Here is a 288,358-nt window from a genome sequence, read left to right on the forward strand (position 1 = left end):
CCAGGACCCAGAATCGGCATTCCACGGCACGAACCTGGCCCAACGCCACCATGATGTCCCAATCGCCACATACCATGCTTCTAGGAACGCCTGTGTCCATGTCCTCATCAGTATCGTAATCGCACTGTTGTCGCTTCCTCGCCCAGTTTTGCAGGTACTGCACGTACTGCTGGATAATGCGCGAGGTATTTACAATGGTCAAAACTGCAGCGGAGATCTGAGCGGGCTCCATGCTTGCTGCACTATGGCGCCTGCAAGGGTAATCCTGGAAAAAGGGTGCGAAACATAGGAGAGCAGAGTGGCAGCGGAAGTGGTGCTGTTCGGTTCATGATAGCCGAAAAAAGGCAGGAAACGGTTGTCTTCTGTAGCTTTCAAGGAGGCAGGAGCCCAGGGCAGACAACATGGAGAGGCTCAGTAGCGCAGCAAGAGCGGGAGAGCAGAGCTCGGTTCACGATGGCTGAGCAGAGTTGGCAGTGGAAGCAGTCGACGAGGAAGAGAAAGAGTAGATATTATAGAGATTACATAGGAAGACGAGAGGAAATGCGAGGTCGATTCATAGTAGCAAGAGAGAGCACGGTGCACCATACTGTACCGTCTGCTGAAAGCAGTATGGTGTCTGCACGCCAAGAAGGTGCAAAACGATTGTCTGCTGTAGCTTTCATGGAGGGAGGAGCGACTGACGACACACACCCAGAAACACCCCAAGAATGTTTTTGCCCCATCATGCACTGGGAGCTTATCCCAGAATTCCAATGGGCAGTGGGGACTGTGGGAACTGTGGGATAGCTACCCACAATGCACCGCTCCGACATTCGATGCTAGCCTCGGTACTGTGGACGCACTCTGTCGAATTCATGCGCTTAGTGGGGACGCACAAGACCGAATGTATAAAATCGCTTCCGAAAATTTGAATAGAATAATTTCAAAATAATTTCTTACTGTAGACATACCCTGAATGTATACACCAGGAGAAAGAAAGGAGGGGGAGGATGGAGTGAAACTAGAAAGAGAAACAATTCAGATATACAAGTATGTGGCATAAACAAAATTAGCCATGTTACAAATGTCTGCCAATGAAATGGCCAAATTAAATAAGAGACAATTCATACTAGCTTAACCACCCTTCTAAGGGGATACAAAACAACAGATGGGAGCTATGAAATGTAAAGAAGGGATCAAGCTCGCTCTAACTGGGTCTTGTTTGAGCTGACCATTTGAAAAACCCTTGCCATCATATCTGTTTTCACTGATATCACATCTTTATTTGGCTGAACTGTTCTTTGCCTAAGCTTACATATGTGATGGCTTTGATCTGATCTCTGTTTTATTTTATTCTTTGCCTCAGGTTAATGAATCTTTAATCACATTGATGGGGAAAAGTTAATAGAAAAATTAATGAAAACACAACATCAGTGTCTGCAATGTGTAATGAATAACAATAAGGAGAACAACAGATGCAGCCTGTTTGATGGACCGAGTTACAGTTCATCATGCCTGATTACAGACATGCTCATTTTCTATAACAGCCAGCATTGCACATTAAATAGATCAGCTACTGGTATATCTGTACTATGCTGAAAACCTAATTAAATAATAATAAAGAGGGCTGGACCAATGAACAGTCCTGTTCTTTGGTTAAAAGGCAGCCCTAGAGCCAGCACAATTGGACTCTAATTCTTGATTGGGACCCCTCAGTGTTACCCTGATACATCTAATAATAATAGCTAAAGGGATAACTATAAGCTCTTTTGAAGAAAAATTCCGAATTGCTTGGGACAAAGAGAAGCAGAGTGAATTGTGATAACAGCAAAAATGCCCCCCCTTCTCCAGCCAGCTGAAAGGGAGGACTCCATTAGGGTTAACTACATTTTATTGACCTATTAATACTGTTGTATAAAGGAAAACTGTACAAGAGACCAACCTCATGAGGCAATCTCCTGTCTTAAGGGATTGTCTTAAAGGTGCATCAAGCATACTGATTAAAATTCTGCTCCGCTTTCAGGAGGCAATTTCTGATAAGTAACAAGACTTGCGTCAGATCTTTGAGAGGTCACATCAATCTAGACCATGTGACGCTATTAACCATCCATATAGCTATTGTATCTAAGCAATATATATATTCTGCTGTGTTGAAGTAATCTTGTAAAAGGTTTTTCTCAGATTCATATACTGGTTCTTATAAGGTCATTCATAAGTGCAAGTGTCCATCTATTTTGACCAGGTACTGCTAAAGTATGAAATACCTACAACAAGTCATTCACCAGTTCTGAAATCTATAAAGAGCTATTATAGTATGATAATATTCTATAGTCAACCAAAGTTTTTAAATCCAACACCAACATAGAGGATACAATGGCATATCAACTGCAGCGACCCATCCTTCTAGACCAAAGAAAGGGTGCAAAATGAAATATATGCTCCAAAAAATTAATCCAAAACAGGGTTTTAACTAAAACAATGCAAGTTTGTGCATAGACAAGTCCCCCTAGACTCTCTGCTAATACTGACTTCTTCAAACCCTAGAACTCACCAACTTACCTGTTCTTAGAGCAGAGGGGGGTGAGTAAACACGAAAGAGCAAACTACACACTATCATCATCCTATTGGCTCTATGCAAATTTTCAGTGTGTGCAGCAACCAACAGCTGTGCTTTCAGAAAAAGGAAGATGTTATATCAAAGAAAAGGCAACATTTACTTCAGTGTTGCACCTTCTTATATATGGCTCTTGGTAACCCAAGATACAGAAGGTTGCCTGTAACCAAAGCAATGGAGTCAGATGTGGGAGATCTCTGTTATGCATAACTCAGCGATGGTGGCAGCAGATGGTATCAGCAAAAGCAAGCAGACAGTACAAGTATGAAAGTTGAGTAACTAATGGGTTTGCAGTCTTGAATCCCAGTAGAAATATTAATCTCCAACCAGCAACGGAAAGCAGACGTGCATAAGAAGTGCTCAGTTGACTCAGACAGTATTATTTCTACTGTATCTGTGCAGGCCTGTCAACTTGGGAACAAGCTTATTTTCCCCACTGATGCACATGTAGTTGAAAGTGCATTGCGTACAACAACACAATAAAATGAAGAGGGAATACAACCATACCATATATCCCTCTGACCCATTCAGAGACACATATTTGTAATGTTCCCCACAACTAACAGCATGTGTCTCAATGCACACAGGCTCTGCTGCATATATAGTGTTCATTTGAGATCAGTCTGATCTCCATAAGGCTGATGAGTTTCATATTGTATTGTATTGATATTATACTGTAGATACACTGGAGTTCCTCGAGGACCAAGAACCCATTACTGACAATATATTTTGAAGTCCCATGTGTGGAGTGACAAAGGTACAAAGCAACAGCTATCTAAAATAACTAAAAGAAAAGGAGTACTAGTGGCACCTTAGAGACTAACCAATTTATTTCAGCATAAGCTTTCGTGAGCTACAGCTCACTTCATCGGATGCATACTGTGCATCCAATGAAGTGAGCTGTAGCTCACGAAAGCTTATGCTCAAATAAATTGGTTAGTCTCTAAGGTGCCACAAGAACTCCTTTTCTTTTTGCGAATACAGACTAACACGGCTGCTACTCTGAAACCTAAAACAGCTAGTTCATGCTGCTATTGGGAGGTTTCTTGCTGACTGAAGGATTTGGCCACAGCTCTGAGAGTCCACACCCACTTGGCCTATGGTACTTCTGAAAACTGCACATGCCATGATCACATTATCCTTGATCTAGGATTATCAGGTAGCATCTTTATCTGTTGTCAATTACATCTAATCATCTTTAAAAAAATGGAACTTGTCTCTTGACAGGTGGGATAATTGGATCCCTGATGATGCATGTATGGTATGGGAACAGGCTAATGCATCCCATTAATTATCCATAAAAAGATTTGAGCCAGGGTAACACAGCCACAATCATTTTATACAGTGGGTAGCTATGCTGAAAGAAAACGGAGTTTTTCAAGCAGGCCTTGTCTTTAGGATGCTCTGATTTTACTCATCATGAGGATATTTCATGCTGTTAAGGCAGACTATAGTGGTACATATTATTATGATTTCAAGACTTTGAAATAGTTTTGATACCCTTAGCTAATCTTTCCTGATAACAGCAGGGGGAGTTTAATAGGAGGTATTAAAATTATATGTCTAAAAATAAGGGAAATCTGATCTAATGCTAGCTTGCCTCTTCCGTATAACAGAGTTTACAATATCCACAATTGAAAACAGAATTTTTAGTCTCCTTGGGTATCAATATCCTGGAAGGAGCCCCAGGGTCCTGCTAATAAACAACGTACATTATTTATAAAGGAGAGAGGGATTTTGTTTTGCATACACAATAGGATGCAGATTCTGTGACACATATATTCCAGCTCAGCCTTACTTCTTTCCTTTCCCAAAGAAAGCCTCAGGGTCATAATTTTGTGTATGTGTGTGTGTGGGAAGGGGGGATTATGCGGGGGTGGGGTGGGGGGGAAAGGAGGGTGCTAACACCATTTCCTGTGAAGTCCCCAACTGCATATACAGTACATTATATGGCACTCAATCTTGAAAGCACTGCATGTATAATAACTAATTTTTTTTTCAGAATACCTCTGTGTAGGACAAAAATAAAAGTTATCCCCATTCTGTAGTTATGGAAACTGAGGCAAAATGGTCACAACTCAGCCAAGGCCAGTGAGTGAGACAGTAGCAACTGGGATTAGAACTCACAAGTTTCTTGGCTCTCAGACCTATGCTCAGGCCACATCTCTTCCCCTACCAGGGAGGGGAACACATACACTATATTAGGGAGATCAGTCCTACAGCTGCCACATTATCAACTCCTACAGAAATCAGTAATCCACCGTAGCTCCATAATCAAGGCCAAGGTCTAATAAATAGGACCAAATTCTGGTCCTAATGAAGTAATGGCAAAACTTACCGTAACCTCAATGGATCCAGGATTTGACCCCTGGTTGCTAGTTTTGTTCCAGTGGAAGTTCTGAATTAAAGTCTCATTTTTGGTAGAAGAAAGTTCCCCTTGTCTCACTATTATATCAGGGGGCTTTTTGTCCATCTGTAGTTTCTCCATGAGACTGATGCAAAAGTGTGCAGGGGCTGTATCTAGTCCCCTATACACAAGCGATTAATTCCAGTTTCCTTTTTATCATCCCAGTGCACAGCATTTGGAAAAGAGACAGCAAAGAGTGCATACAAAACAGCAGGGTTGCCCCCCTAAGGCTCTGAGAGCTGGGTTGGTGCTCAGGCTGGGAACGATTTTGCATGCATCTGCTTTTGGCTTATGTTAGTCTTGTTTTGATTTGTGTTTATAAAGACACTTTGCTGCTGAACAGACCTTCCTGTCTGGTACAGTGCTTCCTTTTTGCTCAGTTATCCTCCTGCTTACATTCAGTTTGCATACAGTGAGTGTGATTGCTCGCTAATAGTTAGGGGGTTGCACTGGAGGTTTAGGTCATTGACCTAGTGGTTCTTCAGATGAGGGGCTACTATGCTCTTGTGTATCGCTCAAACACACAGGCCATTATTTCTTCGTTGCAAGAACTTTCCAAGGAAATTTTGTATTTAATTATCGTCTTCTTTTTATTTTTTAAATCACCTCAGGTGTTCTTGCTTGTGATACATGGAATTACCTCATAAAGAACACAGGGACAGAAACAAATATTCTTATGAAACAAGTATACCCTGTGGCGTGTAAATCTACTGATCAAATTCTGAGGCTGCACTGGCATGAACCGAGAGCCCCACTTGGATCACCGCAGTTACACGCTATTTTTAGCATGCAAGCTGGATCTGTGTGATTATGTCTCCTCCAGCTGAGAACCACACCCTCAGCTGGAAAAATAGTTATGTTTTCCCACAAACAAAGACCCAGACATACATTTTTCTGCCTGTGATTCATTTCGAATTAAACAGAACAACATAGTTACAAAGAACAATTATGAAGTCTCCATGAGAGAAAGAAAGAAAACACTCTGTAGCATTCTGTATAGGAACTGGAACACAAAACAGCTGCCTCACAACTGACACTGCAGGGGACTGGCAGAGTCCTTTACACTTAAAGGTATAGTACACAGAAAAACAGAATGAAAGTGTCTCCATTCCGTTGCATGGCTATGTACACCACAAAATTATTTCAGAACCTGGCACGGTCCAATGGACTGGGCATTAGGAGAGCTGAGTTCTATTCCTGACTCTGCCAATGATCTGCAGTAAGACCTTGGGCAAGTCACTTCTCCATGTGTCTGTCTCCTCTCCCACACACGTCGTCTGTTTAGATTGTAAGCTCTTCCCTGCCTCTTTCCCACACTTTGGGCTTGTCTACACAGGGGTTTTAAACTGGATCCAATCAAGTTAATCCAGTTTGAGAACGCTTGCGCACACATGACCCAACCCATCGCTGCGCACTATCTCTGGAGTCCTCTTGCAATGTGGAGTAGGTTTGCTTCAAATGTAATTAGTTTGATCTTTTATTTGTGGGCATGCAATTACTGAGAACCATCTTTTGCATGCTTCCAACAGCTACCCCCAGCCACCTTGGTTGCAGGTCAACCATTGCTGACCTATCTGTTTGCTTGGATGCCCTCCCTGTTCTGGTGTCAAGTTGCCAGGATGATCCTGGCCCTCTTTGAAAGGTGGCACATGATCAGATTTTGCCCCTTTGCTGCAGTGTATTATTATTATAGCCATACAAGCGCAAAACCACTTCGGAAGCCCCACAACATGCCTCATGGAGCTGCCTGGAGCTGTGCTGAGGTCCTGGATCTCATCACCACCTGGGGAGAAGCAGTGGTTCGGAAAGCTCTTATGGCCAGAAACAAGGAACTTTTCGGGGTCATTGCAAAGCACGTGTCCACTAGTGGTCACAACTGGGATGCCAACCAGTGACGGGAGAAGAGCAAGTAGCTCAGGAAACAGTACATTCACATGAGGGATACAAGGAGACAGTCCAGCAGAGGACATCTCACCCATCCATTTTTTTGATTAACTGGACAGGATTCTACACAATTCTAGCACAACCCATCCCAGGCACCAATTGTTGCCTGCTGCCTGCAGCCACCCCCCCCCCCCCCCGCCCAACCCACTACCGCAACGGATGACCAGCGAGACCCATTGGAGGATGAGCAGGAGGAAGCCACAGAGGAGCTCTCCCCTGAGAGCCAGGATCTTTGTGACTCAGACCTTGACCATGTCCTGCCCTGCCACAATGGATCCCTTCCCTGCATCAGCTGAGACCAAGTCCCAGCGAGAAATCAAGGCTGGAATGGAAGAGTCAGATCCCCTTGAGGGAACTTCAGCATGTAAGGACCTCTCTTCACAATGTATGTGGCTGTGAGCTAGAAGCCTGACCTCCCCCCACCTCTCCTTGTGCCGCTTCAGAATGGCTTCTGCTAGCAAGGCACAATGGCAGTATGTACCCTGCCTCCTCCCCTCCCGAGGCAGATTAGAATACAGAAAGCATTCCTTTGTGCAGAATTCAATGGTTTATTGAGACTATGCTTACAGGAAAAGAAATGTGGTTAGTTTTTGTAGGGTGCATGAGGTATAAGTGTACGTTGCCCGCCTGGTCAAGGCACAAACAATACTGTTCCCCGCTGAGGTGTAAATGCCCTGGAACACACATTGTAGCTGACAATCATGGATCCTATCTATTTTTCTCTGCAAGTTCTCCATGTCTGCGGGGGAGATATAGCAGAACTTAAGACTGAGAAATAGTTCAATTTTGTTTTACACTTTATAGGGAATGCCCATGGGTATATCTTGCAAGCTCCTTCTACTCCTGCAGCGCTTCTGGGGGACTATACTGGTGAATAACTTCACAACATATCTCACTGGTCTGCCTTTTGCCTTTTTAAATAAAGCCATTCCCTGCCTCCTAGTCACCAGTCTTGGTGTAACATCATTGAGAGTCAGGATAGCCTAAAGGGGGTGTAGAGGGGATTAGTATCCAGCTTGCCTCCCATACCCCCATAACTCCCCTTTTACCTCTCTGACACTTCCAGCACACAAACAAAACTGCAAAAAACAAACCTGAAACATATCTCCAGCCACCCCTTTCCAGCCCACCCAAGCTGCATAAAAGCGCATACCGTAGACTGAAATCCAAATGCTCCCAGCACCTTCCGTACATACAGACCACTTACCATCTCTGAGCTTCCCATAAGAATGGGAAGAATCTCAGGGAGGTAACGTCACATAGACATACTAAAAATCTATCATAACTTGTCTGTGATATGAACAATAAGCGACTGTCCCCCCCCCCCCCAATCATCCACAGCACCTGAAATAGCAAGACCATCAAGGACAGGGCCTCGATGTACTGCTGACAGGCTAGCCAACCTGAGGGGGAGAAAAAGGAAGGCTTGGGATGAGATGTGTGCAGAACTCATGGCTGTCACAGAGGAAAATTAGGCTGGCTGAGAGGCCGAGATTGTACACGTGGACCCAGAGGGAGAAAACTATGCAGCTCTCCCAGGAGATCATGGCAGTGGCCCAGGAGAGCATTGCCATGGTGAAGGAGAGCATGGGAAAAGACAGAGAGGCAGAGGCTACTCATGGAGGTTATCCTGAGCCAGAATGCCCTGCTGCAAAACATGCTCCTGCTAGCCAAAGAGGCCCTGCAGTTTGGGACACAACCATGTGGTTCAGCCCCTGGACAATGCTGGCTCCTGGGACCAGCAGCAACTGCTAACCTCCACATCCCCATGGCAGTGCTCCCAGCGGCTCTCATTCAGGTCTCAGATCCAAACTCTACGCACCAAGAAACCTGCACCTGGGAGGTCAGCTCTTCTGAGCCCTGCAATGCCCTGAACATTTTGAGCCTTGGCACTCAACCCCAGAACCCCATGTGGACAAGAAGAACCAGCAGCAAGGTGTATACTTGCACGTATCTTTATGCACCCTCACTCCCCAACTTGTTCCACTGGGAATGTTCTTACTGTTGTGCTTTGAGTTTTGTTTGCACTGGTGCAGTAATTAAAGGTGTGTGTATAGCTGGTTAGTTAAGAAGATTGGGGAGTTAAGTGTATTTCCAAATACAAAGATGTTATATTTCCATTGATTTCATTACATTTTTTGATTGTGGTTTCATAACAATACTGTTTACAATACATCCATTATGAGTCATAGAGTTTAAGGCCAAAAAGGACCTCCTGTAGATCACAGCACCCACGCACTAAACCCATTTAACACAGAACATCCTTAAAGGAAAGTTGAAATAATTCCTAGGGTTTTGACGAAAGCACATAGGGAACATTACATTGCAGCCACCAACGCGCAATACCCTATTGCTAGCAAGCTCTGCATCCCAACAAACACCCTGGGCTGACATTTTCAGGCATAAAGAAAAGGAGTACTTGTGGCACCTTAGAGACTAACAAATTTATTTGAGCATGATTCAAAATAGGAACAGTAGGCATCCCTGACAGCATTCCCATGGGTATTTGTGTTCTCTTGGGGACATTTTGCTGGCTGCTTGCACCTTCAAGCAAGTCTTCACACCCCAGACTTTCACCCATTGGTAGAACACACATGCAGTTATAATGGCAGGAACTTTTTTATTTGGCTGCTTCCAACCTATTCATAAATAGTGTCTTCAGCCTTTCAAATGTCCAACTGCAGAACTGATTACCATTTGGCAGCTACTCAGGCGATAGTTAAAATGTTCCTGAATGGCTTTATTAGCCAGGGCATCACAGGATAAACTGGTCTCCCTGAAATACCAGATCAATCTCCACCCCATTAATGTCCACAGTGCTCCAGGACCAAACAGACCTTTCTCCATTCTTTAAAATTGTACTGAGTTACGAAACATCATAGCATCCTACCTTCCCAGACTATCCTCATTTATTCTGTAAATCTGCCATGGTTGTCCAGCAGACCTGGGAGAACCATGGAGAAATAACCCTTCCTGTTTATAAATTCTGCACCCTGGCAGGGCAGAGGGTGCAAATGACAGACACATGGGTTCCATCAGCTTCCCCAATACAGTTTGGGAACCCCATGTGTGCAAAGCCATTAATAATGTCTAGAGTATTCCCAGCTTCATGCCCAGGTTAGATGGCACCTTATGACCTGCATGAGAATGGCCCCAGCAGTTGATCTTCCCACGCTGAATTGCTTGGCTACAGACCAGTAACATTCTGGGGTGGCCAGCTCCCACATGGCCATGGCGACCCATTTCTCCACAGGTACGAGGCACCACACATTGGTAGCCTGCTGGAGAAGCTCTGGTGCCGGTTCTGCACAGATCTCAAAAAAGGTAGCCCCTCCCCATCTTGAAGTTCTCCCAACTGCTGGTCGTCCCAGTCTGAAGAATGATCCTCTCCCCCAACCCAGGCTGGTTTCCTGGTCCCAGAAATGGCACTGAATGCTAGGTAGGTGATCCAGGAACTGGTTCTTTTGTTCCAACAGCTCAGCATCCTCCTGTTCTTCTGCCTTGTCCTGCTGCCACTGTGGCAGAGTATCCTCCTGCTGCTGTTGCCATGGTATATTCTCCTATTCATCTGCTCAGCCGTGTGACCAGTGGTGCAGTCCTGATTTTTTTATGTGCAGGGCCCAACATGTACCATGCATGTGAAGTCACATTGTGCTGGAGATGCCATTTTGTTCTCAAAATGGCATCTTCCACGTGGCAAAAGTACCCGTATGCTCTTCCAGCACAAGCCGGCCCCACTACAGGACTGGATGCGATGGGCAAAGTCCAATGTCAAATTTGTATGGCTCTGATACTGCAATACTTCCCAAGCAGCCTGTGCACATACACGCTTGTCACCATAGTGGCGTGGAGCATTGTTGGGTCCATGCTGGCTGACAGCAATTCTAAAATAGCGTGAGGGAAGTATGGGGGGCGAGGGGTAAAGGAAGCATGGGGTGGAGACAGCAGAAACATGGGATTTTTTTTTTTTTAAATATTGAACCCGCCTGGCTTCCCACAATTCACTGTGAAAACAATCCCAGAATGTATGCTACTCAGCAGCAAAACAAAGGACACTATAAGAGACCCTCAGAGAATGCTAAGCCTTCAATTAGCAGCAAAGAGACACACCCTAAATCTGTTAAGATTGTAAACTCTTCAGGGCTCTGCTTCTTACTTTATATTTGTACAGTGCCTAACTCAATGGGCCTGATCTCAGTCGTGCCTCTGTGTACTACCCTAATTACCACAAATCAGAAGAGTTAAAATATTTGTTATTGTTTTCTGAGAGCCTGGTTACTACAGTATTTAAGGTACTTGGATTTTGCACCCAATTGCATTCTCCAGGTGGTGCTGTTTTTAATTTCCTTTTTATAGTTACTTAAAAATAAATAAATTTAAAAAGCTAAGATGACCTATCCTGCAATGGATTTCTCCTGTTGTCAGAGTTTCAACACCACTGTCTTGTGCTGTTAGCCATCGCTTAGGAGACAAATAATGTGTTACAATTTTCATTGCTGTGTGGCTGGAGTTGGACAAAACAGAGAAAACTGCCATTCCTGCCCCAAAGATCAAACAAACAATATATTTCAGGTGATGGCCTAATCTCAAAGCAATGCAGTTTTATTATTTAATAACTTCCTTTTGCTGTGGACTGAATGAAAAATGGCCCCTGAAGAATCTTATTTTTTCGTATCAGCTGTAATGAAGTTGGTTTCACAGGAGCCCTCTCCCAGTTGTAATGAGCTGCCTGTCTCCTGCTACGAGAACCCAGTTACAGAAATGAGACCAGCTAAGAAATACTTTACACCTTGATCTGTCTTGACAAATCAGTTCAAGATTTCTAAAACAGAAACCGAGGGTGGGGGAGGGAGAAAATTCACGCAGGGAAGTTTTAAAGCGACATTTGATTTGTCTCACCAAGGCTATAGTCAGAAAAACAAAACAAAACAAACCAGCTGTCCATCTTTTTCAAGATCTCTAAAGGCGCCTAGGTTTTGTCTATGGACAATTTAATTCAATAGTAACCAGACACAAGTATATTTAGAAAAAAGTGATATCTTGAAGAGTCCATTTTTTATAAAATGCTGAGATGGATTTCTCCTGTCACTAGAATTTCAGCAGCACTGTCTAGGGCAGTTAGCTGACTCTTAAGAGAAAATCAATTGAGCAAGACGACAGAGTAATAGTAGACCTGGGTGTAAACCACACAAATTTTGCTCCTGGCTTTTGAAGTTAAGCAGTTCATATGCACAAAACAGGCAAGCATGAGTCCTACATCTGGAATTCAGACTATACCTGCACCTGCAAAATGGGAGAAAGGGAATTCATTCCACATTTCTTTACTTGACAATGCTGGTGTCTACAAGTTTTACCTATCTTTCAGGAAGGAGTTAGTCGCTCTCTCTTTTTTGGGCCCTGGTCTGGGATTCAGGAGATCTGGGTTCTATTTCCAGTTCTGCCACTGAATTTCTGTCTGATCTTGGGTCAAGTCACTTCACTTTAGTGTGCCTCGCGTTTCCCTATCTGTGAGATGGGGATTACACTTACTCTTTGTAAAGTGTTCTGAGATTTACAGGTGGAAAGTACCATGTAACACCTGGGTATTATTATTACTGAGAGGACTCAGTGTTATTGAATGGAATACCCTCAGAAGGCCAGAAAATCCCCTGTATGATGGGTAGAATTTTAAAGCTCCCAGGGCCAAATTTGAAGGGTATTTAAATGCCTACCAATGCAGTTAGGCACCTGGTGGGGTTTGCAAAAGGGCTTAAGTGCCAAACTCCCATTGAAACCAAGGGGAGTTAGATGCCCATGTGTTTTAGAAAATCCCACTGGGTTGTTAATTGTATCTTTAGGTGCCTAAATCCCTTTTAAAAATCTTGCCTCAAGTCTATATGGTTATTACACAACATAGCAGAAAGTAGATTTTCAGTCACCAGCTTCTACTTGTGCACCCCCAAATATGTCTCTCCCCCCTCACAGGTGCAAATGCTAATACAAGGGGATGATGAAGTTAGCCCCTGCAGAAGGTGCATATATGCATGAACAGCCCTTTTCATGTAAACATGTAGAGGCCAGAAGCTCCATGTTAAAAAGCGTGTCCTTTGAAGCTCATAACTGTCTTAAGCTCACGTGTAGGAGGAGTCTATCACCACATCACATACAAGGAAGAAGAAATACTGAACGTGCCAGGCCCCACGAGCACCCAGCCACTCGGATGGCACTACTCATCCTTTCCAGCCCAATAACTCAGTGACTGCAGGGGGGTTTTATACTGTGGGTTGGTACATTCATTTAAAGGGACCCTGCCAAACGAAAATCACGTCTTACTTTTTTGTACCTATGTCACCAATACCACTTAAAATAACCGGTTAGAGGAAAAAATACTTTTCAGTTTGTTTAATGGTCTTGTGCACTTGACAGCACTGTGTATTGTCAGTTTTCCCTGTCTGTGTGGGTCTTTCCCACAGCAAGACAGAAGAGAGAAACATTTAAAAAAAAAAAAAAGGAAATGGTGATTGTAGAAACCACCAGATTTGGCAGGGATGGTCTGGGGCATGCGTAACTTGAAACTTCTCTTCTTTTGTTTTAAGTAACTAGATGACAAATAGACAATGCTTGTTTAAGCATGTACATAGCTTATGAAGCTGTTCTGTAGAGGTTTTGTAGAGTACATTTTTAAATAAAAAGCATTCTTGTTGACATTTAAAATAGTTAACTATTTAAATGTGTCAACCTTTGTTTACTGCCACCATTTATACGTATTGATACAAACCTGGGACCATTAAAAACCTTTAGTTAGCACCTGAAATGTAAATGACAATTGCGAGTCAAGAAAACCAAGTATTGGGTTCTTCATAGCAGTCAGCATTGGCCTAATTCTGCTCCTACGTGTTCTCAGAGTTGCTATAATTCAGAATTAGGATTGGGCCTATAAAGAGGCTCAGATGAGAATGGTCTAGGACCACCATTACCTTTTATATCAGACTTTTTCATTCATGCTCACTTTTTCTTGCCAAGAGAATAAATACAATTACTCTTTAGACCCATTCTCACCTCACCCTCTTTCCGATATAACATTTGTCCCTTTTCATGTCTGAGATGAGCTATCCCAGTTGCCTTATTTCTGAGATGATCCAAAGTCACCTCAGTCTGAATGGAGGAATAGGGCTTATATTTTAAATAAAAAGAGACAAGTTAATAGCTCATTACACTTACATTAAAATCTCTTTAGGGACTGATCCTACACTCCTTGCACACTGAAAATTCCTATTGGGTTGAACCCATTATATATGTAATATTAACCAATGCCTTTTCTCTATTAAGGTCATAAATTTGGTTTCTATGATGCCTTAATACATAGATTTTAAGGGACAATATTTGTATTAGTGTAACATAGAGGAAATAATACCTTAAAAGAAAAGTTTCCTCATACATTTTCAGAGGGGGCTTGGGCCTTCTTAGAACTGAGTATGAATGATATTTACACTAATCATATAAGATTACTTAAGCACTGAATCTTGCCAAGTAATTATCATCACCCTTCTAGGATGACATACTGCCATTGCACAGGATTCCATCATTACAAGAATGAGCCTCTATAATGTGATATTAGATTGATGTAGGTAAGCAAGAAACAAATGCAGGATTAAGTATCACAGCACATTACTGAACTAGATGCTTGTTTTATCGTGGTTGTATGCTTGACAGATGCTAGAATGACTAGATCTGCGCAAGTGACCAGAAGGTCACATAGCTGCATGTCTAGGACCATGCACACAAGACACTATTTGCCAACTAAGTGTGGAAGTAAACCAAAACTGACTGACAGGAATGAGCAACTGCTGAGGCAGTCAGTGTCTGCAAATGGCATTCTCTGCTATCTGATAACCACTGATAACATGGATGAATGCTGTCAGGGTTTTTAACTAACAGGTATTCTCTCAGGGGTCTTAACTAACAGAATTCTCCAATTCGCTCATTAACTATTGTCCACCATTTTACTACGAAATGGACCAAACAAGAGGCTACCCTTAAAAGTCTCACTACAGTTGCTGTCAGAAAGAAATATTGTGGATCAGTGGGGCAAAGACGCAACACAAACACTATATTCAGTGTTGTAGTCGCTCTTATTTGGGGATTTGCAGAGGTATGATATTTAATTAAAGATTCCTGGGCTATGCTGGGCCAATAAGAAAGAACACGTGATGAGTGTTTCCCCTGGCTTCACTCAAATGTAGGTACAGTCCTACTTCAGAAGAAATACATTATTCTAAATAGAGACATTATAGAATTACAGACATTCTCTCCGGTAACTATCCACATGGATCCACTACAATACAGTTGACCTGGTAAATCATAATGGTAAATGAAAAAAAAAAGTTTAAAAGTTGAGCTCTGCTTTAATGTCACCAATAGGTCATCATAATGGAGCATGCATGCATGCATGCATGCAGCTAAGGTAGTCAGGGAGGGGTTCAGGCAATTCAGTAGCTGATGATCATCCCTGTGGAAGAGTATTATACTAACACCTTAACCAGGCAAGAACTGTGGAGCTGGAAGTTCTCCCCTGAGGGGTGAGATAAAAAAAACAGAGCCTTTATCAGTTATGGTCATTGCAGATCCTTGAGCAGCTTTCATAAGAGTAGGACTTTCAGCCTCAACCCTTTGGCCAAATTCTAATTTGAGTGATTACCTTCCTCCTGGAGTTGCAGCTGGCATTCTTCGCTGCCTGAGAAAGGCAAGGCAGGACCCGGGGGAGATGGCTACATTAAACGGCATGAGCACCTGGTCAAGTTGCATGTGTTTCTTTTTTTAGCTTTCAGAAATGCACTGAAGCAACCTAAAGAGCTTGGGTCTAGCACAACTCTTCCAGCTGGTACAGGTTCACAAGTACAAAGTGCCCTTGTACCACAGTGAAATAAGATGGTGAAAAAGAGTAATGATTTTACTCTTCACGAGTCTGTTGAAAATATTCATCGTCAGTGGGGATGAGTGCTTTGGTTTGTTTATGCATGGCCTTGCTCCAGCCTGGGGTTTTCTGGCTGTGGTTCTCTGTGGTCTCAATCTAGCAGTATTTTGCTACAGATCTCTACATATTACATGGTTAGAGTTGTCTATCTCATTTCACTTTGAGATCCCAATGGTACCAAAATACACCTTTATCCAACAGTATCAATATTATTCATTTTCAAAAGATCTTGACTGGCACCTTGAGGATGGACTCACGAGGCCTTTTCATGCCTATACTATAAACAGAGTAGCATAGCACTGTCTAATTGCCAGGGCATAGTGAGTAGGGATATCTTTGTGTTATCTGATTTACCAGCTAAGCTGATATTGAGTCACATGCATTCTCCCAACCTGAGAGTGGTTTTATTTTTGGATAAGGGCTGGGCACTTGTTCTCTTGACTTCAGAGAGAGGCTGCAGTTGGCTTTGCTACCATAATCTCTCTCTGGACTCAACAATCATGCCTACAGTACATAGCATCACATTATCTGTTCTGTCTCACCGCGGATCTCATTTCACTCTTTCAAAAGCAAGCTACCAACACAGCTTTATCGCTGAAGTTTGAAACGGTCGCACTTTTCTATGTGCTAAATTTCTGAGCGCTTTTCACTCCAGCGCCCTGCAATAGTAGCTTACTTGTGTGGAACAAAGCTGTTCGGAATGATGAAGGTAAAAGGAAAACAGAAAGTAAAGATTATTCTGTAGACACTCCTGTTCATGTCACAGCATCTGAAGATCCTGTAACATCAATGGTGAGCAAAAGGGGCATGCCATTAAGGCATATGTTAAGATATTGCCTCTGCTGCTTCTGTTAGTAGAGGAGCGGTTATCCCCGATTATACATATTAAAGGTGTGTTTCTTTGCCAGAAACAGTACCAGTGGCTCCCACCATTATCTTAGTGGGTAATTGTGGCTCTCTTTTTTTTTAAAGCACACTTTTTAGCGATGAGAAAACAGCCATTGCTTACAGTCACAGCAGAAGGATCCCACAGTGAGTGAACAATTTGAAGGGGCTACAGTTTTACATCATACACACTTGTGGTGAGGATAATACCTGAGCCTTTCACTAACCTAGTCCTTTTGCTAATTGGATACTGTGACAGGGTTGGGCCAGATGGCTACAGGAGAGTAATAGAAGGAAGATATTAGCCCCAGGTTAAGTAGGTCCCTTTTCCCTGGGTAATGTAACAGGGAAGGTTCCAGAACAATCAGGAACCTTCTGGAGACAATTAAGACAGACAGGCTGATTAGAACACGTGCAGCCAATCAAGAAGCTGCTAGAATCAATTAAGGAAGGCTAATCAGGGCACCTGGGTTTAAAAAGGAGCTCACTTCAGTTTGTGGTGTGCATGTGAGGAGCTGGGAGCAAGAGGTGCTAGGAGCTGAGAGTGAGAACGCGGACTGTTGGAGGACTGAGGAGTACAAGCATTATCAGACACCAGGAGGAAGGTCCTATGGTGAGGATAAAGAAGGTGTTGGGAGGAGGTTATGGGGAAGTAGCCCAGGGAGTTGTAGCTGTCGCACAGCTGTTCCAGGAGGCACTCTAGACAGCTGCATTCCACAGGGCCCTGGGCTGGAACCTGGAGTAGAGGGCGGGTCTGGGTTCCCCCCAAACCTCCCAACTCCTGGTCAGAAACAGGAGGAGTTAACCTGGACTGTGGGTTCACGAAAACAGCCAAACTGAGGGCTGCCATGAAGCTCCAAGGTGAGCAAATCCGCCACTAAGCACAAAACCCACCAAGGTAGAGGAGGAACTTTGTCACAATACATATATCCTCTCAGTCAATTAACCTTTCAACTTCAAAAAGCTTGATCAAAAGCTAAATTATGAGGAAGCCTTCAGAAGCAATCCCTACACTTATGCAACACAGTCCATGTGTTTCAGGGCTAGAGGAGTTTCTGAGAACTACAGCCCCAATCCAGTAAAGCATATGAGTCCATGAGTAACTACGTATTTGAAGGAGATTACTCTCATGCTTAAAGTTATGATCATGCTTAAGTACTTTGCTGGATCTGTGCCTTATGTCCATAGTTCATTCCAGTATTAGATGTGAGTTCTTACCTTTATTTGGGGAGGAAGTTCTCTCCATAGCATGTCACATGCCCTTAGTCTGTGTGTTCCAGAACATTGGTTCATGACTTGGTTCATGTAACAATTATGACTTACCTTTAATTTTTTCCTCTCAGGATATCCTGATATGCACAAAGAGATTCCAAGCATGGTGACCAGATTTCCTTAACATCTTTCATTTTATTCTTAAACATATGTTTATTTCACCATTTCTGAAAAAAATGCCCTACTTATTTTAGGCATATAGGAAAGGATTGGATCTCCAAAAAACATATACACTTCATACCAACAAAAGAGGTGCCAACCTGTGAACCAACTTATAGTCAATGATATATGTTGCCTAATAGGCAGACTTGCAGGAAGGTGTTTGTCCTACATCCAAGATGAAGCAGGACTACAGATGCGTGAAGCAATCTCCAGAAGTGCCCTACACTGTACTTCTTACTGTTTCATATCTTCAGAAATGATACAAAATGAAACAGTGGCCTTCAAGACATGTGGGAGCTTCCTTTAGTTATCAGATACAATAGTATCACAAATGCCTTCCACTTGTTTTGTATTAGAGATAGGCCTGGGCTCCCACCAGCTTTGGGGTGGTTCAGATCAAGATAAGGACCTCCCTAAATTTTGGGGGGTGTTTGGATACTGGGTTTTGGTTTGGACTCATCTCTGCCTGTGATCGGTGTAGTTAACTTCCAGAAACTGTGCATCAGAGTTGCACTGGGAATGGCTACTTTTAGAAGGCTTTCAAAAAAATGATTGAACATTTTTCAAGGTACGACCTATAAGACCCTTACAGTGCATGAATCATGCCCTAAAAACATGGTATTTGAAGAATTAGGGGATTAGAAAAACCTGTTTTGTTTGGGGGTTTGGTTTTTTTTGGTGGAAATCCTCTCTAAAGCATGTGAGACTTTCATGTAAACCAAAAGACAGAATTCTCCTACAATATTTAAATTCAAACTTTTGTCCCAAAGTCCATTTTTTCCCTTCCTGCATGGCATTATTCCAGATAAAACAATTAAATGCCCAAATATATTTTCATGTAGGGATTTATTATCAATCACCTGACCAGGACAGTGATAGTGATTGTGAAATGCTCAGGGAGATTAGAGAGGCTACCAAAATAAAGAACTCAATAATAGTGTGGGATTTCAATTATCCCCATATTGACTGGGTACAAATCACCTCAGGATGAAATGCAGAGACAAAATTTCTCGATACTTTAAATGACTGCTTCTTGGAGCAGCTGGTACAGGAACCCACAAGGGGAGAGGCAATTCTCGATCTAGTCCTGAGTGGAGCGCAGGATCTGGTCCAAGAGGTAACTATAACAGGACCACTTGGAAATAGTGACCATAATATAACAACATTTAACATTCCTGTGGTGGGAAGAACACCTCAGCAGCCCAACACTCGGGCATTTAATTTCAGAAAGGGGAACTATTCAAAAATGAGGAGGTTAGTTAAACAGAAATTAAAAGGTACAGTGACTAGAGTGAAATCCCTGCAAGCTGCATGGACACTTTTCAAAGACACCATAATAGAGGCTCAACTTAAATGTACACCCCAAATTAAAAAACACAGTAAAAGAACTAAAAAAGAGCCACCGTGGCTTAACAACCATGTAAAAGAAGCAGTGAGAGATAAACAGGCATCTTTTAAAAAGTGGAAGTCAAATCCTAGTGAGGTAAATAGAAAGAAGCATAAACACTGCCAAATTAAGTGTAAAAATGTAATAAGAAAAGCCAAAAAGGAGTTTGAAGAACAGCTAGCCAAAAACTCAAAAGGTAATAACAAAATGTTTTTTAAGTACATCAGAAGCAGGAAGCCTGCTAAACAACCAGTGGGGTCCCTGGACGATCGAGCTACAAAAGGAGCACTTAAAGACGATAAAGTCATTGCGGAGAAACTGAATAAATTCTTTGCTTCAGTCTCCATGGCTGAAGATGTTAGGGAGATTCCCAAACCTGAGCCATCCTTTGTAGGTGACAAATCTGAGCAATTGTCACAGGTTGAAGTGTTGTTAGAGGAGGTTTTGGAATTAATTGAGAAACTTAACAGTAACAAGTCACCAGGACCAGATGACATTCACCCAAGAGTTCTGAAAGAACTCAAAATTGAAATTGCAGAACTATTAACTATGGTTTGTAACCTGTCCTTTAAATCAGCTTCTGTACCCAGTGACTGGAAGATAGCTAATGTAATGCCAATATTTAAGAAGGGCTCTAGAGGTGATCCCGGCAATTACAGACGGGTAAGTCTAATGTCAGTACCGGGCAAAATAGTTGAAACAATAGTAAAGAATAAAATTGTCAGACATATAGAAGAACATAAATTGCTGGGCAAAAGTCAGCATGGTTTCTGTAGAGGGAAATCATGTCTTACTAATCTATTAGAGTTCTTTGAAGGGGTCAACAAACATGTGGACAAGGGGGACCCAGTGGACATAGTGTATTCAGATTTCCAGAAAGCCATTGACAAGGTCCCTCACCAAAGGCTCTTACGTAAATTAAGTTGTCATGGGATAGGAGGGAAGATCCTTTCATGGATTGAGAACTGGTTAAAAGACAGGGAACAAAGGGCAGGAATAAATGGTAAATTTTCAGAATGGAGATGGTAACTAGTGGTGCTTCCCAAGAGTCAGTCCTAGGACCAATCCTATTCAATTTATTCATAAATGATCTGGAGAAAGGGAAAAACAGTGAGGTGGCAAAGTTTGCAGATGATACTAAACTGCTCAAGATAGTTAAGACCAAAGCAGTCTGTGAAGAACTTCAGAAAGATCTCACAAAACTAAGTGATTGGGCAACAAAATGGCAAATGAAATTTAATGTGAATAAACGTAAAGTAATGCACATTGGAAAAAATAACCCCAACTATACATACAATATGATGGGGGCTAATTTAGCTACAACTAATCAGGAAAGAGATTTTGGAGTCATCGTGGATAGTTCTCTGAAGATGTCCATGCAGTGCGCAGTGGCAGTCAAAAAAGCGAACAGGATGTTAGGAATCATTAAAAAAGGGATAGGGAATAAGACAGGGAATATCTTATTGCCCTTGTATATATCCATGGTACGCCCACATCTTGAATACTGCGTACAGATGTGGTCTCCTCATCTCAAAAAGATATACTAGCATTAGAAAATGTTCAGAGAAGGGCAACTAAAATGATTAGGGGTTTGGAACATGGTCCCATATGAGGAGAGATTAAAGAGGCTAGGACTTTTCAGCTTGGAAAAAAGGAGACTAAGGGGGAATATGATAGAGGTATATAAAATCATGAGTGGTGTGGAGAAAGTGAACAGGGAAAAGTTATTTACTTGTTCCCACCAAATGAAATTAATGGGCAGCAGGTTTAAAACAAATAAAAGGAAGTTCTTCTTCACACAGCGCACAGTGAGCCTGTGGAACTCCTTGCCTGAGGAGGTTGTGAAGGCTAGGACTATAACAGGGTTTAAAAGAGAACTAGATAAATTTATGGAGGTTATGTCCATTAATGGCTATTAGTGAGGATGGGTAAGGAATGGTGTCCCTAACCTCTGTTTGTCAGAGGGTGGAGATGGATGGCAGAACCTGCTGGTTCACCCACCATCATTCCCAATGGACATGACCTCCTTTGTAGAATGCTTTGAGATCTATAGATTAAAAGTGCTATAGGAGACCTATGTATTAATTAATTATTATTATTATTATTACCCAGAAAATAAACATCCCAAAATTGTATAAACTTGCCATTTCTGCTTGGAGGGACACCCTGGAATGAACCAGCAGGAGTGCTGTGCATCACGGTGGAGATGCTCTGACAGAATTGTGTATGAATGCTATTCCTGCCTCCAGCAAGGGCTATCAGATCCTCAGTTTCACAAACATTAGAATTTACCCCACAGTTTTAAAAATACTATAACTTTGGTAGCTGTAAACCTTGCTTTTTATCTCCAGGTACACAGCACTGTTTGAGAGGCTATTTTAAAAGTTTGCCTCAAGACATTTGATTAGTTCAACTCTGATTTATATATTGTGGAGCAGTGTTCTTGGTTATATCACTGCCCTCTGCCCATATTGCCATTTTCCTGCTGTCGCTGTGGGTTTTATGCGGTGTGTGCAGTTCTACCAGAGTCCTTTCTCTCTCTTTCTGAACAATTTTTTCCTAACAAGCGCAAACAATTACTCCCTACATAGGTAAGAGTCATTTGAAACACAGTGTGTCATTAGGCTTATCTTGTAAATTTGTAGCTGAGGGCTTTAAATGAAAACCAGGAAAAAAAAATCAATACTGCTTTTCTACAAACCATCCCCCAGTTTACCCAGAAGCACCTATTACTCTTTCAGCTTTCATGCTAATCTCTGTAGGTTCCTCTGTAGCCTATATGTGAAACTCCTACATCATTTAAATCAATTGCAAACCCCGGTAATACTGCTATAAGTGGTCAGGAAAGTCAATCAATATTTTTAACATGTATTTTTACTGCATCTAATGAAAAATACCCACCTGAAAAAAATCCATTTATTATCAACTAAAAAAATTCCCTCAACTCCCAATTCTTACTGGATAAATACCATAATTAACCTTTAAAATACTAATGAACAATTACCCACTACAAGGAAGAGATGGAAGGAAAAGGGAAACCCGTGTTTCCCACTGGAAGGATTACTAAATCATTACAGTAGTTGTTCAAAACTAGTTTAGAACTACTAAAAGCTACTTTTGACCACTTGGCCTATTACTGAGACAATAAGGGCTATGCAACATTTATAAAGTGGCGGAACTAATCCAAGATTAGGATTGCCCCCGCTGTATGATCCATTGGCTCTGGAATAGGAAAAATAAAACAGCCTGTATCTTTTGCTTAACCCTTTGACTGCCATGGACTTTATGCAAGGTGGTCTCAGTAGGATCCTTGCTAATCAAGAAGTTATTAATTACCTGATAATGTGCCTTTCAGAACAGCTAGGAAATGGTGACAGGTCACAACCCATATGGCTCTTCTTACACTGTTTTTCTGGGCAAGCGATATGTCCGGCAAGGTACTATAGCAGTCAAAACCCTTAATAAAACTTCTGGCAAAGATTTTAAAAAATAGGGGCTCAAACTTAGGCTCCCAAATTCACGTCGGTGCCTGCAGAAGTGGCTCCATTTTCAAAATCACTGAGCTCCCAGTAGTACCCATGGAAATCAGTTCACTGAAATAAATGGAATTTGTTGAGTCCCCAGCACTTTTGAAAACCAGGTTGCTTTTGTAGTTGCCTAAAATGGACTATAGAGGCCTTGTTTTTGAAAATCTTGGTGTTAGTGTTTCAGAACAAATGTTTCTGTTGTTCTTAGTGTTACATTACTGTTGCACACAGGAGGGCTTTGATTTATGGCCCTCTGTGAATGGGATCCAAGAGTGTTGTACAAATCTTTAACTTCAGAGAAGGATTAAACAGGCAGGATGTGGGACTTAAGCGTTAATGGATGGTGGAAAAGGGTTCATTCCCTTTGCTGATGTATTTCCCTCGCTGCTAAAATGGTTGCAGCCATTACCTTCAATGCTAGCACACACCTCTTCCCCACACTTCTAAGGCAGCATTTCCTAGACCAGCATTTGAGTGTTGGGAAAAGCAGTTGGTTGCCGTTTCGGTGTCATTTCCAGAAGGACCTTTGTCTGTTCCTGAGGGTGACAAAACACAGCAGCACTGGTACCTCAGCATAACTGACTGGTGTACATAAAGTCCTTAGAGATTCAACAGGGCCTAACTAAAGCTAGGCACTTCTGTTCTGGACCATCTCTAACACACACCTTGGGGAGTGTCATAAATATAAAGGGAAGGGTAAAAACCTTTAAATCCCTCCTGGCCAGAGGAAAAACCCTTTCACCTGTAAAGGGTTAAGAAGTGAAGATAACCTCACTGGCACCTGACCAAAATGACCAATGAGGAGACAAGATTCTTTCAAAACTGGAGGGGGGGAAAACAAAGGGTCCTCTCTGTCTGTGTGATGTTTTTGCCAGGACCAGAGCAGGAATGCAGGTCAGAACTCCTGTAAAGAGTTAGTAAGCAATCTACTTAGATATGCGTTAGATTCTGCTTTGTTTATCGGTGCATCCGATGAAATGAGCTGTAGCTCACGAAAGCTTATTCTCAAATAAATTGGTTAGTCTCTAAGGTGCCACTAGTACTCCTTTTCTTTTTGTTTTGTTTAAGTGGCTGATAAAATAAGTTTTGCTGAATGGAATGTATAGTCCTGTGTATTCCTGTCTTTTTGTAACTTAAGGTTTTGCCTAGAGGGATTCTCTATGTTTTGAATCTGACTACCCTGTAAGGTATTTACCATCCTGATTTTACAGAGGTTTTTCTTTACTTTTTCTTTAATTAAAATTCTCTTTTAAGAACTTGATTGCTTTTTCATTGTTCTTAAGATCCAAGGGTTTGGGTCTGTGTTCACCTATGCAAATTGGTGAGGATTTTTAACAAGCTTTTCCCAGGAAAGGGGGTGTAGGGTTTGGGGGGATATTTTGGAGTGGGGGAGATGTTTCCAAGTGAGCACTTCCCCTGTTATTTTTCTTAGACACTTTGGTGGTGGCAGCATAAAGGTTCAAGGACATAAGGTAAAACAGTTTGTACCTTGGGGAAGTTTTAATCTAAGCTGGTAAAAATAAGCTTAGGGGGTCTTTCATGCAGGTCCCCACATCTGTACCATAGAGTTCAGAGTGGGGAAGGAACCTTGACAGGGAGAATGATCAATACATTTTTATTTCTCTATTTATCAAAATGTGCTATGTCCTGGAGGGCTTGCCTCCATTCTACAACCCTTCACACATCAGATATTCCCAATGACTAATATACAGCTGCTAATATATCACAACTGACTCTTAAGTCTTTGGATTCAGGTAGACAATGTGAAACCAGAGAAGGAAGTGTTACACTGTGGACTATCGGGTAGTATATTTTGCTATTAATAGTGTATCATGGGAACTACCAGGTGCATACTTTGGCCAAATTACACTTTCAGATAATATTGATAAAATTCAAACCACCTCCTGGATGTAGTACTTATGATCTTCAAAGTTCTGTACTGTATTAATTATTTAACATTCACCCAGCCCCTACATGGCGGGATAAGCTTTATCACCCACTTTTTAAAAAAGGGTAGGACAGAAAAAGGATAAGTGATGTGTTGAAGGCCATATCGTAAATTACTGGCAGAGCAGGGATTAGAAATTAGGAATTCCTAGCCCTCAGTCCCATGCTTATTCATTCTATAGCTCTCAAATTCAATTCCTCCACAGGAGTGTTCATTGCAGGTATAGTCTGTGCTGGTGGGGGCCTCTACCCCTGCAGAGAGGATTTGCATTGAAAATGCAAGGGGAAACAATTCTGAAAGACAATCATTAACTTTCCAGGCAACAGGGAAGGCAGAGAGAGAGAGAGAGAGAGAGCAAACAGTTTCTTGTGTCTGTCACTATGTACAAATTTTTAGCTGCATTGAAAATTATAGCCCCAATGTGTTCAGCCTACCCAAACAGGCTAATCAGAATCATTTGGTGTAATCATTTTCATTAGGAATAAACATATTCAGTCATTGATGAAATATAACTAAGCACCAGGCAGATAAAAAAAGTTCTATCTTGAACACATACTGGACCTTGTGAAAATGTGCCATTGGCTTTGGAATAGGAAAAATAAAACAAAAGGAAAAACATAACATGCATAGAGAGTACTTACCAGATGCAACAAATAGCAGAACAGATGCAAAATGGCCACTTTAGGGCTGCTGCTGCCTGGCTCTGCCAAATTTAGAGGACCAGGCTTCAGAAAAGCATTCTGGGAAAAGAATTCCTACATGGGAGAAAGCTGCGTGGGTGTTAGGCAACAGGAGAATAGCTTCTGGGTTGCCCTTTCCTTGTACCAGTGCTATATCTCAAGCCTGATTCTGAGCATACTTTTGTTATACTCATACCCCTGCTTACTCCAGTGGAGTTACTCCTGATTAATAGTAAGCTCAGAATCAGGCCTAGTGGATATTCTGATTAAGGTTTACCATTAACCAGACCAGCTTTACTGCACCTTCTAAATAAGTATATAATTATTACAGTAAGTGGCACCTGAACTTAGGCACTGGCCCTCTCGATGAGCCAAACAGCCATATTACTATGGAGAGGGCAGTCATGTCCTACTCCACTAAACATTTGAAAGGATAGTTTGGAACCCCAATATTGACCTACTCAACTTGGTTAAATTTGTTAGCAGGTACCTTTCCCCTCTCTCTCACCTTCTGGCAATAATTTAAGACCTGATTTTTTCTACTTACACTTCTCAGGGTGACTGTGCAATCTTAGGGTATGTCTACACTACGAAATTAGGTCGAATTTATAGAAGTCGGTTTTGTAGAAAGTGTTTTCATACAGTTGATTGTGTGTGTCCCCACACAAATGCTCTAAGTGCATGTAGTCGGCGGAGTGTGTCCACAGTACCGAGACAACCGTCGACTTCCGGAGCATTGCACTGTGGGTAGCTATCCCACAGTTCCCGCAGTCTCCGCCGCCCATTTGAATTCTGGGTAGAAATCCCAGTGCCTGATGGGGCTAAAACATTGTCGCGGGTGGTTCTGGGTACATATCGTCAGGCCCCCGTTCCCTCCCTCCCTCCATGAAAGCAGGGGCAGACAATCATTTTGCACCTTTTTTCTTGAGTTACCTGTGCAGACGCCATACCATGGCAAGCATGGAGCCCGCTCAGCTAACCATCACCGTATGTCTCCTGGGTGCTCGCAGACATGGTACTGCATTGCTACACAGCAACAGTTTATTGCCTTTTGGCAGCAGACAGTGCAGTATGACTGGTAGCCGTTGTTAACGTAGTCCTGGGTGCTCTTTTAACGGGGTGCCTGGGCAAACATGGGAGTGACTCAGCCAGGTCATTTCCCTTGTTTCGTTTCATGGTGATTCAGTCCTACCGGCAGCGTACTGTCTTTTAATCTGCAGCCAGCAGAAGACGATGGCCAGTAGTCATACTGCACCGCCTTCTACCGAGCACTCAGGAGATGATGATGGCTAGTGGTCATACTACACAGTCTGTGCCAGCAAGATGTATAAAGATAGATGAAGTGGCTCAAAACAAGAAATAGACCAGATTTGTTTTGTATTCATTTTCTCCTCCCTCCCTCCCTCTGTGAAATCAATGACCTGCTAAACCCAGTTTTGAGTTCTATCCTTGAGGGGGCCATTCTGTTTCTCGCAAAGCCACCCCCTTTGTTGATTTTAATTCCCTGTAAGCCATGTCGTCAATCGCCCTTCCCTCCGTCAGGGCAACGGCAGACTATCATTCCGCGCCTTTTTTCTGTGCAGACGCCATACCACAGCAAGCATGAAGCCCGCTCAGATCACTTTGGCAATTAGGAGCACATTAAACACCACGCGCATTATCCAGCAGTATATGCAGCACCAGAACCTGGCAAAGCGATACCGGGTGAGTAGGTGACGTCAGCGCAGTCACGTGAGTGATCAGGACATGGACACAGATTTCTCTGAAAGCATGGGCCCTGCCAATGCATGTATCATGGTGCTAATGGGGCAGGTTCATGCTGTGGAACGCCAATTCTGGGCTCGGGAAACAAGCACAGACTGGTGGGACCGCATAGTGTTGCAGGTCTGGGATGCTTCCCAGTGGCTGCGAAACTTTCGCATGTGTAAGGGCACTTTCATGGAACTTTGTGACTTGCTTTCCCCTGCCCTGAGGTATAAGAATACCAAGATGAGAGCAGCCCTCACAGTTGAGAAGCGAGTGGCAATAGCTCTGTGGAAGCTTGCAATGCCAGACAGCTACCGGTCAGTCGGGAATCAATTTGGAGTGGGCAAATCTACTGTGGGGGTTGCTGTGATGCAAGTAGCCAACGCAATCAAAGATCTGCTGATATCAAGGGTAGTGACCCTGGGAAATGTGCAGGTCATAGTGGATGGCTTTGCTGCAATGGGATTCCCTAACTGTGGTGGGACCATAGAAGGAACCCATATCCCTATCTTGGCACCGGAGCACCAAGCCGGTGAGTACATAAACCTCAAGGGGTACTTTTCAACAGTGCTGCAAGCACTGGTGGATCACAAGGGACGTTTCACCAACATCAAAGTGGGATGGCCGGGAAAGGTACATGATGCTCGCATCTTCAGGAACTCTGGTCTGTTTCAAAAGCTGCAGGAAGGGACTTTATTCCCAGACCAGAAAATAACCGTTGGGGATGTTGAAATGCTTATAGTTATCCTTGGGGACCCAGCCTACCCCTTAATGCCATGGCTCATGAAGCCATACACTGGCAGCCTGGACAGTAGTCAGGAGCTGTTCAACTACAGGCTGAGCAAGAGAGAATGGTGGTAGAATGTGCATTTGGACGTTTAAAAGCACGCTGGTGCAGTTTACTGACTTGGTTAGATCTCAGCGAAACCAATATTCCCACTGTTATTACTGCTTGCTGTGCGTTCCACAATATCTGTGAGAGTAAGGGGGAGACATTTATGGCGGGGTAGGCGGTTGAGGCAAATCGCCTGGCTGCTGGTTATGCACAGCCGGACACCAGGGCGGTTAGAAGAGCACAGGAGGGCGTGGTGCGCATCAGAGAAGCTTTGAAAACTAGTTTCATGACTGGCCAGGCTACGGTGTGAAAGTTCTGTTTGTTTCTCCTTGATGAAACCACCCACCCCTTGGTTCACTGTACTTCCCTGTAAGCTAACCACCCTCCCCTCCTCCCTTCGAACACCGCTTGCAGAGGCAATAAAGTCATTGTTGCTTCACATTCATGCATTCTTTATTCATTCATCACACAAATAGGGGGATAACTACCAAGGTAGCCCAGGCGGGGAGGGGGAGGAGAGAAGCACCAGGAGCGGTGGTGGAGGAGGGAAGGACAAGGCCACACAGCACTTCAAAAGTTTAAAACTTTAAAACTTATTGAATGCCAGCCTTCTGTTGCTTGGGCAATCCTCTGGGTGGAGTGGCTGGGTGGCCGGAGGTCCCCCACTGTGTTCTTGGGCATTTGGGTGAGGAGGCTATGAAACTTGGGGAGGAGGGCGGTTGGTTACACAGAGGCTGTAGCGGCGGTCTGTGCTCCTGCTGCCTTTCCTGCAGCTCAACCATACGCTGGAGCATATTGGTTTGATCCTCCAGCAGCCTCAGCATTGAATCCTGCCTCCTCTCATCACACTGCCGCCACCTTTCAGCTTCAGCCCTCTCTTCAGCCCGCCACTTACTCTCTTCAGCCCGCCACCTCTCCTCCCAGTCATTTTGTGCTTTCCTGCACTCTGACATTGTCTGCCTCCACGCATTCGTCTGTGCGCTGTCAGTGTGGGAGGACAGCATGAGCTCAGAGAACATTTCATCACGAGTGCGTTTTTTTCGCCTTCTAATCTTTGCTAGCCTCTAGGAAGGAGAAGATCCTGTGATCCTTGAAACACATGAAGCTGGTGAAGAAAAAAAAAGGGACAGTGGTATTTAAAAAGACACATTTTATAGAATAATGGTTACACTCTTTCACGGTAAACCTTGCTGTTAACACTACATACATAGCACATGTGCTTTCATTAAAAGGTCGCATTTTGCCTCCCCCCAGCATGTGGCTAGTCCCTCACCCCCCCGGCTAACAGCAGGGAACATTTCTGTTCAGCCATAGGCAAACAGCCCAGCAGGAACAGGCACCTCTGAATGTCCCCTTAAGAAAAGCACCCTGTTTCAACCAGGTGACCATGAATGATATCACTCTCCTGAGGATAACAAAGAGAGATAAAGAATGGATGTTTGAATGCCAGCAAACATACACTCAATGCTTTGTTCTACAATGATTCCTGAGTACGTGCTACTGGCCTGGAGTGGTAAAGTGTCCTACCATGGTGGATGGAATAAGGCTGTCCTCCCCAGAAACCTTTTGCAAAGGCTTTGGGAGTATATCTAGGAGAGCCATGAATGCCAGGACAAATTAATCATTAAACATGCTTGCTTTTAAACAATGTATAGTATTTTAAAAGGTACATTCACCAGAGGTCCCTTCTCCGCTTGGCGGGTCTGGGAGGCAGCCTTGGGTGGGTTTGGGGGGTACTGGCTCCAGGTCCAGGGTGAGAAACAGTTCCTGGCTGTCGGGAAAACCAGTTTCTCTGCTTGCTTGCTGTGAGCTATCTACAACCTCATCATCATCTTCCTCGTCCCCAAAACCTGCTTCCGTGTTGCCTCCATCTCCATTGAAGGAGTCAAACAACACGGCTGGGGTAGTGGTGACTGAACCCCCTAAAATGGCATGCAGCTCATCATAGAAGCGGCATGTTTGGGGCTCGGACCCGGTGCGGCTGTTCACCTCTCTGGTTTTCTGGTAGGCTTGCCTCAGCTCCTTAAGTTTCACCTGGCACTGCTTCGGGTCCCTGTTATGGCCTCTGTCCTTCTTGCCCTGGGAGATTTTGACAAAGGTTTTGGCATTTCGAAAACTGGAACGAAGTTCTGATCGAACGGATTCCTCTCCCCATACAGCAATCAGATCCCGTACCTCCTGTTCGGTCCATGCTGGAGCTCTTTTGCGATTCTGGGACTCCATCATGGTCACCTCTGCTGATGAGCTCTGCATGGTCACCTGCAGCTTGCCACACTGGCCAAACAGGAAATTGAAATTCAAAAGTTTGCGCGCCTTTTCCTATCTACCTGGCCAGTGCATCAGAGTTGAGAGTGCTGTCCAGAGCGGTCACAATGGAGCACTCTGGGATAGCTCCCGGAGGCCAATACCACCTAATTGCGTCCACAGTATCCCAAATTCAACCCAGCAAGGCTGATTTCAGCACTAATCCCCTTGTTGGGGGTGGAGTAAGGAAATCGATTTTAAGAGCCCTTTAAGTCGAAAAAAAGGGCTTCGTCGTGTGGACGGGTACAGGGTTAAATCGATTTAATGCTGCTAAATTTGACCTCAGCTCCTAGTGTAGACCAGGGCTTACTTATAACATTCCTATTAGTGGAGGGGGAAATAATTTAGAAAAGCTTTGTTTTATTTTTACAACAGATTAGTATAGAATATAAATAATTTTTTTGGGGGTGGTGGTGAGGAGCAAAACATTAGGTCAAATTCTACTCTTAGTTACAGGGGTGTAAATCCAGGGTTACTATCTAAGGTCTTAAACTATCTAAGGTACTTCGATGGTCGCCATTACTACCATGTCCGAGCGCATCACAATACTCTGTGATGTAGGAAATAATGATCATCATCATTTTACAGACAGGGATCTGGGCACAGAGGCCTGGATCCACAAAGGGATTTAGACGACCTTGATAATCACTGGAATCCACAAAGACTGGGTTAGGTGCCTAAAATCCATATATAATGCATGGAGAGAGAGAGAGAGAGAGAGAGAGAGAGAGGTGCTTAAGAATGGGATCCAGCAAAAGCCTGCAAGCTGAGCAGGGAGCTGCCTAAGATAACTAATTGGAGATGCTAACACAAGGGGTAGGTCCCAAATCCCAGCTCTCACAGAATTAGGGAGCCTAAATCTGAGCTGCAGGAAGCTGCCCATCTTTGCCTGTGAGCCACACCTAGGAACCCCTCTCCTGGAGTCATGGCTTAGGTACCTAAGCTATTCGTGTAAGAAAGGATGCAGGTGAAGTAATCATTCTTGTAACTTTTAGCCCAGTGGTTAGGGCACTCACCTAGGTTCAATTCCCTCCTCTGCCTGACAGAGAGAAATGATTTGAACAAGGGTCTCCCACTTCTCAGGAAAGTGCCCTGGGCTATGGAATATTTTGATGTGGGCCTTCATCAATCTCTCCTGTTGAAGTTGTTCCACTTTGGATAGATACTTAGTCCTGGGCAGAGTGAGAATGACTAACGCCTGGTGGTTAGGGTACTCACTTGGGAGGGGTGGATGGTCCAGGGTCCAGTCCCCCTGCTCTAGTGACTCTTAATTATTTGCAGTGCCTAAATCTGGGACTTAAAAACTGAAACCCCTTTGGGGATCTGGGCCAGAGATACTAGGGCATAGATTCTCAAAGGTATTTAGGCACTTAACTCTCATTGATTTCAATGTCAGTTGCCTAGATATCTTTGAGGATCTGGACCTAAGTGAAGGGCCCAAGGCCACACAGAACAACTATGACAGAGCAAGGAACTAAAACCAGGTCCCCGGAGTCCCAAGGTAGTGGTCTAATAACTCAACTATCCTTCCTCTCTTAGTAGTTGGATCACTCCAGAATGACATTTGAAAGTTGTAAGACATGGTCCAATTGACTTTAGCTCAAAACCCAATGTAAATATTATTTTAGAGATGGCTGGACAAATCAACTTTTCCCCTATAGAAAATGTTTGATATTTTGATGAAAAACTGAAACCCAAAATGTTTTAGCCAGAATCCAAATTATTTTGATTCAGAAATGCTGCTGAGGTGCCTCATGATCTCCTTTTTACACTGCGCTTCCTGCTTAGACAACATCTTTTACAATGCATCATGGTCTACCCTTAAGGTGAAGAGAGGAAGTTTCATCATGAGAGCCCCTGATCATGATGCATCATGGGAGATTAAGTCTGACAGGGGAGCATGGCCTATGAGATGGGAATGGGAACATGAGGAAACTGAATTACAACTCTCGTGAAGCACCAAGTCAGGATATCCAAGTCTGAAATATTTTGGGTATTTGTTTAAATATGCATGTAGTTGAATAGTGGTTTTATTGACAACAAAATTGAAATTTATGACAGAAAGCAAATACTTTTTACAAAAAACTTTGTTTTGTTGAAAACCAATTTTCCATCAACATGCAGTTTGTCAACAAGCTGTATTATTTCTAATTCTGAGGTGGGAAGGAAAGTTAAGTGAATAACCGTAGTGTCCTTAATGGAAGAGAAGAGATAGGACTTAGATGTAGTGAATACAAAGGGGATTACTTATTCAATGTCCTGAATGCACACACATGCACACACAGAGACAGGACTCCTGTACTGCTCTCTTGCTCCCAGGCTAACTAAATATAGCCTCCCAAAGGCCTGGCCTGGACTCTCTGGTCTTGGAATGGATGGCTGATTACACTATAGTCATGCCAGCGAGCTTTTCATTGAATTCATAGTGGTTTGTGTCACTCAGTTATATCTAATTACAGGAGTGATGAGAAGAAACATAGATATTCCATAAAATAATATAAAGAAAATGAAACCCAAACACCTGCGAGTGAAACCATGATTTCAGGATCACAGCCAAAATCCAAATGCTGCAGCTTGACTAAAATAATAATAAAATATCAGTCAGTAATTGAGTAATTGAGGACTGAATTCTGTTTACGTTACCTGCCCATGACTTGACTATTTCTCAGCAAACCAACTGTGATTAATTTGTACAAAGTTCAATGTTTGTCTTACCTATGATCCTGTACAATTCCACATTTTAGAAACTTAAGTTACACAAGAAGAATGATCCATGAAAAGGCTATTTGTCATACGGTAGCGAAGACTATTAGATTTAAATATGGACTGTAGCCCTTTCCTGGTTCCTACCCTTATGGCAGGTAGATGTATAGAAGCTGCAGCCCTAGAATTAAAGGGAAGAGACACTAACCACATACTTTTATATGTCTAAATTAGTGGACATCATAATTTGTTTCATTCTGGGGTTAGAAATGCTCTTGAACATAGATAAAATCTTACTTCTACAAATGTACATTTGTAGTAGGGTTTATCTAAATAAGAAAGGTCTCACACAAAGTGCTTTTTACAATCAGTTTATGCACAATTCTGGGGTCTAGAAATTGCAGAAGTTCCAAGTTGATCAGTGGACTTCACCCGAGAGCCCAAGTGCAGGCTGCAGGACTGTTCAGGGATCATTCACCCACCACTGAGTGCAGCCATCACTGGAGTGGAATACAGCTGTCTTCATCAATGACGCTAAGTAACACTTTTCAGAATCAGTGTGAAGAACAACTTTCCAAATGAAACTGAAGTGGGTGTTTTAGTGAACCACAACGTAATCATGAGAAACAGTGTAAGAATTCCATAAACCTTTTAACCGTTATCCCAGCCAATTCCATTTGTCTACAGGATGAATGTGTTTTAAGGTTCAAGGTGACAAATGCAGAAGCCACCTCTGCTGCTTGGCCATAATGGATCAGACCCTGGGCTACAGTCAGGACAGCCCTTGGTGCAAAGTGGCACTCAAGCTAGTCGCAGCAGAGTCTCTGCAGTGTAGCGTGATCCTGGGGTGTTGTGGTGCGACCACAGCAGCTCTTAAAGCAGCCTCATTCCTTCTGCCAGGGGTGGTGGTGTGGCTGGGAATTCCTATGCTATTCTCAGCTGTAGTAATGGCCTCTACGGCCACTAAAAGAACTTGTGGCACGTTACAGACTAACACATTTGCGGATACAGACTAACACGGCTGCTACTCTGAAACCTGTCTACGGCCACTCTCAGTCAGCACAAGTTGGAGCAAGCTTCAGGCTGCTCTAACTTGTATCTGGGAAGAGGCTCAGTGGAGGAATGGCCCCAGGATTGGGGGAGCATAAAGGTACTAGAATTGGAAAAGTTGCAGAGAAGGGCAACAAAAACGATTAGGGGTACAGAACAGCTGTCATATGAGGAGAGATTAAAAAGACTGGGACTGTTCAGTGTAGGGATGAACTAGGGGAGGATACAATAGTGGTCTATACAATCATGACTGGTGTGGAGAAAGTGAATAAGAAAGTATTATTTACCCCTTCACAAAACACAAAAAGCAGGGGTCACCCGATGAAAGAAATAGGCAGCAGGTTTCAAACAAAAAAAACTAGGTACTTTGCACAATGCAGTCAGCCTTGCGAGGGGATGTTGTGAGGGCCAAAAGTATAACTGGGTTCAGGAAAGAATTAGATAAGTTCATGGAGGATCGGTCCATCAATGGCTATTAGCCAAGATGGTCACGGATGCAACCCCATGCTCTGAGTGTCCCTAAAACTCCAACAGCCAGATGCTAGAATGGGCAACCGAGGATGGATCTCACAAAATTGCCCTGTTCTCTTCATTCCCTCTGAAGCATCTGGCACTGGCCACTGCCAGAGGCAGGATATTGGGCTAGATGGACCACTGGTCTGGTCCAGTGTGGCCATTCGTATGTAGCTTAAGATCATCTTTGGATCCTCTTTGCAGCTGCACTGAGCACTTCCTGGGGGCAGTGGAGCATCTGTCCCAATATTTTACACCTTTCCAAGCTGACCCTGAACCTGCATGTTGAGACCCAGCTTAACGCCTCCTTCAGCAAATTGCAGCACGCCCATCATTAAACAGCTTTCCCATTAATTAGACCAGAAATCAGGCAACACAAAAAACAAAGGAGAATGACATTCAAAAAGAGAGAGGAGAACAAACAGGTGGTAGAAACATGACCTTTCTCCATGAGGTCAAATAGCTTTATTGTGATTAAACACTACAATACAGTATATGTCCATAAAAAAACCTCTATAATGTATATAAATTATTCCTTCCATTCAGCAATTCTTTTTTTGTTTTTTTAAATTTCCATTACAGCTTTGGTACAATGTGATTTTATTATATATTTTTTTAAATACTTTTAGCTTCACAAACTCAACACAAAGTACAAAACTAATCCGAATCAGGGATATTACAATCTACACAGTGGTGTTCAGTGGTAGGAAAAAATCTTACCTCAGTGAATTCATGTCACTAGCTAAGCTATAAAGGCATACCTAGCAGACATGACAAAATATGCACCATTAACCAGCAAACATCTTTTTAATTTAATTTTTTTTTTTTTTTTTACAGAATTCCAGCAGCAATCGCTTGAGCACTGTCAGTACGTATGTCCCCAACTGATTATCCTGTTGTGCTCCTCTTCACTTGAAGGCCATGAGTTATTTGTCAAATAATGCACCGCTATCCTTGTATATCCACACTAAGCCGCAGTATCAGTACTTGACCTGCCACCCTGTACTGTTAATACTTGCACAGTTTGTCCTGCAGCTGGCAGTGATAACTGGAACGTTACTGGAGGGGCAGTGTGGGGCAATCAACCTTAAGTTGTTCTGTGGGGTGGGAGGTATGACATTACAGTAAACAGGCATTCCAGTGGCTGTAATTGTTCCTTGACCTGATTGATTCGGTAGCATGATTGGTTGTTGATATGATTGTTGTGGCAGTCCTTGAGAACCCTGCGTCATTGGCACCTAGAAGACAGTATATGAAAAACAAATTGGCAAATTAGATCCAAATGAATTAAAATATCCCCAGTGTATTCCGAATTGCCCGTTCCCTTTTATTTTGATTTGCATATCCAATGTGTTTTACAGGGCATATCATAGCCATGGGTTGAGGAAGCAGCACTGGTCCACCAAGTTCATTTTGTACTGCTTATGCAGTATAAAATGAATGTAAAGCAGCTGGAAAATCTCTGCTGATGTAAAACTGGTGGTCCCCAGGAGTTTTACATCAGTGATGCAAGTTTGTTGCTTTAACTTATGCCAGGGCTGGCCAGCTGCAAATCACTTCTTCTTCTCCTCTGTTCCTGAGCAGAGCAGGAGAGTAGTGGAGAATCAAGCCCACAAATCATTTTGTTTCTGTTGAGCCAAAATCTCATCTGTTGGGTTTTGTGTTTGCAAAACCAGGTGTGATTCTAAATGAACTTCTGTTCTCTTTGCACATGGACAAAAGGTTTTGGTGACATGTCTCATCCTTATATTGGGAAAAACAGGGGTATTATGAATCCTCTTTCTATTTTATCTAAGTTCAGGTGGGAGGCTAAAAGGAGGAAGGTTTTGTTCAATGAGGTTTTCACCCCTCACTTGCCCTGAATGGGTTAATGTAGACTAAGAAAGGGGCCAGTTAACCAGACAGGCCATAACTGAAGGGGATCAAGTGACTTAAGTCATCCCCTGACTGAATAATGAGGGCACCCAGCTGAGGAGGAATAAGCTGGACTGGGCTTATAAAAGCAGGAAATTGGCTACAGAGTAGTCTGCAGTCACTTTCTGGGTGAAGTGTTTGGGGGCTACAGGTAGCCTGCAGTTACTCCCTGGGAAGAGGGGGTTTGAGGGCTGGTAAACCCGGAGAAGTAGGGAAGCCAGAAGGTAAGGAAAGGCTCTGGGGAAAGGTAATAAGGACCAGAAATGAACAGACCTTGGCTGCTAATTAAAGGATCCCTGACCTGAAACCTGGAGTAGAGAGTGGGCCTGGGCTCCCCTACCAGCCACTGAAGAAGTGAATGGGAAGACTGCCTGAGCCCCTTTGTAGAGATGAGACTTTGATGCCCCAGAATGGGAGGATATATGTGACCTAAGTTCCCTCTAAGCTGCGTGGCACAGATGCTCAGGGCTGCAGTGGGGAAGAGATGCCTCTCCCCAGACCTGGACCTGCCATGGTGCCCCTCCCCTGGCCACGACCCAACCCAGCCCTGCCGCGGCCAGGGGACAGGCACCCATCCCCCAACCTAGCCTGGCCTGAACCTGCTGCGGCTGGGGGATGGGCATCCCTCCCCTGGCCCCTTCCTTGCCACGGCCGGGGGAAAGGCACCTGGGCCTGACCCAGCCTGGCCCTGCCATGGCTGGCGGACAGGGGCCCCTCCCCTAGCCCCAACCCAGCCCGGCCCTGCCGTGGCCAGGGAAGAGGCTCCTCTCCCCCCCAGCCCAGGGGCTGCTACGGGGAGAGAGAGTTGGGGGGGTCCTCTCTTCCCATTGTAGCCCCGGGGAGCCCCACTGTACCCCAAACCCCTCATTCCCAGCTGGAGCCCTCAGCCCCCCGCACCTCAGCCCTCTGCCCCAGCCCTGAGCCCCCTCCCACACTCCACATCTCGGCCACACATGGGCGGGAAAAATTAGAGGGAACACTGCATGCGACTCGGGCAGAGGGCTAAGCCATGAACACAGATCATCTTGCCTCGCTGTGAGCCAGGAAGAGAAGTCAGGGCGTGCGGTGAGAGGCAGAAAGGAGGTGTTGGACCGGGAATCACGAGGAGGAAGCGTACTAACTGTGAGCAGACCCCACGACAGGTTGATAAAAGGTTCCTATGTTAGCCCATTTCTATCACCACTGTATTGTGTAACTGTAATTTGAATGGGTTAAAGATACTGGCTGAAATTTTCAAAGCTGCTACACTATAACACTGAGGTTGATCAACCTACTAATATGCAGCATTGTCAGATCCTAGCTGGACCAAAATTTTTCAGGATCACTGCGTGCAAAGGATCCACATAGGCTACACTTATATTATCTCACACTTCTGTCTTTAACGCAAGCAAGGGGTCATTTACCCACAAACCTGGGGCTAAAGGACAGAAAAACAATTTCTACCAAACACTCATTCCCCCCCCATCTCCTCCTCTCACCCGCATTTCCAGCAGACTTATCTTTACACTTTAGGCAATAGGAACAGACTATGGAAAAGACGAGAGGCCTCGCAACCACCATATGTTTTAAAAGGAATTAATCTTCCTTTGGTTTTCTAGGAACTAGTGGAAAATAGAAGCATAGGCCCTCTCGTCACCACACAGGCTCTCGTGGTACTTCAATCAATCTAGCTGAAGCTGGGAGTCAAGAAATCTGTTTAAAATCAAGTTACCGCCTTTCTTCTCAAAGTCTAACAATCATAATTCCGTATGGCTGTTCTGTCTACCAGTACACATAGCGTAAAGTCTGTTTGATTCTGGGACAGTGTCCCCTTATGGTATGGCAGGAGCCTCCACAGACATAGGTGCTGGAATGAGGGGTGCTGCCGCAATCCCTGGCTTGAGGTGGATTCCATTATATACAGGGTTTACAGTTTGGTTCAGTGGTTCTCAGCACCCCTCCTATACAAAATGTTCCAGCATCCCTCTCTACAGAGGAGTAATTTAAAACTGGATTAGACAAAGGACTCATATGCATGGTAGGGAACAATCTTGCATTGGCCTAGGGACGAACAAAACAATTTCTCTCATATTCTCTCTCTCACTTTCTAATTCCAGCTCCTCAGGGAAGGAACCAAGTCTTCCTTTATATCCAATGCAGTGCTGATCAGTTCGACCATAATTAACATAATGATCACATCAACGTAGTCTAATGTAGAATGAAAATGGAAGTACAAGGGAGGTTAAAGACAGCATGTAGAGTGCACTAGATTTGAGCCAGACAAGTGCATAACGAGGCCTGAAGCCAGATAGAGGCAAAGAAATATTTTAAAAGACTAAATAAAGACAGCTCACCTCCATGACATGACACTATCATTTACTGTAAGTATATATTTTCAAAGAGAGAAATTCAGTATAGCTTGTAAGTACCTGATAAGACGACATGGCTGGATACTGAACCATCATGCCTTGCACCTGATTTCCCTGCTGATTATTCATCAGGTTCTGACTTTGGGGAGGTTGCTGCATTCCCATGAGTCCTTGGAACCCTTGTTGCTGATTAGTCAAGACAGGCTGATAACCTGGAAAAAACAATCATTTTCACTTGGCTATGAATCATTGTTCACGGAAGCAAAACTAAAGCCCTGTTTAAAAAAAAACAGGTTATCCCATCACGTCCTGTGCAATCTCATCCCCTTGGAGAGAACCACTGCCAGACATAAAAATCTAAGTGAATATAACACTCAGGAACAGATGCAAATTGACAGTTCTGGAAGGTAAAGTACTGTATTTAGACATAGAACAGGGGCATCATGAGCAATGACAGTGTGAGTTTCCCTACACTGTCCAGCTAATGTTCTTCAATCCTGAGCCAGAGACATCCGTGAGGGACAGTTAGCTGAAACCACAGCATTTGACATAAGACCCTGAACAGACATAAGTTTTTAATGACTTTTGGCTACTTAGAGTTAAATCCTAGACCCACTGAATTCAATGGCAAAAATCCTATCGACTTAAAGGGAGTCAGGATTTCATCTTTAGTATCTAATCTCAAAGTCCTCGCTCAGGCAACATTTCCATTGAAGTTAATGGAAGTTTTTGCCTAAATAAGGACAGAGGTTTGTGCTCTTGTGCTGGCTCCTAAACAATGACTTACGGGTGAAAAGAAAAGGAGGATTTGTGGCACCTTAGAGACTAACAAATTTATCTGAGCATAAGCTTTCGTGAAGTGAGCTGTAGCTCACGAAAGCTTATGCTCAAATAAATTTGTTAGTCTCTACGGTGCCACAAGTACTCCTTTTCTTTTGCAGAGACAGACTAACATGGCTGCTACTCTCAAACCTGTCATTAAAGGTGAAAGGCTCCTTGTAGTGTTATCTATTCCGTGAGCCATCAAATCTCTAACAAAGTGTGAAGATACTAGCGGAAGTGAGAATGGGAAAACAATTTTTATCACTACACACACGCACCTCTGCTTCCTTATGAGGTTTGTCATTATAAGGTTGCCTCTAATTTATGGCTAGTGCATGTTGATGCTCATATTTTGCCCTAGTGACTTATTCAGTGCCTAGGAAAGAGAATTTGCTAATAATTTCAAGCCAGGCACTATCTGGGGTTCTTCACTTTGCTCCAGTGCAAATAAAGCCAAGGTACAACTGACCAAGAACGGCAACATAGAGAGAGAGGAAAAATGACTTCTGCTTTCAGTTACTATCAGCTTTGTATGCAAAGCTACCACAATGTGATAGGTTTGAAAATTTCGAATGGGGACTGCTCCTTTTGTAATGTGCTGTCCCTTTACGATTAAGAGCGTGGGGCTGAGGGCACTGTAGTGAGCAGCAGCTTACAGACCAGTTTGGCATGGGAAGGAGAGAAGGAAGAGAACCAGCTGTGACCAGTGGCGGTCTTAGGAGATAGCATGTGCCACTGTCAGTGGTTTCACCGGTACCATTTAAATAAAGGGACTGGGGAGTTTTATTGAGGACAGGGGGCCTGCCTGCAGAAATTGGAGGTGGGTGGACATGTTGCACAGAAACCAGGTGTGAAGAACATAGAAGGATTCCAGCCCTACAATATATCTCCAGCAAAGGTAAGTTGTAAATCTGAGCTTATTTTTCCTTAGCAATACTTCTTCCTCTCTAGTTTTGTTGTTTAACATTCAGTTATGCATAGCACAGCACTCTCTACTTTGTGGTGGTCGTCTCTGAATAAGCATACTTCAGGCAAATAAGAGTTATTTCCATGTGACAATATAAGTGTCACATCTGCTCAATTTATATTCATGAATACAATGCATTTTTCATTATACTCCACAAATTGGAAATCATCATCTGGGCATTTCTTGATTATATAAAGAAATATAAAGTAACCAACAGCACTGTATATGCCACATCATTGTATGCTGATAGCTTTCCTCTGAAGGTTTTTATACAGGAGAAACGTATGGCACCTCTGACCAGAATTTTTGGCTTGCTGCCCAGGGAAAATGTTTTCCCAATAGATATGAGATCACCATTTCCAGTAAATCTAACTTGATGAAAAAGAATTAATTCCCTGGGTGACAAATTAATTTGGCTGGAATATAGCATCATATCTCTCTCAAATGCACTAGGATTATTAGACTCTAATTTGCTGCTTTTCCACACAAACCTGATGTCAGCATATTGCCCAGTCCTGTAAATTATCAACATCATAAATGTGAAACACTGAAACTGAGTTTGCACAAGACATATGTGTGTGTGTTTCACATCCTCTTCTGCCCCTGCATATCCCTTATTTGGGGTGATGTCATCCATTAAAAAGCCTAGCATTACACATCTGGGATTTGAAGGACGGAGCTAAAACATGTGGAATCACTTAAATGTGGGAGCAGAATTAATTCATTTTAATTCACCTGTTTTCCCCAAAGTACCATCATAATTCAAGTCTACTCTGCAGAGGCAGTCAACTGTGGATCATGATGACAGCCTATAGTAGGAGTAGGAAAGAGATTGCAGGAAGAGGACATCAGGTAGCAATATGACACACCTATACAGTAAGGCAACTGGTGCCTTAGATAACTGGGGTCAAACAAAGGAAAACCTTCTGTTATCCCTCAAAAATACTATGGATTACCACAGCTATATACAGCTGTAGTTACTCATGAACTATTAGTATGTGTTTTTACTTCTAGTTGTACAACTGATTTGGTCTATTTCCACTGACTGAAAGAACTCAGTGGTACGTAAGGACACTTGTTAAATCTTGACTTCAACTTACTGTGATGTGGAACCACTGTGAATCTATTCTTATGCAGAATATACGGGAATCATCCCACCGGAATTCTGTACCTCATAACCTCTGCCCTAGCAAAATCCATACATAAAATTCACCACTACATCAGTAGTAAAGTACACTTAGTGATAATCATGGATTACCACTGCTTATGATAGGTAAGGGAATGCACAGAGGATGGTGATGGGGGGGAGAGGGGGGAGGAAGATGACGGACAGGGCAGAGATGAGATCCCCTGGATAGCACAGCTGATTCCTATTCTATACTCTGTAATTTTTACCATTATACCTACTCAATATTTAGATTAAGCAATTTCTCCTATTTAAGGGCACTTTTACATCTTCCAGCTGCCACTCTGAGTTGGGGGGCAGAGCTAAGTCATACTGCTTCACTGAGACACACAGTGGACCTGATTCTCATTTACACTAAGGTCTCTTTACACTGCTCTCATAGTGCAAAGGAGCTTCAAAGTGAGGAGGAATGACAACTTTTTGGCCCCTTCTCATTGTTAGAATGGAGTACAGAGGACTTAATGTAAATGAGAATCAGGAGCAGTGTCTCCTGGAGCTTGGAGTGTGTGTACCGCTTCCTAGAATCCTTACAGAAGAACAGCGCTGTCTAGCCTGCAGGCTCCTGTAGGTTATATGTAGGGGGGATGAGTCCTTCAGGATGGCTATTGCTCTCTCTTGTGGACATGCAGAGAGGCTGGCCACAATCTAACTCAAATTAATACTGAGCTTATTGGTTGTTTTTTTTAAACAGTTCATATCCTCTTGGCTATAACAATATTATGGATGGTTTCAGAGTAGCAGCCGTGTTAGTCTGTATCTGCAAAAGAAAAGGAGGACTTGTGGCACCTTAGAGACTAACAAATTTATTTGAGCATAAGCTTTCGTGAGCTACAGCTCACTTCATTGAATGCATCCGATGAAGTGAGCTGTGGCTCACGAAAGCTTATGCTCAAATAAATGTGTTAGTCTCTAAGGTGCAACAAGTCCTCCTTTTCTTTTTGCGAATATTATAGATGTCACACAACACACCATAATGCAGCACCCCAGTAGCTGGCGCCATTCTTTACCAAAATCAAACTCCTTATTTAGGACTCCAACTCAAAGGCATGCAATGTAACTCAATGGAAGCCGCTTGCTTTTGTCCAAGGGCAGAATTTGGCCTTTTCACATGTTAGATACATGCACAAACACAGGGAGCCCATACCTACTCAGATGTAACAAGCACAATGAAACTAGCAAAGTGAATAGTGATTGACAACTGCACATATGGATAAGGGACGTTAAACAAAGTAAGTTCCTTAATTCATAGCAAGATTCATGAGCAAGATGCAAACATTGTAGAAAATTAGATTTACCAGGCTAGATGGTTTGCTGCTTCAGCAAAAGAACTGGGGTTGGGGGGAGAATTTTCACACCCTTTGGCTATATATATTTTTCTACAGTAACACGTATTCAAATGACTTTTGTTTGAATGCTAGGATTTCACTGCATTATTGAATGTTTGACTAGGTACACAGAAGATGTGGCATTTTAATGGGTCTTATTCCCAGAGGAGACAACAACTAGAAGTCCAAAAATACTGCAGTTTTGGGGTAGTGCTGGTGATGAGAGGCAGTGGAAAAAAGATGCTTGCTTCACCAAGACTTATTTTGTTGCTCCTGGGATATTCTACATGGGCTTGATTTAAATCTCATTGACTTCCTTGGGAGTTGGATCAGATCCTATACCCTGCTCCCAGAATAAATGTGTATGACTGTGATCTAGCCCATTAAAAAATTTATTTGAAAAGGTTAAAGTGTGCTCTTGATATGCATGTACAACTTCCATTGATTCCAGCTGGAGCTGTTTGCATGGATTAAGGGAACAATATGGCATTTATGTGTTTTTCCTTTTGAAAACACATCTATTTTTCACTCTCTCTTGGCAGACCTTTTGTGTGTCAAGACATCAGGAACTGCTACACAGCACGAAACAAATGCAATACACTGCCATGGCAATTAGATACTCAGCTATGGATTTCAAATTTGGCAGAGATACTATTTTTTATTACCATGAAAAAGACAATACACAAAGTCTTCATCTTAACTGAAGATGCTCAACCACAGAGATGCTTCTTCAGTATTTATACAAGCCTGGCATCAGGAAATGATTATTTTTATACTATGGGGTGAAGACTTTGGACTGGGACTCAGAAGATCTGGGTTCTGGTCTCAGCCCTGTCAAAGATATCCTGTGTGACCTTGGGTAAATCATTTAATCTCACAGTGCTACAGTGCCTCATCTGTAAAATGGGAATTAAACTCTTCCCTAAATCCTAGGGGCACTGTGAAGATCCATTTACTAATGTATCTGTAGCACTCAGATACAGCATTGTGGTTATGAGCCTCACAGAAAAACCAACATATTGCAGGACAAACAATTTAATGTGGGAATCCTTAGCATCACACTCTCTCAAAATTATGGTGTTCGTGATTCTGAAATATTGGTCCCTTATCGTCTTTTTTCTGTTTCCACTTCACACTCTCAGGCAAGGTGTCAGGGTGGGAATGCTGGCCACCACATCACAAAGAGAATCTGCATCAAGCTTGAAAGCAACACTGCTGCTATGAAAAACCATTAAAATCTACCACTACTTCTGTGGCCTTGCGGCCTTAAAGGGCATTACACTGTACGTTGTTTTTTGTAAGTGTGGAATATGATCTTGCATTACAAGCACCAAAGAGAAAACACGGAGGATTCAAACTTAAATTGAGAATCAGATTTTCATTCTAATGGCAATAAAAATATATTTGTTCCAGGAAAACAAGATAGAAATAAAATACCTGAATTCATATGCTGACAGACAGCTAGTCTCTGTCTGACACATACAAGACATTCAGAAGTTCTGTGGAAGAGCCTAAGGGTATATATTAGTGTAACTTTGGGTCCATCAGCATGTACGTTACTCCAATTTGAGCCCCCTTCTACGCATTTACTTACATGTAAATGATACCCCCTTGCACATCACCTATGAATCTTTCCCATGTTCATCTTCAAGGAAACCATGTCCTTTGCAAAACTGACTAGGTAAGTTTCAGCTTGAATTCCCCCTCATGGATGTGTAAATGACAGAAAAGTTTTGCATTTGTGGATTGGCACAACTTGCACAGCTGGGATGGTTCCCTCTCTTGTTCAGTGTTCACTGCTGTGGGTTGGTGTCTGCATCCCCTTACTGCACACTGGCCAGGTGGGCTATGGCATGAGGAAAGGGTGAAAATGGGATATTTCAGACTCTCTATAACAGAGCTTTATTTTATCACCTTCTCAGTGAGATCATGCAACTACATTATCCTAGCAAATCTTTTCTTTGGGGTGGGGGTGGGGGAACAGGGGGATGGAATATCAGAGATTACTATCCTACAGTACTATTTATTTTTGCATACAGCAGCAGTTTCAATCCTGCATTCCCTGTGGCCATGCTTTGGCGTGCGATTTATTTTTAGATGAAAATGAAAAAGACCACAGTGTTGTGAAAATGGGACCAGAAATTGACTGTACTGCCCGAAAAGTATCACATTACAGGGTAGAAGAGAGCGTATTCAAACTGGATGGGTTCCAGGAGATCAGTAAAGGACAAGAAGTGGAACCATGCCTTTTGCAGCAGTAGTTTTTCTTCAGACTTGCTCTTTTGCTCATTAGCTTTCATACTACATAAAGTGTAATCCTTAAAAGCCTCTTTGCTGTCCCCTGAGAACATACATACGTGGGTTATTTTCTAATGGCAATACACATCAGATGAACCATCCCATTACAGCAAGCTCCAGGGCCTCTTTACTCCAATTATATCATCCTGCTCCATGTTATCTCTGCTACAAAGGAGGATTTTTAAAATCAGGGCAAACATGAGAGACATTGTTAAACAACCAGAGGAATGAACCGTGCATGGAATTTCAATGAATGCCTCAGAGGGAAAAGGAGCCTTGGTTTCCAGCCTAAATGGAAGAGGCTGTCATACTGTTGAGGTAATTCTCTGAACCTTTATGGCCCATATCACCATGCTGACAGTCAGATAACGTAAACATCCCAGAGGGAGACAGACTACATGAATGTTTTAATTTCTTAATGAGGCTACAGAGCTTAAAAGATAAAATGCAGTGGTCTCACGCCTCTGCCAGCAACGTAAGCAAGTTTGGTGCTCAACTGGTCTTCGTGGACATCCTTTATGAGTAGCATGACCCTGTTTGGAAGGACTCTTTCCTTATTCCTAGATTCAGAATTCAGACAAAGGTCAGCAGGGTAGTTTTATAAGTATATCAACACACTGCTTAGGCCATGTCTACACTGCCACTTATGTGGGCAAAACATATGTCACTCAGGGGTGTGAAACCGCCCCGAGCGACATAAGTTTCACCAGCAAAAGTGGTAGTGTGGACAGCGCTATGTCGGTGGGACAGATTCTTCCGCTGACATAGCTACTGCCGCTCACCAGGGATGGTTTAATTATGTTGATGGCAGAGCTTTCTCTCGTTAGCACATGGGGATCTTCATCCTAGTGGAGTTTTTGTTTTATTTTTCCTACTGAGTTCGAGAAGGGATCTGTTCATGGCCGAATGCTATTCAATATCTTTATCAATGATCTAGAAGAAAATATAAAATCATTGCTGGTAAAATTTGCAGATGATACCAAAATTGTGGAGTAGTAAATAATGACAGGTCAGTAATCCAGGCCAAGCTGGATCACTTGGGCTTGTCTGAACAACACGTATTTTAATACGACTAAATGCAAGGTCGTACATCTAGGAACAAAGAATGTAAAGGTCACACTTACAAAAGACAGAGGACTGTATCCTGGAATACAAGGACACTGAAAAGGACGTAGGGGTCATGATAGATAACAGACAGAACATGAGCTGTCAGTGCAATGCTGTAGCTAAGAGAGCAAATGTAACCCTCAGGTGCATAAGCAGGAAAATATCAAGCTGGAGGTGGCATTACCTCTGTATATGGAATTAATAAGACCATTACTGGATTACTACGTCCAGTTCTGGTGCCCACACTTCAAAAAGGTTGTTGAAAAGCTGGAAAGGGAAAGAGCAACAAAAATGGTTTGAGGTCTGAAAAACGTGCCTTATACAGAGACAGACTGAAGGAGCACAAGCTACTTAGTTTATCCAAGAGAAGACTCAGATGTAGCTTGTATTAAAATGCATGTTGTTCAAATGAGCCTATTTTACCAAACATTCCAGCTCGGTCCGTATCACTCGCCTTTCTTTATCATTATGCAACTTGATTAAAGTCCATAGGTACCTACATGGGGAAGAGATTTCTGATAGTAGACAGCTCTTTAGTTTAGCAGACAAAGGTAAAACGAGATCATCAGACTAGATGATCAGTCTCTTCAGGCCGTAAAATCTATGAAAATTGGAGTTGGCCATTTAGCACTTATTACATCCCTAAACTTCCGATAACAAGGATCATTGAGATGTGTGACAGAGATTTCAGTGATAATAAACAACAATGCATCTACTTCCTAAATTGTCCTTCACTGGACACAGACGAGAGGGGGAGCCACCAGGGACATTGTTGCAGCTCCCTGATCCCACACCGCCTAGCCCCACTGTAAAATGGAGCTTCTGAGGAGCACCCGATGGTGCTACAATCTTTCTTCCCTTGCTCCCTCCCTTCACCCCCTGTCATCATCACCTTGAAAATTCCCAGGTTTTGTTAGGCTGTTTTAAAAATTAAATAAAAAACAAACAACACAAAAGCTGACATGGGTAGTATCTAAGGGTAAGTGCGGCTGCAAATCTGCCCCCTAACAATGGAACCTTATAATTCTTGTACTGAGTTTGTAGTTACAGAAGGCCAAGGCCATGGCAGCACTATGACTCAATACTGCAGTCACCAACTTGAATAGAAATACAGTGTAAAGACCATCATGACACAAAACACATGACAAGACACAACAATGACTAATATACTTGTTACTATCTATCTACAGTAAACAGTTATCCCTGCGACAGGACGAAAATGCGCAAACGCATACAGAAGGGTTTGTATCCCTAAGAACTCTTCAATGCCACCTGGCAAAGGGGTCACTGTTCTGTAACGGTAGCCCTCTTACCGGCCTGACATTACACTCCACACACTGATGTCATAATACTGATCTATAAAGAATGCCATGGGAGATCTTAAATGAAAGCCAAGATCATGCTGGTCATTATTATCTCTGTGGAATGTATGTACAGATGATATTTAAAATGTTATGTCTATATACTGATAATATGTCCTTATAGTTTGTATCAAGGTGTTACCATGCAGCAGAGGTGAAAAACTAGTTTTGCCAGACAAGGGGATGTATATTCATCACCTATCTGCAGATTCAGTATTGTAAGCCAAAACAATGGAAGCCCTATTTACATACAAGTCAGCAGGGCGGATGGGAAGTCAAAAAGAAGGGAAGAACAGCAGGGGGAAAAGAGCTTTACCTAGAAGAGTTCTTCAAAGGTTTATTGGACTATAACTGGAGGATAGGGACAGCACCTTTTACCTTTCGCTGAGGGAGCAAAAAGACGGTGCTTTTTGCAGCCATAAATGGTGGATCCCAGCCACGTGGGTTGATGATACTAGGAGATTGCTTTAGGTGAGAAACTATCTTAGACAAGGATTTTAGCTGTTAAAGTTAAGTTTAGACTCTGAGATGCACATTCTACTTTTTGTTTTATCTGTAATCATTTCTGTTTCCACTTATTAACCTTACTCACTATCGCTTAAATCTTAATCTTTGATGATCAATTTAGGATTGTTTCACTATAAATATATCACAATGCTGTGATGTTATAAAGGAGCTGATCCTGAGTTGCAGCAATCAAGCTGTGTGTATTCTCTTCCCTTGGTAATTTCTGTGAGTGTCCAGTGAGGGGGCTGGACACGCTACAAGGGGGCACTTTCAGAGGGGCTCATGGATAGGGGATATGCCTATTATTAACCTGCAAAGGAAAGTGAGAGCTGGCAGAGGCCTGAGGAGCTTGGTTGGTTGGCTAACAAGCTGGTGATGTTAGGGAGCTGACAACCAATTAAGAACAAGCAAGTCTCTCTCTTGTTGAGGCAAGTGGTAACAGGTAATTGACAGTTCTGGGCACCCCAAGATGGCATCCCAAAGGGTAAATAAATCAGTGCACAGAAAATTCCTATTCATACTGTGTCTTCTAAGGAGATAACAGGTAGGAGAGTAAGACAGGAAGCCCTTTTCCTTCCCAGTTCTGGAGCATGGCAATTGTCAGCCTATAAAAGAGATTTCCTTGATTCAGAGCTGTATTGCGTAGAGACCTGAAGAAAGAGGCAAGGTATCTAGTCCACACACAGTTCTAAAAAAGACTGATACACATGCAATTCTTACAAAGAAAAGCAATTTTCTTGTACACTGCTCCCACATATTATGTTCAGAGTGGTTTCACTCTTTCCAGAATTATGTAATAGACTTTGATGGCTTTTTGGAAACCTTTTTTCCCTTATGTAGTTGGTAATGAGCTTGGCAAGTTTCATCAAAATCTGACCGTAAAATTAAGCTAATTCTGATTTTAGACTCCCTCCAGAATGACTGTAGTTTGGAATGCTCCTACAGAAGCTGTACTAATTAATGTCTCCATGCTGATGTGGCATTTCCAGTATGTGTCTGAAGCCTTAAACTACATCTTGTAGATTTGAACAGGAATTCAATAGGTCTTGTGAAAAATTTTGTAGTTTAATCTTAGATCTAAAATCCAGGGATGCCTTTCGGATTTGCTGAAAACCAGACCTGCTGCAGATGTTCAATCTTCTCCAAATGTATCTGCCTTCTCTGCCGTGTTAGACTGAATATTTGTATCCAACTGCACGGTGTCTCAGACAGTTTGTGGGTGTAAATTTTGACACTTCGTGAACTGGAAGGATAATTGTGTAGTGGTTTACTACCTTCTAAATATATTGGCATGTTGATATATATTTATTTATTTGGATTTCATATACACAATAAAAAAAGCCCATACTTGAGCCTGAGGTGTCTTGACAACAATTTTACAGATAATCCATGTAAAGATTCCACCCATCAGCATAACACACACAAAAATTAGCATATCAGTCAGCATATACAGCAGCAAAATAGATACCCAACTACTCCATCCTAAGACCCAGGCCCTCAGCCTTACCCAGAAGCCCTATCAAATAGATAGCTTACATAGTTATATTTTTTCACCAAAAGGTACCTTTTATCTTCAAAGGTGCTGCATCCCTGCAGTGAGGTTTGCAGGAGTCTGTGTGGGAATTCTGATAATTTTCTCTAACTCTGGACACTAATCATACCAGTAGTTTCAAATTGTGCAGGATCAAAACACTTTTTTAATTGATGGCCTTCTAGTTATTTTTACCAAATATACAAAATGTTGCAAATATTCCTCAAATGATCACAACAGCGGAGATTTTAACACTCCTCTGCATAGCTGGAGCTGCACAACTGCAGCTCTTTAAACTAGGACTCTCTGAAGATTATTATCAGTAGCATATTAGGATTCTGGTTCTTTTTAACTCCACTAAACATACCCAAGTTTCCTGAGCATGGTGTTATCCAATCAGCAACACATTTGTTAACAGACTCACAGAAAAAGGTCAGCACTCAGTTGTATTTAAGGAGCCTAGCATGTGATTGTGTGTATGCGAGTAAGAAATGTGGAAAGTAACATTTCGCATCACATGTGAAATTCATACCTTCCTTTCCACTTCCTGTGCAACCACAAAAAGAAAGACTCACTTGATTTTGTCTTTGATAAATAATCCTTTTGTCCATTCTAAATTCCAGCTGCAACAGACAAGGACTAGAAATAATTTAGGAGTTTCAAAAATGGTCACTCTCTCAGGGGAGAAAGATGTACTCTCGCTTCTTGAAGTGGTAACACATTGTACCTTTAATAATGTACCAATCTTAAGATATTTCTCTTCACAAAGGGCACTAAACCAGTATTTAAACCCTTCTATCTCATCTGTATGGCAAACATGCAACATCCTGGGTACTAAGGAAAAGCTCTATGATTCACTGAAAGCTGCAAACAGACACATGGATTTGTCTACACCTTTGCAGAGTTGCTTTAAAACTCAGTGTCACCACTTCTAAATTACAAAAGCCAGGACAAAGCAGAGACATGATTAAGTGCTTTCATTATTTACTTAATAAAAACACATATAGTAATATCTTTGAGACCAAGGTTTTAATTAAGGTAGGTTGGTATTTCAGCTTTCCCCCCCCAAGGAAACAGCAGATAAGGTCAAACAAAAAAGCATATGCGATGAAATTGCATGAAATATAGCTCTTAGGAGACCTGGCATTATTAACAAGAACACGAAGAAGGGCACAGTTGAGCAGTTTAAAGATAAATGACTGCACTCAGTTACCTTTTGCCATCAGACTGGAGAACCTCACTGAGCTGTTATTTGAAAGAATGTAAATGAATAGGCATTTAAAGGGGCTTGAATGGATGCAAATGTAAGGATTCAAGGCTGGGGAAGCATTTTTCTTCAGTTTAAAAAACGCAAGCCTATTCTTTTATTTCTATACAGAAAGGATTTTCAAATTACAGGAACAGCTTTAAGAATGACTTGCTATTAGAAAGTGGCTTGCTGCTGAAAAAATAACCTTGTTCCTCCTGCTGTGTAGTACTCTAATCGTAACTTTATCCTCCTTCAGAAAGTCTTTTATTTCATGTTTCAGGACACTTTTTGTTTTTGAGGGTTTTTTAAAAATTATTTATTATTTTCTCTGAAATTAAATTCTTGCTTCTAGAGAAGCACCTTTAATGGATAGAACATGTAACTCAAAGCTTCTGCATGATTCAGAAAAGAAACTTTCATTTTTAAGAACAAAACCCTTTCATCTCACTTCAGTAAAAATATATAGAGAACAGCCAGCTGCAAGCAAAAATAATTGCAACACAATAATGCAGGGTTTCATTACAGCAGTACCATTCCGGTAGAACAGCTGATCTAGGATCTTGGCACTTACCCAGAGCCCTGAGCCTGACATAAATGCATTAACCGAGATGAAGCATGTGCAGCTGTTTTCAGTAATCTGAAGCCCTTGAATTTTATTGGAGACAGACAGACACACACACACGAGTCCCCAAGCCAGTGAGTGACACAGGTGATACACAGAGGGAAGAAAAGTATTTTATGCTGTTTAGCTAACTTACTCCACTGAGTCATATGGACAAGCCATGGCTTTAAGGAGTTGGACATTGGAAGAGTATGTCTTGGCTGGTGTAATGAGGTACAGGGTAAAAATTGCAAAAGATTTTTGTTTATATCAGAGTGAGGACCCTGATCCTGCAGGATATCCAGCCATGTGGCTCCCTACAGTCAAATGAACTCCACGTAGGCACAAGAGTCTGCCTGTAGGGGAAGGCCCCATCTTGTAAGGTGCTGAGCACTCTGGTCCCAGTAAAACTAATCCGTTAAACATGTGCTTAACTGTAATCATGTGCGGAGTCCTACTCGCATCAATGAGGGGCTGAAAATGTTCCAGAAAAGCAAAGTATGATCATTCTGCTCTTCATGTCCACAGGTCACTCACGGTGACAGTAATGAGAACAGTGCAGAGTCATGGAGAGCACAACACGTCCCTCTCAATTAAATTTAAAAAAAAAGAAAAGGAGGACTTGTGGCACCTTAGAGACTAACCAATTTATTTGAGCATGAGCTTTCGTGAGCTACAGCTCACTTCATCAGATGCATACCGTGGAAACTGCAGCAGACTGCAGACAAAGCTGTAGCTCACGAAAGCTCATGCTCAAATAAATTGGTTAGTCTCTAAGGTGCCACAAGTACTCCTTTTCTTTTTGCGAATACAGACTAACACGGCTGTTACTCTGAAACCTGTAATTAAATTTTAGTTTGCCATGGGAGAACTTTAAGCAGGGAAGCTCTGGCACACTGGAAGCAAAGCCTGGCAGCAGCCTCTCCTATTGCCCATAAGTTAAAACAGTGGCTGCAGCTTGCTGCTCTCCCTCTGGGCGGGGTCTTGATCAAGTGGATCTTCGTAATATAGCAGAAGCGCATCACAGATGATGGCCCTGATGATCCAATGCCCATTGAAGTCAACGGGAAGATTCCCACCTGCTTCATTAGGCTTTGGCTCACGCCCCAAATTAAATGACATTGAAAGGTATGTATATTAGCAAGATGTTACACCTGATCTTTTGCAGTGTCCTGTTTGGAAGGGCTACAGAAAAGTAACACAAAGTGATGGAGGGTTCAGGGAAGATTTCGGATTTACAAAAAAGCAAAATATTTTTTGCAAAACCTAAGAGCTACAGTAATTGTTAAGAAACGTTACTGTGGAAAACAAATTTCACTGCTGTCATTTCATTTGTTGTCTCTCTCTCTCTCGAAAAAATCAAACAAACCCACTTCAGTTGGCGATAAATTCATAATTTTTAATAGGAGGGCTAAAAGAGAAGGAGAATTTCTCTCTCTCCCCCCCCGCCTTTGGAAAACTGTTATTCACTATTGAAAACGGTGAATTTTCACCAATCACTGTGTTTGCAACTTTATCCCCTTTTACCATGTGAATACTTTTCTAGTGAAAAGGGTTTGCTGCCCTCAGCCCTGATCATCTTCAGCACTAGCACCACATAACAATATAGCGACAATTAAAAAAACCTCTTACCATAAATGGCACGTACCTGTGAAACTCTCGTGAACCATTAGTGTGTGTATATATAGATATATTCAATACAAGCATGTATTAAAACTGCCTGATGCTGTGGCTCAGGGGATAGTTTCTCTGATATCCACGTGACAGAACTTGATTCCATGGATCAGTGTTCGGCGGTCAATGGGATACCAAAGGGAATTTTACACAGGTAGAGAAAGTAGAATTGTGACCTTAGTGACTACACAGGATAGATAACGTAATGATAGGCTTGTTGCTTTGCCCTTCTAAGTCGCACGTTTCACTTTCATACGCAAAGGTTTTACACCCCAAGGGGGTGGGGTGGGGGGATATTTTTCTCTCTCTCCACACTATGTATAGGTCCTATATCCTGTTTTTTTCCAACCACAATTCTGCACCCACAATTATTTGTTCACACAATTAACATCACTTAGATGCCTAATCACCTGATAACTGTGTGCAATGGGCCAGTCGGACACCTAGTGACATTAATTGTGCCACAAAATAATTGCAGCTGCAAAGCCTACAATACATACTGTATGTGCAAACAAGATGTCAATGCATTGTTTTTATTGTTACTTACTATTTCCATTACAGTAGGCAACTTCCCTCCCCTCCCCCGTCCCCAAGAAAGAGCAGGAAAGGTCAACAGACAATCCATCATTTATTACATTATTTAATATTAGTATTATGATAGCATCTAGAAGCACCAAATGAGAATGGCGGCCCCACTGGGTTAGACATGGTACAAATACACAGTAAGAGACAGTGCTTACCCAAAAGACCTTAGAGTCTGAATGGACAAGACAGCCAGAGGCTGCAAGGGGGAACAGAGACTCACGAGGTGAAGTAACTTGGACAAGGTCAGACAGCAAGTCAGTGACAGAGCTGGGGATAGAATACAGATCCCTTGGATACTGGTTCAGTACTCTAGCCACTAGACCAGAGAGCAATTTTGCCTAATATAGTCTTGCTTTAAAAAACAATTATGTAGGCAGACTATCTCCTGTGGGGAGAATCACTTCAAGGCTGACAGGGGGCATCAACTCAATATGTTGCTTCCATTCTAAAAGCTATTCTGTTTCCAGAGTCCTTACTGAGCTCTCTGGACGAAGTTTTCAGCATGTTGGTAGAGTACCAGTCAGGGCAGAACTGTGTAAATCACTGCTAAGCAGTGTAAAATCTCTCCAAGGATACACACTTATAGGTTGAGCTTTGTTTCGCAGCCCAACTCTGTGGAGTTCCAAGAGACGGTTTTGTAAATAGGACACCAACTGTGCAGTAAATACCATTTGCTGCGAAGACCGTTGCTTCATGAAATTCTTTCTCCCCTGTGCTTCTGAATATATAAGTGTGCAGGTTAAAATCCAGAGCAACAGAATAAAAAAGTGCTTTTTGAAGAAAAAGTAAGTGCATGGCAAATTATAGGCCAGATCCTTCAACTGGAGCCACACAGACACAGGGATCACATTAAAGTCAACAGGGCTCCAAATGAGCACAGGGGTCTCCCAGTGTGGATCTAACTGCAGAGTCTGGCCATTTATGTGTGTCTACACACACCCACACAAGATCTGACCCAAAGGATATTGAAGTCAGTGGGAGCCGTCCTATTCACCTGCATGGGCTTTGGATCACTCTCGGAGGGCTCAAACCTGTAACATCATGATTACTCTGGCCCTGATCCAGCAAAGCACTTAAGCACATGCTTAATCCTAAGTATATGAGTAGTTTCCTTGACTACAGTATCCTTAATGCTCTGCATGCTTTACTGGATCTGGGCCATAATACTCAAGACTTCACTGGGTGAAGCTCTTCTAGTGCAAGATTCTGTTACTCTTAGGCATGCTAAGTAGTATCTTAGTCCATTAACCATCCCCAAGAAATCAACTGGACAACTTGCAGAGGAAGGCACTACTCAACAGAAATAAAGGTGGCCCATATCAAATAGAATTATGTTCTATGAAATGTATTAATACAAATAATCTCAAGGCTTGTCTCTCACAAGTATGTTAAGCCACCTCTCATTCTCCCTTATGGAAAGCGGGTTGTGGGTGAGACAAAAAAAGGTGTCAGCCTATCACACTGAACTGTTAAAAACGTGAAATCTTCAAGACTTAGCATAAATCATTCATGAGAGGACTGTACAACTAATAAAACAATGTCCACCACAGTAGAGTCTAATCCAGGGGTGGTCAACCTGAGCCTGAGAAGGAGCCAGAATTTATCAATGTACAAGGCCAAAGAGTCACAGTAATATGTCAACAGCCCCCCATCTGCTCCCCGCTCCTAGCACCTCACGCCCACTGGCAGCCCCGCTGATCAGCGCCTCACCCTCCCTCCCCGCACCTCCTGATCAGCTGTTTCGTGGCATGCAGAAGGCTCTAGGGGGGAGGGGGAGGAGAGAGGGCATGGCAGGCTCAGGGGAGGGGGCGGGAAGGGGTGGAGTGGGGGCAGGGCCTGTGGCAGAGCCAGGGGTTGAGTAGTCAGCACCCCCTGGCTCACTGGAAAGTTGGCACCTGTAGCTCCAGCCCCAGAGTCGGTGCCTATACAGGAGCCGCATATTAACTTCTGAAGAGCCGCATGTGGCTCCAGAGCTACAGGTTGGCCACTCCTGGTCTAATCTTTTGGTCTTGGGTGGGGTGGGGGGAGGGGACAGAGGCTACACATGCTGCAAAGGAGCCATATGCTCATCCCTGGAGGCAAAGCTTCAATCCTCTTCCTTACTCAGCTCAGAACAGCTGATGGGGCTGCCAAAGGAACCATATTTATTTTTCACCTACAAAACCAATTGTCAGGACAGGACCCTTACCACCATATGTCCTTCAATCACGGGACAAAAGGCCTTGCAGATTTTTTTTTTCTGAAGCACAGAAAGTATATTCTGTACATGAAGTCAGCTTGATATCATTGTGTGTCTACAAACATATGGCCTGATGAGATTCTGCTATATTTATATTGAGTAGTATATTAAGAACATAATGGGTCACACCAATGGTTCATCTAGTCCAATATCCTGTCTTCTGACAGTGGCCAGTGCCAGGTACCCCAGAGGGAATGAACAGAACAGGTAATCATCAAGTGATCTGTTCCATGTTGCTCATTCCCAGCTTCTGGCATTCTCAGCCTCTAGTACACACATATTCCCATTAACTTCAATGGGAGCTGCAGATATTTAGCACCTTTGAAAAACCACGGATCTAAATAAAAATGGCCTAAATAGGGATTCAGGTGCTTAACTTTAGGCATACAAATTTGAGTATTTTGCCCATAGGACACGTTCCAACACCATATCGAAAACAGAACATTCTCATCTATACTTTGGCCAGACAGAATAACCATCAACACAATAAAACACACGAAGGGAAAGCACAGCAATGTTCCCATTTAGTCTTATTTCTTCTTCCATTTTAAAATGAGTCTAGTGATGTTGGAAAAGTGATAGGATTAAGACCTGGAAACTGAAGCCCCTGTGTAGTCATAGAACAAAAGAACAAATAAAGCAGTGTCAGCAGCATGCTGCAAGCTTTCCTCCAGAGCCACACTGATATGCTTGAGTCCTAAGCTAGAGAGAGACAGCCTTTAGAAGAGTGAGGATTCGGCAATCTCCATATCTGCTTATTGCTGAACCTCTCCACTGAGATTTTCAGTGGGACTGACAATGAGGACATGGGCACCTGCTGTCTCGGGAACTGGTCAGAGATCATCAACTCTCTTCATACAGGGCCTGGTCCAAACCCCAATGTAAGTCTTTTCACTGACTTCAAAAGACTTTGACTCAGGCCCATAGTCAGCAGATGTAAACATTTTCAGCCACTAACCTGGGCTAGATTTGAACTAGTCATCTCCATGTGAAAAGCTCCCTTCTTCCAGTACCAATCCCCAAGTTTCCACTGCATAATATATTAGCCATTTTGAAACTTGGTATAACAGGATCAGTCTTATGTTGCCAAAAGTAATCCTATACACTTGTCTTGGTGATTGTCCTATGTACTACCATGATATGGGCAAACTGTCAAATAAACTTCCTCAGACAAGCTCATGTGGTGCCCTCTGTTGAACCTATGCAATCCCATTAAAGTCAATGGGAAATGCACAAGTGTAAATGAAGGCAGAAGTCATCCATATATGCAGAAACTAACATAAAAATAGCATTTTAAATTGTACATACATCTTCAGAATGCTTGTGAATTTCAGTATTTGTTAAGGATTCGCTTTTCTATTGTATACCTACTGTGCATGACTGAAATCACTGGGTCTAAGTTAAAAGAAAAGGAGTACTTGTGGCACCTTAGAGACTAACCAATTTATTTGCACATGAGCTTTCGTGAGCTACAGCTCACTTCATCGGATGCCACTCTTGACCATTGGTTGCTACATACAATGTTTTGTAAAATCAGCTACATTAGCAAACAAGTAGTGGATTTTACAAGCCATGTGGCAGTTGGTATTTGCAGTATCCGGGAGCAGGATCAATGTCTGTAGCTATGAGAAATAGACAATAAGGACTAGGGCTGTATGAAATGTTCAACTCAAACAGCATAATACTCAAAATCAGTCCAGGCTTGCATTTACACTACATTTCTAAACCAGCAGTGAATTTTTTTTCCTTCTGTCCAACAAAAACTTTGGGTGAGTTTTTTCTCTGTCTGGGTATCTGCTTCTCACTAGGGAATTTAGGCCTTGTCTACACCTGCAATGGAGGTGTGTTGGGTATGTATAGCTACACACTGCAGTGCAAGGCGGACTGCATACAAATTCTGGTGTGTAGCTACACGTGGCAGTGAAAGACACTGGCAGGGGAAGGCAATGGGGAAAGGCTCCAGCAGTGGGCAGGAAGCAGGACACTACTCTGCTAAAAATAGCAATGTAGATGTGGAAGGCACCGCTTGGGTGTACAGATAGCCTTGTGGGGTATACACCCTATGGTTCTTTACCCTACTCTAAGCAGTGCCTAACCATCTACATGGCTATTTATACCCACGCTAGCTGGGCATGCAGCAGCTGTACTCTACACACCCTAAGTGTAGACCTACCCTCAGAGTCTAATGTCTGGAGGATAGAGTGTTGGACTGGGACTCAGGATACATGGGTTGAATTCCCAGCTCTACTCCTGACCTGCTGTGTCACCTTGGGCATGTCACTTTAACCTCTCTGTGCCTCAGTTTCCACATTTGTAAAAGAGAGGTGATGATACTGTGCATCTTTGTACAGCACATTGAGATTGACACATGAAAAGCACTATATGGGCCTGATCCACAGTCCTGTGAAGTCAATGAAAAAACTACCACTGACTTCAGTGGGCACTGGATCAGGAACTATAAGAGTTAGGCATTGACATACACTTACTGGGTAAAGAAATATGCAGCAAGTCACATGGAATCCCCCAAGAGCGGTACAAATCCCCCTCTGGTTCTAGCAATACAGTGGATCCTATAAGAATAGGCACAGCTTGAACCTTGCCTTGCCTATGGGTGCAAAATGAGATCCAATCATAGGACTATGGTTCTTTTGAACCCAATCTTTGCACATTTCACAGCTTTCTAACAGTATATGAATCCATTTTGAAATGAACTTGGAAGCCTTTGTACAGGGTTAATAATGGTTATTGATTGCTTAAGATGTTTTCAATTAGAGATGGGCAAAATATTCACACCAACACCCAAGCTACTGCCAGATCTTGGAGGAAGGAATATCAAGGAAACGGCAAAGTATAAATCCTAGTGTTTTTTTTCTAGCAATGCCACCAGAATGAATGATTACCAAAGTCACTTCTCTTCACTGACTTGGGCTCCAATCCTGCTAAAAGATCTACATGTGATGCAGGCAGTCCCTTGCATCTGTGTGAAACCTCTCTACTCAAACTAAAACTGCCAAACATACCTACCCAAGTGCCTCCATGTGAAATTTGCAACACACATTTCAAGAGCAAAACTGGATTTTCCTAGCCAACCTACTCAAAATGTTTATGCGTTCAAAATTTGTGAAAAGAGAAATATAAAAACAAATATGTGGGAAAATATTAGCATAATATTTTTCAACAACTCATGCCCACCCCTAGTTTAAACATTAAAAATAAAACAATCATACAGAACAATTGTAATGCATACCTGTAAATTACTTCTAATGGCAAGGGACTCAATCTCAGATGTAAATTCCTCTTGCAGTACAGCTATTATACAATGGTGACAATTAGTGTAACTTTTTAAAATTAAGGACAGAGCAATGTGATCCACACATCTTGAAAAATATATCTGCAGCAAATAAATTATTTTCTAATTACAAAAGCTGACATTTTTATAGGCCTTGTTTTCACATTCTGGAATGAGCTATTGTGTCAATTAAAAAGAAAAGGACTTTTTTCATCATAGGAGAAGGGATGGCAAATTAAGTCACTGATATGTTAGGCAAGGCCATAAAATGGAGTCAATTTATTGGCTGCCCCATGCAGACCATATTTAGTGTTTGAACTTTCCAGAGCAAGGAGAACCCTACTTTGGGGTCCTAAATGGCCTGAGTAGAAGAATTAACATATAATGTAAATTTGCTTCTATCCTCAGCTTAGAATGACAGGACCTGCTACTTTCCTCCATCTTCTCCCCTGCTGAGAGCTTAACTCTGGTCCACGCATTCCTCTGCTGTGCAAATGTGCTCAGAGGGACACTAATGAAAGCACAGACTGTGGCAGCTCTGTAGCCAAGGAATTCAGTCACATCCATGGTCCACAGAACAGGGAGGGATGCAGAGTGGGCAAAGAGCAGGTTCAGAAGAATACTTGCTCCCCAACCTGTAGCGTGTGTCCACCTACACAGAGGGACACATCTCAATGGCTCTCCTCTCCCCACCTCTCTGCACCCTCACAGCAGGACCATTCTGCTACCGGCTCACTGCCCCAGCCTTGCATAGCAATTCTGTGGAGAAGAGTCACAACATACACAGTCCGTTACAATTCACTCCTTGCAGCTTCCCCTGTAGATTGTGCTGAAGTTTTGAGTGGGGGAGCACTTCACTTAGTACAGCTGCTCCCCAGCACCTGCTCCTATTTCATTTTGTCCATGCCATCAATCAGGCTGTACGTCTATTTTTGCAAAATGGACAAATTAGCTATGTGGAGTAGGGTGCATCCTGCATTATCCCTTTGTTCTACCCTTGCACCTTTGCTCTTCTCCTGACTGCACAGCAAAGGCCAAAAGGAAATGCACACACACCTCAGACTCTAAAGGAAAGTATTCCCAGCTGCATAAACTATTTAAGAGAATGAAAATGAACAAATTAAACCACATTGCATGTATTTTCATAGCCAAATAATAATTAAAAAAAAATTAATTACTGCTATAAAGCAACCACCATAAAAGCACCTTCTTTTCAGGACAAGGCAAAAGTTTCCACCTTAAAATTAAAATAAAAATATTATGGGCTGCCTAATTTCATTTGATAAACTAGGTTATGATGCATTACAGTTTACACAAATAAAAGTCCAGAAGAACATCAAGAATATGAAAAATGAAGATAATATATTGTTCTGGCAAATGATAAAAATGCTCACAGTGACAACTGTGATTTATTGAAGCAATTCAAATACACTTTGAAAGTATATTAGCTTCACCTCTGCCCACAAAGGGCGCATTTTAGCAGGGTAGGCCACTCCAATGATAAATTACATACCAAAACCAAGGGAAGGCAATTGGCACATCAGATATCCAAAGGCTCCAAATTACCGCAATAATGTGGTATTCATGATAATACCTCACATGCAATGGCATCCACAGCATGCAGACAAACATCAGTACCGTATTTTTGTTACTTTTTGGAAGATAATATTGTGATAGCAAGAGTGGCTGAGTCTCTGTACTTAAATTTGAAACTTACAAGGGTTTACAAATTGGCTGCGGAATGAAACTTGGCACAGAAAGTCACAGCCTAGAAGCTACATTTTTAAACCAAAGTGGGAAAAACAAGCCTGCTTGGTTTTAGATAATAAGAAGAGTAATACAGGCTATCAACTCTAGGCCAGCAGGCTTGAGTTCTCAGTTACTGTAACCGCTCATCTCCACATAAAAGTTTCAGTACTTTAACAATACGGGTATAGTAATACTGTTATAGCCCTCCCTAGTGTGGATGCTGTCATATCGGCATAAAGGTATTTATATGCTATAGCTTATTTCTTTATGTGAAGGGGAATAAGATATGCCAGTAGAACAACATCCACACAAGGGGCTGTACCAGTGTAACTACATCAGTAAAAAAAAAAAAACCACACCCCTAACCAAAATACTTATACAAAATCTGAGTGTACACTTCTTTACACAGCTCTGGGAATAGAAAGTGGCCTTAAAATGGCCTTAGGGCTGATTTTACACTGCCAGAGCAGCAGAAGAGGGGCTTTGTGTAACTGAGAATCTGGCTCACAGTTATACTGAGATTATACATAGGTACAAATATAAACATTCACTTGGCCAAATTCTACTCCCTATTTCACTGGTATAAATCTAGAGTAATTCCACTGACTTCAGCAAAGTTAAACAGGATTTACACAGGCATAACTAAGGCCTGGTCTACACCTGGTCTAGAGGTGTGTTTTTTTACTGAAATAATTATACAGGTAAACGTCCTAGTGTGAATGCAGTTATACTAGCATAAAGGTGATTTATATTGACATATTTCAGAGTAACAGCCGTGTTAGTCTGTATTCGCAAAAAGAAAAGGAGGACTTGTGGCACCTTAGAGACTAACCAATTTATTTGAGCATGAGCTTTCGTGAGCTACAGCTCACGAAAGCTCATGCTCAAATAAATTGGTTAGTCTCTAAGGTGCCACAAGTACTCCTTTTATATTGACATAATTATTCTTCTTCTCATATGGAAATATCAGCTTGGTATAAAATACCTTTATACTGAAATCGATGCATCTACACTTGTGGGGGCGGGGGGGTTTGCACTGCTTTAACTATATTGTCAAAGCAGTGCAACATTCTAGTGCTGGAACAGAATGTGTCTCTCCATCCTTAGGCCCTGATCCTACAACTGACAGCACATGGGTACAGTGCCTGTGGGGAGCCCACATTGGCTTCACCACCTGCGTGCAGCAGCCAGCCTGTGTGCTAAATATTGCCAGATTGGATCTTTACCTTCCCATATCCATCTCTAGCTATTAGAGAGCCCTCCTTTCAGTGCCTTAGGAAACAGATCTGTGTTGTTAGGATACTGAAATTAAACACAGGTGGAAGAATCAATGACTCAGTCAAAGTAGTTATCTCTAGTTACAGACTGAGAGAAGTTTAGTACCCAGCACGCTGTAACCTTGTCCTCACCAAAAGATAAATCACATTTAGCAAGGAGTTCCAATATGGCAGGAATTCTCGGGCATTTGATTATTTGTGATTTTTAATTATCGCCTTACTGCAAATAGTATACTGGGAAATAGCAACTGATATCTGTCAACTTGGTTTTTACCTGATGTTCATAGAATATCTGAGGCCCTCATACCTGTGAAGAGATTTATTGAATTTGGTATTACAACTTCTAAATAAAAGGATACTCTGTGAAAACTGGTAGATTCTAGACTGCATACCAGAGGAGGACCTGTACAGTATATACAGCCTCCTGAGGGTCCAAGTGAAAATAAACTGATAACTGGACTACTGAATTTGGGTAAAAAATCCATCAATATAAGAAATATTTAAAGTGAAACAGGGTGAAATACTTTCCCTAAAGGTGGCTGCTTAGAAAAGCTGGAAAAGTAGCAACACCTTGAACTGAAGATATGTTGAACTGAAACTCCCAGGGACAGATTCTCAGCTGGCAATAAATGGGCACAGAAAACAATCAGATCTTCTCAGCTGGTTGTTCTCTCAATGGGATGGGAGTTGCCAGTGGGTGTAGAATTGGGATAGTCATCATCCCCTGCAGCCCTGATGTAGGGAACAGGGACAACAGGGTGTCATTGCCAACTGGTGTAGAAATAGCCCTAGCATCAGTGATTTGCAACTGACTATCATCTGGCGGCTAGGCACAGCTGACAATCTAGCCCTTTATTTCTGGTGGTATATTTTCTGATTCATGTACCTGCATTTAGTACCAGATAGCACCTTTAGTCCACATGCAAAACTCCTACTGGTGTCAATGACAGTCTTGCATCTGAGTTGCAGGCAATATGAGTCTGACTCGGCAATCCTAAAACTGAGAAGGTGGGGGAGGTAATATCTTTTATTGGACCAACTTCTGCTGGTGAGAGAGATGAGCTTTCGAGCTTACACAAAGTTCTGAAACATGAACTATTTCAGAGCTTTAATCTAGCAATTAGGGAAAAATACACCTTGCTTGAATAAAAATTCATACTTATACAGGTATTACAGCACAGTGCTAACTATCAATTGCATTTCTTTCCTGTGCCAAAGCACCATTTAGTTTTCAAAAGCACTTGCAGGAATTTAATTGATTATATGTTAAGTGTCATTCATAATAGTTTTTTCATGGCTAGCTAATGAAAATTATACAGATTCAACATTATTTTAAGCCCAATGTAGTGTAAAAGAATTAGTTTAACATACTGTAATTATGATTTTTACAACATTTTACAGAACAGAGATACAAGAGTACAATATATGAATGAAATTCTTCCAGCCAGAGAGAAGGGACCATTTGGGGTCCCTAAATGAAGGAAAATGCAGATGCACTCCTGGAGTCCAGCTGCTTGTTCTTTTCAGCCTTAGTATATGGTTTACACTGGTTTAGGATTACAAGGTCACCGTTGAGAGGAAAAGTAGTAAGAGTGTGTGACAGATATGGCAAGATCCTTGAAAGACCTTATGGTATTCAGTTTACTGTGGTATTATTGTGGTCTGGGATTGTATGTAACTTCTTTATGGGGAAGATGTGGCAAATATTGCAACCCGATGCAGTATTTTTGGGGTCCATTATTTTAAATGAATGGTTTATGTCTAACTGTGTTCTACTCCAGCAGGGAGGGTTACCACAGCTTCTTCAGGAACTAAAGACAGTGGGTAGTGATTAAGGCAAATCAACCAGGTTGTAAACTCCCCCCGGAGATACAAATCCAGGTATACAAATTCAAACTAGATTCTCCACAGACCAACACACAAAGAAAGACTTTTGGATAAATAGCCTGAGTTTAATCTGACTCAGGGCCTTCATTCGGATCCAGCAAACGCAGGGGACCTTCTGTCCAAGGTGGGGGCCCCAATCCTTGAGGAAGGGTTGCAAGGACCCCCTAAAACTGATGGCTGGGTTAGCACCCATATAGGAACTTTTATGATTTTAATATGTTTTCTCTGTAATACTTTCACCTTAAGCATGTGCATGCTTGGTTAGAAAGAGCTCTATGGTAGCTTATAATGGTGAGTCACGACACTGTTCACAGCCTTTCAAGAGAAAGCAAAGTGCAAACACGGGCCTGTTCACGTGGTTTGGCTTGCTGGGAACATCACAGTTTAGGCAGGGGGCTGTGCTGCCTGGAGAAACCCTAGTCAGGAGGGAGAGCGAGCTGGATCTCCACCCAAGATAGGTGATGGCTGAAGAGTCGGGAGCTGACAACGGGTGCCCTCGAAGACAACTGAGGGGGAACACAGGTGTAGTTACCTTGAACTATGACAGCATGCTCTAGAGGATAGGACACTGGAGCAGAAGCCAGGAGAATCATAGAATATCAGGGTTGGCAGGGACCTCAGGAGGTCATCTAGTCCAACCCCCTGCTCAAAGCAGGACCAATCCCCAACTAAATCCTGAGTTCTATTCATATCTGTGCAAAGGCCACCTGCTGTGTGATTTAAGCACCGTGAGAAGAAGTGACTTGCCCACTGTTTCCCCTCCCACTCTGACTTTTGTGTAATCTCCTCCAGGCAGAGATTGTTTTTTGCCACGCATTTGCACAGTGCTTAACACAGTGATTCCCTAATCTTGGTTGAGGCCTGTAGGCACCATGCAATACAGATAATAAATAAAACAATAAAAAATGGACAGGTACATTAAAAAAAAAAAAAGAAAGCCTAAGTTCTTCTTTACAGATTCAGTTCCCAAGGCCCAAAGCTACAGGCTTCCCGGAGCCTGAAGAGCAACTCTGGAAATAAAATGGACTCTCAAATTCCTGGACTGTTACACCACTTCTCCATAGTACACAATAATACCTCTTGCTTTCATATCTGTGATGTTCCTTAAATGAAAGCAAAATTCTTCCCATATTACATTATACTGACATGGCAAAAATTGAAAATGTAACGACTGTTTACAACTAGGAGACAAAAGCCTTTCCACAATCTCAGGATCAATCTCTGCACAAAGAAGGGTAATTTTGTTATCTGTTTTTTTAAAAGATTTTATAGTCCCATGTACTGACAAAAGCAAACTATCTGGGCAGGCATAACAGGGTGCAATTTTCCTCAGCTGTGCACTTTGTGAAAAATCTCAGCCAAAGTGTGCTGTGCATGCAAATCCAAATAAGTTTTCACTGGTGCACTCAACAGGCTACTCCTCAGGGAAGGACTATATCCTTATCACAGATTCTGCCTTCTACCTCCAGCTGTCTCGGCACTAAAGCTGTACTTCAACAGGTTGCAAGAATTATTTAATACATTTGGAACTGTATCCCCCTCCCCTTCTCCTTGTACTTGAAAATGGTTTATTTGTTTTCAGTCATATATTCATCTTTGGGAAGAGACAGCTCGATCCAAAGCCCATTGAAAAAAAATCAATGGAAGCATACCCATTAGCTCTGGATCAGGTCCAAAGTACTCATGAAAAATTTCTATCTAGAAGGTGAAAAAAGGGATAAGCAACTTTCAGAAAAGGGATAAGCAACTGATGAAATGGGACTAGAATGGAAATGTCCTGCCACTTTACCTGCAGTAATGCTTAATGCTGCTCCTGTTACCCTGTCATCCCTGTTCAGGAAAGCATTCAGACCTGGATACAAATCCTACTGAAGATGGGCTCAATCACATACAATAATTCACATGCTTTCCTAAATAGGAATTTGCTTAAGCATGTGCTTATGTGCTTTTCTGGACCAGGGGCATAATGTACAAGACAGATGGACAGAAACTTTTTCCTGCCAAATGAAAGCACCTGAATTGAAATAATTATTTCAACAGCACTTGCCTATTTATTATCTCAGAGACTCTCTCATTGACTACCTTCCCTCCCATTCACAATCATACATCCTCCCCATGGCAATTGCAACAATTGTTTCCATGGAAAAGACAAATTAGGGATGCCTGTAATGTGACTTCAACCCTGGAACTAAGGCGTTTTTAAAAGGGCACGATTCAGTGGCCTATCACAGTTTTGTTCCGCTTTATCCATAGACAACGTGTTAAGTAACGTTAACACAATCCATTCTATGTAGCAAATTTGAAGGTGAGGCTGACACTCTTTCCTTAACTTATGCTTTTGTGCCTAGACAGTGCAGTACATACAGTACAGTTATCTTCTGAAGCAATTCATGTGCACCCTGATAGTGAATGTGAAATTATCCACAATTCCAGAACCACAGTCAGATCAAAGCAAATCATCTGAACGTAGGGAATCAAATCATTATTCAGAATTTTATGGCTTGATTTACATCACAACCCAAATGTTAAATGTTGAATTCTCCCCTCCTGTGTGGCTCGGTGAATTTGGGAATCAAAACCTGCAGGCTGGTTCCTGGGGTTGGAAGTACAGCAACTCCTACAAATTAACATGGATCTTCACATTTAAAGGAGCTGAACATGGGTGCCACCCTGTATAAGTCAGAGCCTTTCTTATCTCTCCCAAATCTCTCTCAATCCTCAAAGCAGTCCTTTTCAACCCCAGCAAGTCCTGCAATCTCCTCCCATTCTCCCCCTTCAAGAAATCCAAGGTAAGAAAGTAGGATCCTAACACTTATTCTTTTCACAGCCCAATCACACCCAGGACTACCAAACATTCATGAGACTGGGACAAAATTCCTGAGCAGTTCAAACCCAAGGCTAAAGCCCAATGTGGCAGGATGGCTTGAACAGTGGGCTGGAGAGCCTGGGATAAGTCAACCTGATTACAGAATGGAGAGCCAGCTGAGGGGACTCAGGCGAATTCCCCATAAAGAGCAGAAGATGGCTACAGTAATGGGAATGAGAGTCAGGCTTAAGAGGTGACAAAGCCCAGCTGGAGAAAGGGCTGGGTGAGACCCTGATGAAAGCAGGGAAAGCTCAGAGTAAGGAAAGCACTCCAGGCAGGGAGGACTGGGAGAGACCCTGATTAAGCAGGGAAGAGGCAAAGAGACCCCGAGGAGAACTTAAAAGGCTGTGTAGGACATGGCCAAGGTAAAGGAGCAGAACTAGCTGCTCAGTACAGAGCCCGGAGCCAGAATCCAGAGTAAAAGTTGGAACTGGGTTCCCCTACCAGCCCCAAGGAAGGGGGAATATGAGCTCATGAAAAGGGTTATTGAGCCCAACCAGGGATTTAAAGGCTGAGCCAAAGACAGCTTGAAGAACCACCCCAGAGAGGGGGAAAGACGTTTGTTTGTGTTAAACACATTTTGGGGACTTTCAGATTGGACAATTGTGAACCAGGAAGGGGTGGAGGGCTGAGTCACACTGGAAGAGGAACCACTGCAACACACTAGCCCAACGAGAGAGCTGCTACACCGTGCCTAGAGATGAATGATTCAGTTACACCAAGCTACACACCACAAATAAACAGTGTGTATAGTGGAAAGGCAAGCTCTCATTGCTGCGAACCTGTCACTGCTATAATAAAGAGCAAGGTCAAGTTAAAGAAAGGTCTCTTTATTTTCATTGAAAATGAAGTTGCACAAATTGCAAATACGCAAAGGTTTTGAGTTACTATGTTATATGCTATAAAACAACTGAATTATCCCTTGCTTTACCTTAGCACCTAATGATATAATTTTGGGAACAGTGTAATAGACAAGTTAATGCTGCTGTAAAGTGGATATCTGATAGAAGTTTTTATGACATCCACATGAATGCCAAGAGAGTTCAATGCTATTAGTGTTATTACAATGAATACCAAAGCACTCAGATACCACGATGAACCTGAATAGATGAGAGTTAGAATATAATGAGTAAGACCATTATTTTAAAGCATTAGCAGAGATTTGTTTTGCTCTGCCAGCCCCTTTCTGTGCCATTATCTGTCTCTCTCTTTAAACACGCCCAGTAGCTGCTCCCAAACTATCAAGATTTTAAAATCCTATGGGAAACACAAAAAGCAGAGCTTCTGCTAGATTCAGTACCACAGCAACTCAGTGCAGCCTGCTGGAAATGCTACAGAGAAATGCAACCAGTTTGCACACTTGAGACTAAGTGCTTGTACTGCAATTTACTTAGTCTCCATCAAATGGATGGTGAGTTTGTTCCTGAACATGTACAGAGTTCTGGCTGATTAACTGCAACCTGTCTGGAAACAGCAGCATATGCCACTTGGTTAGTTAATTACAAGCAACTGTCTGAGGCAAACCATTAAACACACACACACACACACACGCGTACACGTTTCCCCAATAAATCATCCTAGTCTATATTTACACAGTGGTCCATACTAAGGCATAAGTGAACTGCCTGCTGCATTTTAAACACCAAAGCACCCTTGCATTATGTATTAATCAGGACTGAGTAGAAGGAGCAGGCATGGATGATCGGACTAATTTTGCTTTCCTCGAGAGTTTAGACTGGTCAGACAACGTGAGGAATAGAAAGGCTCAATCCCAGTATAGACTACTAACCTGAGTGCAAATCTGAACAAGGAATGAATGGATGAACAGAGAAGCTCTTGAGAGTCGTTTGATAAGTAAATATATTAAGTTCTATAAATAACTGAGTGCTTCTCTTTTGACTGTATTTTCTTTTTTAAAAGCAGTTGTTAGAAACATCAAGACTAAAAGAAAAAACCAGCATGCACACGTTGTGCTTCCTTTATTTACTACTGTAAAGCAACTTGAATCACCTTTTGTAGCCATCTATTCCTGCAGTGGCTATTTCTAAATTACCGAAGACGACTTTGTGTGAGTGAGAGACATTTATATTGCATGGGGACATTTCTACGAATTTAGTCCGTGACCCTGCAATCAGATCCACTATAGTAGATCACTGCACTCATACAGACCCCCATAGAAGTCAATGGAGGCTACAGCGCTATTTGTATTTTACAGTGCTTCATGAAGAAATTGAGTTCATAGTGTATTAAGGCTATATTTCTATACGGTACAGTGAGTGGTTCAAACAAAAACAAAACAACATTTATTGTATTTTACTGAAGAACTTACTACTTAACGTGACCTTGACATGGAACACTCCATGAATAGTCAGCTGTGCAGTTTATTGCACTTTACTGATATTCTTACTCAATAAATTTTTCCTAGAGACCGGCAGGCAGAGACACACATATCATACTTCTATTAAAGAAGCATGATGTTGTGGTTAATGTATAGGACTGGGACTGAGAAAGTCTGGATTCTTCTCCTGACTCTGACAGAGACTATCTTTGTGATCGTGGGCAACTCACTTAATTTCTCCGTGCCTCAGTTTCCCCCATCTGTGAACGAGGGATGATAATAGGTATCCTATATTACCTCTAATGGTTTCAGAACTTTAGATGGAAAGTGCTACAGAAATGCAAAATACTATTTGTTGTTAAATCAGTGAAGATGATAGTTATTTCCATACAGAACATGTTTTATCTAAGAGGCAGTTCATAACGTCAATTCAGAAATCATATTCGGTACCCAGAAGTGAGGCTCACAGAGCAGCAATGTAATGGATGCAATATAAGCCACTCCCAACAGCGTTCTCAACTGTTGCTCCACTGGTGTCTTACTGTCTGTTAGTTCAGAGTTCCTGGGAGCGTGTCAGTAGGAATGAATTTACTGAGTTTACTGAGAATTACAATACTTACCTTTGTATCTCCAAATTCCTCTACAATTACTACCTAATTCAACACAAATTAATATAAGAATGAATGCTAAAGGGGTTATATTTCTTTTCATTAAGGACAAACACAGCAGTCCCTACTCAGGCAAAACTCTCTGCAATAAGAGTATTTTCCTCAGTAAGGATTGAAGCTAGGTTGTGCATGGTCAAGAGTTGCATGGTTCAGGACTAGAGATGATAAACTTTTTGTAAGGGCGTCTTATGCATCAATGATGAAGGGCAGACACTGATAGGAGGTGGCTTGCCCCTCCGCTATTCAGGGCTCCAATGAGCCACTGCAGTGACGCAAAATGATGGGATATAAGAACTCCTAACTCTCGCCTCCTCGGTCATCTCATGTGCACTTTCACCCCACTTGTCTACCCCTACCTTGGAACTTCCCATACCCTAGAACATCCCGTATACAAGGGGTTCCTGCACAGGTGACACATAGGCCCTCTATGCTGGGAGTGTTTTTGGGAGATAATGAAATTACCTGCCTGTTTTAGCCAGTTAGGTTAAATTAGGCTGTGGTGCAAAAGGGTCACAGGGCAACTGTGAATCTGCATCTTACTAGGTAGCTCCCTCACCTGAGGACCACATGGACATGCCCACAGATGACACAGCAGTGAGGCACTAGGAGAGAGGCACTGTGCTGATGGCGGTGGGGCGCCTCTGGATGAGGGGGGGCACGATCTGAAAGGAGTGGGAGATAGCTCAAGTGTCCTGGCCAGCATTTCCTCTATCAATAAAACAGGTTTCTTTCCTCAGAGGCTGTACATGAGTTATAGCTGAGGAAGCACAACGGCATATGCCTATGCAGTCATTGCAGTACAAGAGCAGAGCTCATTATTTTGTGATATACGACAGGCACCTTCTAAAACCCACTCCCACTCTTCACACACAACTCATATCCAAGTTCATACTTTTCCGGAACAAAGTACATCAGGCCAACTTCATTCGGCTTTCCAGTTCCCATATTACATCCTATGATTCAGCAGCACCAAATCACTCTAGTGTGCAAGGTAGCAGCGTTCATAATTATTTATGGCCCACAAAAGGTTAAGTGAGGGAATAGTGTCACTGACATACTGTTAGACCCACATTTTTCACACTGCCTTGCTGATGAGGCTAAAGATTCAGGGTGTTTGGCTTGGTTTGGTTTGGTTTGGTTTTTTAAACGAGGGATGGCACTGTACTTGATCCCTCATGGAACTATTAAAGCAGCAGCCTTTTTGGAGAGGCACATGGATTCTCACAATGTTTAACATCTCTCCCCGCTTCTGCTCATGTTATGAGATGGCACCTGGCAACTTTTTCCAATTTGTTTTTATGCAGGTTCTTGTACAGGAAATTCAACAAACGTTTCCAACCTCCCAAATGCCTACAGTCCTAGTACCTGACAAAAGATAGCATTTAACGGCAAGGAAACCAAAGGTTCAACACTATTCAATGGATGCAGTTCTATTTTATCAGTGTGCCATTAACAAGCGCCCAGGGGACAGCGACGAACCGTATAATCAATGGCTTTCGTAACACAGGCTGACAAAAAGAACCAAGATATATACTAAGCCTAAATATTAGCTTGTTCAGGATTGTTGGCTTTCTTTAAGTGAGGCCTCAGGCTCAGATATTTCCGAGAAACACTTTATTTTTAGGCAATTTGAGTCATTTAAAACTGGACTGGACACAGCACATATGAATGGAATATTCCTACACTGGAAGCACAAGGTGGATTTGTTTATCTAATAGGTCCTTTTTGTTACAGATCTACATGACTCAACTTTTAAAAAGGATTGTCCATATATGTGTACTGGTTGGGCTCAACCTCCTCAGCACTTTGTACGACTGAGGCTTTAGTTCACACTAAAAATTGCAACAAAATTCCAGCAATCACTCGTCCATTACCCCAATTAAAGTACATTCTTCATTATGGCTGTGGCTCACATTTGTGGTTGTAATAAAAAACAAATCTACAAATGCCAAGCAGCATGCGGTTCAAGCTATCACAAACACAGTAACCTTTCCAAAGGGGATTTTTAGGAGGGCCTGCATTGTAAGACCACAGACATGAATAATTCTGCAGGGCTCTAAGCATCCTCAACTCCCACTGAAGCCAATGGGAGATGAGGGTGCCCATTATCTTGCAGGAGGGGGCTCTAAATGGCCAAATGCAGAGATGGGAAAAGGGCAGCATCGACATTAAATGCAGATAAACCTAAGGGAAGATGAAGGATGGACTGAGGGAAATAATATCCATGGAGGAAAAACACTCTCCTTCTAACTTAAATAACTGAATATTTCATAGTATGTTTATTCACATAAGCCATAAATAACTAAGTAACACTTTTATGGGCTTCATTATTTTCTCCAATAACTTTAAAAAGTGAGGGTTACCAGATTTAAAGGGCTCCATGCCAGCTACAGTATTTATGCTATGAAATGTTAAATTTGGAAATGGTCTACTAATCCTTTGATTTTAATTACCTTGGTATTACCTAGATACCGGTAACAAATAAAAGCAGCTGGGAGTTGGTTTCCCCTAGGCCATCCTCCTCTCCTCCAGATTAAAAGCAGCAAACCAAATTGAAGTCTCCAGAAATAGACCTTGATGTTACAACTTGTTCCACATGGACAGACCTCTCTGCCTGTATGGAAGCCCACTAAACTCACTCAGTGAAGTTGTACAGGGGTGCAGGTTTCCAGCCCTGCAGGATGAGGAACAAGCTGCAGGATGAGGAACTTGCTCCCCAAGCTTAGCAGACAGGGCTCTAAGACTTTCCCTGAGAAGTTATATTTAGCCCAAGAAGTTGTTCAGGCTCAGTCTGCCTCGCATTATGGGCGAGAGCCTCACTCCCATTCTTTTATGTGGGTAAAAGGGTCAGGTTGGTGTAAAGGGTCTCTAGAAGCCCCAGTTCTAGCTGGGGGAGAACTCTCCGGTGTAGGCATTGTGGAAGACAATTGCAGGTCTCTTTCAGAGGAGCCCATCGCGAGCCCTGGAGAAAGGAGTGTGTAGTGAATGGGGCTTAAGGCTAGGGATTGGAGGGACATGTTGGGAGTGGGATGGCCGCACTGTGACCTACTGCAACCCCAGAGGGCTGAGGTAACTCAGACCACGCCCCAAAGAGTTGTCTAAGTTGATACAGGGGCCTCTCCAGCCCCCAGAGCAGCCAAAATTTGGGCATAAAGGGGCCTTAAAAGCAACCTTAGCCCCTTCTCCTACAGAGTTACAAATTCTGTGCTGTGTCTTTTAAAGGTGCATTACAAAATCTCACCCTATATATACTTACCAAGCCTAGCACAATAGGGACTTGATCTTGGTTGGGGCTTCTAGTCCTACAGTAATACAAATTAATAAATAATTGACTGACTTCTTCTTTCCCTTGTTGTTATTACTAAATGTTTATGTTCTGGTAGCACCCAAAGGCCCCAGTCAGAATTAGGACCCCATTGTGCTGGGCACTGCACAAAAATAGAAATGAGACATAGAAAAGAAAACCTCTGCCCTGAAAGGTTTCCGCTCTAAATCTACTCCCATATAGATCAGTTTGGGGCAGGTCATTTGGTTAGTGCAGTACCATACTAAAGATCCATTAGCCTTGGTTAGTGCAGGGCAGTGGTTCTGAACCTATTTACCATTGTGGACCACATCTGCAGCTCTCTGTGTGTTATGTGGGCCACATCCACTATATATACACATACATGTATTTTATATATACACACACACACACATATATATATACACACACACACACATATATATATACACACACACACACACACACACACACTCACTACCTGTGTCATAAATATAAAGGGAAGGGTAAACCCCTTTAAAATCCCTCCTGGCCAGAGGAAAAATCCTCTCACCTGTAAAGAGTTAAGAAGCTAAAGGTAACCTTGCTGGCACCTGACCAAAATGACCAATGAGGAGACAAGATACTTTCAAACGCTGGGAGGAGGGAGAGAAACAAAGGGTCTGTGTCTGTCGGTATGCTGCTTTTGCCGGGGATAGACCAAGAATGGAGTCTTAGAACTTTAGTAAGTAATCTAGTTAGGTATGTGTTAGATTATGACTTCTTTAAATGGCTGAGAAAAGAATTGTGCTGAATAGAATAACTATTTCTGTCTGTGTGTCCTTTTTGTAATTTAAGGTTTTGCCTAGAGGGATTCTCCATGTTTTGAATCTAATTACCCTGTAAGGTATCTACCATCCTGATTTTACAGAAGTGATTCCTTTACCTCTATTTACTTCTATTTCTATTAAAAGTCTTCTTGTAAGAAAACTGAATGCTTTTTCATTGTTCTCAGATCCAAGGGTTTGGGTCTGTGTTCACCTATGCAAATTGGTGAGAATTTTTACCAAACCTTTCCCAGGAAGTGGGGTGCAAGGGTTGGGAGGATTTTGGGGGGAAAGACGTGTCCAAACTACGTTTCCCAGTAAACCCAGTTAGAGTTTGGTGGTGGCAGTGGATATTCCAAGGACAAAGGATAAAATTAATTTGTACCATGGGGAAGTTTTAACCTAAGCTGGTAAAAGTAAGCTTAGGAGGTTTTCATGCAGGTCCCCACATCTGTACCCTAGAGTTCAGAGTGGGGGAGGAACCTTGACAACCAGTATGGCCCCGAGGGTGCCACATGGGCCACAGCTGTATGCTAACTGGGCCACAAGTGGCCCACAGGCTGAGAACCACTGGTTTAGGGGATCTTCACCAGAGTCCACAGCCTGAAAATCCATTTTCCATAATTATAAATGCCACTGAAAATCCACCTGGGCTCCTACTAAATTCATACATCAGGACAATACTTGTACAGGAAAAAAGGCCACTTACATTCTTTCTTACAATCAGACAGTACTTATTCTAAACCATAAATATGAATTCACAGGTTTCAGAGTAACAGCCGTGTTAGTCTGTATTCGCAAAAAGAAAAGGAGGACTTGTGGCACCTTAGAGACTAACCAATTTATTTGAGGATAAGCTTTCACAGGAACTCTGTAGAAATAACAGAAACAATCAAGCCATTGTTAAAGATGGGCACTCAGACAGAAAATTCAACATTTACTTCTGTGGCCAATAACAGTTGTTGCTACTAACCACTGTGAATTTCATCTAGCTCTTTCTCCAGGAATGGTATCTGCTTTAGCAAATGATGAGCAAACTGCAGAATGGAACAGGCCCTGAAGAAGAGGTGAGGAACTATTTGGAGAGGTTTTCCTTCTGTTGCTAGGGAAACCATCTCCTTTGTTTGGGAATAATCAGAAAAGCTGCTTCATTCAGATACACGTTCTCAGAATGCGTTATGTCATTTGAAACAAAGGGAAATTAAGACAATACTAAACAATATAACAGCATAATTCTAAGAAATGGCAGGTTAGCACTATGAAGATTCCCATCTCTCTCTTTTTTAGAGGAAGGCATAGTAAAAATGAAAAGATTGTTATTAGGAAATATTTCAATTGGATTTGGGATATGAAACATAGAATTCAAATTCATTTTTTAATCATTGTTACTGACAGATGGCAAACCAAAATGAAAATATCCTGGAATTTGTACAAGCAAGCACTGTTATTCTTGCATTCTGTGTAGGCAAAACTCCCACTGACTTCACTTGACTTTAGCAAAGCTTTTAACACTGTCTCCCACAGTATTCTTGTCAGCAAGTTAAGGAAGTATGGGCTGGATGAATGCACTATAAGGTGGGTAGAAAATTGGCTAGATTGTCGGCCTCAACAGGTAGTGATCAATGGATCCATGTCTAGTTGGCAGCCAGTATCAAGTGGAGTGCCCCAAGGGTCGGTCCTGGGGCGGGTTTTGTTCAATAGCTTCATTAATGATCTGGAGGATGGTGTGGATTGCACCCTCAGCAAGTTTGCAGACGACACTAAACTGGGAGGAGTGGTAGATACGCTGGAGGGTAGGGATAGGATACAGAGGACCCTAGACAAATTGGAGGATTGGGCCAAAAGAAATCTGATGAGGTTCAACAAGGACAAGGGCAGAGTCCTGCACTTAGGGCGGAAGAATCCAATGCACCTCTACAGACTAGGGACTGAACGGCTAGGCAGCAGTTCTGCAGAAAAGGACCTAGGGGTTACAGTGAACGAGAAGCTGGATATGAGTCAACAGTGTGCCCTTGTAGCCAAGAAGGCCAATGGCATTTTGGGATGTATACATAGGGGCATTGCCAGCAGATCGAGGGACGTGATCGTTCCCCTCTATTCGACATTGGTGAGATCTGATCTGGAGTACTGTGTCCAGTTTTGGGCCCCACACTACAAGAAGGATGTGGAAAAATTGGAGAGTCCAGCGGAGGGAAACAAAAATGATTAGGGGACTGGAACACATGACTTATGAGGAGAAGCTGAGGGAACTGGGATTGTTTAGTCTACAGAAGAGAAGAGTGAGGGGAGATTTGATAGCTGCTTTCAACTACCTGAAAGGTGGTTCCAAAGAGGATGGATCTAGACTATTCTCAGTGGTAGCGGATGACAGGACAAGGAGAAATGGTCTCAAGTTGCAGTGGGGGAGGTTTAGGTTAGATATTAGGAAAAACTTTTTCACTAGGAGGGTGGTGAAACACTGGAATGTGTTACCTAGGGAGGTGGTGGAATCTCCTTCCTTAGAAGTTTTTAAGGTCAGGTTTGACAAAGCCCTGTCTGCGATGATTTAATTGGGGATTGGTCCTGCTTTGAGCAGGGGGTTGGACTAGATGACCTCCTGAGGTCCCTTCCAACCCTGATATTCTATGGTTCTATGATTCACTTGAACACCATTTTCTTCTGTTGAAGTCAATGGGAGTTTTGCTTGCATCAGGATTGTGGGATTGGCCCCGGAGATATTGGCTCAATTACATAGGAGATCTCTCTTATGTGTCTGTGCTAAAATACTGAATACACGGAGGACCCTTTGGTCCAGTCACCGAGGACCCTTTGGTGCAGTCACCAGTGCACCTTCTTCTACTCAGTACCCAAATCAAAACAATTCTTCTATTTTACAATTTGTATTGATCAACATTTTAGGAGTTTAAGCAAATATCGCACATGTGAGGCAAATGCATTGCTATATGCCTCTCCTATCTGCATTGCTGATCTCTATTGTACACTTAAACAAACACAAACTTGTTAAATGTGAACAATGTGTTTAGTACTGTACCAGACACAAAAACCCTAACTAAACTGGCTGTTCCACCCTCCCCCTTAAAATTTCCCACCACTGGGAGTGCTAATGGAGGCAAGGCACCAGTTGTTGGCATTTCAACAAAAGCACTGTCTAGACCTGCTGTGAGCAGGATTAGAGGATGTGGTGACTGAGATGCCAACAGCCACTCTGTACTGGCACTCCCACCATTGGAGTTACACTGGTGATAGCAATGGTGGGAAGTTTTAGGGGGAAAGGCTAGTGTAGAAATAAATATGCTAACAGTCCTTGCCTCAAAGAGCTTCATAATATAAACCTTTCAATTGCTCAGTGCTTAAAAATTCCATTGGCAGCAATGGGAGCATTGTGCACTGAGTGAGTTATGAATTTGCAGTAGGGATTATGTAGTGTCCCTCATGGCAGAGAGGAGACAGGATTCAAATGCAATGAATACAAACAAGACTCTTTATGCCAGCTGTTGAATGCCATCAGGTGTCTCTCCAGATCCAGCACTCATGGAGTGGACAACACTAAAGAGCCTATCTACACTGCATGTTGTTCTTAGCTGGCTGTTCCTCCCTAGATTTGTTCATGCACAGTAACTGATACGGGATTAACACATGCATATTGATTAGAGAATCAATATATTACTGTGAAATTCCTGACATTTCATCAGAAACTTTCAGAATGACTGCCATTTTAACTACTGCTGGTAGGACTTGAAAACCCCACACAAACTGCACTTGACCTGCCTATGGCTCTTTCAGCATTCAGAGTGTAGGTGTATTCTTCCCTCGTTCCTAGCTTCCTCTTTGTGTAGAAAATGAATAATTAAGCTAGTCTGTTCAATGAGAAGCAATCATCTTTCAATAAAAATGTGGCTCTTACCCCTGAATTTTCCAAGTGAAATGTGCAGCAGCGAGTTTAGCAGCAGGACTACCTTTGATCTTAACCAAAATCACATGATTAAATCTCCGTATTATTTAACATTGAATGTGCTGAGTGCTTGTGTGGTATGACTGAGTTCTTAAACTTAGAAGGATGACGTGATTTCATGAGGGATACTGGAAGCTAAGAACATCTAAATTCTAGTCCTAGCTTTCCCATTGACTTGATAAGAGGTCTTGAGAGTTCATTATTGTACTCTCTCCATCAGAGTCTCCACCTGTAAACAGGAATAACACTTACCTACTGTTCCTCACCAGAGCATTGTGAGCATTAGTCAGTAAATATTTATAAAGTGCTCTGAAGTGGTAGAGTGCTATGCCAGTGCAAGTGTAATACAGTCTTACGGCACCATATTTTAGTGTCATATAACGATGCAATTCTGATGTCCATCTTCCTTTTTTCAAGCCTTCATGAAAATAAGAAATATACCTCACAAGGCTCTCTGAGGGCTAAATTTATCAAACCCTGTTTCCCACTGACTGTTTTGATTATCAAACATAAATGGACACCAGAAGTACAATTCTGTTTCATTAGTGCAGTGAATAATTACCAGTAAGGAATTACTTTTTCTTTGGATGAGCTATTTAAAAATAAATAAAAGTTGTTTACTGCTTGTATAAGTACAAAGAACGTCCTGTAAAATACAGATGGAATAACAAACAAATCTGTCATGGACCATGAAATCTTGCTCATCAGGCTGCTAATGAAGGTAGAAAGCTGCAATCCTTCTTTGGAAGGTTCTGTAATGACCCTGATGGCAAACCAAACCATTTTATTTTTTAAGCCTGACACTTTACAAAAAAGAAAAAGAAAAGTTTATAGTGGAAGATGCTTTAAGTAGACAATAAGGAGTAAAGGAAATCTGAAGATAAAAACCCTTCAATTATGTTGACACCTGACTGAATTTTAGCTTAGATTAAGCATTATTTCATTGACATTTTGACTCAATTATTCTGTTTAAACACATTTATAGCTCCATTAAGGTACATCTTGTCTTGCTTAAAACCAGCTTCAGAGAAACATTAAAGAGGCAAAACCCTTTTTTTCTTACTGGAGACTGTAAATGCTAACAGAAATATTACCTCTCCTTTGAGACAAACATTTGCTGTTGACAGAATATCCATGCATACCTATCATAAAAGGAACCACTGCATCCATGTCGTTTTCAAATATACATCTGCTTCCCATAATTACATTCTTTTGACAGAGCTATTGTATTCAGTCAATTGTTCTGCTTTTCAGGAAAAAGCAGTGATGATTAAAAAAAAAGAAAGATAACATGTTGGAGCAATGCAGGGAGATTTGAATAGGCGACTTTATGCAAATTGAAAGGAGTTATAATGGCAATGTTTACTGGGTCTCAAATGCCTATGAAATCCTAAAATCTGTACATTCAAACAGAATTACAGAACAAAAATCCAATTACATCCAACCCCATGTTAATTAATCTCTGTGGGCTTGCTGCATTTCTGAAAAGTTTTGGAAGCAAGGTATTCCAACCAAACACAATAGTGCTTAGGCTTTGATTTGCTCAATAGATAGTCTTCATTACTGAGCTCAAGAAGGTACTGTAGGATTTAGTTACTGTCAGTGCTTAATTTGTAATGAAAGAGGTACTGGGGATCAAGCAATTAGGTGTCAGGGCTCAAGCAAGTTTTTTACATTCATAACTGATGCAGCAAGCCTAGAAGTGCTGGGGCTATGAACTGCCAAGCAAAGAGGTGCTGGGGCTCAGCCCTGGCAAGTCCTGGGGCAAATTAAGCCCTGGTTGCTGTTTATATCAGAACTTGCCAGTGAGGAGGGCACATGATCAGTCAGACTAACTGCCATGGTTAAACTATAGCCCAGACAAAGTGATGTATATAAAGTGATCCGGCAAAGCTCCATCACACATTGCTAATGTCTAGAGCAGGTCTGATATATTACACGTATAGTGTACAGTGACGCAGAGAAAGTAAATGGTTTGTCCACCTCAGATTCTTCTTCATCTGTGAATGGGCATAATAATACTTACCTACCTCGAAGTGGTGTTTCTGAGGCTTCATCAGCTCATATTTGTGAAGCACTTTAAAAACGAAATATACTCTCTGTGCTAAGCATTATTATTTTGAAAATAAATACACCAACACACTGATATAAATCATTCCATTGCTGATTTCATCAACTGTGGTAAAAAACAAATGTTCATCACTGAATACATTTCCATTTTATCATTCAAGGACAAGAACGAGGCTTAAAAGCTTTCAAACTACTACTACCGAGATACCGATGTCAACGAATACAACTCTTGCTGATAATGGCTGAGATACAACACTATAATACTGCTATATGAGAATAGAGAAATATCATTTCACTCAGTCAAGAAACCAGGTGTTCCATGGTACAAAAAGAGAGATATCTATTTGCTTGAAATGGCCAGTATTTTTTAATATTGAAATATTAGCGAGATGAGACAAAATCAAAGAGTGGTAAATGTCCATTGACCAGAGAGAAACTAAACTCCACAGTTTAAGGAATACAGCAATATATTTGGGAAGGTCTACAAATTACAGGAATTCCTTGTCACAACACAGACCCTTACAATGTTCACTTGAGCCCAGACCTGTACAGATTTTATATCTTGATTTTCAAAGAAAAGGAAGGCAATGTTCTTTACTGTAAAGCTCAAAGATGAACATATCAAGAGAGTACTCCTACATATAATTATTATTTGTTGAGTAAAGTCATTTGAAAATATTCTAATGATCCATTTAAAAATGTACCGTGCATGTACTGTGTACTAGCCAATGGCTTGACCCTGCTCTCATTAAATTAATGGCAACACTTCCATTGACTTCTAGGATCTTTGCATTTTGCAGGACTGGGCCCAAGAGCTGGTGCGGCGGGAATGCAATGAAGAAGAAGAACAAATTATTAATTTACATGAAGCAAAATTAAGCATTTCAAAGGCTACACCACTGCTCTGTAGTAAGCAACACTGTTAAGGCTGTGTCTTTGTAGTTTCATTCTGAATTTAAATTAATATACTGTAAACGACAAAAGGTTTCTTTGGAAAACCCTCTGTGAAGCTGCCTTTTGCAAGAAATGAGTCACTTATCTTCTCATACTAGGCAGCACTCTAAAATCTATCTATCTATCCATCCATCAAGAGTTCTCACCCCTCTCACCAAATGATTTACTGCTGTTAGATCCTAATCTAATTTCAGGTGAGCTCATCTTTTTTTCTGCCCTGGAGCATTTTAACTTCATATTGCTCTCTTTTCACACAACCATCAGTGAATACAGAGTCCCTTAACCATTAAGGATGCTGTACTGACATTTTACTTTAGCCATTTGCTGTAAAAAAGTCATTATTATTGCTCCACTCATAAAGAGACCTTTTCTAAGAAAAACAAAAACAAATTGCTGGAATTAGATCAAACCTTACCCTCTGCAGCCCAAAGTGGGAAAACGACAGACCTCAACACCTTGCCGGAGCTATGAAAGCTTCCAAAACCCTCCTGGGCAGGCAAACTTTCTTATTTTAATAAACATTCTTTGAGCTTGAGGCTCCCAACATATCCCTGGTCACATTCGTTATTCTACTGGTAGGCACACAACTCGGACTCCCATATGCCTCTCTTTATTGCAGCAGTTTTCTCTCACCAGCAGCCAATAGAGCTAAATCTTCAGGGAAGATGTTTCAGGAGTAATCTTTTCATCTGCCTCATTCATGTCTGCCTCCTTTGTTCACCCTTATCACACAGTCTTCTTCTGCACTCTCTGCAGCCATCATTACTATCTGTAGGTCTCTTTTAAAATTTCCATACTGAGCCATGGCTGCCTCACATTCTGCTCAAATGCTAACCTCAATCTTGGTCCTTAATTCTATATTTGAAGGTAATTTCCTGCAACACTGCATAAAGCTTGAAATATTTGCCTTTTGATTGGAACACGTACTTAGCCAACCCAAAGTAGCATAGCTCAGAAGGGTACTCGGTGTTAAGTGGTCATGTGTATGTTCCCGCAGTAGCTGAATGGACATCCAAAGGAGTTTTTTCCCCTGAGAGTTTGAATGTTTAGTGAATAGCCTGCAGTAAATTTGTAACATAAGCACTGTGCTTTATTATATTTCATGAAATATAATTTATATCCATCAATCAAACTCTGGAAGATTAGTGACTTTCCAAATGCTATGTGAAGTGAAAGAACATGAAAAAATAGAATAATCAATCCTTACCCATTTATTCACTGGCTGCAAGTATAAAGAAAATATAATCTAAATATATAGTTAATGCCCAAGAAAAGTTTCTGTCTCTCCATACTTACTTTCTCAGAGGCATTTTCAGACATTTCAAAGCATAAGTCGATAGCAAGATGGATATCCATATTGCTTCAGGTAATGGAAGAAAATGCATCACTGCAGATAATTAGATTTACCTTTATAAATACGAGTGAAAATTTGAGGGCATGAGTCAGTTCAGTTACAAAAATCAAGGAAAAAAATGATAGGACCCAAGTGTCCTCCCTGCTTCTTCAAGCAGAGAGGAAGCAGGTAAGATGGATCACCCTGGAGTTCTGGAAGGTGGGGGTAAGAGAGCACTGACTTCACAGCATCCTCCTCTCTACCTCACCCCACTGAAGTCCCTCTGTGAGCTCAGTCTCTTTAGGTTCTGGCTGCATAAGGGGCTGTAGGAGGCGCTCTCTGTGGAACTCTCTCTTACAAAGGCAGAGGAAAACCTTTTGGGTATCTGTCCTTCAGTAAATTCTTCTTCACATAGCAGTTGTTGTCATGGCCCAGGATTCATTCCCAATAGAGCACAACTCCAACAGGAGTGATGGTGTCTCAGCAGCAGCCTGTAGGGGCTGACCCTGTGCATGGGACTTTGGGTTCCCCTCCCTGTGAATCTGAAGGGTCAGCAAGACTGGGAGGTTGCCACCCATGCCTTGTTCCCTAATCACTCTCACTTAAAGAGAAGGTCTGTAGGAAACTGCAAGATTTTCTTTGTGGAGTTTCCTGGCACCCCTATTCCCCTCATGCAAATATCTCTATGAGAGGGTTCAATCTGGCCCATAGTTAGGACCCATTCAAAAGAGTTGATTATGAAGCAAGTCTTAGGACCTGGGCAATTGGTAAAAATTTAAAACAATCATTAAAGAAATACTAAGCTCTCATCACAGAATGTGGACATGATGTAATAATTATTTTTCCAATGAAGCTGTCAATAATTGAAAGGAGGAATTTTAAAGATATTGACAATTTTTCCAACTCAAGAGATCTTTCTTGTAATAACCAAATTCCTTGGCAGACACATAGGTGAAAAACGATATGAAAAACACATGAGCAAAAATACAACTGATTTCCCTATGAAGTCTGTACCCAAACACAATGGTTACTACACTATGGTATATAATTAAACCTGTTATTCAGATAGTCTCTCTGAAGATCAGATAGTTGACTTTTCTGTGAAAAATTTGCTGAAGCATTTCAGAATGTGTCCCATGTGTACTTTAATTACCATAATTTTCACATTACTGATCTACCATTTAACTGATAGAGTAAATATGGTTTTATAACAACACAGTCAACCAAAATAGTATCATACAATTCAATCTGCATTTAGGTTAAAAAATCTACTGTATATGGATAATAAATATGGTACCATACTGTAAGATAAGATATATTAGAAGAGATAGATGGCCTTTATGGAATATTACATCTCTCTGAGAATTGTAGTCTCCCAAAGCTATGAAATCTGAAAGTAAGCACCCCACCAGTCATAATGACCAAAACCAGCACCTGTTTTATTAGAACACAGGACAGCTTTAAAAGAAGAACCATTGATCATTCAAATCAATCATAACTGTGTATTGCTATGGCTTTTTTTCTCTGAAGCCTAATAAAGTGTGAGAAACCTGTCAGCGGTCACCTTAAAGAGACTGGGAGTGGGCTGGATGACCCCATAGATCTTTCCCATCTCTCATCTCTATGCTATTGACTTTTATCTTAAATGACCTGTGGATCAAAGCCTTGGCAGAGAAGCTGATTTTCCATTAAAAAAAAAAACAACAAACAAACAAACAAACAAACAAACAAAAAACCACCACAAAATTCACAGGAATTTCTATCAAACCATTTGCATTTCTGGAGCTAGAGAGTAATAGACAGACAGCAAGCTTTATCCTACATGACACAATTATGATTGTGTACCCTGTGGTGAAACAATCCCTCCGACCAAAGTTAATACTTGTCTGAGACACAGTATGGGGGAGGTTTGCACTGCAAAAACAGACAATCAATGATTTTTACAGAAGCTTTGTTTATTCATTAGGAACACAAAGAACCTTGCACCAGCACAAATAAAATCAAACAACATCAGTCTCGCTCTGTCTCCCCCCATCCTTAATATGGTTTAATTAGGAGTGGCATGACACAGTAGGAAAAGAGACCGGTTCACTGTGAGACCTGCTACTCACTCTCTTACAGTGTAACGGCCCCCCTTCCAACTGCCCATCGCTGCAGGTAGCTAACATCCAAGTGGGTGCCACACAGACTGTAGATACATTGTCTGCTGTTTTCATGAACACTAACCTCGAAAGGAGGAAAATAGTGGACTATTACCAAGCTAAAGACTGCCTTTTATCTGGCTCGCTCCATATCACAGATACAGTTTCAGCTTTGCAGAGCAGAATGCCCCCTAAATGTTTCCATTACTGGTTTCTTGTTTTAAAAACGTTTAGGGGCCACATATGATTAAGGAATTAAAATGTCACTCTTGGCTTTCCAATGAAGTATGAATGATCACAGTAATTTGCTACTTGTCTTACTTCTTATCCAAAATGTAATATATTAATGCAGTAAGAACCACGCTGTGTGACGCATGCTAGATGACAGCACTGAAGTGTGCTTTCCTTTCTTGTATGGTACGGCTGTCCAAGCAAAATTGTTTTTTGACTGTTTCAACTTACTGAAATGGCCAATTTTCAATGCTAGCTTTTCAAGCCCAAAATTAAAGTATGATCAATAGGTTCATCAGTAAATGCAACACGAACTGCTGAAGAAATGAGTAACAGATGCAAATACCTGCTTGCTGTGCAGTCTGGGGTATTTGTTGACTCCGCTGTGCATTGTACTGAACTGAGGCAATGGGTCTATACTGCTGAGTTGCTGAGGTAGGGTATTGACCAGATGGGTAGTAATACACTGGCATCTGTGGAAAGCAAGAACAGACTAAGTACTTATGACAGAAACTGAAGACATACAGAAAAAAGTCACGTGAAGTAGTTTAGTTTTACAATCATCAAAAGAAAAGATTTGCATAGTACATTTTCAAGCACTGTCACTTAGTTCTAATTTTCTCTTGCAATGTGATTATCAATGTCTTAAGGACTAAACAACGTTACTGTGTAAGTTGAGAAACCCTAAATGAAGCAGGAACATGAATAAAAATGTTTTTCAAATAATGAATTACTTTGTTCTCAACTAATTTAATGTCGCAGAGAGAAGCAGAGAGAAATAGCAGCTATTTTTTAAAATTGTGTAAGCAATGTTACATATAAACAAGAGACCCCCCCCCAAATCACAGAAGTACCATATTGCACAAAATTATAATGCTAATATATGGAAAACAATTAAATAAACTTTGGGGAAAAGATTAAATGGACAATTGAGAGCAGAAGTGGCCTGGAGTCAAAATGTGCATGTTGTATAAAGGTGAGATATTTGTATGTATGAAAGAGAATCTCCATTGTTAGCTTATCCCTCTTTAATGGATAAATGCTTACCTGCATGAATCTCTCCCTTTAAAGCTTCTAGCACATTTGGCAGGAATATATTACGGATTAAAAATTATTAGCATCCCTCCTCTTGCAAAAGCTTTTAGTAGGTATTGAGTTAGCTAGTGTTGCTTGCTATTTTATGTTACAGAACAGAGTATACTAAACTGCCTCACCACACATTTGAAAATGCAAGTTGAGTCAACTGAACACAGTGACTTTTCTTGCACACTCTTCATCATCATTGCAGAGACATCTGAACTAAACAGTTTTGCGCTGGCCCTTAGTGAGTTCAATAGCACTCCATATTTCTCATTTTCATTTGGAACAATTCTATGATAAATAAAATAAAATATAAAGTATACAGAGGCACCCCTACAGGATCTTCATGAGAACTTTTGTTGTTCTTAGACTATTTGAAATGTATGTCTGTGCTTCTTTATAAACCAATGGAATTATATTTGTTTCCACATACAGTATTTGGCTTCTTTCAAAAAAGAGACACAAAATACTTTTTATTTTTAATACAACAGGGAATTAGTAAATGTGGGTCAGATTCTGCCACCTTTATTCATGCTGAGCAGTACCTTAGCTCAGGAGTAGTTCCACTGGAGATAACTGGACTACTCATGGAGTAAGTACTGCTCAGTGAGAGTAATGGTAAACAGAATAAGGCCATATATGACAGGTATTTAAAGAGTCAACAGAATCCCTTTAAAAATAGGCTAAAAATCTCAGAGATACAAGGCTCTTTATCACCAGAGAAAAGCTACCAAGTGCAACAGAACAAAGTTACAGAAATATACAGTGCCATGGTGGCACATGGAAGTGTACTTGAAAGGGGACTAATTAAGTTTTTTACCCACTACATAATCACCTCAAGATGTGCCATTTTGGCTACTGTTTCTATAGCTCTGTACGAAAACTCTCACAGAAGTTTCCCAGTGGACACTATTTTACAAAATGGTGATAACTACAGGAAAAAAGAGAACAGGAAGAACTACAAGGAGGAAAGTGAGGGGAGGACACAGTTTATGAGGGTGAACCACAGACGGGAAGTGGGGAGAGGACACAAGGAATTATAAGCAGAAGGGAGACTGAGAATCAGGGAACCTGGATTTGGGGAGGTGGCTGAAGGGAAGAGAACTCCAGGCAAATTGGCAGACTTTAGAGGACAAGATATCAAATCTTTGCCCATGTTTTTTTCTTTTGAACCCACGTAAATACTGTTGCTTTGTTTTGTGAGGTACAACCAGCCAGAATGAAACCATGAATGCTTTAATTTGAACACATTTAATTTGAACACTATTCAAGCTCTGAATAACATGGAGTAATGCTGAATTGTAGCCTGCCTTTGAACTGTGCTTTATCTTTGAATACTGCAAAACAAGCGATGGGCATAGTGTAGGAACATTTGTCCCCAGATCTAATGAAAGCTCTCTAACTGTCTGGTGTGGAAAAATCCCAGTTTTAAATGAATGATCGAATTTTACCCCAGCAGGACAAGGTTAGTAAGGCAAACTCACCACGGGTAAAAGTGGCTACACTCTTAAAACTTTTAAAAATAAATGGCCATCTGAGAACAATATGAGTTACCTCTTGCCATTAATCATTGCATGGAAAGTTCATAGGTATTAAATTAAAAATGTAGCCCAAACAATTTAGGTTGGGAACCTGCTTAGCCCATTCTAATAACTGCAATAACACTCAGTAGCACTTAACATTTTTAAAAGTACTGTACAGCCATGAACTAACTCATCTCTGTAGCTACAAGGATTTTTTTTTTAATTCACTGGAACTGAATGCATTTGTTATATACTCCATTTAGTAGCTTATCAGTACAACAATCTATCACTTTGAAAAATGTTGTTAGTGGCATGGAGCATTAGATGGAAAATCATTTAATTTGGGGTGACTAATAGTTGAATTTGATAGTAATCATGCATGGATGACTTGCTAAGAATAGATGATTTTGTTAAAAGACTAGACATGAAAAAAAAGGCTTGACACAGAATATAGACATAGGTTAAAGTGGATTTTAGGCTGACTATCAGTGATTTATTGATCTTGTTGGATATACTTTAATTTGTCTTCTGTACAGCTCTCCTTCAGCTTACAGACACAGTTTCCCCCCAAAAGTAATCCAAGACTGATATTTGCCCACCGTGGTATTACTTTAACGAACAGTAGAGTTCATAGAATCATAGAACCCAAGGAGACCACTTAGATCATCTAGCCTGAACCTCCTGCACTTTGCAGAATTATTTGCTACCTCAATCCCACAAACATCTTCTTTTACTTGTGCTTGACTACAAATCATTACCGTCTCCCGGCTAGTCTACTGAAATGCCCAGCTTTACTTGATGTTAACAGCTTTTCCCCTAATCTAAGGCTAGGTTTCCATTATCAACTTTTGCTGGCACAGTTTATTTCAGTCAGAGAACTGGTATAAATTATATTGGCCAAAGCTTTGCCTAAACTAGGAGGGTGTGCCAGTGTAGCTATAGCTCTATAGATTTATAGCTATACAGATATAACTATAGCATCAAACCCTTTTTCTAGTGTACACTGGACCTAAATGTTTCCTTCTTCAGCTTCAACTCATTGCCTCCTAACATTGTGAAAAATCCCCTTTCTTCATTTATGTTGTTATTCTGAAGCCATGTATAGGCTACCATTTCCTTCTTGAGTTTACTTACTGAATTATTTAATAATAAATAATTATTTATAAACTACAGTATTTAAGCTTAACTCAGTCTCTCTGCGTGTTTTGTCCTCGAAGTAGGGTGACCAGATGTCCTGATTTTATAGGGACAGTCCGGCTATTTGGGGCTTTTTTAATATGGGCTCCTATTACCTCCCACCCATCCCCATTTTTCATACTTGCTACCTGGTCATCTTACCTCCAACCCTTATGTAATTTTTGTTCTCCAACATATTTTCTTCCTATCTATCCTAAACTGTGCCAGACTGTGCTTAATATTCCAAGGACACTCACACCAGTGCTATGTAGAATGGCATTATCACTTTGACATATTTCATGTGATCCCCTGTATAACGTACAGAGTTCTGTGAAGAGCAATGGCTTTTTTTTGTTTTGTTCCTATTTAAATTGCTATCTATCATCACCCTCGGGTCCCTCTAAGACGGCTTTCCAGATAGGTTTTCTCTAGTTTGTTGGTGTGCTGTTTACTTTCTCACTCTAGGGGCAGGACTTTACATTTATTTGAAAATCATTTTGTTCAGCATACTGCACTCTCTTAACCTCTCCTGGTCAATTTACAGTTTGAGTCTGTCTGCATGTATGTTTTCTATTCTAAAGGTGATCAACAAATTTGGTTAGAGTTGAATTTACACCTTCCTCAAGAGATTATTAATGAAACCAGTTGTAATGCTGTTATCATATTTAATAGTTCTGCTGGGGGGGGTGGAAAATATAAATTCTCTCAATTTTCTCTCAATAGGCATGTGTAACTCGCAACTGCACTTACATAAGAGAATTTACAGGGTCTACATTGACCTGTGGAGATTTTGGATACATAAATGCCTCCCAGTCACCTGGCTGGCTTGCCTTTGTCTTAATTTAGGGATTTATTGTCCTCTTCGCTGGCTACTCCCACGCTGAGGGCAGGAAAATAGATTTAATGATCTGTGAGTTGTTCTCTCAGGGGGACAGAGTCCCTTGTGTGGCATAATAAGGGGGTATGTCCACCAGAACTAGTAAACATTCCCAAGCATGAGTCAAGGACCACGTGCATGGAGGCTTTTTGCCTCTTTCTGAGTAAATTTCTTGACTGCTAGTCCCACGCCCTTTGATAAGCTTCCACAACACAGGCGAAGAACCAAGTGAAGTTAACACAGACTGACCACCATCAGAGAACCATGGGTGTACGGTGTCTGAAGCATTACTATCCTCCAAGCCCTTTGTCCTTCTCATCTGTGATCCCATTCTCCGAAGGGTGGTTTGTTCCTGTGAGGGATGCTGCTTCTGTTACTATCTCTCTGCTCAGCGCAATTTTTTTATCCCCTCAAGCATGCAGGCAGAAGAGACAATTTGCCCTTTGGTCAGTGCTGGTGATGTTTTCACGGAGCATGGTGATCTGGTCCTTTATTGGAGTGCTTGGGCCATGAGCATGTCAGAATGGCTGTCAGCATCAGAGGAAAACAGCCAGGATGAACGAGGTGTATTATTGTGACAGGGCTGTAACCAGGGCGGGCGAGCGGGGCAGCTGCGCAGGATGCAAAGCCGGAGGGGCGGGGTGGGGTGGGAGGGGGCGAAAAATGGGGAGGAAAAATGACGAAAAAACAGTATGGGACGCAAATATGCTTGCTTGTCCCAGGCCCAGAAATGCCTAGTTATGGTTATGGAAAGCAAAATAAAGTAGGAATTTGCCAGTGAAATGGAGAAAAGCAAAGCCAGATCAGATCACTGTTCTTAGTTTCCACTAGTGAACTTGTTTCTCACAGGATGATGCCAAAGCCCACACAGGAGAGGCTAGACAACAACAGATCATTATGTTTATGCTACTGAATATTGAATCTGTTAACCAGATTTAGAATATGCAGTGGGGGAGGAGGAAGCAGAAGATGACAAAGGGCTTCCCCCCCCCTTAGATGTATGACTTTAATATCTGTCGGTTCCTCTTTTGATGAAGAATGGGAAAGGGAGCATTGGAACTAGTAATAGAGCCAGCATTAATTAAACTTTAATATATTAATGTAAGATCTCTTTAGGCTTGCAGGCTTGGACAATTTTCTTTCTTCTTCTTTCTAGCTGGACCTGCTCCCAAATTTTCAATACCCTGCTGTATTCAAGTGGCATGATACCAGAGGCAAACTACTAGAAACCTCACTGCCACTATATTTACAGGAACTAATTAGCCATTTAGACTGAAGCCTCTGCTGTATTGGTATAAATTCGACAGCAACTTCTATGACTCAGAAGTGCTTTTACATTGATTGTATTACATTGATTATTGCATTATAACATTTTTTGCATGCATAAGCATCTTAACTGGTTTATTTAGTCTCTCTGCTTCTCCTCCCACAGAGAGCCACAAAAGCTTTCACCCTGGATCAGTTATTCAGATTTCAAGGTCTACTGTAAGAAACAGCTACACAGCAATGACAATAGTAGCTAGGAAGATGCTGATTTTATAGGGTAGGTCTTTGTGACACAGAGCGTATGGGTCACAGTTTGTCCCATTTTGCTTCCCTACTCTATCAAAGCAACATCTTCCTAGCCATTATTGCCACTGCTATATAGCTATGTTTCGGAACAATCCACTACATCTGCAGCCTACGGACTACTCAGTCCATTCCGCATCTCCAGTTTGTTACTCATCCTGGGATGCATAAATAGGGGAATCTTGAGTGGGAGTTGAGTGGGTTATTTTACCTCTGTATTTGACACTGCCAGAATACTATGTCCAGTGCTGGTGCCCACAATCCAAGGAGGAGGTTGATAAATTGGAGAAGGTTCAGAGAAGAGCCATAAGAATGATTAAAGAATTAGAAAACATGCCTCATTGTGATGAGCTAAACAGATGGAGCTCTTTGAGTCTAATGGAGAGAAGCTTAAGGGGTAACTTGATCACAGTCTGTAAGTACCTTCATGGCTAACAAATATTTAACAACAGGCTCTTCAATCTAGCAGAGAGAGATATGATACAATCCAGTGGCTAGAAGTTGAAGCTAGATAAATTCACACGGGTAATAAGGTGTACATTTTTAATGGTAAGAGTAATTAATCATTGGAACAATTTACCAAGGGTTATTGTGAATTCTCCATCACTGGCAATTTTAAAATCAAGATTGGATGTTTTCCTAAAAGGTCTGTTCTAGGAATTGTTTTGAGGAAATTCTGTGGCCTGGGTTATACGGGGGGAGGGTGTAGGGGGGAAGCGGGGGTCTGCCTAGATGATCACAGTGGTCCCTTCTGGCCTTGGAATCTATGAATCCAGGGGAATCCCATCCCCGCACTCTAATACAACTATCTCCATGTATATTAAAGTTTAATTACAGTAGAAGAGGGCCTTTCCATAAGAGCTCCACTCCCCACCAGCAGCTCTGTGGGTTCCAGCTCTATGTCCCTATCCTTGAAGCTCTACCCATCCTCCGAATCAGTTGGACCAATACAAAGCTTTCATACATAATGCTTAGATACCAAAGTGACAAGTGATTAAAAATGCCATGGATACAACAGTGGATCAGAGCTGCGAAGTGCACTGAAAACAAGGACAAGTTTGAAGTTCATGCAGAGGAAAGGTAAGTCAGTAGAAGGATTCAAAAGGGCATGACATGATCAGAACAGGTGAGAAACATACATCCATTCATTGGTTAACTTTTGGTTCATACTTCGAAAGTTATCTTCAAAACGACCGCTTAGCTACACGAACACAATTAAGCAGCAACTTCAGAGCAGATGATTGAGTGGCTGCATAATATGAGAGGCCTCACATGGATATTTATATAAATTAATTGTGACACTATTTAAAATGCATTTTATGGTACATATATTTTAAATTAAAACATGGTCAGTTAGGTGTAAAGATATATATGGATGACCATGTACACACCATACTGTATAACAGATGGTATGAAACATGCAATGCAATTGATATATGGAATATGTTTTCCATCTGGGTACACAGAACACTTTTTTGTTTTATTCTAATCACTAATTATAGTGTATAATAATACAGAAGAACTGTACTTCTTTACGGCTACCTTGGACCCAGATCCTATCCAACCAAGGGCCCCCACCCCGCAAAATTACCGTTACCTACAATATCCTTTCAAAAGACAAACATGTTCAGTCTGATAATGAACATCTACTTTTGATTTGAGAATTTCCCTTACAATGAAGAAATCATGAAAAAGGACAGTACAGAAACATATGGAGTTACATTGTCCTTTGTTCCTGCAGTTCAGTGCTACTGAAACCTCATTTTTGAGAACACTTTTTCAAAAAGTCTTTAAATATTAGAGCTGAGCAAAACTGGCGTAATCTGTTTTTGTAAAAATGAACACCAAATTTGTCATTTATTATTTTCTCCACAAAATTAATTTTTTTGCATATCAGACAAATGAAAAGTCTTCACAATTAACCATGTGCAGACGCTAAAAGCCACTGTCCCACAAAAATTCACAGTTGTGAATTTTTAAGTAGTTGCTGCTGGTGGCTGGTATCTGTCCTCTCTCCTACCCAAATCCCATGGATTAGAGAAATTAACATAGTCCCCCCCCCGCTTTTAGTTCCCATCTTCACCACTTAACAATTGTTTGAAAATATGAATTAAAGGAGGATCCATAGTTCTGGGCCCCAGGCTGGGAGGGGGCTCACAGACCCACAATATTTGGATCCAAATGTCCAATGTCTAAAGTTCACCACGGTGACTGGAGAGCCAGATGTGACAGGCAGGAAAGCCACAGTTGAATAGGTAATTTTGCAGCAGGGTCCCTTGGTTGGATTGGATCCAGGTCCAAGGTAGTCTTAATCCATTATTGATGCTTTGCACCAATATAACATTTTACTAACATTATTTAATTGTCTCACAATGCCCCTCTGAAATAAGCATCAGTACCCCCTGCTTATAGACCTGGAAACTAAGGCTCAGAAGTTAAGTGATATGTACAACATCACATAGTAAGCCAGTGTCAGAAGCACAATTAGAACTCCGGTTTCTTGACACAAAATCCTATGGCTAATCTATTAGAACACAGTGCCTCCAACCTCACTTCCCTACCAGCCCTAGAAATGTTGGTAATGTACATGAAATCCATACATGAAATCCAAAAATATACAGGATTATAATATCCTTGCCACAGGTCGGCAGGTACCTGTAGGTAAGTATTATTATCCCCATTTTACAGATTTGGAAATTTAAGATCAGAAAGGTTAAGTGACTTGACAAGACACAGTCAGTGGTACAGCAGCATCAACATGGCCCATTGAGACAGAAGACCTTTGTTCTAATCCTGATTCTAATACTGACTCACTGTAATAGCCATGAAACATATCTCTTAGCTTCTCTAAACCTCAGTCTGTAAAACAGAGCTGGCTCATATTTATCTAGTTCACTAGGAGAAGTGTTCTGAAGTTTGATTAAATAATATTTGAAAATGTTATAGAACACACAGTATTAAGAAAAGCTAGTGACAGATGTGGGAACAGAACCCAGAGCAGCTTGTAAGATTTTAGCTTTCTGCTTATCATGTAAATGTAATGTAGTTTGGGTGGGGGAAAAGGGGATATTACAACTTCTTCTGTCCCCCGCTTCCCCAAACTCACACATGTAAATTTTGGACATTTGGCAAATCGCTACACAGTGAAAAATATTTCTTGTAATATTTTATATAATAAAATGAATTCATAACACTGCCCTTTTGTGGAATTTTTGCAATTTGAAAAATAGGCAAATTCCACGTGTAAAGACCAAGCTTTGCTGCTAAATATTTTAGCTCTATTAAATATTTTGCAAGCTCTTTACTCAGGAAATTACATATATGGGGCAAATAGCTGCACCATATTTAGACTTAGAAATATCATGTGCCACTGTATCTTCTGTGGCATGAACAGCCCTTACTCTTCTAATTTTCTGTACTAATAATTAGTAAAATAAGGAGACAGTAACTCCCAAGTCTGTTAAAAGTAGCTTAGTAATCCACATTCTTTGTTATTACAACAGTGCAGAGACATACCAACAACTGCAGTTGTATCATCAATAAGGAATAACTAACAGAAACAACACCATAGATTAAAATCATTTTACGCTAGAGTGTTTGGTGGGATTTTTTTTAAACAAATATTTTTCTAGAGGATAAAACAACTTCCCCACCTCCCCCCACCCCGACTAATGACATTTTAGCATTTTAAGCTGCACGTTAAATGCAGTTTTCTATAATTAAGTTGGAAATTTGACTTTTTAAAATGTATACCTTGAAAATGGGCCAGAAAATCATCCGTGCATTTTACTTCTTGACAGTAATCACTTTCTGTGTTCTGCAAGGATACCCAGGAGACATCCATGGATGTTTGGTGGCGAACAGTAAAACATAATCAGTCTTCAGGAAGACAGTAAAAATTACTGATCTGTGGTGTCTTACATGTTCAAGTCAATTAAATATGATGAATGGCTACCTCTGCTAGCATGCATGTGGCTCACAGGAGAAAAGGCACTCTGAATGTTTGTTCACCCTCCTCCTTCATATTCATGTACAGATACAGCCTGGAACACAGATGAATGCTCAGAAAATGATGGTGGGGGAGGGAGGAGTTGTTGGAATCAATGAAACAACAGAAATGATGGAAACTTCCCACTGCCAAAAAGAATCTGCTCCACAGTAGCTGTGAATTCCTTGAAAAGATATTCTCCAGTTACCCCCTCCCCCCCAGCCTATGCTGTATGTTCCATTTATGATGCTATACAGAAGTCCCAGAGTTTGGAGCTATGTGCTAAACTCACAATAAAGAGGTAAAAATTCTACTTACCTGAGCAGGTGGTGGTTGCTGTACGTAGCCCTGGGGTGGTGGGGGAGGCTGCAGTACTTGTTGCGATACGGGTGGACCTGAACCTGTAAAACTTCCTGGGGGAAGCTGCTGACTTGGGGATGCCATGACATAACCAGTCTGCTGGCCAGATGGCTGTATAATAGGTGATGGGTAGACAGGACCAGAAGGCGACTCGGGGTTCTCTCCTGATGACTGACGACTTAAGCTCATCTGGCCAAATTGTGTTGTCATGTCATCTCGCTGTGGGGCAAAAGTCAGTTGAAAATGATCAACATGATTTTTGCAGTAGACATTTGAAAAACAAAGAGCCAGGTTCTAAGAACAGCATGAGAAGCAGGTGAAAATAAATTCACGCACCACCAAACAACTCAGAGTAACCAACAAAAATAAACAGAAAATAAAAATAAAACACTGAAAACTGCTTGAAAAATGCTTCCAGACTGTAAGGTAAATTACACCACATGGAGAAACAGCACCTCCTCATGGGTTGGAATTCTTTGATCCTACCCATATTCTAAAGACTAGTGAACTCTAATGCTTTCAAAGGGACACATTTTGAACGGAAAGGACATAAGCACTACTTTGTAATTATGGGTTCCCCTCACAAACACAGTATTCCTTAACCAAGGATACTCTAATAACTAGAGTTGGGATTTTGTAAGTATCCCAAGGGAAATTCAATGTGATTGAGGCACCCTTGATTCCTTTGAATATCCCAATCCATACAGGATAATAGAATATTAGGCAAAAATATGTAATCTGGAGACTGAGCAGTTTGCAGCTCTCAACTGCTAGTTAAAGACTTTTTATGCAGTTGGTTTTAATAAACATGTAATATAGTAGTCTTAGGACCACCATCTAGCTAGGGCAGGGACCAAGATACCAAGCAAGCATAGAAGGTGAAATCCAGGCCCCTAATTAAGTCAATGGCAATGCTTCCCTTGTGTTCAGTGGAGCCAGATTATACCCTTAATGTGTATAGTGGTGTAAAAACAGCATCAGGCCCTGACCTTATAAAATGATCCATGTGAGTGGAGCGCTGTGCCTGAGCAGACTCCTATTGCCTTCAATAGGACTCTGTGAGGGTTCAGAGCGAATTTCTAAACGGGTATTTAAATGCCTAAGCCCCAGTGAAATCAATGGGAATTTGGAGCCTAAATACCTTTAAAAATCTGGCCCTAAGGGCTTTGCCTACATAGGTCCATTTGTCTTAACATTTGCCTGCATTCTGGAGGTAAACAGCCTGAAGAAAGCTTCGTTCCATTGAGAAATAAGAAAATATTATTATTGCATTGTGCATAAACATGCAGGCTGTGTTCCCCAACTGCTTGCTCAGACCCCGTTACTGAAGAGGGCAAACACCACAAAGAATTTTTTCCCCTCAAATAGTCCTATGAATTTTTAAATGAATTTGCTTGGATTGTGTTCATACCCTTACTATGTTCACTCTCCAAAAATATTCTAGCATAATGCATTCACTGGCAGAGCTTTTGAAAAGGATGTGTGAATTTTTAAATAAATACACCAGAATATTTGCTGTAAGCCATTTTTCAAATTCACAGTCACAGGAAATGTCATTTTTTAAGGTTTACACTAATTCCATCTGGGAACACGTATCATGGGCCATCATTCTCAAAACTGTAGGCCAGGATCTGGTCCTGTGTGCTTAAATCCAGGCTCCTGCATCCATTCTTAGGTACCTGAATTAGTTGCCTGAATATCAGAAACATGGCGCACCCACAGCTTCCACTGCTTTGATGGCAAATAGTTTTAAACAAGTGAATTTGGAAAAACAATTATGACAACTCACAAAGAGAAAAATGAGGAATTCAGCTAATAAATTAACAATTATTAATCTACCTCTACCCATTTCTATGAATGAGACACTATGAAACAGATGGTCACATACTTGTCATGGGAGCTAGCTGGGACACACATCTACTATGCATGACAACAATTTTTCCACAGGGTTTCCAGTGTGTGTGAATGGGTAGAATAAGCCACTACTGAGCCTTTAAACATAGCGCTTTTCTCCTATGTGTTAGTAGTACTATTTGGTCCCAAAGGCATTATTCCATTTTGTTTCTACCTTTTCACATGACCAGGTGACATCAGCCACAAATAAAAATGAGAGAGAAAGACAGGACAAAAGAATCCTGTACCACGTACTAAAATGTCAGTTTCATTCTACAATAGTATAATTTTCACCTTGTAAGCATCAGGCCAGATTCAGACTCCAGAGGTACACTATTTTTATTCTCCATGTCCGTTAGTGCTTTGTCAAGATGCACGGTACATCACATGCCTTTAGAGCTGCAGCTCTTTCACAAATATTCTGTTATCTAAGTGCTCCAATATGATCATGGAATAAGTTCAGCCAGTGGATTTAGAGTACAATGGTTTCTACAGATTCTGAAGCATGTCACACAAGTCTTTCACCACATCCATAAGAGGTTTTCCTCCAAACTTTGTCGACATAAAATGCTAAAGTATTCCAGAAGTGTTGGATAAAAGAGAGATTTACAAAGACCTTAACACAAGTTGCCCTGCATTCCTACACATTGCTGTCAAACACACACATGTTCACCTCAGCCACCCCACATCAACTATCACCACAAAAATAAATTAAAAAATCTGTAGTACCACAGGAAACTGCTGTGTTGGAGAGACTGGCAGGAGATGCTGGGGTGGATAAGAAACAGCTGGATATTGGACTGTCTGGGAAGATGGCTGCAAAGCCTGAACAGGCTACAAAATAAAATGAGACAATAAATACAACACTCCAAGACTTAGATAATAGCAAAACACGGTTATTTGGAACTAAAGCTCTGGTAATGCAGGTGACCTATCTTCAGGTAAAGACAATAGATCAGTGACTGTGACTTTAAGCTTGCATTTTGGTCCCTCAATCCTGTGATTCTTTGTTATTGTTTTCTGCTGACTAACAGACTTTCAAGTTCATGAGATACACAAATAAAACCGTGGTTATTTTCTTATTATTAGTGTGCTGCCATGCTAAAGCAAGATGCTATAACTCACAGAGATCACAGGGGAAAAAGCACAGCATATGCATAGATATGAATTTTTCTGTTAATGGCTGATTTAAACTCAGAGTGTTTCATAGGTAGAAAACTAATGATTATAAAGCTGAAAAGTAACAACAAAATTGAGATTATCAAGTTACCTAGAGGAGATGTTTAGATAAATGAAAGAAAGTGTTTATACAGAACCATACGGAGGGTGTTTTACCTAGGAATAGCTTTAGCATTCCTCTCATTTTAGTCTCTCATTTACATGAATCCTACACAAGCTTGGTACTATTCTGCCTTTTCGGTTATAAATTATTGGGAAGAGCTGAATCTTTAAATTGAGGTTATATATATTAGGCCGCATTCTGTACTCAGTAAAACCAGATTAACTAAACTGGCTTCAGTAGCGTTTCTCTGGATTTACACCTGGGTGATCTGGGACCAGAATGAGTCTCCTTAGATCTACATATGGAGGAATTCTCCATGTGCAAATCCGGACTGCTCTCTGTTCATAAATAGGGCACTGCAGTACTGTCTATCTATCCCCTACCCTTGCTCCCCATGTAGTTCTGGGTTCATGCTAATGGAGTAGGTTGATATTCAGCTGGACCAGCCAGGGCCCCCTCTCTGGTCTGATGTATATATAATGATAAGTTCATAGAACCTTAGGCTGCATTTACTGTTTTATGGATTCAACCTCTCACCTCTGTAAAAGCTGAGCCCTGAAAGTTCTCTGGCAACATGACTCCATTCACACACTACTGTGACAAATCTGGGAGACATCCAGAGGCTAGAGCCATTGGACTCTAGATAATGTTTGTGGATGGCTTTTCTTGAGAGATTTGGGGGTAAAAATCTCTCAGACCCATTAAGTGATGTGTGGGAATCTCCATGAAGAAACACTCAGTTTCTCTCATAAAAAGTCCCCTTTTATTCTGAGAGGGACTGATTTGGGACCTAGAGCTCAATATATTGGCTAGATGCCAGTATATTGTTTACACTGACCACGCTGATTAAGGCTTCCAGCACTATTATTATTAGGTTCCAATATTTCCCTCAGTGAGACAGAAGTTATACCAAACTGACTGGGTCCATTATTGAGCCTTCAGAGCTTTGCTTTTGTCCCACATGCGGACCTCAACAGATTGAGAAGTAGAGAATAAAAATGTGACAACTAAACACTCAGCCGTACTATCTGCTTGTACGTATGTTCATGAACCTCCTATTAAAGTCAACGGGACATATCCATACACTATACGGGGAAAGGTGCTCAGGTGCTACATCAAAGAAGGTCATATAATATTTTAGACAATTAGAAGAATAGGGCCCCTAATGCTAAATTAGCTTTAAGGGACCAAATTTACCAATAGTATTATTATTACATCATTATAATTGAGAACATATAATGATCTCAAAGAAAACTTGAAGAGAAACTAACAATCTGAAATTAGAAACAGTTAACAATACAACTGATTTCAGAAGCTGTGAGTATTACCAGGTGTTCAGCAAAAGATCAACAGAGCTATGTACAAGTATCCCAGCCCTTTACAAAATTACATATTGCACCTCTCTATGAAAGAATAATTAGGGCTTTTAGTCACATTTCAATTTTTTCAAATGGAATCTAGAGACTTTCCGCATGTACACCACCTGATTTAATAATCATTTTCAGGATGAAAATCTTTCTACCTGTTCCATCCACCCAGAAAATATTGGATAGCTTTTCTTTTGAGATTTATTTCAAAAGAAAACCACCCTGACATTTTGTCTAGTTGCTTTTTTGAGATTATAGTGCTGCTCTGTGGGGAAGGTAAACACACCCAATCATCCCAGCCTTGATGAAAGCTTGGTCTCCCCTTTCAACAGTTGCCATACCTGTGTGACAAGGTGACTTGCCATTTGTTGCTGTGGTTGTTGCACTTGCTGCTGCTGTTGGGACGAAGGCTGCTGCTGAGACTGTCCCACAAGCTGGCTCCTAATTGGCTGCTGGCCGCTGGGAGGGTTGTATATTGCAGGTGTACCATCAGGATTTACAAACGGTTGGCCTGAAACAAAATACACTTAATTTGCTGAATACTTTTAAGAACATAACATCCACTAAAAGAAACTAGACAGGCACATATTTAGGAGGCAGCTCTCTCTTTGTACTAATTGATCTTCAACAGTAAAGTGCTCATGGCTCACAATGCTTCCAGTTAAGGCGGCAGCTATTTATATTTGCTGCTGAGCCTGGTAGCATCTGTTAGTTAATGGCACTTTAAGATGTAACTGATCATTTTTCTTCCACCAGAGAGATGTACATCGGATCCCTGAGTGGTACTTCTGACTACATGTTTGTGCCTCAGTCAATACCCAAAGCCTTTTGCATGCAGCAAGAGAATGACAACCCCCAGTGGAAAGATTACGGAGGGCTCCTACTGATCTGATAACAAACACATATCCGGTTTGTTCTCTCTAACTTCTCAGGCCACGACTGAAGATCCTTAAATGCAGGGGCATAGAGAGGCATTAACGGTGAGATCAGAAACATTCCATCATCAGTTTACACCAGAGTAAAGCACAAAATGGGACTAGGCTGATAAATTATAGAGCTGCCATGCCACACGCAATTACATGAGTGACTGAAAGCAGAGGTGTGCACGCACTCTGCTGTACAGCTGTGCATGACATAAATGAAACTTAAATTCGTAACTCCTTCACGTATGCCAGAACGCGCTTTTGTTACAGCACCCTGTTTTGTCCAGTGCATAAACGAGTGGAAGATTACAAGGACTGTGCCAAAGATGTCCAGATGCTATGGTTAGAAGCTGAAGGAATGAACTTCAAGGATGTACTTTAACGGCTTCATTGCTGAATTAACTTAATGCTGAAATTGCATCCTGGAACAAATATTGGAGATAGAAGATATTCATGCCCATTTCATCCCTATGTAAATGGAATGCAAACCATAAGACTATGCTTAATGCATTGTAGTTCTAATAGGGGGGAAAAAACCCTGCTAATTGAATGTAGTTTCACATCTCAGAAACAAGGCTCTAAACTTTTGAGGACAATGTCCTAAGAGACTAGAAGAGACCATTCTGGAAATTCACACGCAGAAGCCCTAGAAGTGTCTTTGAATGTATGGGGCAAATTCTTCCCTCCATCATACTGAAGGTAGAACTTCATCCACAGTATTCATTTTGTTTCCATTTCAGATGGAGAGGGAAATGCAGGGGAACTCGATGGCTTAGAAAGCTGATCGTGAAATAAAGAGTTTCTCACCTCAACATCACACGACTGCCACAATTCCTGACTGAAGCAAGGCTGTCTTGCATTAGGTACGTTTCTCTCACTGCCCAGCCAGTCTCTCCTAATCACCCACCAGCTCCCAGTTCCTCCCACCGCCTGCTCAAGCTGTTCAATACCCATCTGTTTTTCTCACTTCTGACACACAGGATCAGATTTAGAAGTTAACCACCTTTCTGAGGAGCGTACCCTGATCTACTTAAAATGTGAATGCTCCAGGCTGCATGCTCACCATGTGTTTCACTCAGAATGAAGAGGGATACTGACTAAACTGCCTGAAAGAGAAGAGGGGCTCAGCTCTATGGAGGACAACTATGGCATGGAGAGCAGCAACTCAGCCCCAACCGTGCAGTCTGATCCCCACAAAAGAACTTCAGCAGGGTCTGTGGAAGGCAGAGATGATGCTACAGAGGGCACTTCATGCCTCCTCACCGCAAGTTTGGGTCCACCTCATGGAATTGGAGGGCATGCTCTGATTCAAAGTGCTTAAAAGGAGATGGGAGACTGGGGGAGGTTGGTTAAGGATCTTCTTTTGAAACAAAAGGGCAACAGCTATGAGAATGCCAGGAACTGATGAGGCAGACAATAAAGCAACCACTGGAACAGTGAAGGAGGTAAATTGAATTAGTATCTGCACAGAAGGGACTTGTCAAGTTAAATTCAGAGATGGCCACCAGGGATAGATAGAGAAGTTCACTAAGGGTAACACCATAGTGGAGAAGTCTAGAGGGAAAGGGGTTCCAAAAAGGAACAACTGGACAACTAGGAGTGAAACTATGCGACCAAGATGATAGACTCCAGAAGGCAATGCTAGGTTCTCAAGAACAATATCAAAGAAGACTGTTTCAAATACAACACTTCATTCAAGAAAGATGACTGGACAGGAAGAAGTAAACTTAAAGATGAGATTGGAGCATTAGCTAATGGAGTGCAAAATTTTGAAACAGGAAATGAAAAGGAGGGTCTAGTGTTTGACAGTTGCAAACACTGAGGAATTAATTATTTCTCGGACGTAGGGAGCAAGGGATGATGGAGAAGCCAAAGTGATAAGGAATAAGAATGAAACACAAAATGTTTTTAATTGTTGAAGGGATGATGTCAAAGAGTGTGTCAGGAGAGATCAGAAGGAAGATGAAAATGGACTGATGGAATGGGTGGATTGAAGAGTAGGGAAAGCAGAGATATTGCTGCACATGAAAACCTTTCACAAAAATAAATAAATAAATAAATAAATCAGCAAACTTCTTGCAGGTGGAGTGAAGAAGAAAGAGCTGGAGGAAAGAGGGAATACTTAAAAGAGAGAATGAGGATTGCCAACATCAGAGAGGGTGTTGAGAGGTATCTGGTAAGATTTACAGATCTCATGGAGAATCATCAGACTAGAGACACCATGGTGTCTCTCTGATTATTGTGTCTCTGGATGCTATAAGAGGATCATGTAGTCAGAGTGACTATGCAGTGTGAAAGGAAGGACAAATCTTTAAAGGCCAAGCAGTGAGAATAAAAAAAGAGGATAGAACTGGAGGTAACCAAACTAATAGAAGAAGACGACGACGACGACAGAGCTAAAAAGCGATGTTGCACTGTGAAAGAAAAATCTACTCATTATGAGAAACAAAGCTTCTTTTTCATTTATCTTTTATCTGTTCATAATATTTGATAATCTCTTGTAGTATCAGTGCCTCCTTCTCATGGAAACTCTTTTCTATTTTATTTTAAGAAGATGTAGAGATTTAGGTTCAAGTTATAACGAAGAATTTATAGCATGTATTTTTAAAAAAATTATCAGGCATCGCAGCAGGGTTTATTTTCAACACAAGTGACAATGTGATGTATGCTATAAATCTGAGACTAGGACCTGATTGTTTAAATTGAATTGCTTCTTCTACTTTTTAAAAATTATATTGAAATTAAAAATCAGCTACAGCAACAAACAGAGCAGTCTGTCTAGTGTTAAAGAAGCACAGATATGTGCTAATAAACAAATATAAAATCACATAAATACTATTTGAACAATGTTTTTACAGATACAGACTATCCATCCCCTCATCCCCCACTGCCCACACACACAGTATGTCTGCATGGCAGCTGGGAGCATGCTTCCCAGCATAAGTAGACAGACACACACTAGCTCAAGCGAGCTAGCATGCTAAAAACAGCAGGGTAGCACAGGCAGCAGCTAGGGTGTGTCACCCACGTATGTGCCCAGGAGGTCTGGGTGTGTTTGTACTCAGGTGGCTAGCCAAGCTGCTGCTCGTGCTACCACTGGCTACACTGCTGTTTTTAGTGTGCTAGCTCGAGCAGAGATCACACGTGTCTGTCTACTCATGCTGGGCAGCATGCTCCCAACTGCAGTGTGGACATATCCACAGAGGGCTCAGTCATGCCTCTGAAGAGGATGAGGCATGCTAAGGAGGGAGGAGCAGACACTCTATTTATATGGTGTTACTGGGAGGTACTAGGCCTGTGAGTGACATAATGCTCCCTGGAGGCTGGGGGGCATATGCTAGGCAGTGAGACTTGCTACCTCTGTACAGCAAGCGTAAAGAGCGCTCTCCCAGAAGAACTCTACCGGCATGCAAGTGTGGTGCAGCTATGGCCCCATCCTTGCCATGCCCAGAAACATGCACACACCCTCTCAGCCGTTACTGTTCCTAGAAGCAGCAGTGGCTGCTCTCACTTGCTCTCCCCAGTCCAGGCGTGCTGAGGTATGTACGAAAGGGCTTCTTGAAAGTGGCCTGCAGAGTACATACAAATGGCTTCTTTCTTATTGCTCAAGAGATTCCAGCACAGTGGATGGAACTGTTAACTAGAAAAGTGTGAGTGAATGACTGGTTTGTTTCCTTTTTTCCTCCATTTATTGCAAGGAACACTTATTTAAAATCCTCCGACTCCCGTCTCCAATACCAGGCTCTCAAATCAAGACTGTAACAGCTTAGCTTGAAAAAAAACAAACATATGCATGTTCAATAATAAGTTGTTAAATTAATCCTACTATATAAATATAAACTTAAAATATTTTTCTGCCTTTACAAATGCTGAAGTATCTTGAAGAGCCTCAAAATGCGATTATCTTGTACAGTGATTACGGGAAGCTTGGTTTAATATGGTTTTTCAAGCCGATGTTTTTATTCAACTCATCTCTCAGTTTTTTGTCATTATATTGATTATAAAGGTATTTCCAATGCTGATAAAAGGTTTGTGTCTTGGCACTGAACTATTTTTATTTAACATAAAGAGACAGATAACAAACATAAAATGGTGGCCCTCACTACAAATAACATTCCTGAATTAACCATGCCAAGACCTTTGAAAACAGGCTTCAGCTCCCAGCTCTGGGTATAGTGGGAAATAGTTATGCACGGCTTGGTTTTTATTACCTCCTCAAACCAACATAACTCCACTAAAGAACACAGAATGTATGCAGACCCAGAGCCAGATAATATTTCAATCATTATCACTGATATGGACCCATATCACCAAAGCGACCCTACAGTCCCCATCTCCCAAGCCTTCTTTATAATGTCTGCAAAATACTGTGGGGGAATGAAAGCAAGAAGTTGCTTAGACTTCATCTGAACTAAGGACAAGTTCAACAACTCAAATCTGAACTCAAATGTTTTTGAGGTTAACAAATGTTTAGATGAACTTTTATGCCTATTACTTCATATTTCCTTGTGTGCCTCTGTACTGCACAGTTCCAGTTAGAAGGAGAAGTGGAGATGCCACGATATGGAAGTGCCTGTTTGCACACAACTTCCAGTTTAATTATACAGACCCAAGCTGACCAAATAGCTTAGGTAAGAATACAAACTCCTGATCCTGGGAGATGCTGAGCGCTCTCCATTGCAGCCCCAGTGGGATGCCAATGGGAACTGACAGCGTTCAGCACCCTGCAAGATTGGGGCCTTATTTTATAGCGGAATCCTATGCAATAACATTAAAATGGTTTCTTATTGTCTCCTATCAGCTATGCTGCAGCGTCTTTGCAAAGCCATCACATATTTTCTCACCACTGTAAAAACACGCAAACAAATCTGATTTCCAAACCAAAGTAGATATTTCCCCACTAATAAATCACGGCTAGCAGCTGCTGCGTTTCCAGGTACTGGTAACATTCTATTTTTAAAAAGAAAAGGAGTACTTGTAGCACCTTAGCTCATGCTCAAATAAACTGGTTAGTCTCTAAGGTGCCACAAGTACTCCTTTTCTTTCTGCGAATACAGACTAACACGGCTGTTACTCTGAAACCTGTCATTCTATTTTTAACACGTGATGCTGTTGGCAGTGTTCCCTAAAAAGCAGTGCAAGATGGAAGAATATCAGACTGACCTGTGTGTGGATTGAGGAGGATACTGCCAGGTGGTATCCCTGCAGCTTCAAGTGGAAGTATGATATAGCTGGTGTTGCTTGGTGCTACCTGGCCATTCATCCCATTCTCTGTATAGGAAACATTGCCTGAAGGGCTGGCTGTCACTCCAGGGACAATGGATGCACTTTGGAGAGGCTGATGTGTTCGTGACAGTGATCCTGAGGAGCCAGCGCTGCTGGAAGACTCTGAACCTGAAAGAGATACAGAATCTCAGTTATGAAGGAAGTTCAGACCCTCCATTCAAGCTGTTACTTACACTGAATGAAACTTTTTAAAGATGTAAAGCATTTAGTACATAATCAGCCCTCTAACCCCTCAGACCATGATGGTTCCTTATGATAATACACTCTCCAGCAAGCTCAGTTTTAAGCAGGACTATTGTGATTCAGCCCAACCTGAAAAGTCTACCCCTCCATAAAAAATATAATGAACCAGTAATAGAATACATGCTATTCGATTTTCTTTACAGTCATGTTTAATCATTCATAAAAGACACGCACACTCTGCCCAAAAGGACAAAGTTTACAATTCCATACGCAAAACCACAAGACACCACCAATTGAATACACAGCTTACTAACTAGTTAGGTGTACCAGTCTTCCATATTCACTGCTAGATACAGTTATAATTTTAGCAACTTATTTGCTTTTTCAGTACCTAGCCTATTAAAAAGCTTCAAGCCAATACAAATATGGTAAAACACAGCCCAGTGAAGCTCAGATGGCTAGAGTGCAGGTGGTTTAAAAATTTACAATGTTCTGAATACAACTGTCCAATCTTTTATGATTTTACTTAGACAATTTTCCAACATTTTGATACCACAAACATACACAACCTCCTTCACAAACAAATTTGGATCTGCAATTTCAACTCTACAAAGGGAACGAAGAAAAGAACTCAGGATTATGTTCCATCAGCATTTTCCTCCTATATAGCTTTTACATTTGGGATCAATCATGTGGGCTTAGTACTAGGTTCCATAGCTTCCCTGAATCATTTTTCAGTGTTGTTCTTGCCTGGATCCATTTCTTTGTTGGTAATTAGACCAGGCCAGTTTTTCACTGAAACTGCAGCAGAGGTAGTAACAGCATGTAATCGGTCAAATCTCCCTGCAGTAGCTTTTGTAAATATAGGGCATCTCTGTGGAGTCCCTGTTGTGTAAAATCTGAGTTACGTTTTCATCAAGGTCATCTTCATGCTCACAGCAAGTTTCAACATGCATAACTGAACGCAAAGAAAGAAACAATCTTTCTGAAGATTCCAGTGACTTTCATTGGACTGCAGGAGCACAAAACCCCCTCTTTTCAAATCAGTAGATCAATCAAATCAACCAACTAACCAAGAGGCTAATGGAGGTTGTAGAAGAATTTCCACTATGTATTCTGAGACTGTGCCAGCTATTCCTTTCCCAACAAAGGTTTATACAGTTTGTTGAGAAACTATACATCAGAAATTTAGGATGTTTACTCCTGAGAAGTTCTTTCATTTTATCATTTTGCTTGTACAAATGGCAGATATCTCCTTGGATGGGAGAATTCTTGGATGGCACATTCAGCAGCTTGAAGACAATATTCTGCTCATTTAGGTTTTTTCAGATGTAGCTTCAATAGAATTAAGCAGGAATGTATTTTTCTTTGAATAGAATATGTAGAAATTATCAGAGCTTTTCCCATATATAGCCACCTTGCATTCATTTCAGTGTTGATTCTTTCTTCTAGTTCTTGCTTTACGTTTTTCTTCTCTCCCCCCTCCCCTTTTAGTATCTCATAATGGATCTGTAATGTGAAAACTATTGGGAGGCCTCTATCAAAGAAAGTGAATCAAGAGATTTCTTTATTATTACTAACAAACATTTAAGTGATGCCCACAGGCCCCAATCAGGATTCTTTAAATTGCTTGTTTTGTGCTACATTGAAGGCAATATGGTTCACGTAAAAGAAGACAAACTTTTTTTATGAAGTTCAGGTCTGTGTCTTTCAGAAGTTTTTATGACATAATCACAGATTGAGCTTTACCATTTTGGGAGTGTAGAAGAATAGAGAGTTCTCCTGTATTAAGTTGATATTGAAGAACTCCTGGAACAGGCTTGGAACAAGCACTTAAGATATTGTGACTGGTACATTTCAATTAAGATGATGGTATTTAAATTGGCTCACTTGCAGGATCATCAGTGATCTGCTCTTCTACCTCAATAGTTTCATTCAGCGGCACAACCAATCTTGAACAAACAAACAAAATTTCTGAACCTTTGGAAAAGAGCATTAATCCATTCCAATATTTTTACTTACCAACTCTTGAGCATATTTACATAACACTCTCTAAGCCTTATCTATTTTCATTATTTCTTCATTACAGTGAATTATTTCCTTTCATTTCATTCAACGCTAGCCATCCTGGGTCAGTTAAATTCAAACACTGATGTTTGGTAATAAATAAAAATTATTTCCCTTTTGCTGTATTGGTCAATAGCTTTCACATTTACTACAGTTAGAATGAAAAACAACCATCTAATAATTTGAACATTCTGAAGACTGGAAAAATAATACTAACTCGTCAACCTTAGATGGAATCATGTTATCAGATGACCTGACCACCATCCAGAAGTTTTGAGATTCTAGCAAACCAGACCTTACTGATCCACAAGTTCACCCCTCTCTTCAGTAACTAATGGCTGTTGATTCTACCCATTAGCCATGTACCTCTTGCCAATCATCAATGAATTCACCTTTATACAATTCCCTTTTATACTTTTTGATAGTTCTATAAACATTTTTAAGATTTCATAATGGGCATAAAGAGAAGCTTCCTTATTCCAATCACTTCCTTATTAACATATATTTGGATGAATTATGTTCTTAAACGTAGCTCATAATGATATTGAAATTCAAAAAGTAATGGCAATGGGGAAGAAACAGGAAAAAAATCTAGTAGTTTCTGTTTTGGGGGGTGGGGAGGGGGGAGTCTGAAGAGAAAACCTGGCAGCTTTCTCCATACACCTGGTTTTAAATGACCCACACAACGAGGCTCCCCTCCAGTTTCCCTGAGTGACTATTTCACAGTCCATTTGATCTTACCATTTGAACTCCTCCCCCCCGCCAATGTTCAACTTAAATTTTCCTTTGCTTGGTTTCATCTCTGTGTTCTTAATTTCACCTCTTGGACAAGCCTAATTAATTCTTCTACCTCCTTGTTTACATCCTTCAAACATATCTCTATAAACAGTGAAAAATACTCCCTTCCTTACCAGCTGGCCCATATAATTATCCACTCATAACTTGACTTAAGGGGCCAATTTCTCAGCAGGGACACATTGTTCATCATTTTTGTAAGTACCATCCTCTTAGATGCATTTTCACAGTACCAGAAAAATTGATTTGCTAGTTTTAAAAATTTGTTCCACCTAATCATCATTCGTTTTTATATCACTTTTATCACTTTGGTATTTAAGTGCTGCTTGCTGTAAAAGCGATACCTGTCTGCAGCTTGCATTTCTGGAAAGAGGAATGATGCTTCAGCATGGTAGGCTTGCAGGTGCCCACACATCTTCACTCCCGAGTTTATTAGGGGAAACATTTACCACATTACCTTGACTCGAGCAAATCATAAAGAAGCAGAAATCTGGTTCCAAAACCAGGCTGCTAAATCATAACATACAGGATTCTTTATCAAAATGGTTAATGTTTTTAAATGCCTGCAGCATAGATTGTATTTGCCCTGCAGGACCTATAAAGAGCACTCAACAACCTGGATTCGATTTTTGATCCCACTTATAATAGTAGAAGTCTGGAGTAGCTCCAATGAAGTTAATTGGCACTACAAATTTACTCAAATGTGACTGTGATTGGAATACAGCCAACTGTTTGTAAATGGAGGAGGGGAAGAAACAGGTTTCAACCAGTGTTTATCCTGTACTAGTGTAAAATGGAAACTTTGCACCATAAAGAAGGAAGCTAAAGATAGATTTGGTTTATGTCTTCCTATTAATAGCCAATTCTTACTTAATTAATATGCTACATATATATAGATATAGATAGAATGCATGCTTGGTTTTCTTTTATTATGACTTAAATAAAAATGATTGTAAACAGTAAAGGAAAAGGTTGTCATCATACTAAGAGTCACATTTTGCCATCACAAGTATGGATGGGAGCTGAATTTCTAGGATAGACACATCCACATGCAAGGACATCCATTTCACCACAAATATGCATGCTTAGACAATCCTGAAAAGAAGTAATTTATAGTATGGAAGTCTAAACCAACTGAAGATTTGGATGATATCATAAATTGCAGGAATGCGGCATGAGTAATTTGTTGAATTACTAACTCCTCCTCCCTACCCCCACAGTATCGATGAATAGCTCGAATAATTTATCTCTCAATATACATTATGCTTCATAATATATAAGCAACAGGTAACATGGTATTTGCAACATACAAACTGTGCTTTTAAATTAAAATGGATTTTTTTTAGCAAGTGTCACAAGCACAGCATGCAATGAACAGTAAAAAGGGAAGTCAGCCATGTCATGGATTTAGAGCAGCTCATTTCGTTCTGAGAGTACAGCACCATCATTTCTCTGCTGATTTTTTTTTTTTTTTTGCGCAATGGAGCACAGAGAAGGGCATGTTCTATGTCCTATGTAAGGTGGGACCAGATGTCTGAAGCGATACAGAAAAGAGAGTAAAAGGAAGGCCAGAAGGGACCATCAGATCTTCTAGCTTGACCCCCCTGTATATTACTAAACGCCATTCAGCCAACCCCACACCAAGCCAATAACCAGAAATTAGACCAATCAGGACACTAAACTATTGTTGGCTGCTATTGTACTATTGCATATTTTCTCCAATTATCTCTGAGCACACACTAGATTTAATTAAAATCTTGATATTTTTCCAGTTGAAGTTATTTGGTTGATAACACTGTTATGGCATCAGGATGACTGTCATGCAGTCTTGCTTAATGCTCACCAGTCCTTTGACCTTTTATCTTCTTTTAGTTGATGATGAACTGTGTGACCTATCATTGAATGCAAGCTGGCTTCTTGTATATTGTATATAAATGAAAATGTGCTACCTGCATCGATAGAAACACAGAATAAAGCCTTAAATGTTTGCTGAACAACAGCATTTAGCGATTATTCCTGGGGGAATTCTGCGCCACTCCGCAATGCAGAATTTCATAGAATTTCCTGTTTCCCCTGCAGAATTTCTGATCACCACTAGGGGCTTCTGGACTCTGCAGCGCCCATTCTCCCGGGGACCAGTGAGGGCCTGGGAGACCCAGCTCTGACAAAGTGGGAGGAAGGGCAGGGACGCACCACACCATGTCCCCTGACTGGACAGTAAAGAAGTTGGGGGGAGTAAAGGCTCTGGGGGTGCTGGTGTCTGGGTTGGGGGCTGTCCTATGGCTGGGCTCTGTGGGAAGGGGGGGCTGTTGTCTGGGGGCACCCATCCAGCCCCCTATAGCACCCTGCAACTGGAACTGGATTGTTGTAGGGGTTTCTTTAATGCTCTACTCCTGGAGGAATCTTTTTTGCTGCTGTCTGTATTGTTGACATACTTGTTGACAGGTATTATGAAATAAATTACCAACATTGAAACTGGAGTGATTACATTATGTTATTTTGACAAATAAAGTATGCAGAATTTTAAAATATTGTGAGCAGAATTTTTAAATTTTTTTGGCACAGAATTCCCCCCAGGAATAAGCTGTACAGCAATATTAGTAGTACTCCCAAAGATTAGATTACAGAATACTGAAAATGCCATGGCGAATATCACTACATCAAGTGGTAAAAATAAAGTTTTAATCAGCTAGTCAATAGGCCAATAGTGTATGCAGGCTCTGACAGTTGCATGAATCCACATAGTGTTGTTTGGGGGTGAGACAGCAATATACTAAGGTGAACTTTTCCATTTTTTGGAATGGTCATTCTCAGCTGCCATATTGCCATAAAATAACACTTCAACGATAACATCTGAATCTTTTTTCCCTGTAGCCTTATTTCCCCTGACTTTCCCAGGGTGACTGACAGCTTCACTTTATATCGTGGTTTTGAAAGTGAGAGTTTGTTTTGACATCCAATATTGCTCTTTCCCCCCACTTTTTTATGTCGTTTCTTTTTCCTTTCCTGTGGCTTGACAAGCTTTCAAATTGAAACACTTAGAATTTTTTTTTTAAAAACCTAAAACCTCCAAAGCACTTACAATACCTAATCACTCTGCAAAGAACATGGTATTTTAATACTACTGACGTGTTTTAAATGTGTTATAAGAGCTGTCATTTGAAAGTGGGGATTTAGTGAATATATGGTGCAGATATATTTAAAATTATTAGAGCTCCTCTGGGATTTTGTTTTTGTAAGTGCATCATTTGATAGGAATGATTTCACCACTAAAGGCTATTTAAACTATTAAATCTTTTGCAGTTAGCATGGGTCCAAATCCACCAAACTGGATTTCCCTGACTCTGTTCAAGTGCTGTGTGTCTCTGCAGCATACTGCTGCAGAGAAATGCAGTCAACACAGAACTGTACTACAGATTACACTGAGCAACATTAATTTATGCAGATTGGGCTCGATTCTAAAAAAGATGCAAAAATCTACTGAAGTCCTTGGATCTATCTGAGGATCAGGCTCACAATATAGTGTGTGCAGCACTGTACAATGCATTTATCATTCACACAGGCTGAGAATGTGGCAAGTATTTTCAAAGTCATTAAAGCACGACTGAAGCAATGGAGCTCCCACAGATACTAACTACATATGCATGACTATACAGGGCCAGATACTATCTAGATATGTATGACTATATTGGGCCAGATTCTGAGGTCTTTATACAGGTTATATTCAATTCATAATTCAGAGGAATTTTACCTAGAGATAAGAACAGAGAAAAACTGAACAAGAATCTCAGGATCTGGCCCATAAAAAGCACAACCTTCACCTGCCACAGGTTTTAAAAGCCACCTGAAACCAGGGGCTTATAAAAATGTATCTCAGGTTCCCAGCCAGCTTTGTGACCAGCAAGTTTTAAAGGGACTGCATTCAAACTAGTGTTGCTCCTTTAAAACTGGTAGATAGGTAGACATGGCCAAAACTCTTCACTGCACTTTAGACCATGGAGATGCTAAAATGCAGACTCCTTCCACCAGTCAGATGGGCTTTCTGACAGATCTCCACTGTGCTCCTGGACATGGCACCCGAAGTGCAGAAAAGAATATAGTACAACCTCAGGGGAGATAAGTGATGTTTGGCTAACCGAGGTCTGATGAATTGGGGTTAATTAACTAAAGGTCTGTAAAGCACTTTGAAGCTGAAAAGCACTAAGTGCTACGTATTGATTGCTATTGGGGTTGTACTGTGTTTATCACATGACCCAAACTGAGGAAGGAATCTGATGGGCTGATTATTTATATTACACATTTATACATAAATATAAAACATATAAAAGAGCTAAATGGCATGGTTTGGCGTTATGTGGACCAATGCACCATGACTCACTTTTAAGTTATATAACTGTGAAAGGTAAACACAAAAGCAGGAGAACATGTTTCTCAAATTGTCATTTCATTTAATTGGAGCTACAATATAAAATGAAAACATTTCAAAATCCAAAATTTGCATTAGCTTCCATTATACTATGTGATTCAACATGAATGAGGCAGACTGGCAGCAGACTATCTGCAGAGGCTCCAGTCTGAGAAGCAGATGGCCACTTCAGAGGTCTGCGTTTCAGAAAAAGGGCTTTGGATTTTTGAGTGGGGCCAAGTTTTACAACATTCAATTCTCTGTGCAATACCCAAAAAAAAGGGGGTTTTCTTTGCCAGAAAGGACTATCATCTTCTAATCCACAGCAATGGCATACAGCATGCAAAAAGAATAAACACAAGTATTGTGCCATGAAGAACAATGAATACACAAATCCACTTTGCATAGGCTTCTCACCCCAAGCTATCAGGATTTGTGATTCATATTTAAAAATTAAACACTCGAGACCCACCTACAATATACAAACATGCACACATATGCAGTACTTGCAGTAAGTACATACTCCACTTGTAATTCTTAATACAGAACGGCTGCAGAAAAACACAATCATACTTATTTCTCATGGCAGACACACAAACAGTATGAACCCAATACAATAGTAGCTACCTGTTTTACACAGTTTGCCGGTACTCCTGTTACTTGATGAGCTATCTCCTCTTGTCAGAACAGTTATTCCACCAAAACTTGCTGTCTTTGTTATGGCTGGCTTTAAATTGCGATTGGAGCTGTCGGAATCTGTGCTGCTCCATGGCCTCTGGTGGTCTGTCCATTTCATTTCGTTCTCTGTACTGCTTTGCCGGCTGCCAGATGCCTTCCCTGTGCTATCTCTGTTACCCCTAGAGCACCATCAGAAAAACAAAGATGCATAAAAATGACAAACGTATTGGCCAAATTCTGCTTTTGGTCACAATGGTGTAACACTGGAGTAAATCCACTGAAGTAAATGGGGTGATTCTGGATTTATGAGTCTAACGGAAAATGGAACCTGGCTCGACATATAAACACTGCCATACCTTTCTTTGTATATAACACTTATCACTTTGTATGTGTGTGTGTATATCACTTCATTAGAAACGTAGACATCAGAAGAATTACACATGCATCTGACAAATGTTTTACATAAAAAGTGCTAGCCTTCTTCATTGACTCTGAATTACAGGGAAAAAATGGAGATAATATCATATCATATTTAGAGATTCAGCAGTTGAATAAAACAATAATCTTCCCCTTACATCACCACATCGTGAACACACAACAACAAAAAAATATAATGTAAATGAAAAACTGAAAAGCAAAATTACAAAAGCTGCAGTAGAATCATTTAAACAATACAATCTTTTGGATTCAAATTCTGGGCAAAACTATCTTTTCAGTTCTGCAATATTCTGCTAACTCTACATGTATAGAATTCCCATTGACAGCAACAGGATTTCCATACTCCTGTATGGACTTTAGGAATCCATCATGCAGGTCAGAGAGAATATTGCTCTGTAGCACCTGTAGGGAAAAAAATTGCAAACTGTAAACCCATTTTAAAAAACCCTGCCTGATGCTGTAAGATGCTGAATATCCTCAGCTCACAATTTCATTGGAACCAAGGGCATTTGTCATGTTGCAGGTAATACTTGGCATCTTACAGGATTGGGACTTTATTGTCTGAAAAATGACAGTTCTCAAGCTAACCTGTCCTTAAAAACAAAACAACCTGTGAGAGAAAACACACATCTGTCCAAAATTGAGACAACTATATTGGATCATCACTACTCCAAGTGATTCTGTGAAAGTGGTGACAATACCTCTATTTTCCCTGTCACTCACACAAGACTGGACATAAGCATGATGATGTGCTGTTTTCTCAGAGCCAAGGCATAAGATGTGACCTTAAGACTGGAAAGGCTTCTAAAGTCAGCGGGCAAGGACCAATGGTAATGGGGCACATATCAGCAATAACCACACTGCTTTACGGGATACCTCACAGATTATAGGTGACTTCGGGGATGATAACGGAGAAGAACGTTCAAGTGATCTTCCTGGAGATTCTTTGCATCCCACAAAGGAAAGAAGGCAAAAGTTCCTGTAACTGAACTCCTGGTTAGGTAAATGGTGTAAAGCAGAAAGTTTTGGTTTTGTGTAACATTGGTCCACCTTCTATGTGGAGAGAGGGCAGTACAGGATGGCCTCCACCTCAGCAGAAGACAACTTTTATATGCATAAATTCAACTCAGATTGTATTACTGAAATCTGCTGGGAAGACTTGCATGATTGGCTATTTAAGAAGGATCATGTGGGCAAAAAGGGTGTGAGAATGGCACTATGTCAAAATGGCATTATTTATTTCCAAGTTACTGACAACTCAGAAACAAATATTCTTGTATACTTATAGATCTGCATTCTAACAGATAAAGACCACTAGCTGGTGTCTGTTACACACCATCAAATCACAGTAGAGAATAGGACAACTGTCTCCTTATGCACCTATCTATAATGTGTACAAAAAAAAAAAGCTGCGTGATCATGGGGAACTTCAATTTGAGTGATATATGCTGGAGGTCTTAGGCTGCCAGCACTAAAATATCCTTGGAATTTCTAAATTGTATAAATAACAATTTCCTAACTTAGAAAGTATTGCATTCAAAATGGGGGCATTCTATATCAAGACATCATCTTGACAGATAAAGAGGAACTGATCACAAAACTTAAAATTAGTGGTAGTTTAGGTACAAGTGATCATGACTTAATCACATTTATAATGTGCAAATATAGAATATCATCCAAACCCATAACATATTACACTTGGTGCTTTAAAAGAGTTAATTTCATAAACCTGAAAACAATTATGAACCGATCAGTTGGGAGACAGAATTTAAACAGAAATATCTGACTGATAATTGGGAACTGTTCAGAAACGTTTTACTAGATGCACAAAAAGCCATATATTGAGAAAGAAGGCTTCACTGGTTAAAAACCAACCTGCCATAGAGGGAGAGTGAAAGCAGCTATAACATATATAACATATAGAATACAGGGAAGTTGATAGCAATGAATATAAATCAAAAGCTAGGAATTGTAGAAAACTGACAAGGGAAGCAAAAGGACATAAATAGAAACGGATGGCCAGCAGAGTTAAGGACACTAAGAAGTAGTTTTTAAAAGTATATTAGAAATAAAAGGAATCCCAACAATGATATTTGTCCATTACTAGATGCAATGGTAGAAGTGTTAATAATATTGCAGAAAAGGTAGATGTGCTCAATAAATATTCATGTTCTGTATCTGAGAAAAAGCAAGATGTGGTCTGATTCATGTTCTGTATTTGGGAAAAAGCAAGATGACGATGCAGTACTTTCCATTCAAACAGTAAATAAGGAAGATGCTACAGCAGCTACTAATGCTAGAAATTTTAAACTTGCATCTGGATAACTTGCATCCAAGAGTTTTGAAAGACCCGGCTCAAGTGTTCTCTGGACCATTAATGTTGATTTTCAATAAGTTTTGATTCTTTATTAATCATGTCCCATATCAGCTGGAACATTGTATAAGCTTCCAAAGACTAGAAAAAAGCTAATGTTGTGCCAATATTTAAAAAGAGCAAATGGGATGACCTAGTTTATTATAGGCCTGTCAGCCTGACACTGATCCCTGGAAAAATAATGGAACAGCTGATATGGGACATGATTAATAAAGAATCAAAGGAGGGTCATATAATTAATGCTATCAACGTGTGTTTTGGAAAAAAAAATCTTATCAGACTAACTATGTCTTTTTGGATGAGAATACAAGTTTGGTTAATAAAGGTCATAGTGTTGATTTCATATATTTAGATGTCTGAAAGGAATTTGACTTGGCATCACATGACACCGATTAAGAAATTAGAAAGATACAAAATTATCATGGCACATTAATTAACAGATTAATAATTGGCTAACTGAAAGGTAAACTGGGAATCATCATCCGGTGTCTCTACTGGTGTCCTGCAGTGATTGGTTCTTAGCCCTACACTATTTAACATTTTTATCAATTATCTGGAAGAAGACAAAATTATTACTGACAAAATTACTGCAGATGACAGCAGATTGGCGGGTGGCGGGCAGGGTCGTAAACAATGAAAGGGACAGGGTCACTGATACAGTGATCTGGATTGCTTGGTAAACTGGGAACAAGCAAATAATATGCTTTTTAATATGGCCAATGTAAATTCATACATCTAGGAACAAATAATGTAGGCATTATTTACAGGATGGGAGACTCTATCCTGAGAAGTAGTGACTCTGGAAAGGGTTTGGATGTCATAATTAGGGCCCTACCAAATTCACGGTCCACTTTGGTCAATTTCACAGTCATAGGATTTTAAAAATAGTAAATTTCATTATTTCAGCTATTTAAATCTGAAATTCCACAGTGTTGTAATTGGAGGGGTCCTGACCAAAAAGACGTTTTGTGGGCGTGGGTGTTGCAAGGTTATTGGGGGTGGGGAGATTGCAGTACTGCTACCCTTACTTCTGCGCTACTGCTGGCAGCGGTGCTGCCTTCAGAGCTGGGCAGCTGGAGAGTGGCAGCTGCTGGCCGGGATCCCAGCTCTGAAGGCAGAGCCGCCGCCAGCAGCAGCACAGAAATAAGAATGGCAGGGTGTGATATTGCCTCCCTTACTTCTGTACTGGGCCTTCAGTCAGCAGCTGCCACTCTCTGAAGGCAGCACAGAAGTAAGGGTGGCAATACCACAACCCCCCTAAAATAACCTTTTGACCCCCCCCACACAACCCCCCGCAACTCCCTTTTGGGCAGGATCCCCAATTTGAGAAACGCTGGTCTCCCCCATTAAATCTGTATAGTATAGGGTAAAAGCACACAAAAGACCAGATTTCATGGTCCATGATGCATTTTTCATGGTCATGAATTTGGTAGGGCCTTATTCATAATGGATAATCAACTGTATATGATCTCTCAGTGCGACTCTGTGGTCAAAAAAGCCAATGCCATTCTTGCATGTATAGACCAGGGCAATATTGAGCAAAAACAGGGAAGTTATATTACCTCTGGTATGCATTGGTGCAAGTGCTACTGGAATACTCTGTCCAGTTTTGGTATCCACAAGTCAAGAAGGATGTTGATAAACTGAAGAGTTCAAAGAAGAGCCACAAGAATAATTAAAGGATTGAAAAACATGCTAGCCAGAGACTCAAGGAGCTGAGTCTGTTTAGCTTAACAAAGAGAAGATTAAGGAGTGACTTAATCACTTTCTATAAATACCTACATGAGGAGAAGTTTGATAATAGAGGGCTCTTAATTTATCAGAGAAATGTATAACAAGATCCAGTTGCTGGATGTTGAAGCTTGACGTATTTAGACTGGAAATAAGGCATACATTTTTAACAGTGAGGGTAATTAATCATGGCAATGATTTACCAAGGGCTGTGATGGGTTCTCTATCACAGGAACATTTTAAATCAAGACCGGATGTCTTTCTAAAAGACATGCTGTAGCTCAAATAGGAATTAATTCAGGGAAGTTCTGCAGCCTGTGTTATCCAGGAAGTCTGACCAAATGATCTCACTGTTCCCTTCTTGCTTTATAATCTACAGCCTGTGAATCAAAGGATTAATTTTGACTTCTTCCTTTCCCTTACCTCACATATCCAGGCCATACCCAAATACCACCCGTTTCCTCCTCAATATCTCCAGGATCTGTCCTTCCCCCATCATCCTCCCAACCCACATCCCCATAATTAATTTCCTTATTGAGGCGTTTGTCACATCCTTCCTCTTTCAGGCCACCCAAACAAACACATTGCCTCTCTTCAGCCCATATTACACCTGTTAGCTTCCTACTTACGCACTGATTTGAACATGTCACTTCCCTCTGCAAACCCCTCCATCAGCTTCCCCTCTATTTAATCAAATTTAAACTTCCTGTCACTAACTTCAAAGGCATATATAAACTCTACCCTTCCCTATTTATCCTCCCTTGTTATTAGTGTGCACCCTGTTCCCACTCCACTGACATTCCCACTCTTGTTTCCCCAATTGTCAGCTTCTCTCACAATCACAAACAGGCCTTCCCTCCCTGAGGCCCACTATGCATGATACAACACCCAAGCATGGCTGCCACCCAAACCACATTTAAATGCCTCTTAAAGACCAACTTCTGCCATGCTGCTTACAGTGATTCACTCTAGGTTTCCTTCCCCTGTCCATCTGCCTCTCCAATCTTTGACTGTGAACATCTTGGAGGTAAGGACTGCTCATTTCTGAATGGCTGCAAAGCATCCTGCACATGGTGGTTGGAACCATAAACAAAAATAATAATTCCAAGTACACTATGAGCAGGAGCAGAAGGCTAAGAGCAGAATTTGACTTATTATGAATAGTTTACAAACTGCCTCCAAATGAAAACCAAAATGCCTTTCACAGCTGCGTAAAAACTCAAACCAGAACTGCTCACATTTGCATTTTTATGAGTTTCTGACTAGATATTTTTAAAATGTAGTACTTTGCCATTTCACAACATTTTCCATACGTGAAAAGCAAAGGGTGCTTGCCTTGGTTGTTGTTGTTGTTTGAGTATTGGGGTGGTATTTTTTGCTTCCAGCAAAAACAGCTTCTGTTTTTCATTTAGAGAACCTGAGAGTTGTGTCACTGTGGAGGTGAAGGAACTGAAAGATCCAGACAAGTTTAGCATATCGCTCGGCCTCGATCGGAGTCTTACAAGATGCGATCAGCAGCGTTTACTGTCAATTTTTGGGAGACCAAACAACGGGAGAGCACAGCGGAAAGACCACAGATGCAATAAAAGTTAAAAAGAAAAAAGGAAAAGATTTCGAAAGAAAAAATAGTTTTTAAAAAGACTATGTGGGCAAGTATTACTTGATGATTCTGTTACATTCTTCTGCTTTAAAAAACAATGGCCCTCTTGTATTTATGTTTTCGTAGAAGAGAGAGAAATGAAGTACAGCTGTATCCTGATGACCTGAAATCTCATTATCTGCAATGCTGGGTTATCCAAAATTCCTTCCTATCCCGCAATTCCAGAATTGATTTAGAAACTGACATCAATTACTATGAACCTCACTCTATCTGAAGATTGGATGCTCCCCATCCCAAGATACTCAGACAAGAAAGGTTGGCCTGCACTATGGGAAAAAGATAATTTATTTATTGCCTGAGGCAACAGACTGTGGATCTGTCTGTGATGGATCCACTGGCCACACCATCTTCCCTTCATTGGCCCAACCTTATTCTACCTTCCAGCCCCGCTGTTTAGGGAGTCCCCAAAGACCTGCATGGGCTTTTCAAATCCTGCACCAGAAACAGTAGGAGTATACATTCACACACAGAGAGAGAGAGAGAGAGAAAAGAAATAAGTCTTCTATTTTCCAAAATCTTTACTATTTTTGCATACTCAGTTTGAGACACCTACTAATAGAGGCCTGATTTTCAGAGTTGTTCAGCACATGCATTCCAAATTATTTAAACTGGAGCTGTGAGTGGTCACCACTCGTAAATATCAGTCCCTTACTAGATGTCTCAACTTGAATACTTAAGCAAGGTGGTAGGGGCTTCTATTGACCCACCATGCTGGAAGGTGTGGAAACTCTCTATGAAAATGTGAGCTGACTGCTGTTGATTCACTGTGGCATGTGAAGCCTGTTAACTCCACTATAGATATTAAAAAGAGTGGCTCTCTGGGAAAAGGGAACTAGCATCCAGAACTGAAAGAACATAAAAGAAAATCCTAAACAAAGTACAGCTTGGGGGAAAAAGCCTCACCCAAGCTTTATTAAGTGCTACTTATCTTTCAACTGGCAATAAAATAAATTACAAGAAATAGGGTGAGTTTGGGTGCCAATCCAACAGAGTGAGTGTATACGTACACTACAGTAGACTACACAGGCACCCCAAAATTGCTGCTCCCTAAATTCATGGACAATTTTGGAAATCTAGGTCTAAGGTCCTGATCCAAGTCCCACTCAAATCACTGGAAAGACTCCTATTGTATTCGGACTTTTGAAGCAAGACTTTCCCAAAGGCACATAGGTGGTATGGATAAAATCAGGATTAGAACTCAGTTGTCCTGACTACCAGTCTTGTGTCCATAATTCCTCTCCATACATACACCTGTACACCCACGCCTATTAAGATACTGGTTTTCCATCTATGAGGACATGGATAAACTCAGAAGTGAAAATTAAAGTTAGTTGGAAACAAATCTTTAATAATACAAACCTAAATAGCTGTCTTTTCTTATGGGTGTCACTGCATATACCGTTGTCTTCCAAGAGCCTACTGAAAATGAAAAGAAAAGAAGATTATGGTAATAGACCTGGGAGTTTTAATGATATATTCAACTTCATGTCTTTAGTGTTAAATCCCATTTTGCTCTTTAGCAACAACTTCTAGTTTTCCATACCCATACTTAAAGAAATGGAGCTAAAGTCACTCCTATTTTGACCTCATTGGAGTTACTCCCAGGATGATTTTTTCCCAGGACGGTCTATTAGTGATGCCTAATTGTTCCATAAAACACCTGCCACCAAGAGGCTGGAAATCTTTTACCACTTCCTGATGATAAACAAATTGCAACTCTCAGAAGCCAAAGAAAAACACGTTTTTTTAATTTCTTGAAGAAAATAAACACAGCTATACCGAATAAGACCTTAAAACCCCTACCCTCCTCACCCCAATAATACCCAATTCTCGTACTTGAGATCTGTACAGAACAATCTTTGGCCAGCACTTCTCAAAAACATTCACAATGCATTTCCTAGCATCGAGGATCAGATTCTCCCCTGGAACAAATGGGAGCAGTTTCACTGATTTAAGCAGAGCTGTGCACATTTATGGCAGCTAAGAATCTAGCCCTTCACCTTTGTTATACACAGACGGCTTTTTTGTTTGTTTTTTCTTTTAGTGTCAATAGATGTGTCATCGCAAGATTGTCCACTGGAGGCCATGATAGAGTAACGTAGAATAAGAGTGGTCTCAAATAATAATAGCAACAATTATTATTTCATTATTATTACTATGTAATAATAAGGGTCCTGGTTTTCAGACGTGCAGAGGACCTACAAGTATGAGTGAAGGATATGAAGATGTTTGATACCTCTGAAAATCAGATCCAATAGCAACAACAGAAACATTCCACATTTCTATAAAACTCTACATCCAATAACTTCAACGCCTTTCACAAAGATTAACTAATTAGTTAAATGCTCTCAGCACTCCAGAGAAGTGGGTCATTGATAATCGATCATTACATTGGTATTTTGCTGTTTTAACAATCACTTGTTTAACCTTAAATTCAAAAGCTTTGGAAAACAGCAAGTTAACATCTGATATGCTCTTATATCACCATATACCTGAAGACAATCTAAGTGTAAATCCCACTAAAGAGGGAAAGCCCTCAAATAAGTTGGGTCACAAATGAATTCGACAATGAGTCTGAGACTAAGAGCTACAATTTTTTTTTTTTTAAAAGCAATTTTTTTACCTGTTTTCCACAAAAAGGTTTTCCTGGGAGCAAACTGACTGAAAAATAAAAAAAAAAAAGATTGAACCAGACGTTCTAGATATGCTGTATTGTCCAATTTTTGCTTGATTTTAGAATTATCTTCCCCATTCAGGCTCAAGGGGATTTTAAGTCATGCATCATTTGCATTTGTAGAAGACAAGAGAAGGAAAAAAGTCAAGAATAAGGTCACACCAGTAAAATAATTCCCATGCATTACAATGTGTTACTTGCAATTCATCTCAGTTTTGAAACAAACTCAGACTTCTCAGTCTTGGGATCAGAAGAGGCTAGATGTATACAAAGTACTGACGTTTTGGAGGGAAACAGAAGCAGAAGGTTCCACTAGTCTGCCTACTAGCTAGCAATAAAGTGACACCAGAACACACAGCTGCAGGGAAGGAGGACAAATGGGAGAAAAGCATGCAAAATTAGTACAGTTCTGCAAGGGAGTGGAGATGCTGTAGTACATAATTTAATTTCACAAACAGGGAGGAAACAAATGCACCTGGTACTAAGAAAAAAATAAACACATTTTAAAAAGTCCTCTCTAGGAGGATTTAGATTTTGGCCAAGGTGAGAGAGTAGGAAGAAATAAATCCTACTGGCAAGTATGCAGTTCTATTAACATTCCTTAATTTTTCATGTTGAGAAATGAAGCTGTGCTCAATTTCCCATGAATAATTCTCTCTCCCTTTGATTTTTTTCATTTCCTTCCTATTTCATGTTCATTACACCAAGTGCACAGTTGTTGTCATTGGATTATATCTCCATGAGGTACTGAAGAAAAAGACAGATAGTACTTCCACTGAGTTTAAACAAAAGGAAAGAGTGGAAAAAAGGGGAGATCAGGTCCATTACTTTAATAATAATGGGACTCGGTTCATGGAATAATAGCATGCCATCGTCAGGCATGTCAAATTCTAATGCCATAGGAGGTGCATTTATTTAGTATGTTCCTATTTTCAACACGATTGATTCATGACTTGCTGGCTAAAAGCTGAACAGATTTGTGTCGATTCCTGGACTTCATCAAATATACAAAGCCAAATTCTCTGCTGGTGTAAACTGAGCTTAGCTCTATTGAAGTATTGTGCCAATTTGCATGAGCAGAGAGTTTGGCCCACAATTTAAAATAATGCAGTTATTGTAATCCTTCCATTTAGCATTGTTGTCAGAGTATATTGGGTGAGCATAGTTTGGTAGAAAATGTGTCCGATAGTTCTTATTAATTGTATAGGGTGAGTGGCATGGGCTTCCCAAGCAGGATCCCATATAGGATCCTAACTAAATGAGCAGGACTAGTGGGGTGGATTGGTGGCGAGTTCTTTTCTCTGTAAGGCAAACCCTCAGGATATCAAGGGTAAAATCCTGGCCCCACTAAAGTCAATGACAAAACTCTCATTGACTTTAAACAGGGCCAGGTTTTCGCCCCAGGCTGAGGCGCCTAAGTGGAGTCGCATGCCTTTTCACTATGGAGCACTGTGTTCCTTTGTACAATTGCTCCACTCCCTCTTCCCCCATTCTTAAGAGGCCCCTTCCCTAATATTAATAAACCTGTCAAACATGTTGCCCAAAGAGTACATTTTCTTCTCTTTCTAATGAAGATGAAAAGCAAAAGGCCTCTTATTCCAACTCTTAACACAATGGTTTTCCTGTCTGCATAGACAGGATGGACCAAATTTTCAAAGAGGCCTCACTATCCTCCAACTGCACACACACGAGTTTTGTGCACTATGAGTTTTTGCATTGTCAGTCTGCTAATGTGTGTATGAAGATGACTACCCAAGCAAAGCTATACATGCCCACGGAGGCCATATTTTGAAAAATTTCCTCAGGAGCATTGCTGCTGTTCATGTCAGGCATAAGGATAAATAAGCACCAAGAATTTACATTTTATTAAAAACTTGAGAGATGTCTGTTACCTCTTCAGTATCTTGAAGGGTATCAGTGTAATCTGCATTACAGCCTTATGGACAGATTCAAGGAAAACTCCATTCGTCTTCCATGCTGCAGAAGCCGGCACAAGGCCATACAATTCCTGGAATATCCATTTTTCAAGGCTGATGTGGGGCTCCATGGCACAGAAGACAGACATATTTTTATTATATTATCCTTATTATTCAAAACAAGAGGGCTTAAAAGCTTTGGATAGCAATTTAGCTACTAGGAGGTCAAGATTCACTTTCCTTTTCTGCAGAATCAATAACTCTCAATTTAAAGTCCCAGGGAAAGCTTAAATAACCAAAGCACAGCTTTTAAATCACCTTGCTGCCAGCTACAGACCTAAGGGAAGTCAAAACAAATCTAGAATGGGAAAAATGTTACACAAGATTATTTCGTCACTTCCTAAGGACCCTTGCAGTTCCTACACGCTCAAAACTTCCATTCAGGTTCTGTGTGTACTTGATTGTCCTTCCTTCTGGAACCAATATTTTATCCGTTCATTTGCAACCCCATTTTTAGCAGTCACACAACAGTTTTTCTGCAGTGGGACATATACATCACCTCGAACAGCCTACTCTTCGGTGTTGTCTTCACTAGGAAGAGAGTGAAGTTTTTCACCATGTGTTAAAACCGGGTAACTAGCAGATAGTAATATCTCAGCATGGACAAGGCAGTTTGCAGTTTTCACACGTTAAACTGTAGGCTCCCTACTATTGTTTACCTGAACCTGTTAATACCTGTGTAAACTACAGCCCCATTGTTTTCACTAGAATTGCAGGATGTGCTATGTGGTAAAACACACTTATTTTCCTAGTATGAGATACACCTTTAGTGATGAACCTCAAAAGCTTGTCTCTTTCACCAAGAGAATTGGTCCAATGAGATATTATCTCACCCATCCTTAATATCTTGGCCAATTATTTTTTTCAAAATGCTAACAGCAATTAAAACGTAATTTGGATGAAGAGACACTCATATTCAGAGCCCCATGTATTCTGCAATTCTGCTGCAGTGCAATTTGCTGTAGACCCCACCCATTGTTGCAGAACTGAAGTTAAGCTTTCATGAAAAATAAGTTTCTAGTCCTCATGGTCTAAAAAAATAGCCTTGAAAATGTGAACCTAACATAACCAAGGCAATGTTTTATTGCTGGCAGCCTGAAAGGATTTGAGAAGGTGGGAAGCTCCCCATCTCTCCCAGGGTGTGGTTGATCCTGAGAACTAATAATGGCAATTCAAGTGGCCACATTTAACAATTTTTTTTACCACACATTTTAGCAGAAACATCAAATGAATGTGCTTCTCCTACAACCGCAAACTGCTTAGTGTGCTTCCCCAAATGCCAAAAGCTCCAATTGTCTGCTACCCCGTTGCCAAAACCTCCAGCTCCCCGTAAACACCTGATGATGCAGTTATGCATCATCCGTACAAAAATATGCAGCATACTGAAAATGTGGGGAAAAGCATTAATTAAAGTGACATTAATATTGAAATAATGTCATACGGAATATTGTACAGATGGCATTACATGGTCATATTTAAAACAGTAAAACTTCCAATTTAAATTTAAAATGAAGCTGTGCATGATTTCTAGTATGATGCACGGGAGTGTTGCAGAATGAAGAGAATTTGACACAGGTTTTATGTCCAGCCTGCTGCAGAGTAAGCAGGAGCATATTCATTTATTATTTTGGAGTCTGAAAAGCAGATATAACATCTGCAACGTTTCTAGAGCTTGAAATTCATTTTTTTCCTTTTCAATTTTGTTCAACAAAGTTTTCCCTTGGACTGAAATCTCACCCAAATGGTTTCAATCTGAAACAAATATTTACAATTTGGTGTTATAGCAATCATCTTAGGACACCATCAGCCGTCTGATCTCTGAGCTGCCTTTGGGACACCTCTTCAGACGTACTGTAATTAGAAGTGATGCATTTTAATACATTTTCTAAGGTTCACAATTAGGGTACTAACACAAATTTAACTACAGTGGTGTGAATAGCGAAAAGTAATAAAACTGTACATCAGGCATGTCACTTCTGCACCTCACTTTGTCCATCTACAATTTGGGAGACAATAATGCTTAGGTACCTACCTCACAGATGTGTTGTGAAAACTGATTAGTTAATGATTGTAGAGGGCTTTAAAAAAATAAAGTGCTATATGTAAGTGGCTATATATGGCAGGCAGTCAATTGTGGTCATTCCTAAAATTGAAAATAAAGAATATGCTACAATGCCTACCACCACATATAAATATTTTTACCATGCCAGAGAGGATCTCATCTGTGAAACATGCTCCACTCTGCAGCACAGCTAAGGAATACTTAGTTATTTGCATCATTAGTGTAGCCTGCTGAAATACAGTAATATGATATATTGAGGGCTCACTAATACCTGCAATTAGTAGAGAGAGAACGCAAATGAGTGTATATATGAGAGAGAGAGAGAGAGGGAGGGAGAGATATCTGCATTGCTAACCTTTAAAAAAAAGGCGCAGTCCTAATCCATTGATATAGCTCCTGCCACAAGCCATGCTTTTACTCATGATAAAACCCCTTCTTGGCTAACCTGACAGATCACATCAACCTTCTACTTATGGCCGTTAAAATTCTCACCACTTGTATTTGTCTTTCAAACTGAAGGTAAAAGTATCGAAATATACAACAAACACAGCAGCGCATTTTGGGATGAATGCTTAATAACTCAATCTCACCACCTCTTTGACGAACACGTAGGGCCACATTCTCTGCTTCTAGCTGCCTTTATGATGTACTATCTAAGTCACTCTGGCAACACCTTTCCCTACCCCATAACTTGTTGCCATGTTCCAAATCTATCTCCTCTCTATCCCCTGCAGTTATCCGTTTTTAAGATATGCTCCTTTGTATAAAGTTAAAAACAGTAATTCACTTATAGCGGACAAACAAGAGCACAGCCAGTTCTACAATTTATATTGCAGCTGTAATGACATTAGGCTGCCATACTGAAGTGAAAATAAAAACAAAGAGCCAGCTAATACCGGGATTTTCTCAGTCACACGACCAGAGAATACTATGCTGAATATGAGTGCATAATTTTCCCCCCCAAATTGCATTTTATAATCAGTGGACTACTTGCTAAGTAGCGACATTACTTATCGTAAGTGAAGTCGCAAGTGAGACAATACACACTCACATATTTACAGTATAGTCTGCTTAAAACAAAGACAATCAGAAGAACTCGCAAGCATCAAGCTTAAAAAAGGTCATCTAAAAGCAACATGATTCCTTCTGTGGCATGTGAACAGCTCTAATTTAAAAGGACACCGTCAAATACAATTTTGCATTGTTTGTTTGTTTTGCCAGTATGATTTATATGGGGTTTTTTTATTCAGGGCTCTTCCCATATTCCTTGAACTGGTGAAACCTCCATTGAGATGTGACATGAAACAGGGAAAGAAGCAGACATGTTCTCTTGGAAGACACTATCCTCAGAGCACCCTGTCTGAGCAGATCCATACATCCAACTGGGAAATTATGGGGTAATATAGTGAACCCAGAAAGTAGGGCAACTGGCTGCAGACAGGACCCAATCAATGTACCGTATTTAAGGAGAATGGGGATGAAGCCATAGAAGTTTAATATTTGCGTGTCTTTATCTAGTAATTTTACTCAATTTTATTTGGTAAACTTTGATTTCTCCCCCCCAGTAAAGCTGGGATTATTTTGCCTCTTTTTGTTTTACTCCCTTTATTGTCTTCCAACATCATTGTTTTTGACAGAAGAAATAGAGTTTCTTCATTAACCTACATTCCCTTTACTACTTAGTTGGTCAGTTCAGTTAAATATTGAAAGGTCATGCATAACCAGTGGCTTTTGATTGTTTTTAATGTCTTGCTTCCAGAGTTGTTGAACTGACAAAAACCAAAACCAAATAGATTGATAGATCTGAGCAAGTTTAAGTGATGCCAAATAGGAGGCTTAAATAAGTTGAGAGTGTCCATTTAAATCACTGCTCTTCTGCTTGCAAGCATTATAATACTGAACAGAATGAACCCTACACTGTGCACACACAAACATTTCCAGAAACAGGAAAAGGCCATTTAGACCAACATGCCTGCCCTGTTTTAGCTGATCTTCCTTCTACCTTCCTCCTTTTTCACTAGAGCTCTCAGTCACCTCCTGCTCCAGAAACCAATTTTACACTCTGGTTTAATCACCTCCTGCTCCAGAAACCAATCTAGGTATCTCTCAAACTCATTTTACACTCTGGTTTAATCACCTTTCGCTACCAGCTCCAGCTACACAGTGCAGTCTGGCTGCAGTATCAAAGTCAGAGGGGGAGGATACTGTCTGACTACCGATAAAAATATGGCACCAAAGAGGCAATTAAAACAACTACTCACATCTTGTGCAAATATTCTCTCCCTCACTCTCTGATACTCCTCTTCTCTCTCTTCAATTGATTTACTTCGTCTGTCATCTCTAAATGGATGAATTCTGTTTTGCTGAGCAGAAAAAAAATCAGGATGGTTATATAAGTTGAGCTGTTAAAAACTGCAGTTTAGAAACTGTCAGCGAAGAATAATAAATGTTCCCATAAAAAAAAAAAGTATGAAATGGATAGCTTTCAATTCTGAGGGGGAGTGTGAACCACCGTGTTATGCTGGGTACCTTTGGCTTTCAAGCTAGACGCGGCTTGAGAGTGTTCCTAGATCAAGTGACTGAAATAAGGGTTTGTGCATGACCTTTGTGAGCCTGCAGTCCTGAATCAAGGCCTCCTCATCCGATGCCTTTTGCTTCTGACTGATCAGGAAAAGGCAGGGTTTTTTTTTTTTTATTTTCCCTATTGGCTGTGGGGAAGGAAGTGCTACAGAATACCTAACCATCCATGAAGCCAAGCAAGAGCATAGGAAAACTAAATGGTAGGAACTGATGATAAAATACTAAGAACCCTAAAAGATTACATCTACCACGATGATGATAAATTATATTTTCCAGAATATTTTGCACAAGAGTTTTAACCCTTTCAGTACCAAGCCTAGCCCTTAATTCAACTTAGTGGGGAAAGAGAGCCATTTAATCCTTTTAATGATCAACATTTTAGACAGCAGTACATGAACACAATGGACGGGAAGACACCCTTCATGAAACACCTTGCTTGCAATTAGATTTTAATTGCAGTGCTGCTCCTTCTCCCACACTGTGTTTTGTGTATATGATCACGCTGCTTGCCTTTGGTCCGCTCCCACATCCATTACTCACTAAACCTTTCTTTCAAAGCCAACTGAGATGCAGTGTAGCTGGGAAAGCTACTACACACAGCTGAAGGTGAAAGGAAAAAGAAAAATAGTCTCTAATTAGAAGCAGGAGGCAGAAGCACTCAATGGCTTTGAGTGATTCACTGGAATCTACCACAATAATGATAACCTGGGTGACAAAAGCATACTCTGTCTTACCTTTAGGAATTTTCTTAGAAAAGCAATGCCAGTGTTACAACCCCTTTTGATATTTTGTTTTGTCACGTGTACATTTTGCACTGGATTTAAATGATTTTATGAACACAATGCTTACTTTTAGCAGGGTATTTTTTTTAAATGCTGAATTTCAGTGGTGTGCAAACACACAGCTCCCTCACACTCTTCTACACGTAATGTGTCAGACATGTCTAAGATAACAGTGCTGGGTCGCAAGCAACACACGGAAGGGAGAAGTTCTGCCACAATACATGCAAAACAAGCAAATAAGTTACATAGACAATAAAATGTGGTTTGGACCAGGGAGTGACAGGAACTAAAAGATTAAACTACTTTTTGAGGGGCAGGGAGGGTCAAAACTTATTCTAGGGTGGTTTCAAAAAATCAACCCGGCCTCACTATAACATGTTTGAAGAATTTTTCCTCCTTTATGGCTATATCCGTTATCTTTGGTTCGTACGGATATCCAGATCTGTGTGTACGTAGACATGTGTGTGCGTGTATAACTGAAGGATAAAGCTGTAGGGAGTCGAACAACCGCTAGTCACACAGGCATTTGGAAATGCGACTGACAAAGCCTTCCAACAGCTTGGAACCTTTGACATTCCAACCCCCTTTTAACATGCAGCAAGTCCTGTGCCAAGCAAACCACCCATGCAAACCCACACACTGCCACTGCTAAAGCAGCCACATGAGGGCTTGATGCTCTCCACTGTATGCCAAAGAGGAGGAGTGGGGTGGGGTGAGGGATAGGAAAAGGAAAGCGGAAGGGGGGAGCAACAACAAAAGAACAACAATAACATCAGTCAGCCCACCTTCGAAACAACAAATTTCAGCAACTCTCGAACCGAGAACCAACCTGATTGTCTTCTTTATCAATACTAGAGTTATCTCGCTTCAAGATAAATCGCTTCTGGGATTCTTCACCTTTTTCATCTTTTAAATGTTCAGAAAACCTTTGCTCTGGTCTGCCAGCAAAGTAAAACATATCAATAAAAAAAATCTGCTTCGTTGGGGTTTTTCTTGTTTGTTTTTTTTTAATTCTCGGCGCTCTTTGTTTTTCACAGAGCCACTTAGTGCAAAATTAGTTTATATTTGCTGTGGTTGGGAGATACTGACTACAGCTGTCTGATGAGGTTCTAATGCAGCTAACTGTTATTGCTATAAATATCTTTTGTTGTTGTTATGTAGGAAGGAAATGTGAATGCAAAGTCTCAGTCATTAAGTCACTCCCTCTCATCAACCCCTGTGACTGAAGGACAAGAAATCAAGTTAACATACAATATGTCACTTTGTTCCTTCAGTTGTCCTGACCTCCAGCTAAGCTGCAGCTGAGTATGGCTTACCCACATTTATAAACAAGGAAAAACTGATAGAAATATTTGTACAGAACTTCTCACTCCTAATAAATCAAACTGGTAATTGGGGAGGACCTAGTGGTATTTTGTTAAAACAAATTATTATCTAGTGGCTCATAAACAGGGGGGGAAATATTTCAGAACAATCGCATAGTATTGATTAACCAATTGATTTTAAACTCATCCAGGCTTTTTTTCTTTTTCTTTTATTTTTTTTTTAAATGGGCAAATAGTGCTGGCTAAGAGCTTCACATTTCTAGGTTCAGTAGCTGGGGAAAACTGCTCTGTATTCTTCTCCACCCTGTATAAAAAGGAAAAGCTAAGAAGTGTCTCATGTCCTGGAGCTAACAGTTATCAGAATTTGTTTCTTTTAGTGACATTTCATTCTTCCTGATATACTTCATCTTGTGTCTGTTCTTAGTGTCCTGCTTTTGAGTTGTCTGCCAAGGCTTCATTATGCCATAAATTGGTTAACAAAACAGGAATACATTTTGTGATGTGATGACAGACTGCTAATTCAATAGCATCACAATTTTGGGAATACAAAACGTATCTAAAGAAAGGGGCTCATCTGCGTGTGTTAATTCTGATAGTGTTAACAGGAAATTTGTGTTTGTCACTGAAGAACAGAGTGCCTAGGGATCATACACCGTACAATAATGCATCCAAACTGTGTTCAACAGTCCCATTGACATTAATGGATGTACCCTGAGAAAACTGGAGACAGAATTTATCTTATCTTGTCTTTTCAAAAATAAGTACTGTAAAATAATGCCAAAAAATCCTCACAATCTTTTTTAATCCAGATATACAAAACCACCACCATTTTACTGACACACTGTTCAAACTAAAAAAATGAGGAGTACTTGTGGCACCTTAAAGACTAACAAATTTATTTGGGCATAAGCTTTTGTGGGCTAAAACTCGCCAATGAAGTGGGTTTTAGCCCACAAAAGCTTATGCCCAAATAAATTTGTTAGTCTCTAAGGTGCCACAAGTACTCCTCATTTTTTTTTTTGCTGATACAGACTAACATGGCTACCATTCTGAAGAACTTTTCAAACTAACACTCCATTGATTATAACGCACAGTGTTGGAGTTATACTAGAGTGAAACATAACACATATTTGTGCCACATTACAATTAATTACCAGATGTATAGGAAAAGCTTGTAATGAACTATGATAAATGCAAAACTCACAAGGTGGTAACTTTCCTGACATCCTTTTATTCATGAATTTATGTGAATTTTGGAGGGCTCCGATAACTTCTGTTCACAGCCTTCATTTTGTGCAAAGACTACAATTTGGTTCAGAAACCAATGACCCGATTTCCAGAGATACTGAGCATCCAATAATTCCACATACCTCAACAGGAGATGTGGCTAATCAGCACCACTGGAAATTGGGTCCATAATATAGAAAGTTTCAGATTCTCCTGGTGTCCCACTTTGTTCTTTTCTGAGGATTTCTGGAAAGCGCAAAGGTGTGTGCTCACTTGTACAGTTTTCTAATGTAATCAATAGTACAATGCAGTGATACTGCTTGTAAAGAGAAAGCCTGCCAATGTAAACAGGATATTCCATGGTATATTCTGCCTTCATTCACATTAATCGGTATTATACTTAAATTGTCAGGGGAAGAAGAGACCCTCAAAAATTCTGCTTTAAAATGAGCAAGTGAAAAAGTTCAAAGGTTAAAAATGTATCTTCCATAAGTGACAGCACAATTAAAGGACAAACAGATAAAACTATTACATTAGGACTAGAGGGAGGGTCAGTGTGGAGCTTATAGTTGTAAATCTACATTTTGAGTGTTTCAGTTTGTCTGTGGTTTACTTAACAAAAGAAAGAGGGAAAAAACAAATGATCTAATTGTATCAAAGTCAAGAAAATCGACTTTTAAAATCCATTTGGTAAATTTCCTCTGTAATTACTGCTTTATACAAATGTCTTATCCATGTAGATTCATACTTAAACATCTTTTAATTCTGTATTTTTAAATAAAATACCAAAAATGAAGAGACCACCATTACGATGAATTAATCCCTTGCTAATTCCACCTCTCCACAGGTCATTTTGGGAAGCAGGAGTACAAAATATGATCCCAAACCAGTAAATTTCATTTATTTACATATTCATTCATTCATTCTTAAAACCACAAAGAAAATTCAAACAGATTATTTCCTAAATTAAACAAAAATACAAGGCTGACCTATTGGGCCTGGATCTTGAAAGGGGAACCGTATGGGCAGATCCCTGTGCACATGTGGCACCTGGCTGACTTCAATGGAACTTCATGCCCTGCTGCAGGATCTGCCCGTATGGTTCTCCTTGCAACATCGGTTCCTTAAATACCAGGTTTCAGCCTAGAATGAAAATGCAGAGGTAAGTTAGAAAATAAAGACCAGAACAAGAATTTCCATTAGAAATGCTGAGGGACAACCTTCATCTCCCAACGGAAACATAGCAACATGAAAAACCCTGCAAGATGATTTAAAAATGCTTCTACCAATAAAATGATATGTGTTTTGTTGATTGTGTAGATAATGGGGCCAAAAGACCCTAACCTAAACCAATCTACATGTCTCAGTCTTCAATGAAAATGAACTCTTAAATAAACACTTGAGTTCAGAAAAGAACATTCACAAAAAAGGAAGTCCCTGCCCCAAAGGGCTTGCACACTAAGTGGACAATATATAGACCAAAGGCCAGCCCTGTAAGATATGGAATATGGGAATTCTAATGAAAACCAATGAGAGTCCTAAGCAATAGCTTGCAGGATAAGGCTGCCAATGATCACGCTATGATTATTTCATTTAATTTTATCTACTCAATGGAATCTGGCACATTACTTTAAGAAGTTTTGAGTCAATTCATTGCTCATGGAAGGGAGGGACAGATAACATCATTCTGAATCTGAATGTGGGTAGCCATAGCATTAGTACATTCTGCCAATGCATCTAATTTGGGACCTGAATTGTAACAAACACCTTCCCTTCTCTTTTATGCTCTTTTACACCTGAGTCATTCTGAAGCACACCCTTTAAAATGTACCAAATGGTGGGGTGGTTGTGGACACATGGGAATGAATTTTCAGTTGTGGTATAAGCCAACTGTGTTCAAAGAATGGCCTCAACTTTTGAATTCACAATTTTGCACACTCAGTTGCCTGCACTTGTTCATTACTGCTTGTGAATATTTGGTGTTTTACATAGCCCCAGCATCTGGAATCAAGTGATAATGTAAGAACCTTAACTTCCATTTAAACAAAAAAAGGAAGGGTGAAACACTGACACTATTTAAATCAATGGGAGTTTTGCAGTTTGGGGCTTCAGTGGGATCAAGATTTCACCCTAAGTTTCTAGCCCTAATAGCTGCAGAGAAAAGCTTGAAAACATGACCCAAAATACACCTTAAAGGCTTAGAAATCTGCAGACAAATAAAAAAAATCAAAATGTATTATTTAAAATAAATATATATATAATTATTTTAACCCAATCACATTTGTTTTGGGGTCTGACTCATTGCTTGGGGTTTGCAATACTGTAAAGTTGAAGAAAATAAGGAAGTGCACCTATACCTTGAACTACTCCTTGAGGAAATTTGAAAGGTTATTTCTTTTTCTGTCATTATTCTCTTCTACTGTAAGACCAAATCAGGACAAGCTGAATCTGATGTACAAACAACATACATACCATACTGACTAAAATTCTCTAACAATAATTATTTATCTGTTTCATAGGAGACATTGCTTATTTTTAGCTCCTTGACCTTCAAATCCACCTATAGTTCACTATGCAAACAAAGTAATCATTTCCATTCTAAAGGATAGGAAAGTCTAACCACATGAAGGAAAAGACCAAAAAGAAAAATATCTTGATAATTTTTTTTTCATGGAAGGTATGGCAGAAAGGGATAATATGTGTACATTATCTTTTGTTGTAGGTCTATTATCTATTATGAATTCAGCATATATCAATGAATTTATATAAATATACAGATATACATATACACTGCGATTTTAGTGTTTAAAGATTGACAACAGTGGAAACCGAAGTCCCGTTTACTCACTTTATAAATAGAGCAGGGACAGTGGAAGCACTAATTTACCGAAACTACTCTGTTAATGTGGCCTGTGCCTTAAAAGACCTATCTCACATTGTCAAAGGATAATTCTGGTTCCATAACCATTTTCTTTTTGGCATCTACCAAAGATATCAGTGCCAACAAGGTTGTTAATTAATGCCAGGTGCAACACTGTGCAGTCCTGTCTTTCCTATTGCTCCACAGCCTAAAGGTCCTGATCATCCCCACTGTTACAGGATATCTTGTATTATTGCTTGGCTTTTCCCCCTCTCTAAGCTACAAGTTAAAAACAAAACATACCTGAGCAACAGACCTACTCTTAGAACTTGAAATCAAAATCCAGTGGGTCATCAAAAACCCTCTTGACTAATCAACCATTTGTTTGATTTTTTTCAGTGACTCATTTACACCTTCAATAAATGAGGGTAGTATATTAGCTATATTTCCAATGTATAACAGTTAAAAGTAAATTCTTACAAGAGATGCAGACAAATACATGTAGATTTTGAGAGTATGAAAATGCTAACCATTTAAGCCTTTGCACATTTTTCTAACTATCTGCATGGTTCTGCTATTTTCTCTTCAACACCTATGCCTGGAATTAATGCTGTGAAGTGCAGAATGTGAAATATTGCTAGATATGTATTATTGCTTGGCAGACACCTATATGCACTTGTAAGAATTATAAAGCACACAAACTTCCAAATTGTTTTCATTATGCTTACATGTTATTTATCCCAGTTGGAACTGGAAAAGGTTCAGAAAAGGGCAACAAAAATTATAAGGGGCATGGAGCGTCTGCTATATGAGGAGAGATTAACAAGACTGGAACTTTTCAGCTTGGAAATGAGACGACTAATGGTGATATGATAGAGGTCTGTAAAAATCATGACTGGTTTGGAGAAAGTAAATAAGGAAGTGTTATTTACTCCTTCTCCTAACACAAGAACTAGGGGCAACCAAATGAAATTAATAGGCAGCAGGTTTAAACAAACAAACAAACAAAAGGAAGTATTTTTTCACATAACGTACAGTCATCCTGTGGAACTCCTTGCCAGAGGATGTTGTGTAGGCCAAGACTATAACAGCATTCAAAAAAGAACTAGATAAATTCATGGCAGATAGGTCCATCAATGGTTATTAGCCAGGATGGGCAGGGATGGTGTCCCTAGCCTCTGTTTGCCAGAAGTTGGGAAAGGGTGACAGAGGATGGATCACTTGATGATTACTTGTTCTCTTCATTCCCTGGGGCACCTGGCATTGGCCACTGTCAGAAGACAGGATACTGGGCTAGATGAACCATTGGTCTGACCCAGTATGGCTGTTCTTATGTCCTTATCTAATTTTAGTTCTATTCTAGTTTTAAACTTTCTGTAAGGCCATTGTGAAAAATCAAATACAGCAATGAAATTATGCATTAAAAAATTAAAAAGACTGAAATGTACTAAGCAAATGCCAATTTAAAAGGTCAAAGATACAGTATAATTTGTCTGAACTTGTCAAATTCTACACAGGCTTGCACATGTATGTACAGGGTATCCAGGAAACACATGTGGTTACATTCTTGTGTTAACATGCATATAAGGAAATCTAAAGGCTTGGTTAGGAGATAGAATGTGACAACTATGTTTTTCATCAATATGACCCAGCACAGGAGATAGTGCATCTAATTTAGCAGCTACAGGATCAGTCTATATGGGTTTACTGCCTTGTCATCTTCCTGCACATTAATTCATTTGATGTTTCCTACAAATTGTCAGGTAGATCATTAGAGGTGTATCTTTCCATACAACCTTGTACACAATCCAAGAAGTTTAGGTCTGGGCAATTATTGCAACAGTATATTAAACCTAAGCGTTTTCATTAGCCAATGGAACCTTTGATCAGGATGCTACAAATCTACTCAGAAGTGTTCATGTATGATGTGGTTTCAGTTGTTTAATGATGGAACCTTATATAAGTTATTTTTGCAGTAGACCTTCTTCCTTTAGGACCTCGGAACATGAATGCACTGTTTGTAAAGATAAATTTACTGGACTGGTTTCTCTGCTGGTGGAAATCATCAAAATCAATTTCTACCAGAAGAGGATCCGGCCCAATGCCTGTACTGTGTTTCCCTGACAGTCGCTACTCTTGAAGAGCCAGACTGCCCTCTCCTGTGGCAAATCTTTAGGGAAGGGACCAAGGGGCTGGCTGCACTAACACTTTATCATCACTGTGAGGTTCCCCTCACAGAAGTCCTCTAAAAGTTTCTGCCAGTGCAGCAAACCTTCCTTCTAGCAGAACGCCTCCAATCTTCACTGGCACATTTGCCCTCCCACAGCTCCCTGTCAGCACAGCTCCACGGCACTCCCGTAGCTATTGCTGCCACCAGGACACACTAACGCAAAAGGGGCCCCATGGAAAGTGTAATACAGCTTATTTTGGTACTCCAGGGCACAGCAGAACAGCATAGCATTGGGGTTACTCAACTCCCAGTTTACCACTGGAGTGGACAGAGACAGCTACATAGTGGAAGTAGAAGTCAGATGCTTCTTTCCTGAAGATGAAAGTGGATACTGGAGAAGTGAGTAGGAATTTGTCATACCTTCCTCAGACAACATGCGACATGGCAGGAAAGAAGGGAAGGAGATAATAGGGAAGAGTAAGGTCCATGTGAGTTACTCTCCATCTCCCTTTCTGCAGATGGTCTCAGCTATAACTTTCCCAAACTTTTTTGAAGTTAATAAATTCATAGATTCTAAGATCAGAAGGGACCCTTGTGATCATCTTGGATTACACAGACCATAGAACCTCATTATAACTTCTGGCTGAGCAAGAGCACATGTTTGAGAAAGATATCTTGCCTTAATGTAAAGATTTCAAGTGATGGAGATCCACCTAATCTCTAGAGGTAAGTTCCAATGGTTTATTACCCTCACCGTTAAAAATATGCGTCTTATTTCTAGTCTGAATTTGTCCATCTTAAACTTGAACCATTGGATCTTATTATGCCTTTTTCAGTTGCATTAAAGAGACATCTATTCTCAGAAATCTCTTCCCCATGTAGGTACTTTTAAAACAATTGATCAAGTTCTCTCTTAACCATCTCTTGGTTAAACTAAAGAGAATCAGCTTTTTAAGTCTCAAGTGTGTTATCCAGACCTCCAGTTACTCTTGTAGGTTTTTTCTGAACCCTTTCCAATTTTTTAAAACATACTGTTTGAAGATACAGTATTCCAGTAATGGTCTCACTAAGGCTGTGTCTACACTATAGAAACTATACCAGCACAGGTATGTTTGCATAGCTATCCCAGCAGAACCCAATGGTGTATGCAGCCCACCCTGACAGAAGCATCACCTTTCCAAAGGATGGTATCTAGGTCGACAGAAGCTTTCTTCTATTGATATAGCTGTACCTACACTGGGGTTAGGTCAGCACAGCTATGCTGATCAGCGGTGTGATTTTTTCATGCCTCTGACAAATGTAGCTCTGTTGATCTAACTTTTAATTAGACCAAGCCTAATTCTGTATACAGAGGTAGCACCAACTCCATATACCTACTTGATGCTTTCTTTCTTATACATCCAATGATCAACTGGCAAAGCAGACAAACATTTTGGAATTCTAAAGCTTGGCTTACATTGATACAGTACATACATGTTTATTACAAGGCATAGGTTTCCAATAGTAATAGGGCACACAGCTTGTCACAAGTTGCTTTCAAGAGAGGCAACAAACCCATCTCGTGCATAAGAGTAGGCCAGAGTGCCTAACATATCACAGAAAATGCTGAAATAAGGATATGGTCAGAGAATTCATCCACAAAGATCTCTGTCATTTTTACAAGAGTTTCACACGGTGCAATCAGTTTTACATTTGAAATGAGAGGTTAAAATAAATGTATTGGATGGGCTACAACATGTTAATCCTCCTAAAGTGAATAAATCACGGAATGCCAGGCAGCTAGAGCAAGAGTGGCAGGAAATGGCACAAGGATACATCAGAGTGGATGCAGGATCAACAGTCTGCAAGCAAATGGAGCAACTGGCAACATGGTGTTACCCAAATATACCAATAGACGGGTAATAATATAAGGAGATGGGATAAGTGCTGATGCAGAGAAGAGTCAAAGGAGTTGTGTAGATTTAGGGCATTGCTATTCGGGTGTTCAAGTGGTTTTACTGCATTTTTCCATTATTTGTATTTGTCTTTAATTAAACCAACTGCTCAGTCCAACATCACACTGGCCTCTATTTTGAGGCACAGTAGTTCTCCTTACTTGCACTGTGAATATCTACTGTATCTGCCAATGCTGCTTTATATTTATGCTGGAGGACACCATAAGGCTCTATAGAACAGGAGTATTAAACTCATGAAAGTTTTAGTGTCTCTGCTTTCGCCTTTGAATCAAAACTCTCTAGTATATATAGTGCAGAAACCATTTTTGCCTCCAGATCAAGATTTTGAAATATGAAGGCATGTAAATATTTTGTGAATTTCAGCATTTTGAGATGGTGGAATATTTATCAATTAAACAGGTCACAGCTGATTGATACAAGGCTAATTTCCAGTCTTAACTATAATGTAGCATCTATTGTAATGGAAGCATGCTGCTATCTAAAGGTCACAATCCTCAAAACATAGCAGCCTAAAATCAGGACCTGAAATCCATATTTAGGCACCTGGGAGCTGCAGTTAAACTGATCTTGAAAAATCAGACAGGTACCTAACTATGGAGTTAAACCTGTTTTTGAAAATCTTGGCCTTAATGTCATATGGTGACCAATGGGGGATTTCTGTCCTCCTATAATGTAATTCATTTTATTACGACTTAGAGCATTATGCAGTTATACCACCACAACTTAACATATCACAAAGCCCCTTTAAAAGGTTTTTAAAGTATCTGAAGGTCAATGTCACATTATTAGACTATTTTACAGTACAAGTCACCACATTTCTGGAATGGTGACACTTCAACAGCAAAAGTTATTAAAAAGCCTTCTTTTGCCAGACATTACCACATGGTTTCTGCTGATAGCTTCTGCTCTCTAGTAAAGGGAAAGCCAATCCCAATGCCAACTTGTTAATGGTAAGGACTGTAATTTTTTTTACTTAGCATCCAACCAGAACTCCTTTCTCTTTATACATTCTTTATTTACCATAAAAGTAATTAAGATTTTAAAGCTAAAAATGTATTTCTGTATTTGGTGTTATCCCATGATCGTTTACAAGGTGAACAATGCCATCATTATTACAAATAAACATGAGTGAATTCTAATAGATGGTGTTGATTTAGCCCACACAAAAGCTAAACCTCTTCAAGGTCCTTCTTATGGAGATTTATCCACAATAGCTTCACCTGGAGGGTGGGCTATGCCCTCTCTGCACCCCAACCAGCCTGCAGAGCTGGCCCTGGACTGCTGGTATTCAGGAATTAGCAAATAGCCAGGGCCCATTCATGCAGAGGCCTTGTCCTGCCAAAGTTTTCACCCCTTCCCCCTGGCAGCATTGTTCCAGTGGATATGGTTTCATTGAGGGCAGCTGCCCCAGGGATCCTTATAAAGGTAGAGTTCCCACCATGAAAATGGCAGAAGGCCTGATTTCCACAGGGCTGATGGGGAGACAATGTGTGCTCCACCCCATCCACCAACTCTTTTTCCCATCCCCATGCGCTGATCCCCTAGATCCATGACTCTGGACTCCAGGAGGGAAGGGGGATGCTGCATAGGAGGGGTATTATTTGGATCAGGGGATAAAATCAGGACATCGATTAATTAGTGTTCACTACCTGCAACTGGCACTGATCTCACTCCCTCTTTCAAAAACAATGGCAAAACTCCTCCCGGATTCAAATGGAATCAGGATGGAGCCCATAATCCTTTCCTCAACAATGAATTTCTCGCTAATATGAAGCATGGCAGACAGTCCTGTATATTTCATAGGTTTCTTTTTTTTTCTTTTTTTTTTTTTTAAAGAAAAATTAATATACCAAATTCTTTGAGTTTAAGACCACAGGAGACCATTAGTTCATCTAGTCTGATCTCCTGTATGTCACAGGCCATTACAGTTCCCCTCGTATTGAGCCCAATAACTTTTGTTTGGCTAAAGTATAATTTGTATTTGGCTAAATCATATCTCCCAGAAAGGCCTCCTCCAAATCTCAAAGACATCAAAAGATGGAGAATCCATCATTTCCCCCTGGTGAAGGGAAGTTACTCATTGAGCGTTTTTCCTGAGTAAAGACTTCAAGATTTGGCCCAGTACAGTTAGGGCAAAGCATCGACCTCTGGATTCAGTCTACCTGGGCCTCAGATACAGTGGAGCTTGTGCAGCTCTGCAAAAGGACTGCTAGATGAAATGCAGGAGATTCAGAGATTATGAGGCCAGAAGGGACCAGTACGATCATCCAGTCTGACATACTGCACAACAAAGGCCATAGAACATCATGAATTAATTTCCGTTTGAACTACAGCATAAATTTGAGAAAACATCCTATCCTGATTTAACAATTGCTCGCAATGAGGAATCCACCACAAACCTTGATAAGTTGTTCCAATGGGTAATTACTCTCACAGTTGAAAATGTGCACCTTATTTCCAGTCCAAAATTTGTCTAGCTTCAACTTTCAGCCACTGGATCTTGTTATATCTTTCTGCGCTGGACTGAAGAGTCCATTATTTGCTCCCCCAGGTAGGTGCTTACAGACTGTGATCAAGTCACCCCTGAACCTTCTCTTTGTCACGCGACCCAGATTGACCTTCTTGCGTCTGTCACTATAAGACATGTTTTCTAATCTTCTACTCATTCTCATGGCTCTTGTCTGAGCTCTCACCAAATTTATCAATGACCTTCTTAAATTGTGGGCACCAGAACTGGACACAGTATTCCATCAGCAGTCACACCAGTGGCAATATGTCTTCCATTTTCCTATTCAGTAGTGCCCTGTTTATATATTCAAGGATTGCATTCGTTCTTTTGGCCATAGTGTCACACTGGAAACTCATGTTCCACCGATTATCCACCTTGACTCTCAAAGTCTAGTTCGGAGGAGTCTAGACTCGCTATATGCCATAGAACTTAGTTCTGTGCCCCTGGCAGCACACAGCAGGGAGTGGGGTTCGGGCAGGACAGGCTGAAGAGGAGCAGCAACCGTAGATCTGCTGCTCCATGGAGCCACCTGCCATTGGCCTGTGAATAACAAGGTTTCAGTATAAATAGCTAGAAAGCAATTCTGCTGCCAGTCTGACCAGGCACTGGGGAAGGCAGGTAATGATTCTGCACCTGTAGAACACACCTTGCCCTCCCACCCCTCTGGATTGGATTTAGCCCTTAATATTTACAATTTCTGCCTAGGTTGAACATTTTGTGCAGCTTCAATTTAGTTCCAGCTGATGGAGGCTCACCATGTGGTAGCACAGCTTATTACAAAATACATTCATATTCAATGGTAGGTATGTATCGTACCCTATAACTGAACATTAGGATGTTGCAGAACCACAAATATATACTTCAAATGACATTCCTTATCTAACTAATGAATTCAAGAATTAAACAGGAGAGAAAAAAAAAATCAATCAAAGTTCTGAAAACCACCAATAATGACAGCATACTTCCCAAAAGCTGGCTGGCTAATGTGGGGACTATTAGTTCTCTAGAAATGACCTGTACCTGAAGATAAAAACAGTGTTACATAATAAATTCATGTGCTTAGTTCCACTTCAGGCCATGAATAATTTCTCCATCATTAGACAGGCATCAGAAGCCACTTCCCAAATACCCGTTGGCTTGGATAGTGGAGCTACCTGTTAGTAATCTAGCAACTTCCCTGTGACAAACCTCCAAGTCTGCCACGTGAATACAGGAGCACCGTTCCCCTTTGCCTATCATGCAGAAGTAAGGATTGCTCAAATGAAGCATTTTTCTCATTACTGGTGTATCACATCATAGAGATGCACCACTCATTCAGACTTCATAACTCTAGCACCAAAATAGAATGGAGGGGGATCCACCCACTGATTGAGGTACCCACTTTTGAAAATGGACTCCTGCATTGAAGGAAATTACTCCACCCATTACAGAATCAGAGCCACCTCTAAGTGGGAAATGCAGAGGCCAATTTTGACCTCCAGTTCTACAGCACAATGACATGACAGTGCAGTGGGATTTAAACTTGAAAAATGTCATTACCTGAGCTCGAATTTAGCTAACCACTACTTTTCCAGACACAGCTAAAAATTCTACCATTACCAAGAATGCCACGATCTCTTTAATAACCACAAATACTAATCATGGCAAGTCTGAGGAGTTTGACTCATCCAAAAGACACCACTTCACAAGAAGAGCACCCCTTAACACTACACTAAGGCAGTGGTTAATTACTGATTCAAAGAAGAGAGTGTCCCTTATCTTAGTCACCAACTCCACTTTCCACAGCACTGAGTTTTCCTTGGTAGTTTCCCATCTTCCAAGTCTGATCACATATCTACGTAATTCTGAGTTTATGACAAGATTAAGCGGTGTGACTGCAAGGATTAACAACAGACTAACACTGTAGGTGTCCTTTCATTAATGTTTAACTTATACTTCATTACAATACAAAACAGCTATAAAATACATGTCCACCTCAATTACAAACAAATTAGTTTAGATAAATTATATTAGACTGAAAATTGTTAATGGGACCATTAGAAATGGTTCATTAACCCTAATGTCTCATTTACAGGAAAAGTCTGTCCTTGGATGTATGCACATAGCTCGCACTGACTGAAATAAAAATTCTACATCCTAGGGCCAAATTTAGCTCAACACACAGTTGACAAACACTTTTTCTTTCCATGCATCTGAAGAAGTGGGGTTTTTACCCGCGAAAGCTTTTGCTCCAACAAATCCGTTCGTCTTTAAGGTGCCACCGGACTCCTTGTTGTTTTTGTGGATACAGACTAACATGGCTACCCCCGATACCTTTTCTTTGTTCATCTTCCTTGCAAGAATGAGTGAAAGACTGAAATAAGAGATAGAGTCTGTTGTGTAAAGCAATTCCAGTTCAAATTCATTAAGTTTAAAAAAAAAAGTCAACAGTTTCAAGAAAAATGACATAGGTAGTTTCTTCTCCTAAATTGTATTATATGAAGGATTTACATTACAGTGCGCAATAGTATTCAGTCAAAAACAAGTAATGTAATAACTAAAACTAATGCCTACACTATAATACATAATGTAGTGCTGAAATCCATGACACATTTATTAGCTTAATCTGTGCATTTTTTAAGGAACTGGGCATTAGGAGTTATTTGCCTCAGTTTTCCCATCTGTTAAATAAGGATAAGAATACTGCTCCTCCTCTGTAAAGTGCTTCAGGCTTTTTGGATAAAGAGCACTAAATATTTTTATTATTGCTCAGGAGTCCTCTACTGAGACAAATTAGACTTCCAAGTCACTAATCATCGTACTTTTCAGCAAGTCCCTGATGACTGTATGGAAAATGTCTACGAAATAAAATCCATTTATTGCTTCAAAGCGACAGCATGAAGAAGACTCAGTGTTGTAAACATTATATCTGTTGTCTTTATTGTTTTATTGATTTTTATCCTATTATTGTTAGGACCATAAGATGAGTTCTTTGTGTATTAATAAATATTAAAATAAAACAGTACTGTCTCAGCCAATGAGATAACAAGGATGCTATTATTTCTCAGATATGCAATTCCCTTGTACTCTAGTTGTGGATGTCTGACAGGCATAATCACTGCATACATATTTCTCAATACCAGTGTAGTTTGTGAATCCCTGAGTCCTAATTGTGCAACAATGACTGTTAGTCAGAATGCAGGGATTTGCTTTATCACAGTATAATTGTATCTCAGTAATAAAATAGCAGTCAAAATATAGCCAACACTGGAATGAGAAATTCTTGCAATGGGAGACTTTTGTATGAACTAAAATAAATTGGTTCATAGTTCCTTGAAGCTACAAATTTTGGCCTACAGAACCTCACACACCACACAAAATAAAAGAGAGAGAGATGTTTGTATGTATATTCTCCTAGATCATGAGTCATACTACAATGAGTCTGACTTCATGAGATCACTGCCTTCCTTGATCGTGTTCTACTTACAATAGAGACAATATGATTTTTTTTTAAAGAAAACGTGCAACAAAAAAGAGTTTGCAGAGTTAACTGTGCTGTGTTCCAACAAAACAATGTCCGCACCTTGTCACTGAGGTTCACTCATAACTAACAAGACATGAGCATTCGCTTACACAAATATAAGACTACAGAATATATACCTGGCTGAAAAAGAGCGGCAAACATTTTTGTTTGTGTCAACTTACTTATAACCGCCTGCCTCCCCCTTCTCCCCGGCAAATGCAATCTTAAAGAAACAAAAATCAGTCAAGGGGAAAAAAGCACATTTTGATGTGTACCCTGGAAGTCATAACTTGTGGCTACTGAGCCTATAATGTAACCAATCCCACTATTTCGGTACAAAACCAGTATCTTTTAAATCCCAATATGCTTGGCATGCCTGGATTGGGGGTGGGGGGGGAGATCTCCATTAAGAGCTAACCCCTGTTGTTGAAATTGCCTTTTTCACTGAGTGCCATTGTATAAGGATGTCTTAAAGAGTCTATACTATTCGCAAGAGCCATACCAAAAAAAAAAAAAAAAAAAAAAAGCTCCATGTACCTATATAGGTATAATGCTTTAGGCACTACCTACACAAAGAATGCTTTTAAATGCAAAGCATACATAAAAAAAACCTACTGTGGGCTTTTCTATTTTTTGCGGGTGGGTTAGGAATGGGCAATGTCATGACTGTATTTGTGACTCAAGCCACTCAGACACAGAGAAAATAGATGGATAGAATATCCTACAATACTTTTTTTAGTTATGACATGGATAGTACGTATTGTACAGTATGTATAATTTTGCTGACACAGTTCTTAAAAAGAAACTCATGAAATACATACAGTAGCTGTCAATACTACTCCAAGTTTTGGATGTATCCTGAAGACACAAAAAACCTTCCAATAGGGCTACTATGACATAGCATTTCTATAGCAGCAGAGTAAAATAATGTAGAGTAGAACAAAATATCAATAGGCTGTTTTACTACAAAGGTTAGAAGGTATATAACACTGAAAAAGGTTATAAAAAATAATCCTTTCAGCTATGACTTTGTAAAGTCTTAAGGTTCACAACATATGTGCCCTTTGGTAAGCTCTCCAAATTCAGAAGACACTTACTAAACACAATTGCTGTATTTCATTCACACCGTACGTCCTGAATGCTGAGTAACTCTGCTGTATGTCTGAGCAGGTATATATGCAGCTGTGTGTGTGCATCTGTAAAAACATATTTTGCACACACCACATGTGAGGATATCCATGTGGCAAGCTGCAAAGCCAAATTAAAATCTGTATTTATCAAGCACTTTAAACACATCGCCTGCATTCTCCCCACTTATCTATCTCCACTGAGATAATCAGTCTGAATATACAGACAGAGATATGTAAAATTACTGACAACAGCTGCAAGGCTCTCTTATCTATTTCTATTTTTTTTTAAATATGGCATGTACAGAATAAAGAGGTGGCACATAAAGTTTTTGTTGGCACTCATTTGGAATGTCCTGCATAATACATTGCCTCCGTCTCAAATTTATGCTTTTATCATACTGCATTGTCATGTGTTCACATCACATTTTGGTATAGCTTTAGAGAGATGATAGACAGACACAGATGACAGACAAATATACATACAATGGAGTCACTATAGTGATATTACAGATAAGAGAGTAAGATACTTTCCATACTAAGCAGCATTGTGACCATCTCCATTGAACGTTTGCAAAAACTTCTGTTCTGCATAATATTTCTCACATGTACTCCTTGTCCAGAAGGTAGTTTTTTGGAAAGTTTTTAGATTTTAATTGGACAGGCCATTTTTAGCTTTTTTTAAATCCAGTCATAATTCAAAGCATTAATATAGAGTATTAAAAGGTTTTAACCCACTACTCCTTTATATCTGAACTAGTGCACAGGACTATTTTTATCATCGAGTTTGGATGAAGAACATTTAGTTATAAGAGATGATCTCTCTATGCACATTAAAATTTCCACGAGAAATCTGGCAAATCGCCGCTTTTCTTTTTTCTTGTAGTAAGTAAATTTATGTCCTTTTGATTTACAAAGACAGCCTTCAAAATGTCAGAGGATAACTAGGGTCCAAACCTCCATTAGGGTCCACTAGCTTGGACTTCAGTGGAATGCTGCTGATGCTCAGGAATACAGAGCAGACAATTCAAATCCCAAAAGAGAATAGGATGCTAGGAATATCTATTTGCCACTATTAATTAAAAAAAAAAAAAAAGCAGCGCACAGGTTGCGCAGGCAGCAGCAGAATATTCACACAAAAATTACGTTTTCTCCTGATCTCACGCTATTGCAGCTGCTTTCCTCCTCCCCCGCCCCAATAAAACTACCAGCCTCCACAGCTCCTCAAATTCTTGCCCGAGGCAGGTACGTTCACACACTCACACTCACCTTACAGTGGTCCAGGTGATAACAGAAATTTATGCTTCAGAGGAAGGTAGAAAACTCCAGAGTGTACGAGTATGGAACAACCTGCCCACAGTTTCTTCTTAACCCCAAATAATTGGTGGATGGTTTATGCCCTTAAGCACAAGGGTTTCTATCCCACTAAATCTCAACTGGTGCACAAAGAGGCAGCAGAGAGAGGATGCTATCATATCACGCTATCCGAATCTTCACCCCACTGGTACATGCTGGTAGAATCCTCATTCCCCTCTTGTGGGGGCCAACCAGCCGCAGAATATTCACACAAACCCTCATTCAGCAAGATGAGTAAGCAGTAGCACCTTCGCCCACAGCAATGACTTGGCATCAAACCCAACCACCCACACTCACAAACACATGTTAGGGGGCTCAAGCAAAAGATTTTTTTTAAAAAGGTAGTAGAATCTGTGAATTCTGGAAGTACTTATGACAAGCTTTCTTCCCTGTTCATTGTGCCAGGCTGTGGTGCTTTGGGATTCAGAATGTGCTACCAAATGAACATCTGAAAAGAGGAAGAGGAAGCAGCATATTACTCTAGAGCTCCAGCTTCCTTTGGAGTGCATTGCTTCTGGACTTTCTGGCCTTCAGGTCAGGCCTTCTCTATTGTATATGAACTTACATATGTAATGTGGTCAATATTTATCTAGGTTTAAACTACAACTAACATAAACCACACTAAGCAATTTCTCCATCACTTTCAGAAATGCTTCTGTTCTGGATGCTTTACACTGGCTAGTTAATAGAGTGAGAAGGTTCCAAGAATTGAGTTCTGGTTCTGAGCTACGTAAAACTGTTCTCTCGGAGAACACTAGAGTCTAACATATATAATATTGGAACTTTTAAAAGTCCTGGACTCTGCAGAATTATTACTATTGTGACCATTGTGGGTAATGCCAATGGAGCTTATGACTTTACTGAAACCTGGAATATGGAGTTTATGGCAACTACAAACTCTGAAGGTAATACTGGCGAAGCTTATATTTAGGGTCAATGGAAATGCTCGTGGGTTGAATGTCCAGGCATTCAGTGGGTATTACCAGCTGTAAATTCCTTCTCCTCTGTGCTGACTCTGGCCACTAAAAAGGGGGGGGACAATAAAGGCTCTATCCAGTCCTTACCATCTTCCCACCCATTTATTCTGGGAATAAGTGTAAGTGAACAGGTAGCCCAGCTTATCCCTGTAGTCAGACCTAAGGTCTAGGTAGCCATATGGAAGGATTCAAGGGCTGTTCTCACTCTCTTGCTTGTTGACTGTGTAGCCCATGTCACAGTATAACCCAAAGGGTTTGATCCTGCTCCCATGAAAATCCTATGAGAAACTTCCAGTTGATAATGGCTACATAGATGGCCAATAGGGATTTCCAATATCTATTTTATTAATTTATATTGTATACCTTATTAAAAGAACATTTAACTGATTCAAAACTATCTACCTGTTCACACAGCTAATCTGCGTAGCTCCTTGTTTGCTATCACTGTTAGTTTGTTTTAATGTCATTCTAACTTTGCAGTTTTTCTATTTAAAATACTTGTGGGAATACTATTCCTCTAAAATAACAAAAGTGATTTCAGTTTATATAAAGGTCCGCCACTTTTTCATTATTTTTTTAAATCAGACATAGTGTAATTCCTTCCTTCCTACACCACACAAACTAATAATCATGCATCCTATTTCTCCTGATAATAAAATCCCAGACTCTGTCAGAAAAAAGAAATTTTAGAGGTCTCCTGCATCTGGGAAATTAAAAAAAAAAAGACATTTACAAAGCCTCATTTTAGAACTGTATCTTAAAATATTATCAATAATATACTACATGCTGCATGGTAGAAGAATGTGTCTTTAGGGTTAGGCAATCCCTCCTTAAATAAACTTTAAAAGAACAAAAAACAAACAAAAAAAAACCATTCAGTTTTACTTAGTGCTAATGAAAGAAACCAGACTGTGACAATGAGGAAGGCTGGAAATTTCTGTTTCTCTGTGGAACAAGTACACTATGGACAGTGCCAGGACAAATTTTCCCACATGGTTCTATCCATGTGCCTTAACTATGACCCGCAGAGAGCACCTCCAGAGTAAAAAGCGTACTTCAGTCTGCAAGACCATTCAGTTTTTGGCCTCTCTGTTGAGCCTGCCAGCAAAGGTGCCAATTAGTGCCAGTTTCGACGCTGGCTTTGTAAACAATTTAAATGATTCTCCTTGCCACTCATACCAGCCCATGAGCCACAATATCCAATGTGAAATCACTCAGACTTTTCACCTAAGCTGTCGCATAAATTTTAGACCACTGTTTGGAATTTAATTCCTTTTGAGAGTAGGTTCTGCAACACAATGGAAAGTAGTTCTAGTGCCGCTTGTCTGCAAGGTGCACGTCAAGGCAACCAACTGAGCCCAAAGCACAAAAATCACTGTCAGCGCTAGCCAGAAAGAGAACTGAGCTGTGTGCAAAATTCTACTGCTCTTGTTGCACTGCGGAGATGATGCATATGTGAGAAGAAAAGGACATATATATATAGGAATGAATAAAACCAATGAAAATGTAAGGTTTTTTAGGGGCTGCTCCAAATTTTTCTTAATTGAATGACAGTAGTGGTATGCTAGATCTCTCTCTCCTCTGACTCCCTTACACACACACACACACACACACACACACATATGCCCCCCCAACACACACACACACACACACACACACACACACACACGTGTGCACACACACAAATGCAGGTAAGCTGGAAAGGGAGATCTGATATGAGAGTGAGGGCGCTAAAATCAGGCCCTGAGAAGCCTGTAGTACTTGAATAGTGCTATGAAAAAAAGTGATTATGATGAACTGCTGTCTAGCAAAGATCTTCATAAATTGTAATTTTGTTATTTCTCATTCTCTGCAGCTAAATCTGTGTAAGTTTCCGCGTAGGAGCCAGAAGCAGGACATACGGCTGCTTCCATGAGCTGCTTGAGCCACCCCTCCAGCGCCCCAACCCCCTGCCCCAGCCCTGATCCCCTTCCCACCCTCCGAACCCCTCGGTCCCAGTCCAGAGCACCCTGCACCCCAAACCCCTCATCCCCAGCCCCACCCTAGAGCCTACACCTCCAGTGAAAGCCCTCAACACCCCCCGCCCCAACCCCTGCCCCAGCCCTGATCCCCCTCCCACCCTCCGAACCTCTCAGTCCCAGCCCAGAGCCCCCTCCTGCACCGCAATCTCCTCATCCCCAGCCCCACTCCAGAGCCCCCACCCCCAGTCAGAGCCCTCACCCCCTGCCACACACCAGCCTGGAGCCCTCTCCCGCACCCTGAACTCCTAATTTCTGGCCCCACCTGGAGCCCACACCCCCAGCCAGAGCCCTCACTCCCTCCTGTACCCCAACCCCAATTTTGTGAGCATTCATGGCCCGCCATACAATTTCCATACCCAGATGTGGCCCTCAGGCCAAAAAGTTTGCCAACCCCACTTTACCCACTGACTATTGGATATTTTTAATTTCATATGTATATGATGCAGGGACCAAACAGTTTTCACACCCCCATTACAGATTTATAATCCAGAGTGAATGAAGATAAAAAAAAAGTTGAAAGTTAGAAGAAGGGGGAAAACTATAATCTGTGAAAAAAATAAAAGGTGGCACAGGGGAAAAATATCTGTTGCAAAACAAACAACTCAATAGGCAGGAGTGGAAACTGCAAAAAAGAAGAAATGGAAAGAGGGAACAGGATATCTTCCCAGCATCTTTGTGTTATTTAAAAGTACCTGTACTTCATAACCTGCCCAGCTCCAGGCAACATGTTAAGCAATAAATTGCTTTCTATAGCTATGGGGTGGTGTTAGAGGGTCAGCAAAACATTCCACTCCAGAGGCACTATATAAATTTCTTGACTCTAAACAACCGGATTGACTCTTTTCTACATATTTCAAATCCTCATACAATCTTCCAAGGAGAAGAAGACATAACGACACTCTACACTAGAATGAGTGATAAATAATGCTCAGCGTTACAAAAATGGAATTTTAAAATGCCATGTAGCCAGGATGCAAACTGACCCTTATGAAAGGGAAATAGGAAAAGCACAAGGCTAGTACTTACATTCTAGTATTGCTGGTCTTGTTGATAATTACAGATTTTCCAGTTTGATCTACATTGTGATCCATTCCAAAATAAGCTGCCACTCTGTGCACTAACATCCTCTGATAGGACGACATCTGAGGGAACTTTTTATAATGATTACTGAAAGAAAATATCACACTGATCAGTTACGTGATCCTCTCTAAAATATAAAATACATTTTAAAACTTGATTAACTGTTTTTTCCTCTGTTCAATTATACAGTATACATCTATGCTGCAGGTAAGCAGTCAGTCAACTACAATGGCTGGTTTTTAAAAAGTGCTGGATATATTTATGGGCAATAATAAAACTGGTACTTTTACATGCTAAATTAAGATAATCAAATCTCATATTTTACAGCATCAGCTGACTGCTGCAGGGGTCAGGAAGGACTCACTTGCCATACACACTTTCGCCCTATGTAAATGTTGCATAAATGGCTAAGGATATCATGAAAGTTTTATGCCTTCCTCCAAAGCAGCAGATACTGGGTAATGTTTGAGACACCAAGGGGCTATTCTAGTACAACAAATCTTCTTTCTTCTCTCTATTTTAAAATGTCTATTTTTCCCCCTCAAAAGTCAGGGGACTTTTTCAATCGGTTTGTTTTTAACCAAGTTAAAATCTATAATTTTATTATAAATTGTAGAATATGTGAGAGCAGAACAGGGTTTTGTCTCCCTTCAAACAAAAGCTTAACTTCATTTTTCACCACATTAAAAATACCTTAGTGAACAGAGCAAATTGCATGACATAATATTTGATTATATATCCCCCTCTAGAGATGCATGCTTTATGTCCTATGCAATGAAAGCTTTACAATTATTTTTGAGCATAAGTGACTGGAACCAGCTGGAAGTCATTAGAGAAATATAATAAAAATGAAAAGCCTTGCTTTTTGTTACACCTACTGCAGTGGCTCCTACTGACAGTTATTAGAGAGGAATCTAGGGGCCTGATTTTGCAAGGTACTAAACTCCAGCACAGTGTAGGATAGGCCTCTAAGTGAGCACACATCTCATAAAAATATAGCATTTACATATGCTTTATGCAAAAGATACATGTGGCATGCAAATATGATAAACTAACCAAATACTGAAATTAACTTACTTGTTGTCACTAATAAAATCTATAATTTCCTGTTCCATTTTTAAGAGTATCATTCTGTCCCTGTAAAAATAAACAGCAATTTGAAGAGTCAGCTACAAAACCATTTTTAGATACTTTTATGATACTTCAAAAACAAATTATGGAAGTTTCCCTTTATTTAAAAATGATGTAAATATTTTAGTTAAAACGCTGACCTCCCTTGCATTGGTGAAGCTGGGGAAAGACTCTAGTTTCCCCTTCTCCCCATCCATACCAGAGCAAGGCAAGATATGGACTTAAATCTCTTCAGCAGTAGGGTTCGGCCTGGTAGCACTCGCAGCCTCAAAGGACTGCATTCAGGTGGTTGAATAATGTTGGTATTTCTTTTTGGAACAAAAGTAAGCTGTAGAGATAGTTGAAAAATTTCCATCACAAATTTTTTGGATGGAAAATTGGATTTTTGACTAAATTCAATGTGTCATAGAAAGTGTGCACTTTCTGTAGCAAATTTCAACTTCTTGTCTAAAGAAATCAAACACCCCAAACTCGGAATAACCGCTTTCCCTGGTGCACCACCGTGGCTCAGCAAGAGGGGAGACCAGGATGCATCATGGGACACGTAGTCTGAACAGGGAAGTCACTGAGAACGGGGACATGAGGCACCCAACAACAGCTTCCACGAAGAACTGCTGCAGCATTGCCAAATCCAAATTTTCTCTTTTAAACTGCAAGTTTTTGATCTTTTGCTGAAAAGTTGAAATTTTCCACAAATACACCTCCCCACACACACCATTTATTTAACAGCCCTAGTAAGACACCTTACAGAGTGCATTGCTCTCAAGCTCATTGAGCTATTACAGCTTGGACAACTCAGGGATTTTTTGCTTTGAAGGCCAGAAATGTGCCCTTTAATAAGAAATGTGAATTCATGCATTTTGAAATCCCATGGATTTTTAAGCCCCTCTGTGGATGGGGTAATGGATAATTTACCTAATTATTTCTTGATATCCAGTAAGTGTAGGATGAAGCTGTGCACACTGAACAGATTCAGTTGCAAAGAGTATGTAAAAGATAATATATAAAAAATCCTGATAGAAACTTTTTTTATATATTTAGGATGAAATTCTATATTAAGATGAGTTTGCAGTTCCAAATGAAGACCATGGGTGTAGTGAGGCTAGAAGTTGGCACTCACAATACGATCTGAGTTGCAGATACCTCCAATCACATAGGTTATAATATACTAGTGCTAAGAGTCTTTAGATGGAGCTGTGCAGCAGGGAAGATAAGCAGTGACCAAATTTCAGAAAAAGTAATTAAGCAATGGGAAACTGGAAAGCCTAGGTGTAGAAATTTATTGTTTTATGGCTTCTTGCTCAGTTGAGATGCTTCCATTATTATTTTTCCTACAGCATTCTCTAGAACTAGAATTATAAGATGCTTAATTGCTAGAATTCTAGGACTATACCAGGAGTTAACAACATGCCGGAGCTACTTACCTGGGATTATTCTTTAATGTGTTCACCAGAAATTCATGTAAATCTATGCCTGTTGAGTCGGTATATTCTTGGCTGCAATCTGAAAACAAACAAACAAACCAAAACGTTTCATTTCAGAAGTTAAGCCAATTTCTGTAAAGCAGACTTGGTTTTCCAGCCAGCAACCCAAAAAATATATTATAAAGAATAATGTACATGCAGGTTATTTATTTATGTGAACAATCTACCCCACAAAACAGCATGAGGAAATCTGTCTTTTCTTTGCATTGTACTAATAAGTGCCACGACTGAAGCAAACAAAGTTTTGTCCTTTCTGGAATCACAGGAAATATATAATGTTACCCAAATTCCTTCCAACTTTCCCTTTCTTACTGCTGAATATCCAGTCCTGACTATAAATACATCTTTATATATTGAACATATTAAATTAGACAAAGTGATATGCCTTGCCACTGGGAATTCAAAATCTTTAACAGACTGGAATCTAGTGATGTCTAAAAGTGGGTAGATGACAATGGCATGTGACAGAGTATTTAGAATTCATTTACGGCATAGGTGATTGTGTCTTACTCAAAAGTAAGGGCAGATCCTCAGCTGGTCTGAATCACCAGCTTCAGTAAAGTCAAAGGAGCTATAACAATTCATACCAGCTGAGGATCTGCCCCTGCGTAGGCAATGCTTATCCTTAAGAGACTACAGTGTAGTTTTGTAACATGATATAATTATAGGTATAAAAATAATTATAGTTAGAGTCACTCTGTGCATACCTGCTGTAGTAAGGCATAATTATAATATGTGATAGATAATTCACTAGTGTATTACAGTACACGGACCATGAGTTAAGGTTAAGGGCTACGGGTGGATTTCCAAATAATGTAAATGAGAGATTCATCTGTGGGCCGAAAGCAATATATAAGACTAAGTGTTTTGTGTTGCTGCTAACAAGTTGTACAGTATACTATGATTAACAGAAAAAAGTTGTACTTTCATAAAATATTTTATGTAACTATTATAATCGCATACATAAATACAAACACATTACACACACATACACACACCCGACACCAAACACCTCTTACACAAAATCTCTGCTATGCTCTGTTAGGGGTTCTACTCATAATACAACTGTAATATATATAACCTATATATCTCAAAACCCATCATTTATATGAAAAACTCCCTTTTTCTTATCCATATAAATTTCACATGCCACATTCCCTCTTTTGGATAAATGCATTCCTACTGTATGTGTACTTAAAGACAGACAGACAGATTAGATAAAGAGAAAGATAGAGAGAGAGTTCACATATGCACACAGGTATAATACATATATACCCACAGGTACATACATTCCTATGCATGTCCAAGAATTTCTAGATGTGACCAGAATAAATAATTGAAAAAGGATTAAAATGTTTTGAAGTTCACCTTTGGATAACATTCTGATCTTGGATTTTTCACAGTTTTTATCTTTTTCTTTGTTTTTATCCTTCTCTTTTTCTTTCTCAGAGTCATCTTTACTAGATTTATCGTCTTCTTGTAGACTGGGGAAACTCGAAAGCTGTAGTTGTATTGATTCCTGTTGAAAAAAATATAATAATTTAGGGCCAGATTCAATAAAATTTACATGGATTCCAATCTGAAGAGATTTGCATTCGGGAGTGCACAGCTAGAAAAATTGAAGCCAGATATAATTTTTTCCTACTGGGTAAAATTAAATCTTATCGGGAGAATAATGCATTCTTTGGTCCAAATTCTGCCCTCAGATGTGTGTGTGTGCTGCTCCCACTGAAGTCAGAATTTCTTCCTTAATATTTGCAAACTAAGACCTCTGAGTTTACAAGTATTAAAGATACATTATTCTCCACTATCAGTAATTAAACTTTTCTCTCAATAATTATAACACTGGAAGTACATTCTTATAGGTGTTCTTCTTCCCATAAACCATTCTATATCTGAAGAGATATTGCAAGTGCTAGATAATGACCAAAATAACTTCCACAGAATTTTTTTTGCAAATTCATATGAAGTGCTATGCACACATACAGTGTTATAAAATTTAAACTCACTTTTCAGGCCCTGAGAATTGTTTAGCTATCAGGTTTATCAAGTAAAAAACCATCTGTAAACATGGCCCTTAGCAAAAACTTAAAAAAAAAAAAAAAAGAGTACTGCAGTTTTCAGTACAGTGGATGTGCTAACTGAATTTTTCCAGTGCATCAGAAATCCATGTCCTAAAGATTTTGACATTTCAAAGACTGCGAATTCCTTTGAAGCTGCACTTGTTAGAAAACTGGGAATTCATGGTGTTTGGCCTTTTTTGTTTTGCTTTTGTGAAATCATTATTTTCCACTTACACTGACACAGGATTTTTCAGACAACAGTAAAAAACGAGTTGATATTCAATGAAATGTATTGATAAACTGATAATGCTGTGACAAACTTCAAAAGAATGGAATCTGACTACAAGAAGGAAAAGAAAGTATGGCTAAGTATTCACACTGTTTTGAAGAAAAATGAACAAAATCAGATATTAAAGTTTTGTAAAAATACATTGCTTGCATCAAACTGGCAAAATCAGTAGTATTAGAAGTGCTTTTAAACACATTGGGGGCCTGCATAATTGGTAAGCTACAGCTGCATCATGATGACGTCCAAATTACCATGTATTAAAAAAAAATAGCCTGATTGCTAGCAAATTTCTATCATCAATTTTCATAGATTGCTGATGTACAGAAAAACAAATCTCACTACAATATTTTACCCTAAAGGGTATTTTTCAGAAGCAGAACATTAGTAACTCAAATGATGCCTGCAATAACTATTACAAATCTTAGAGTTATTAAAAATAACCACTATCAGACACCAAAACAAGTGTAAGACAAAAATCCTAGCAAAACTAGCTATTGGTGTCACAGTAAGACAGGAAGTCAAAACTGCCTCTGCTGAATCGGTGTCTTGATGAAGCTGAAATGTGGTACAGAAGACTTGAGATGCAAAGCACTGTAAAAATGGAAGCAAAGCCCTGTGGCAAAATATTAATTGGGGTTTATTTTCTCAATCTCTATTTTTGTTACCATAAGGCAGAAATGTTAGCAGAATGCTGCACTGAATATAGAAAGAGAATGGGAACTCTCAGCCATATGAAATAAGGACATGCAGGAGACTGTCCGCTAACTGCTAAGTTGCACTTAATGGACTGAAGTATGTTTTCCTTTCACTTGCTGAGGAAAAACTGTAAGTAAATGTTTTGTTCTGATGACAGGACTTTGTATGAATCAGTGCCACAAGATCCTTCAGAACAACTTCAGATTTCCTGCGCTATCTAATGCTGGGTGATTCTGTCATTAGTTCTTCAAAACAGACAAATCGTATGGAATTGGCATCCTCAGCACTTTAATCCTGAACTATTAAAATGGCTATTAAGATGCACCTATTTTGACGAGAAGAGAAAAATGACAGACTGTACACATAGCATAAACACACATGTAAACATACAGTATCTATTTTGTGTTACACATATACGATTCTGCGTATAATATTTGGTTGCTCTTGAAGAAACACACAAAAGGGCTGTAGAGTCGTGAAAGCAATCTATTATTTTTTTGTTATATTTATTTTTATTGATTTTTCTCAATAGTAAAATACAACGTTAATAAGTACATTGATACAAGGTAAGTATAGTGAATAACAAAAGAAATGTTCAAGTTGCAATAATACACTGATAAGTCAATAGTATAACATTAGAGGCAACATTCCTTTTAAGTAAGGACATAGTGAATCATCAGGTAAGCGTTCAAGATCAAGTAATACAGGTAACAAGATTTTTCCTACACAGGAAAATGAAGGCAAATTTTCAAATATCAATACAAACATCAGGGTTGCAGTACAATCCATACTCTGTAGTTCTGGCAATGTACCGTACATTCTCTGGTAATCAAAACCCTGTGCTTTGTAAACCGCTAAGATAAACTAATAAAAAAGTAATTCAAAATAAACTCAAAATACGCTTCTTTCTCCTTTAAAGTAAAAGTAAACCATTTCAAATGGCACAACATTTCCAGTATCCTTCAGCCAGTCCAAGGAGGAGTGTGCAGGTCTAGCTTTCCATTGCAAAGCTAATCTGCATTAGTAAGCAAAAGGCCAATATAAGAGCAAAGCATAGTTTCTATCTACTCAAGTATTCAGAACCAATGGTCTTTACATGAGACAGATGTTGGGAGTCCAGGGGTACTTTAACTCCTGTGATCTTTTCAGTATAGTCAAAGAATTCTTCCCAGTAACTCGTCAGACCGGGGTAGGACCAGAGGATGTGTACAAGTGACCCCTCCTCTGTCTGGCATCAGGGTGCAGTTTGGGAGAAGTATTTTATCCCAAACCCTGCCCACCTCTATGGAGTTAAACACATGTTCTCTGCAGTACATTATCAACTACCATGCGATGTTTAATACAATCTCTTATATTTATATTATTCTCCTTTTCATTCTCCATTAAACAATAGAAAACACAAATAAAATGCAGAACAAAAGCCACACATTTTTGAATAATGCAAGTTAAGCTAAAAGCATAGTATTTTTTTAAATATATACCTACAACTATAAAATAACCTGTCAATTTCCCTACTGCATAATCATCATTGTAGAGCAGTGAGAACTTGGAGAAGTTCAGCTGCTAAACAAGATCTGGTTTTTGGTCTTTCAAAAAAATAAATATAAATGAATGAATGAATCAATGAATGAATAAAATAAATAAATAAATAAATAAAAATCCTCTCCACCCTTATGAGCCTATGGGGAGAGTTCAATTTGTTGCATTTCAAGTCAATAGAGGAAAGTCAAAGAAAGTACACTTAAAAGTGATTGTTTGTTTTGTTCTGAGCTCACAAAAGTCATTTTTCTCCATCTCTTTCTCTCTACGGCTAATCTCATTTGCCAATAAAACAACTGAATCTCCAAATACCAATGCTGGAAGCTTTTAAGGTTTTTTATTATTATTATTATTTAAAAAATCTTGTTTGTCTGGTCAAGTGAAAATGATTGTGACAGTTTTTGGTGGTTTTGGTTTTGGGTTTTTTGTTTTGGTTTTTGGAGTTTGTTTTTTTTTGCAAGCGAGCCTAGAAGAACTGTTTTCCAGAATGTGAATCTGCGGGATCAAATTGCCAAGATGTTTTGGTCAAAAAGTTGTTTCTTTGAAATAAATGGAATACAAAATGGAATCCTACTCAGAATAATGCACCCTCTCTTCTCTGCCAATGTATTTATAGAGAGTCAAGATCTGTGTAGTATTATGAAGCGCATACTGGGGGACCGATACATAATGGATCTCAGCTGAACTAGAAACCAGAGTGAATTTAGAACTGTATCTGGTGTAGCCTCAAAAGAGATAGCCTTAGAGAAAAGAACAATTCTATCTTTTATTTTATTTTTAATTTTAATCTGAATTCTTTTGAATTCTTTTCCATTTGTTGAAATTTTCAGGGGGTCTGGAAAAAAAAGCAAACAACACCCTGTGACATACTGTAAGACTACTTCAATATTTCAAAATAAAGTACACGCTAAGCCAGATAACTTCATAAAATCGTGTGCATTGTCAGATGTAAATTTTTTTCTGCTTTCCCCAAAAATATTGTTAAAAGCCCAATTAAGTAACATGATCATGCAAGTGAAAGTGGAAGTCAACCATGCAGCTAACAGCCATGATTTCAGATGTACCTGATTATCATGAAGACCTTCTGCTCCCAGTCGAGGGGATGATTCTTCGCACACAGCAAGACTCCGGACCAGTTTCCCCTTAGCTCCTGACTGAATAAGATAGAAAGAAAACAAAACAAAGGAAACTACTGCTGACCCCAAATCTGCAAATGTGCCAACCATCCCAATGAATTTCAAATAATCAGGTACTTGTCCAGCAAAACTGCATTTGCTTGAGATGCAAGTGCATGTATGTGATAGACAAAAGATGAACTACAGCAGATTCTGCCCAGCAAGTCATTTGACACATGGGTTTGGCTTTTAAATGCTTTTGCTACACTTCACTTCAGCTGAAAATCATAAAAGTAAAAACAAAAAAAATCTGGTAATGTAGTCAAAGCAACAACTCTATTTTCTGTAAACAGCAATAGAGCTGAACAATGACAAATTTTAAAAGTGGTATTGAAAATGTTGGAAAATGTTATTTAAAAAAAGAACAGCGAGCGAGCTAGCGGATTTCACACTAACTAGCTGCCTTCCTCCTACTCAATCTTTTTAATTCCTACAGCTTTAGAAACTTGATTACTCCACTTAAATAAAATTCAAACAAAACACTAATTACAAAAGAAAAATTAAACGCGATTTTTCTTCCCCATTTGCACACACAAACACATTACACAGATCACACATACAAGTACATGGCAAGCCCAGTAACCAACGTATGACTGCTAAATAAAGGGGAGATTGACACTTAATATCTTGTGAAACTCCTCTGCTTTTGTGCCACATGATTATGAAGAAAAACTGAAGATAAAAGCTCATTGTTGTATATGAAAACAGTCACCTGAATGGAACTTTTTATCACCTGTCAGCTCCGCATGCAATGTGAAACCTTACCTTGGATCTCTTTTTCTGCTGGTTCTGGTTAACGCCTCGTTTCTGTGCATAACAAATAATTGTCACTTTAGTGGAAAATGCACACAATAGCAATATCAGCATACTTCATTAAATCCTTCTCAAAGCAAACCTTTATCATCATTTGCTGATTGCAAAGTAACATTCCTAAGGCAACTCCAAAGAAGTGGGAAGCCAAGAATTGCCTCTGCTGTATGCATTAATCTGATTGATATAAACAAGATGCAAACCTGATGCTTTGCTGTGGTATGCTCAAATACTTCAGTATTGTCTTTTTATCATGTTTTGTAAACCTCTCTCCCTCTCCAAACCCCTTCCCCTTTTGAGCTTCGCAGTAATCCCATAAATTGCAGTCCCTCTTTCTTTTAATATCCTTTTAAGGTAAAAAAGAAATCATCTTGTAAAGACTCAAGTTTTTAATGATCTTTCTTTAGTTTTGCATAACAAGAGCGTCACTGCTTTTTTGTTGGTAATAATTGTTATTTTTAAAATTAAATTCACTGTAAAATTAAGAAATACAGCAGTCTCTATGAATTCTGTGAGTCCATCAGATGAAGATAATGTCCTAAATATCCCAAGACAAATATTTTACTGTATTTATAATGGGTACCCACTAACGGGCTCCTTAGCAATTAAAAAATACTACCAATTATATAACAAGAAAAAAGCATGAGGAGAGAAGAATAGAAAAAATCTAGCCAAACAAAAGAAAGTGGAAATGGCAATGTAACAACAACACAGTTACATAGCCATCCAAGGTCCTTCTTCCTCTTACCTGGAGGTCCGTCTTGGCATCACTCAGCTTCTCCTCCTTTTCCTCTGCTTCCAAGCTTTCCGTTTTATTAATGATGTAGTTCTCTGGGGTCGCATCAGAGATGGCGGACTCCTGCTCTTTGGCAGCTTCCTCTGCTGTCTCCTGGTTCAATTTACCTTGCTCAGACATTCTCCCAGACAGAAATTAAAACAAGATTCGGTGACCTGGACAGTCGAGACATCCCCAAAAAAAAGAGGGAGGGAGGTGAAATTTTTACTTTTGTTCTCAAAAAGCAAAATGATTTCATTTCCTTTGATAAACAAACCACAATAACAAACTCTGGAGTGCAGGGCAATACACTCCAGCAGAAAAACAAATATATTGAATCGACACTGGGGAAGAGTAGAGTAGAGATACGATAAATAAAACAACTTGGTTTCAAACATGCTTAGTGGTAGAGAATGTAAACCACAGTTAAGGTACGTTAAGCCCTCACCCCTTGCTCTCCTGCCACAGCCAAGGAGTTGCTGCAGAGGTGAAGACCGGGATGGAAAGGATTTTTTCCCCCTTAAGATAAGTCAAATGGATGTCCCATTTACACTTCCGGGTCATAGGCATGTCAGTGCTCCCCTCCTCCAGCATCTCTCTCATAATACATACACATACAAATAAAGCACAGCCAAGAGGAGGAATACTGCAGATTTCTATCACTCAGCTATTGTCTGGCGTATAGCAAGAGAGCCAATACATTCATTACAGGCACACAGAAAATTAAATTCAGTTAAAGAGGTAATAATTCAATATAAATATGAAATCTAAATTTGGCAATAAAGCTCTCAGAGTCAACATCTCCAGACATCAAACTGACAGCTCCATTATTAAAATCATAAGCCTCTTCCCAAACCCCATGTCACGCTCCAGCACTATGGAAATCCTACTGGAAGCCCTTGGCAGGTAGCTCTAATGAAGATATCTTAACTGCACTGCATTACTCTCAGCTCACAATGAACTGTTGTACAGAAGCTCTAAAAGGCTTTTCAAAGTTAAAGCCTATTATTATTTTTCCTCTCTCTACCCACAAAACACCCTCCCGACATCTCCCCCACTGATCAATTGTCAAATGAGTTTCATGAATAATTTAGCTTCCCTCCCCCCCCCTTTCTTTTTTTCTTGTTTTAAGATGTGTCTGAAAGAAAAACAACTGCAGTGGAAAGGGGGAGTTATTTCAGAAACAGATTTCAGTGCAATAGCTTGCCCTTTCCCAATAGTGTAACAATGGTTATTAGACAAAACTATATTTTGCCATGTTTCTTTTACAGCTTGTAATAAACATTCAGCACTTTTTTTCCTGTCTGTTTTTTTGAATGGAAATGCAAAGCATTTTAAAACATCAGTCATTTGGATTTAGAATTCTACTATCTGTTTTAGGCATGTTAAGTAAACTATGTTGAAGAGGTTCCTGCATAAAGATATGTTTCAGAATAACAGCCGAGTTAGTCTGTCTTCACAAAAAGAAAAGGAGTACTTGTGGCACCTTAGAGACTAACCAATTTATTTGAGCATGAGCTTTCGTGAGCTAAAGCTGTATCTCACGAAAGCTCATGCTCAAATAAATTGGTTAGTCTCTAAGGTGCCACAAGTACTCCTTTTCTTTTTACATAAAGATATGTTACTGTTCCATCTCAATTTGCAACAGATTGGGGAGATTTAGCAGAATTAGATTTTCTGAACAACTGTGAGTTTCATACCTGTGTGTTTATGAATACTGGGATGGGGCTGTGAGTTCACCATCTATACACAGTACAATTCATAGGCAATTCAATAAATTTCTCAAAAGAAATGTATTGCTGCCCAAAGGGCCCGATTTTTTTTTTTTTTTTACTGTAAAACATAATGTTGCTGGTTAATTTTTGGCTGTTGTGCACTTACATGTGTAACTCAAATTCACTGAAATTTTCTCACACACGTCTTTAGTTGTACATTGTATGTATAGCAGATCCATACTCAGAAAATATTCACAAATACAAACAATTATAGCCAGCAGACTAACAACTATAACAAACAAGCCATGTACCTTCAAAGCAGCTTTAATTCTCGACGTCTTTCTAGCTGCTTCTGTTGCTCTTCAATGGTTAAATCCACACAAATGATCAATGACAACATGAGTCCCATGTCCCCACTAACAGTTCAGAATGCCAGTCTCCATGCTCTTCCTTTAGACAGTTTTACAGATCATCATCAACCTGGAAAAAGACAAAAAGTAAATAATCATGGTAATAATCATGGTAGGGTTAAGGATGCAATAAATAGGACCAGATTTCTAACACTAATGACCAGCTTCAAGCAAATCACTTTCACAGCTTGATCCAGCTCCACCTGTCTCAAAACTGCCTGCTTCTTCTCTAATGAAGGCTAGAGCCGGCTGTTCAAGTCATAACAGCTCCTACGCAAAGAGCTAAAATTATCAATTGCATTATGCACTGAAGATTACTCACTTCAATTTTAACCTTTTTTAGTGAATTCTAGCACTTTTCACATGAAAAATTAAGATAATCTGTTTGCTTCAATGGAAATCAATATTATCTATGGGCAAAAAAGTCTTCTCTGCTTTTTAACCAAAGCCTCAGCCCCAATTAAGGATTTACACAATATTTTAAAGAGGCTTCATGACTGCTTTTAGGAAGTAATCTCGATAAGGGTACAGTTCATTTACATATTGGTTTAATGAGGCGTATCTGTCAAATAAAAGCTGAAATGATCGGGGGAGGGACCATGAAAAACCAATTCCCCCGAACAATGGAAATCGGCGCAAACTTTCCTTTAGGCAGAATGTAACAAAACAACATCTCTCTCTCTCTACGTTATTGCTCAGAGAGCAAAACTGCGGGATCAATTACTTCAGAAATGCAATGCAAATGCCATTCATCAGGACTGTTATTGCCAGCTGAGTACGGGGTTTGACAGAAAAGGAACATTTTGAGAGGGATTTACAAACTATGGTCGTGTGAAAAATTGTCATGATGCAAATAGTCTTGTTGAGATTTCCATATGTGCAGTGGCCAAGGTAATTTGGGGGAAGGAGATAGAAGAAAGGCAAAAACACCCCCCAAAAGGAACAGAAATACAGTTCACTTGGTGAGAAAAACAAACTGCATATTATCAAACTCTTTTACACTTTTTCTGATGTACATGGTTTTAAATTGCAAACAATTGGAACTGCTGTACTGTGTGGTATGATGAATTGTATCTCACAACCCATTTAATTTAGCTAAACGCTACAATCAGAACTGGACTGTAACAATTTTTAAGATCATATTCTGATCTCTCCAGAAATTCAGTGCTGTGTAGGCAAAGAATACTTAGTTACACCGCCTTTTATATTTTCCAAGAGGTAAACATAAATATATATTTTAAGATTGTATCCCTCATTCCCTAAACCAGTAAATAATTTGTATACAGCAATAAAACTACTCATTGCAGGATCATTAAATTATCCTCTCAGAAAAATTTACTTTTCTGCGGTCCAACGCTAAGGTGAGGGGACAGTAAAACAACCTTAATAGAATAGAGCACAGCAATTATATTTAGGAATTCATACATAAGTGAGCCTACTAGTGGAACCAATAGAGGTAAAAAATTAATTCACTGACCCAATGAGATTGGCAGGAAGGCGAACTACTCCCAAGACCCATTTTTGCCCCTACCTCAAAATAAAAAGCTGATCTAGTATATCTCAATTCAATACTAGAGTCAAAAAAAGAAAGAAAGAGACAGAGCACTGTGAAGTCCAGAAGCTCCAAAGATATGAGGGAAATAGAGGTAGTTGTAACAAAACCTCGCCAAAAATTAGCATCTAATTTCAGGATTCTACACACTTTTTGCAGCACTGCCACATATGATAAGCTAATATTCACAAAAAGGCATCTCAGATTTCCTCATATTCACCAGCTAGAGAAATCTGCCAAGTCTCCAGCAGACAACAACATTTCTGGTCCTATGCCACAGATCTCAAAATGCAATCTTATCATACCTATTAGGGAATATTTTTATAAATGGAGACCCACACATTGTTACGCTTAAGATATCTAATGCCAATATGAGCTAATGCCAAGACTTCGGGAACTCCGTTGAATATTAGATATTGAACAAAAGATACAGACATTTCACCAAGATTGCATAAAAGTCAGTGGGGGAAGAAGCACACACAATGCTTGAGCAGCATCTCTCAGACCTGCCATGCCAACACTTTTAAAAAGATAATAAAATTATACTCCCAGCATGCATTTCAACATTTTGTTGTAGAAAACGACCCAGGAAAAAATGGATTTTTGTGAGCTGAAATCAAACAAACAATCTTCAACGGGTATATACTGACATATGGGCACAGGAATTTAAGAAATCATACAATTTCATGGGGACAAATATTTTTGTAACCATTTGTAATTATTCCCTGAGCCAAGAGAACAACTGAAGTGAAGAACGGGGTGGGATATCAATCACAGTTCTGCTTTTTCATCCTTCCTCCAATACAAATTTCTATTCATTTTGGAGGAAATTTGCATACAGTGGTTATCACTCATATTACAATATGTGAGATGTACTTTTAGGCTGAGATTCTCAAAGAAATCCATGCTGTACTCGCTCTCTCTGGGAGCTGGATTCCGTTAGGCAGCTCTGAAATCCCCAGTGTTATAGAATAAACTTTAAGGTATATATTAATAAGTGAAAATAGTCAGAAAAATACCTGTATAATGGAACCCTTTGACTCCAAATATGTTTCTGCTCCCTGTGCATATTCAAGATATCAGTTTATTTAATGATCAACACAAATATATTACTATTGCTAGCTCTGCAGTGTCTATACAGTTATGGAAAAAGCATGCTGGATTTTTCTTTGCATTGCACATCAACAAAAATGTTAGCTATGTTCTTACTCTCCATAGTGAAGATTTGACAGTAAGAGGCAGAATAAATGCAGTTCTTTTTTCAGTCTCTAGGCTGAGGTTGCAAAGCTTGTGACTAGAAAAAAAAAATCTAACTTGCAAAGGGAGCAAGTTTTATAGGAATTGCTGAGATTTTTCAAGAGACAAGGCAGATAAGGTAATTTTTATTGGACCAGCTTCTGTTAGTAGAAGGTATAGGCTTTTGAACTACACAAAGTTCTTCTTCAGGTCAGGGAAAGGAATCAGTGTGTCTGAGCTAAAAACAAGCGGGACAGAGTTAAGCATAAGGAGGTCACTGTGCCCAAATTTAAAAAACTTGAAAATCCCACACAAAAAAGTCAGAGGGAGAAAACAGGGCACCCAACAATACCATTCTTAGAGAGCCATTTCAATAAAAATAATGTAATGGGTTTATAAACCAGTTTCAAGCACCCTATGATGGGTGGATGCTATGGAAATGCAGTTGTCATCTGGTAAATTTATTAATAAAAAGTAATTTATTCCATAGTAACTGGGGGCTCTCCCTACCCATGGTTTGTGCTGAGCCCAGGTGAATTGGTGAGGATGCTACGTGAATTCAAGGGAAATGAGATTGCATGAGTGTTAAACCATGTACCATAATTTATTCATAAATAGCACATACCACACTGATTGAGAAAAAAACGGTTAAAAAAAAATTTAAGTGCAAGGCTTTAAAAAATACCTACCTGGAAAATGAAGTGATAAAAAATGTATAATGCAACAAAGTGGTGAGTGAAAAACTTTCAAGTATCAATAAATACATTTGCACAATAATCAACACAAGTTGAAACAGAAACAGTCCTCTGACACAATGTGAGAAAGCTCTCTATAAAGTTACCAACCCCCGTACCAATATTGGAGAGGTAGGTAACATCTAAAGACACTGTGTATTAAAAGCTTGAAAACAAAGTTTGGGCCTGATTCTGTGTTCCCTCAGCTCCTACTGATGTCTCCTAAGAATGCCCATTAACACATCAAAGGATCAGGCCTCACACCTGTAAGGCAATGAACACTCCTCTCTAACAGATCTGAGGGTGCTCTTAGGCGACATTCAGCACCTGCCAGGATCAGACCCCAAATCACCAATACATTCTCTGAACAGATTTGCTAAGTGAAAAGGCTGAAGAAGCCCAAGCCTGTAAGTCTACACAGGAATGAAACAGCCCCACAGCCTGAGTCCCACGAGCCCAAATTAGCTGGCACGGGCCAGCCGCAGGTTTTTCTTTGCTTGTAGGGTTAGGGTGGGCAACAAAACTGGAAAAAGAGATGACACAGCCTGTGACTGGATGTTTGGTTCCCTCCCACTTCTCAACTACATTAATTTTACAGGACAGGACCCGTATCCATCCAAATACTCAAAATATGAGACCACACAATAGATTTTGACAGATGTAGTATTTCAGAGGATCCATGAAATATAGGAGCATACATTGGGGAATTCTCTCTCTCCGTAAAGAAGTGTCACTCATAATTCCCAATATACATGATTCAAATATAAAAAGGCAGCCCTCACCAGTAATTAGTGCTCTCCTTGGAATCCTGGAAACCATTGGAAAATTTATTTTATTCCCCTTCTTTCCTTCCACTCCGCCCCCGCCCATGACCAAGAGGAATTAACAGTCCTCTTCATCTTGATTGGTCCATTGAAATATGTGTTAACTATTTATGTCAAACAACCTGTTCCACCTTGTATTTAGCTGAGACACTCTGAGTATATTTCCCAGAACTGAGGAAGAGCTCTGTGTAAAGTTCAAAAGTTGTCTCTCTCACTAACAGAAATTGATCCAATAAAAGATATTACCTCGCCCACCTTGTCTCTCCAATATCCTAAAACCAGCACAGCAACACCACCACTGCATACAGGAAAAGTATTACAAAAAACGGCTCTGCCCAGATTGCTCTCAGGGTTGTCAACTGTTGTGATTTCTAGCATGTTATTTGGTGTTTTGTTTAAACCCAAGCTCCTGGAGTCAAGTGATTATGGGAAAATTTCAATTTTAATTTAAAAACAAATAAGCTTTTTTCTAGCCCTCATGGTTGCAAGAAAAAGCTTGAAAATATGATCCTTAAAGACTCAAAAAACAGAAGGCAAATAAAAATAATCCATTATTTATGTTTAAAAACACAATTTTTAACCAAACGCATGATTTTTTTTAACCCTTTTGGTTGGCAATGTCATGCTCTTGCTTTTTCTCACTGCTGTCTCTATATCCGGCAGATCAGAAACACAGATATACTTGAGAGAAAAGACAAGAACAAGTTCTGGATCTTCACATACCAGGTTATGAATAATCAATCAACCCCAGACCCACTATGGAAAAACAAACAAATGGAATGCAACTAGTTGTTCAATGACTCTTAAAAGGCTGAAGTTGAGTCCTCAAATACAAAGATTGGAAAACATTTTAAAGATGATCCTAGTGTTCTTGTAGCTTTGGTTCTCCACGCACAAAACAAATGCTGCAATGGCAGTAGCAAATCAAGTTTCTCCACACTCTCTTACTAATATCTCCCAGCCATGGTCAGGCAGGACCACATCTATGGGTCAGAGGTTACCTCAGTTTCTATGTTCATTTATTACTGGCCTCTCAACTGAGAATGTTAATTTAGGGAGCCAGTTACAGTCAACTGTTTGTGACAGGGTTTTTGATGACCTGAGGTATGTCTTCAAAGCACCCGTGACTGGCCTGTGCCAGCTGACGCAGGCTCGTGGGGTTGGGCTGGACCCTAGGCTTCTGCGAGGTAGGACAATTCCAGAGCCCGGGCTCCAGCCCGAGCCTGTAAGTCTACACAGGGATGAAACAGCCCCACAGCCTGAGTCCCACGAGCCCAAATTGGCTGGCACGGGCCAGCCGCAGGTTTTTCTTTGCTGTGTCGACACACCCTTGAAGACACCAACACATTTCATGCAGACCTCCAAACAACCATCAAATGGCAACAACTGTCAAATCCCAGACAACTAGGATAGATTGAAAGGTTCTGGATCACATTATTGACCATTTGAGATATCCAGCTGCCTTTAAAAAGAAAAAAGGACAACAAATGGTAAGATCTTGGGCTGCTGCTAGAGGAACAGAGGAAACTCAAAATAATGTTGGCTTCTCCTTTCAACTGACATATTAAATATGAAGTATCGAAAACACAACAACAAAAAAGAGCAGATACAAAAATGGAGAATACCTTATACAATTGAAACTGCAGAAGGAATTTAGGTGCACAGAATGCAGTTACTCAAATTACAATTTGGGTAGGACACTGGGATAAACACTCCTTATCTTGCCAAAAGTGCTATGGAGGTTTTAATCTCAAACAGTCAAGAGAATGGCTTTATATTTTATCAGAAAGACAGGCTTTCCACCAACACAGTGTATCCTAAAACCAGATATACAATTAGTATTGACTAAGGGTACAACTACACTGCAGCTAGGAGTGTGTTTCTCAGCGCAAGTGGACAGACACATACTAACTGTGCTAACATTAGCAGTATAGCCGGCCATAGTATGGGTAGAGGCTTAGGCTAGCCGCCCAAATACGTACTCAGGGGCTCCAGGCAGATTTCTATTCAGGCTGCTAGACTGAGCAGCTACCTGCACTGTCCTTGGATACACTGCTATTTTTGTGCACTAGATCCAGCAGAGCTAGCACAAGCCTGTCAACTCTCACTAGGAAACATGCGCCCACCTGCGATGTAGACATATTGTAAGAGTATAATCTTCTAGGATTATACTCTTGATTATATGCAATGAACTTTGCCTGCACATAGCTCGCTGTACCATCAGGGCCTAAATTACCAACACTAGCTCTTGAAGCATCCTGGGTTTTTTTCCTTGGAAGACTCTCATCCAAGTACTTATCACACTCAGCCCTAACCCACAGTATGGGAACCGACATAGTCTGAGTTGCTATTGCTACAGGTACCCACCAAGTTCTAGGAGAGAAGATGCAGATTGTATGCCGTACACATCAAATGAATCAGAGAAACTAAGGAGAAAGAAAAAAATTGTAATTTGTACCTCTTAGAATCCAAATAAAATACTCTATATTTTGAGTACTTAAAATATTTCCCATTTTCCTAATGGCAAAGGTATCCTGGCCTATTTTTTCCGTCAGTGTCTCACAGTACAGTACAGTTTTCTAAAATGTTGTTCTCCCAAAACATGAGATACTTCTACTTTGCCTCACATGTACATTAACTATATGTAAGGCTTCTCTTATTTCTTTCTTCTTTTTTTAAAGTTTGTCTGGAACACCACCAAAAGTGATTTGCCTCTGAAGAACTCAAGCCTAAACGGACTTGGAATGATGAACTGGTGCCTTCCTAAGTCATACTGAGTCTAGCTAAGTCATCTTTGAGAAAAATGTCTTAAGAGCACAGGATGAGACAGATTAAACTCATGTAAAAATACAGTTTGTGCACAAAAATACTGTAGATCTTCTCCTTGGGGAAATTTTTCAGGCTAGTTTCTCCTGGAGCAAGTCCTCTTATAACAACTCAGGATTTGGATGAAACATGATTTCATAAGCACTGCTCTATACTTCTTCCGATACTTGTCGCTGGACTGACGCATTCCTGTAATAGACACAAGATGGATGAGGTCATGTCTTTTATTAGACTAACGTCTGTTGGTGATAGACACAAGCTTTCAAGCTACACAGAGCTCTTCTTCGGGTCTGGGAAAGGTACTCAGTGTCACAGCTAAATACAAGGCTGAACAGATAGTTAGCATAATTAGTTAGCACATATTCTAAGGGGCCATTCAAGGTGACACCCTTGTATTTATAGGACAAAAAGGGGGGTTAGAGGGTTACATTTAGTAGACAGTATTTAACAGTGACACTCTGAGTACCTTTACCAGACCTGAGGAAGAGTTCTGTGTAGCTAGAAAGCTTGTCTCTCTCACCAACAGAAGTTGGTCCAATAAAAGATATGACCTCACCCACCTTGTCTCTCCAATTACCTGGGACTGACACAGCTACAACAACGCTGCATTCCTATAATGAAAGGGTTGCAGAAATGAATTACACTCTACTCTGCCTCTCCTGCTATCCACCTGATGTTCTCCTAACTCCCAGTTTATAGCGGTTCCTGTACTCATCCTTCCATTCCTTGTCAAAATTGTATATTTTCATAAACTAGCTTAATTGGCAAATATAAAAGGAAAACAATTGCTAGCAGCAGAACACTGTTCTATAGGAACGTACATACGATGAAGTGCTAGAATTCCCTTACTGGACAAATACTGACCACAGAAGACCAGGGCCTTTTAAATCCAGGATTTAAAAGGAGAGGATCTATCCTTCCCCCCACCTTAATTAATGATTATGGTTATGCCAGCTAGTCTTAATACCATTCTCTCTCATAAAGCCAGCATGTAGTTAAAGAAAATTTTATACTTTTTTCTGAAAAGAAAAAAAAAAAAATCTGTATCAGGTTTACAAAATACCAGAGAGATAATAGGAAAAAGGGCATTTTTTCCCCAATTAATTGTATTCCTCTTCCCCACAGATACTCCACACAGAAACTGTAAGATTATTTTTCTTTTTTCTAACATACAGTTGGTATTTAACCTGTTTTAATATAGAGAACACTTGTGAGCACATGTTGCAAACAATTTCTATATTCAGGGCTTAATCCTACTCCCACTGAAGCCAATGAGAGAAAATAGATCCTCTGATACTTTCCACTGCAAGATTACTTTATGAGGATTAGGTTAGTTTACCTCTTCTAATTTGCCTAAATCTTGAATATTCTAGCTTTGAAGAAACATGAGGAGATCTGATAAGCGTCTCCCAACTCTTCTTATTTGGCACACAAGAGCCATGCCTTTATCAATATTTTCTAAATTAACACTAACAGGAAGACAGGCAAATACAATTCCTGGGCAGATACACCTAAAGGTAAACATAAAGAAAGACTGTAATGTGTAAGTCAATCTGCTACTGCATTCTTAACCTTAAGAAAACTGATGCAACCATCTATTCAAATCAAAGGCCAGAAACAAGCCCATGATATGCAATATGGCACTTCTTAGCTGCCAATTCTGTTGAACAAAGTTTTCATGAATTGATATTAACACTGGTAATAATACACTATATATGGAAAAAAGAACAAATATTATTCATATTGTATGCATATCCCTGCATAGTTATAAGAGTCAGAGGATCTCAGTATGTTACACGTACATGTTAACATAGTATATCAACATTTATCTCTTTATTTGATATCTTCTCAAAGAAAATAATTACCTGAATCATTCCTCTGGCTGAAATACTCATGTCAGAGATGCCAGAAGAACGTAAGTATTACTTTAAAAAAAAAAAAAAAACCCAAAAAATAACACTATGCAAAAAGCAAAATATGAGCCCCATCCAAAACCCACTGAAGTAAATATGGTGACTTTAAGGGATTTTTGATCAGACCCTAAAACTCCATATTGCCTTTTTTTTCCCCTATTGGCAGGAAAACAGTCCTACATCTTGATTTTCACTGTGTTCAGAAGAGAACGAAGTTGAGGACAGGAAGACTGGATTAGAATTCCTGATCCTGAATCTCCAGAATCTGTTATTATTTGTATTGCTGTAGTGCCTAGGAGTCCTAGTACAAATACAAAGCAAAAAGAGATTCCTGGAGCCTCTTGTATGGAACAAGGAGGAGTCGTTTTGTCGAAGTTTGGAGATGGTCGTGACTGACTAATGAGAGCAACCATTTATGCACAATCTCAGTCCCAAATGGTAGAAATCTCACGAGAACAGTGGATGGTATGACATTTGTAGCATTCCAGATAGCAGAAATCTCCCAAGGACATTTTCACAGTGTCAGAAGAGTTCATGAGATTTTTGGCAGTGTTGAATGTGGGCCTCAAATCTAATCCAGATATTAACACTACCATCTCTATTTTTAATTCAGTTTTGTGAGCGTCCTGAAGATGATCACAAAATTGTTGGTTTTTTTTTGAGACTCAGACTGTATATCTTTTCCTCATTGTCTACAGTCTTTCTGAAAATGAAAGAAACAAAGAAAGCAAGCAAATAAGGGAGGTTAAAGGGAATACACAAAATCATTGATACAAAGATAAAGTACATATTATGGATCATACAGTAAACTACCCTTATAGCATAAACAAAAATGAAGTTTTAAAAATACCTGCCTCACACACGCACTCTTTTCACTGTTGTATTTTGGGTGTCAGTTAAATGCAGCTAAGTGATGAGCGTCACTCATTACAAAGAAAAGCCTTGAATCTCCATTCTTTGCATACCCATAATGGAGAAAAAGCAAAAGCAAATATTTATAACTATGAGTTAGAGGTTAAAATTGCTAATGAGTAAGAGCTTGATAAAAAGCCCACTGAAAACAACAGGAGATTTTGGATCAGACTCTGTACTTGCTACTGTAAGGTGCTGAACACCCACAACTTACGTTTGCTTCTAGGAAGACGCTCAGCAGCTCTGAGGATCAAGCCCTATAATAAAAATGATGATCTCAACATTTACATTTCATCTTGTTCACACCTTCCCTCAAAAACAAAAAAACAAACAAAAAAAACCCCCAGAGAATTACCATTCTGTCTTAAAATACTGGTCATTGAATGCTCAATGTACAAGATGCATTGCTGCACATGCATTTTCTCATCAGAAATATTATACTGAACTTATCAATGCAATAAATGCAGCAAAAATCACCTCTAAGTGATACAGCACAAAACAGAATGAAGCATAGCATTCTAGCACCTCAGAGGGAGAAAAGAGTCCTCTTCAAAGCAATTACATCAGTAAAAACGGTGAAAGGCAAAACATCAGCACCGATTCACAATGGTGGATTTGCAGCTGTGGATTGTGAGCAACTGCTGTCAAAGTCCTGTGGTTTCTACACTTATGTTACCTTTTCCAGTGGGTAATTCTAGCCCCCAAGTGACAAATGAACAAAGTGGAAAGAATATTTAAGTGTCTACTTGGTTTCTCCTCACGGACAGGAAAGAAATGCTGACAGATGGACAAGCGAGGGAGCTAACCAGTTGGGGAGGGGAGGAGTATATGAACGGCGGCCTATAATATGCCTATTCAGGCAGCTTTTTGTCACTTGAATAAATAAAAAACAATGGTGAAGCTACTGCAGATATCAAGTATTCAATTCAGTGTCTCAAAGTTCTAGGTCATTTAAAGTTTAAAAACAAACATCCAAAAGGATATATTTTTTAAAAGATAGAATTTGATTCGTTTACATATTTATTTTATGGGCTTTAAATCTTGTTACCTGGATTCAAACTTCCTAAGCTTCAAATGTGGTTTTAAAATCACTATTTTAAAAAGGCTTTTATAATACCCAAAATTGTGTTTACCCACTGTGAGGCAATCGGTCTTGCTGGTCAGTGGAACACACTAACTGCATCAATGATCTAAAAATACTAAGATTTAAAATTACAGAATGGAAATGTGGGAGAAAAGTTTGATACCCCATAACATCTTCTGTTTCCATTCCAGATATGGCCATATCATCACATAGTTTTCTTGCTGTGCTAAGTACCTCAAACTAAATATCAATCTGATTATAAAATGCACTTCTGCAAAAACCTTAGCACAGAATGCAGAGTATTTTAGCAAAGCCCATGAAAAAAAGTATAGGTGTTCACTCTTTATTGAGTGTGGTAGTCAGCGCAAAGCAGATTTATACCAAAAGACAGACTTGTGCTACAGATCCTTTGGGGTAAAGGCATGTTTTCAAACTTTTGCCCAATCTTGCAACAATTTATGAATGGGGGGGGGGAAGAGGAGGGTGGGAAATCTTTCCATTGCGTCAAGATCCTTCAACTAATAACATTCTTTGGAGAAGATCTCCTTTCAGATCAAAAAATTCCTCTCCCCAACATTTCTATGGGGTTTTAACTGCTGTCTAGGAGTCCATTCTTACAGTCTTTACTCAGACAAAAACTCCCAGTGACTTCAGGGTTGGGGACAAGTAGTCCAGCTTCGAAAAGTCTCAGAGTAGTTATTAATTTAATTATGTGTTTTACCCTCCCCTAGCAACAATTTATTATGATGGAGAAAAATAAATTTTGTAAAAATTCAGGGGTCTAGATTCTCAACTGGTGTAAATTGGCAGATTTTCACTTAAGTCAGCGGAGCCATGCCAGTTTACTTCAGCTGAGAATCTAACCCAGTATGCCTGGATTTATTGGGAGGAAGTGAAAAGTGTTCAGTTGATTCACAGGCTTCTAAGGGAGAAGCCTGTGAATCGTTGATTTCCCTGGTCTTTTGCTGTGACTCTAAATGTGTTAATTTCAATATGTAACAAACAGAGCATTTCAAATACTGCTGAATGAGGGTAGTGTTGTTCATGACAGCAGAAAAGAAGAATGTATCAGTTTACAGCCTTTTGCAAGGAAAAATGAAGTTTAAAGAAATATTCCTCAAAGTAAAAAATGTATATGCCAGAAAAAAAATTGACCATTTGTTAAAGTATTCATCCTAACCACCCCCAGCAAATTTCAGGTGCATCTGTATAAACATTTTAAAGCTTCATTTCTGAACAAAAGTCATTTTTCACCTATTTTAATCACATTTTGAAGCCAACCTGATCTTTCCTGACAAGAATTAAAATTATGACTTTGTATATCACACGAAATCTGTTCAGTCAATATTTCTCATTACGTAATGCAATGCCTTTGAGCCACAGGCTTTATTTTTGATACCTTCAAGATTTCCAAAAGCAGATGAAACATGATCCAACTACAAGAAAAGGCAGGCCAATAACTATCACTTGTAAGCCAAATTCTGAAGAACTATGATCTTCCCTGTAAAATAGGCTTCGTAACAAAAAGGACCTTACTCTAAAGCATGTTTTATTGTAACTCATCTAAGTGCAATGGAATGAATTTATGCCCTTGTATTTGCTTCTGACATTTTATATGTATATGCCTGAATTTTTTGCAGAACTCAATAAAATATGTGAAATTGGCTTATGGTATGTTCGGTTGTATTTATGATGCTGCCTGTAGCAAAAATCTAATTTCTCTGACCTGGAAGGTATTCTTAAAAAAAAAAAAATACTAAACAGAGTATCTCATATATTATTTGTAAAATCTCAAGTGGAATATGCATTGTTTGATACAGATGAATAATGCATTGGTTAAGCATTCTGAAAGCTCTGAGATTTCCTTTGATTCATACTGAAAGGCCAACCATGGAAGACAATTAAGAAATGCAGTGAACAACTATTTATAAAAAAAAAAAAACACACACACAGTGAAGAAGCCACTTTTCAGCATATGCTTACCATACTCAGGGAGTTGGTAATTTCTGAGAAATGCTGACTGCAAGCAAGCTTCTAGCCATTCTAATTCTAGCAGATACCAGTGGGAGCAAGTGTAAATAATCAGACACTAACAACTCAGTTGGAGATTCATTGGAGTTATAATAATACATTACTTTGAAATGACTTCATACGACTGAATGAAATTCTGAATCCCATCCTAGAACAAAAAATTTTAAAACTTACCTTTTTTTTTAATTTTCTTTGTCAATGCCATAGGCATGAGTGATAAGATGACAGTACAAAATTATAACTCAGGAGCATCACAAAACAAATCCATGGGAGGGAGATTCAAAGTGAATGCTATTGCAATAGAAAAATACTTGAAATTTGTTTTAAATATTTTGGAAAGGTTTCTTCTCCAAAATATTTCTGTATAAAAAGGGTTTGCATTTAACTAGAATAATCTCTCTATTCCCTGTAAAAATATAGTATTTTCTTTGTTGAACAGTATTATTATATTTGGGGTGGGGTGGGGAGTTCCATATGTCATAGATGATTTTCAAAGGCTAGTTAAGGTCCCGCGGGATTCAGCATTGCTCTTACAAAGAATAAATAGCTGGACTAGTTTTGAAAGTTTCTTTTTCCAAATGCAATAGAGAAGTTATTTATAAATCTTTGTTGCTACAGCATACAGCAAATCAAGAGTTTGCCCTCAGTCAAGAGTGGCTTCACAAGAGTGCATGGAGCTTAATACCACCTTATGCAGGCCCAGAGCTGTCAGAAGGCCCATAAGATCCTTGGCCAGCAGGTCAGCGCTGTCTTATGACTGTTGCTGAAGTTCTCCAAAGACAAATCACTCAATCTAGGCAGGTCCTGTACCAGGTCCAACAGCAACTCAACTAGCTTGACTAAGTAGCCCAATGCATTGCAGGGTACCCTGCATACCATGTTTGTTTTATCTCAGGAATTGCACTATAAAGCCCTGATCTTGCAACTGGCTCCACACACCAGAGCCCCTCTGAAGTCTGGTCCTAAGTGGATGTCTCCAAAGCACTTCATATCTGGTATAAGACACCTTTTACATCAGAGGACAGATGCAGAGTGCAGAGGATCCTCCCACCTCCTGAGCCCCATATATCTATCTGAAAGCAGTCGTGCCAAGACAGGGCCAGTTGAATCATCCAGACAAATCTTGGCAATGAATCAGATAATTAACGTTGCTTGTTTTGTTGACAGCCAACTTTTGATTGATCTGCAAGCAAAGAGGCTTGAAGTCTTGACCCATAATTACTGTCTTTCTGTACAATTTCTGGCACCATTTTAGGTGGCTGTGGTATTATGGAGGGTTTGCAATGGAAACAGTACCCTGAGCTCAGGAAGTAAAAAGTTAAGTAAAAGCTGAAACTGCTTTTTAGAAATATTTCAAAAAGAAGGTTTTTAGGCCAAATTTTCAAAAATGGCCTTGTAGTTACAACTCAAAACTGACTGCCGCCTATTTTTTAATGTGTATTCATCCAGCATCGTGGATCCTGAAATGAGCCTCTGGGGCTACCATAATAGACAAAATGAACAACGCCTAAATTCCATTGTCTAAACCGACATCTGATGTGAGCACATAAGATCAGAGGCTCAGATGATTTTCTTTTGAAAATCTGGTTCCTAAGTCTGTATACAGATTCTGTTAACTGATTTGGGATCTTAAACTGAGATTTCCAAAGAAGTCTAGGGGACTTAGGCATGCTTCTATTGGCTTTCAATGGGAACTGGGCACCTAATTCACTTCGGTCTCTTTGAAAATCCCAGCCTTTAGTTATTTTTTTTTAAAATCTTTACAAAGCCTCTCTAAGGTCAGCTATAAGAACAAAATTAACAAAACCAGTCTAAGGACAATATCCTGCTGTTGATTAAACTATCCTGCTGTGGTATAGAAAATTCCTATTGATTTCAATGAGAGTCCTAAGCAGAGGATGATGGAAAGAGAGAGCATTAAGCCTTATGTTACAACAGATGCTCAGCATGGTGCTGTCTACTGCAGTAGAAGTTGAGGACACTAAAAACTTTGCAGAATTCATTCCTAATATCATACAAAACACTCTCCTTTGAAGACAATTGGCTAGATTATAGAACAATAAGAACTTGATAAGTCAGCAGACTAAAAATGTTATTTATATAAGTTTTTATTTGTACATGTATACAATTAATATTTCAGTTTATTCTTATAAAATTACATATGGAAAAAAGACTCTTTGGATTATAAGCTAATGTTACAGGTTGGCCATATTGAAAAATTACTTTTTTATATTTTTCATTTTATTGCACACATTCATTTGCTCTGCAATTCATTTGCAGAAAAACTGAGTAAGAAAAAGGACTGATTCATTGTAGAGTTCATTATACATGATGAACATGGCACAGATGGCATGAATGATACCATTTTTATCATCAATGTCCACAAAAAAAAAAGGAAAATAATTACATTAATGATACAATTCAGTTGAGATTTTAAGCATTCAAAGTCATGAAATTCAAAGTTCTGGTTCCCACAGCAACCATAACATGCTATATGAGTGTTCTGTGTTACTGTATACTGTAGTGATGTTTGTATTTTAATATATATGTGCAATGTGGCTTAGTTATGATTGTTGTGGGAACCATAACCGAAGTTCCTGACATTTTCATTCTCAATTGTAATGTCATATTAATAGAGTTATTTGCACCTAATCTCCCTGTTCGTTTCAAAACATGGGCAGGGGGACAGGAGAAGAGACAAAGGAAATAAAATGAGAAAAAGGAACAGAAACAATTGATTTTATTTGACTGCGATCTAATGATCTAAATCCATGGAAAGCTTGATGTTTTAAAAACAAGCCAATTTTCATTCATTCAAGTACAAAAGAAAAAAGCCTCTGAACTATGTGTCAACTAGAGAAAGCATCTAGATACCTTTAAAATGGCCTAAAGCATTTTCTTCCCTTCTTAGGATATGTCTACCCTGCAACTAGGGGAGCAACTGCAGCTCATGATGGCATACCGTGCTACCTTGAATCCACTAGCCAGACTAAAAATAGCAGTGAAGACATGGTGGCACATTGCTAGCCTGAGGCAGAATCCATGCCACTCCATCCTCACTATGACTTTTAGCTGTGCTAGCTATATTAAGAGGGAGTTCTGGCATGCTTACCCAAGCTGCAGTCACATCTCTAACTGCAATACAGAGAAACTCGTACATGCTAATTCTACAGTCTAGTCTGCAGTAGACAGACTACAGTGTCTCTCTTCTTTCTGTTCATAAATAGGATGCAGCCAGTCAAGAAAGAATCACAGTACTTGGTCAACTCCAATCCCGCTGTTCTCCGTTAAGTAGCCCAGGCGAGATCTTCCATAACAGAGGGAAAATTCTTTAGCCTGCGCTATGTTGCTATTCTATAGGAATAACATTAAGCCTACTGTGCTGGCTTGATCAAATGACAGAAAGTAAAAGAGCAGGTAAAAAGGAAAACAAATATGCTCTTCCATGTCCTAGTCTTCACCAGCACAGATGTGTTTTATTGAGCAGTCCACATGAAAAAACAGGGGCAGGAAAATTAATCCACAGAGATGCCATTAACAAATAAGAGGATAGAGAGGGAAAGGGTGAAAAGTGGCAAAAAGAACTTTTGACCTAATTTTCTTGTCTCATGAGAAAGGAATTTCACTAATCTCTCAAAGACTAAAGAGTATTGGCCAATGTCATCACATTCAGATGGCAGTCCTTGGTGAAGGTGAACAGGGAGTAACAGGAAAAAACTCACCCACAGAGTGCTAACTTTCAACACAAGGACAGCCATGTATGTAATGGAATAAGATTTGATTATTCCCAGAAGAGAAATTTCTGCTTCTCAGTAAGTTTCCTGAATGCAGTCTCATCCACTTGTGTATCACTGTTCTTGAAAATCTGAGTCCCCATTCCAGTGCTTTGACAAGGAAGAAGGTAGCATCCAAATTCCTGAAGAACCTCCTCAGGTAGTGTTTGAGAAAGCTTCATAAGTTGAGGGTCTGCTAGATTTTTTTTTCCCCAATCTTAGCATCAGTGTTAAAATTGAGAAGGACTCTCTCTCTCTTTTTTTCCTTATGTAGAGCTCTGAAATTATTCTGGGGAGAAAACTTGGACAGGTGTGATGCACAACCTTGTCCTTGTAACAAACCATGCAAAGTCCCTGGAAAAAATGATCTGCCCTCTCGCATCCTTGTCCATTCACTGAGCCATCCTTGTCCATTCAGGGGTCATAGAAAATAACCATATTTGCCAGAGCTTGTCAAAAAACAGAAAATAATTTTCATGAAAATTTTAAACAGTGTTGCTTTCTGGGAACATTTTTGACTAGTTCTAGTAGTTGGAGTCATTCAGCTTTCCAAGGAAAATTATATGGGAGGTGCCCGTGGATGTCATAGGTATAGGCATATGTCATAGGTAAATGCCATGTATAGGCCGTGAATAAAGAGTCTTGGATAAGGCTCTTGCTTCCCTGTGGTGCATACATAACTGATGTACCTTCATGTTGGTCACAGACACAAATAGATCTCAGCGGGATGATCCCCACTTATTGGTGGTCAAGCTGAAGACTTCTTGCTTTAAAAAAAAGTTACTCCCCTGGAAGGATCTTTTTCTTTCTTAACCAATTGGCTTAGAGATTGGGCTTCCCTACCACATACAGTGCTTTGATAGATTGCAGATTGACTTCTCCTTCCTGAACAGCAAACTCACTTTCCCTGGTCCTTCTTATGCAGTTGAAATGCTTCCATCACTGAATTGTCTGTTCAGATTAAAAAACACAATTTCACCTACAGAGATCCTTTAGGGTGAGGAATGCTATCTTTTCTGGACTGCTAACCAGACTAGAAGAGACTTCTCTTGTCTATTTTCTCCTACAAAAACTGGAAGTTGTTTAGAAGCCAGGCTCTTCTGGTTCCTCCAATTCCATTTCCACAAGCAGTTGACTGATTAAATATTTCTAGTCCTGTTGGAAATTCTTTCTAGGTAGTTCCTGAGCAGTTTTCTCTGGTAGCTGCTGCTGAATTGAGAGAGAAAGCATGGTCAATGACCTGGGGATAAAAGCCTTAGGACCCATACATGGAGGATGGGCAGGAAGAAATATTGGGACTGGAGGAGGAATCAAAGTCCCTAAATAAATCCTTCTTTGACTTTTGCTTAAGTGGAGAGCTCTACGGATCCAATTTTCCTAAAGAGACCAGGAAAAATGTGTTTCTCTTGGCAAGTAAGTATATCTGAGGAAGAGGTGAGAGACAGGGAGCTTCCGGCTCCTTTTTAATCAACATATATCATTCTGTATTTACCTTGTCATCATCACAGTGACTAGCCTGATTAGGCAGGCTTGAGTCCTCTGGCTAGAGGCTCAGGAAGCTGGCTTCCAGGCCTAGTGAATCCCTTGTGAAAGGCCCAGTAGGGGGAGTGAGATCTCCTTATGAGCAAAACTTCAGAACATGCACTTCAGCAAGAGGCACACATTTTCGTTCTTCTTGGTTTTTGTTTGTTCCCTTTTCTTGTCATTTTCTTCTCCTTTGGCACTACCTACCACTAGACAAGATTGTGGCACTGCAGCACCAGTTGATCTGCAAGGAAGAATACTAAGGCTGCTCAATGGAAACCAGAAGAGGGCCAACCCAGAGGATAAAGCTGCTTCTCCTGAATTGCCTTGATTGTCCCTGTGAGAGAGAGAGAGACCCACACACCAATGTGGTCTGTGCTTGTAAAGACCAGAGTATAGAAAAGAATGTTAGCAACTTTTCCAAAAAGTTTTGGTAGGAGGTATTTCAACCAAACACAGAGTTCAGGCAGGTTACTTTTCTTGAACCTGTGGGGAGTGACTCCTACTGTGTACAACACCCAAGCCCCAAGAAGCTTCTAGAAAGGGCCTTGGATTCATAGCCCTTCAGGAGAGGGACCACAGAAAGGAAAGGGAAAAAAGGCAAATGAATTGCATGGTGTGTGACTGGAAGTTATTACTGTTCTGAACAGCATCTCTCCCTCTGAGACTGCAAATACTCTGAAAATGAGTTCTGAAGTCCCACTGGCAGGCAAGACATGCTGCTATAGAGGAGTGGGAGGCGCAGGTGGTTTACAGATGCTCTAATCCCCCTAGATCCTGGGATGTCTGATTTCAGGAGCCAAACCACAGCGGGCTCCTGATGGGACAAGTCCAAGGAAAAGTCTAATAAAATATTCAAGGAGTTTTCTGCCACCCTGGAACAGATTTTGCAAACAAATGTTCAAGATACGGCAATTCAGAGTGCTGCTGCAGGCAGCTCAGTGAATCAAGTCCACTTTAGCATTTTCAGATATTAAAGAATACCTGTGACCAAGTCACACCTAACTGAGCAGATCTGGGTTTGCAGACTATTTTATGAAGTGTGTTCAAACTCTATATAGTAATCATAAAGCTCAGTTGTCGTTAATGAAGACATACAACTGTGCCCATGTTATATGTGAATCCAGCAACACAAAAAAACACCCCAAACTAACCAGGAATTCTTCTAATACATAGACAAGAGGAACACCAAGGGCCTAGCAAGACTCCTAGAATTAAAAGGGCTTCTATCACAACTGTTAAGAGTCATAAAAGATTAATTATCCTAAAAGATTTCAATGTCGGGGTGGGGGGGGGGCAATTCATCTGATAGAATAGCCCAAGTGCTCCTATTTCTCTTGACAAACATGGGCTCGCTCTGACCTCTCCTACATAGCCAGCATGCACTAGCCTTCCTTTTAGATTTAGATCGCAGAATGGTGGATAACATAACACTCTTCTGGCCAGACCATCATCTCTTCAAAACAGAGATTAAGTAATTAAAAAGTAATGACTAAATCGATCAAAATTAATTCTGTCTCAGAAATCTTGATTCTGGAAAACAGGACTTCGCAGGGGGTCCACCCACCCAAAACATCAAGGCATTGGCAAAGTAGAAAAAAAAACCACTGCAGCCAAGTTCTGTTTGAAACATGGGAGGAACTGGCTCTAAAATGACAGGCTCCTAGAGGTCATAACAGTTGTCTGAACTATGGAAAATGAAACAAGCTGGCAGAAGGCTGGAGTGCCTACTGAGCAAAACCGACTTAGCAACCACCAAAAGACACATGCTGCAGCTATAAAGGTTGCTAAAACAGCCTCTCTTAATCATGTTTGCTTCAGCCAAATAACAGCTAGTACGACACAACAACACTCCTATGCAGAAAAAACAACAACCTGCAGACGCACAAGTCTCACTGACTCCAAAAAGAGCTCTCTCATCCTACTTCACAGAGACAGAGGAACAATACCTATTCCCTAGTCATTGATGGATTTAGAACTATCACTGAAACAGAAGCCCCAGCAGCTCTGAGGAATGTTTGTCCCATCACTCATGAACCTAATTTAATAATGGGCTCTTCAATCTAGCAGAGAAAGATAACACGATCCAATGCCTGGAAGTTGAACCTAGACAAATTCAGACTGGAAATAAAGGTATAATTTTTTTAACAGTGGGAATAATTAACCATTGGAATAATTTAGCAAGGATCATGGTGGATTCTACTTCACTGACAATTTTTATATCAAGTTTGGAAAAAATGTTTATGAATTATTTTGGGGAAGCCCTATGCCCTGAGATATACATCAGAGTAGATGACAGCGGTCCTTTCTGGCCTTGGAATCTGTGAATCTATGATTGCTACATTTTGTGGCTGGTGAAGTCCAGAAAAAAAAAAAAAAAAAAAAGTCTGACCCCCCACGAGGGGAGAACATTAATGTGTCCTTCAGAGAACGCAAACACAGTAATTTGGAAGTAACCTACAATTTACACCAATGACCTCACCAGCTACTGCCAATTTTCCTGACTCTCTTTTCATGGCAAGGCTTCAAAGCAGCTGGCATCCAAGATCTAATAGACTATCATCTACAAAATCCTGCATCCCTCAGAATCAGGTTACAGGCCAGAGCATGACCAAAAAAATGGCCCTGCTGGAGTGTAAGAATTATCTTCTCATCTATGCTGATGTATCAAATACTAACAGCAATTGATCCTATGGAGTCAATTGACTGCACATCAGATTTTGAAGAAGTAGATAGCTCAATGCTCTCAGATCACAACGGGCACTTCTTTGGCCCATGTTATATGGAATCCCAGTACACTTCTTGTCATGCCACCTGCTCTTCAACACCTCTATAAAACTGTACAGAGAAAATAGATGCCATGGATTTATGTGCTAATGATCTGTGGGTGACACTAAACCGTAGGTGGCCTGTTCCACCGAGGTCATACAAAAATGTCCATCCCACTGGCGGGTTGGGATCACCAGACTTATAAACAGCAGTAGGCAAAAGCTCCACCCAAGAAAGACGGAAGAAAGAAATGCTTTAAGGAACTTGCAGATATTCTCAGCTCCCCAGGACTCAAGGTATCAGACAGACTGTTAGAATGATACAAAGCTTCAGTGTCATGGACTCACCAAAACACTCATACATAGATGACCACAGTGGTGACAAATGACTTCTTCCATCATAAGCTGTCTAGGAAACTGTACTCTTTTCTCTAGTCATGGCAATAGTCACTTTAGTCTCTCCAGCATAACTTGCAGCAACTTGCTCTGCTGGGGGCTGAATTCAGCAGTCACGGGAGTGAAGCCGATAAAGCATGTGGTAGCACATCTCATAATGAACAATAAAGGCAAAATGAACACACCATTCCTGTGATTTCCAATATGCACTGGTTTCCCATTTACTTCAGAACAAATCTGAATGTTCTGTTCTTACTGTGATCTTCCAACACTACCAAAGGAACAATGCAACTTGAGAAAGTCCAGGTCTAGACTACCAGATGCTGGAGGCAGAGAGGCTTCCATGATCATACTCCTTGAGAAACAGATCAGACTGAAATCAAGCCTGACTGTGTTCAGGCTGAAGCGTAAGGCACGTCTTTTTGATAAAACCCCGTTGTTAGGCATGACACCAGGATGTAAATACAATCTTTGAACACAGACTATTCACCCACATCTGAAAGCCGATGGAAATGAAGAGACGAAAGACACCTTTTCTTGTGGATGGTTTTGTTTTCTCCATAATTTTATTTGTTGCTCATATAGGTCATGGGTACCATATAAATGTGATACAATTGATTAAAATGGGGGGAAAGCCGCACAGTCTTTTCACTTCAACATGTAACTGGTGTCCCCTTTTGCGTCTATTATTGGCCCTTCTTATATCTATCCTTTATGCCGACGACATACAGTAGCTCTTTAAATTTCTGATTCCAGCACTTCATTACCAGCTACAATAGAGGCTATTACTTTGCTAAATTCTTGGGGTTGCTGATAAATAAAGACACTGACATTTCAGCACACTAAAAACAAAACTTTAATGAGCTACATCAATTTAAAACTCACGCAACTGTCTGCAAATTTTCCTCTCATATTGTGACAAGTTGCACCTAAGATTACTAAAGTTGAAAGGTTAGGAAGAAAACATTCTTTCATATTTTCCAATTTTACTCTGTGCATTTGACAGCACATAGTGTATCATCAGTTTTATATTTCCCCTTTAAAGTTAGTTTCCCTTGTTGTTTATGGAGATCTTTCACATAGCAACAGATGACAGAATATTTATTTTGTCAAGTAGGAAAATGTTACTGGCAGTGGGACTCGGAAACAAGTGTAGTACCTGAAACAACTCTTAAGTCATGATTTAAGAATGACTTCAAATGATTTCAAACTAGAGAGACACGGTGGGTGAGATAATATCTTTTACTGGACCCAACCTCTGTTGGTGAGAGAGACAAGCTTCCAAGCCACAGCTCTATGGAATCTCTCCGGCTTGCTCGGGTGGAAATGTACTAAGTAATGTAGAGCCTGACATCTGGAGGGATAGTTTAAGTCCATTAAATGTATTTCTATTGTAAGAGACACAACAAACTCAACTGTACAGCCCCTATTTCCGCTGCCAAATGCTTTGCTGGATGTGTTCTATACTCAAAATTATGTCTTAAGAGAAAAACTCAGGTTGGATCTTTCTTCCATTGTTTCTGGGTTGTCCCACATTGCTGATTATTGGTTCCAGACGTAAAATGGTGATGGCAACATCCCTGTAATTCCTACACAATATCTTCTGGGGGCCTTTAGTTCCTAGGTAATCTCCCACAGGAACTGGCTTGGCTTTGTCCTGTGGGGTGTCTCTTGAAAAACAACTCTCCTGAAATGGACTGGCCATGAAGATCTATCACACTAATTATGGACCTCTAATTTTCCTACAATGCTTGCCCTAGACAGTTTATATTACTTTACTTTAGAGAGAATGTATAAGGTTTATATGAAGCCTGAGACACTGTCATTGAGCATCTTAAAAGCAATAAATTTAAAAAAAAAAAAAAAAAAAAAAAGACACCAAGGAAGTTTACTCCTTAAGAGGAGAACAAGTAGCTGTCTCTTTGTTTAAGCAATAAGTTATCCAACAATATTAACAGTTTTGCTTGGATTATAGTACTCACATCAATTTTGTATGCCTACTTTAGTTGAATCTTGGATATGATTTTTAAGAATTCTGGTTCCTAATTAGAATAATACTTTTTTTCTTTTTATTTGTGTTTCTCTTCAATTTCTACTTTTTATTTGGCTACGTGTGTGTGTGTCTTTTTTCCCTAGAAAAAATGAGGAACTATGTCCATTTCCATTACTTGGTAATTACTGACACCCTTAATCATAGTTTTGCGTCTTCTGTTACAAACTAACCCCTAGAAACTGGTAGGAAGATTGTGGTGCCAGATCATCAATTGGTGTAAACTCCATTAGCTATGTCAGTTTGCGCCAGCTGAAGATATGGGCTCTCCTGTCCATACAAAACAAATTAACGTAACATTTCATCTTCTGTAATTAGGAACAGTAAAAATGAGGATTTGGTTGCAGGAGATAATGGTTGAGCCGGGTGAGGCAGATACTGCTTGGACAGAAGTAGATGACGAAAAAGGACATTATCACTGAATTGTGACAATATACGCATCGATTACAGCAAGTTACATGCTAGTTAATAAAGCTAAAATCCTGCCCTACTTGAAAGGGAAGGGGTAAAGATGCACCTTCAAGCCAACTAGGCTACTCACATGCTTAATATTAAGCACAAGTGCTTTGCTGGATCAAGCCAGAGTGCTCCCAGCATCTTGCAAGATCTAGTAGTATATCTGTGTGCCTAAACACCAGAACTGCACATAGAGATTAGGTAATTACATGGGTAAATAGCTATTTTGGCTGTTTGCTTGCTGTCTGTGTAAGCAGTTGTAGCCAATCCGAGTGCACATTTTATTTTTCATACATGTGCATGTTTTTTTTGAGAAGTGCTTCTTAAAAATTTGTTATTAAATCCACACTTCATTGTAATGTGAAAACATTAGATTTTGGCTCTATTGACTGATACAGAGAGTGTAAAATGAGGAAATACTACACTTAAAGAACTAAAATTTATTACAATAATGTTTTCATATTCTATTGAGTTTGTGCCAACTCTTTATTCTTGTATATTGGTTTTCTTCTGTTCTTGTTTGCAAATACAAAAATAATACATTTTCAGAAATAGATGTGGATATCCTGGATGCTGTCACAGGATGGTCTGGCCCTTTCAGAGAAATTGGGCTCAACCCCATCTGTGCCTAGTTATTCACCCCACAGGTGATGGATCTTTGCTTGGGCTGCTGATTAGATTAGGTTACCAGGCATCATGGGATGTTAGCCTGAGCTAAAGCTTCCTATAAGGGGGAGCTTCTGTGGCAGAGAGGAAGAATAGGAGCTAAAATAACCTAGAGAATATCTTTCTGGAGAGACTTAGCAAAGCTACCACGCTCAAAAAGATCTGGAGAGAAGATGACTGGATACAAGGGGAAATATAAGAGAGAAACCTATGAGGGATGCAGGGATATGTCAGAAGAGTCAGTGAACTAGGCTCTCCTTACCAGCCACAGGGAAAAAGCCTGTTCAGAGGGAATTAGGAGACCAACAGGGGAATAATGATGTGCCTGAAAGAGAAGGCTAGGAAATTCTGGCTTTGACTGAAACTGTTTATTTTATGTTAATAAAGCAGATCCAGAAGGGGAACACAATTCAAAAGCATAGTCAGGCTGGGCCAGGAGGGAAACTGAAGCAGAGGCAAGCTCTGACATAGGATGAGACAAGACCCTCTTTCAGATGCCTAAAACTTAATAAGCTGGGGCTCCATCTGCACCTAAAGCAGTATTGCCACTTAAGAGCATAACAACTATAGTACTGTGCACCTAAATGAGAATTATTGAGTGGGTTAATGGGAACAGAAAGAAAACATGTTTTCATCCACAGGCCATCGATCTAAGCAGCAAGAACATATACAACCCAATTACACAATTAAGAACTTAATTTGGCACCTAAATTTAAGTGATGTATCTAGGTCAAGACATTGGGTGAAATCCTGGCCCCAATCAAGACAACAGGAGTTTTACCATTGATTCCAATGGAGCCAGGATTTCACAATTTCAGCCTAAGGTTAACAGGAGTTCTACCTGAGTGTGGACTGAAGGATTTGGCTCTTTGTCCTATAGTACGTTATAGCAATGATATAGATGATATTTTAAACAAAGTTCTAACATATTAAGAAGTCACACAGAAAACCCTAGTTTGAAAATACATAACAGTAAAGAGTCTCATTCACTGGCAAATGCTATTTCACATAACGAATGTACGTGGATTTTCAAATTCAGATATCAAAGTCCAATGCATTAAATTGGAGCTACCAAATCCCACATACATAATCATTACATACATTGAAAAAGATTATAAAGGGGGGGGAAAACAACACACACACACACACACACACATTCATTTTTTTAAAATGGGGCAATTATTTCAGAAGTATAGTTTTGTCAAGAAACTGTAATTAATAACTGTGAGACATTAAGGGGGACTTAATGTAATCAATATTTTGTCCTAAGCACCAGCAAAACAAACTTTTATTGCAATTAATTACAAAAGCCATTATTTGTTTGAACAAAGGAAGCAATTATATAGCATCTATCCACAAAGTGCAAATAAGGATGCAAATAGAAGGGGATTCCTGTGCTAATAAGCAAGAGGGCAGTGATTGGTGTGCAACTGCATCAAAAAATTCCCTAATATTTTTGTCAATTTATTGTGCTCTGCAAAATTGAGCACCTGATTACTCAGTTAAGCACACGATGGAGTGCATAAAATCCATTACTTACACTGCACTAAACACTTAAAATTTGTACTTGTGGGAAATGTTTACATGCTTGAAAGGCATTCTTTGAAAAATGACCCTACATGGACTAAGTATAGGTACATGATGTGTGTGACTATGCACTTGAGGAGTGATCCAAAGCTGAAATAAAATCAATTGAAAGACTCCCGTGACTTCTTTGATGTTTGAGTCAAGTCCTCAAATGTCAATGAGTCGACGACTTGTGCTTTAATGCATTTACGCACTTGATAAGTCTTAGGGTATGTTTACGCTGCAATTAAACACCCGTAGCTGGCTGCATCAACTGATTCAGGCTAATAGGGCTCGGGCTGTCAAAGTCAATGTAGATATTCAGGCTCAAGCTGGAGGCAGGTTCCGGGACCTTTGCTCCTGCCAGAGGTAGACAAACTCTTGTTCTAACCTCAAGAGCTTCTTGTTCTAATCTCTCTCCAATGGAGTTTAATTTGCCCTGTTTATAACAAGGATTTGACAACACCCATCCAGATTATACTTGCAATTATTTGGTATGTTTGATTTGAAAATTAACTGATGGTAAAAAAAAACTGTAAAACAAATAATTTTATGCGTAGATATAAAAACATAAAATGTTTACATGAGAAAAAACAACACATATGTGGACACCAGTAGGTATAGGTAAACTGTTGCAGGGACGATAATTAAACATTTAGTATATATGGATTTGTTGTTTGAGAACAATACAATATATTCTAAAAACTCTATGTCCCAAACTGCTTTAGAAACTAAGAATGGGAAAACTACCTGTTCCAGGGACAAAAAATCATAGATTTTTCTTCTCTTCACTATCAGTTTAATATGCAATTTTTAAGGTGACAGGGGCACACACAATAAATATATATGTAAAATGCTGTTTACAATATAATACCAAGTATCATTAAATGTTTAATGAGATTGAAATAGAATTTAAAAGCTATTTATAACAATGCCTCACACTTGTTCTGCTGGAAGAGCTAAGTGACTTGAGAGCTAAAGAGAGTTCAAAGTTGCATCATAATGCTGACAGTAAAAAAAAAAAAAGGAAGAAAGAAAGCAGCAAGTAGTATTTAGAGGGAATACTGCAAATATCATGGTAATGTTGCTTTAGTTATCTAAAGCAAGATCAGTATATCACTGCTCTTTATTTTTGTTTTCTTTACTCGGTGACCCTGATGTGTCATCCAAAAGTTCACTTCTCTCAAGAATTCTTTGAGGTTGCAATGTTTTAGGCTTCTGATATTAAGAGGAAAAGGAAATAGGTCCTTGCGATATATTTGGGATGCCTAATTACATCAGGAGTGTTCAGTAATAGAGTACTATATTTTGTAAAGTCTGAATGCCAGAGCATGGCAATCAGTAAATGATGATGAATTTCACTTCAATCCTCCTTTCAATCTATTCCATTCCCAAAGCTTTTTGAAAAGTCTTTTCTGACATTTTCATCTGTGCAATTGATTTTGTCCTCATTGTCCACAAATTGCCTAGACATTATACAAACATACTTTTCTTTGATCTGGTTATAATTCAGGGGTTCTCAAACTTGGTTGCGGTGCAATGCCCTTCTAACAAAAATTACTACACTACCTCAGGAGTGGGGACCGAAGCCTGTGCCCACCCCAGGTATGGGGACCAAAGCCGAAGCTCAAGGGCTACACAGACCCAGGCAGGGGGCCTGTAACCTGAGCCCCGCAGCCGAGGGCTGAAGTCCTTCAGCCCCGGGCCCCAGCAAGTCTAAGCCAGCCATGGCGACCCCATTAAAACAGGGTCCCGACCCACAGTTTGAGAACTGCTGTTATAGTCGGTTAGTTTTTTTTTTTTTTTTTTAATCTGTGATGTGTACGTGATGCAGATGATACATTTTTGTTTGTTTTAAATCAAATCATTTAGGATTCTTCTAAATTCCCTCTGGAGAGGGACTCTTGTTCAAAGGCTTGACGATGTAGAGTGGTGGGAGGAGTCCTATTCTCCTTCCCAGCGGGCATCCTACATTCTAAAATTTTTCATGAAGAAAAGAGAATCCAGTACAGAAAGATGTTCATTGTAAAGGAAATGCAGAACAATGAGGACTCACATTGCTGGGATTTCTCCCTCTGCACTATTGTTTCATGTACGGCTGTGACCCCCTCTTTGAAGGGTTTCACATTGTTCAGTACCCCTGTTTGACAGTCTTTACTTCACTGGGGTTGACCACTAGTGGAGACCTGGCCCTTCATTAAATAAGCATGTTTAGAGGTGTCCCTTTGAGGGTATTAGCATGGTATAGGGTTCCGTGTTTAATGCCATGACTATAGTTTGAAAGCATTCACATTGTTGCCAAGGGACCCTTTTTTGAAGATAGCCATATTGTTAAGATACTTGCATTGGAAAAAAATGTCCCTGTAAAAGATATCCCTGCTGGGGAGAGGGAAGGAGACAGCGTACTCAGAACTGCCTGATTTCCGCAAGTACTTTTAATTTATTTTTCTTAGTGACCATCCACATCCCTTTTCAGTAAAAGGAAATATATTCATGAAACTCCACACAAAGTACCACAACAAAGTGTTTTTCTGAAATATTTCCAAAAGAATGCCCTTTCTCTGTATGCTACTGACCATTTCAATTTCTGACTATAAACTATAAAGTCCTTGATGTATTTTACCACTCCAAGAATATTATAAATACCACAGACAAGGAGGCAGGCAATGACATCATTAATAATAAGCCCTGCAGACAGTGATTATATTTTATTTAAGAGCAAAACAAATGGACCAAAAGTACTCAGGATCCTGAACACACAAGTCAAAACACTGAGCTAATAGATGCAGAGAGCAGCAAAGAGCACCACAGACAATTCTTGTCAAGATTATTGTCAACTAACTAGTCAGAATTTCACTTTCATGTTCTATTTACTGAGATGAGTCAAGTCACAGAAACAAACATCCTTCCTTGAATTTTCCTTATGCTTATACTCCACACCTGCACTTACTAATACAACCCTACACTGGGATTGTCTCCTTTTGGAGAGCTCATAGTTCATACTAGTGCGAATGGAAGTTAAATGTGTCCCTCTTTCAGATCTTATATCCTTTTGAATCAGGCATGCTCCTTGTTCTCTTGTATTGTAAGGGTGTACCCCTCTTCCATAATGGGACTCCCTTCCATTTAGCAACACAGGAATGCTATAGTGGGTGGAGGAGCAGGTCTCCTTGGCTCCTTTCCAGGACCAGTTTTTCATACTATTGGATGAGCCTAGGAAGGTATCAATGGAGAATGAGATTTGCAGAAGCAGCTAGTGAACTCCCACTCAGTACAGCAGTGGTTTGGTCCCACGTGTTCTCCCTCCCCAGCGTGCTGCTGCAGTGGCCAGTGAGGGATGGGGTAGCTGCTGCAGAGACTACATGGTTCATCTCCCTTTTGCACCTACAGAGACGGGGGGACATCAGGGCGGTGTCTAAAAAGGTAGTTCCCTTGCAGCTGCAGCCTCACTCACAGCAATATGGGTACACTCAGATAGCACTGAAAATTTTAACAGAGCCTTTTGCATTTTTGGGATGGCTGCAAAGAAGTGTTTTTCTCCCTCAAATGTAGTCTAATTTCTGTCCATGATTATCACTCCACTATGCATAGGGCTGGCATGAGGATTTGGCAAAGGCCTAGTGAGTTTATCCTTTTGGGATACACTCAAAACTTAATTTACTCATTTTATATCAAGTATGTGTGCAGAGAGTATGATCTTTAAACTATACCAGCCTCCTGTTTACAGAATTGGAGCCCTGTTGTATATTCTTTTCATTCATAGCATTTGGTTTATATCGATTAACATTTCCAAGTCTATCTTTGCAAGGTATACAGCTAGAGACTTGCATTTTTGTTAATAAGAGTGGACATTTTCCTTTATAGGGCCTGCAGGTTGCCGGAGTTTAAAAACAGCTCACACCAGCCTCTTCCAGGTCATCAGTATGACTCCGCAACATGTACACACTTTCACAAGATCTGATGTCACAATGATCAGTCTAGTAAAGGACTGCACAGGATTCTTTTTAGAGTTCCATCAGTATGTTGCTCCTGCAGTCCAGATTCTGGCACCTTTACTTGTGGTGAGCAGAACCTTAATGGCAAGCGATCCCATTGAAACAAAGGGTTATTCAGTAAAGGTGGCAGAATTTAGTCCTCAGAGAGGCCTACCATTCAATGCCATATTAAAGCTAACCGAATAGATGCTGCATCACTCCCAGCCGGGTATCAGACCACAATAGAAATCATCCATACCTCCCCTATTTCACCTCAACAGACAATTCCCTTCAACTATTTATTACTTCTTGTCACTAGTCTGTGTTATTTTCATGCCAGAATTAAACGGTATAGAGGATGCATAGCGATTTAGGCACTTTCAGTGACCAGAATACGGAAGAAGTTAATAAATTAGATTGGTGAACTGGCAGCTGAAAACAAGGAATTCTCCTGCTACATTTTAGTAAAGGAATAAAATGGGTAGGAGAAAAAAGTTAGATTTAAAGATTGAGTCTTAGGCACTATAAACAAATTCTGCTTTTTCAAAGATCAGCATACCCAGCTTGCAAATTACAGCAAATCTCTACATAAAATTTCAACTGGACATTGCTGCTCAATTTTTCTGAATCTTTGTCTCTATATGGGGTTTCTAATTACACATGTCTCTGAAACGTGGTATGGCTTACCACCGCCCATTAATCTCTATTTTAACTGTTGATATCTATCATATATCTTAAAGGTTATGCAATCCTGAACAAGCTTCCTAGTCAGCTTGCCCTCCACCCCGCACAAATATAACCTAGGTCCACATAGTAACTATGATTATTAATTATTATATTATGTAAAGCATGCATAATCTTCAATTAATGGTGCAGGATCTAAGTTTATCCAACATTTATATGGTATATAATTTAACCCAATTCTTATTACCCAAAAGTGACAGTTAGTTAAAGTTACAAACTACACCTAGCTCAAAAATACACTGCATATGACCATTATTTTATGTTTCGTTGTAACAACTGCAGCATTTCATGGCCACACCTTAGTGAGCAGTCCACAGCCAAAGAGCTTCCATGTAAAATGCCTTTCACATTACAGAAATGCTGTAATAGCCTCTCACAATTTTGTAAAAAGAAAAGGAGGACTTGTGGCACCTTAGAGACTAACAAATTTATTTGAGCATAAGCTTTCGTGAAGTGACCTGTAGCTCATGAAAGCTTATGCTCAAAGAAATTTGTTAGTCTCTAAGGTGCCACAAGTCCTCCTTTTCTTTTTGCGATACAGACTAACATGGCTGCTTCTCTGAAACCTGTCACAATTTTGTGTCATTTCCATTCTACTTTGTTCTTTGAGCAACTGAGTAAAATGAAGGGATGACAAACATTACTGATCAAGAATGAAAAAATAACCTCTATTAATGGATAGAGACAGCAGGACACAAAATCCTCCAAAGAGCATCGTAAGTCCACATGATTTCACTGACTTCCAGAATCTGGATTTAGATCTCCGCGTTAGCAGAAGGATATATAAAAATTCATGGAAGCTAAACAAATTAATTTTAGCTGCACATCTGAAGAGGCTCCAAAGCATAAATTATTCCTTAAAAATTCAATTGTAAGATCTTCCTTTTTACAGACAAACATATCCGAAATAACTTGTCTGGAGAAAATGCACATTTTTAGTTAGATCATGGTTCCTCCTAAAGATCCAACAAAACAAACATGAAGAGCTTGGGGATCTAACCTCCTCCACTCTTTGGAGCATGGCGGAATATTTTGTATAACATGCTTTAAAACAAACTGCATCCCATACTGCTTTAAAGGGTTAAATAATTTAGGACTGCCCGTTGGATTAAATTACAAAATAAGTGTAAGTTCATTGTATGTTGTATTTTATTCATTATAAGGCATGTAACTAATTTCAGAGAAAAAATTAAAAGGCATCAGCAAAAGAGGGAAAATAAATTCTGAGATATTTGGAAAGTGCTAAAGAGTTGATGAGATAAAGGAAAGCTGTTTCAAGTGGCACAATCTGCAAAGGAAAAAGCACTTGCACAAAGGGTAGTAAGACTGCATGAAGGAACAGATTGTTAGACAAGTGGAGGGGACTGGTAGGGAAGTAGAGACACAGGTACAAGTAGGCAGAAGGACGCAGATGAAGGATTTTAATTTATGATTTTTTTTAAATGTTAAGCATGCAAGGTTCTCGGTTTTTTAACTTACTACATTTTTGCAGCATAGATGCTGGAACTACATATCCTGGGGGTGCTACTGCACCCCCTGGCTTGACGTTGTTTCCATCATATACAGGGTTTACAGTTTGGTTCAATGGTTCTCAGTACCCCAACTATACAAATTGTTCCAGCACCCCTGTTTTTCAGAGATCCTTAAAGGAAAAGAAGGTTTTGTGATTCAGGAACTGGAGTGAGACTCAAGACCTGGGGTCAATTCCCAGCTCTGCGATATGTTTCCTATGTGACCTTGGGCAAATTACTTAGACTCCCCATGCCTTGACTCCTCATCTGTAAAATGGGGATAAAATAGTACATCCTTCCTCCCATCAATTGTCCGATTTGTCCATTTATATTGTTGTGTAGACTCTTTGGGGCAGCGACTGTGTCTTATGTGTTTCTACAGTATCTAGCACAACAGAACCCCAACCTTGGTCAGAACTTCTAGCTGCTACTAATACAAACTTCAATGGAACACAACAATCATGCTTCAAAAATATGTATTCTTACTTTTTGATTTTTCCTTGTTCTAATCTGATATGCTAATCAAATATTTAGCAGCTATACTCTCTGGCTAATAAATTCTGTACTAATACCAATTACACTTGGAAGTGCCCCATCTGTTGTTCTATTTAAGGCAAGACTAAAGAATTATATGTTTGCTGTAGCTTTGTCTAGGTTCTTAGTTGATTAGAACTTGTTGAGATTTATCAAATTTTGCTTAATCTTATTTATCAGCAAAAAATAAAAACAAAGGAGAAAAATGTGCAATGCATCTTCTGTTTTCTGATAAGTATTGATACTGTTTTATTGAATTTAGATATATAGCAGCTTGCAACATTGATAAGTACACAAGATGCCCAAAGAAAATGCATCTTGGCTTTTCATGCCCCCCGGATACTGAACATAATGACAGAGAATAAAGTTAGTAATGATTTTTTGACCATAACATTCTTGAATAAATTATATGTAAAGGAACAATCATAATTTGTGAGTCCCCACTCTGTTCTCCTTTCTGAAAAAAAAAAGTATATACATATGCATGGGGAGTAATAAATGCATCAAAGAAACACACGGCTTTGAAAAAGGCATATGCTGCCATATTCTTCTCCTGAATTGTGGGAATGGTAGCAATGCAGTAGAGGACAAGCTAAAAGGTGAGCAGACGGAGCATCCATGAGAACCAGAGCTCAAACATGACTGCCATCCATGCTCTCTGCACCATCCGCCCAAACACAAAACACACACCCCTTCTCCAACAGCACAGCTAAAAGTGGCTAAAATGCTGCACTGGCATTTGTTTCCCACAACTTGCTGTGTGCTCCCAACTCCTCCATTAGCACTGGAAAGTCATAGCGGAGAAGAGTTTATATAGACACAGTTGGCAATACATTATGCACAGACCTCATCCTGGCCCTTTATGCAGGGGTAAGTGTCACCTCGAGTATATGGCTCCCTCAACATGAACAGAACAGATCATGGACAGAGTATACCCCTATACTACTTCTCGTAATGCAATCCAAAGTCTTCATTGACACATCAGTGCTAATTTACTTTTTTAATATTTCTAAACATGATTCTTTAGTTCCATTTGCAGCCTACATAGTAGTCCTAGGTAATCCTTCCTGTTATTTAGTTACTATGGTATAATAATCTCACCTACATATGATAAATATATTGAGAGAACAGAGAAGGACTCACAAATATATACCTTGGTCAAATATGATAAAATTTACTAATTTATTTTGACCTATTCTTTGTCCTATGCATTACAGCAAGGAAAGATCTCCTTCCCCAGCAATAATTTTATCAGAATCAGAAATGGGTTTGCAATTGTCTACAATATTTTGGATTATATTTATCTGCTTCCAGCACAATGAGAGCATATATTCTGATATTGTACTTTAATATGCCTTTTTTCAAGTTATTATGCTTACTTTATAGATCTATGTATTTTTTCTATCATTTGAAGTTGGTCTTAGTTTTTCTGAAATGAATACAGAAAGCATGAAAGTCAAACCTCCTTCCTTTAAAACATCATGGATTATGAAATGCATGATTTATAAGTGATAAAACTATCAGATACATTTCCAGGGTTCACATTAAAATTAGTGGCCTACTGTAAAAAGTGAACAGTTCATTTGATGGGTTTCTCTTAAAGCTTTTAGGACATGAACTTTTCTGACTCCATGACGAGTATTTTCTAACACATTAAGCAAGCTAGTTCAAAATTATTCTTATTGTTATGCCTCTGCTAATAAATTTAGAAGGTGGCATTTCAACTCAGAAATGGAAGAGTATTATTTTAAACAGAAATATAATTAAATTGTGTGCTCAAATGACCACCACACCTTAAAGGTTGGTTTGCACCGCAACAATTCAATATTTACTTTACTGCAACTGAAAGTAAAAAGTTCAACAACATGAATGGTTGCACTGTCCAAATTCCCCATCACTAAAACCCACATTACTATAATGTTTAATATAAGACGACAAATCAGGATGTCCTAGGTAAAATTCCCCATTGATTTCAATGGGACATTGATCAGGTAAATGCTTGCACTATCAAACCCAACACAGCAAAAGGTTCATCTAAACATGAACAATTTGAGTACTGCTTATAAAGTTGATACCATGGCTCTAATCATTGTAATTCACACACTATGGTCTCATTCATCAGAAAAAGTTCTGTCACATTCTCTTTACTTTGGGCCACATTGTGATACCTTGCTGATCCTAAACAGGGCGTTGCATCACAAGAAGCCCCATTACAGCCAATAAGACTCACCATGAGTAAAGCTATTATTACCTGATCCTTATTCTGTAAATCAGTGGTGTTCAACCTGTGGTACATGGACGCCCAGGGGTCCGGAGGCTATGTCTAAGATTTACAAAGTAGTCTGCACCTCCATTCAAAATTTTTTAGGGGGTCCACAAATGAAAAAAAGGTTGAAAACCATTGCTGTAAATGACAGAATTTGCAGTATGTTCTAAGTATATCTACTGGGTTCAATATAACTAAGAGTTCAACTCATAATGCAACAAAAATATAAAAAACACTGCAATGCACAGGAAATTAAAATGTACAAGTGTGCTGTTGATCGCAGGATTCACATTAGATTCAGAAGCCTTATTTTCACAAATCCAGTGAAATCACTGCTTTTTGCCAATTAGGTACTGGATAAAAAGAAGCCTGCAAGCAACTGGATGTTCACATATTTGATTTGGGTATTTTAGCACAGAGTGAGAACAACAGGACAAAAAGACAGCAAAACTTTGTGAGCCTGAAACAAAAAATTGTGCATTTAAGTGATTCTCCCCCCCGACACTCTTCTACTGTCCAGTTAAGCCTTCCTTCGATTCACAAGCTTGAGGACTTCTGGTTTAGAAAAAAGGTAGCTTTTACACATCTGGGGGACTTTTCCAAGCTCATACAGCTTTAATATTTATTAAATGTTTATACAGTACCTGTAGTTGATATACTGCCTAAAACAAAACTGGAAACATACCAACCTGCACTAAGATACTGGAGGGCTTTTTTTTGATAGTTGGGGTTTTTTAGTACCTTGCCTCCCCTCTCCCCGCCCCCCCCCCCCCTTTAAATTGTGAATCACCACCTGGAAGGAAGATCAGAAGCAGATGTCTTATTCACTCAAGTACAATAACAATGTGCCAGTTTCTCTGTGGGCAGCTCTTTGTGTTTCACTTACCAAAAAAAATTTACTTTTCCTCTCACACAGTTTAATATACAGTATGTGAACGATCACAAAGAAATTTTGCCATGAGAACAGCGATATACAGTTATTGGATCTAGAAACCTATATTTTCTTACAAATTACTCAGAAATCCATTGCTTTACAACAACACTAGCGATCCAAACCATAAATGTGTTCCCAGACATTGCTGCGTGCGTGCATGTGTGTGTGTTTCAGTTAAAATTGTGTTGTATTATATCTGTATAGAAAAAAAAGCTTCATGGCTTCTTGAGAATGTAGAAGAAGAACATATTACAGTATCTAAGATTTTCAACCATGCTTATCACAATGGTGACTAGCCACTTAATCTTAAAATTCCCTTAACTGATGCCTATAAAGTCTAAAGTCTTGTTTATTTTATTTATTCCAGCTTTCCTTTCCCATTAGGAAGAGTTAATTTAGGAGTAGAAATGCAAATAAACAATCATATGACAATTTGTTTTCAGATACTGGCTTAGTATATTATTTTGGTATCTAGATATATCTAAAGTAATTCCATTACATATACCATTGTATGATCAAAAATTGTAAACACATTTTTAAAAGGGACAGCTTTCCAGTAATATCCTTCTCCTAGAACAAATTAAAGGATTTATTACTGAAGTATTATTGGAAAGACTGGAAACTGTGTAATAAACAGAAAGAGCTAGGTACACAAAACTATAATATAATTAACAAAAAGCTTGTGTTAAGACAATTTTATGAGGACCCTGTGGAATTTTTTTTGCAGAAGTGTCACTCTCAGCCACAGTCTCTTTTCATTAGCTTTATGAGCAGATATGGGAAACATTAAGCATTAGTGTAGATGTTTTGTGTGTTCTTAGATTCTAAACAAAAATCAAGCTAAAAGGAAAGATATAGAAAACATTATACTTACAGAGAAACCATATGCAGGAAAATGTTACTGACAAATTTACGTAGTGTACATCCACCACTTGTTCTAATCCATGGAATCTACAATTGGAGGTATTCAAACTGGAAACCCAAGTCAAGCAAATACAAGTAGCTATATGTAAATGTTATACCTAAGTATTTTGGGCCTCCATAGACATATTGGTACAAATTCCACAAGAACAGAATGTACAAGTAAGTTATCCACTGCCCCAATAAAAAACAGTACCATAATCTTCACCTGTCTTTTATTTTTCTAGAAAAGCATACACACACATACCATAATTATGGCAGCATTATAATGGTGACCTTTCCAGCTAGCAAGCAGTTAACCTTGTGGTGGAGTTTGCGGTACTGCCCTATAATTAGTATCCTACTGGAAACATTTCTTAACGTGGAATTATCAACTATCCAATTCATAACTTACAACGGGGTACCAATGGGAATATAGATGTGCTATCCATAAAAAATTAAAAGTATCAGTTATCCATACCATTGATTACTTGTGTCAAAGGTGCCTCATTTACCAGTTAAGCACAATTAAAAAAAAAAAAAAAAGCAAAAATCATCATAAAATTGTACTACTATACACACGTGATTTTTAATGTAGTTTTATTTTCATCTATGTCTTTCTGAAAGCCATCTTGTCAGCATATCAAAAGCGGTAAAACTTTGAAAAACAAACCAACGGCAATAAGACAGAAAACATGGTCTGGTAGTTAAAGCACAGGAATGGGAGTTGGAACAGGGTTCTTTTTCAGGCTGTGTCACAAACTAGCTATGTGAGTTTGGACAGGACGCTTAATCACTTTGTGCCTCAGTTTACCCACTCTTACAATGGGGAAAGTCATACTTACCTGTGTCACACGGATGGTGTAAGGCTTAATTAAGCAAGCTTTGGGATGGAAAGTACTACAGAAGTGCACATTACCATATGCAAAGATATGCTTGTCTGTATCTAGTATTTCTAGGACTTCTTCAGAACCGCTCTCTTTCCGCTGGAATTTACACAATCCTTCGCACTTATTCCTTTTAATTTAATATATGTTTCATTCTTCAGGATGTAAAACAATGACCCGCTTGCTTGAGTTACTACCTGCACAGAACAAAACTTCACATCTCATAAATGAATGAGCAAAGGGACAAAAAGATTTTACAAGTTGATTGGTACTGCAGTTACATTACTTTTCAACTGACCAATCTTTAATAATAAATTCATTGAAAATTCATAGCATTCCCTTTAAATGATCATTTGAGTTTCAAATTCTCTTTACATCTAAATAAAGACATTGGGCTAAAAAGACTCCCATTGTCTTCAACAAGCTTTGTACCAAGCCATTATTTTGGGAGTACTCCCTATATGCCAGGTACTGCCAACCCTGCATACGCTATATAATTCCTTACTCTGCAACTAATCCACAGAAATCCATGGTGCTACTCATGGAGTAAGCTGCTACTCAATGTGAATCTGGATAGACGAACCTGGAACATTATAAATGGCAGGCCAGATCATCAGCTGGTGCAAATCAACACAGCTCTACTAAAGTCAATGGAGCTACACCAATTTACAGCAGCTAAAGATTCGTCCCGGTATTTGGGACACTGATGCAACCTTTGGACAAGATCCCACATTCCTTCTACGTACTGGGAGCTTTGTGTGCACAAGGAATTCAAGATTAAAAAGGAACACTAATTCTAGAATCACTTTCTCAACGAGTGTACTCATAATTCTAAGCTAAAATACTTGATTAAACCATACGACCCTTTAACTGGGTGGAAACCAAGAACGTATTGTAGTTTAAAACTTCTTATATCTTTTCAGTTTTCTTTTTTTCGCTACCCCATATTAGTGTTTTATTAGGCCAACTGCTGCTTGCCTTACTCACGCAAGTAGTCCCAGTGAGGTCTTCGGGATAACCTGAATCCTTAGAGTGAGCACAATTTGGTGTCTCAATACTCTGCATGGATCAAGTTTCAAAGACACTTTTTTATACTATATTTGAGTTATTTCCTACAATGAGAATTGTGTTAACGTTCTCATTGATTTAATTCTGTTCTTTATATTGTCTATGTCATTTCGTTTCCTAGGGTCTGATCTCACAAACCCTTGCTCAAGTGAGCATCCCTTACTTGCTTTCTTTTCCCCAAGGGAATCAACAGGACTACACAGATTTAAGGACTAGCTTCATGAATGTTAGCAGGATTGGACCTTTCAAAAATTACTTAGACCAATATTTTGTAATATTGTAGGGACAGTAGCAGGGGAACAAAATTATTTTGTGTGTGACATCTTTAATCAAGGACTAGCCTCTTTATACGATGCTGGATATGTGAATTGCTGCAAATAGCCAGTGAATATTTTTCTGGCTAAGATTTATGAAACACTTCCCCGTAAAAAAAAGCATTTTAAAAGAGTATCTAAAGACATTTGCATAATGATATTCACTGTAATAAGTCTATAGGTATTTTCTTTTCCTCACATATATCACTCCAGGTTTAGAGTTGTTTGCTTTCTGAAAATATTACATGCTATGCGATATTCACTGAAACAACTTTTAAGTACTGAAAGACAGAAAAACTCAGAAACTTCTGCTTCTGATTGCTATCGCCATAAAAATGTACAAATTTTAAACAACAGACGTAAGCACTAAATTCACAAGAAAACAGGTACATTTAAAAATATTTCTTAAAATAATGTTATTTCATCATTAAACATTTCACCATGAAATGATCTGCATCAAAATGACATAATTTTCGTTAGATAATATATCTGTATAATGTCAGAATATACAGATTAATCAACAGTTCCATAAAGCAACAATTTCTATCCACCATTTATGTCTTCTACAACTTTTAAGGTACTTTTTTATTTTTAAACATTCTTTTTAGACACCCCCCCAAAACACGTTTATTTAAAACATCGAATCAATCAGCTTTTTCTTACAATTGAATTTTCATTTATCTTAGACTAATATAAATATATTGAAAGGATTTGAATATTATTCACCATATCTCATTGTCTGCTTTTACCTTTGCAATTTTCCTTTTTCAGTATCCATAACCAACCATTGCTCTGCTCTTCCATTATGCTTCCTTCATTGCAGAGTGAGAAGCTTCTTCATTAAATAGCATTAAAAATAGAACACACCCGAACTCCCAAGCAGAGCATGCTCTAACAGTGCTAATGCCACAGTTCTCAAGGTAACCATGCTCAGTTGGGAACTGAGAGGCAAAGTCAAGGTGAGATTAGTAATTTGCAAGCCTAATTGTGCACACAAACTTGCCTCGATCCATGATGAAGACTGTTAAAACAAAAATTAGTGTGCAGTTAAATTATGTGACTGAAAAGTTGAAGGCCAGCTTAACAATTTTTCCCCCTCCCATCCCCAACAACTTACTTTAATTGTTCGTACTTGGTTAAAATTTGCAGAGTCAATTTTGGAGGATTGTAAGAGAAATACATATTGATTCATACATCTAGTTAAGCGCAGTGGTCAGAAGCATCACAGCAGCAAATCAACCCACCTACTGTGTTGATATCTACTCATTTGGTTTCATTACTCAATATGTTTACAGGACTGTCATGTTACAGTAACACTGGGATTCATTTTTTAAAAAAGGCAATGTATACACCTGAGGAGCGGGGGGACAACAGAGCCACTATAGAAACATGAACCAGAAATGTAGAGATATTCCAGGTGGTTGAAACAGTAAGTAAAATAAATAACAATAAAAACAACATTAACAAAGTTGCACAAGAATGGGTGCACTGAATGAGTGCATGCCTTGTTTATATCTATAAACAATGCAGTTGAAACAATACACATTCAAATATGCAAAATTTTAATAAACAGTAGCAGCACGGTAACATTCACTATTTATGAACATGGTAAACAGCTAAAATTTTTAACAATAAACATATGGTTTCCAGACTATTATTTTCTTGCATGATCACAATCTTATAAAATAATGATGCTAACAAAGCACATGGTACATGTTTTGCCAAACAAAATGACTACCCAATAGGAACACTCAAGTATTAAACCGTCCCAAATGTTTTTCTTCTAGCAAAGATAATGCAAAAATCATTCCAATTTTTTCATTAATTTTCACAAGTCACTGGGTAAGTTTTTAAAGCTTTGATTACTAAAAGAGTTGTTAGAATTACTACGTCTTTCTGTATTTCTTATTAAAATACAGATTTTAGATTTCTCAAGAAGGTTGAACTCAATTTCTGAAAAGCAGACTCAGGCTAATTATTTTAACTTACTAAAATTGGACAGAACTACTATTACCCAAACTGCCCTATCGTAAAACAATGCTCCTGGAAGCTCCTGCAGCACCTATTACCACTTTGATCATCTTTACGTTTGTATTTCCCCCCAGTTTTAATATAATCCTTAAATTATCTGCCATCTGTTATTTACTATGCAACGCAAATGAAACATTTATGGTCTGAATAATAACACTGCATATAGCATCCACTTTATATTTAGCTATCAGAAATGTGTCCGACCTCACCAGGAAAACTTTCTAAACATCTGTCCATATCTTTCCATGTGAACGCTACACAAGGTAGAAGAACACTACATACAACACCATCAATAAATAAATTAAAACAGTCTTCTTTAATAGCAAATTCATATTTTATTTTGTAAAATCCCAAATACTACAGTGTTCCTGTGCAATACTCAGCTACCAGTCTAGCAACTGCAGAACCAATTTCCCCTCTTCCACTAAAATGTGAATCTAATGCTGTTGTAAATATCACATCTTAAAGTAGGAGCCTTGAAGTCACCTTAGCTCATTGCATATTGCACGCAATAAACACAAACCTTTGTTCTATGCACAGCTCCTGTTTCTCTGCTCCTCAATCTCCAACATTTAAGCCACGCTGGCCTCAAAAATTAAAAATTGGGGGGAGGGTGCGGATGATTGCAACAAAATGACAGAAAACACATGCGAGGGGTGGGGTGGGGGAGACAACATCATAACAACAAAGAACACACAGCACACGGATGGTCCACAGCTTTTTGGATTTACCTTGCCTGCAAACTGGATCTGCCCCCAGCTTCTGGGCGGTGTGGGGCTTTTTTGGCGTGCGTGTTTATGTTGCTGCAGCTGCGGTGCTGTTACAGTACAGTGGCGGTCTTCCTGAAAGACATGGTCTCTGCCTCCTGCTCCTCCTCCTCCTCGCCCCCTTTGCTACTCGGGAGGAGACGCTACTTCTCTGGGCGCGTGGGTCTGTGTGACTCGCCCAGCTGGCTCCCGCTGCCTCTTGTCTCCCTCTCGCTGCTGTGCCGCTGTCTGTCCCTCCCTCTCCCTGCCCTTTATGTATCCCTCTGTCTGTCCGCCCTGCGCTAACCCCTCTCTCGCTGCCTGTCCTCTCGCTCGAGCCCCGACTCCGGCTCTGAGCGCTCGCTGGCTCGCGCGCCCGCCGTCTGCGCTGCCCGCCCGCGAGGCTCCCTCTCTTTCTCCCTCTCCCCGCCCACGCTGCGGCGCGCGGCGCCTGGGACCCGAGGCAGCGCGTTCTGCTCGCGCCGGCTCCGCTCCGCTCCCCGCGCGCTGCCCGGACTCATGCTGCTGGCTCGACCCCGGCCGCCGCAGCTGCCGGCGACTCCGCCGCGGCCGCTGCCATTGGCCGGGTCGCCCCCTCCCTTCCTCACCCTCACGCAGCGGAGCGGGAGAGGCGCTGCCCGAGCTGCAGCGTGTGTAGTGTGTGTGTGTGTGTGTTTCCTGCAGGTTGTGCCATCCATTCACGCTGCCCCCCCCCGCCCAGCCCCGAGCAAACAAAGCCCAGGAACACACTAATAAGGATAAGGCTCATTAATCTCGGGCAATTTCTTGGGCTTGGCTGACACCCTCCCCCCCACATCTCCTTTCCGCGCCCCTCCACCCCACTCCAAAAAAAAAAAAAAGTGGCCCCTTGAGGCTGGAAGACAGTTTAGCACAGGTTTGGGGAGAGGAGGATTAATTACTAGTGGTGGTGGTGGTGCTCCGTGAAATTTGACAGCATCTGCACTGATCAGCGGAACTGGTGGAGGAAAAAGACACTGCAGCAGGTTGTTGGGTGGGAGCGGATAAGCCCCCTGAAAAGGGGGCACACGAATGATCCCCTTTTCCTCCCTCCCCCCACTTCTGCAGGGCTGCAGCTAGTTTCTCATTTGATCATATTTCTTTCAGAGTTTTGCTGCACGCAATAAAGCAGGGAGAAACATTTCTAATAGATCACCCCTTTGACAACTGCAGCTCCGTTTGCCCAGTTGAATACATCCAGCCGATCATTCTGCTCCCCAGCAGAGGAAAGGGCATTTACCTCTTTGCTACGTGGTTATTAATATGCACCAAAATTATAGCTGCACTGTACAGTCCCAGCTGTAATGGCCATAGATCATTTAGAGCAGATCCAGCAATTCAACTGCTGGAAATGCATGTTCTGTGAATAATCGTGTATATAGTACAATGCCCCATATTACAATAACCTGAAAGGAGACAGAAGCCTCCGGTAGTAGCTGTAATTAGTAATCCTATATATGAAAAACAAACAGGAAATAAGCATACAGCATAAACAAATAAAATAGTATGAAATATGCTGTTCACTTTTGTCTAGAGCAATACAGATAATCTAACTTGCACACACAGAGATAGTTTTAAAATGAACTCTTAGTTCTGTACTTTAAAACAAAAACCTTTGTCACAAGATACAATTCTCCATTATCACAAATGTAAAAGAGAACTAATTTACAAGGCGAGTGAAGACAACTACATAGGGGGGCGAAATATTTTCTTTATGAAGTATTATCCTGAAGCCCTTGAAATCTCTCTCCCTTGGAAGCTAACACCTGCTTTTAAAAGCAGACCGTACAAATATAACAAGCAATGCACCACAACAGGGTGTACATTAGCCGACTGTTGGTGCATGCCTGAAGTGATCAGAGTCATTCAGCCAAGTGCACCAAAAGCTTATGGTACTAATGCACCTCCTGATGTGGCTTATTCCTATTAATGTATGGCTCCTTCCACTTTAAATTTCATTATTTACCATATTCTTACACTACAAAATATAGCAAACAAAAATAGCTTAGAAAAGGTGATAAGCAATCCTTATCAGGGCGAATAGTTCTTCATGACAGTGCAAAGAAGTTTTTTCATGCTAGGGGTAGTAAGCTTTTAAGTTTTATATACAGGGCAGGTTCAGTTCTTTTGACTTTTCTTTTAATATGCTTGCTCTGCCTTACTATAGACCAAGTGTCTCTCAGAGCTAATATGACCTTGCATGTAAATATAGAGGGCCTGATTCTGCACAGTGACACACCTCATGTATCCCATAGAGCAGTCCAGTTTCGCCACTTCTACTGGCCCACCTACTACTTAGCAGGCTATCCAGTGAAGCAGTGAGAACTCAAACCGCATTAGGATGTTGAAGGATCACTCATCCCCTAACCAGACACTGCAACATCTGCCTGCCTGCCTGCCTGCCAGAGAGGGTAGGGCAGGGGGAAGAAGCGAGAGAAAGCAAGCAAGCATAGTTAGGTGGGTGTTTCCAGACTCCGTTATTACATATAATGGACATGCAAAACAGCAGAAGAGCCACTTCATCTCCACAGATTATATGGGTGATTTCTGATGGGGGAGATGGAAGTCTAAGGATATTACATTCGGACTCTGTGTGTATATGGACATATAAGCTACAGACTTGGCATTCTTTGTTCCAACCAACCCTATGGGTTAATATCTGATGGTGGCAGTTTGCTGTCAGAGCTAACATACGTTGCATGTTCATTCTCTACCATTCGGTAAACATTATTTATCAAATGCTAGAGGAAAAATACCAGCTCCAGCAATTTAAATAAAATACTCCGAAAAATATGAGTTGTACACAAAATCTGATATGCACATTAGCCCCTGTACTAGAAGCTCCAGACCTGGGAAAGGTGACTTGTTGCAAACACATCTGCCCCCGTCCTGAGAGGCCCCCTCAGACCTTTTTATAGTCAGGTATGTGTCTGACATTTTCAAAGACCTGAATCAATGTATCTTACTTCCCCCTTTAGGATCTTCCCCGCACATAGAAAGGAAAAATCATTAGCTATTTACTATTTCTGAGGAGTGTGACAGCAGTTTGCAGCTCCCTGTGCTGACTCGTAACACACATAGGACAAGTTTTCTCACATACGTCAGGAGTTGTGTCTCTAACCAGGGCAGAATTTGGCATGTAGTACTCAAGACAAACTTTTCAGAACTCTATCGTGCCCATTGCTATCTTTTGCATAATCTGGGTTCAGGAGTATTTAAAAAATGATATCTAGGCATAAAATCTCCACTAGAACCTTAAGATTTAGCACGTCAGTTGGCCTGTAGTGCACACTTGAGGCTCTAACCCTGCAAACTGCTCTGTGCAGGCCAACTAGCTTGGAGGATTGGGGTCTAAATAGGCCAGATGGTGCAGTTCCTACACACACACACACTCCCCCCACCCCCACCTCCCAGTGGAAGTTTTGGCTTGAGTAAGAACTATACATAGTATTTGGCCTGATATTTTCACACTGAGTGAGCAAGTCACTGTGCTTGTGCTCTGTGTGCAATATAGATTGATGTTTATAAATCTAGAAAAAGGTGTTTGGTTTCCAAAGCATAAATGAGTTTATAAGTTTGTTATGTCTGTGTATGCACAGAGATTCACACCTGTACTCCCTGAACCACTGTGCTATTATATCATAGTCATTTTTAATATAATATTATGAGCTTGTATTACTGGTTGCGCATTTCCTCAGGCTTTAATCATTTTGCAGTGAAAGCTAGGTAATATGCAAACTACACATTGCAAATGGTGGTTTGGAGATCTGGGATGATTTGGATTAAGTTACTATAATGTAAATAAGTGGATCATTTTAAGATTAGATTCTGAAAAGGGGTTAGTTTTTATTTTGAAAAATAAAATGTTTTTCAGTTTTGATGTCTTAAGCACTGTACCAAATTTACCTTATGCAGATGGGGGGTAGAAATGTTATAGTCCTATTTAAAATGAAAATTTGAAGCACAAAGATAGTCAAATACTGTTCTGCTTTTAAATACATTGCTGGTAGAACTGAAATATTTATTCTAGGTTCAGTCAATAGCACCCCATGCCTAATGTAAAATTAGCAAAGTCATTCAAGCTCAGACACATATGAGAATGTAAAGGAAAACTAAATTCTGATCCGATCCTCATTGAAGTCAATCAGAGTTTTGCTATGGACTTCATTAGGAGTAGGATCAGACCCCAACTCTGTTGACTAGTTCTCCTGAGAGGAACATCAATGAACTACCTTTAAAAAAAAAAAATCTGTTACTAACAGTGCTCAGGAAGATTTTTTTTCCCACTAAAAGCAAAGCATCATTTTTTTGTGTTTGACATTCAAAATCCCCTTTAAGTTTCTCTCTGAGATCCCAAATGGTTGATGTACCAAATCTATGTCTCCCAAAAACATGTTTTTTATGAAGTCCAGAGAGTAATGCCTATCTTTTTAAGCATGCCCCAACACCCCACAGGATATTGCCTTCCGAGCTATCTCAGAGCCAGGAACTGCAGTCCCCGTTCATCTATAGCTCTCAAGGGAGTCAGTAGGAATTTGAGTTTTAGCATTAAAATGTTCAAAAGCTGGAACAGGTGTAAATGACCAATCGCATGCTGCAAAAGGGGGCTCACTGTATTATTTTGGGGGCACAGGAGATTTTCAGAGCAGATCAGCAGTTTGCACTCAAGTTACCTGAGCATTCTAGGGGTTGAGTTGGATAGATGTGGGACTAGCTACTCAATTGGGATTCTCAAAAGTGCTCAGAAGCCCCACAAAGTGCTCAAACACCTGCTTTCAGACTTTTAGTTACATTAGAGACAGAACTAATCAGCAGGTGCAGATTAAGCAATTCAGGCACCAGTCCCTGATTGGTTGCTCTGGACTCTGCACACCTGGAAATCCCACTTCAACTGATTTTATAAAAACAAACATGCAAGAGGGCATGAACACAAAAGGCAGAGAAATTCCAATCCTCAGTGAGGCAGGCTAGCTAGCTAGCTAGAGGAGGGACAGAAGTGGGTGAGAGGAAAAGTGACTACAAGGGTCTAGGATGGGGGTCAGGAAAAAAGAGAGACACTGAATTGAGGGTGGTGATGGTGGTTCTTTTGGGATGTGCATTTCAGTGTGGGGACTGCACAACACCTGACCATGTTACAGTGGTCTCTATTCAAGCCAAAAAAGGGGGTGAAGGCTTGCTCTTTCTCAGAGGCTGAGGAGATGCCAATACCTTTCATTAGGATCTATGACCTAAGGAGGCTTCATGGAGGCCCAATTAACCCAGCAGCACAGACTCACCATGGAAGCCATCATGCCCCTAGATTGTGAGTTCAAGGGAGACATATGGGAAGCCACACCCACTCCATTCCTATTAGGGTTACCAAAGTCCTTAGCATACTTGACACTAGTCCTGCCATAGGACCACAAGCAACATCATTGGCACTCACCTCTTGACTTGCCCTGGGGAGCAGCAAGGAAAGACTGTACTGCAGCAGTGAGTTCAGAGTGGAGTTTAAAAGAAGAAGCCTCGTCCAGATTAGGGAATGGGTGTCTGATCCATCGGGGAAACTGAACATAGGACTAGTTTTAGTGGTGCCCCGTTTGCAAAGATCGTCCTTCAGAGTCATGTGAAGTGAGCTACTGGAAGCAGCTGGTGGATCTGCTGTAAGCATGACTATATTCTCCTACTCTCTAGATACCTGAGCTGCACAAGCAGAAAAGAGCCTTGACTAGAGGATTCTAGTGGCTGAGTTTCCCTTCTAGGGGAGCAGGTGGATCAGCACAGGTGTATCTGTTAAATCATGATAGAGAAGCATGTCTAAAGAAAGGAATCCTTATTAATCCTCTACAAATAGCCCAGTGAGGGCAGTAATAGCAGAACTACACCATAAAGGACAACATTTGTGGAATGAAAACTAAAAGATTATTTGGTGAAAAATAGTGTAACATTACATCATGACCATGATACACTTCGATGGAAGCAAGGGGCCCTTACTGAGACACTGTGGCATGTGGGTGGGTGTATACAGGGGACTATCACTATGAGAGGAAGAGATATTCTCTTGCTCCATGGCTTTCCACCGATAAGCTGTTCGGTTGCCCATTGCCCACGGTGATATGAATGGGGTTGCCCTGTACTTTATTATATGCTACACGAGGTTCAGATACATTTCTGCTTGTACATACTCAGTCTGTATCTGTCAAGGCAGATGTGTGTAGTCCAGTACATTGTCTATAACTATGTTATGGGTGAGCCTGAGCTTCTCTGCTTTTCATTGAAATGACACCAGATATACTAAGCACAATAGGTTAAGATTAGAGGTCTGTAATACCCATACTAATAGGCTGTCCATGTCAATTAAATTTGCATATTGCAACTGAGAGAGCCCTGTTATCCCCTTCCTTCACCCACTGGTTGCATAGGGACACATCTGCCTGCCCTTTCTCCTTTTTAATGGCAACACACACACAAGCACACAGCAGTTTCTAAATAAAATCCACTTTTCCTGACCATTGCTTTAACTGTGCTTTTTCTGACTAGCCCTTATAAACGGGTAAATGTCACCATACCCCTCCCATCCTGTGCTGCTTCCTGCCATCAGCTACTACGCATGGCTGTGTAGTGTTACTTGTAAGGAGGGAGCTGCACAACAACTGCTGAAGTTCTCAAAACTCTCTGTCTCCTTGGTGCCTTTATTAAAGCCCTTGCTGCTCACATAAGCACATTTCTGGTGCAGCATTTTAAGTGCACCAGGAAGACCCCATCCCCTCCCTTTCCTGGCAGAAGCTTGCACTCCATTTACATCCTGCCATCGGGTGGACTGGCACCATCCTTTCGAACGAATGAAAAGTTGGCTGGTGACTTGCACACAGTGGTTAGTAGATTTCTAATGGGTAGAGGAATGCTGAGTAAAAGTCTTTGCAGGTGACTTCTCTACTTATTCTTCCTGTCTTTTGTGGCCCAACTTTGGCACTGTCTACCTTATCCCCAACCCCAAAGCATTCAAGAGTACTCACTGCTGCACATCCAAATCACCCCTTTGAAACTTCCCCTGCATGTGTGTCATCCTCCTAGCTCATACCAACAGAAACATTTGATTTGCTCTAAAATGGCTGCTTAGGATTTTCACAGGCTTAGACTGCTCCCGTTGATTTCAGGGGGTGCAGGATCAGGCCTATAATTTACAAATACATTTTTATTCTTTTAATGCCTGAGCCTAGCATTGGGGGGTAGGTCTGTACCTGATGCCAATAGGAGTTGGGTGTTGTAGTTCTTACAAGGCAAATATCTATAAATAGTTATTTCATCCAAATGCACCAGGGCAAGGGGAATTCCCCATATTTTTTCAGTGAAGTTGTCAAATTACTTGTTATATTGAAAGATCCACTACCTCATTGCCCCGTGTCTTTACAAATATTTCTGTGCTGCCTAAAAGTGTCAGGCTATTGTAAATGTTGGTTTATATTCTTTCGATGGATGTCACTTCATTATTCCCTTTGCAATCTTTCCATGCACAAGGTTTGATCCCTCACAGCTGTTTTTGCTGGAGAGCATCCTAGACAGAGTATAGTCAGCTGGCTGTATTACTTCCCTATGGCCTACTTCATCCCACTGCAATGTGAATCCTTCTGTAGTGGCATTCTGGGGCCTACCACCAGCTGAGACAGCCTGGTAATAGGTAGACTGAGCTGCACTAGAGACCCAAAACTGAAACAAAACCCTGCAGCCTCTAGCCAGTGTTTAGTCCTATCCTCCTGCTGGTTCCCTAGGATCTGTGAGGCTTAGGGTAGCCAGTGTCCAGTTTTTGACTGGAACGCCCAGTCAAAAAGGGACCCTGGCAGCTCTGGTCAGAACCGCTGACCGGGCCATTAAAAGTCTGGTCGGTAGCACAGCAAGGCTAAGGCAGGCAGGCTCCCTGCCTGCTCCGGTTCCACGCAGCTCCTGGAAGCAGTGGCATGTCCTCCTTCCGGCTCCTACGTGTAGGGGCTCTGTACCCTGCCCCTGTCCCAAGGGCCAGCTCCACAGATCCCATTGGCCACGGGGCAGCGCCTGCGGGCAGGGGAAGCATGCAGAGCCCCTATGTGTAAGAGCTGGAGAACGGACATGCCGCTGCTTCCGGGAGCTGCTTGAGGTAAGCGCCACTTGGAGCCTGCACCCCTAACCCCCTCGCACCCCAACCCCCTGCCCTGATCCCCCTCCCGCCCTCCAAACCCCTCGGTCTCAGAGCCCCCTCCTACACCTCAAATCCCTTATCCCCAGACCTACACCAGAGCCCGCACCCCTAGCCAGAGCCCTCACCCCCCCCCCGCATCCCAAACCTGTGAGCCAGCCCACTGAAAATGAGCGAATGAGTGAGGGTGGGGAGAGCGAGCGATGGGGGGGCGGTAAGTGAGGGGGGTTGGGGCCTTGGAGAAGGGGCGGGACTTTGGAGGAGGGGTGGGGCAGGGGGTGGGGAAAGGGTGTTTGGTTTTGTGCAAGTAGAAAGTTGGCAACCCTAGTGAGGCTTGCGGGATAGCCTTGGGATAGGTTTATCAAAAAATGTGCCTCCTTGATGACTGGGGACACATTTCCTTAATGAGGTTCTCAGAAAACTCCTCTTGTTGAGGCCCCACTTCTTGGGGCTTTACATGAGGAAGTAGGCAATTGGAACCTCCATTTTATTGTGTCATCACTTAGGTACCCCTTCTATTGAAGTCAAAATGGGAATTTTGCCTGAGCAAAGGACAGAAGTACAAACTGAGAAAGGGCTTCAAGATGGGCCTGTAATATTTGTGGGTGCTGAATCCCAGCTAGTCAAATACTATTGCTGCAGCAATAATAGATTAACCAGAGTTTTAAAAATCATTAAAAATATGTTTCAGCCAAACAAGGATGATGCAAAATAAGGGAGAGGCTGCTATAGAACCTCCACATGAGCCAATATAAAAATCCATGGCCCTTGTGATGAGAGAACTGCATCCAAGTTAAAATAATGAAGTTTCTACCTCTGTAAAATAAATAAATAAATAAATAAAACAACCACCCCCATTAACCTAGTCAGTGTGAGGAGCAGCAGGTAACACATAGGCAAGTTCAAATGTAGGTCAGGAACTCTGTGCTGGAGAAGATTAGAAGACTCTGCGCATGGAGGGAGTAGAGAACCTAATGCACTTTTCTGACCTATCATTTTCCTGCATGCTCAGTGTGAGATGAATTGTTTGCCCCCTCAGGACCACATCATACTTTATGAGCAAAACAGCACAGAAATGTGGCAAAAGATATGAAGCAACCTGGAATTAAGACCTGTGCCACATCATGCCTTCCAATACCAGCACTTTACAAGCTGCTAGAGGGAGCAGGTATCCGACAGCCCTTTCTTTACTGTTTCTTCTGTTTCTCCTCACTAGATGACTGACTAAAACAGGCAGATAGACTCATACTGCAGTATAGTCAGTATAAAGAAAAGGAGTACTTGTGGCACCTTAGAGACTAACCAATTTATTTGAGCATGAGCTTTCGTGAGCTACAGCTCACTTCATCAGATGCATACCGTGGAAACTGCAGCAGACTTTATATATACACAGAGAATATGAAACAATACCTCCTCCCACCCCACTGTCCTGCTGGTAATAGCTTATCTAAAGTAATCTTCAGGTTACGCCATTTCCAGCACAAATCCAGGTTTTCTCACCCTCCACCCCCCCACACAAATTCACTCTCCTGCTGGTGATAGCCCATCCAAAGTGACAACTCTTTACCCAATGTGCATGATAATGAAGTTAGGCCATTTCCTGCACAAATCCAGGTTCTCTCACTCCCTCACCCCCCTCCAAAAACCCACCCCCATACACACACAAACTCACTCTCCTGCTGGTAATAGCTCATCCAAACTGACCACTCTCCAAGTTTAAATCCAAGTTAAACCAGAACATCTGGGGGGTGGGGGTAGGAAAAAACAAGAGGAAATAGGCTACCTTGCATAATGACTTAGCCACTCCCAGTCTCTATTTAAGCCTAAATTAATAGTATCCAATTTGCAAATGAATTCCAATTCAGCAGTTTCTCGCTGGAGTCTGGATTTGAAGTTTTTTTGTTTTAAGATAGCGACCTTCATGTCTGTGATTGCGTGACCAGAGAGATTGAAGTGTTCTCCGACTGGGTTATGAACAAGATCTCTGTCAAGCTTTCTTACAACTACAATACCCACCTGCGGAAGTAAAGAAACAGATTGATAGAGCCAGAAGAGTTCCCAGAAGTTACCTACTACAGGACAGGCCTAACAAAGAAAATAACAGAATGCCACTAGCCGTCACCTTCAGCCCCCAACTAAAACCCCTCCAACGCATTATTAAGGATCTACAACCTATCCTAAAGGATGACCCAACACTCTCACAAATCTTGGGTGACAGGCCAGTCCTTGCCTACAGACAGCCCCGCAACCTGAAGCAAATACTCACCAACAACCACATACCACACAACAGAACCACTAACCCAGGAACTTATCCTTGCAACAAAGCCCGTTGCCAATTGTGCCCACATATCTATTCAGGGGACACCATCACAGGGCCTAATAACATCAGCCACACTATCAGAGGCTCGTTCACCTGCACATCCACCAATGTGATTTATGCCATCATGTGCCAGCAATGCCCCTCTGCCATGTACATTGGTCAAACTGGACAGTCTCTACGTAAAAGAATAAATGGACACAAATCAGATGTCAAGAATTATAACATTCATAAACCAGTCGGAGAACACTTCAATCTCTCTGGTCACGCAATCACAGACATGAAGGTCGCTATCTTAAAACAAAAAAACTTCAAATCCAGACTCCAGTGAGAAACTGCTGAATTGGAATTCATTTGCAAATTGGATACTATTAATTTAGGCTTAAATAGAGACTGGGAGTGGCTAAGTCATTATGCAAGGTAGCCTATTTCCTCTTGTTTTTTCCTACCCCCACCCCCCCCAGATGTTCTGGTTTAACTTGGATTTAAACTTGGAGAGTGGTCAGTTTGGATGAGCTATTACCAGCAGGAGAGTGAGTTTGTGTGTGTATGGGGGTGGGTTTTTGGAGGGGGGTGAGGGAGTGAGAGAACCTGGATTTGTGCAGGAAATGGCCTAACTTCATTATCATGCACATTGGGTAAAGAGTTGTCACTTTGGATGGGCTATCACCAGCAGGAGAGTGAATTTGTGTGGGGGGGTGGAGGGTGAGAAAACCTGGATTTGTGCTGGAAATGGCGTAACCTGAAGATTACTTTAGATAAGCTATTACCAGCAGGACAGTGGGGTGGGAGGAGGTATTGTTTCATATTCTCTGTGTATATATAAAGTCTGCTGCAGTTTCCACGGTATGCATCTGATGAAGTGAGCTGTAGCTCACGAAAGCTCATGCTCAAATAAATTGGTTAGTCTCTAAGGTGCCACAAGTACTCCTTTTCTTTCTGCGAATACAGACTAACACGGCTGTTACTCTGAAACCTATAGTCAGTATATTACTCCTGCATAGGACTGTCATGCCACATGCACAACCCCAAAGCGTAGCAGCAAGCTCCAGAGCCAGTGGAAACATTCCCCACTGTGTAACTGTGTAGAACTCTTTTTAACCCATATAAAAAATGGTGTGATGCACGAGCGTGCTGGTAAACTTATAAAACTGTATCAAACATGTGGCCTGTGGAGCCTGATTTCTGTCATGTAACAGTGGAATAGTTTGGTCTCCATAGGAGATGTGGTTAGTGACAACTGTTACAACCATGGTCCAATTCACGTGACATGGGCCAGGAAATAAATATCAGTCTATTACCAGTGCATACTAGTGTCAGTCACAGTAACCCTCCTACGGCCAGCATCCCGGAGATCCTCCCTGATTGGCCTCACTCAAAAAGGACCGTGTCTCAGGCCAAAAGGGTCTAATACAAAACGTGGTTGATTGGTATCAGTCCAGTAATTCACACTGTTTCTCTTCCATTTGGAAGGGACTTTCATGTCTGTTACTCTATTGCAGGGGAGTTACTACAAAGAATGAACAATTGCTGATCTAAAAATTGGATCTGTTCAACACCAAATGGCACTGTACCTTAAACAAAACACAGAAAGAACTCCTTAGTTTCCAGTACTGTCAGACCCTCAGACTTCATTCCCAAGCACAGTTATTTATCATTCCCTGCCCTTAAAATAATACATTTTCTTATCCCTAATTCCCCCAAATTTTCTCCAGCTGCCTTCTTTTTGTTTCGCTTTGCCTTAACCAATAGACATATTTAAATTTTTCTTTGTTTTGTAATCTACATTTTTTCATATCCTAAAATTACAGCCTTTGCAATGCACAATACTGTAGAAAGTCCCTCCTTTGAAACCGCAGAACACGGTACAATTTTAGCATCATATAATTTCCCTCATAATTGTTAAATCATTTTCTTCCTTTTCTCCCTCCCCCTCTTTTTTTAAAGAAAGAAACATTCAAACTGCATATCTAGAAAGACAGGAAACTTAACAACCTCGTAACATCATGCTGCATTGTGCCTCACAGTTATCACAACATCAAAACCAAAATCTCTAAGCAGTGCGAGAACTTTTCCTATCTATTGTTTCAGTCAGTCAGTAGTAAACTCTGTATTCTGCAAGGCCCTACAGGTTCACAAAATGCAAAACCTCCTTGTGTGTTTGTGACGTATTCCCAAATATCATATAATGAAAATATTAAAATATCACTGTTCATAACGTGTTCCTGTACACCATCTGGGCCTCCCCCAGGAAGCTGGCATAATCTGTCAAACTAAAGATAACCGCATTTTCACTCTTTTTGTCGTGTTGATGTTTGTCATCACGGATTTCACTTTACTGCTCCAATTACATTTATGACATCCTTACATACTGAATGGCACTAATGACTTTCATTATTATTTACACACTTGCACTCCTTCACAACATGTAGTCTCTCAGCAGTCACTCTGACATAAAGCTAATGAATTTTAGCTTCCCATTACATAAAAGCTTATGAGTAATGATCCAGCTTCACCACCTCTTTGTAATGCCCACAATTTTAGGCTCCTGTTGTAATAAAGGGGGGACATGATACATTTATTTTTTCCCCTCAGCAAAAGCAAATATAGGGATAAAATCAAGTTTAAAGCAACATATGCAAATTTAATTGAAAACAAATATACATCAAGCAGTTCCCCAGGAGAAATCTAAATCTCCCTAAATTAGCGGCATGTAGCAAACAGGATAATAATGTCTATTATTATCATCATCTTTAATTTTTCATATCAACTTTTTTTTTAAATCTCATTCAAGCCCATTAGACAGCAGAGGTAAAAACACATGGGTTTTACATAAGAGGTTTCAGTGTTATGTGCTGCATCACCAAGATCAACTATTCATCTGGTTTAATTATTCAAAATCCTGGACTTCTCCTCAGCTAAAAGAAAAAGAAAACAAGGTTGCTACCAGCCAAATGAAGAGTAGTCATGACAAATATAAATTACTGCCCGTCAGAATAACAAAGATAATACCAAAAAACAGAGCCCAGAAGACTTCGAAAGACATTTTGGAGCACAGAACAGTGCTGGAAAGCAATTTAGGACTCTGTTTTTGCAATGATTTGAGCTGCAACCTGCAAAAGCTGTATATGTCTCATTGCCTGCACTGCCATTGGGAATCTGATTCCACCAGCCAAATTTAAATTTGCTGGCAATCACAGGAAAGGCTGATTAATTGATACTATGGTTACTCCAGTCCCATTTGCCATATGGAACTCGAAACTGATATCAGAGGAGCCCCCATAGAGCATGTGCAAAGAAGTCTTTGATGCCATTTCACAGTAAGCTTGCCTGGCAGACCTCAGCCAACAGCCCTGCTACTCTGGGAGCCATGATCTATAAGCAATATTATATAATGTGGTCTAAATGGGACAAAAGGCCCATCCTGCCATGGCAGCATAATTCAATGCATAACCATGGATGAACTTTGAAAAATTCAGCTGAAATGAGGATTGTGATGTACGGGGGGTGGGGGGTGATATTTGCTTGAACCTGCTGGCTCTGTATTAATCTCCAAGATTGATGCTGCATACATGGAATCTGGGTTTGTTCAGATAAAGAGCTTTGTAGGTCACCTGCTCTCCCACATTGTGCCCTTTGATATGCTTGCATAACTCCCATATGCTCCAAGTGCTGAATCAAATATGCTGGGCAAATATGGAGCCAGTTTCTGCAGAACCCACACCCATGAAAACTATTCTATTTCATGTGATCCGGGATTCCCTGAAAGCCAATAGATATTGTACACACCCAAAATCCTGTATGAAACCACTCTGCTTTAGCCTGGAACAGCCAGTTGAGCATGGGAAGTCTGTAACCATGCCCTGTAGTGTGAAGTTTATGAAATATTCCCTAGAGGGCTGATCCAAAGCCCACTGGAGTCAATGGAAAAACTCCCATTGACTTTACTGGGCATTAGTTCAAGCCCTAAAATGATGAAGGCTGATCTCACCCCAGGCCTGGTTCTGATCTCAATTATTCTGATATAATTTAAGAGACTCCACTGAAGTCTACGGAGTTACAGCAGTTTTTAAAACACTGGAAGGATCAGAATCAGGCCCTCAATTCTCTCCGATGTTACTTTACATTTTGCCTACCTTGTCATGTGCTAATGAAAATATATTATGAACCAAGAGGTATACAGATATTTGTGGTATTTATTTAAAGCTACAGCTAGAAGCAAGGCACCAGAGGCTGAGGATGGCTCTAGGCAGAAGATCTAGAGTGAAGCAGAGAGGGAGAGACAGTAGCTTCAGGGATGATACTGCTTTCCTTATTCTACGAACGGTCCTTTAAGTGTTGGAAGAAGGTGGCTTTTTGTACTATACTAATAGTGATGATAAACCAGGGGTCAATAACCTTCAGCATGCGGCCCATCAGGGTAATCCGCTGGCGGGCTGCAAGACATTTTGTTTACATTGGCCATCCTCAGGTACAGCCCCCCACAGCTCAAGGTGGCACGGTTCACTGTTCCCAGCCAATGGGAGCTGCAGAAGCGGGGGCCAACACGTCTTTGCACACTGCACCACTTCGCTATGGGGGACCGTGCCTGCAGACGGTCAATGTAAACAAAATGTCTCATGGCCCGCCAGCAGATTATCCTGATGGGCCACGTGCCGAAGGCTGCTGACCCCTGAGCTAAACCTATGTTATGTGATAGAGAATTAGCATTTAGCCTTGGAGATGCTGTCCCAAGTGAACAGTTAAATACAGTGCTCCTTTGAATTGGTTTCCCAAGCGCCATCTGCTCTCTGTGCATCTTGCAGTTGTTCTCCATCTACTTGCATCTCCTTCTACTGTGGGTTATAGGGGCACTGATATTTGAAATATCCTATTTGCATGACATCTCTGTTTACATTCTTAAACAACCATCATATAATGGGCACATATTGTGTGGGAGGCTTGCATTTAGGGTCAGATCTGGCTTCACATGCACACTCAAAACTCCCATCAAAGAGTTTTAGGAGCCTGAACCTGTTCACATTTAAGTGAATGAAAAAAATCCGCTTAATGTTAGTGGTGCAGGAGCAAGTCAAAGGTGCTCAAGGATGACTGGATCATGACTCTAACTTCTGTGTTGCTTGCAGATGCTTGATGTTGAGGGTAAACTTTTCTATAACATTTCTTTTAATAGCTGCCAGTCTCGAAGGGTATTGAAATGCTGCAACTGTTGTACATGCAGTTAAATAGGACCTGCACTACCTATACATTTTGAGATATCATCCAGAGAAAATTTCACACATAATATTCTAACGAAAATGATAGAGTCCTGAACATTTTTAATCTACTTGACCACTATTAATAGCACTTACACAAAGGGCAAGAGGCTGATCAAAGGATAGGACACAAAATTCATAATAAAAATAACATTTCAACCAATCTATATAACCTCCCTATACAAAGAAATTAAAACAACTAGAGATTATTATTTATAGCAATGTCACGTGAAGGAAAATGAATCATAGTTTAGCAGGTGGTGTGATAGTTTTGCATCTACAATTTTAAGAGCCATTCCTAAGGAAGGCCAAACTCCTGATCAAGTCAACAGTCTGCAGGATCAGTGTACTAATAATATAACCTATAGAAAAATGATTTTTAAAAGTTTACATTATGTTTAAAATATTGCATTATATTTGTACTATTTAACCTTAAAAACCTTTTGGTTTTTTGCTTTATTTACATTTTTGTTATGAAATTCTCCTTGTTTGAGGCAACAAAATATGGTAGGGATTTTTTTGTCCTGAGATATTGCCTTATTCCTATTATCTGTGGGCCCTGTGAGAATATTTATGAGAAAGAAAAGATGTATTAAATAATTAAAAAGTGAGTGAGGCACTCTATTCTTTAGAGACATGAAGGAGACTTACATGGCAGCCTGGTCCCCATTTTGTACCCATGTGTGGAAATGACAAGGAAATCACATGAGAACTTCTTTCCACATAAAGTTCTCTGTCAATGCCAAAACTACTGTATGTCTCACAAATGTTTATGACAAACATAGCAATTGGTTTATAACTTTAGGGATGGGGTAGGAGGAAGGTGGAATGTTACAGTGCAAAGTAATTGGTGCTGATGGGGAATCATAAGGGGAAGCATGTTCATGCAATTGATACTGCCGTTATACTGTGACATTTTGCTCAGTAAACTCCTCAGGATTTTGCCAGTTCAAACCTGGCCTTGCAGGCAGCAATCACTGAATCCCAATTCCTGAGCTCTCCAGAGACATTTCCCTGGAGCATTCAGTCCCTCTCACTGGACACTCATAAAAGTTAAGTTCACTGCATTCAGAGAAGCACTGGACACACCAGCCTGTTAAGTTAGCTGAGGACTCACCCTCCACCGTTAAAACACACTACTGAGATGGTTTTGTAATAAAAGAAGAATAAATATATTAATAAAGAACACATATCTAAGTGATACTAAGCAGGAATCAACGAGACAAGTATGGTTATGTAAGCAGAGTCAGGATGAGGTCCACCCTGACATCTGGTGGTGAGGTATGGCAAGTTGTGGAAAAGAACTTCAGGGGCTGATCTCATTTGCATAGGCACACCCACCCTGCCTAGAATGAGGCCATAGCTGCCCAAATGGTCACTTTGGCTGCTGTGGGATCCCCAGTGTCTCTGTTACTGGGGCAGGAAGAATAAATTGTTATTACCCTGATTATGGGAATCAAGGACAGTGGAACTGCACTTGGCCTTTTGTTATGATGGAGGGACTCGCCCTCAACTAAGTAGCACTCGCTAGGCAAGGGACATGGGTTCCAAAACTCTGTGAATTGAGAGAGGCTGGGGACAAGTATTAATACTTGGTGGCATGGGCCTCCTGGTGAGGGCCTTACATGCTAATTGTACTTCCTCCTCTCTCCACTGTGGAATATCAGAGCTAATTTTAATTCCATTAAGAGTCTAGTTACAGGCTGCTGAGCTGAATTCACTTTGGGCTAATGGTGCACCAACACTGAGGCTCCCCTACTACAAGCTGAAATCACAAAAGAGCTAAACTTACTAAGAGCTGAAATCACTGAGTGTTGTGTTAAGTAGTGGGGGAGCCTGAAAATATACGGTGGAGAAGTTTGCGGGACGGCGAGCAGAGCGGCTGGTGGAGCAGAGCAGTTTGCGGGACGGGGAGCGGACCTGTGTGGTGCGGTGTGGAGCGGAGCGAAGCCATTTGTGAGACAGCGGAGCAGAGCGGAGGCATTTGTGAGATGGTGAGCGGAGCCCTGTGGAGCTGTGGGGCAGTCAGCTTCAGGTCACGTAAGGTGCCCCTTACCTCTCCCCCCCCCCCAGCACATTTTTACCCAGACTGGGGAGTAAAACTCTGCAGATAAACTTTTGGACTCTGGGGCTGCCCTGACCAGGGACAGAGACTTTTGGGTCATTGGACTTTTGAGACTTTGGGTGATTTTGGGTTGCTGGACTCAAGAACTAAAGGGAAAGGACATGCCCAATTTGCTTGGGGTGGGTTTTTTGCTCATGGGTTGTGTTATGAATCCTGTTCGTGGTGTTTCCCCAACATAATGCCACATTGTTTCTCTCTGTTATTAAAAGGCTTTTTGTTAGACTCAGACTATGTGCTTGCGAGAGGGGAAGTATTGCCTCTTGGAGCCGCCCAGTCGGGGTGGTATATATTTGTCCCAGGTCACTGGGTGGGGGCTCGAGCCAGTTTTGCATTATGTTATTGGAATGGAACCCCTAGATACTGAACCCGGCCCTTGTTGCTGCCAACTCTGACAGGCAGAAGGGTTACATTTTTGGGGGCTCGTCCGGGTCAGTACCCCTCGCAAACATCTGTTGAGTGATCCACTACATTGGAAAACAATTTATATTTTGTTTGTTTGTGCTTATATTTTGAGGAAATTACTGTTTGTATAATGGCTAATATGTCAGGTTTGTTGGGCCCCGGCTCAGCAGCTTCTAGCTCAGAGGCTGCAGCCTCACCAATGATTGGACAAAAGCTCTGGGGCAAACACTGGAAAAGGTTGTGCTGTCCCATGCTGCATCAAACTCTTGTCGTAAGTTAAGGTTATTTGCGGGGAAGGAGGAGTTTGAACCCTGGTTGGAGCATACCACTGAAATGCTGCAAGAGTGGGCCATACCAGATGCAGAAAAGCGAAGATGCCTCATAGAGAGCCTTGGTGGCCCAGCATTAGATGTGATTGGCACCCAGAAGCTCATTGACCCTGGGGTCAGTGTGAAGGAGTGCCTAGAGGCCCTTGAACGCACCTTTGGGAGCGTAGAGGGCCCTGAAAACAGCTACTGTAAGTTCCTTAATTCCCGACAGCAAAAGGGCGAGAAGGCTTCAGCCTACATACAGAGACTGGAGAGACTGCTTCAGAGGGCTGTCATGAGGGGAGCAGTGACTGCTGAGCAGATGGATCAGACCAGACTGGCTCAAATTGTAAGAGAAATTCAGTATCAGAACCCGATTCTACTTCATCTCCAGCTAAGAGAACGACAGGAACATCCCCCAAGTTACTCCCAGCTGATAAAAGAGATCAGAGAGGAGGAAGAAAGGCAGGCTGCCAGTGAGTTTTGGGAAGCCCAAACATCGGAGCCAGCCAGCACAACACCACTGCAAATGGCCGGTGTACTGATGGTGAGCACCAGAGAGGAACTTGCCCAACAAATGCAGGTCCTGATGGAACGGATAGCTGAGCTGCAAAGCACCATTGACCGAGTTAAGACTTCCAGGAATAAGGAGCCTCAAACTTTGGCGATTGAGAAGCCCGCACTTAGAGCCACCATCCCACCCAGGCGAAGGGGGAAAGGTCAATTCTTCTGCTACCAATGTGGTCAGGATGGACACAGTGCTGCCAAGTGCCGTAATGAAGAAAACCCCTCCTTAGTATATGGAAAGCTGAGGATCAGTTGGGAGAGATCCAGTAGCTGCCAGAGGGTCTGGGGACGGGGACCCCGCAGGCCTGCAGGATTTGAAGATTCCCCCAGAAAAGACTGTCCAGCTGGGATCCCCGCAGGACTGATAGGGCCTCGAGCAGAGGTCACGGTGAGGATTGAAGGGGTGGAGTATAAAGCAGTGCTTGACACTGGATCTCAAGTGACTATTATATTTCAGTCATTCTACCAACAGATGCTTAGGCACCTGCCTGTACAGCCACTGACTGGCCTTGGCCTGTGTGGCCTCAGCATGGATGAATACCCCTACCAAGGGATGTCATAGTGCACCTGGAATTCCCAGAGGAGGTTGCTGGGGTAAGAGAAGAGGTAGACACAGCTGCCTTAATATGCCCTGACCCTAAAGGGACTTCTGATGTGTCTGTGCTGATAGGGACCAACTCCAGTCTCTTCAAGGTACTCGCAGATTACTGCAGAAGGCGGGCTGGGGACCAGTACCTGAATACCCTGATGATCCATACGCTTTGTGCTGAAGCCTATAGGAAAATTGAGAGCGCTAAAAGGGACACATCTGAGCTACCACTTGGGGCACTGAAGTATGCGGGCACAACCCCCTTAGTTGTGCCTGCAAGGATGGAGCAAGAAGTGCTTGTCATGAGTACCTGGCTGAAAGGCAGTAAAGGGACGTTAGCAATGATAGAGCAACCGTTGGGAGGAGAGCTCCCTGAAGGAGTGCTGATCCCCAGTGGAGTCATAACCCTACCTGCTGAAGCCCAGGAAAGGTGACTATACTGATTGCTAATGAAACGAGTCGTGATGTTGTTGTGAAGCAAGGACAAAAGATAGCAGACCTCTTTAAGCCTGAGTCGTTGTAAAACCCCAGAGTGAAACTCAAGTTCCGACAATAGACCCAGCAAAGTTTGACTTTGGAGATTCACCAGTGTCCGAGGAGTGGAAAGATGGCCTGAGGAAGAAACTTTGTGAAAGATCCAAGGTGTTCTCACTGCACGAGTGGGATGTGGGATGTGCAAAAGGAGTAGAACACAATATCAGACTACATGACTCTCGACCTTTCAGGGAGAGATCTAGGAAGACTGCTCTCTCTGAGATGGAAGATATGCGACATCATCTTCAGGAGCTGGCTGCAAATGGCATCATTACAGAGTCCCGCAGCCCATACGCCTCACCCATTGTGGTAGTCTGTAAAAAGAACGGGAAAATCTGGATGTGTATTGACTACTGCACCCTAAACAGCCGTACTGTGGTTGACCAGTACACTATGCCTCGAGTCCAAGATGCCCTAGACTGTTTACTGGGAAGCCAGTGGTTCTCTGTGTTGGATCTTCAAGGTGGATACTACCAGATCCCTCTGGGAGAAGAAGATAAGGAGAAGACAGCCTTCATCTGCCCATTAGGATTTTATCAGTTCGAATGCATGCCCCAAGGGATTTCTGGAGCACCTGCCACCTTTCAGCGTCTCATGGAGAAAGTTGTGGGAGACATGAATTTAATGCAAGTGTTAGTTTACTGGATGACCTGATTGTGTTTGGAAGAACCTTAGAGGAGCATGAAGAAAGACATCTTAAAGTGCTTGATAGGTTGGAGGATTATGGTCTGACGCTTTCAATTGACAAATGCCAGTTCTGCAGAACCTCAGTGAAGTATGTGGGTCACATCGTGTCCCAAGAGGGTGTGAGTACTGATCCCGATAAAATAGAAGCACTCACTACATGGCCATGTCCAGGTACCTACAGAGAACTCAAGACTTTTCTTGGATTTAGTGGCTACTATCGCAGATTTGTGAAAAACTATGCTACGATTGTAAAGCCTCTGAATGATCTTACCAGGGGACACCAGTCCAGCAAGAACAAATCTAAGACCAAGAATAAGGGGAGGTCCCCAAAGCCTCCTGTGCAGAGACAGTATGCCCCCTTCAAACCATTTGGGCCACGGTGGGATGAGAGATGTGAAAGGGCTTTTCGAGAAATCATTACTTGCCTAACTCATGCTCCAGTCCTAGTTTTTGCTGACCCAAGCAAACCATTTATCCTGCATACTGATGCCAATTTGGAGGGTCTGGGAGCAGTCCTGTACCAGGAAGTGGAAGGCAAACGTAAACCTGTAGCCTTTGCCAGCCGAGGATTGTCTGATACTGAAACTCGCTATCCCACCCACAAGCTGGAATGCTTGGCCTTGAAATGGGCCATCACTGAGAAATTTCGAGACTACTTGTATCGTTCTCAGTTCCAGGTATGGACAGACAACAATCCACTGACTTATGTGTTAACAAGTGCTAAGCTGGATGCTACAGGGCAGAGATGGGTGGCCGCCTTGGCTAGCTATGAGTTCAGCATTCAATACCGATCAGGGAGAAGCAATGTAGATGCAGATGCCTTGTCCAGGCGTCCACAGGCACCAGAAGTTGCTGTGATACCCACGGATGGAGAGAGAGCTATTTGCAGTGTGAGTTGCCGAGAGCCAGAGGCCCGTGAGAGCCTTCAGGGATGTGTTGCAGAAGCTTTGGGCCTGCCCCCTGAATGCATGCCTTCTGCTTCAGTGAACTATATTGCATTAGATCAATCTCCCTTGCCCATGCTCAATGCAGCTGACTGGCAAGAAGCCCAGCGGCAAGATATTGACATTCGTGATACACTACTTGCCAAAAGGGAGGGGCGAAGTCCAGTTGCCGTTGTCCCACCTAACCCGGAGGGTAAACTACTATTGGGAGAATGGACCAAACTAAAACTGATTTAGGGAGTGCTACACCGAATGACCACCGACCCTTTACAAAAGCAACGAGCACAACTAGTGCTGCCAAAAGAGTACAGAGCCCTGGCCATGAGGGCCCTGCATGATGACTTTGGACATTTAGGGATGGGAGGACCCTGGAACTTATTCATGGTAGGTTCTATTGGCCCCGAATGGCTGAAGATGTTCGCAGGAAATGTAAGATTTGCGCTCCATGTGTTCAAAGGAAAACTCTGTCCACGAGGGCTGCATATCTCAAGAACATCACCAGCACCAAACCTTTGGAATTGGTATGCATTGATTTCTTGTCTGTAGAGGAGGACAAGAGGAATGTTGAGAACATTCTAGTAGTGACTGACCATTTTACACGGTATGCACAGGCATATCCCACACGTGATCAGAGGGCCACCACCATCGCTCGAGTATTGTGGGACAAATATTTCTCAGTCTATGGATTCCCAGCTCGGATACACTCTGATCGGGGCGGGATTTTGAGAGTCACCTTCTGAAGGAGATGCTGAAGATAGCAGGAATTAAAAAGTCTAGGACAACACCTTATCACCCCCAAGGTGATCCTCGGCCAGAGAGGTTCAACCGAACCCTACTAGATATGTTGGGAACTTTGCGACCAGAGCAGAAGGCAACCTGGAGCCATCATGTCACATTTCTGGTGCATGCCTACAATGCCACAAAGAACGATGCTACGGGAGTCACCCCATATCTCTTGATGTTTGGGCGAGAACCAAGATTACCCAAAGACTTGTGCTCTGGTGTCTCAGAGGATGGAGATAGCTATGAAACTCATCAGCAATATGTATCCCGACTAAGAGAAAAGCTGCGGGATGCTTATCACTTAGCTACCGCTGCGGCTTGGAAGAACGCAGACTGCAACAAACATTGATATGATGCTAGAGTGCGTTCGCAGGAGCTCCAGCCGGGGGACAGAGTCCTGCTGCGAAATTTGGGTATTGCTGGCAAACACAAGATAGCTGACAGATGGAAGGCAATACCTTACTTGGTGATGGAAAAGCTGGGAGACCTGCCGGTCTACAAGATCAAACCTGAAGAGCGTCCAGGGCAAATAAAGACAGTGCATAGAAACCTTTTGCTCCCTGTGGGGGATTTAGTAAGTACCCCTTATGAAATGGGCTATAACAGGGCAACTGGGCCGGATAAAGGTGCTAAACCAAAGCCACCATCCAACATGGACAGCTGGCCCCCTGCAGCTAACCTACCCCCATGCAGCACATCCGAGAGCGAGTCTGAGGAGGAAGACACAACCCTGGTATATCCTGGAATGGAGACAAGATTTCAGTCTCGATCAGCTGAACCAAACGAGAGTTCCCCCTCTTCCACCCTAAACCCCATGGTGGAATTATTTAGGCCCATTTCTGACACCCCTGTGCCGCTGATGGGACCCCCGTGTGATGACACACACAGGTTATTGGACAGTGGAGACACACAGGTAGAGGATGTCCTAGGCACCTTGGACCCTCCAGCGTTAGAACTAGAAGTGCAGGGGCCTACGCCAGTAGCCGAAGGACCCTCGAAGGAAACCTCTCTGTCCATCACTCAAGAGGATGTTCCCCCTATCTCGGCAACACAGATTCTCAATAGACGAGACAGGGTGATAAGACCAGTAAAACGGTTAACTTATGATGCACCTGGGGTGACTAGTGAGGAGCCAATACATTTAGCACACAGGCTTGTGGAAGCTAAAGTGGGCTTCCTGAGGTCTTTTGGAGGAAACCAATGAATTGGTATAAAGGGAGTGTGATTTGTCAGGACGACAAATTCTCGGCTGGGGGTAGGATGTAAGCAGAGTCAGGATGAGCTCCACCCTGACATCTGGTGGTGAGGTGTGGCAAGTTGTGGAAAAGAACTTCAGGGGCTGATCTCATTTGCATAGGCACACCCACCCTGCCTAGAATGAGGCCATAGCTGCCCAAATGGTCACTTTGGCTGCTGTGGGATCCCCAGTGTCTCTGTTATTGGGGCAGGAAGAATACATTGTTATTACCCTGATTATGGGAATCAAGGACAGTGGAACTGCACTTGGCCTTTTGTTATGATGGAGGGACTCGCCCTCAACTAAGTAGCACTCGCTAGGCAAGGGACATGGGTTCCAAAACTCTGTGAATTGAGAGAGGCTGGGGACAAGTATTAATACTTGGTGGCATGGGCCCCCTGGAGAGGGCCTTACATGCTAATTGTACTTCCTCCTCTCTCCACTGTGGAATATCAGAGCTAATTTTAATTCCATTAGGAGTCTAGTTACAGGCTGCTGAGCTGAATTCACTTTGGGCTAATGGTGCACCAGCACTGAGGCTCCCCTACTACAAGCTGAAATCACAAAAGAGCTAAACTTACTAAGAGCTGAAATCACTGAGTGTTGTGTTAAGTAGTGGAGGAGCCTGAAAATATATGGTGGAGCAGTTTGCGGGACGGCGAGCAGAGTGGCTGGTGGAGAAGAGCAGTTTGCGGGACGGGGAGCAGAGCGGAGCCGTTCGTGAGAGAGCGGAGCGGAGCTGTGTGGTGCGGTGCGGAGCGGAGCCATTCGTGAGACGGCGAGCGGAGCCATTCGTGAGACGGCGAGCGGAGCCATTCGTGAGACGGCGAGCGGAGCCGTTCGTGAGACGGCGGAGCAGAGTGGAGGCATTCGTGAGATGGTGAGCGGAGCAGAACCCTGTGGAGCTGTGGGGCAGTCAGTTTCAGGTCACGTAAGGTGCCCCTTACCTCTTCCTCCCCCACCCCCCCAGGCACATTTTTACCCAGACAGGGGAGTAAAACTCTGCAGATAAACTTTTGGACTCTGGGGCTGCCCTGACCAGGGACAGAGACTTTTGGGTCATTGGACTTTTGGGACTTTGGGTGATTTTGGGTTGCTGGACTCAAGAACTAAAGGGAAAGGACATGCCCCAATTTGCTTGGGGTGGGTTTTTTGCTCATGGGTTGTGTTATGAATACTGTTTGTGGTGTTTCCCCAACATAATGCCATATTTCAGAGTAACAGCCGTGTCAGCAGGAGAGTGAATTTGTGTGGGGGGGTGGAGGGTGAGAAAACCTGGATTTGTGCTGGAAATGGCCTAACCTGCTGATTACTTTAGATAAGCTATTACCAGCAGGACAGTGGGGTGGGAGGAGGTATTGTTTCATATTCTCTGTGTATATATAAAGTCTGCTGCAGTTTCCACGGTATGCATCTGATGAAGTGAGCTGTAGCTCACGAAAGCTCATGCTCAAATAAATTGGTTAGTCTCTAAGGTGCCACAAGTACTCCTTTTCATAATGCCATATTGTTTCTCTCTGTTATTAAAAGGCTTTTTGTTAGACTCAGACTATGTGCTTGCGAGAGGGGAAGTATTGCCCCTTGGAGGCACCCAGTGGGGGTGGTATATATTTGTCCCAGGTCACTGGGTGGGGGTTGAGCTGGTTTTGGATTGTATTATTGGAATGGAACCCCTAGATACTGAACCCAGCCCTTGTTGCTGCCAACTCTGACAGGCAGAAGGGTTACGGTTACAAACAAAACAATTCAAAACATGCTTTCAAGTGACTAGAATTTAATTTCAGCAAATTACAATGTTTGTCTAAGCAGGTTTCTGACTTGCATCAAGTTTCCTGCAGCTCAAAGCCTTTCATGCCAAGAGGATCTAGCATTCATAGGCTCAAAGGATGCTATCCCCTTAAGTCCCCTAAGTGATGGATAACTAAAATGTCTTTTTTTCTCCTCTAATATTATTCTAAGTCCATTGTCTTCCTGGGGAACAGATTCTGTTCCCCAGCATGATTGTTAAACAGTCTTCTCCCACACTTGTTTAGCTTTATGGCTGTGTTTACCTTATATGTAAATATACTTTCATTGTTCTCTGCTTGTAACCAAGCTGGGCAGAAGGTAAAAATACATTCCTTTCTCTAGGGCAGGCTGGTTTTATGCTCTGCCCCCCAAACACATTTTAAGAACATGTTTTCAGCGTATATCTATAACTCATTGTGCACAACCCATACACACATCACACAATGATTTTTGGGACCACTGTGTCACTAGTTAACATATGATCCTTCCATGACACTTTGGGGAGATGTCATTTTTATATATTGTGACAGGGTCAGGCCAGATGGCTACAGGAGAGTGATCAAAGGGAGAAATATTAGTCCCAGATTAAGCATGTCCCTTTCCCCTGGGTAAGGAAACAGGGGCAGTTCCAGAAGAATCAGGAACTTGGCTAATTAGGACACCAGGAGCCAATTAAGAAGCTGCTAGAATCGATTAAGACAGGCAGGCTAATCAGGGCACCTGGGCTAGGACCTGGAGTAGACGGCGGGTCTGGATTCCCCTTCCTGCCATTGGATACAAGAGTAGTTGACCTGGACTGTGGGTCCCACCCGAGGGGAAGGTCCTTGGCCTGTCCCCTAACCCACTAAGTGGATCAGCAGAGACTGCGGGGATTGTTCTCCTTCCTTTTCCCCATGCTGGCCAGTGATGAGATTAGCTGAGTAAATAGTAGGTTTGAGACACAAGCAAAAGTGACCAAACTGCGGGCTGCCATGAATCTCTGAGGTGAGCAAATCCGCCAGTAAGTGCAGGACCCACCAAAGCAGAGGAGGAACTTTGTCAGAACTGGTGTCAAGAGTGGGATTTGGTGTTCACAGAGCGGCGGAAGAAGGAGGGTATTGTTATTAAAAAAAAAAAAAAAAGGAAAGGGTTTAATTTTTTTCACAATGGATGACATAGTGCAGGCACTGATACAAGCCATGGCTGCCCAGCAGGAGGCTACCCATGTCCAGGCAGCCGCCCAACAGGAGGTAGTGTGGCTGTAGTAGGAGACTAATTGCCTGTTGATGGACCAGGCCGCTCAAGACCATGCTGTGTTGCAGGAACTGGTAGACCAGGTAAAGGCCCTTACAGAGCTGAACCAGAGCCATGATGGGATGTGGATCATATGGGCCAGCAATTGCCTGCAGAAAATGATGCGGGAGGATGATTTAGAGGCATACCTCCTGGCCTTTGAGAGGACAGCCCAATGGAAGGCTTGGCCTCAAGATCAGTGGTCTGGCATCTTTGCCCCATTCCTGTGTGGGAAGTCCCAGACGGTCTACTATGGTCTGTCTGAAGAGGCTGTGGCAGACTACCCCACCTGAAAGCAGAGATCCCGGCCAGATCTGGGGTAACAACCGCAGTGCGGGCTCAGCGATATCATGAGTAGAGGTACCAGGAAAACAAACCCCCGTGGTCCCAATTATATGACCTCATCCATCTCGCACAAAAGTGGTTACGAACTGAGTCCTGGAGTCCAGAAGAGATACTAGAGGTTCTGGTCATTAGCCAATACATGAGGGAACTACCACCAGACCTTCATGCCTGGGTAAGCCAAAACAAACCCTCCACCTACGACAAGGTTGTCGCTCTGGTAGAAAGGCGAAGGACGGCGAGGGAACTGACCTGACCACTTAAGGAAGAGGCACCCCAGGTTAAACTAGCAGCACCAAGCCCCAGAGCTTGGCGACTGGGGCCCAGGAGGGTCCAGGTGGAAAAAGAGGGAGGCTGAAGGCCCATCAGAGGCCACAAAGAGTTGGAGCACTGAGGGGGAAGAGGATAGTGTCATTAGACTGCCCAAACCAAGAGACTGGGGAACGCCTAGGGCCCCATGCAGATGTTACACCTGCGAGGAGTGGGGACGCATAGCTGCACAGTGTCCCAATGCCGAGGAGCCTATGCAATGTAACCTGGGGAACTGGGTAGACCCATGCTCCCTAATTCACCTGGTGGGCGTCGCACTAACCCCGCATATGTACACCAGACTAGTAAAACGAAATGGGGCACAAACCACGGGACTGGTTGATGCGGGGAATGCTATCATGCTTATTTCAGGGAAGCTTGTGAAGCATAGTCAGCAGCTCCAGGCAAAGCGCACAGGGGTGACATGCGTCCATGGGACAGTTAGTTACTATCCCACCATCCCGGTAAAAATTGAAATCCAGGAGAACACTACTGAGGTAGCAGCAGTGGTAGTCCCTAAACTCCCATACCCAGTGCTCACAGGGAGGGACTTTTCAGGGTTTGGAGACTTACTCCTGGTCGGAGGATTGGAGAAAGGGGGAAACTCTGAAGTTAGTGAGACATCCACAGTAGATTGTCAACCCCCAAGTCGTCTCTGAAATATCCCCAGATTTGTTCTCCACTCCCAGCCAGGGTAGAAAGACAAAAAGGGAAAGAAGAGCAGCTAAGGCCTTGGGAACCCGAATACTGACCCAAAGCCAGAGGTTCACTCTCGTAGGTAGGTGGATCCGAGCAGCTGAAAAGGAGGCTGCCCAGGAGGGAGAAGCACCCAAGTCTGACCCCCACCCTAATGCCTCTGAACCAGTAGAGACGACAGAGACTGGTCCCCTGGATCTCAGGCAGATTAGCCCCGGGAGAGAAAATTTTGGATGGGACTAGGCTAAAGACTCAAGGTACAACAATATTAGGAAGGAGGTGACCGAAATAGATGGGGTCCCCATGGAAGGGAAAACCCAGGGACCAAGACCCTACTTCATGATGAAGAAGGATCTCTTATACCGGGTTGCACCAGTACAGGGGTAGAAGGTACAGCAGATCCTAGTACCTCAAAAACACCAGAACGTTGTGTTAAGTCTTGCCCATAGTCATCTTTTTGGGAGGCATTTGGGGGTAGAGAAGACCCTGGCACGGGTCCTGTGACGGTTCTTCTGGCCCGGAGTACATGAAGAAATGCGGAGGTACTGTGCATCCTGCACAGAGTGTCAGCTGCACAGTCCCTGTCCCCACTTGAGGGCACCTTTAGTACCCCTTCCCATCCTAGAGGTCCCCTTCGAGCGAATAGCAATGGATCTTGTGGGACCCCTGGAGAAGACAGTCTGGGGCCACCAATATATATTTGTCGTTCTGAATTATGCTACTCGCTACCCAGAAGCCGTCTGCCTGTGGAACACGGCCTCTAAAACGACAGCCAAAGAGCTGGTGGGGATCTTTGCCCAAGTGGGGCTACCAAAGGAGATATTAACAGACCAAGAAACTCTATTTATGTCAAAACTAATGAAGGACCTCTGTACGCTGCTCCATACACATACCCTGAGAACTTCAGTCAATCATCTGCAGACCGATGGTTCAGAAAGGTTTAACTGAACCCTCAAGGCTATGATAAGGAAGGTGGTAAGTCGGGACAGGAAGGATTGGGACACCCTACTACCTTATCTTACGTTTGCCATCTGGGAGGTACCTCAGGCCTCAACTGGCTTTTCCCCCTTTGAGTTATTATAAGGGCGCCACCCCCATGGCATACTAGATATCACCAAAGAGATCTGGGAAAAGGAACCCAATGAGGGGAGAAATATAATTGAACATGTATTGCAGATGCGAGACCGGATAGCCCGGGTCACCCCTATTGTACGGGAACATTTGGAAAAGATGCAGGAGGCCCAGCGAGCCCATTACAATCGCCAGGCCAAAGTCCGACAGTTCCAACCAGGGGGATAGGGTGACGATGTTGATACCCGCGGCAGAAAGCAAACTTTTGGCCGAATGGCAGGGGTCCTATAAGGTGGCTGAACCTATGTGGGAAGCAACCTACAAAGGTGTGGCATCCAGGACGCTGGAAACAAGAACAGATTTATCACATTAACCTCTTGAAACCTTGGCACCAGCGAGAGGCATGTGTAGTGGCCCAAAAGGCACCGATCCAGGGAAATAACGTACATGAGCAGATCAAGATATCTGTAGGGATTGTTCTCCTTCCTTTTCGCCATGCTGGCCAATGATGAGGTTAGCTGAGTGAACGGCAGGTTTAAGCCACAAGTGAGGTGACCAGATGTCCCGATATTTGGGGCTTTTTCTTATAAAGGCTCCTATTACCCCCCACCCCGTCCCGATTTTTCACACTTGCTGTCTGGTCACCCTAGCCACAAGCAAAAGTGACCAAACTGAGGGCTGCCGTGAATCTTTGAGGCGAGCAAATCTGCCAATAAGCACAGGACCCACCAAAGCAGAGGAAGAACTTTGTCACAAGAGACAGGAAATCTGTATTACTTCCCAAGAAAGGACAGCTACTTTCAAAGCCCCATGGTCTAGTGGACAGGGCACAGGATTGGAACTCAGGACTTCTTAGTTCTATTCCCAGCTGCAATACTGTGTGACTTTAGGCCACCTCAGTCACGCCACCTCTGTTTTCCTTTCCATAATTTATTGGTCTTTTCTGTTTAGACTAAAAGCTCTTTGGGGCAGGGACTGTCACTCACTGTATGGTGCCTCACTGCAATGGGGCCTCCAACTCAGTACAGGTCTCTAGGTATTACTATTATATAAAGCACCTTGCTGTACATAGCATTCTGCTAAAGAACATTAGCCCAAACATGCTCATTGAAGACAACGGGAATTTGCCATTGACTTCAGTTGGAATATGGTTGGTCTCCCAAGTTAGAAAAGAACAGTAATATATTTGCATGTATTCTTTTGCATGTATTCTTTTGCAATGCTTGGTATTGAGTGATACAGTTTTTAAGAAGCACACAACAGTGCATTATTTATTTTGGTTTATAAAATAAAAGTAGCAAGTGTCTGTACCAGGCCCTGGGTGCCCCTCATAATCAGGAAACTCTACTAAATCAAATAGAAAAATGGACCAAAAATAAACTAGATCAGTCTCTCCTTGTATTATAACTGCAACTGGTTATGAACAAACATAACCATAAAAATCTATTAACCCAGCCTGCAGCCTCTTCCTTAAAATACCTGAGAAAAAGAGCTGGGCCTAACAGACTAAGAAAGGCAGTGAACTTCCGAACCTAGGGGCCTTTCTGGGGAATTTCCTACCACTAGCTCCCCTACATTAAAGACACAAAACAGACACTCCTAAAACACTACCAGGTTGCTCGAATAGGTTGGGGGCATATTTTCTGGTGTAAATCTACAAATCTCATCTTACATGAATAGAGCTATGCTGATTTACACCTGGGGAGGACATGGCCCTATTGAATTTGTGACAGATAATGACAACAGTATGCTCAGGCATAAAACCATTGGTTATACTGCATTTTGATGGTGTCATATCATTGTAGCTTACTATGGAGAAAGGGATACAACAGTTCACTTTATGGAGATAAACTTCACCAGATAAGTGGGTTTTTGTAATGCATATCACTCTTACTATTTGTATCACACTTATTGCATATTTCTCCTCCCCAAATAAAGGGTTAGATCGGGGTGGCCAACCTGTGGCTCCAGAGCCGCATGCGGCTCTTCAGAGGTTAATAAGCAGCTCCTTGCATAGGCGCTGACGCCGGGGCTGGAGCTACAGACATTAACTTTCCAATATGCCAGGGAGCGCTCACTGCTTAACTCCCTGCTCTGCCCCCTGCCCCGCCCCCCCTCCACCCTTTCCCTCAAGACCCCTGCCCCTTCCCCCGAGCGTGCCATGTGCTCACTGCTCCACCTGCCCCCCACCCCTCCAAGCCTCCTGCACATGCGAAACAGCTGATTGCAGCAGGTGGGAAGCGCAGACTGGCAGGGCTGCTGGCGGGTGGGAGGCACTGGGGGCTGGAGTGGGCGGGAGCTGATGGGGGGCTGCTGATGTATTACTGTGGCTCTTTGGCAATGTACATTGGTAAATTCTGGCTCCTTCTCAGGCTCAGGTTGGCCACTCCTGGGTTAGATTTGGGCTGCTTTTGAGCCTCAGCACAACGGGTGGACAGGGCACAGGGAGCCTTTGTGCTGCCTGGTACACCTAACCAGCAAGTGACCAGAATCTTTGTGCTTGTTTCGCAGAATGCAAGCTGCAGGGAAGTCATAGCACCGCCCCCAGCAGTAGCATCAGGGACTCCACAGCATCACGGACCCACAAAACAGTTGGATTTGGCTTGGTGCTGCCACTGCTACCCAGCACTGAGGACCAGATATTTTTAAAAAGCTGTAGAAGTTGCTGCTTCTGCTCGCACATGCTGTTCCTGCATTCCTGGAGGCCTTCTGCCAGCTTCTCTTCCCTGTAGGGAGATTGCCTCCAGGAACTGTCACTGGTTAATGCCCCTTGGCACTACCCCCTAGTGTGGCAGTAGCTGGTAAAGTCACAATTGAACAATAATTTAATAAAATGGATAGCATTAAAAGAGAAGGAGAGAGAGAGACCAAAACATCTGCCAAGTTTCCTCCACAACTGCTACCAGCTTTAAGGAAGGCAACCAGTGGCAACACATGTCGTGACAAAGCCAGTCTACTATGAGTATGAGGGGGCCAGCTCAGAGACTTCAGGCTGAGGACAGCTTATCTTGCAGGTCCTCAGTTTGAAGGCACATGCCCCTTGCGTCCTTCATGGCCCCCTACCTCCCTCCCATCTAATGAGGGCATACAAAGAAAACTGCAAGATTCAGTTTGCAGAGACTTTCTATGGCTTACTGTTGCCTTCCCATGTCGTCCCGCTCCCAATCGCGCACACACACACACTGGAAGGTATAATATGGCTCTTGATGAGGAAGTTCACTAATAAGAAGTCTGACTCATTGCATTATGGCAGAATATTGCCATGGCTAATTTGCTAATATGACTGCAGGATTTGCAAATGCCATTTTATTAGATCTTACAAGATTGGTTAATAAGCAGTTTTTAGCCTTACCGTGATTACATGGCTAACAAAACAACAGAGGAATGATTTACCATGACAATGAGGTTTTTATAGCATCTGATTAAATATGAATGTAGTTATAAACTATCCACCTTCCTTGCTTTCCCTTTTAGGACAAAAGTATTTTAAATGTTTCATTTTCAGTAATACTCCATTTCAGAACAGCTTGTCCCATGATACACACCATGTTCATTTGCTCACTGACTGACAACATAAATAAATTCAATTAAATATGGTATGAAAGCTTCCTTATCCTGGAGGGATGACTAGTAACATTTGCACTATTTACAATTTAAGAGAATAAACTTGGGAAATTGTAAAGGCAAATAAAAAAAGTCTATTACATACATTTAAGTTGTTGATTTCTATCAGTTCAAACCTCGCCTTTTCCCCCCCCCATGTTATAATTATCTAATGAGACAGAGGTACTACAGTAACTCCTCTCTTCAGTCCTTATATCCTGGCGGTTCATACAATACTATGAAAAGATAATATGAGCCCACTCAAGTGAAAAGCTGTGACGGGAAACTAATATATTACATCGTACAAGCTGGGTTTTAGTCTGCATTGGTCTGCAAGTATGATATAGCTAATTTGAAAACATGAAATAATTTCATTTGTAAAGAGTAAAAAAGGATGTTCATATATATATGATTTTATACATTAAGGATTTACGTTCATGTATGAAGTAGGTTTTGCTCTAATTTTACTGATAATATCTAAACATGTCCAATATTATCCAAAGACTTATGTATATGGCCTTTTTCTTGCAATTTGGCATTAATTCGTTCAGCACAGAATTTTAGATGTTGTACCTCTTTATCCTTTCCAATGCCTGTACCAGCATTAACACACAACTTTCTAATCAGTTACTTAGATACTTGCTTTAGGCAATGAAATATTACTTGCCTGGAATTTGACCATTCCTGAAAATGCATATATTCTATAGGTTGTGTTGAAACATGTCTTGAAACATTCATTGCAAGCATTATGAATTCTTTGTGCTTTAAATTTAAAAAAAAAAAATCCAGCAACGCAAGTGTCCTAAGACTGCTTCACTGATCAACTCATCTGGTCACCCTGCGATTAAAGATAAAACAGCAGCCATATGAACTTACTGTCCTAATGACTATTGTGAGAAGAGTAAAATGCTGGGGAGCATTTGTTTTTACTGCTAAGCGTTAGTGAAACAAGAGACTTTATCTCAGATATAAAACAACAGAGCCTGCAGGTAGAGAAAGAGACACAATAACAAATTGGGACATGTACTGTAAAGATTAGTGTGTTAGAAAATTAATGAATAACGTACTTAAGGCCTCAAACTGGTTTATCTCATATAGACTGTCAGATCATCACATTGCCTATTTGAGAACTCATCTGCCATTACAGCTACTAAGTGTGAGGTGTCAAACCCAATTATAATTTCTCCTGATGAGTTTTCGTTCATTACAGCAGGAAGTCCACTTAGATGAAATTTAATAGTGTTGGGTCCCCTCTCCCCCCTTAAAACAGCTTTCCATAGGCAATAGGTTGTGCATAATACATGCATTTAAAATTATACAGCAAGATCAGGTACAGTAACCGTCACAGCCTCATTCTTTCCCCATAGGGGAGTGGAAACCCTGCAGGTTTTAGCTTGTAGTGTTTCCTGCACATTCTTCTGTCACACTCTAGCCCCAAGCATAGAAAAGGCTAGGAGGTCCACCATGTAAACCTGCAAATCCCACAGAGAGGAGGAACTTCCACATATCTATTAACTTGCTGTCAGTCCTCATCTCAACCAAAAGGGGTAATGGCCTCCCTGCATCCCCCCATCACCTAACTTTTCTTCTGGTTTCTTCACAAGTTTAATGTGACGCACAAGAGGACACTTCTTACTCCACGGCACTAAGGTTTCCATTGTTATAGAATATATTATTGTGACTGGGTTTTAAAAATATAAATATCCCAAATATTGCTAAAAAAACAAAATACTGTTGGAAGAGGGTGGGACTTTTGCCAGCTGGGGTGAATTTCTGGCTCCATTGAACTCAATGCCACCCACCCACCACAGTGAGAGGGAAACCTCCTGGAATTGGCAGCGATTGGTACAGCCTCAGTAAAAGGGGGAAGGATAGGACACACTGTGGGGAAGCCAGGGTGGCCCCTCCCCTTTTAAATGCTCCATCCTCCCATTGGCCAGCCAGAGGAATAGGGGAAACGATTGGTCCCTCACTCGCCCATTTCATTAATTTAAACCCTAGCCAGGGCCAGCAACCCCACCCCCTCCCATTAACTGTAGTAACAAAGCTGTGTTTTGCAGATACTGTGCATCTGACCTATCAGCTGTTTTGGGGGTCAAGAAGGAATTTCTTCTTTCCTTTGTGGCCAAATTGGCATATGCCAGGTGGGTTTTTTTCCACCTTCCTCACAGCATCCTAGAGACACAGTTAGGTTAAATAGGAATGGGATTTAGTAATAAGTAGTAGTACTTGGAAGGAATGTTAGTTTTGTCGCAACTTGTGGCCAGTTTCCAGTGCAGTTAAAAGGGAGGGTTCCCACAAATAAAAGACCTGGGATTTTGCTGATGGGCCTTGTGCTTATGGGTCAGGGGAGACCTTATGGCCTTTGCAGGCCAAAGTCCTCCCCCGTACTTTTATACCTCTCCCCCACCGGCCCCCGGCCACTCACAGAGGGTGAGGAATGGGAAAGGATTCAGAAGAGCAAGCTGAGTCATAGGGTAGACTGAGGAGAGTCTACCCTGAGTTATAGGGTAGGAGCCCTGTAATCCTCACACTGGAAACACGTAAAATGCCTGGTAGGTGACAGGGTGGATAGCGTACCTCCCCTATGTTATGTTGAACAAAGTTGTAGCCTGTCGCTTAAAATTCTTCTCTGTGTCGGTCCTCATTTGTCACTGTGTCCAGATCAATGGGAGTTTTGCCATTGATTTCAATGGAACCAGGATTTTACCCCTGATCTTTGTAATCATGTTACACTTTAAGAACTGGTCACATTTTAAAAATTACCAATTTTGTGTAAGATAACTAAAAAAATTTTATCTTAACGTTTGCAGTGCTCCTAATACATTGGTACAGAAAATATCCTGAATGCTGCAAACATTAAGGCTATTTCATTGTCTCAGTCAATTTGCAAGTTTAAGGGTAACCAATTTTTAACTTGAATGCAAAACTTTTCATAAGCTCATGTTATAGTGATATTACCAATGTTCCTGAAACGTCATGAGAAGAGCTTTGGAATTTTAAGTAATGACAATCAATAAGGGTTAGGGAATATATTATTAAAATCTCAAGACCATGGTTCTGAGAGACCTAACAATTTTTATGTATATTCATTCATCATACCTACAATATGAAAGCGGTGCTGTTCTTGGTTTGACTGTAGACTATCCAAGTATACTATTAGACTCTCACTTAATAAGCTAAGTAGTTACTAATGGGATTTAAAAAACTCTAGGTGCAATGCAGTCTACATCAAACACTAGAGTAAATCTCTCACGGTAAAATTCATATCTGCCATTACTGTTTTTACAGAGCTCATGAAAGTGAAGATTTTACAAGTGAGGACAAAATTTACATAAGCTTGGGGGAGGCTAACAAACCCTACTTTCTTCAGATAAACAAGAATTAGATTACATTTATTCCTGGTTTTTAGCAGTCAGATAATCTAAATGCTTGGTTTCAGCTATACATCTGTTATACAACTGCTTCTATATTTTGAATCATTTGGGAATATCTAAAAATAATTCACTCTTCTTGAATTAGCAGTACAATGTTATAGATCATGTAGACAGAAAAGCCTATCTCCTTGCTACTGAGTAGCCAATATGCTACAGGGCTTCAGTCTCAGAAGGATCGTTGTATTGTATCTTAACACTAACAGATGTTACTGCTGGCCCGTTAGAGCTGGGGGGGGCGGGGGAAGAGAGAAAAGCAAAGGATTACGGTCCAAGAAAACATGCACAATTCCCACTGTAAAAATGTTGCATCCATGCAGAGGTGTGGGATGGGAGAGGGGGGTAAAGACATGTTTGTAGCTGATCACTTCTTGGACACTGTAACAGGGGGGCATTCATCTCCTGAGCCCCTTCTAGCAATCTTTTGGTATTACAATCTTTTCCCCACTTCTAGCACCCCCAGTAGGTTGCTGACCTCACTAGTCAGGTCTTCAGTGACTCAGCTCTCCAGCCAAGTCACACCATCAAAATGATCCCCTTCCGGGCTAGCAAAGAGTTCATCAAACTATCTGCCCTCATAAGGGTCTTCAGCCCCACCTCTGGGTCCTTTAAATCTAGCCCTTCTCTCAGGCTTCTAACAGAGCCTTGCCCCTTCTCAGGGCTTAGGCTATTTTACCTGTGGAGAAGGGGAATCCAGGTCTTCCCACTACTCTGGGTTCCAATCCAGGTACCCCACAAACAACAGCCATGTACTGTTTCCTTTAGTTTTCTGATGCTGCATTCCCTGAGCCTCTTCCCACCTAGACCCTTTATCTTCACCCACTAACTTAGGGTTTGAGTTCTCAAGTCATCTCACTCCCAGTTTTAGCAAATGCAGCCACTTAAGCTCCTGTGGCCAGAGCAACACACCCTTCTTCATCCCTCTGGTCTCAGCCAGAAACTGCCCTGCTAAGGCCCTGTCGGTCCTTTTATCTATGTTTGCTCAGCTCTGATTGGCTGCTTCCACGAGGCCTCTCTAAACAGGCCTGAAGGACCCACCTCGTTGCTCTTTCCTGAGGTGGAATGTAGTAGGACCTGAGGGCCTCCAGAATGGAGCCACGAAGAGCCAAGTACACCACATCACAGGCACAGAAAGTAATTTCTCAACCATAACTTAACTGTTCCTTAGTCCACTTGCAATAGAGCGAAACGTTACTACAGTTGATGGACAATCCATCCCATTTATCTTTACAGTTTCCAATATAAACTTCCTTTTGGACCAACTTCCTTTTCCAAAGGTTGATCTCCCAGTGATGTGTTACAGTGGGAATAGAAAAATAAAATAATTAGTGGTTCTGGAGCAGAATCAAACTAATCACTGAGAGATTGGAATGGGTGTTGTTATAAATATAAAGGGAAGGGTAACAACCTTTATGTATGCAGTAACATCAAATCCCTCCTGGCCAGAGATACAGAATCACTTAGCTGTAAGGGGTTAATCAGTTCAATTAACCTAGTTGGCACCTGATCAGAAGGACCAATGGGGAAAGAAGATACTTTCAAACTGGGTGGAGAGAGCAGGGAGGTTTCGTTTGTGTTTTTTGGTTGTTGTTGTTCCCTCTCGGGACAAAGAGAGAGACCAAGCAGGTATCCCAGCTCCTAAAAAGATCCTGAACTGATACATCTAAAATTACAGAAATTGTAAGTAACAGCAAGGAAATGTGTTAGATTATCTTTTGTTTTAGCTTGTGAATTTTCCCAATTCCTGTTTTGTAATTGTGAAGCAGAGTCAGAGGGGAATCCTTTGTGTTTTAAATCTTTTTATTTACCCTGTAAATTTATCTTCCATCCTGATTTTGAAGGTGTCATTCTTTTACATTTTTTAAAATAAATTTTTTCTTTTAAGAACCTGATTGATTTTCAGTGTCCTAAAGAACAGAGATTTGGTCTGTGCTCACTTCGTTAACCTATTGGTGGGTATATTACTCTCAAGCCTCTCCAGGAAAGGGGGTGAAGGAGGTTGGGGGGATAGGGCTGCAAGTGGCCCTTCCTGAATGTTTGTTTAAATCACCTGGTGGTGGCAGCAATACCATCCAAGGACAAGGAAAGGAATTTGTGCCTTGGGGAAGTTTTTAACCTAAGATAATGGAATATAAGCTTAGGGGGTCTTTCATGCAGGTCCCCACATCTGTACCCCAGAGTTCAGAGTGGGGAGGGAACCCTGACATGGTAGTAGCAGTGGGATCATTTTGAACCAGAAACACAGACCTTAGGATTTTAAAAGGACACGTTTCCTTTTGGCTGCTTGAAAAACAGGGAGGTATTTTTTGTTTGTTTTTGTTTTTTTTAAGCTAAGAGCAGCTGGAGTTTTTGTTTCTTTGCCTGTAGGCAGAGGAGTTAAGCTACAGCAAGAAAATTCACAAGCTAAAACAAAAGATAATCTAACGCATTTCCTTGCTATTACTTAGCCTAGCTGGGTGCGGGTGGGAGGGGAGAGGAAATAAAACTGGAAAAGTTACAAAATAGTCCAGGTGAAGAAATATTTTGTAAAATAATAATAATTTAATCAAAGCCAGACAGGATCAATCATAATGTTGGAAAGGATTTTCAGATAAATGGGAAGCCACTAATAACTATCCAGGCTTTACCGAGTAAACAAACCAATCCATCTGAGACTTCAAGAATAAGATCCTGGAATTTCAAGCATACAAATAAAAGAAAAGAAACTATACAATCATTGCACCAGAGAAATGTTAAAAACAAATATCAATTTGTTTTAAGCTGGGGAAAATCCAGTGTCAAAGGTGATTTACACTATATTATCAGAAAAGAGGGGAAGTTTATATATAATTTCCATTTCAAATTAGCTGTTCATATTACCCACTGTGAGTAACCTATCCAATATATTTGATTCCTTTCCATTCCTTTTGTAATTTATCCATCAAAAAATCATGAATTCTGTTCATTTGTTGCAATTTAGGTTTTTGCAAGCAAATTTTAGCAAGTGGTTTGTTGGCAAAATGGTTGCTAGGAATAATTACCATTCATTCTTTACCATTTGTAGCGTATGCAGGGGTTATAAAATAAGGAGAAGCAGTTTTCCCTCTCCACAGCTAAAAGTGGGAGAGTGGGAAATATGAACTTGGAGGGAGGAGCACAGGTTGCAGGTGGAAAGAGTTTGGAGGAGGCACCAAGAAATCAGTCTGTGTGCACATGGCTGGAATGCTAACTACAGTTGCAGCACCTCTGTAAATAGCTCTCTTAAAGAGCAATTTACTTTTAAAAACATGGAGTCCCCTCATACAGGGGCATGCACAAGGAGGGGGCAAACAGGGGCACAGGCCATCCCAAAAATTGGTGGGGACACAGAACTCCGCTGGCCCTGGGGCTGCGCGGAGGAGGGGGAGTGAGCTCCTCTGGCCCCAGGGCCATGGCAGTAGCTGATAGCTCCACCAGCTATCTTAATTTATTCACTAGCCTCTTCTGATGGAGCTTATAAAATTATTTTAGAATGTGTAAACTGTAATATGTCAACCAGTTCTCCTTTATCCACTACTTTACTAAGAGGGTGAAATAATTCAAATAGATTAGTGAAGCACAGTTTTCCTTTGCAACAACTGAGCTGATTAGGCTCTATCATCTAGCAGGACCTCCTAGTATTTTATTATTCAGTTTTTAATTATTGTTTCATTCCATGTAAGTGTTAGATGCAAGTCTGCACACATATATAATTATGATATACCTATATTGAATATGGGGAGTTGATAACAGAATACTGTTTGGGTTTTTATAGTCACTTTTAAACAAAGCCTGATTTTAAAATAAAATAATCAAATTTGCATAATATTAAACAGCTTACTTTGGACAATTAGAAAATAGGGAGTTTTGTTAACAATATATAGCTAATGTAGCCTCCTCGTGTGTGTGAAATGTTTTTTGGTTTTGTAACCTTTTCATATTACATCTTTCTGAGTTTTCTAATTTTTGATTTCATTCAATGAAGCAAAAGCTGAAAGGAAAATGAACTCACAATAAAGACAGAACTCTTGTAAAAGCAGTTGACTGTCTCTGGAGAGAGTTATTGAGAAAACTCTACAAGCTTTAAATTGACTCATGAAAATGAATTATTGCTAAATGACATTTTAAAACAGTGTGTGTGTGTAATCAGAGTTACACAATGAATTGTATATTATGTAACCTTCATTTTTAAGACTGGAAGAACATATGAAAAAGCCTAGGAAAAAAATCTACATAAATTCTGAAGTAATGCTCCCTAGTACTGGAGTAATGCTATCAAATGGATTGTTTAGGAACACATCTGTAGAACAGTCTTTAAAAAATTTAAAAATGAAGAGTTAGGACCACTGCTTTTCTTTGATTTTGTTGTTGCTGGGGCCTGCGTGACAGCCCTTTGTGAAGCTGTGGCACAGCGCAGACAATGATGCACATTGTCGATGAATGCCTGCTGACGAGGTTCAGTGGTGGCCTAGAAGCGCTGCATCACGCCCCTGACGGTGCCATCGCTTGGCTAGATGACCATGCACACGCTAAATAAATTTATTTGGATAGAGTGAATGCTGCTATCCCCATGTGTTCAAAAATCAAGAGTCAGCATTCAAAAAAAAAATCACATTTTTAAAATAACAAAATGGATTCTTTTTATTTGCCTTCTGGCCTTTCAACTTTTTGACTGTACTCACGGCACATTTTCCAGCTTTTGTCCATACCCATGAAGACTAGAAACTTATTTTTTTTCCAAAGGAAAGCAGATATTCTCAGATAATTCCAGGGACTAAGGCTTCAAGAAAAATCACAAAAAAGTTGCAGACAAACACAGCAGAGTGCACACTGCATCAGCATTTCCATTCAGAAACAATCCTACATTTTGTGGATTGCTATGCAAAAATAGTCTACACAGACTTCATTAACTCACACAACATAACTAAGGGGAAATCTGGGCAAATTCTAGCAGAAACTACTAAGATATCTGAATTCCAATGCAAGGAGCCTGAGTAACAAAATGGAGAAATTAGAATTACTGGTGCAGGAAGTGAAATCAGATATAAGAATAACAGAGACATGGTGGAATAGTAGTCATGATTGGAGTACGGGTATTGAAGGGTATGTGCTATTCAGGGAAGACAGAAGGTGGTGGGTAGCTCTGTATATAAGGAGGAGGTGGACTATAAAGGAATGACAAGTGATGGAATGGATAAAATGCAATCTGTTTGGTCAACATCACTTTGAGGAGGAAAGCTAACAGAGGCTCCACTGGGATAGTGCTTGGGGCTATGCTACAGACCCCCAGGATCTGATTTGGAAACGGAGAGAGACCTCTTTAATATTTGTAATGAAATCAATACTATTGGGAATTTTGTGTTCTTATGGGAGACTTTAATTTCCTGAACTAGATTGGAGGACACATGCTACTAATAATGGGCTTAGATATTCCTGGCTGTGATAGCTGACACATTTACGAACCAACAGTCACCGAACCAACAAGTGGTGATGCCATTTTAGATTTAGTTTTGGTAAGTAGCAAGGATCTCTCATAGAAGAGCTGGTTGTAGAGGACAGCCTTGGTTTGAGTGCTCCTGAGCTAATTCAGCTTAAACTAAATAGAAGGATAAAGAAAATATGACTGTAACTAGGGTCCTTGATTTCAAAAGGGCAAACTTTAAAGAAATAAGGGAAATAGTTAGGGAGATGGACTAGATTGAAGAACAAGGGTCTGAATGGGGAGGAGGCTTGGAATTATTTTAAGCCAAAAACGCAGAAACTATCTGAAGCCTGCTTTCCAAGCAAGGAGAAAAAAATCGTAGGGTAGGGTTGCAGACCAAACTAGATGAACAAGCATCTCAATCAGTATATTAAGAGAAAGCAGAAAGCCTACAAGGAATGGAAGATAGCTTTCCTTGCTGATCCATCCTACCTCTTAGAAGTCAGAAAGTGTAGGGGAAAAGCGAGAAAAGCAAAAGGCAAGCAGAGTTGGACCTTGCAAAGGAAATTAAAACCAGTAGTAAAAGGTTCTTTAACCATATAAATAAAAAGAAAACAAGGAATGAAGAAGTGGGACAACTAAGCACTGAGAATGGGGTGGAGATAAAAGATAAACTAGATATCGCCCAACACCTAAATTAATACTTGGCCTCAGTTTTTAATAAAGGTAATGAGGAGCTTAGAGGTAGTGGCATGGTGGCATATGGAAATGAGGATGTGAAAGTAGAAATTATCACATCTGAGGAGGAAGTCAAATTCAAGCATCTTAATGGGAGCAAATCAGGGGACATGGATAATCTCCATCCAAGAATATTAAAGGAACTAGCACAAGAAATTGAAAGCCCAATATCAAGGATTTTTAATTAATCCTTAAACTCAGAGGTCATACCCTGATTGCAAAATTGCTAATATAGTACCTATTTTTAAGAAAGGGAAAGAAAGTCATCCAGGAAACTACAGGCCCATTAGCTTGACCTCAATTATATTCAAGGTCTTGGAACAAATTTTGAAAGAGAAAGTAGTTAAGGACATAGAAATAAACAATAATTGGGATAAATACAAATACATGGTTTTACAAAAGGTAGATCTTGCCAGACTATCCTGATCTCTTTCTAATCTACCTGGATTGCAATAAGGCATTTGATACTGTTCCATATGGGATATTAGTAGTTAAATTGGGAAAGATGGGGATTAATACGAGAATTGAAAGTGGGTAAGACTACAATGGGTCATACTGAAAGGTGAACTGTCAGGCTGGAGGGAGGTTGAAAACTGAACTAAATGAAATGAGATTAAATTTATAGTGCAAAGTACAAGGTCATGCACTTATGGACTAACAAAAAGAACTTTTGCTGTAAGATGGGGACATATTAATTGGAGGCAACAGAGGAGGAGAAAGACCTGGGTGTATTGGTCGATCACAGGATGACTATGAGCTGCCAATGTGATGAACTCATGAAAAAGGCTAAGGCAATCCTAGGATTCATCAGGTGAGGTATTTACAGTAGAGATGGGGAAGTGTTATTACTGGTGAGACCTTATCTGGAATAGTGTGTGCAATTCTGATCTGCCAGGTTTAAGAAAGATGAAGTCAAACTGGAACAGGGGCAGAGAAGGGCTACTAGGACGATCATAGGAATGGAAAACCTATCCTATGGGAGGAGACTTAAAGAGCTTGGCTTGCTTAGCATAACCAAACAAAGGCTGAGGGGAGATATGATTGCTCTCTATAAATACATCAGAGGGATAAACACAGAGAAGGAGAGGAGTTATTTAAGTTAAGTGCCAATGTGGACACAAGAACAAAGAGATATAAATTGGCAATCAACAAGTTTTGGCTTGATATTAGACAAAGCTTTCTACCCATCAAAAGAGTGAAGTTCTAGAACTGGCTCCCAGGGGGAGCAGTGGGGTCAAAAAAACTAACTGATTTCGAGACTGAGCTGGGTATGTTTATGGAGGAGATGATATGATTAGACTGCCTATAATGGCATTTGGCCCATCTGTAACTGCTAGCAGCAAATATCTACAGTGGCCAGAGATGGGACATTAGATGGGAGGGCTCTGAGATACTACACTGAATTTTTTTCCCATGTATCTGGCTAGTGGGTCTTGCCCACATGCTCAGGGTCTGCCATATCTGATGTTGGGAGGAATTTTTGCCCAGGTTAAATGGGTGTGGGGGGTGCCTTTCGTTGCAGCATGGGGCACAGGTCACTAGCTGGTTTGAACTAGAGTAAATGATGGATTTTCTGCAACTTGGAGTCTTTAAACCATGATTTGAGGATTTCAGAGGTTATGCATCAATCAGAGGTTATGCATCTATTACAGGAGTGGGTGGGCGAGGTTCTGTGGCCTGCAATGTGCAGGAGGTCAGACCAGATGATCATGATGGTCCCTTCAGGTCTTAAAGTCTACGAGTAAGGGACACTAAGCATAAAATTGGGGCACTTGTCATGGGAGGTCTGAGGATATTTATTTGTGTGACTATAGGGAGGTTGGGGTACCATCTCCTGTTTCAAGGTAGAAGATCACAGTTGGGACAGGAAGTTGTAGGTGGCTAATGGGAGGAACTATTGACATTACAGGAAACTAAAAGTATGGGGTGGGGGGGGCTCATGGGTGCAATTAGGGACATAACACTGGCCCTATTTTAATACATGGTGTGATTCACCTATTAATGAAGACAGGCAACAAATTGGTTTGTGGGTTTTTCTACTACTGAACTTTCTACGAAACTTCAGCAGAATGCTTCCTGTGAAACCCACAGATGGTATCTGGAATTGTGGATCTAGATTTTTTTTTCTCTTGAAGAAGGCTGTTGCCTTATTTCATTACCAGTTAACTTCTATAACCAGTTACCTTATACAACATACAGTTTCAGCATTCTGGTTTGCAGTAGTCAGAATCGAGGATGCTTGAAAGACTCATGCAAATATGTCCAATGATGTATTAAAATGACTGACTGACCATATATTTAACAAAATTGTAGACAGAAATATACAGAGATTGGCCACTTCAATAAAAGCTGCTGCTATGCTTTGTTCTTCTCTTTTTGTTATCAACTTGTACTATGTATCAGTTTTTAAATAAATATCAACTAATAGGTTAATTGTAAATAAATTATATAACTGGACACCAGATAATCATCCAAATTAAAATGAATAATTACTGCTGGTATTGGGATCACTTTACAATCATTTTATTTTTCACTTAGTATGTCCGCCATTAAGTTTTATTACCCATCTAAATCTCCTTGGAACATGATCTGTACATTTTTTGCAAACAACAGAAACTTTCCAGGTGTTACAATAAATTGCTTCAATTGCTCTTTGTTGTTCAGGCTGTTTTAGCTACAGCTTTGTTAAGCTGACTTTACATTATTTCTGCTAGTTTTAGATCGTATAACTGCTATGATCACAGTGCTAAAGTATTTCATCAAAATGTTTGTAGGAGTTTTGATATTACATATGCATTAGACTGTTGTCTCATGCATAGTGAATTGCAAGACGAGGGCCCAAGAGCCTAACAAACCAAGAAAGGATAGGTGATAGAGGCACAATATATAAATACAACAGGCAAGATGGTAAATGACTACCTCTTAATAAATTATTGGCATTTTTCCTCCATAAAATATATAAATTGTTCTAAAGTACCTACAAACTTGCCATTAACAGACAATTGGTCTCTTAGATGTATTAGTAGAAATAGGACTTCAAGGAGGATATGAACGAAGAGAGGGTAGTGACTTTGTAGACCTCAGAAGAAGGGGCAACCCATGTGTAGGGGATGGCGTTGAAGAAGGTATGGGCAGGTTTGTAGAATAGGTGGACAACTAGAGCATCAGGATTGGCTTCATTAGCAGAGTGGAGGGAATGGGAGGAAGCAAGCAACATGTAAAAGAGACAAAGGGAAGATAGGTAGGAGTGGCAGAATTATGCAAGCTCTTGATAGTGGCTGAGAAACTTGAATTTGATATAGTGAAGGAAAAAGACCCAGTGGAGAGATCCAGCACGTGTGTACATGGGGAAAGGAAAGGTGATATGGTCACGTCAATAGGCAAGGGAATTAATTTTGGCAGCTTCATTCTGTAGCAACTGAAGGGGGAGCAACATGGTCAGAGAAAATAAGATTATATCAACAACAGGAGATAAAGATCTGAACTCCTTATGTTTTTTCATTCACCTGTTTTAGAATCACTTCCCCCCCCCCCCACTATCGTTTACCACAGATCAGCAACCCCTTCTTTGATATTATTTATAAACTGCCCGCTTTCCATTTTATTGTACACCATGGCGTAAAATTGCAGGCACTTTCAGTTTTCAGAAGTTGACTCTACCTTTTCCCCACAAAATATGTTTTTCATGACACAAAACCTTGCTCAAAATCCCTTCTATTTAAATACAGCATGCTCTGAAGTGTTAATGCTAGACATCTGTTTTGACTCAACGAACAGCTGAAAAGTATCTTAAACTGTGATCCACTTTTTGATCTCTTATTTTTATTTTTCAGCACATCTCTATATATTTGTGGCTAACTAACGTCTGGCACTCTATTACACAATTACCTTTCAGCTCCAATTAAACTGTTAACCGATGTAAGTGTCCTTTAATGCATAACCCATAGTACAAGTAAATATGGAGAGAACATAGTGAACAACAATAACACAACAGTATTTTATTTCCAGATCATTTTCTAAGCATGGATAACTGTTACGTGGATAACTGTTAACCTTTGGGTCTTCCCACCATGGCCTCTTGACTTCTAATGGGCTGATTTATTTACTAATTACTACTGAATACTGTACTGTAGCATGTATAACCATGGCAGCTAAGTGCTGCATTGTGTCCTGAAATCCAAATTATATATGCCATTTGCAATACCTAAATGAAAACAAAAACCGTGAACAAATAAATGCGTCTTACACCATGACTACTTGATTTAACTCACCAGTCTGTCAACTGGGGTGAATTTCAAAGACAAGGTGATCCTTAACAGAGATCACTGGTAAAGGTCATCGTGTGTCCAGAGTTAGAAATACTATCCCAGTTTATCTTTACTACAGTGACAAGGTGAAGGATGAAAGATGGTCTCTCAAGTAACAGCCTAAGATGATTAGGAGAATTAACAAATACCACCAACACCTTAAATTACACCTGGAACCACGTACAAAGCCAGTGCAGAAATTTGATTTCAAGTGTTATATGCTCACCATGTCCTGCACTGCACAGGAGGCAGGGAGTTGTGATCTGCACCCTCTAGAGTTATGAGTAGAATCCATTGATAGTTCTAAATACTGAATGGTACGCTTGCCAGCCATTGATAATTATATCTACAACTGTGAGGCCATAAGCAGCAATGTATCCAATAGGATCCTGAAGCTGCAAGTCATTTAGTTAAAAGCTCATCTCTGAAAAGATTGAGCAGACACCACTTATTTCCATTCTGCTAAACGCTCGCCCATGCTAACTAACATTAACTTCCATTATATCTGGGTTCACCTGACGATATCAATACAGTTCATATTCAAATAGATCTTATCTAAGAAATAATTGACAATACCTCCCCATGAGAAACACAGGATTCTGTTACTGTGTTGTGGCAATCCAGACTAAAACAACCAAGATCTACATGTCTAGATTTTACAGATGCTTTGGCTAAAACACAAACCCACCCCCTCTTCACTTCAACCACCACCATGGAATCAGAATACAAAAATTCTGTTGTGTGAAATAGATAGGACTCAGAGTGAATCTTCTGTCTTACTTTCTTTCCCGCCTTTTGCCTCTGTTCTTCATCAGTCTGAGGTCATCTGTATATCATGACTTTTTCTTTTTTTTCTAAAACAAAGGGTTTTTTTGTGAAACCATTCTGGTTCCTCCACAGTTTTTAGTTTGTCCAATTTTTTCACTGAAAAGATTTAGTCCATCAGATATTCTTCAACATGGCGGGTCAATCATTTTTCACATGGCCCTGAGGTCTGATTTTAGATGATCATTTTGGGGGTTTTGCATTGCCAGTTTTGCTTGGTCAGCTTAATCACATGATGGGACTTTTTTTTTTAAATCAACAATTAGTTCTCGAAAATGTTCTACTCGATATAGAAAAAAATCATTTTCAAAAATTACCAATTTCAAAATGAATGCTACAGAAAATTTTGAAAACTAAAAGCTGATTATTTTTTGTTGGTTTGCTTTTTCTTTTTAGCAGCTCTAGTGACACTGTACAAATGCCATCCTATGGCATCTTTTAGCGGCATGGCTGCAGTGGCACAGCTGTGTTGCTAAAAGGTGTGTAGTGTAGATATAGCCTTGGTTTGCAATGTTGTTAGAGCCCCCCAATCTCATCATCAGAAGCAAGGTCCCCATAGACCAGGATACACCAACTCAAAGCTAACCCTGAATGGACCACTTTAAGTCCCCGATGCATAAAAATCTAACCCTTATTGCCCAATCCATTTCATACATTACCCACTCTTCCAACGTCTATTAACCCTTATGCTTAACAACCTGTCCCAACTTATATTTAGCTCAGACACTCATTTCCTTTCCTGCCCCAGACCTGAGGAAGAACTCTGTGTAGCTGAAAATCTTGTACTCTCCACCAACACAAGCTGCTCTAATAAAAGATATTACCTCACCCATGTTGATGTTTCCATGACAAACCAACTTGGAAAGTAAAGCAAACTCAACACACTTGTTCTATAGAATTAGACACTGTAATCTGTAGTATCAGATTTAGTTGCTTAGTAAAAGTAGTAGCCCTGATTATTGAAACAGACTAGACAAGGCTTTTTGAACCTATACTGCTAGGCAGCTTAATGTACATGTCATAACTTCACAACATCTGTGTCTGTTGTCCTCAGCCCAATAATTGACAGTAGGAATATTCAGATGCTGTCTCCCTAATTCTGACCTTTATTTTTCTTGACTAATACAGAACATCCAATTGTTTCGACACATCTGCTCCTTGTTATTTTATTTATAAGAAAACGTTTGAAACCAACCAACCACCCACCCACCCACCCAAAACAACCACCCTCCTGCCCAAACAAAGTAAATGCCAACAAATTCAGCTCTGATATCCCCAGGAGCTAGAATGACAAGTTTAAACTATTGTTTAAACCAATTCACTATTTCTAGCCATTAGCACCGGCTGCTCAGCATATTTAAGGAACAAAACTCAAACACATGGTGTTTGCGAAAAGGGAAATATAGAGAGTGAAAGACAGACAGAAACAGAGGTGTTGCTGATCCCAGGCATAGTTTGAGACACAGTCTGACTCAGAATCCTTCCTCACTGTTGTTGTTGGCATTGCTTTCAATAAAACTGTTTACTGTAAAAGAGCACATACCAGACTTGCAACAGGGGCCAGCACGCATGCTTAGAATAACGTAATGCGGGGATTCTGCTTTCTAAAAAGACCTGAAAACAACTAATTTCCAGTAAAAACAACTTACAGATAAGTGATGACAAAGAGAACCCAAAGATGCCTTTATATAAAAAGCAAGAAGAGTTACAATTAGTAGAAGTTAATAATGTGTTTATTGTGTTTATATAAGTTAATAATGTGTTGAAATGTGTTTATTGACACATTAATAATTCACAGATTGGAAGAGGATGATGATGAATTAGAAAGCATCTACAAGTCTTAAATATCATACTTTGAGAGACAAAATGGGTGAGCACTGTGCAAGCTCAAAAGCGTGTCTTTCTCACCAACAGAAGCTGATCCAATAAAAGATATTACCTCAACTACCTTGTCTCTCTAATATCCTGGAAACAACACAGCTACAACAACACTGCAAATACCATACTTTGATAGTCTGGAAGGACAATCTCTTCCCTCACCACCTTTTCCTTCTTTTCTCTACACTTCTTAAAAGAGTCAAGCAGTTTTATGATTAAATTTTTCTATAATTCTAGATATTCAGCATATATGCAGTAGGGACAGCCATGTGGAGATTAGGAGAAACATGTTATAAATAGCATTTCCAACTAACCATTTCACTTCTTCACCTGCATTTTGTCCATTAGCCCATCCCCACGACTACTTTAAACCTTCTAATCCCCTGAGCAGCTTCTAACAGCCAGTGCAACCTTAATTTGGCCCCTTGTGTGCATGCATTACATTAATGTCTTTAATTATATGATCACATGCTATTTTTTCTGCAGGAGCCCTGCCTCATTCAGTGCTTAGAATGGATGGTACTCACTTAATTAGTAGCTACTCTATATTTTATTTACTCCTCATTGAACTATGTGCGGCCTTAGGCATTATTTACTGCACCCTACGCTGACGCTGCTCTGAAGACAGAATTATAAATGTCCTCATGGGCTTTTGTATGGCACTCATCACTATAGTTTTTGAGAGCTTCATAAGCATTAATTTTCACAACATTCCTCTAGGATGACTAGGACCTGAGTTTTCAGGGTCCTTAGTATTATATAGCACTTGGTATATTCAAAGCTCAGCTCCCATGGACTGGAGTTGCTGCTGTGAGTGCTCAGCATTTCTGTAGATCGGGCCCCAGGGTCTCAAGTCAGGCATCACCTACAAAAAGTCTGGTTTAAGTGACTTGTCTAACATCACATAGGAATCTGTGGCAGAGGCAGGGAGAGAATCCAGTTCTCCAGGGCAGCATTCCACTGCTTCAGCCCTGAGATTGTCCTTTCTCATTCTGAAATCCCCTCTTCTCCTCCACCACCCACCTTCTGCAACAAATGAAGCCGGGGCGAGGGGGGTCTACAGACAAGTCAATGTCTCCTTCACTACAAAACCCATACCAGGTGCCCTTGTGGGTAGAGCACTGGACTGGATTTAGGAGACCTGGCACTGCCATGGCCTGCTGGGTGACTTGGGCAAGACACTCCTCCTTTTCATGGCACAGTTTCCCTATATGTAAAATGGGGATGATGATACTGACCTTCTTTGTAAAGCACTGAGATCTACCGATAAGTGCTACATAAAAGCTAGACATTATTATTATTCCTAAAGGACCATCCATGCTGTGCACTGCATGAGACAGCAATCCTTTGGAACAAGTAGTATATGATCATTTTCATTAAAGACTGAATAATGCATATGTACCAGGAGGCTGAATTAAGGCTGCACAGGCAACCTTAATTCTGGCATCTCCTAACTCTGACTGCTTGATTTTGCAACCTTAATGTTCTTTTAACAGTTTTGTTGCATGTGTAGGTAATTTCCTACTTTTTTAAAAAAGCAAACTAAAAAAACAAACATACATCCCATCATATGGCATCATGTTGACACTCACATGATTCACCAGCAGGGTTGGAACCTTTACGTTGACCACGCAGACCTCAGCCACTTGAGCTAATGGAGTAACTGACAGCAGTAATAGGTTGTCAACCTTTATGTGGACCAACACCAAAGAACAATGGGACACTTTGCCAGGGAATTTCACCGATATTTGCTGACAGCAGAGGAAAGTGGTAAGACTTAAGGATCTTGGGTTCCGTTCTAGGCTATACAGGAGAGTCTTCTCTAGTGAGCACAGACTCTTCAGCCAGTCCCAGTCTCCCCACAACTCCCAGTCCTGGTTTCCCTTCCCCATCCCACCATCCATCAGCCTCCAGTCCTAGTCTCTCCTCCCTAACCTCCCTCCAAGCTCCTTGTCCTAATCTACTCCTCTCCCTTCCCAACTCCCCTTGCGCTTTTGAATCAGGCAGCTTGCTTCTCCATGCTGCCTGGGCTCAGCAGGGGAAGTGTTGGAGGTGGGGCACTGAGAGCACAGTACAAACGTTTCCCTGCTCTCAGTTTACCTTCCTGGATCTGGGCCTGGCACAGCTCATACAGTCCAGACCCACAACTGCAGGGAAAGTCCTGCTCAGCTCCAGGCTGGAGCACAACATGTTTGGATGGAATCTTCACGGAATTTACCTGGTAAAAATCTAAGAAGTCACTACTGAGCATGTGTGAACTCAGATTTTCCAAAGCCTTCTAGGTTGGCCAAATTTGGGCAGTTTTTCAATAAAACAATGGAGGGTTCATCCCTGACACAATGCCAACCCCCTGCCAAATTTTAAAGCTGTGCTCCTAAGGATGGGGGTGCTAGGACTTTTCAAATAAAACATTGCCAGAACTTTTAAAAACAATATGTTTTCCCCAGTCTCATTCTCAGAAACAGCTGAAAAATTCTGGCTGAAGTTTAAAAGAACATTGAGTGCCACACTGATGTTCCAATAGCCTCTCTCACACAGCAATCTGAAGTCAGACTAACTGGGGCAAAAATGCTACATAGGCATTATGCTGACCCTGTGCTTAGTGGTGAACTTCACCAAGAAATAATTTTCTCTATTTAAGTTATATATAATATTTTTAAATGTATCTGTGAACTTTAATATCTAATAGAACCAATAAAAACTTGGCCTGATGGATGAAAAGGAAATTACTGCATTACTTTTAATTAGGACTGTCAAACGATTAAAAACAATAATCGCAATTCATCACAAGATTAAAAAATAGAATAATAGAATCATAGAACTGGAAGGGACCTCAAGAGGCCATCTAGTCGAGTCCCCTGCACTCCTGGCAGGACTAATTATCTAGATCATTCCTGACACGTATTTGTCTAACCTGCTCTTGAAAATCTACAATGATGGAGATTCCACAATCTCCCTAGGCAATTTATTCCAGTGCTTAACCACCCTGAGAGTTAAGCAGTTTTTCCTAATGTCCAACCTAAACCTCCCTTGCTGTAATTTAAGCCCATTGCTTCTTGTCCTACCCTCAGAGGTTAAGAAAAACATTTTTTCTCCCTCCTCCTTGTAACAACCTTTTACATACTTGAAAACTGTTATGTCCTCTCCCAGTCTTCTCTTTTCCAGATTAAACAAACCCAATTTTTTCAATTTTCCCTCATAGGTCATGTTTTCTAGACCTTTAATCATTTTTGTTGCTCTTCTCTGGACTTTCTCCAAATTTGTCCACATCCTTCCTGAAATGTGGCGCCCAGAACTGGATACAATATTCCAGTTGAGGCCTAATCAGAGCGGAGTACAGCGGAAGAATGACTTCTCATGTCTTGCTTACAACACTCCTGGTAATACATCCCAGAATGATGTTTGATTTTTTTGCAACAGCATTACACTGTTGACTCATATTTAGCTTGTGGTCCACTATGACCCCCAGATCTCTTTCTGCAGTACTCCTTCCTAGGCAGTCATTTCCCATTTTGTGTGTGTGCAACTGATCGTTTAGGAAGAAACAGAGTACTTAGCATTTGACCTTTTTGAATTTCATCCTATTTACTTCAGACCATTTCTCCAGTTTGTCCAGATCATTTTGAATTTTAATCCTATCCTCCAAAGCGTTTGCAACCCATCCCAGCTTGGTATTGTCTGCATACTTTCTAAGTGTACTCTCTACGCCATTATCTAAATCACTGATGAAAATACTGAACAGAATCGGACCCAGAACTGATCCCTGTGGGACCCCACTCATTATGTCCTTCCAGCATGACTGTGAACCACTGAAAACTACTCTCTGGGAATGGTTTTCCCACCAGTTTTGCACTTACAGTAGCTCCATCTAGGTTGCATTTCTCTAGTTTGTTTATGAGAAGGTCATGTGAGACCATAAAAAAACTTTACTAAAGTCAAGATATACCACGTCTACTGCTTCCCCCCTGTCCACAAGGCTCGTTATCCTGTCAAATAAAGTTATCAGGTTAGTCTGACATGATTTGTTTTTGACAAATCCATGCCGACTGTTACTTATCGCCTTATTATCTTCTAGATGTTTGCAAATTGATTGCTTAATTATTTGCTCCATTATCTTTCCGGGTACAGAAGTTAAGCTGACTGGTCTGTAATTTCCCAGGTTGTCCTTATTTCCTTTTCTATAGATGGGCACTATATTTCTCTCCCATCTTCCATGACTTCTCAAAGATAATCGCTAATGGCTCAAATATCTCCTCAGTCAACTCCTTGAGTATTCTAGGATGCATTTCATCAGGCCCTGGTGACTTGAAGACATCTAATTTGTCCAAGTAATTTTTAACTTGTTCTTTCCCTATTTTAGCCTCTTCTGTTCCTCCCTCATTTTCACTGGCATTCACTATGTTAGACGTCCAATCACCACCAACCTTCTTGGTGAAAACCGAAACAAAGAAGTCATTAAGCACCTCTGCCATTTCCACATTTTGTTACTATTTTCCACCCCTCATTAATGGGTCTACCCTGTTCTTGGTCTTCCTCTTGCTTCTAATATATTTGTAGAATGTTTTCTTGTTACCCTTTATGTCTCTGGCTAGTTTGATCTCATTTTGTGCCTTGGCCTTTCTAATTTTGTCCCTACGTACTTGTGTTGTTTGTTTATAGTCATCTTTTGTAATTTGACCTAGTTTCCACTTTTTGGAGGAATTGTTTTTGATTTTTAGATCATTAAAGATCTCCTGGTTAAGCCAGGGTGGTCTCTTGTCATACTTCCAATCTTTCCTATGCAGTGGGAGAGTTTGTTCTTGTGCCCTTAATACTACTTTGAAAAACTGTCAACTGTCTTCTATTGTTTTTCTCTTAAGACTTGCTTCCCTTGGGATCTAACCTAGCAACTCCCTGAGTTTGCTAAAGTCTGCCCTCTTGAAATCCACTGTCTCTATTTTGCTGTTCTCCCTCCTAGCATTCCTTAGAATCATGAACTCTACCATTTTATGATCACTTTCACCCAAGCTGCCTTCCACTTTCAAATTCTCAACCAGTTCCTCCCTGTTTGTCAAAATCAAATCTAGAGCAGCGTCTCCCCTGGTAGCTGTCTCCACCTTCTGAGATATAAAATTGTCTCCAATACATTCCAAGAACTTATTGGATAATCTGTGCCCTGCTGTGTTATTTTCTCAACTAATGTCTGGGTAGTTGAAGTCCCCCATCACCACCAAGTCTTGTGCTTTGGATGATTCTGTTACCTGTTTAAAAAAAGCCTCATCCACCTCTTCTTCCTAGTTAGGTGGTCTGTAGTAGACCCTACCATGACATCACCCTTGTTTTTTAACCCCTTTTATCCTTACCCAGAGACCTTCAACAAGTCTGTCTCCTATTTCCATCTCAATCTCAGCCCAAGTATATACATTTTTAATATATAAGCTGTACCCTTCTATACCAATATTCCAGTCATGTGTATTATCCCACCAGGTCTCTGTGATGCCAACTATGTCATAGTTGTGTTTATTTACTAGCATTTCGAGTTCTTCCTGCTTATTCCCCATACTTCTTGCATTGGTATACAGACATATAAGATACTGATTTGATTCCCCCCACCCCAGTTCTGTCTTGTCTCTCCTTTATCCCTGCTATAACAGCCCATGCTCCCCACAAATTCCAAACCTTGTCCCAGGTCTCCATGTTCTTGACTTACCTGTAGGCTTTGGTCACCTGCCCCCTTCGAACCTAGTTTAAAGCCCTCCTCACTAGTTTAGCCAGTCTGTATCCAAATATGCTCTTCCCCTTCCTCGATAGGTGGACCCCATCTCTGCTTAGCAATCCTTCTTCCTGGAACAGCATCCCGTGGTCAAGGAAGCTGAAGCCCTCCTGGTGACACCATCTTTTCAGCCAGGCATTCACCTCCAGGATGCATCTGTCTCTGCTTGGGCCCCTAACCTTGACTGGAAGGACTGAAGAGAACACCACCTGTGCTCTCAACTCCTTCACCCTTATTCCCAGAGTCCCGTAGTCATTTCTGATCTGCTGAGGGTCATACCTTGCAGTATCATTAGTGCCCACATGGATGAGTAGCATGGAGTAGTAGTCCGAGGGCCTGATGATCCTCAATAATGTCCATAATGTCTTGGATATGGGCCCCTGGCAGGCAGCATACCTCCAGGGATGCTGTGTCAGGGCAACAAATGGGTGCCTCCATCCTCCTCAGAAGAGAGTCACCAACCACCAATACCCTATGTTTCCTCCTGGGAGTGGTGGCTGTGATCCTCCCAGCCTGGAGGGTACATGGCTTCTCCTCCTCGTCTGGGGGTGATTCCTCATCGCTCATTGCCAGGGCAGCATATCGGTTTTCCATCACCATGGTGCGTGGGTTGGGAATAGGGGTGGAACATTGCCTGCTGCCAGAAGTAACCAGCTGCCCATGTCCTCCCTGTGACAGAGCCATATCCTCCTGCCCCGTGGTGTGACGGCAATCCTCTGTAGCTGGATAGCATTCTCAGCCTTGGATGTCTCCATGTGAATACTCTTGAGGAATTCCTCATGGGCACAGATGCTCCTCAGCCTAGCCACCTCCTCCTGTAGCTCTCCCACCTGATTCCTGAGAGATTCCACCAGCAGGCACCTTTCATGCTGGATGGTCCCCCCAGCCTGTCTTCCTGAGAGTGGGAAATGCAGGCCACAGTCTCTGCAAATCCACACCAAGATCTGGTAGAGGCAGCCATGGTTAGGTTGTCTGTCTGGATACAGGTGCAAGTGGAGGAGATAGGAGCAGCGTTGGCACAGGCGATGCAGCCCTTCCTAAGCATAATGACTATATTACAACTCCTTCTCAAACTTCCCTGGTCGCTTAGCCTCTGGCTTTTAAGGCCTTCTCTCCTAGGTCAGCCCTACCCCCTCGTTAATCACACAGGGGGAGGGTGATCACAAAGCTGACTGAAGCAGATCAAAGATGATCAAGGATGTACCAATAGTCACAATTCATATCAATTTAAATTTATAAATATTTGTGGATGTTTTTCTATATTTTCAAATATATTGATTTCAATTACAACACAGAATACAAAATGTACAGTGGTCACTATTATTTTTATTATAAATATTTGCACTGTAAAAAAGATAAATAAAACAAATAGTATTTTTCAGTTCACCTCATACAAGTACTGTAGTGCATTCTTGATCATAAAAACCCAACTTACAAATGTAGAATAATTTTTTTTACATAGCTGCACTCAGAAACAAAACAATATAAAACTTTAAAGCCTACAAGTCCACTCAGTCCTACTTTTTCTTCAGCCAATTGCTCAGACAAACAAGTTTGTTTACATTTACAGGAGATAATGCTGCCCACTTATTATTTACAATGTCACCTGTAAGTGAGAAAGGGTGTTCACACAGAACTGTTGTAGCCAGCATTGCAAGGTAGTTATGTGCCAGATATACCTTGCAACTTTTAATCAATTACGAATCAGGAAAAAAATTCAGAAATTAATGAAAAAATGACTACAAATACTGTACATGATTATCAACCTAGATGTACAGTAACTCCTCACTTAAAGTTGTCCCGGTTAACATTGTTTCGTTATTAGGTTGCTGATCTATATTAGAGAACATACTCGTTTAAAGTCACGCAACATTCTGTTACAAGGTTGTTTGGCCCCATACCCCAACCCTGCTCCACCCGCCCGCCCAGCACTCCTGCCGGGGAGCAGGGTCGGAGTACGGGGGCTTGCCCATTCCACCTTCCCGGTGCTCCTGCCAGGGAACGGGATCAGGGAGTGGGAGCTTGCCCTGTTCCGCCCACCCGGCATTCCAGCTGGGGATCAGGCAAGCCCCCAACCCCACTCCCTGGCAGGAGCGCCAACTAGGCAGAGTGGGGCAAGCCCCCGCGCCCTGACCCCACTACGCCCCACCTCATCCAAGCTTCACAATCATCACTGGTGAGTACATTATTAGTTTGTTTAAAATGATTTAAAACTTACACTGTATATGTATATAATGTCTTTTGTCTGGCAAAAAAGATTTCCCTGGAACCTAACCCCTCCATTGACATTAATTCTTATTGGGAAATTGGATTCGCTTAACATCATTTCACTTAAAGTAGCATTTTTCAGAAACATAACTACAATATTAAGCGAGGAGTTACTGTATTATGGAAGTGCCATTTGTAGTTCCTTAGCTAAGTTTAGACTGAGTTTTGCATTTAAAGCAGGATTTAACCACTTTGTAATGTATGAGGAATACAAAACAATCTCCCCAAAATTAAAGCACTTCCTCTTTCAGTACAGAATCAATTTTCTATGAATTTACAAATAAACTGGTTTAGTAGTTTGTGAATTTAAAAAACAGGCCCTTCAGCAAATGTAGCATGATGTGATAGATGGTTTCTTTGTCCCAAATGATCACAGCATAACACAAACTCTTCGAACTCGCCTTATGGTTAGAACACAGTGAAATCTTATGCATAGGCTACATTTGACAACATTTTTTTTGGACTCATGGTCATTTTCCTGCCACTATTCTTAAGAACTGAAAGTGTATTCTTGGTGAGGGGCTACAGAAAGAATTTCACATACAGGTCCCCTCTTTCAAACAAAGGTAGCTGCCAACTTCACTCTCACAGGACAAAACTGGGGGGGGCAGTGGCCATTCTGAAAGATGGAATCTTAACGCAGCAGTTCTCAACCTGGAGGCCGGGGAGGCTGTGTGCAGGCTTTAAGGGGTCTGCCAAGTAGGGCTGGCGTTAGACTCGCTGGGGCCCAGGGCAGAAACCCAAAGGCTTGTCACGCGGGGCTGAAGCCCAGGGCTCCGAGTCCCACCACCTGGGGCTGAAGCCAAAGTCGGAGCAACTTAGCTTTGCGGGGCCTCCTGTGGCGTGGGCCCCTGCGCAATTGCTTGCTACCTTCCAACGCCAGCCCTGGCTTTTATATGCAGGTGGACCGTGGAGTTTTTGTAGCATGTTGGGGGGAGGGGAGGCTCAGAAAGAAGAAATGTTGGGAACCTCTGTCTTAACAGACATCTGCTATGGCCTCCCTCATCCCATGAAAACAAGGGGAGATGGCAACTACTGTGAAACATGGCAATTTCTCTTTCATGTATCTGAAGGAGAAGATGCGTTGCATCAGTCACTGTTGAAATATACCATTTGGTTATGAAATAGAACAACGAAAATGACCATTAATTCTAAATATTTGCCATAACAGTGATATTGTGGCCACAAGGTCCACTGGAGACAACAACAACAACAGACTATTGCATTTTACCAAAATCTAGTCTCCAGAATCATAAGGAACTGAAATTCAGCAACTAAATCTCTCCTTTCCAGTACACCATGAACTGTATGTGTCCTTTACAAAACGCACAGATGCTGCAGTAAAGTTTTAATTAAAGTTCTGGTTTGATGCAATTAATTAGTTCCAAATTTAAAACCTATAGTGGAGCACCAATTGCTTAAAGTCCATAAACCCCCTTCTAATACTTCCTAGGTCAGCAGGCTTTGCAAGCTGCACAAATGTGGGCTCTCAGTAGACCAGCGGTGTGATTTCAAATGTGTTGAGGACTCAGCCAAATGGTCTTTTCCTGCAGGTAGCATCTAAACACACAGCATTTCAGGGCAAATTCACTGCACCTGAATGGGTTGATACTGAAACAGAGATATTTGGTGACAATGAATGCCATACAATGCAGAATGGCAACAAACAGCTTCACAACAGTTGTCCATAGTCTTTATTTCTGTTACCTGGGAAGTGTGTTATTTCATCCCCTATACATCTCGTTATGTACACATCCTCACATTTCCTTCACCATGAAGCTACACACTGACAAGTGATGGAAGCATAGAAAGCAGTTGTTATTTAGCAAGTGAATGGGGAAAATGATTAGGAGTTTACACAGCGGATCGTGAACTTATTTCTCCAGGATTCTCAAAAAGAGACATGGTTTACTAAGTACTGTTAAAATGAGTACTTGTGGCACCTTAGAGACTAACAAATTTATTTGAGCAAAAGCTTTTACGAGCATCCGATGAAGTGCGCTGTAGCTCACGAAAGGTTATGCTCAAATAAATTTGTTAGTCTCTAAAGTGCCACAAGTACTCCTTTTCTTTTTGCGAATACAGACTAACATGGCTGCTAATCTGAAACCTGTTAAAATGAGGAAATTCAAGCCTATTCCAGTGATTATCTCCTCCTCCCTCTGAAGAAAAATTAAATCCAAAGCTCACCATTCACAAGGGGAAGAGGGAGAGGGAAGGAAATAGAGTTACAAGCTTAAATGAACAGTTAGAACTTTCAGGCTTTCCAGCTGACATGTAATCCACCTAAATACCCCACGTAGATCATTTCGGGCTTTGGAGAAGCCAGGTTTGAGCTGAGGACTCACAACATTTAAGCCACAAAGCTTCTGCCAGGACCACTTGACTCTCTCCAGGGTACTGGAAACTTCATTTGATAGAATTTTCAGCTAGAAATTGTTGGGTCAGGTTCACACAATTCAAAAAGGCCAAGTTCATCACATGGAGGCTGCTCTTTGTAAAAATAATCCCTCCAAACCAATCTGAGCTCATTTTCAATTTCATGGATCCAACTGGCTCATGCAGTTGAGCTTTGGGAAAGTCTGTGAAGTTGAAAATTGCCATTCTGCTGAATGCCTGCAAGTATAATGATATATGTATATTTCCATCGTCCTGTGGAAAAATGTTACTCACACACTTTCTCTGCACATTGACCAACTGGTAAACCATAAACAATGAATGCTTTGTGGCTATGGATTTCAATCTCACTAGTTTTATATTGATTGTATTTAAATAACCACTGTGCTGATCTTTGTGTCTGATATATATTGTAAGTATTCAATAAAAATGTACCCCAACATAAGCTTAATAGAAAATAGTATTTCTCATTTTATTTATTGTTTGCTCACATTCTCTCTCATCTCTGTTACCACACCTGATAACTTTTCTGTATTGGTCCAAAAGGACTGAAACATACATTGCCCCTACATAAACCCATATACTACCATAGATATTTTCCCCTGTTTGACATTTAGTGAAAGCTATCAGTATCCCATTATGTTCAATGATAATATTTTAAAAGTAATTTCTTTTTAAACTGAGAGCCAAATTCATCTCTTGGTAGAATTCCTTTAAAATCAGATGAATTTGGCCCCAGGTTTCTATTTCCAAAACACCTAAGTTCCCTTTCTGAGGCAGATATTAGGTTTAACTTGAAAGAGTCTGGTCTGTCTAACTAAAGCCCAAATTGACCAAAGACTAATTACATGTGCTTTGCAGAATTAGAACTCGCTTTTATTTTTCAGACAGTCACAGACAATATTAAAAAGCATCAATCTTTGTAAAAACAATGCATCAAAATAAACAAAACAAATAAATGAGAATATTTACAACTAAACTCATTTTAAGAAGCCACTTGAATTTCTAAGTGGGGACTTTTATGAGGTCAAATCAGAAATAAAAAAAGAGAACACCACCACAATATATATTTGTCAGTATTCCTGGTGCAGCTTTCATTATTCCAGACATGCTATATATATTTGATTAAGGGATCTTTTGCCTACAGAGCCAAGCTCCCCTTTCCACCTGATGCTGCAGTAAAATCATTATTTCCTCAGTTTATGACATCACAGTCTGTTACCATGGAAATATTTGTGATGTCTCAATGTCAGCTTTATGACTTTAACTAAAGAATTACCACATAAGAGAAATATTAACAGTGAGGGAGGACTCTTAGTTCAGATACAGAAGGCTCTGTCCTAGTCACTGTAAAAAGCCTGAATCAATGGACATTGTCATGGGGACCTTCCTGGGGCCAGTAAGAAACCCTCCCAACCGGGCTCCAAAGAACCACTACAGCTGCTTTGTAACTTTGATGAGCTCATTGTAGGGATTCCTGACGTGGGCAGTGGAGCCGATGGGAGTTGAGAATACTCAGCGCTTTACTAGATAATGCTCTTAGGACCTGATCCAACTCCAGTGGGAGTTAGATTGAGCAGTTAGTGAACTGCCCAAGCTTAGTCAGTCAGTCAGAATTAGAACCCAGAATTTTCTGTATTCCCTTATTTACATTCTTGGACAGTTGCTGTTGGCTCATTTTAGCTCCATTCCAGAAATATTTTATCCTAGAGTCACTGATGATTCCCTTCTCATTTTTGTTGTAAACTAGCCATGGTTCATTGCTCCTAATGTGGTGCTTATGGTAGGAAGTCAAGTTGTTTAACACCATAAACCACCAAATAACAGACACCAGTTAGCAAATAACCAGGTCTCCCTTTCCTCTCCTCCACCTTAAATCCTACAGTTTGATTTTATTACATGCTGTAAACATGCCCATTTTTCATTTTCTCCAAGTACTTAGTGTACTGCAGCATTTCACCATTTTTTTCCTCCAAAAAAGGATGCAGTGTAGTGCAGTTTGATTTAAATTATTACCCTGCTGCACTGTTTCTTTGAGATGGTATTTTCCCTGCCTGTTCTGACTGCTGAGCACAATTGCTACAGCTCAATTATTAAAGAGATTCTAAAAATAGTGCAGTGCAAGGTTGTCTACAAAGAAAAATCATTCAAACAGAGCAAGAGACAGAGCCTGGGCAGCAACTCTCACTGTTATTAGCTTCTTAATTATCTTTTCCTTTTCTTTTAAAATGGTTTCTTTCAGTTATAATAATGTAATAGGCACCTTAAAATATCTTCTTTCTTTGTACCCATGGGAATGTGCATTAGCTTATAGACATTGTAACACTAAGTATTTCCTTACCAAAAAAATACACCCTTGCCATGTTAACCCATGCCTGGGATGCTTGTGAACCTACATGTGGAGTAATGTAGCCAAATATATAGTGTGTGTGGAGAGAGAGAGAGAGAGAACGCAAACTTGCATTCTAGCTGTGAATCTTTTCATGCGGTCTCCAGAAATGCTCAAAGCAAGGGTATGGCTAATCATCTGGAAGCTTCAAGACCAGTGCTTCCCTTCCAAGTACTTCTTTAAGGCCCAGATTTATTTAAACATAGCTATTTAGGAAAGCACCATTATATCCCAAGTTAAGCACATGTAAGGGCCTTCCTGAACCAAGGCCTAAGTTCTTGCGCCCCTGTAACCAGTTGAGAAAGGTAATCAGGACATCTGAGAAAGTTCATCCAATGGCCAAACACATATCTCTATACTCGATCACTCTCCAAAATGAAAGCATCTTTAAAAGACATCTGCCTTAATTTCCCTTACATTTGCAAGTGGGCATTTTACTGCAGAACAGTTTGCATGAAATTTAACCTGGCTGATTAAATACATGCCCATCGCAAACAAATCTGCCAACAAATCTACAAACTACAGCCCTTTCATCTGTCAAGAATGCACTTGGAGGAAGTGATCTGCCACAATGGAAACAAGGATTTCAAATGCAGCAAAGGATTTAACCATAAAAATAAAGTCCTGGGTGCCCGTAAGTGCCTCAGCAGCTTAGGGATTCCAATGAACGTGCAGGTGTAAGAACAGGATTTTATAATTGTACTGTAAAAATTGATGTAAACTTTGTATTAATTCTGCCAGCCACCCTTTTTGAATAACAGAAAGGAATAACTGTCTGAGACTGGAATGCATCCGATGAAGTGAGCTGTAGCTCACGAAAGCTTATGCTCAAATCAATTTGTTAGTCTCTAAGGTGCCACAAGTACACCTGTTCTTTTTGCAAATACAGACTAACATGGCTGCTACTCTGAAACCCGTCTGAGACTGGGATTTTGTTTCCTATATGCATTATAAACTTCCCTTTAGTCATTTCTTTGGTTTAAGATTTAGTGAGTAAAAGACAGGATCTTGTATTGTGTCTATGTTAATTAGATTAAAGGAATGTTAAAGGCCTGTGCCACAATGTAAACTGTTTTGACCACAAGATTTAGTGAAGTTTCATTTACAATGTATTCTGCTGAATATAAAATACTGCTGTCTTCTTTGTGAGAGATTGTGTGAATGAGGAATGCATGCATCAGGAAAAGATAAGGTGTGAAAGCCATCACAAATGTCCAGATGGTCAAGAAAAAGTGAAAGACTTGGAAACACCAGGAGACAATCAGAAAACATCCATTGTATCCGATGGTAAACATGTTAGCAGCATTGACAGCCTCAGAGGTGAGGCAACCACCCCCGAAAGCAAGACAACAAATAGGAGATAACGATGGGAAGCCCGACAATAACCATCAAATGATAACAGCGGAAAACCCCAAGATTACCACTACTTAAGGATTAATGATTACAGGATGACATTGCAAAATGCATGGACTCAAATGGGAATTTATAAGTATAAAGCTGGGGTGTTTTGCCATGAAACTCTGGGTTCAGTCCTGCAAAGCCTTGGAGCATCGGATCACGACCGACAGAGCCCAGCTCCTTACTCGTGCTCAGTCTAACTGGCCATTGGATTGACTTGAGCTACGACAGACTGGTAAGTATAAAGACCATCTGCAGGACTTGTGTGTGTGTGAAGTGAGCTGTAGCTCACGAAAGCTTATGCTCAAATAAATTTGTTAGTCTCTAAGGTGCCACAAGTCCTCCTTTTCTTTTTGCAGATACAGACTAACACGGCTGCTACTCTGAAACCTGTGTATGTTGTGTGATTGAAAAGCATATGCTAACTGTTGTATTTTCAAGAAATATGGTGTATTTGCCTTCTCTCTTATAAAAGATCCCATGTGCTTTGTTTTGCATAACACAGGGCATAACAGCTTGAAATGAATACAAGCCTTGTAAGGCCAACAGCTCTGAAGCCATTTTACTCTGTTCTTCACAATATGCCCCTTTCATCTGCTCTGCCAAATAAAAGAAGGGGTGTTAACTGCTAATATCACAGGTGGGAAGCTATTCAGAAATTTCTCTGACAGCAAAAATGGCAAAACAACCTTTTCAGGACGGTGCAATCTTGGAGAATGACTCTCTAAATCCCCTTCTCTTGAGATCATCTAAAATAGTACAGACGTTTATAATGGATCACTCCTGGATTTACAATTCATTTCCATGATCCCACTGAGCTACAATTTGGCAATTTGATTAATAACCAGCCACTGAGTACAGAAAATAGTGGTTAATCTGAAAACTGACCAGACAGGTTATCCCAAGAGACCACCAGTAGTTTTAAAATCAAATTTCAACTCTCCAAGTGCCCTTAAACACGTATCGAGGTAGTCATTTTCCAGAAAAATAGATATATTTCTTTCTTAAGCTGGCCATTTTGAGTGAGAAGTTTCCAATATAGTGAAATAATAAATGGCCTCCAAGTTCCCCAGTTTTATTAATCAGATTTTAGCTAAGAAAATTACCAGTAATTTTTTTTAAATCAGAAAGTTGAGTAAGGGAGGGGTGCAGTGTCACAGGTTGAAAAGGGACAATGTGTATTTTTTGTGGGAATGTATGTGATTGGCGTTTTGGACAACAAGTTGATTAGCAATAAAATACCTCAGTTAAAAAGCCCAACACCTACATGATGGGAGGAAGGAAACGAAAAATAAGACCTATAAACAAATTTTTTAAAAAGTTAGGCTTATGAGAGGTGCATACACGATAGGGAAGAGCACAGCATAAAAACTTAGAGAACGGTATCTTGTCCCACAGAATATAATGTAGTACTTCCACAATGTGTAATAAACAAGCACATAGGTTCTGATGATATTAATAGAACTGCTCTACCAGTTTCACAGGGTTTTAAGATATGGTGAAATTACTTCATTCTATTTATTCCACCATGTATGGAAAAAACTGCAAACACTTATTACAAGAAGACTGAGATCCTGAATGTTTATGAAGTAAGTGATCAATGATTAAGGTAAAAAACACGAGTAAGACAGAGCAGCCCTATATTGATTATAGACTGCTCTCTTTGATTAAAATATCTTAACTAAATAATGGTGCAGCCTTTGAAAGATGGAGCTTGCCAAAAGCCAGTCCGTGCACTATGATAATAAATAATACTTTACTTTCACATTGAGGTTTTCATCTATAAAGCTCAAAGCACTTTTCAGAAGGAGGGAAAGTATCATTATCCCCATTTTACAGACGGGGAAACAATCTCAGAGACATGAAGTGATTTACCCAAGGTCACAGAACAAGTCAGTAGCCGACCCCGCAACAGAACACAGGAGATCAGACTCAGTCCAGTGTCCTTCCTCTTAACCAGGCAAAGGGTGGATGGCTGCAAAACAGAACTTTAGCTGTAGCTCATGAAAGCTTATGCTCAAATAAATTTGTTAGTCTCTAAGGTGTGACAAGTACTCCTTTTCTTTTTGCAAATACAGACTAACACGGCTGCTACTCTGAAACCTACTTTAGACCAGTCACTAATTAGCTTTGTGACAAGACTTTTATGAGCCATTTTATGAACTCACAGCACTTGGCCCCCAGCCTCCCAACAGACATTTAAAGGGGCAGTACACCGGCAAAACAATCTGATTCATAACACCTCACCTCTATTTAGGGCCCTACCAAATTCAGGATCTATTTTGGTCAATTTCAGGGTCATGGGATTGTAAAAATTGTAAATTTCATTATTTCAAATATTTAAATCTGAAATGTCACAGTATTGTAATTGTAGGGGTTCTGACCTAAAAAGGAGCTGTGAGGGGGGTCGCAAAGTTATTGTAGGGGAGGTTACCCTTACTTCTGCACTGCTGCTGGTGGCGGAGCTGCCTTCAGAGCTGGACAGTTGGAGAGCGGCTCCGAAGGCAGAGCCACTGCCAACAGCAGTGCAGAAGGAAGGATGGCATGGCATGGTATTGCCACCCTTACTTCTGCGCTGCTGTCTGTAGAGCTAGGCCCTCAGTCAACAGCCTCCACTCTCCGACTGCCCAGCTCTGAAGGCAGCAGCACAGAAACAAGGGTGGCATGGTACGGTATTGTCATCCTTACTTCTGCGCTAATGCTGGCAGGTTGCTGCTTTCAGAGCTCGGCATCCGGCCAACAGACGCCACTCTCTGGCTGTCCAGCTCTGAAGGCAGTGCAGAAGTAAGGGTGGCAATACCGCAACCCCCCTAAAATAACCCTGTGACCCCCCTGCAACTCCCTTTTGGGTCAGGACCCCCAATTTGTGAAAATGCTATTCTGTCTCATGAAATCTGTATAGTATAGGGTAAAAGCACACAAAAGATCAGATTTCAGGGGGGTGACCAGGTTTCATGGTCCGTGACGCATTTTTCATGGCCATGAATTTGGTAGGGCCTTACCTGTATTTACATAGCTGCATGCAATTTTGAATACTACCACCTTCTTTGTTCTCTTGACCTGCCATTGAAAACTGACCATGAAGCACTGAATGAACTAGGAGTAGCTAATCTGAAATACTTTTCACATCCTATAATTTAGTTTGATTTATTGAAAATGGCCTTTTTTGACAACCTCATTTGCAGTGGAGATGTAATGCCTTTCAAATTCATAATGTGAGCAATGTACCTGTGTACTAGCATCAGAACTTGGCGATTTGATTATTCTGTTGCTGAAAGAATACAGACATACCTTTCAGGCTTATGAAACTTCTAACGTTCTTGTCAAATTATAGATGAAAGACCTAAAACAGCAACTTTCCAGCTGGATGTTTTAATATGACCTATTCCAACTTTTATATTTCTATTGGAATAGGCAAATAAGATAAAGTCAGGAAGTACTCTAAGGGCAAAAAGAAAAGGAGTACTTGTGGCACCTTAGAGACTAACAAATTTAATTGAGCATAAGCTTTAGTGAGCTACAGCTCACTTCATCGGATGCATGCAGTGGAAAATACAGTAACGGCTGTTACTCCGAAACCTGTCTTAGGGCAAAGTTGTCCTGTCAGATCCATAGAGCAGATCTTGACTCCATATATTTTTCCTCCCCTCGCACATGCCAAATTTTCACTGATGTTTTTTCTACCATCACTGATCCCAATGGAAATTAAGCTCTTGCACATGGTCGGCAAGTTTTTTTATCACTATTACCGCAGGCTGGTCTCAGGAATATGGAGGATTCCCAAGTTTGACTCTTACACCTGCAAACTGTTTAGCTGGAATGAACAAGATTCACTTTTGAGACCAAGAGGGATTGCAAGTTGGATACGCCTGCACCAAAATGCCAGGGGGAGTTTGAAGTGATGGCTACAGTGAGGGACTAGTGCACATTGAAAAAGCAGAATATTGGCATCAACATTTGTTATGCAGAACTGACAGGAGAATTCTGCCTTCACTAGCTAAGCAATTCACAGGTGTGAAAGCCAAGATCAGGAACCCTACTAATTCTCCTGTATTTTCTTATGCATTTCTCAGTTTACAGCTTCTTCCCTCCCATCCCCCAATCCAAGGCATACCATTTTTTGTGGCCGAGTATAATTTTTTTTTAAACATTTCCTTATTAAATTGTATATACGTGGCACATCAGAGATTCCTACTACTTTTAATAGGACTTCTATTTTACAAACATTTGTGCTAATCCTGCAACGTGGTATGGGCTGGAAGACCTCTGTGACCACACCCTTTACACTGCAGAGCCAAAGAAGGGAGTAAACAGAAAGGAAGTTTAGAAATAGGAGAGGTAGTCTGTTCTCCCAGCTACAGCACTGGACTGGGACTCAGGAGAACTGTGTTCCTTTCTCAGCTCTCCCACTTGGCAGCTGGGTGTCCTTGGACAAGGCACATCCCCTCTGTGCCTCCGTTGCCCCAACTGCAAAATACAGATAATGATACTGACCTCCTCTGTAAAGAGGTTTGAGATCTATGGCTGAAAAGTACCATGTGAAGATGGTGGAATTATTTTGTACCATTTTAGCTAGCTAAGAATTCAAATTTTTTTAAGTCCTATTTTTCATCATATAAACTAAATTCTTTCACTCAGAGAGATCTGAATACACCACCCTTAACTAATGGGATATGAGGTATTTTATGCTGAATGAACAATATTTGTTGCTCATGCTTATAATACTACTGAAAATACTTAAAAGTAACATCTCTGAAGGCACCTTATGTAAAAGTTACCACAGTCTGTGATGCTTGGCAGATATAATACATTTAGGCTATTTGCCATACCCGTCAACCTGGAGATTTAAAGGATTGTTTATGGATCTGGGACCAAATTCATCCATGCTGTAACATCAGGGATGAATTACGTTTGAATTTTGTAAATGTTTGGGAAGCTGGCAAAACAAGGCCTCCTGCTAGTTGGAAATAGAATCTAAATGCTTTTAATTTACGAGGGCTTTTTATTTTAAAATTAAAAATAAATGTTCAAAGCATTCAGGTACCTCATAGTGTGAGTCTTTAAAAACACCACCTATTTAAAAATATCCAGCTCAGTATGGTGATTAGCTATCATGATCCATAATTGGCTCAGACTCGCACTTTTGCCAGTCTATTTATTCCCTTTTGCATTTAAATCCTTGGAATTAAAGTAAAGGGCAATGAGCCTTCAAGATGGCTGGTTAGTGGCTGGGAAAAATGGGTGCGAGACGTCTACTTTCTCAGCATCTCTTCCCTATAAGCGGTTTGCTACAGTAGTAGAGAAATGGATGAGTGAAAGAGAAGAAAATACATTTTGACCTGTCTTGTATCAAATAATTCTGAGAAGAATCAAATTAAACTGTATTGCTTCGGGTAAGTATTTCTTTCTCCTATATGCAAATGCCAGGGATATTTAAGGTAGAAAAAGTAACCCCGAGATTAGCATTTATCATGTTACCGAGAAAGGCTCATTTCCCAAATGGATTTTGCTGCAAAATTCAAGGTAGAGAGAACACTATAGTTGCATCATAGCATCGCCAAAATGGGGTTTTCAGTTGTTGCTGGTTCATTTCACTACAGCATTGCTCATACCAACTATTTCATGTACTGCATGCTGGGAAAGAACATGAAAGGACTCCGTATTTCTAAAACGGAACTGGCTCTGTTAAGAGAACTATTTCCAGAGGAGCTGCTGTTGGTGTTCCAGCCGTGTACATACAGACTGACTTCCTGGTGCCTCCTCCAAATGCCTTCCCCCCTGAAACATGTGCTCCTCCCTCCGAGTGCCATGCAGGTTGTTACTGTGGGGTTTTATTTTTTTATTTCTCAGGCTCTTAGTGCATGTCCCTTATGATTTCCATCATGATACTTTTCAATGCTCATAAGCAAAAGCAAGACAGACATCAGGTTTACAGAGCCACAAAAGAGGCAGCGTGGGTTAGTGCTACATACATGTGTAAGCAGGGGAATAGTCCCGCTATTGTGGGGAACTTTCTGCACTACCCTGGTGAAGTGGGCTAGTGAAAGGATCTGAGTCCTCGCTCCCACTTCCTTTACCCAGTGGCCTCCCTGCCCTTGAGGGCTCGCCTTCCACTCTCCTGTCTGGCAGAGTCCTCGTAACCCCAACGAGGCCGGGCCCAGGATTCCTGCGGGGCTCGACCCCCAACCCTGCTGCGGTCACCTAGGACAGGGGCCAGAGTGTCCCTACTCCGGGGTACTCTCTCTGCACTGGGCACTTCTCTGACCCACTGACCATTACATACAAGTTAAAGTTATTTAATCAACAATTAATTTTAAAAAGAATAAGGAAAAATGGGAAAGGTTAAAGGAAACACATCAACCCACTCTGTGGCAGGGAACATCACAAACAGTGTCTCTGGAATGTCAGGGCAGTTCACAAGCTGTTCCTTGTAAGTCCCAGGCCTTCTTCTCAGGCCCTGGCTTTGCTGCAGAGATGCTGTGGGTTGGACACTCGCTCTGGTGGTGGCCACACGCTCTCAGGCTCTAAGTGATAGGACCCTTCTTCCCAGTGTCGCCCCCGCCCTGTCGGGGTTATGATCCAAGCCTGGCCTGCAGAGCCTCTTGGCTGAGGTGTCTCCCTATGCTGGGCCTGCTGCCCAGGGTCCCCCTCGGTCTCCCCAGCTGCTCACCGCACCCAGCTCCGGACTGCTCCAGCCACAGCTGCACCACTCTCTCTCTGCACTGCTGCTGCTCTGCCTCCAGTTCCCTGGGCTGCTTCTTTGGCCCCTCTGGCTCTGGTTGCTACAGCTCTGCTCCCAGAACAGGTCTGCTCTGCAGGCTGCTTCTGTGACTCTGCTCCCAGCACTGACCTGCTTCCTGGGCTGCTTTTCTGGCCCCTCTGGCTCTGGTTGCTGCAGCTCTGCTCCCAGGGCAAGTCTGCTCTCTCTGGGCTGTGCCTCTGGCATTGGGGCTACAGCTCTGCTCCCAGGACAGGGTCTGCTCTCTCTGAGCTGCTTTTCTGCTCCCTCTGGATCTGGCACAGCTCTGCTCCCCAGCTTAGCTTGGGCCCCTGCTTTCTCCTTAGCTCGGCCCCACTCTGTCTGACCCAGGCAATTCCAGCTCACACGGAGGACGGGACCTCCCTGGCCTTCTGGCTCCCTGATTAGCCTGCCCGCCCTGTCATTCAGGCTGACCTGGAGCATTGGCCTCTTCCCATTGCTCCTGGGGGGCTGTCAGTCTCAGCGTCCTGATTCCCCATCGACCCTTCCCCCTTTTTAGTACTGGGAGCTAGCAACTAAAACACCCCCACTGAATGTTAGTAAGGGGGCAATAGTCCCCTTACACATGGGACTCAAAATCAGGTGGTAAAATACTGGTTTTCATCCTAACATGCTTTGTCTTTAAACTAGGGAAAATACTTCACAAGGATACAGTAAGGATTTATTCAAAATAACTGCTACGTTGCTTATATCAGTAGCACATACCAATTAAATGTGGCTAAGATGTCACTGTGCTGATAAGTAAGATAGCAGTAAGATGAATCCTCCAGTATTATCTGAAGGGAAACTACAACCCTATGGTAAAAAACATGCACAGCTAGCTCAAATTCTGAATCTTACACTGAACTCTTACATTCACATGATGGAATGCTATGCATGGAACTGCAGGTAGTAAGGGGGGGGCAGTATAAAAACAAAGTAAACTGCTAAGGAGAAGGAAAGAAAAAACACCTACATAACAGACATGCTAAACCCATGAAAAAAAAAGCAGAAATTGGGCTTGTTTTTGGCTTAATTGATTTGTGAGTTGCTTGTTGGCTAGTTTTTGGCTTGTTGATCCTTTGGCTTGTTGTTTCTTTTTTTTGATCAGCTCCCGGCAAGCAGGGGCAAGGCAGGGAGAGAGTGAGGGGTGCACAGCGGGCCCACCACAGTCCCAGACTGCACGCCAGGGGGATCTAGTCACAGAGTGTGTTAGGGTTCTTAGGGATTGGCTTGTTTATGCCCAGTTTTGAAATGGGATTAGCTTGATTTTTGACTTATTGTGAAAGTCAGGGTGCTTATTTACCGCATGAAAGTTGGCAACAGTGCTACATAGTGGCTTTGAGTCCTGTTATAGTACAAAGGCATTAAAATGGCCATCAGCAGCTCACCCAGCAGAACCCTGCACCTATTACAGCATAGCAAATTTCCAGTGATGAGCTCCTTTCATTTAGATCTGCAGCTGCTTCTGACATCTCCCAGCTGAAAAGGGTCGAACATTCTAGCAATATTAAAAACTCATCCTATCTTCCTCTAGAAGCTGTAGAGAAAGAGCAATAAAAATAAAAACTCTGCTGTGTCCTATCTGTTTACCGTCAGGCACAGAAAACTTGATCACAGTAAAAACACAAGCCAAGAGATTTGTTTCTAGAATGCATGCTCTAACTGCATGCATAAGCCTTATACAATGAATATGCGACTCTGATCTTTATGGTAATGATGTGAGTCAGCAGTTAACGGTCAGTCTCCCACGTTTGAAGCTTTTTATGCAGCAAGACTAATTATAAATAAAATTCTTTTAGCAAAAGAATTTGAATTCCCATTACTTGCCACAGATGCTTCAAAAGCTACGGCTTACATAACTAATGATGCTGTTGGCCAAACTGAAAAAGCAATTTATCTATAATGTAATAATACTGTCGATATGGGCGACAACTTTTGGCAGTATGCTGAGGCTTGTGTAATGGAACACCACTTGAAAAGGCTAGTCTTTCATAGTTACAGGTCATGACTGGCATGAGCAGTCCATCTGTCACACAGCCAGCTGATAGAGGAGACTGCACAGCACAACATCCTACACACACACACTGCATGTTCATGTCTCAAAAGATGGCTCTCATTTCTTCACCCCGCATCTCAGTTTTCACTGTGCTAGGTTTGCTGCTCAGTTTCGCAACCACCTCATTCATCTACTTGTGATGCAATGGAAATGTTAATGCCATGGGAAGATAAAACAAAAAACAACAGTTTATCACATCAAAACACTAATGTCTTTTGGCTGAAAACAAATTACCCAAGAGGTCTTTCTGAAGCCCTCAAGCAGAGGAGCATTTGGCGTGCTTTGAGTGAAACTAGCCAAGGCATGTGTCTAAAGTAATGTTTGATGCTGGATTATAAAGTATAACAGAATACTTCAAAGCTAACTAAACCAAAGGTTCTGCTTTACTTATTTATTTTTCTAAACACAGTAGGTAGAATCTAGACAACTACCCAAAGGAAGGATCAGTATGAGTTTACCATGACGGCACAATTCTTTTAATATATTTCACAAATATTTCAAAATTATTATTAGCATTATCTATTATGTGTAAGGTGGAAGCACCTAGGAGACCTCCTTGTGGACCAGGACGCCACTGAACTAAGCCCTGTCCAAACATAAAATAAAAATGACAGTCCCCGCCTCAAAGAGCTTAGGGTCAGATCCTGTTTGTTTTCAAGTAAATGACAGTTTTGTGATAAACGTCAATTGGAGCAGGATAAAAACCTTGATTTCCAGCAGTCCAAGCTTCACAAGCAACCGAATAGCACTAATGAACCAGCATGGAATGTAAACTTAAGGGAGGGCATATTTAATATCACAACAACTTTCAGTTTCAAACTTTTGAGGGGATCTGAACAATTATGTTGCTTTTCCTCCAGAACCCTACTTAAAAGATAAAACAATGTACATGCTACTTGAACAGGTAAAGATATGCTTGGGTGTGAGGATAGATTTTAAAATGTTTTGGAACATATGCTGTCACTTTCCTATTACAGTTGCTTCAGCAGAAGTGGAACGGCTTAGGCGATTAATAGGGAGATATAGTGCCTGTCACCTTAGACTAGATAGTTGAATCTAGCCACACATCAGTACAGACAAAAAGTCTCTGCCATCTGAAAGCTTATTCAGTGGACTGCCACCACAAAACCACTCCCACAACTGGCACTAAATGACTGCCTCAGTAGAGGGGACAGGTACTGAATGCACCCAAAGACTAAATCACCATCTCACCTGCAGCTTAGGGCTGCTGCAGGGCACTGTGGGAAAACCTGCATCAGTACTGCTGTGCTACACCTGTTCTGTGAATAGAGAAAATACCAGTGTCCAGACCGGCACCTTAGTCGGAATTCCTCCTTGCCGGGGCGGAGGGGTAGGGGATTTGGGGGAATGCACACTGCAGCAGTCCACCACCCTTCGCAGGAATGCAATACTCATTCCCTCCCACAGCCAGCTGGCATTGCCCCATTCCTGCCACTTTTCTCAGGTAACTAGGGCTCTGTGAGCAAGGACACAGTGGGAGCTAACGTTTCTTGTGTGCTTATTCCCCTGCACCCTCACTTGAGTACAGTGGCAGGCAGACTGCAATTTAGGCATAGGAATTTAACCGCCTGTAAAATCACCCCTCAAACAACACGCTCCAGGTACAGATGCTCACTGCCACCTTGGGATGAATGTTGTGAACACAAAACTGTCGTCACACCTCTCTCACACACACATTTTCATGTGTTCAGGTGGTGTGCATATTGTATTTATCTTGTGAGCGGGATTCTGGTGGAAGAATCCCAATCATCTCATCCCCATGATTTGAGACTGCCCTCTTTGATTATTGCTAACTTGACAGGAAAATCCCATCTACTCTCCCTTTCAATGCTCTAATGCAAAAACGCTTTGACAGGTAGCTGAGGGAAGCTCTGACAGCTTCATCTTAAAAGTTGGCCCCCTTTTTCTGGGCCCAAGTGCAAACGTGTTTGCATACACATAGAAGGGCTAGGACTAGACATCTGTCATGGAGTCACCAGGGTAGTTAGACATTCTGCAACTACCCTGTGTGGTGGTGGTGTTGTAGAAAGGGATGTGGGGCAACCACAGCAGGTTTAAAAAGACATATTTCAAAGTTACAGCTCCTGCTATCTTTGTAGATGCTAATTCCTTTGCAGGTAAACAGCAGTGGATGGTTATCTGCTGGCCAGCTTTTTAGGCCTGGTGGAACATTTTTGATTAAAAGCTGTTTTGTTTTCTTTTTTAGAAATGCTTTCTCATCTCTTCCACCAATCCCTCTCCTCTCCTCTTTTTTCCCCACTGGGAAAAAAGTAAGAGGGAGAGAAATAGAAAACCCCTAACATTCAAAACAACTTTTTAAAAAAGGAAGTGGAATGTGTGTTTGATTTTGAAAAAAACTGTTTAGAATTTTTTCCTGTGAAAAACTGGAGAGGGAAGAAAATCCAAATTTTGAATGAAACTTCAAGTATTTTCTTGCAAAAAATACCAAAACTTTAACCAGCTTTACTGCTGCTACAGGTCTGAACTGGGACCGAGAGACAGTGGTACTAATTGTTTTTTTTTTAAATATTCATAACCAATCCACATGATTTAACCGTTTAAAACAGTTTTTCTTATTATAAATCAGAAAATTATAAATTACAAAACTTGACATCAAATCATGTCAACAATGGTTTGGGGGATTTTTTTTTACTTAAATACATTTGACTGACTATTCCCCCCCACAACCAGACTGTGACTTTTCATATACTGTACTGTGTCAAGCCACTGAAAACTTATTTATTGCCTGACTCACATGACACCTTGCAGCTTTAATAGTAGAACTTTCACGGTCACAATTGGCATATAGGTGTGAGTAGACCCGATCTGGAATTTTTTGATGAAACTGTTTTGGTGAGAAGGGGCCAATTTGTCAAAGCTGTTGTCAGGAAAATTTTGATTTCAACATATCACCTGTTAAGAAACATTTTGAACAAAAAAATTTCAAAATTGACATGATGTCCCATTTGACATTTTTGAAATGAAAAAGTTCTGGTCAAAAGATTTTTTGTTTAGAAATTTAATTTATAGTAAAAACAAAAAGTTCTTGCTGGAAACATGTTGGTTGCAGACTGGGATAAAGCAGATTGTGTCTTTGTTCTACTCTTAGAAGCTTTAATAGACATTTCCTCTCTGCAGACAGATTTCCATTGCTCTAATAATCAACACACCTTTCAAGATCCCTGCATCCAATTTATGACTATCACAACATGAGGTACACCTCATCCTAAATACCCCAAAAACGATCATCTGGTTGAAACCAGACAATCACTAAGCCCACAAATGGAAAATGATCAAAAACAAAAACACCACATCGCCTCTTGGTGAACGCTTTTCACAAAGCGGTCACTCTGTGTTGACCTATCAGCCCTGGTCCTCAAAGGAAGCCTGCACAACACTTTCAGAAGACAAGCCTGGGAGCTTAAATTCATAACTCTGCTAGACACTAAAATTCATGGACTGAACAGAGACACTGAATCGATGGCTTATTACAGCAATGTGTAACACACTAACCCTCTCTTTTGTGTCCTATGACTGCAGAGCTATTAATGGGCCATTCTACCTTGTATGGTCCCTTGCAACATGTACAAACTACTTATGCTAAACAATCTGTTCCACCTTGCATTTAGCTGTGATGCTAGCAGACCTGAAGAACAGTTCTGTGTGGCTTGAAAGCTTGTCTCTCACCAATAGAAGTTGGTCCAATAAAAGCTATTATCTCACCCACCTTGTCTCTCTAATTTCCTCTCTGTAGCAGTTGTGTGCTTAATATAACAGTTATTTCACTAGCATACATGTAACTTAATGCCATCTTTTAATAGGATAAATATAAAGCAAAAGCAAAAAAAGAATTAAGTAAGGGTGCTCTCTCTCCATTGTTATAGATTAGTCATTTTTATGTAGTCTCACCTGTCAGAAATGTGTCGCTGGAGTGATTTTGTTTGTTTCTTGATTTCTAATGATATATTTTGAATTTGTCACTTTTATTCTGCCACTGGGCAGACAGACCTCATGAGCAAATTTAACCTCACAGTGGAATCATTTCCCACCTCAGAAAATTTATGGTTGGACTTAGCATCCGTGCAACCAATACACCTTCAGAAGAAGAGACTTGAACTAGGTCCCTCATGGTTGGTCACTGGGCACAGCTGCAAGTAGCTGAACTAACAAAAAGGAAGTGTTATGTTTCAGGCAGAGCTAGGCACATACTGCAAAAACAACATTAGCAAAGATTTGTGCCAGTTGCAAATATCTCTTAGTTCAACCAAGTTCATGGTCCCTTCTGTGAACATTTATGCAAATCAAGATTTACTTGAGGACTCTCTGTCCTTCATGCAAGAGTGTGTGTGTGTGTGTGTGTGTGTGTGTGTGTGACAGAGAAAACAGGGTATTCATCAGCTGCAAATACAGACTTGCACTGTTTCCTCTGGAAGTGCTCACTCCCTGTTCATAGAGTTTCAGTCATCAATTACGGAGCATAAACAATATCATTTGTAGAGTCCCTTGAAATCCTTTTTATTTCTTATAACATTTTATTTTTGTTTTTTGGAATTTCATGTTATTTCATTTTTCCTGCCCTGGAGAGTGGGAGGCCCTAGAGAGGTGTAAAGTCCTGCCCCTGGGAAGTGGGATGCTCAGAGAGTGGTGGTTGCAAAGCAAGCCCACCCCTCATTCACCACATGATGACAGCTTCTGTCCCATGAGGCTGGGCTTGGCTTCCCTCTCCAGAGGATGTGATCATGCACCGCTACAGAATAGGGACCGAATGCCTTGGCAGCAGTTCTGCAGAAAAGGACCTAGAGGTTACAGTGGATCAGAAGCTGGATATGAGTCAACAGTGTGCCCTTGTTGCCAAGAAGACCAATGGCATTTTGGGATGTACACGTAGGGGCATTGCCAGCAGATCAAGGGACGTGATCGTTCCACTCTATTCGACATTGGTGAGGCCTCATCTGGAGTACAGTGTCCAGTTTGGGGCCCCATACTACAAGAAGGATGTGGAAAAATTGGAAAACGTCCAGTGGAAGGCAACAAAAATGATTAGGGGACTGGAACACATGACTTATGAGGAGAGGCTGAGGGAACTGGGATTATTTAGTCTGTGGAAGAGAAGAATGAGGGGGGATTTGATAGCTGCTTTCAACTACCTGAAAGGGGGTTCCCAAGAGGATGGATCTAGACTGTTCTCAGTGGTAGCAGATGACAGAACGAGGAGTAATGGTCTCAAGTTGCAGTGGGGGAGGTTTAGGTTGGATATTAGGAAAAACTTTTTCACTAGGAGGGTGGTGAAACACTGGAATGCGTTAACTAGGGAGGTGGTGGAATCTCCTTTCTTAGATATTTTTAAGGTCAGGCTTGACAAAGCCCTGGCTGGGATGATTTAGTTGGGGATTGGTCCTGCTTTGAGCAGGGGGTTGGAGTAGATGACCTCCGGAGGTCCCTTCCAACCCTGACATTCTATGATTCTATGATCAGGCATGCAGGGTCACAGTGCTCCTCAGGTTTTGCCCAGTTGCCCCTCCAATTTGGCCTGACCGCCTCTCCATCATGCAATCCCCGTGCACTAGGTTGCAACACCACTCATTCAAATTTGGCATGGCTGACCCTGGTCATGACAGAGAGGCAGCTGGGCCAAACCTGAGCAGCACTCAGCCCAGCCCAACAGGTCAGGAGCCACAGGATCTGCTGCTGTGGGATGAGGTTTTTGTTTTGTGTAGTTTCATGTGTTCTTTTTCATTTTGCGTTATTTCACATTTGCAAAAAAAATCATGTGAATTAGACAACCAAACACACACTGTGAACAAATAATTAACAGCAGTCCGAGATCAATCCATACATGGAAATGCTGGAGCCAAAATTAGGAAAAACAAATACAATATAAATCAAAGTCTGTTCTCTGAATACATTGTGAATGGAAAATAAAGGGCTAAAATCGCTACATAAAGTTGTTTGAATAGCTCTCCAAGCTCCAGCTGCCAGGAGCTCTTTGGAGGAAAAATATCAAGACTATGTTTTGAGGTATGTAGTTATCAGCTTTATTGATCATGACTGCATTACTCAATTATCCACCCAGGACTGACTTAACTTAGTGTATTGACTTCAGTGAATCATAGAATATCAGGGTTGGAAGGGTCCTCAGGAGGTCATCTCGTCCAACCCCCTGCTCAAAGCATGGCCAATCCCCAATTTTTGCCCCAGATCCCTTAATGGCCCCCTGAAGGATTGAACTCATAACCCTGGGTTTAGCAGGCCAATGCTCAAACCACTGAGCTATCCCTCCCCCCCCCCAATGGAGCTATACTGATTTACACCATAGGAAGAGCTAGCCCACTAAGCATGCACTTATAATCTATCATTGTAAAAACATAAGTACGTTTTCTAGGGACAGTCTCTTGGTCATTGCAAAATCCTGGTCAAGGATCTGGAAGTGATCTTCCTAGGTCATTATGAAAGGCAATCTCTTACTAGCTGAGGTAGTAAAAAAATTGTTAAAAACTTTTCTCAGCCAAGAGTCACTTCAGAATAACTAGTTTAGGAAGAAATTCAATTTTGCAGCACATTCTTGGCAGCCCTGATAAATTGCATCTACTCTATATGAGTTACAACTGGATGGACTAAAGCAGCCCACGGCTTAGTGTTAAATGTCCCCTGGGCCTTGAAATTCACTCAGCAGTGCTGCAAAGACAGAAAACATTATGTAACTAGTCTCCAAAACCCAAGCAGGTATTCAGGACAAGAGAAAAAGTTAGTCGGCTCAACACCACTTTCTACAAGCCATTACCCTCTGATCCCACTGAGGGTTACCAAAAGAAACTACACCATTTGCTCAAGAAACTCCCAGAAAAAGCACAAGAACAAATCCACACAGACACGCCCCTGGAACCCCGACCAGGGGTATTCTATCTGCTACCCAAGATCCATAAACCTGGAAATCCTGGACGCCCCATCATCTCAAGCATTGGCACCCTGACAGCAGGATTGTCTGGCTATGTAGACTCCCTCCTCAGGCCCTACGCTACCAGCACTCCCAGCTATCTTCAAGACACCACTGACTTCCTGAGGAAACTACAATCCATCAGTGATCTTCCTGAGAACACCATCCTGGCCGCTATGGATGTAGAAGCCCTCTACACCAACATTCCACACAAAGATGGACTACAAGCTGTCAGGAACAGTATCCCCGATAATGTCACGGCAACCCTGGTGGCTGAACTTTGTGACTTTGTCCTCACCCATAACTATTTCACATTTGGGGATAATGTATACCTTCAAATCAGCGGCACTGCTATGGGTACCCGCATGGCCCCACAGTATGGCAACATTTTTATGGCCGACTTAGAACAATGCTTCCTCAGCTCTCGTCCCCTAATGCCCCTACTCTACTTGCGCTATATTGATGACATCTTCACCATCTGGACCCATGGAAAAGAAGCCCTTGAGGAATTCCACCATGATTTCAACAATTTCCATCCCACCATCAACCTCAGCCTGGTCCAGTCCACACAAGAGATCCACTTCCTGGACACTACGGTGCTAATAAGCGATGGTCACATAAACACCACCCTATACCAGAAACCTACTGACGGCTATTCCTACCTACATGCCTCCAGCTTTCATCCAGACCACACCACACGATCCATCGTCTACAGCCAAGCTCTACGATACAACCGCATTTGCTCCAACCCCTCAGACAGAGACAATCGCCTACAAGATCTCTATCAAGCATTCTTACAACTACAATACATACCCACCTGCTGAAGTGAAGAAACAAATTGACAGAGCCAGAAGAGTACCCTGTAGTAGGTGACTTCTGGACAGGCCCAACAAAGAAAATAACAGAACGCCACTAGCCGTCACCTTCAGCCCCCAACTAAAACCTCTCCAATGCACCATCAAGGATCTACAACCTATCCTGAAGGACGACCCATCACTCTCACAAATCTTGGGAGACAGGTCAGACCTTGCCTACAGACAGCCCCGCAACCTGAAGCAAATACTCACCAGCAACCACACACCACAACCACTAACCCAGGAACCTGTCCTTGCAACAAAGCCCGTTGCCAACTGTGTCCACATATGTATCCAGGGGACACCATCATAGGGCCTAATCATATCAGCCACACTAT

The 288,358-nt window shown here is 40.9% G+C and overlaps 1 protein-coding gene across 15 annotated transcripts; it reads right to left on the reverse strand.

The window, feature by feature from the left end:
* Positions 1-35,889: 35,889 nt before the first annotated feature.
* ARPP21 (cAMP regulated phosphoprotein 21) lies at positions 35,890-163,408 on the reverse strand. 15 transcript variants are annotated; one of them, XM_077809253.1, is made up of 19 exons: positions 163,241-163,408; positions 162,448-162,489; positions 161,572-161,661; positions 157,289-157,439; positions 155,861-155,939; positions 154,383-154,442; positions 153,252-153,392; positions 132,026-132,134; positions 130,096-130,197; positions 123,746-123,783; positions 122,482-122,538; positions 114,869-115,098; positions 106,669-106,899; positions 100,924-101,093; positions 98,663-98,767; positions 95,999-96,259; positions 85,814-85,940; positions 39,232-39,383; positions 35,890-36,147 (listed from the first exon to the last, which is right to left on the reverse strand). In XM_077809253.1, the coding sequence occupies exons 1-19, from the start codon at positions 163,406-163,408 to the stop codon at positions 35,890-35,892; spliced, it is 2,571 nt and encodes an 856-aa protein (XP_077665379.1). The 15 variants fall into 15 exon arrangements, with proteins under 15 accessions (XP_077665379.1, XP_077665378.1, XP_077665377.1 ...); XM_077809252.1 differs by having other exon boundaries at positions 114,866-115,098; XM_077809251.1 differs by having other exon boundaries at positions 122,482-122,541.
* Between the last annotated feature and the right edge of the window lie 124,950 nt (positions 163,409-288,358).

This window comes from Eretmochelys imbricata, chromosome 2 (genome assembly GCF_965152235.1).
Source record: "Eretmochelys imbricata isolate rEreImb1 chromosome 2, rEreImb1.hap1, whole genome shotgun sequence".
NCBI classification, from domain to species: domain Eukaryota; kingdom Metazoa; phylum Chordata; order Testudines; family Cheloniidae; genus Eretmochelys; species Eretmochelys imbricata.

Bases quoted from the DNA above. Each gene is read 5' to 3' on its own strand.
- ARPP21 (XM_077809250.1), bottom strand. From the start codon at position 163,408: ATGTCTGAGCAAGGTAAATTGAACCAGGAGACAGCAGAGGAAGCTGCC. The intron at 162,490-163,240 runs GTAAGAGGAAGA...TGTTATGCACAG, and splicing joins ATGCCAAGACGGACCTCCAG to AAACGAGGCGTTAACCAGAA. The intron at 155,940-157,288 runs GTGAACTTCAAA...GTTTGTTTTCAG, and splicing joins GATCAGAATGTTATCCAAAG to ATTGCAGCCAAGAATATACC.